Genomic DNA, 254,580 nt, shown 5'->3' with positions numbered 1-254,580 from the left:
AATAGATATAAAATATTGAAATATATTCAATATGAAATATATTCATCTTATATGAAATATAAGAAACAATCTGAAACCAGAGACAGCTAACAAGCAGTTGGACAGACAGTTAACAAAAAAAGTCTAATTGACGGAGGCATTCCAGTCTCATCAGATAACTTAAGACATTCTCTCAGCCAAACTCATGGTCTGGACCTGTGTTAGGGCTAGGTCCTGGTTTCACGGTCATCTCTCCACTCAGACATCTCTGCCCCTAAAGGCTCCATTTCTACCCTCATCTTTCCACAGTCATTAAAGATATCCTTCCTGTACCCATATTCTCTCCAAGCTAGCCCAGAGCCCTTGGTCCCGCCCCCAAGCATTTCCTGGCTTACCTCTGATGGTTTCCACAGGTGACTTTTCCCCCCACATTTACATTTTAGTCATTTAGCAGACGCTCTTATCCAGAGCGACTTACGGTAAGTACAGGGACATTTCCCCGAGACAAGTAGGGTGAAGTGCCTTGCCCAAGGACACGTCATTTTGCACGGCAAGAAATCGACCCGGCAACCTTCTGATTAATAGCGCTATTCCCTAACCGCTCAGCCACCTGACTCCCCACCATTCACTTCAGCTTTTTCTCCTTACCATTTTTTGAATCTGCTTAAAACCTACTTATTTAATCAGGTTTTTAATTTAATAGTGTCTGTTCTTATTGTTATTGTGTTTTTTGATTGTACTTTTATCTGCACTGGCGCGTTGAGTGCGATTAAAGACTCTTCTCTCAGCCTCTCCCTCCGCAGGTGCTCCTCTTCCACACTCTGCACCAGCTCCAGGCTGTCTCCTTCCCCTGCACCCATAGGCGATTTTACCACTGTTCGGATGAAAGTATGTACATTTTCAAATTATTGTAAAAAAAACAAAAAACTATTAAATGTTTTTAGAGCATTTTTAAGTGATGTCAGAGTTGTATGTTCTATCATGGTTTGTTGTATTCTAATGATTAATTTTAAATGTTAAGATCTATTATTAATTTTGATCATGTTTTTGCAAGCAAAAAAAAATTATTCACTACCCTTTGCACCCCCCAGTTTTACAACCAAGAATCGCGCCTGCATGCTCCTGCTGTCTGGCTACTCCCGCAACCTCTCCCATTTTCTCTAGGGTTAGAGTTAGGGATTTATTGAAACCGGAAATAGAGCTGGTAGAGTCCAACTCTGACATCATATCTCCAGTGCGAGCAGTACACACTGAAGCTACCAAACTCGCGCGTTCAGGATTGCTGTTTGAGTTTATGTTACTAGCCAAGACACACCTGGTAACCTAGGCCAACGTTAGTCACCTAATCAAATGGCAAATTATCTTCAGTGTGCAATGTTCCTATTAGTCCACCAGGGGTCACGTATGAGTAATTCTCCCAATCACGTCTATTTCAGTTAATACTTGTGTACGGGTTCACACCCAATTTTACCATTAGCATTTATTCTGCAACATACAACTGTCGAACTTGTGTACGGGCTCCTTACCTGCCTGGCTAAGCCAGGTGTCGATTTGTGGCCTGCTTTGAAATAATTACAGCTACACAATGTTAGGGAACACATTAATGTATACATTTTAAATATATTAGGTGTAGGCTGCAGATGATTTCAGTTGCCTATGAAAAAGTGTTTCATCATGTAACTACCGTTTTAACCGCACCTATGATGATCTGGATCACCTCTCCTTTTCCGGCAATTATCCCACCCAAACCTCTCGAAACCATATAACTATTGGTGTGGTCTCCGATGCCAGGCTATGTTGGGTGAGATAACGGTGGGAGAATAAAATGTGACACGAGGCCAGCTGCACCATATATTAACACAGTTGAATAGAAAAGAAAAAACACACACAAAAGAAACGTTTAGTGTTATTCAATCAGTAACTGTATGGGGAACCAATGACCAATTTTATGTAAGTAATTGATAATTATAATTGACAAATTATGTGTCACCCACACTAAATCCAGTGATAACGGTTCAAAAAAATTATTAAGGAACAGGAGGCTGTTTGAATGTTCTTACAAAAGTGTTCTTTTTTTCTTCCCTACAATATGTCCGCACAATCCAGGCATGTCCTATTAGAGGTTAGATCAAGGAAAAAAGGAATGGCCTGATGTGAGGTAAGATATGAGGGGAGTCAGATGGCTGAGCAGTTAGGGAATCAGGCTATTGATCAGAAGGTTGCCAGTTTGATTCCCAGCCATGCCAAATGTTGTCCTTGGGCAAGGCCCTTCACCCTACTTGGGAATGTCCAAGTACTTACTGTAAATTGCTCTGGATAAGAGCTTCTGCAACATGTAAATGTATGTATATAAGGTGCTGTGACATGGTCCAGGTGTGTACAGATCATACAGGTGTAACTCATTTTTAATGACAGGACACCACTACAGTTACATAAACATAAACTCTAATCAGGCACAAAGAAGGAGATTCTGTAACTGGAGGTCAAACGCAAATCTCAGATTCAGGGTTCCCTCTGTGCCTAATCTGACATCTGAGTCCTATGGTCTGCCTGACTTGGTGATCCTGTGTGTGTGTGTGTGTTTGTGTTGCTCTGTGTGATGAAAGATGGAAAAAAGCAAAAAGCTGTGATTTGCATTTGACCTTGGTGTGCAAAAGTATACTCTTTATTCTTATATATCCAACTTTATTCTGAACCCAACTCCCATCAACCCCCCCTCCCCACCCCCCCACCCCCAGTAGCAGTCTGACCAGGGGTCAAAGTTCACCGCCACCAATCCTGTTTCTGTTACATCATCAGACAGCGCCCAGCTCCCCTATAGGAAGAAGGCAACCAAACAAAAAAAAACAGCAGAAAACAGGTTCATTTTTTCTAGTTTTTTTTCTTGTTAAATAGTAATAAATACATGAGATGCAGTGGTTTATTTTTTCCTTTTTTTTCTGAAGCAGTACGGGTTAAAAAGTTTATTCATTTTTATTTATTTATTTATTCATCTGTCTGTTTTTCTTTAGCAGCAATCCGAACATGGTTGAGAGTGGAGAGTAGCAGCCGAGAGAGTAGTAGTTCACTCACAGAGTGTGGTGAAAGGAGAGAAGGGGGTCGAAAAAAAGACAGGGGAGAGAAAGAAACGGAGGAGAAGTCAGTCAAGGTGGCGTTGGGGGGTTGAGGGAGGGGCATGGGAGCATCCCCTTCAGAATAGTGTTCTACTCCCTTCTGTCCTCCCCTCCTCCCTCCTTCCCTCCAACAGAACACTGGGGGGAGCAGAGAGCAACAGAGCCAGACGGATAGAGTAAAAGAGAGAAAGGGGGGAGGGTGTGGGGGGGGGTGACATTTGGCTTAGCATATCCAGACTTCATCCAACCCAAAAGTCCTGTTACGTTTCCATAGGTTACTGTTCCAAAACAAAAAGAGAGTAAGAAAAGAGAAAGAGCGAAAAAGAGGAAGAGGAGGGTGAAAGAGTCTGGTGAGAGATGGTGAAGTAGAAGGCAGACTATTTAAACAAACAACAGGGAAGCATTTTGGTTTTCCTTCTGGCAAACATGTTGAGTTGTTCTCCTTTCGTGGGTGTTGAGTGTGTCCCCCCCCCCTCTGCTCCACAGCCTCGGCCCCCAGGGTCTCTGTGTTCCCCAGCTCTGGCCCTCAGCTGAGCTGAGCTCTAGGATCCATCTCAGAGTTTCAGATATAGAAGCCAGTGTGTCAAGCCAGAGAAGGTTGGAAACATAAAAAATAAACAATGTAACAAAAGTATGTCTGTGTGTTGGTGTGTGTGTGTGTGCGCTTGCACGTGTGTTGGGGGGGTGAGATCTACTGAAACTAAAAATCAAACGAAGAAATTTCAGTTTTTTTTTTTACTTGTTGTTGCGTGTCTTCTCTGTCTCTCAGCAAATAAAAAAACAAACCAGAATAAATAAAATGAAAAGAAAAAAAAATGAATAAATAATTCCAGAACAAAATAACCCACTCCTCAATTTAGCTCTCTTCTCATCTCCCACTTACCTCCTCATGTAGTGATTTTTAATAAATTAAAATTTTACAATTAAACCTAGACTTTAGGAAATCAAAACAAACAAAATTCAAAAAGAAAAAATATTTTAGAAAATAGCGTAAGGGTTTTTTTCTTTGCATTCATCGTTCTTTTTCCCAGCCCCACATCTACCTTCAACATCTCCAAACATCAATCCACAACAACACTAATCTCGCTGCAAACCTCTGCTCAAATCACATGAAATCAAATAATAGAATAATAACAATAATAATAATAACAAACTTGTCTTGAAACTTTCGATTCCAACTACGCTCACTCTGTTCCTTTCCTTCGACAAAAAAAAACAAAAAAAAAACAGTGAAAAAAAAAGGTTAAAAATTGTGTCAGATCCATCCCACACTTCCCTCCCTCGACCTTCTCCCATGCAAAACAGAACTAACCCTCGGATATCTCACAAGTTTGTCTCTGTAACTCTGTGTGTGTGTGTGTGTGTGGCTGTGTGATTTAAACTCGAATATGTGTGACGTGTGTGTGACGTGTATGCTTGTTGTAATCGTTATGTTGTTGTCGTTAAAATCGTATGGCTTTTGGAATTTGTTCAACATTTATCAAGAGTTGGCAGGGTTCTGCCCGCTGCCCCCCCCACTGCCACACACGCCCATCATGGCCGACTCGTCAGAGTCAGGCCGGCCCCCTCCCCCTCCCCCTCCCCGCGCCGTTGGGGGGTTGTTATTGTTGTTGCCGGGGTAACAGGGGGGGATGTAGCCCAGGCTGGAGGCAGCCATGCTGTCCTGAGAGGCGGTGGGGGGGGCTGTGGCCGGGCCGGCCTGGGGGGCCAGGACCGTCCTAGTCCGAAAGGCAGACAGGCCCAGGTACTGGCTGGAGTCCAGCAGGGAAGACGGGCCCAGGTGGTGGTGATGCACGCTAAGCTCTACGCTGTCCTGCGTCTGGGGGGAGGAGCCAGGTGCCTGCGACGCCCCGCCGACCTGCGCCACACCCTGCTGCTGCCGTAGGCCCCGCCCGTTGCCGTGGTGACCGCCGCCGTAGATGGGGTGCGGGTGGTGCGGTTCATTCATGCCCCCGCCCCCTCCTCCTCCTCCCCCGCCCAGGAAGTGGCGCTGGTGCTGCGTGGCGGCGGGCTTGTGGAGCAGCAGCTGGGGGTAAGGGGGGTCACCTCCTCCCAGACCTCCACCCTCCCCTACTCCACCTGGCCACAGACGCAGCTGCTGCTGAGACGGAGCCTGGAGGACGAGGGAGGGGGGAGGATAGGAGGAGGATAGAAGGAGGGGGGGATAGGAGGAGGGGGGGAATAGGAGGAGGGGGGATAGGAGGAGGGGGGGATAGGAGGAGGGGGATAGGAGGAGGGGGGGGGCGGGAGGAGGATGGGGGAAGATAAGGGAAGGGCAAGGAGGAAGAACCATGGTTAGGAACACTTAGATGCTCTGCAGGATGGTTTTGTCAGTTCCTTTAAGGGGAATTTGGAGTGTTATTAATACCAGTGAGGACGCCCTGACTCACCTGTGGACTCTGCATCTCGTAGTCGGAGTGAGTAACAGCACTGTTGTAGTACCGGTTACTGTACCGGTAGTTCCGGTTGTCATTGGAAGAACCGCTGGATCCACCTGGAAACAAAAAAATTATAAATAAATGAAAGAAACCTGGTTGGTACACTCAGCTTTACTACTGAGTGTTGTTTGGGTTCTGTTTTTTAAGGAAAATGAGTCCATAAACCTTGCACAACAGTGTGGCTACAAGTACTACGAGGCAAATGAGACAAAGAACAAATGTCCTGGTAATCACCTCCAGGTTAGGTTAAGTGTGCGTGTAATATTCGTGTGTAAAATCTGTATTTTCCTTTGCAAAGGAGGGTCAATGAAGGATTTCAGATCAGAGGAAAGATGAGCAGCTAAAGACCCTGTTGCTGAACACTGCCATAGCTATAGTGACTGTCAGCTGTTGCCATGGTGACCAAGGGTTGTAGCAAAGGGGGTGATGCTGATGCTGCTGAGCCGTTGCCGTGGTGACGTCAAGGCTGTAGGAGCCTGTTTCTTTGGTCTGTATTGGTGTGTGATTGAGTGTGTGTATGTATATATGTCTGCATGCAAATACACTCTTATTCATGACCTCCCTTTCACATCATATAAATATGTGTGTGTGTGTGTACCAGAGCTGGAGACAGAAGAGGTGGTGGAGGTGGAGTGGGAGTGGTCCATGGCAGGGCTGGTGGAGGTGGAGCTGCTGGTGTTGGTGCCTTCGTCCGTGGTCTTCTTGAAGAAGTTGTGCTGCAGGGCGTAGAACGGCGTGATGCGCGTCTTGGGGTCGTAGTCCAACATGCGCAGGATCAGGTCCTTGAACTTCAGGTAGTCACAGGGGGCGTGGCCTGGCTCACCCGCCCTCCGCCCCCCTGGACCGCCTGTCTCCACCCCCAGAATCTCATGGAGACGCCGTGTGGCCGGAGGCTTGTACTCCTGAAAGGGTGGACGGGGATGCGAGGAGAGAGGAACAGAAGAAAAACAAATTCGGTTGAGCTTTCTCCTCTCGTTTTGGTCCAATCCACATGCAAATTGTATAATGACGAGATGGTTGATGGTTGGTTCAGCTGTATGTATAGTCTTGAGGATGGATGGATTTTATCATTACTAATTACATTAGGTCATTCAGATTTGGTGAAGATAATAGGGAGGAAAGGAGGGATTGGGCTGAGAGGAGAGAGGGAGTGAGGAGAGAGGGAGTGAGGAGAGAGGGAGTGAGGAGTGAGGAGAGAGGGAGTGAGGGAGTGAGTTTTAAACCGCGGTGGCAAACCCACACCTGGACAAATTGACTTGATCCTACCTTCCCTCTAATCCAGGGAAATTATCTTCCCTCATTGCATTTGCACTCATCCCTCCATTTTAACAAACACTCTTTTAGTCACCTTTAGCTCACTCCGCCCCCCTCGTCTATCCATGTCGTGGGTGGGGAGGCTAGGCCGGATGACTGATGAGTGTAGGAAGTGACAATGTGGAGGGGGGAGGGGATGAGGAGTGGGGGGAAGTCAGGTGTGGTAAAAGAAGTGTACTCACGTAGGGCAAGGGTAAGGGGCGATGGGTACGAGGTAAGTGCAAAAGCCCGTGTTGCGGTGAGATCGAGCACGAGTATGGGGCGGGCGAGTATGGGTGAGTATGGGGCGGGCGAGTATGGGGTGGGTGAGTATGGGTGAGTATGGCGGGTGAGTCGGGTGTAGTAAGAGAAGTGTACTCACTGCAGGCGAGGGATAAAGTACCTTCTTAATGTCCTTGTTCTTCTTGACAGTCCACAGGCCATCTGAGAGCTTGTCAAAGTACTTCCTGGCCTTGGGGGCCTGGTCCAGCATGTGGCTCGGAGGGACCCCCAGAACCTCCACGATCTTGTTCATCTGGTCCACCTGAGGAAGGGGGGGGGAGCGGGTTAGCCATGCGTGTCTCAGGGCGTGTCTGAGTTTGTATTTGGTGGACCCCATTATGTAGGTCTTACTAGTTTGTGTGTATGTATGTGTGTATATATATGTGTGTGTGTATGTCTATGTGTACCTCATTGGAGCCACTGAAGAGAGGTTCCCCAGTATGCATCTCCACCAGGATGCAGCCCAGGGACCACATGTCGATGGCCAAGTCGTAGGGCATCCCAAGCAGCACCTCCGGGGAACGGTAGAACCTGCTCTGGATGTACTGGTAGATCTGCAGGGGAGAAGTGGGTTGAGCAGGGAGGAATGGGTGAAATATGGAGGGGCGGATTAGTGACAGGACGATCAAAGAGTGGAAAGGGGAAAATAGAAAATATGGAGAAGGAGATGGGTTTCTTGTTAGCTGGCTACAGCAAGGCAAAGTCATCTGAACCGCGGGTGCAGTTCCACCACACTGCCTCACGGGGGCAGTGGAGCTCAGCTGTGCGACCGAGTCAGGGTGCAGCAGAGCTCTGTGGCTGCATGCAACCCAGGGTGTGTACCGCAAGATACAGTGTTCAGCATCTAGCTGGTACAGTAGACAATCCATAATCTAACTGTTCGTATTCCTTCTGACTGCGAAGCATGCCGGCCGCCCCGGGAGACAAAACCGGCATACCTCGTTCCCTCGTCTCTACCCCGGAGCATGCACTTGTGCACAGGCATCCGACACACGGATGTGGATTACTGTTTGCTCAATCCTTCCCTTTGACATCCATGAGGAGAACAAGAGCGTTCAGGGTATATTCACCATATATATTCCGCAACAGTTTAGCATTTAAACCTGTATGTGCATGCTTGTACTCGTCCTGTCAAAACACACCCAGTCCTTGTGCATTTCTGTGTGTGTCACCCCTTACCCTCTGTCCCAGCTGACATGAGCTGCCAAAGTCGACGATCTTGATGGCGCTGCGTTTGGGGTTGCAGAGCAGGATGTTCTCGGGCTTCAGGTCACAGTGGATGATGCTGAGCTCGGGCGTGGCCAGGAACAGCAGCGCCGTGCACAGCTGCTGGGCGAACTTCCTGGTCAGGTTGAGAGACACGCCCCGGAAGTTGGTGTTCCTCAGGAGGTCGTAAAGGTTGTAGGACAGGAGCTCAAACACCAGGCACAGGTGGTTACGGAACATGAAGTGCCTCTTCAGGTGAACTGGAAAGGGAGGGAGGTTGGAGGGGAGGAGAGGGGAGGAAAAGGATGGGGGAAATATGGGGACAAAGACAGGCAGAGAAAAGGCGCGGGTGCAAAATAAGTCATTTGTTTGGTTGATTCTGCACAGGGTTAGGAAAATAACCGTTTTTTTTCCCCCCTTCGCAGAAGGTGCAGTTCAATGAAGCAGTGCTGTCAAGTGAATCTGTGTCTGAGTGTGTGTGGAGGGCTGATGCTATATGAGGGCGGTGATAGGAGAGCTATATGAGAACTGGGCCACTGGCCTACATTAGCAGATAGTTAAATATGGAGCACAGAGCCACGTCAAACCCACCCAGTAGGATCTAGCTCACATCAGACACACCAACCCAACGCTAGTGCTGTTGCTACACTCTGCAAGGGGGGCTGTGTCAAACCTTGGGCTTCTCACACTGTACCGTGTAGATGGGTGTATTTATGGAGGTGCATATGCATGGGGCCAGATGGCTGAGTGGTTAGGGAGTCGGGCTATTAATCAGAAGGTTGTTAGTTCGATTCCCGGCCATAAGAAGGCCATGGCAAATGCCAAATGATGTTTTGTCCTTGGGCAAGGCACTTCACCCTACTTGCCTCGGTGAGAAAGTCCCTGTACTTACTGTAAGTCGCTATGGATAAGAGTGTCTGCTAAATGACTAAATGTAAATGGTATAATGGTGCAAAAACTGTCCTTATATATGACCATGCCTTTAATAAGACAGTACATATAAAAATCTCTTGTAATCGATATAAGTAATTGACATCTTCAGATCAATCTATTTCTATCCCAGTTAGCAGTGTGAATGGACGTGTGGTACCTATCTATGTAGTACTTCATGTCTGTGTACCAACCTATATAGTACTTCATCTCTGTGTCGTGCTTGTTCATGAGCTCCAGTAGTCGTAGTTCGATCTGCGCCTGGTTGAGGAAGGCCTTCTTGTTCTTGATGATCTTGATGGCCACCCACTCCTGTTCATGGTGGTCGTACGCCTTGACCACCTACACGCACGCCAGAGGGAGGGGCAAAGGTCACGACAACTCCTTTCTTTTCCTCCCATCTCTCGCCTTCCTCCCACCCTTCCTCCCCCCTCCTCCCTTTGCCCTCGCCTTCCAACTCTTCTCCCTCCCATCTATCGTTTCCCCTCCCACCTCCTTCCTGTGTTCCTCCCCCTCCCCCACATCCTCCGTTACCCTCCTCCGCTCAAACTCTTCCTCTTCTCCTCCTCTTCCTCACCTGTCCAAAGGAGCCCTTGCCGATGAGCGAGTCGATCTCGTAGCGGTCCAGCCACTTCTCCCCGTTCTTGACGATGTAGTCGTAGTTGTCGTCATCGTAGCCGTCGTTGTACACCTTCCTCTCCTTCTTGGTGCTCGAGTCCTCCGGGGGAACCTGCTGGGCGCGCCGCTTCTTCTTCGTGTAGTACACCTGGAAACGGAAGGACAGAGGAAGGGGGAGGAGTCAGCGGCGAGGCATTCGATGGGCGAAACGAGTTCGTCTCGGTGACGCCTCGGTCTGTCCAGAGATAAGGTGGTGATATCGCCAGCTGTGACGTTTATGCACGTTTCAGAGTCTGTGTGCGCAGGCAAACTGTGTGTGTGTGTGTGTGTGTAGCAGACGGTGCCACTCACCTCATTGATGTGCTTGTAAGTCTTGATGAGGTCGACAGAGAGCTTCCTCAATGGAGCGCTGGCCGGGTCTCGAAAACTAGGGGGGATCCTCCTCTGCAGTATGGTCATATCAGACAGCACCTAAACACACACACAGAGGGATACAGGAAGATAAAAGAATCAACACACACAAGAGAAGGAACAGAAAAACAGGTATAGAAAAGGTGAAAGAGTATGGCTGTCCAACAAATAAAAACTGTACTAAGGTCCTTGGATCTATTGAATAATTTACATAATCAAGTTCCTGGTTGTGTGTGTGTGTGCGTGTGCGAGTGTGTGTGTTACCTGCTGCTGCTCGGCCATGGAGTGGATGTTGCTGAAGGAGGGGTGTGAGTGCTGGCTCGACATGGTTGGCTCAGCGGGGGAGAAGCCCAGGGCGGCAGGCTGGCAGAGGGAGGAGGAGGGGGGCTTGCATCCTGAGCTGCTTCCACCTGCAGGACAAAGAAAGGAGGAGGGGAGGGGGGGGGGGGGGGGTTAGGAGAAAAGACCCATGTCACCATAGCGTCACACATACGAACACGCTGGCCCAGATGGGTGCACCAGGCCTGAACTGTCGGGGAATCGGACAAGCCCACCACCACACACGCAAAGGGAGTAAGGGGTGTGTGGGTTCGAAAACGCTATAGCTTTAGGTGGGGGAAAGTGTCAACTGAAGCGCTTCCTGTGGCACCGTCAACACCAAGGTCAACATGACCAACTGGGGTCTTTCTGTGTGAGTGAGTGAGAGGAAGAGACAGACAGCAAACTGGGGGGGGGGGGCAGCATTACAGTAAAGGGAGGAGTGACTGTGCCCTCCAACTTATTTCCTTAGAAACAGGCTGACGGTTAAATTACAGCATGCCACTCTCCAGGTCGCAACCAACAAGAGGACGAGCTTCACGAAAACCAATGAATCATACGCTACGTTCTATCCCGATAGGTTTAAGCGGACATCTGACAGACTGGGCTACTGTCTGCCTCGCTGTGGTTGGTCCCCAGTCCCAGGCTTCATGAGCGCAGCCCAGAGAGGGACAGAGCAGCAGGGCTGAGAAACAGGGAGCAGGTCTCTGCATGGTGCCTATTTGTTATCATGCTACAATGGACTTCACATGACTCTAGAAGCTTAGGGGTTAACTCCCCTCCCACCCTACCTGCCCTGCCAATCAGCTTCAAGTTCCAACAAACATATATATTGTTAAGACTTTGGTCAATCATACTGTCTTTCCCTCCTGGGCTCTGGTTCCACTTGACATGACTGAAAAGTGTCTGTTCCTACAGCCCACTGTATTGCTCTGTATCCAAGCAAATCTTCCAACCGAGCCTCAAGCTGGGGAAAAAAAAGTGTGTTGGTGATATGTTTTACATACATTTCCCATAATATATGGAGCATTTCTCTCATATCTGTGCAAACCAAAACAACCCATTTCTGTGAAGTATCCATGGGGACGTGGTGGTTGCAATGAAATCGGATTCGTTTTGAAGTTATTCAGAAGTTGTGGAGACGTTATTAGGAACATTCTACAGACATCTAGCATAACTGAGTCTGTTGTTGTGAGGCAGCCTGTTCTGCCTTGGCCTCTCTAGCAGAGAGATGACGCAGTCAGCCAGCCTATCCGCCTCGCCGCTCGCCTGGGAGAAATGTCACACTGTGCCTTTAAATGCTGAGCAGAACACATCCAGCACTTCCTGAGTGTGACACCCCCCTTCCTGCTCTCCCATTGGCCCCCTCCCTCCCTGGCTTCTGATTGGCCGCTGGTATCCAAGGGCTGGGCGGTGAGGTCTCTATAAATAAACCTGGGAGCGAGTGCTGTATCAGCAAGCCTTCCCACAATGCTGCTCTCTCTCTCCTCTCCCTCCCTCCCTCCTCTGTTACCTCTCCCCTTTCGCTCTTTCAATCTCTGTTTCTCCCCTTCTCCCCCCTTTCATCCTATCACTCCTTTCACCCTCTTTTGCTCTCTTTTTTTTTTTTTACATTTCCCACCACTTTCCTCCTTTCTTACTCTTTTTCAATCCCTTCATCTCCGACAGTTACCAGTCTCTCCCATCACTTTATCTCCTATATTCCCTGTCACTATCTTCCCCTAAATTCTATCCCTCTATTACCATCTCTCACTCTTCTCCCCCCATGTGTTCACCCTCTGCTGCCCCCCCCCCCCCCACACCCCTCCCCTTCCCTCTCCTAGTACAGGCTGTAGCAGGGCAGGTTGAGTTTATTAATAAACCCAGGTGGTGAGGTGAGGAAGGACAGTCAGGTGCATGGACACTTTTCAGTGTGTCTTTGGAACTACCCATCTCTCTTGCTTGTTCGAATCCAACACGATTTACAAAGCATTCTAGTCAATGGCCAGACAAACGGTCAGATCAGAGGGCTTCCACATACCCTCGTCAACATCTGCACCAATTCACAACTGGGGACCACCAGGTACCCAGTGCTATCCAGACCACCAACACCCCTTGCTACAGCTGACCAAATACAGCTGCCAGCTGCCAATCAGGGTATCGCCATGGCAAAAGACCAGCCCCTACTCCCTGTCTCTAAGAAACAAGAATGGAGGAAGGGAGTGATGGAGAGAAGGGAGGGGGGAGGGTGTAATGCCAACAGCTGAACCCCATCCCCCCTCCTCCTTCCCCCTCCACTGGTGTGGACCCCTCTCTCATTCCCTGTTAGGGTAATGGGAGCAGCCCTGCCACCGAGACAAAGTTGGACACACGGATTGGACGGAGGGAGAGAGAGAGAGACAGAGAGAGGGAGAGAGACAGAGAGAGGGAAGCCTTGAGAGAGAATGTGTCAGAAAGGGAGCGAGATAGAGGGAGATGAGGAGAGAAGAAGACACTGAGTTATAGAAACAGGAGGTGTGTTGAGAGGAGGAAAGACTGGGTAGAAGAGAGGGGAGGAGCGAGAGACATTGACGGGGGTGTTCCCACTAAAACACAGCAACCTGGCACGCCTTCAACTGTTTGATGTGTCCACCTCGCCGGTCAATGTTGGAGGTGGATAGTAATAATGAAGACCTACTTTGTGGCTGATTCAACATCTAGAATTGGCCTGAGCTGCCAGTCATATTCTGAATAACATTTTCCAACTAGGTTAAAGGTCTTAAAGCATTCAACCCGTTCCCTTAGGTTCCCTTAGGTTCCCTAAGGTTCTAATCATCAATTACCATTAGTCCTCTGTACAAGCTAGCAGTCCTGGTTCCCTTCGCTAGGAAGCAATTCTGGGTTAAAGGAATTGGCTGCAATAATATGTTTGCTAGTCATTCACATATATAAATGTGTAAATGAAATACCGTTGGGACATGTTTGGATTATAATGACTATAGAGTGTACATCTGGGCCTTTTGTGGTTGGGTGAAGCTGGGCCACTAGATTTGGAGTATTTTGGGGTGTCTGGGTTGTGACCTGTGACATGACATTCCACAACATCTAAAACACCTTTCATCCAGACTGGTACACAGTCTGTATGTGTACCAGTCTGTTTCACCCCTCCCCGTGTTCCCCCCCCCCACAACCTTAGAAGCAGGAAGGGCAAGCAGCCTTCCTATTGGGTCAGACAGATCCACCAGCCAGGCTGTATGGTAGTTTGACCACATGACTCTCAGGTTCCACAATAGATTTCAAACCAGCAAAGTAGTCCACAACATAGCCTACAGCCTACAGTACAGCCAACAGTGATTCGACGTAGCCATGCCTCTGTACAACACGCCTATCACATTGAAAGGTCTGTGCCAAACAAGCTTCAGATAGGTCAAGGGGTCACCGTTTAACCTGACACATGGTGGGGATCCACATGGGCAGTGTTCGGCCAGGAGGTTGGTGGATCAAATCAGAGTCAGGGTATGCGTGTGTGCCCCAACTACCCTCCAATGCCCCTGGTGACCCTCCTACCCCCCATGGCTGAGTCAGACCAGCTCTAATAATAGAGCCCCGAGTGGACCGGGTCCAATCGGACAGATGCACTGAAAACAGAAACCGTCTCGAAACCCATCATAAACACTCACCACCCACATAGCAGGCACCTAAGTCAACTGTCATACTGTCTTCAGCCTACCTGCCTGTCTGTCTGTCTACCTGCCTGTCTGTCTGCCATAGCCTCAAGTCTCTACTAGAGACCTACGACCTTCCTTCAGGGTTGTCCTCTCCCCTGGAGTGACAGGTAGCCAGTCAGATGTGACCTGACAGAAAGCAACAGGTGGGAGTGAGCTGTTCGCCACTCACCTCTAATTACACTGTGCCTAACTTTCCTCACCAGCTAGAGAGACAACAGAGGGCAACGAGAAAAGAGTAAGTAAGGGAGTGAATGACTGACTGAATGGAGGGAACGACTGCTAAATGTTTAATGGGCTTTCCGTGACGGAAGTGGCTGTGTCAGCGTGGGTACCGTGAGCCTTGCTCGGTGGGGGGTATTTGTCTGCCAGGCTGTGTGTATGTGTGTGTCTGTATGTGTGTGTCTGTGTGTGTGTGTCTGTATGTGTGTGTCTGTATGTGTGTGTCTGTATGTGTGTGTCTGTATGTGTGTGTCTGTATGTGTGTGTCTGTATGTGTGTGTCTGTATGTGTGTGTCTGTATGTGTGTGTCTGTGTGTGTGTGTCTGTATGTGTGTGTCTGTATGTGTGTGTCTGTATGTGTGTGTCTGTGTGTGTGTGTCTGTATGTGTGTGTCTGTGTGTGTGTGTCTGTATGTGTGTGTCTGTATGTGTGTGTCTGTATGTGTGTGTCTGTATGTGTGTGTCTGTGTGTGTGTGTCTGTATGTGTGTGTCTGTATGTGTGTGTCTGTGTGTGTGTGTCTGTATGTGTGTGTCTGTATGTGTGTGTCTGTATGTGTGTGTCTGTATGTGTGTGTCTGTATGTGTGTGTCTGTGTGTGTGTGTCTGTATGTGTGTGTCTGTATGTGTGTGTCTGTATGTGTGTGTCTGTGTGTGTGTGTCTGTATGTGTGTGTCTGCCAGGCTGTGTGTATGTGTGTGTCTGTATGTGTGTGTCTGTGTGTGTGTGTCTGTATGTGTGTGTCTGTGTGTGTGTGTCTGTATGTGTGTGTCTGTATGTGTGTCTCTGTATGTGTGTGTCTGTATGTGTGTGTCTGTGTGTGTGTGTCTGTATGTGTGTGTCTGTGTGTGTGTGTCTGTATGTGTGTGTCTGTGTGTGTGTGTCTGTATGTGTGTGTCTGTATGTGTGTGTCTGTATGTGTGTGTCTGTGTGTGTGTGTCTGTATGTGTGTGTCTGTGTGTGTGTGTCTGTATGTGTGTGTCTGTATGTGTGTGTCTGTGTGTGTGTGTCTGTATGTGTGTGTCTGTGTGTGTGTGTATGTATGTGTGTGTCTGTATGTGTGTGTCTGTGTGTGTGTGTCTGTGTGTGTGTGTCTGTATGTGTGTGTCTGTGTGTGTGTGTCTGTGTGTGTGTGTCTGTGTGTGTGTGTCTGTGTGTGTGTGTCTGTGTGAGTGAGGGAGGCTGTGTGTGCTGCAGTGTGACTGCAAGGGTCAGTGCCTGAGAGATTGTGTGTTTTGCATGTGCGTGCGTGCGTGCGTTGGCCAGAGCCGGACTGCTGTTTGGTCACGCAGGTATAGAGAGCCTGGCCTCTTCTGCTGAAGCACAATAACATGTTTACCTCTGGACCTGGTCTGCGTCATCACAGAAGAGGAGGGTGGCAGGGGGGGGGGGGGCCCTCTAGTCCAACCTCAACCCTATTCTCCATAGTCTCCTACTCCCAAATCTTGCCCTGACCCTCCATCACACACCCACTGACTCACCCATCCTTAACCCTTCGACTCCTGCCCCTAAAACCTGATTCGTAATGACTGAGGGGGTTGAAGGACAGATGCAGTGACACAGACACACTCAGCCTCCCTGATCCCTTCAGAACAGGGGAGGTGACATCCACACCGTGCCAGTGGACTTGGAGCTGGTTCATCTGTTGATGACACGAACCCCCCCCCCCCCCCCCCCCCCCCCCCCCCCCACACACACACACACACACGGATCTTGGAAAGTGTTTTTTCTCCCCCCAGATCACTCTAGAACCGAAACAATCCAATTTTACAAACCGAGGAACCTGATGCACTCCACACTAAAGAAATTGTATGGTTTGGTCAACTTAAAGACTATGCACTGGACACTGCAAACGAGGTGGGAGTGTAGGGAGGAGGGAAGAAGAATAGAGGGGGAGCAAAGGGCAACACGGGGAAACAAGTGCTTATGTGACTGATTTGACAGTCTTAGTCCAAACTCCACAGAAAGATCTGATTGCTAAAGCTCCTGAACATGCTCTTCTGCTCAGCTTTGCACATAAACAGTGATACAGGACAAGAATAGGCAGCAGAGAAAGAGCTGGTTAGATACTCAAATATAAATAACTGATAATAAGTTAATGGACAAATAGGCCCCACTCTTCAGCTCCCTGGCTGAGGAAAGGAGCCGATCTGGCCTGGGCCAACTATTGGCTGTCTTTCTAGCTGTTACAAGGAGGTGACATTTTGGTATGCCCTATTAAAATATAATTATACGTTGACACCGGTGTACATTGTGTGTGTGTGTGTGTGTGTGGTAGAGGCAACAGTAATTGTCAAAGGGAATGTCTTTATTCCCACGATTGTTCCAAACAAGAGGTAGGACAATACTGGGAAGGGGCAGTATCGCAAAAGGGAGGGGTTTGAGTGTAGAGGGGTGTGAAAGACCTCGCTCTGTGTTCAGCGTCTATAACTAATACCCCTAAACGGTGCTTGAAAATGTCTACCCTGTTTACATCAGCGCCCACCAAACTGTAACTACGGCAGTGGGAGTTTCAGTAGGTACAGTGAAAACCACGTCACTTGGCTCTTTGTAAAACAAACACAACTGGCTCCAAATTCGACAAAAAAGGTTTTTTAAACTGTCCGTTTTTCAAGCCGAACTTTGGTCCAAGACGTGTCTCCAGAAGACCAGAAGTGGTAGATGGTCCATCACCGCCATGCTCTTCACTAGCATCTCTAATCCTGCAGCTCTGTGGAAGCATGGTCTTCCGCGCTCCGCAGCCACGCCTCCTCCAACGTCATCACTATAATACTCGCATCTACGAGTACGATGACACGTGCTTCTCCAGTTGGACACTCTGGTGCTAGGAAGTGTTGGGGTGGGCTTAAGAGTCAACGCCGCCGCCGCCGCCGCCACAGAACGGTGATCGCTGCAGGCTGGTTAGACTGACCACAAACGGTTCAGACCCACAACAATTTTAAACCTCTAATGTAAACCGAAGAAAACACTAGAAAACACCTCCTAACCCTGTCCCTCACACACAGGACTGAGGAAGACCTTGAGAGTGAGTGCTGAGACGCCATCTTCAGACTCTGCCAAAAGACACACGACCCCCCCCCCCCCCCCCCATTCTTCTATACAGCACCAAACAACAGCCACCACAAAAATACTCTTTCATTCAACATCCGTTCCTGTTCTTTGGGAAAACTGAACTGCCGTATGGATGAAAGACCGAGGTTATTTGCTAAGGTTAAGTACTTCTAGGTATGACAAAGAAGTTAAGAAGTACTCTTTGACAGTTTGTTCACACAATGTAGACAGACCCTCGTCACACAAGATTGTGTTAACTGTGTCTGGACTCATCTACACAGCGTTAACGTGCAAAAGTTGACGAAGAGTCAAGCACGTGTGCGTACTACATCGGTGGTACTAACTTTTGTTGGGCTTTCGTAGCAGGTGTGGTTGTGTCAGGTAGCGGTTCGGCTCCGGGTTGTTGATCCAGGTTTCAGTCGGCAGGTTAGCCACCATCCTGTTTGATGGCTGTGGCTTCTCCTCCACAGCCGACGTGATCACCATCGGAAATGCCGGGGGGTTTGGACTATGTATCCCAGAAAACAAAGTTAAAGTTCAGGTGTTGGAGTTTCCAAACCTCTTGTGTGGTGGGGGAGTGCACTGAGCCACATCAACCTTCACTGAGTCTGCGGTCCAGCAGAATACATCCAACAACAGAACTTCATGTGTGAACCGGAAAGGCAGTTTTACAACAGGGTTTCCCACGAAAAAAAATAGAGTTCTTCTCTCTGTCAACAATTCAATCCTGAAGTGGTGGAGTACGAACCAAGGAAATCAAAAGGCACCGTTTCAAACTCCACGTGTTTCCTTTGCTCTCCTTTATTACTATGGTTATCTAAGGCTTAATTGGGTTTCAGGCATCAACGCTTACTCTCAGAAGTGAAAATATATGTACTTAAACTATGTATTTAATATACTTTATAGATATATTTCTATTCAAGATATATGTTTCTCTGTGTGTACATGGGGAAGGAAAATATTTGGTTACTCAAGTTTGCTTCCTTAGTGCGGCAGTTTCATGCATTGTTCCTTGGTGCTTTCGTTTCATTCCATTTCTGTTCCAGTCAAAAAGTAGCTCCAGGGTTGACCACGGTGGGTTGACTCGCAGACCAAGCAGATGTAGCTGGTAAGTGTATGAAGGCGTGGAGAGGAGCTTGGTTAACCCGGCTAGGTAGCTTTTAGTTGTAACTGGGTAGACACCGGATCTCCACTATGTTTTCAGTTCAGAGCAGGAGATCCAGAGATAGACCTGGATGTGGTGGGTGTGGGGGTGAGGGACTCAGTTTCAAACTACCACATTTTACCCCATCACTCTCCCTAAAAATAGCATTGGCTCCTTAGATCCCGTTGAAGTATTCTACAGCCAACTAATCAGTGATAAAATGAGCAGGTTAGGAACAGCCTTCTCATCCGGTCCGTTTTTTACAGATTCTATCCTTTTATTATAATCCAGAGACTTCAAAAGATACAGTTCAGAGAGACACCATCCACAATAGAAGAGTTCTGTCTTTGTCTTACCGACAAATTCACCGCTATACCCTTCCCCTTGAACGGAACTGGCCGAGTCCGCAGATGTCAACTGGTGACCTTCTGCTCTGGCAGGTCGGGGGGGTGGGCGGAGAGGGGAAGTGAGCTAAAAACAACAGTGACAACAACCTAAAGCTGGTGGTTAAAAAAAAAATCGTGAGCGGGAGGAGGAAATTGACACGTGCATCCAAAACAAATCCGATAAAGCAAAGTGCTGATGTGCAAGAGTATAAACAGGCACAAAAAGTTTAAACGTGTTCAGTTTCTTCTTGAAAGATATTCTAAAGTCTCCCGGAGAGCTGAACGTCAGGGCATGCTAATATGACGCTCTGACAAGTGAATCTTCTATTTTGATTCTGTCTACCCAGAGACGCGTTCTAATACGCAGCAACAATTTTGCCTTCTCGTTCTTTCACTTTCTTTCACGGGGGCTATTCCAAATGTGACCAAATTGATCAACAAAACGTTATGTATAAGTATATCCAAAAGATTTGAGCAAAACTTTCCTCCGTAGACAAAATCGACTGTAATTTCACGTCGCCTGTCGGGCAACTTCTTAAGAGCAGTTGTAATGTTCTTGTTTTGAACTGTCACTTGATTCCAAAATTGGCTTCCGTTTTGAGAGTGGTCGTCCAAATACGTGATAATAACAACGAGACTTTAAAACAACAAAACAATATGTGGTTCAAAATTAACAAAACTAAGTAAGTATTTACTGACACCTCCCTCTTTCCCAGTTGTGTATGCAGTCCTTTCCTGCTTCCGTGTGGCTCAACGCTTTTATTCACTCGATCCTGTCGCTTGTACCTCCAAATGAATCCAGAAACGATTTCTTTCTTGAGACCTCCGCCTTTTCGTTCGAATAATTGGTTTGTATTGACCGCAGAGATGGTATCCTTTCTGGGCAATTTCAACTCCTCCAGTTCGCCCCTCTCCCTCAGTACTCCCTGTTGGCTTGCCTCTCTGGCCGGCTCCGGATCCACACCCTGCGATGCGGATTGTTCCAACGGCTCAGCAGGCGCGGGGGGAGGGGGGGTGTTGGCGAACACTCCTACAGCGGCGCGCTTGACGCAGCTCCACGAGATCCACGCACATTAATGTTTAAACGCTCAAAGTAGCGGGATACCTGGGGAGCCACGGAACATCACGGGGAAATGACGCAGAGTTTTATATCCCCTTGTTTATTTGAATTACATTGTGTGAACGTGGAACACTGGGATATCAAAAAAAGAATGTATGTCAACCCGGAGACCTTTCTCATCCCCCCTCTGGATTAGTTGCGCCACCAAGCCGCTCCTCTCCATGTATAGTAACTCGGCAAATATATACTGTAACATATATATATATAGACAGCTGCTACATTGATGGGGCAACGCTGGGTAGAAAATACAAAAAAATAAAAATTATCACCCATATAAACCCTCGTGAATGCCCCCATGTCCTAGAAACAGTGATGCACTGTTGCTTATGTACGCGGGATAAACGTCATCTCATATAATTCAGTATCAAATAACTTCCCGGTGAGACAATTGGCTGGGTGATCCGCTAAAATGTTGAATGATTAGCGAAAAAAAAATATCGTGTACATTTAAATAAGTTGGCAATGAAACAATAGCCAATTATCAATTTTTTTAAGCTTGAAATGTCATAGCCTTTATTGAAAAGCTGATCAAGTAATGGCATTGTTTCCTTGATAGCAGAAAAGTTTAATTCTTAACATCCACTATTAAAACAGTAATGAAGGCAACCAAGTTGTCTGTCCTTCACCAGTGATGATGTTTGTGCAAGGTTCATTTTGTTCCACCAGTCCTTGAGAATTATTTCAACTTTTCTGTGCTAAAGCGCGCTCACTAGCAAACCCTTCCCTCCTCCACTCCTCTCCCCCTCTCTCCCTGACGCGCCTTCCTTCATCGTGTGCTCCACACTCTCTCTACCCCCATTGTGCGCGTTCGCAAGCTCTGTTGCTATCCAACGCCAGGCAGCTCGAGCGCGATTGGTCAGACCAAGTCCCTTTCGCTGCTTGAATTGGTCAACCAGGATCAGTGGGCGGAGCCAGAAGAGGAGGTTGCCCTGTTCCACTGCCTCTTCGTCGTCTTCAAACGCATCGCGGAGGCAGAATGACGTGCCCGCGGAAATAGTTTAAAGACCTCAGGTAGGGCAGATAGGGGGAGGGGGTGGCAGCTGGGAAAGTGACCAGAGGAAGGAGCACACGAAGTCATGCAGAAACAGGGACCGGGGAAAGGCTTTTATAATTGGCAGATGCCTTAAGAATATTGGTTTTGTCTCGTGAAAAATGCGATGTGGCTACAAAGTTAAAACCTGACTTAATAATAAGACGACACAGAAACACCAACAATAACGCTGATCATCCACACAGTTAGACTGACAACTAATTTAAGTATTACCTATATTTGTCCCACAAACATCACAACTTTGTGGGTAAGACTCACTGTCAAAAATTATGTTTAACAAGTTAAGCAATGCCAAATGTCAACAGAGAAGAAAAAAAACATGCAGTAAAAACAACAAATGTATTTAACTGGTTTATGTTCCCTAACTGTCACACCAATTAATTTAAGCATTATTGTCTGGAAACAGAAACACTGACACATACCTATTGTTGTGAGTAAAGACATGATGGACTTATAGACAGACTAGCACCTTCCATGAGTGACACACATGAACACACACGTAGACTTTCAGACAATCATTAAGTACATCAACAGTTGGCATTTTTTTTGTTTTAAGTATTAGGGGACAAAGGACATCTTAAAACTTTTTGAGGCTTCCATAGTTTAACCAGAAATAGTCTGAGGTCAGAGAGAGAGATAGAGGGAGAAAGAGGGATAAAGAGAGAGAGAGAGAGAGAGAGAGAGAGAGAGAGAGAGAGAGAAAGAGTGAGGGAGGTGGTGCAAAGTAGTGTTGTATTAACTTAGCATGAGTCTTCAGAAAGGCCTGAGAATAACTCTCTGTGACATGCATGGAGGCGCATACCATTGGTTGTTGAGGAAGGTTGTGTGTTTTGAGTTCCAGGCTGCGTGTTCATGTTGACTGTTCGTTTTTCTATTCTCCCTAAAAAGAATAGCAACCGGGATATGGGAGGGGATGATGTACGAATCGAGGTTAAGCATGCCGTCATTCATCTAGCTCAGTATCCACTGTACCCTTTATGCGTATGCCCCTATCAAGACAACAACAAAAAATGAAATTATGAAGAAAAAACAACTTTAACTTCACTGCATAGTGCTGTCATCTTATACTGCATGGGTAGATTTCAGTTCCAACTTTTTATCAAACAGAAAGATGGCATTCGAGACAGATCTTTCCTGACTAGCATCTCCGCTTGTGCTCTGAAACCTGTCCCCATCACAAGTTACAAGTCTAACCTAATGTTTTATTAGTTGTGCAGGTGGGGTGGAGGGGGGTGCATACAAACTTTAAACCATATTCACAGAAAGGTTAAGGACTGTATAATGACTATTGGCCCAGGAATGATTTGTTTGTATTCATGTATTGGAAAGGGAGCTGAAAACATATTGAAAGCCAATTCTTCTAATTATCCAAGTGCCAAACTATGATGTAAAATTGTTTGACAAGATGATCTGCATCAATGTCGCAAGTTATGAATGGTTTAACTAAATCAAACTAACAAAAACAAACTGCAGAAACTATGACTACTATACAAATATACTATTAAATCAACAGTTTAAATAATTTTAGACAAATACAAGTTATGTACTATTAAGATTTGTGTAAGCACTGTTTACTAAATGAAAAAAGAAATATAGTCACTGTCTGTTTTTACTAATAATTTAGGTTACTCAATATTGATAATGCCGTTTCTCCATCTATGTTGCTTGATGTGACACAGCATATTAGACTAGTGAAGGTAGCAACATCATAACATTACACTAAACTTGGTTTAGCAATCAATTAGCCAGCAAGTTCTCAGTCCCCACGATCTCATAACTAGCAGAGGAGAACACAGCACAAACAGAAAGGCTGCAGCATCTGTGTCATAACAGTATTTTGATTGTGTACGCACAAATGTATAGATAAATGTGTAAGTGTATATGTAAGCTGGCTCTCAGGAGAGAATGTGACTCGGTTCCAATAAATCACGTTTGCAAAGCTTCCAGACACCCGAGATTAAAACGCAAGGCGAAGACTTCGGGACTCACGTGCCTTGCAGCAAAATTCCACCCGGCAACTACACACTGTTCCATGGTAACAGCCCTGCCATTGGTCCCGGGTGCGTTTTCAAATGACCAATGGGAGAGCCGGCAGCGGGTGATGCGTGTTGCTAGGTAAACATGATGCAGTGGGAAGATACGGTAGTCGAACTCCACTGAAGAATCTATCGAGAGCCAGAGGAACGGAGGGGTAACACAGTAGCGAATTACAATTACACTGCGGGGAAGTTGTCGGGGTTGCGTTTCAGCTCTGCTAAACCTAGGGACGATTTTTTAAAGATGTATACTAAAGCAAATTCTCCTTTCATATTGCGGTTGCGCGGAATCAAAAGAAAAGCATAGATTTTCCCCAACGATGCGGCGGGGAGGGATGGTATGCTTACCAACAACGAATCACATGCGCCTCTGCTGTATTTTCAACCTCCCTATCTACAGGCAGAATATCCAAATATACATCACAGCTCTCATGGCCGACACTTTCCACTGGCAACACGCCGGTGCACCAGCCAAACCCAGGCAACTAAATAAGGCAGCGAGGCGCCGTGTGACCCGCAGGCCCCCACATTTTTAGAATTGGTTCAGAACTTTTACTTCCTTGTGAGTGACACCCACATTCCATCATCAGTACCACAACGAAACAGAATCAGTCAGAACTTCTGGAGCAGAAACTCCAGAAAGTGACGCTGTTCCGTTATTGTATTAGTTCAAAGGTTATTGCATTATTAGTTAAACACCTTAAGAGATTTTAGATGTGGACAAAGTTACAAATATAGTGTTAAAAGTTCTTAATTCATCTTCATATCTCGTTAATATTTCTAACTTGCCAGAGAACACGGTATTCAGTCAGAATTTCGCTAGTTAACATGAAACAAGGTAGTTTTCTCACGCTTTGCCCTGTAGTGTATCTTTTGTGCAGTCCGTCTACATCACAAAGACCAGTGGAAGGCTGGGACAGGTCAGGTTAAAAATCCATCCACCATCTACAGCTGGTTACAACACACACAGGCACATGATAGCTTGTCATAGGAGACCCAGCAACAACCCAAGCCTGACATAACCTGCCTGACACGGCCTACCCTGCCCCCCCCCCCCCCCCCCTCATAAAAACCTCCATTGCTGATGTTGTTTCCTGGTGTACTATATATTGTGCAGCAGAGATTGAAGTTACATGTGCCAGAAATGGCTCAATGTTGCTAGTGCCATGCGAGTTCTTCCAAGCTGCCCAGGCGCAGGGGGAGCTTGCCTGCCTGGTGAAGGGGGGGCTGATATTGAGATTATTAATAGAGAAGGGTGGTCCCAGGAAGAACAGGTGATGTGGAGGGGTAGAAAATACACACACCGTCACTTGTAATAATGCTGGACACGAAGCACACACCATGTTGCAACAGACCCGAAGACTGTAGAGACGTCTGAGAATGATTATGTCACACACCTGTAACTGAATAAACAACTGTTCTTACATAGCAGTTAGCAAATCGTGTCAACTGTTCTAATGTAAACTACTGTGTATCATATATGACAATATTGCCTCAGCGTGCGGTTTGGGGGTTAAGAGTGTGCCAAACCCACATTTTTCATAAATCCCTCCATTTCTTCATTTTGCTAATACGTTTTAAAATCCTATGTATATTTATATTGTCTACACTTAAGACTATATTTCTATTATCTACCCTGTTTGTGTCCTGAGATAACTGGAACGCCTAAAGATTATTTCCCTTTTCATACCCAACCCTTTTGTGAACTAAACCTTTCAGACGGATGACCCCCCCTTCCCTACAACAGACACACCCATGTGAACACATACAGTATCCGTGTCTGTCAGTGTGTCACAGAAAATGTGTATGTATGTTTGTGTGTGTGTGTTAGAGATGGGGGGTGGTGGTGGTAAGGGGGGGGTGACTGAGAGAGACACAGCCTGAGCGCATCAATCTGCACGTGTCTGTGTGCTTACGGCTGACCCTCTTCTGTGTAGAGACAGAGGAGAATCCCCACTGCTAATCCCTGATGAGGCTCCCCCCCTCCCCCAGCCTCCCCCTCCCTCCCTCCCTCCCTCGTCCCGGCCCCCTCCTTCCCCTTGCGACCTTTCCCCTGAAAAGCAAAGCGCTCATCCATTCTTGCAGACAAGACAGACATGCCAGATAGAGAGAGAGGTGTCGCTGTTGCCTACACCACACACAGCCTGCCTGTCTTCCAGCCCCAGCAACACTAGCAGGCTGATGATGATGCTGTGTATGCTGTGAATCTGTATCTATGGGATGCTTGTGAGGGAGTCGGACTGTTACAAAGCTATTTTATGTCACAATGCAGTGCAGATTAAAAAGTTGCTGAGCGCCTGGGTCATGCAGAGTTTACATGCTGATCAGGTTAACGTCTGGGATGTTCCCATCAGAGCTAATGGCACGATTCCAGGTGTGACAAATGCACACAGGCAATCTAACTGCACAGTCATACATCTACTGCCATATACAATCCTTTCTTTCAATAAAAAACACACGCATACACACACATACACACACTTATACATATCTGGCACATGCACACAAACATCTCAGATACCCCAAATAGGTAAATAAGGCAAAAGATGGGGCCAATGAGGAGTCTGGGTTGAGATTCCTCCTCTGCCCCTAGTGGTCCATAGCAGTTATTACAACGATCCACGGCATGACAGTGAAGAACACACACACTCTCTCACACGCACACCACCCTTGTTAAAATGCCGTGCATCTTTCTCTGGTTCAGATCATAAATGCAGCATAGTTTGTTTCCTCCCTCCTCTCCTTTATCAGACACCCCTCAAGACACACTCAAGCACTAAGGGCAGCGCAGAGAACCAGGTCCCTTGTAGGCGACCCACCTGTAGCTGTGAGTAAGGCAGCTGTATGGCACACTGTCCAGCCAGAAAAGACATACACACGACACTGCAGCTCATTCACATGAACACAGTCACGTGCACTGTACTACTCGGATCGATAAGAGACTGTGCTAAACTGTGGTTAAGAGTTGTGGCGGTCAGGTAGAGACTGATGTGCTGCTGCTTCTCTTCAATCCAATCAACATTAAGAAAAAGGCAGAGTTGTAATTAAACCGAGCTGTGAATGGAAGACCCGAACCCTTTGAGCGGGTATATCATCACATCTTGGTCTTGCGGTAGCTAACTCTTTCAAGCATATCCTTTTCAAAAGCCTTCGGCGCCTCCACGTTATGCGTAGCACACACCTGTGGCATAGCAGTCATCATAACTCTCAAGCCACGTTCTGGTGTTGATGAGTACAACAACCCTTATTGAATAGCCCATGTTACAACAATTGTAGTTTTATATGTACATGACCTAACCCTTTCATCACGGAGAATCGCGTTGCTACAAACACAGCCAATCGAAAACTGATACGTATAATAATAATGTCATAATGTGTACGTATTGGACTTCACTCATGCTTGGAAGGCTTTGGAGAACAGGACGTTGAGACCTCTATGGCCTAGAGATGCACCTCATCACTGAGACAGACACTGGGACAGATACTAACAATGGTACCAAGCTTTTCACCCATAGTGCAAACTAACTCACCGTGTACGTTCATTCCGTAGACTCTAAACTTGTCCCTGTACTCACTGTAAGTGAGTAAGTAAGTCGCTCTGGATAAGAGCTAAAGGACTTAATGTAAACTTCCTCCCAGAACTGTGTCGTCTCCCTTATAAAACTGAGAATGTGCTGGTCCATATTGTCCCAAGCCTGTGCTTGGTTTATCATTGCCTCCTCATCAGCCTTCATGAACCCCACAGCAACTTCCCTCTTGTGTGTGTGTGTGTGTGTGTGTCAGAAGACCCAGGTCAGAGAAGCAGCATTTCATCAGATTGTTCATCTCATGCCCAGTGTCACACCACCAGCTCATCAGAGTATCGACTAACGTTCCATTAGCCAGCGGCCCAGGGGTTAATTGATGTGCGTGTGTGTATGTGTTCATGTGTGTGTGTATGTGGCGGGGTTAATGGACATGGATCTGTCACAGATGTGACTCTTCCTGCAGGGGGAGGGGCCGAGGTGGATGTCTGTCCAATCAATACCAACTACTTATCATCCCATTGGTGGGTAATTGGCTCATTTAGGAGGGTCCAGCCAACCACGCGCTGTGTCAGTTTTTTGGATCCTGACTGTAAGAGAAACTGGTACAGTTTACTAAACTAGTCGCCGAACAGTCAGATCTTTGGTCTCGTGCAACAGGCAGTTATAAGAGGATCAGCTTGTTTCATGTCACTGGGCACTCCTACTGCTCAGGTGGTCTATAACCTCATGGTAAATAACAAGACCTTCCCTCTCCCTTCTACTTACGCAGTTCAGATCCACACACAGGTGGCAGAAATGGAAACAGGCCTAAAAGAACATTACTTAGTTCCTCTAGTCTTCACTGTCAAAAACCCAAATCCCTCTCTCTCTGTATCTCCCTCTCCTAACCCTCTCCCTCTCTCTCTCTCTTTCTCTCTATCTCTTCCTCCCTCTCCTAACCCTCTCTCTCTCTTCCTCACTCTCTTAGCCCTCTCTCTCTCTCTCTTCCTCACTCTCCTAACCCTCTCTCTCTCTCTCTCTACTCTCTCTAGCCGTCTCTTCTATTCACCCTATACTGCACATACGATGTGATTAATCTTCTGTTAAGCCAGCCATAATCTCTAGAAGCTCTGGCTATTTAATTCTTGCTGTGCCAGCTTAGAGCTGGCATGGAGGCTGGCAAAGGGTATGTTAAGGCATGCAGACACACACGCTCACTCTCGGGCTGTCACTGTCTCACACTCCCACAGAGAAGACAAGTCGTACCCGCAGACAACCACACGCACACACACACAAACGCACACATACACACACACAACCACACTCACATACAGCGTTTTTATTCCCGGTGAGGACCGTGACCCATGGTGCACATTCTGAGACACACAGATACTTCCTATGACTCGGTGGAGGTGCGGATGCCCAGGTATGCACCCACAGGACATCTTCCTTCCTTCCCCCAGATGGACAGCCATCGCCCACAGTCATGTGGTCAGACAGACAGCCGAGCTAGCTAATGAATCTATTTGGCTGACACTTTTAATCCAAAGCCACTTACAATCTGTGGAACTCGTTTATGCGGAAGGGGTTAATCTGGGCCAATGAGGGTGAAGAGCATAACCCTGGGATACCCCTCGTTTGCGTGATAACACGCATCCTGATTCCTGGAATTCCTTCCCTGATCCCACCTCTCTGCCTCCGCCTTCCCACCTCCCCTTCCCTGCACCTTGTCCTGCTGTTCCCCCACTGGTCCCCTCTCCTTCCACACCTGTCTACACATGTCTGTGTGTCCTGCACAACTGACGTTAGCCCATTAACCACTAGCTTCTTGCCCCCTGTCCCCAGAAGCCCATTCCCTCTTGACAAGAAGCTTTTACAGGAGAGGATGTACCTAGCAGGTCCACAGCTCTGATCAGTCAGGCCTCTGGTCAGGCCTAGTGTTTGTAACCATTGTGGAGTAAGGCCGCGCAAGGCTGGGATGCTAGACCAAGGGGTCAGTAGTGAGCAGCCTGATAGGTGTTTCTTTCCTTCCTTCCTTCCTTCCTTCCTTCCTTCCTTCCTTCCTTCCTTCCTTCCTTCCTTCCTTCCTTCCTTCCTTCCTTCCTTCTTTCCTTCCCACTTCTCATCCTCTCCTGTGCTCTTACTAGCACACCCTCTCCTCTCCCTCCAGTCTTCCTCTTCTCCTCTTCCTCGCCTCTCTTCTTCCAGTGCTGACCCAGTTTCTGTTCCCAGTGAGGAGAGTGACCCAGCAGCATCCCTGATACACACTGTAAGCCACACAACACAGACACACACACACTCACCCTAGATCATCATACTCTACAGCTAACAGGCCTCACAGGCAGTCAACAGTGCATGAACACACACTTGCTTACACACACACACACACACACACACACATGCACAGTATGCATAGACTGCTCTAGAAGACAACATGCACGACAGTGAGGCCCTAAGAGCCTGAGAGAGACAGACACAAAATACCACACAGAATCACTTTAAACCAGAACGTTTGCCGAGTTTCCTGCACTTGCCGTTCTCTCAGTCGGATCCCACTGCTGCCCAGTGTTCACCTCGGGAAGATACAGTCACAGGCAAGTCAGTAAACAATCAGGCGCGCAGACTGTGAGACAGACAGGCAGGCGTGCAGACTGTGAGACAGACAGGCAGGCGTGCAGACTGTGAGACAGACAGGCAGGCGTGCAGACTGTGTGACAGACAGGCAGGCGTGCAGACTGTGTGACAGACAGGCAGGCGTGCAGACTGTGAGACAGACAGGCAGGCATGCAGACTGTGTGACAGACAGGCAGGTGGGAAGACTGACAGACAAGACATGGGGACATGTCGGTAGACAAGAAACAAAGCAATCAAACAGACAAGCAGAAAGACAAACAAGCAGCTAAACAAGCAGACAGACAGAAGAACGCATATTCAGTAAACATGTTTCCATCCATAGAAACATACATTAGACTAGTGTTGACCAAGGCTGGCAACCATCATGGAGTAAAGGCTATTTTAAGAACTACTGCCTCTATGCCATTCCCCCACCTCTCTCCTTCAAGCACACAGACACAGGCACGTAAATACACAGCTAACTGTCTTAATCTTGACAGCCCACATAACATCATTCCACTTCTCTCTCTCTCTCTCCACATAAAATCACCAGCTTACTACCTCTTGTGTACACTTTTCTCTCTGGTTATTATTGCCTTTCTTTTCATTATTTATCTCACTCCTGCCATCCCCTCTCTATCCCCTTGTCCATCTGTTCTCTCTCTCTGTCTCTCTCCTTCTCTCTCTGTCTCTCTCTCCTTCTCTCTCTGTCTCTCTCCTTCTCTCTCTGTCTCTCTCACTTCGCAATAGAAAGCAGGTCAGGCTGAAGCTACTCTTGGTGCACACTTACATAGATATAAATGGTATCTCTCTCTTTTACACGCACAGACACACACACACACGCACACGCACACACGCACGCACACACACACGGTTAAAGTCCAGGTGGGGTGCAGAACAGCAGCATCAGATAGAAGACGGCAGGGTGGGGAGTTGGGGGTTTCTTGCAGTTTGCCTGGTTGCTCCTAGCAACAGCAGACTAGAGAGTGGAATTGTCTTGCGCTTCAGAGAGGCTACCTAACCCAGGTCACATTGCCTGTGATATCAGCAGTTAGCCATTGTTGTACCATTTCACTGGGCCTCTCTGACTGACAGTGCCTCAGAGCGCGTTATAGCATCATAAGAGGCAGGCCCACCATAACCTCCAGCCACGCTGGTGCCTCAACCGTCGCTCCCGGCACTTGTTGAGCAGCCCATTGCCTCCATTCCTTGGTCCCAACCTACATAAGCCCAAGTCCTCCATACCTTACCCTCTGTCCTCGACACACAGACACTAAGCCCAAACTCAGGAACTCCTTCCCTCAGACCCACACTCTTAGTAGCAACGGCTTCAGGCCCACTACAAATTCAGGGGACAGCTTTAACCTGCAGTATCTACTTGTGAAGAAGACGGGACTCAGTGCTTTTAGTCTGGACTGTAGCTGTGAGGGAGCGGATACAAACTCTTTGTGTCCTGACCTGCTGTTGTACCTGTTCTAGTCTGGTCTGCCAGTCCAACCAGAAGAATTGCTCCAAAATGCCACAACAATTACAACACCACTGGAGGATCAGCACTGTTAATGACATTCCCAAAGGTAGGAATATCTGTATGTGTTTGTCTGTGGCTCAATCATCTTAAGCTTCAGGTGTATCGCTCAGGGCCCAAGGACGTGCCGTGTCCAGTGTGGATGAGCAGCTTGTGTGAAATAAATCTAAACACAATCACCTCCATATTGATGTGCACTAAGCGATAGAACCATAGATCACTCCAACATGGTATCCTTCCGCAAAGCAAGGATGTTCTCCAAGACCCACCCTGTTTGCCAGATCACTAAAGCATTTCATTCAAATGGGAAGTGCACTAGTAGTAATAATAGCTATTTTGCTGTTAGGGGTGTGATGTAGTGCGCTCTTAACAGTCACAGCTAAGCAGACAGCAGATTCTAGTCGACTCAGTAGGACTAGTGGGGCCCATGACTCTCAGAGAGGCAGGGGACAGAGCCCAAACCCCTCAGCTTGACAAATGTCTTGTTCCAGTACCACCACACGAGCAGTATAAAACAGCAGGTAGCCAGTGTGACAGCATGGTCCATCTGGGGGGGAAAGGGGAAGAGGCTAGATCTGTCTAGTCGTCTGTGGACTTCCAGAGCCTGCCCTACTGGGCCTCCTAGAGGGAGGAGGGGGTACCCGAATAGGGGCACGGTAGGGGGTAATTAGGTCAGAGGTGAAGGGAAGGGTTCCTGTAAAGGCGGCCTAGTAGACAGCACTGATAGGGGGAAAGCAAAGAAGAGGACTGCAGATTTTTTCAATGCAGCTACTACAGGCCAGGCCCTAGAAAGCACTCTATTCAAACTGAACTGAGTCCTTCCCCCTCCTGTACCAGACAACGTTTATCAGGTGTAGGGTGCCCGACATGGAGTAAACTTCTGAGTAGGTGGGTGTCCCAGCACCCCTTAGCCATCACACAGAGAAGTAAATCAATAACAGGACTACGGTCTCTATGACAGACTAGTAAGCCATCCATTGGCTGGACAAGGGAAAACATAGACATAAACCAACAATGAGGTGCAGAAAACTTGGGAGTCATATTTTCATCATCATCACCAACTAACAGTTGAACTAACTTGACTACTTTAGAAAGCTCCTCTCTCCCTGGTAACTTGTGTGTTGGCATGACACACAAACACACCCATTGGCATGTAAAAGAAAGTTTATTACTTGGCCACCAATTGAATAATTTTGCAACCTCTAACTCTCTTATGCGTTAACTCTACACCAGGGGACCCAGAACGGGAAAAATTCCTCATAAACAATAGGTTCCTGAATAAGCCCCAATAACATAAAGACCATGTTAACATATAAGATGTGTGAGTTTATATGTATTCAACTAATCAGTGCCCGATACCTGCTACATATGGCTGTTGGAGATCCGATAATCTGGGAATGACTCTTCAAGACAATGTCAACCTGCAACCAACCCTTCAACTAAAAACCAACATGGACTGGTTGTCAGTTGGCTAGGACCTACAAACATGTTCTAAACAAAGGCGGAAAAAGTGGACCGATTCATCTGATCAATATGCAAATTCTGATGGCGTGTAGGTCATATCCGAGCAGTAATTAACGGTTAAGAATGGTGACTGCAGTACAACGGTGGCAACATCATGGTTGGGGCTGAGGCAGTGAATCCATTTTGAACCGGCGTTTTTACTTCAACACCACAGCGACAGACTCGCGCAGAACGTTAGATGGAAATGAAGGGTGTAGCTGATACCAACATTCATCCCTGGGATGACTTTGCGACAAAAGGTTATTCACAATTGGAGAGTAAAAATATTCTCAAACACGTTCACAATCACAGTCTCTTCGTTTCATCAGAATATGCAGCACGCCCCTGCCGATTCACAGGCGTGTGAGCACGTATGCCGGTGACAGAAGGGAGGGACGCTTCTAATGTCACCCTTCATAGCGAACACACTGAAGAACATCGCTCTGCCATGACATTACCCAATCCAGATGTTTCCCCCCTTGGACTGCATACAATCTTATGTGCACTCTTGCCATAAAGCACAGAAATGCAGTGGCCGGTGATGCAGAGGCTCTTGCACCATCAATCCTCTTCACAGATTTGCATTAACGAGATTGCAGATAAAATAATGGCCGAGTGTGATGAGAAATGACCTGAATCTTACTTCTGAGTTAGACAGGTATAAAGTAGGTACAAGAGGCATGGCGATGGATTCGGGAGGATTTCGTAGTCATAAGCCTATACTAATAAGGCATGGTGATCATGGATGTAGCTAGCTTGCTGTATGGCAATGATGCTTAGCTGCATACCAAAGGGTAGCAGCTTACCTACTGGCAAGATGACTTCCAAACATATTACTTCATTTTATGGTTCCACTGCAGATGTTGTACTGGATGAATCCCGAGTTTAAGCTAGAGACAGGAACAGCAGCCCAATTTTATGCAAAATCGCTCACTAATCTGATTCGCAGTCCTCCATCACTGTACATATATTAACTTAAAGCAAATTATTCTGATTAACTACTGACATGCACAATTTGGTGGGGTTGCAAACGCAAATACTTGGTATATCAGGACAACAATGGATTAACTAAATATATAAACCCATAAATCGTCCTTCTACCAGTGAGTGGCCTGCACAGTAGCTAGCTAGCACCACAGCGATGGAGAGCGGCGCCCTGCCTAGGTGCTAGGGGACAAGGATGGGAGGATGCGAGTATATGATCAGTCTTCCATCGATCTCATCAAAATCATAACGACACACACACACATACGATCATGACGACGTTAAACAAAAAATTGCATATAAAGTTCAATGAATAACACTGCGTCTGAAACGAATTAATCGTTCTCCCACTTACCTCAGGCGGCGGTTCAAATCCAGCTTCCCGGAGCAGCCATTAGGAATCCCTCTCTCCCTCCGTCCTAACCTCCACCGCAGCTACCGGGCAGACTTCGCCGGTAAACCAATCCCCCCTCCCCCCGAACGGCCACCTATCTGCTGGGTGAGATATCCTGTCAAGGAGGGTCGTGTCGTTTTAGCAATAAATTCCCGTCAACACTCGGTGTTCAGTGAAGTCTCCAAAGCGCAGTCCAACCCAACGCGCAAGACCAACCCGCGGTTTTGCCGAAGTCCGCCCGGCACCTTGGCTTGCCAACTGGCTAATTTCAGTAGCTCGAAAATAAAAAAGGTACAGTAATACCGCGCAGGGTAGGATGAAAAGATCTGTCACCGGAAAAACTCTTGTCTTGGACCTTCTGATATCCCCTTCCTGGTGATTCTTGATTTTCTTATGGTGGTCTTGGTCCGTCGCTGGTCGAGAAATCTTCCGAACCAGCCACTGACTATCCAGCTAGTTAAGACGATTTAAGGGGATACAGGGAATGAGAAGTGTGTAAAAAAGAAACAATCAAAACAAAATTGGGGTTTTTCCGTCGCACCGCTATAACTAGCGATGAGCATTCGCAAGGGACCCCCCCTCTCTGCCCGTTAATCACGGGCTCCGTCACAAATCAACCTCTACGCCCTACCCGCTACGCTGTTGTGCAGATCTCTGAGGATGTGACTGGTGTAAGACATGTTGCTCTTACGACAACCCGCTCGCCTATTGGCCAACTACGTTCAACTCCATATTGCTTTCACCCATCCAGATCTCAGAAAGGCTTGAAGGATGTAGGCCTAAGGATCTGATATTGGTCACACCAACACTAGCTAGCGCTTGTCTGCGAGGAGGGTCTGCACTCTGCACGAAAGCGCGCCCTCGACACTGAAGCACGTTCTCGGAACTTCCAAAGATATTTCCCCACAAAATGGCCGCCCAAACAAACGCACTGCAATCACCCAACGAGTAACAATTAACAGTCTTGTTCTGCGATTTGCGGGTGTAAGAATAACTTGTATGCAAAATAATAATGTCATACCATTTCAAAATATATTATTTTGTTTTGTCATATCTCGTCGAATTTGCGCAGTATGTAGATAAATGGGTTAGAATTCAAATGACTGGACTACCCAAAGCTTAGACTTCCAGTTAAGCATGAGCAACACCATGACAGGTTGTAAAAGTAAATAAATTCACCAAAGCTATCTTCGGATAGACTGGAATACACGTCAATACATGTTTTATTAAAAAAAACAGGGTTCAATATTACAGTCAGAAAAGGTTAATTTTGTTTTGACATCAACCAACAAAGAAATATTGTATTGAGTTTTTTTTTTTATAAATCATTGATAAATTGAAACTGCAAACCTGTATAAGTGGACAAGTTGCATGAAAAAATAAAAACAAAAATAAAATGTCACAAAGATAAATCACTATATCAAGCTCTGTACAGTTATTCAGTACACAGTTACAGAATCCCCTGGAAAGTCCCCATCTTAAATGTGCTCTTCTCCCAGGTGGGTGTCCATACTTCACCTGAAAGCCCCTAAGCCTGGAAACAGGTACATGTTCCTACTAAGTAGCAAGCAAGAGGAATTCCAGAGTCTGTGAGCTGTGAGCTGGCGCCCTCCAGTGACGAAGGGGTGACATGGCTTTTTAGTCACTGTGCCACAGATGTCAAGGGATGGCTCATTTATTTCTTCTGCTTGGGGGGTGGTCTACAAAAGAAGGAGATAGTCAGTACACATTCAAGAGAACCGTTCGTCAAGACTCGGTCAGTAATCTCAAGGTCAGGGATCAGTTGTCAACATGTAAGTGACGTTCTGTGTTATTTCGACACTCCATTCCCCAAAAGGGATTTAAATTAACACTAGTAATACAAATAGGAAAGAGAAGCCATGAGGTGCTGTATACCTGTAGATGCCCACAACAACGGCATGATCTCTCTCGTATGGTTCCAAAGTGAGCTGCTCTTGGGGCTTCATGTTTTCTGAGCTCATTTTCTTCACCTCAGCAGCAAACACGGCTTCTGGGGCGGCAGTTGAGTCAATACAGTTGGCCTGAAAGAAGAAAGTCAATGTTACATGTATCCCTATTAGCACAAGTTGTCCTGCGAAAGACACAGCTAAAATAAAAATGGTACAAATACTGTGTGCACAACTTTGGATGCAATCAAAGTGTTGTACCTTGATGGAGATGACAAAATGGCCACCGTTCTTCAGGAAGTTGTGAGCATTGAGGGCGACTATTCTGGTCTGATCAGGCTGGGCAACATCGGCAAAGATGACATCCACCATGCCTGCCAACACACAAAGGAAGGAAGAGTTCATAAGTCAGAAAAGTGTAAATAGTGGCTCTTGAAGTTTGGCCATAGCAACAACAACAAAAATATAGGGCCAAATTCAGTTGGTTAACATACCAACAAGCATGCGGTATTTGTGTGGGTGACGGGCGTCTTCAATTATAGGAATAATGTTGGTTCTTTTCTTGGCAACATTGAGCAGGTCACGACCCGACCGGTGGGAAAACTCCACTGCATACACCAGTCCTTCCTGTCCAAACAGGAAGCAGCACAGGGTCAGACAGTTATTGATAAAGGAATTAAATGAATGAGTGAATGTATGTATGCACACAAAGTAATCAATAGCAAAGGATGGTTAGTAGATTCTAAAGAGAACTGGTGCATTAGAGCGAGGACCGAAGGATCAACTCACAGGTCCAACGATATCTGACACATGGGACACTGTAGTTCCTGAGGCAGCTCCAAGGTACATGACCTTAGCCCCAGGCTTGATGTGGATCTGGTCCACCCCCCCCAATATAGCAGCTGCTAGCTTAGACCGGAAAGGGTTCCATGCTCTGTACTCAATCTTCGTCTCTCCTTCCTGTTGATAAAAAAATATGTATTACAGATTGTCCATTCTAATTGTATTTACAGCGATTGCAGGGCATCGATGTTGGCAATGTATGATGTGAAATGGCTCACCTCAACATTGATCCTCTTCTCTCCATAAACCGAGTCTCCAATCACCATATTCCTGGTCACCAGAGCATCCTCCTTACCACGGCAGATAAACACACCTTTGAAAGAAATATGACCACAACAGTTAACCTCCACCTATATATTAATATGGTAGATAAAGCAATTCAATTGACAAAGCATAAGATTCCTGCTATATAGTAATAATTTAAATCCCACATTTTGTAAATGACATCAAATGTGTTACTCATCTCACCTTCGTGTCTGTGAGGCTCAACTGTGACTTTGGCACCCCCTCTGAAACCACCCCGACCCCCTCTTCCTCTTGGTGCACCTCTGCCTCCTCCACGGCCTCTGAAGCCACCCTCGGGCGACCTAAAGCCACCACCACCTTAAAAGAATAACAAATGTTATCGGCTCATTCATTTATGATATATTGTAGCCCAACCCTGGGCTGTTTAATATTGTGACCGCACAGATAATTTTGTTTTAAGAGACTCGTGTTGATGTTACTCACCACCTCTGCCACGGAATCCGCCTCTTCCACCCCGGTCTCCGAATCCGCCACGGTCTCCGAATCCGCCACGGCTGCCTCCACGGTCACCGAACCCTCCTCTACCCCTAAAGCCGCCTCGACCGCCACGGTCACCCCGCGGACTGAACCCTGAAGAATAAAGTCAGAAATGTTTGTGTCAGATTCGCGTAAAAAAGGTATACATACAAGCTCAAATGGACGCTACAAGAAGTTGTAAAATGCCATTAATGATTAACATTGTGGGCGCCATTTCGGCCAAATTGTTTAAAATAAACTACAATTAACTTGCTCGCCATACTGGGTTCTACTTAAGTTAACAACGTGCCTTCTTAGACGTGTCTTTAAGAAAAGTCGAGAAATACATGGAGTCGCTCGTGGACACCACGTGTAGATTTCCCAGACAATCTAAAATACCAATTCTGATGCCATGTGGGCAAGCTAGAGAACTTGCCGGATAGGTACACTTATTGTTTTGAGTGCTACACATCGACAATTACAACCATAGGCAAGAACACACATTACATTTCATAAAGAAATGTGAAGTTAATCTTGTGAACGGTTTCCGTGGTTTCAATAATAGCAACCCTTTCGAAGCAGGCCGAAATGCTCACATAATTAAGACATGTTATTGAATCTTCCTAAATCGTTCACCCAGCACAAATTATAGTTCATATGAGTAGTATTTATATATAATCAAAAGTACCTGGTCTCATATCTTGTCGTTGTCTAGATCAGTTTTTGCCTGCTCCTTTTCTTGCTTGCACCGAAGTTGCTTCTCCGTGTACTCTGCAGACGCTACACTTCCCTAGCTGCCCATGTGGTCGCTTACATCGCACACTCCCAGAATGCACCGCGGTCTGCAACAACACGGTCGTTGTTCTTTGCCTCTTTGTCCATTAGAGGGCTCTGTTTGCAAGGATACTGTTGCCTGTGGTTGTGAGGTGAGGTCCCTTACCGCAATCGATGTGAGTGAGTCATTTAATACACAGGCCCTAGCTTATAAACAGAGATATCAGAAATGCACGAAGTAAAATGAGATTTTTATTCTTATGAATATATACAAATATGAAATATGACAGAGCGATGGCATTCTCTTGTTTTGGAAGTATTGTCATTTAAAGATATACTTTGCAATATCATGATGAGTTTTCAGTATTCACGGGGTTCAGACAACCTCTCCAATAAGCTTATAAAAAATGAAAATGTGTTTGTAAACAATACAAATGATGGGATAACAAAAACAAGATTTAACTTTAAACCGGCAGATTCAGAAAGATTATATGGTGAAATCCACATAGTTTATTTGTTCACACTTAGACACAAATTACTCGGCAAAACAATTTTTTTAACAACATCAATTACATATAAATTTGTATGTAAAGAAAAATCTCATAGACACTTAAACATCCAATCGATTTTATTTCTAAATCTTGGCACAATACTATGTTGTTTAAAAGTCTTTGTGACCTTTGGCAATGATCGTCATAGTTCCTTATGTATAAGTGCTAGGGAAGTAGCCAGTGGCCTGCTGCCTCTATGTGCACCTCACCGCCTTTCACAGTGTCACTACCACAGGTGTGATATCACAGGTGAGATACCACTAAACTAACCGTTTTTGGCATCCTAATCTGAAATGTTATAAATTATGGCCGTAGTCCATCATGCTCACTTCTCCATTACTGATATTTTCTCCATCCAGTTCCCCTTCATTCCTCACTTCCCCCTCTCTTCCTCTTCCTACGCCCTCTCCCCTACTGTCTCCCTTCACCCTGTCTTCTCCCTCGTCCCCTTTATCTGTCTTTTCCTCCATGCATGACTGCTTAGGGGGCGGAGTCTGGGGCGGCGGTGGAGAGTGGGGAGCAGGTGGGGAGAGAGGAGGCGGAGGGGAGAGCGGGGGCAGAGGGAAGGCTTCGCCCTTTTGGGCCAGTTCAGCCAGCTTTCGGGCTGAGCAGGCGGGAGTTGGGGTGGGGTAGGTGTGATGGAAGGTGTCGTAGTCAACCTCGTAGAAGCCCTCTTCAAGGGAAAGTACAGGTGTGAAGCGTTCGCCCCACAGCACCTCCGAACTCAGGTAGGAGCTCCGGGCCTGACATGTCATCCCTAGAGGAGGAGGGAGGATGGAAAGAAAAGAGAGAAAATAGGGCGAGGGGAGGACAGGGAAGTAGGGAGGAGAAATTAAAGCAAGAAGTGTGCTATTAGTAGCTCTTATTACGGTTCATTAGGCTTTGTCTCCATGCCTTCCAGTGATCTCTCACTCTCTAATTCTGATTCTATATGGTCTAAGATCTGGGGAAATGTAGGTTGACAAGACAGTCAGAGATAAGTATTTAATCTGTAAATCCCATGTGCACAGATCAGTCTCCCCATTCACACATACACATACGTACAGACACACACACATCCACCCTTTTACACGTACCCACACATTCACCTACCCAGCACCTCCCAACTCACCACAGGGACACACACACACTCTCTATAAATAACTTCATCCTCTGCTCTAGTGAACCTTGAACAACCACATCCATTACCATCCATATTACCAATAACACTAAGGAAACAAACAAGCAACTACACAAAAAAAGACACAATCATACTCACATAAGCACATAATTACATTTAAAGTGTATTGGAGTGGGAGACGCCTTTTTCGACAGTGGCGTCAGCAGCAATAAGCGTCATGCGCTTCAGAAATTAATTAGTATTATCCCGTGAGACATGGGGTCAGTGATGATAACGGCTTTAAAGCTGCATATAATCATTAAAACCCCTAAAGCCACAAAAAAAAGTGACCACAAAAAAATCACATACATAACACACATGCCACATGCACACTCCACAAAACATACTGCTGGAGAGGGAAAGCAGATTTAGGACTCCAGGTTTATGACTCAGGGAATACATCTGTGATGTATTATGTGGTTGTCTTTGTGAGAAATCTATAGCCTCATGCCTTCAACCGTCTTCTCCACCTAAATATCTATATTCAGGACCAGCAGGAAGAAACATATCGTCATTCTGAGCAGACTTGTTAATTTACAATGGGCCCTTCTATTGATGGGCCCTCCCCCTTTGCTCACCACAACAGCTCCCTAGCATACAGGACAACAGTAGCTAATTAGTGGAGTATAATGACAGAGCACGACAGGAACATCTCAGACTACCGTTAATTAGTGACAGGCAGACCCTCTGGGGTATCTGTTGGTACCCCTGTCTGTTGGTCCCCCCTGCCTCACAATGCAAATCTCCAGAGACTCTCACTCACTTCCATTGTCAGCCATTTTGTCAGGAGATCGTGTCAAATTTGTCATCTGCTCACAGATACTAACATCGCTTTCCATACTTGAACCATTTCGTCAAGACTCCACTGGCATAAACTCCACGGCTAACTTCCCTTCCCAATTTCAAACTTAACCTCTCTTCCATTTTCGACCCCTCTCTTTATTTCCCCATACCTGTAGCCTCCACCATGCCTTCTAGGATGACGACAATCTCAAATTCCTCCGTGGCCAGCTGCTCCTGGGAGAGGTTCCAGAAGGGGCTATTCTCATTGACCTCATGGCAAATGATAAGCGGAGACACCAAGAACAGACGGTCATCTCCAGTGTCAAAGCCCACGTTGATGTCTGTCTGGTTCAGGGGGATAAACTCTCCCTCCTTGGTTTGCCTGGAGCGGATCAGCTTAGCTCTGATAGAGGCCTCCACAATGTGAGAGTTTCTCAGATCACCAACCCGAAACATGACGCATAGTCGGCCATCGCGTACAGACACCACCGCCTTGTGGGAGAACATGAGGGTCTCTGCCCTCCTTTTGGGCTGGGAGATCTTGACAAACATACAGCCTACCATGAAAGCATTGACAATGGAGCCTAGGATAGCCTGGACCAGCAGCAGCATTATGCCCTCTGGGCAAGTGTCTGTGATGACGCGGTAGCCATAGCCAATGGTGGTCTCCGTCTCGATGGAAAAGAGGAAGGCAGAGACAAAACCGTTGAGGTTGTTGACGCACGGTGTCCAGGTGCTGTCCTGGGTATGGTCAAGGTCTCCACGGGCGTAGGCAATGAGCCACCACAGGAGACCGAAAAAAAGCCAGGTGGATGTGTAGACCAGGGTGAAAACCAGTAGGTTTAAGCGCCACTTCAGGTCTACCAGCGTGGTGAAGATATCTGTTAGGTAACGGTATGTCTCTCGCACGTTGCCGTGGTGAACGTTGCACTTGCCGTCCTTCTCCACATATCGCTGGCGACGCTTCCTCAGTGGACCTGCTGATTGGGTGTATGAGTCCTTGTCCCTGCCCCCTACCACCATGGTCTGGTCTGTGGGGACCTGTGGGTCATTTATTAAAGATAATGTGATCCACAATAACATTGTATATCCTAAACTTAAATATCCTATACTCTTCCATTACCTTGTTACTAGAGATGCGATCCCAGCGAGGTTTAGACAGTTTGGCACCTTGTTTCTCCACATCCTGACCCAGCCGACTCTTGAAGCACTTCATGGCGAAAAAGCTCACGTCCACTGGTTTTTGATCAGAATCACAATCCCAACCTCACACTCACACACACACACACACACACACACACACTCAGACTCTCTGGCTAGAAGACAGGACACAGAAAAACATTACATTTAGTCCTCCTTGTTATGTCTGAATAATCCACAGAACAAGCTCCATTCAATCAGTTGAACCCACTGTGCAGAATCCACTTGAGTTGCACGATTTGCCAGATGAAAGAGATAACACTTGTGATAGTTAGTTTCATATGGAGATGGCAATTAGTTAAACAGTGTGAAAACAACTGCATTTTATCAGCTGCAGTAGCTGCAACATCAACCACTGTCTGACACAGTGTGTTATTTTCTTTTTCTTTTTAATAAGTGTTTATGGGTGTATGTCTGTTGGAGGATGTTTAAATACGTGATTACGATTCAGGAGTCCTGTTCTAGGTTTCATGGCAATGTGCTCAAACCGCTGTGGTTTGGAAAGCAGATCAGGGCACAGTGCCAGACACACATATACACCCAGGCATGTCAGCGTGTTAATAGGGTCAAATGGCTGAGCGGTTAGGGAGTCGGGCTGTTAATCAGAAGGTTGCCGGTTTGATTCCCGGCCATGCCAAATGACGTTGTGTCCTTGGGCAAGGCACTTCACCATACTTGCCTCAGGGAGAATGTCCCTGTACTTACTGTAAAACGCTCTGGATTAGAGTGTCTGCTAAATGACAATGTAAATGTTACTCTGTAGGATGTCTACTGGTAAAGCCTAACTATCTCTGATGTGTGCACACCATGACAGTGTGGCGTTTCTGGACTTTCGTAATGAGCTCAGAGTCCCCAAGTGATTCACTGTCAGTGTAACCTTTAGCTGACGTTCTACGGGTCAACTGTTCGATACACTCCAGTGACCATCATTAAATGCCCAGCACTGTCCCAGGCCACTTGCACACATACAAGACATAAACTTAGGAACACACACACATGCACACGGTTGGAATTCACACACCTACACCTCCAGTTCTTTATATATATAAGAGCAAGGTGGGTATTAGTGAACTGTTGGGGGATAAAGTAAAGATTGAAGGTCTGTCATCTTTCTGCTCAGCCTCACAACTCTGCTTCCAAATCTGACAACTGCTAATTATAATGGGCCAATCATTCAACATTACCAGCATCATCCACACTCTGAACAGTTCACTAATGACTTGGTCTGTTGAGCTTTATTAAGCTACTATATCATCCATCTTTCTCTAACACTCACACAAACTCACACAGTGGGTGGAGGTTATGTTAGTGACAGGAACTGTCAGCAGTTCAAAGAAGACAGAAGCAGACGCTAAAGATGCAGGTCGCAGACAGACCAGCAGGCCAACCAGAAGCCAGACTGAGGAAAACAAGCTCAAGCAGACACACTTTCTCACTTCCTTTGGTAGTGCATGAATCATTTCCTATTTTTTATGCTCTCACTGCAAGTCATTCATTCTGTCCTTCTGTCCTCCGGTATCATGTACTTGTTTTGGCTCTGGGTAATGATGGCATCTCAATTCTTAATTTATTATATCTAAATGTCTAAAGTTCCTGATCATTTACAGGAGGTGAGAACAGGTGTGAGGGTAGAAGGGATACACGATAGACCAGAAGTGAGGAAAGGACACCTTCCATTTATCTATTTTTCTAAAATATCCAGGAGATCTGCAGAATAATCTTGACTTAGTTGAATGAAATATGTTTTGAAAAATGTTAAAGACAAAACTTCCATGTACTCTACCACCATGGACTTCATTTAGCCTTTCTGTTGTTTGTCAGCTTTCTGTCTGCAGAGATACACACTCAGACACAAACACGTATAGAAAGAACACAGTTTCCCACAAAAATAACCCAGGGCTTTTTTAGCCCTCTGGTTGTCTGGTGTTGTTGCGTTGGATCGATGCGGATAGAGATGGACTGAACTGCACTTTTCCTTATTCTCTGTATTGTGATCTACCTAGTCACAGTGTGAGGAGGGGTAGGAGGACCCAAATGCACGAGAGTATGCAGCCATTTCGAAAACAAAGGGTTTAATCATGAAAAAGCCAGGGACACAGAAAGGTAGTAAGGACAAGACAAAGACTGGACACAAAACAGGAACCTAAATACCCAAATCAAACGACACACAGGTGGACACAATGAAGCTAACGAGACAGGTGAAGACAATGGCTGTCATTGGCCGCATTTCCCAGATTCGTGGCCGCGTTTCCCAGATTCGTTAAGAGCTTCTTAACGAATCTGGGAAAAGCGTCCAATGACAGGGAAACACTATGGCAGGGCAAAACCAAAAACAGGGCGGCACGGCTGTGGCCGTGACATACCTGACGTCAGTGATGTATGTGTGACTGCACGTGCAGAAGAAAACTCCCCTGAGACTAGTCTTTACTCTTTACTACGCCGATAAACGACAAATGACATGAGCCAGAGGTACAAAACTAATTGAAAACCATCCATCTCGACTGCGGTGCCTAAGTGACTTAGCCACACTGTAACTCCTCACACCCCTGGTCACTGCACCCCGGTCACTGCACCCCGGTCACTGCACCCCGGTCACTGCAACCATGATTTCCTGGCTGATCTCCCCAGTGAGCTACACAATTGAACTAATTCATAGTATGATATGTCCTACTCAATTGCTTTTTAAATATCTCTTCCACTCCCCAGTCTCTCTTCAGATATACTTCTTTTGTACTCCCCCATTTCACCCTTTTTTCTTTTTCCTTAAGACCGATATAGTACAGGTCTGAGGGGACGGAAAGTCCTGCACAGACAGGGACAGAAAGGCAGACGGACCCAGCAAAGTAAAGGCTGCTAATACACTGTATGTCTTTTGTTTTCACACTTTCAGGGAACTCCGTAAACCCAATGTTCCATGTCAATTTATACCTTGGAGTCTTCAAATATAGACGCTGTGACTCATAACATCATTAATGGCTTGAGAGTTTATGAAATTTTAATCTTCACGTTCCAGTTAACACACAGATGGAGATGGTGGGCTGGGCCTAGCTATTCTTTTAGGGTTCCATGAGAAATATTATGCTTAGTTGTGCTTATATACTTTGCAACTTTCTACACGCCCAATCACAAGAGCACTCAATCACCTCCAACAAATTCAAGTGCTTCGGCTCTGGCATGAATGAGTGAAATGTCAATCAGAGGACATCATTTAGATTTTCATGACTCTCATGATTTCATGATGATGACTTAGCGTCAAACCATCTTATGACGTCCATTTTCCAATTCTTTGCAGTTTACACTTTGTTTATGCTTCATTGCCAGATGCTCTTTTCCTCTCAAAATGTCATCACGGTCATGTCCTTTTGAATTTGAAGGAAATAAACAGTTGCTGCTATGAGTCAAGAGATACGAATGAAATCTCATCTTAAGGATCGTTGACATGGATAAGACGTCTTGAACACACACGCCCGGGGCAGTGTCAGTAAAAAAAAGAAAGAGATGTAGGCTATTTTGTATTTGGCGTTTGCAGATGACAAAGAGTGTTCCTGCACCCTCTCTGCTCTAGTTGATGTAATTATGAAAGATTTAAGAAGATGTAATCACCGGATTGGAATGAATAGTGAAGTAGCCTAGTGATCATGTGTGCACGTGCGGGGAGCGCCGTTGTGTTCTTGCATCAAATCTTCTATCATGAACTGGAAATAATATGATATATAAAAAGAATAATAAGAATACTAAGAAATATATTAATATTTTATCGAGACTACTTTTTGAAGTTGTTGCATAAAGTGCACCCCAACGTGCTTCATTAATGGATGCAAATGAAAAGCTTCTGAGATGGAGCTGAGTGTGTTTATTTGTGTCCGAGAGTGAGTCTTGTGATACTAAGTGGAAATGGGGTGAAAGGTACCGTAGAAAGGGGTGGAAAAAAACGACAACAAAAATCCACCAGTGAATTCTCATGAATAATGTATCCTGTACACCAGGCTCTGCCGTAGCCTTGCCATGTTAAACAAAATACTTTTGATGATGAAGTACGAAGCAGCAGTGGATCTATAAAAGCATTACATCGTCTGTCGGCTACTACATAGCATAAACATCAGTATACTAAAATATTATTATCATACATAAAGATTGTTTAAAAACAGAACTGAACCAGTAAGGTTAACATAAAAAGGTCAACATAATCCCCCTTTGGCGTCTGTCAAAGTTAAATCTATTGGCATCTAAATTCAGGTAATTGATTGATTCGATTTTTACATCTTAATTTTACATGATAGGTGTTCATGTAGTATTCTCTTAATAATATAAATTAATATGTTTCTCACCGTCTGTATAGATGCTTAAATTGGTACGGGAGGAATGACAAGCACCTGTCTAATACCTCCCCGCGCACCAGTGTCCGCTTGTCCCTGCATAAAACGTGGATTAGGAAACGCATAAATTAGTTCACACAGTAATGATCAATCAGCCATATAAATATCTTTGAAAAGTAGGCTACGACTTGTTTAATTGACACAGCGATTTGTTGTCGGTAGATGACTTGGTCCGTCTATTGTTTCATCGCAATATTGTTGGTTACCTACCTGTTTATGAACGGGTCTGGAGAGTCCCACAAACGCTTACCATGTCAGCCGAGGCGGCCGGATTGACCACCATGCCAAGCCTCTATTACTTTGTCACAGAGTCCAGCAGCTGAGGTCTCACATGCCAGTGCGCGATAGAGAGATGAGCGTCTGCTTCATAGTCTGGGCGGGTACCGGTATTCATGTGCAGCCAGCGCGTATATCCCCTCCCCCTCCCCGCTCCATGTACTACTTCTACCAAATTCTCTTCTTTCTTATAGGCTAATCTTGTTCTTCATTTCAGGTTCCTAAATAATGCAGATATTTTCCCTAATGTGCTCCATGAAGGACAATGATACTTCCCATGGACAAAAATCTTTCTAATTCCCTTTAGAAAAGTCACTCGTGCCAATATCTCAAGTTGCTGTACCCAGCAGCATCTCAGCCCCACCCTCTGACACCCTTCCGATTTACTTCTCCAGATCTTCTCCCAGAGTAATTATCCTGGTTCAAACTGCGCTTGATAATTGTTTTGCCCGGGTCTTTCAGTCAATTTATATCCATTGGATGATTGAGGATCCCTATTCTTCAAGCATATTATTTCCTTTAGAGGGAGGAATATATCTTTGGAAATCTAAATAATTAAAATTCACTCCAATTTGTGAAGAATAACAAAAGACAATCAGAGATGTGAAGACGTTGGGTGAAACTATGCAGCAAAATGCTCGCATTTCCTGTTAAAGATTCTGAACTCCAGTAAGCCTTGAGGGATGAAATTACATTGAAGGACTTCACTGATTAAGGCTGGGTCAATACACCACCTCAGGTAGGTAGTGGTGGTGGTGGGGGGGTGGGGGTGGGGAGGTGGTGGGGGGGCTGTCTTGAAGGTAAGAGACCATAATCCTCTGCTCCTAGGGAATGCCTATGTGGTCATTATCTCTACTCTCATCTCTCTATTCCCCAGGGTGACTAGCTGTGTGTGAACACGTGTGTGTATATGTGTGTGTATATGTGTGTGTATATGTGTGTGTGTATGAGTGTGTGTACTGTATATGTACTGGGGGTTCCTCTGTAGCCTCTGATCCTAACTGAAGGAATGGATACAAAAGAGGGGCGTGTATAGTGAGGGATGGAGGAATATAAACAGATAGGAGGGATGAGGTAGAGAGAGAAGGTGGGAGGGTATAAATAAAGATAATGAAAAGGGGTTGGGGGCGAGGGGAGGAGGGTGCTAAACAGACTAACAGAGACATGGGATGATTTGACTGGGAGTTAATGAGCATCAAGGGAATCAGGTGACACAAAGGAAGAGGATGTCTGTACCCTGATGAACATTCCCTCACGGACAGAAGAAAACGCTCTCACAGTAATAAGTGTATGAAAACCCAGTATTAAAGGATACTTGTTTTAGATTGAGACAGCAAAAAGATCAAGATAATTTTGAGACAAAACATTGAAACACAGTCCCTCTTTTACACTGACTGACCAAGGTCATTTTCTTTTTTTATTCCTCTCCCTAGCTCTCTCTGCTCCAATGATTCTCAGACAGGTACACAAACAAACTCTTTCCTTCTTCACCATCAGCAATCCCCCCCCCCCCCCCCCCCCCCCCCCTAAAGGGGAGCATCTGAGTGAATCGTAAATTGTGATTTTACCACAAATAGTTTTCCCTTAACAGAGACTCCCATAGTAGGACTGTCACTAGGCTGTGACTTCTTCACATTTACACAGTATAGGCCTTCTCTGAGCTCTGACAATGTCTCTCTTTTTCGGCAACAGACCATTAAGGTTATTGCTTCTTTCCCAACATCTGTGTTCATGTTTCAGTCTTTCACCTTTCAGTGTTTCAACTCAACTTTAAAGAACGAGTTAGAAAATATTAAAACACACACGCACAATGGTCCTTTGAGAAGCTTCTCATTTGACGTCAACAATACGTAAATACAGGAGAACCATTACTCCAGCTATCTTTCTCTACTGAGCCAGAGAGGCAGATATTACTGAGGTATTGTTCTGTGTCACTGTGTGTCACTCAGATAATAACCACCCTTGGCATGTGAGTGGCGAATGTGTAAATGTGGTCAATTAGTCTATAACTGCTATAAGACGCAAAAGACAAGTAGAAGAGATACGAGGAGGAGGAAAGCGGATACAAGAGAAGACTAATAGAGGATAACGTTGTGAGGAAAATGAATAAGATGAGACGCTGGTAAGGAGGGGACAGAGAAAGTGAGGGATTAATTTAATGTTACCGTCTTTATGAAGAAGACATTTTATTGGATGATGACCTGAGATTCACACACACACACACACACACACACAAACAGTGTTTGACATTATACAGCTATGAGTTTTTTTTCCTCTAGTCTTCCACTGTCCCTGTGGACAGAATTTTTTATGGCTCCACACACCCCTTCTACCCCTCCTCCTTCTTGTCGTTTTTCTTTTTACCCATCTTTCACGACCCTCTTCCACCTATCCCTCCTCCCCTGTACTTCCAAGTGGTTGATGTATTTAAAGGTTATGCGAAAGGTATTCATGAGACATTGAGAAACATTTTCTTCAGTCCAGGTTAATGAACAGGAATAAATGTTGTCAGTGTATGTGTGTGTGTGTGGGAAGGGGGGGGGCGGGGGGTAGAGGGATGAGGGGGTGGTTATGTACGCACATATTAAAGTACAGAGGAATTGCAGCATTAAAAGGATAGCCAGACAGACCAACCGTAGGGAAAGGAGAGGAGGACAGAGGAGTAAATAGAGAAAAGAAGAGAGAGATGAAAAGAGAAAAGGATGGGCAGGATGGGCCAATGCACAGGAGAGATTAGAGGAGGGAAGGGAGGAGAGAGAGTGAGCGAGAGAAAAGGAAATGTAAACCGAGATAAATGAAGTATGACAGAAAGCCATGAAATAAACACAACTGACAGACGACCAACCTACCAGATCTGCTGAGATGCAAACCACAGACACGGCTGCTTCCATGACAACCCATACAACCGTAACATTTTCTCTGTCATCCCCTTTCCCTTCCCGCTTCTAATTTGACCTGATAGGAATACAACAAGCACCTCAAGCCTGGTGCCCTCCGATGTCTCTCTCTCTCTCTCTCTCCCAAGGCCAGGTATTCCTCCCTATTCAGTCTGTTTGTTGTGTTTCAGCATCAGTGGTTTCAGAATGACGGTGAAACAGTAGAGGGCTATTATTTACCACTCAGTTACTGCACTCTTCCTCTCGCAGTTCGTCACCTCCCCCACCTTGTGTCCTCTCTCTCTCTCCTCTGTTCTTCATTCAAACATAGACATAACTCTGCATCTGTTTGCTCTCCATTCCCGAAATGTCATGCTCATCTTCTGAAAACAAAGAAACAGAGAGAATAAACCCAGGGATCTCAGCAGATGTAAACTGAGAGGTCACGGGGCTTTAATGAGTTGGCAGTATTCAACAAGTGGATGAATGAAGGTACCTTCGTCATGTCAGAATAAATAAACTAGTGAGCAATATAACTGCCTGGGCATGAGTACAGTGACAATAACACGTTATCTGAAAACAAGTACAAGAAACAGTCAACTGATTTAGCCGATTGGTTTTTATATACTGTATATCTTTGCATCATAAATCCTCCCCATTGAAAGTCACTCCTCATCCCTTCCATTTACATTTAGTCATTTAGCAGACGCTCTTATCCAGAGCGACTTACAGTAAGTACAGGGACATTCCCCCCCGAAGCAAGTAGGGTGAAGTGCCTTGCCCAAGGACACAATGTCATTTGGCACGGTGGGGAATCGATCCGGCAACCTACTGATTACTAGCCCGAATCCCTCACCGCTCAGCCATCTGACTCCCATTTCTCACCGTAATTCCGTTCTATACCTTTCCAATCCCCAACCTTCTCCTCACTGCCCCCAATGCAATCGCTGTCCCCCTCCTTTCAGAGCTCAGATGGAAAAAAAAGACAGGTAGATTGAGCCAGAATAACTGAAGTGTCGGAGATGAGGTCATTATATAAAAAACAGAAACTGCCATTTATATTCATAACTTCATGGCGTTTCAACCCGCAATCACTGAGTGACAACAAAAGAGGGAGTTATGAGTTATGCTAAAAAGAATACTGTCACACGCAGAGAGCTGATTACAACCCAACACACATGTATGTTTACTGCACAACACTGCCACACACTATTCATGATTCAGTCAATAGGGGTGTAGAAATCAGGCCCTCTTCTCCCCATCTCACTCCTTTCCTCCAGTGAGACCCGCAAGCGCTTAGAAACACTGACAACACACATGCATTCTGAATGAACCTCCACACAGTATGCCCACAGAGTCCATGCACATGCATGTTTGACTCACGTAAATGCACGTACCTGAACACATATTCACACACTTGCTTTTGAAATTGCTATCAAATCATATATTTCATATTTGTTTGTAACTTCATTTCAGAGATTTGGGTATACCAGAGAGTCTACACATACTGTATATTTGGACATCTACATGTTACGCACACAAACATTGCCAAGCTCAGCTCCTCTGAGGCCTTTCAGAAATATCCACAATGACTTCAAACAGCTGCTCCCTGCCTGATATGGGAACTGTCAGCAGTAGATAAGGGACGTTAAGGACAGCAGAGTTCAACAGCAATACTTCAACTGTGTAAAAACAATCTTATCTGATCAAAATTAGGAGAGGCTTTAATATGTATGATGTTCTTATGTTCCCTGCTGGTGGGTAAAGTGTCATGCGGGGGTGCTGCAGTATCTAGAGAGAGAATCCTGTGTGACTGAAATGAAATTTGAGGGGAAAAAATCCTCTCCACCTGATTTGCGTGTGTATGTGTGTACTTATAAACAGTCTGACGATCCTGTTAGTTCTGCTTTTGGTCCGCAGTGGCAGAGGCACAGACAAATCAGCAACACAAACATCAGCCTTATCTCCCATCAGCGAGTGGAATGAGGGAGGGGAACTTGGGGGAGAGTGGAGGTCCACACGCCCAGGAGTCACAATTACCTGGCTCACTCCAATTACCTGTACCAAACACAGAATGCAATACATCAGCTCATGTTTTTTTAAAGCAGACTGGAGAGATGGATAGGGAATGGTTTCGTATCACCAGCTAGCTCATCTACTGTGGGTAGTGTGTGTGTGTGTGTGAGAGAGAGAAGCGAGACATGAGGTAATGAGAGAGTAGCGAGTTGAGAGGTGAAGTGGTGTGTGTGTGAGAGAGAAGCAAGAAGAGAGGTGATGTGCAGGACCTAATTGAAAAGGTCCATCATGTCCTATTCTTCTGAACACCCATGGAAACATCAAGAAGTCCTTATCTTCTGTTAATCTGCTCGTCTAGCAGTCGCTCACGGCCTCTGAAAGATAGATATGAAAGAAAGAGTGGAGGAGGAGAGAAAATATATGATTAAAGCCCATTAGCAACGAGTGGGAATCCTTTGAGGGGCTGGATGTTGGGTAGGGGATGTGGGGGGTGAGGGTGGGGGAAAATGAAAATGACAAGACATTAATTGAAGAAAGAATCTGTCTTTAGAGATGAGAGGGCTCTGTGTTAACGATTTATTTATTTTTGAAAAGGTTGGAAGCAGGATGGAGATGGGAAAGAAAGATGTGTGTAATATTTTTTTTTTACAGAAAACCTGCCTTGGCTACAAAATGTAAATACTTCTGGACTAATTGTCAGATGCTGTGCATCTCTGTACATTGACAGAGCTGAGAATCTGTTTGTTTTTGTCGTCATCTTTCAAGATATTAGGCCTGCTACTTTTAAGTTTATTGGACCTCTTGAAAATGAATCTGAATTAAATGCTGGAAAACAGTTCACTGTTCAGTTGTTTTTAATTTCCACAAATATTTAAAAATGATTTTATGAGCCTTCCCTCCAGATGGCATAAGCAAATGCAATATCGTTTGAAGAAAACCACTGAGAATGTTCCCATGTAATCATCACCAGTTCAGGTTCAGACAATGAGTCCACACCACCACACAGGTCCTCAAGCCATACTTTAATTGCTCATCAACAGGGTAGAAAAATACAACACAATCCTTGTTCAATAAATTATTTAAATTTATAAATAACTTTGCGTTATACTTCATTCAGTCATCATGGTTATAACTTCAAAATACATAAAATCAGCTTCTGGTGTGATGTTTTTGATCATTCTGTGGACTTACTAACAAACAGAGATGTGAAACTCTATCTTTACGGTATCTTTACAGGCCAAAATGACAGCATGTCTGGAGCATATGTTGACTGTAGGTTATGAAGTCACACCTGAGTGGTGGAACATTGTGAAATAGGCCTACATCCCCATCGACTCTATGGTTATACATGATAACATGTAACACACAGTACGTACAACTCCTTGATTAGACATGTCAGTATACATCCAGATAGGGTGGAGATACATGTTAAAAGGCACAATGACTGTTAGATCACATGATTCACAATGATGAAACATTGGTCAATATTCATAACTGTGGAGTTCAATCAATCAATCCTTGATGAGTTTGCAGTGAAAGGTACATTAGGCTACTATTTGCAACAGTCTGGGATTAGACAGGTGTATGTTAGGATGTCATTGTCATCCAGCATTCTCTTTCCAACATGATGTCCTGCTTCCCAATTGTGGGAGATTACACTTTACCCACAAGCCCCTGTGCTGCCGTCCGTCCACTAAAGATGACATCATTGACAGAGACGCCATCATAGGATGAGCCAGTCAGCGTAAGAGGGAGGTTATGCTCTTTAAGGTACCTCCTCATGTTCTCTGTAAACATATAGACCAATAGAAACACCCAAAAGACGGATCAGACTCACTTGGTTATATTCTAGCACAAAAAAACATTTCTAATTGATAGCAGTCAAACCACAACTACACTTCTATGGATCTGGCCATCATACCTATTCGTTTCCAGTGGCCCAGATGATACTGAGTAATACAGTCCTGGAGGAGACAGATGACAGTTTATAACCACATTGTCATTGGTACAGTCCATGTAGCTCTACAAAGACATATGCCATATACCAACTAAAAACGGCCAACTATAAAATGAGCAGTGACACATGGGTGGGAGACAGCAAGGGGATGATTGGTTGAGAAGTTAGATGGCATAGGTTTTTTGAGCCTCCTGTATGTTTTTGACCCCAACATACAGATATTCTCACCTTCTGTAGAGCCACCTTGCTGTAGATAGGTGCTGCAGTTATACCCAAGTGTGAGCGGACTGCCTGAGTGGCTGTATCTAGGAAGTGATGCTCTGTCACATCCTCTGGACTGCCAAACACTTCCTGGAACCAGGCCCCACCCATCATCACCTAAGCCAATTGAAAAAGAACAGAAGTGTATGTTGTGTATGTATGTATCCACTTCTGTATAACAGGCTGTTTAGCTTCAAGATTTAACCTTGACTTCCTGTTGGGAAACATGGGTCTTCCCTAGACAACGTAACTTCACTAGAATCCTTTAATATACTAACAATAGTCTGTGTCTCTACTTCCGAACTGCAGCTCAGTTTCACACACATTTAGTCATTCAGCAGATGCTTTTATCCAAAACGACTGATAAGAAAGAGCAAAATGTGCATATGTCAATGATAATGTAGGAGACTAGCTGGACCAGACACCTCTGCTGGTGTCTGGGTCTCTTCCAGCTCCTGTTGATGTGTGGTGTGGTATAAACAGATGACTATGGTCTTAGAGACACCTGCTCTGATCACACCAGTATGGAGGACAAACAGCCAAGGTACTGCCTGACGAGGATTGAACCTGTGACCTTACGATTACTGAACGAGCGCCCTTATCCTCTGCGCCATGCTCAGACACACACACACACACACACACACACACACACACACACACACACACACACACACACACACACACACACACACACACACACACACACACACACACACACACACACACACACACACACACACACACACAGAGATGTGTACAGCTTACCTTGTGGTTTGGGTCAATGTTTTCATGAATATATATATATAATCTGGGTCTATAAGTGTTGGAACATCCAAAATATTTTTTGGAAAAAAAGCTCAAGCACCAGGGACTTATAATAGCATTTCTGTGTTGCTGGGTTTGGTCATTTGTCTTTTGGCTGGTTGCAGTATTAACCTCCATGTAGTCTAGTAATGTTTAATGCAAACAGCCTCGGGCATCTGGTCGGTAAATAAAACATGCCTGAGGAAAATGTTAATTATTTAAAGATGTTGGTTAGATATAAGTCACATGTTACTGTATCATTAAGAACTATGTGAATATGAATATGTTGTATACACTTTGGATTTTCTTATTTTAAGAGTTGAAAGCACAAATTACTCATAGTCTTTCATATTTACCTTGGAGTATGCGTCTCTAGTTCACAGAGTAGCAGGATAGACTGCCACACAGTACAGAATAACAAGTGAACTATACATAGGCCTACTCTAACCATACTTTCCAGGGAATATATCTGACTGACATTTGACCATGGGCACATAGTGTGTTTGTGTACATATCTATCTGTCTCACCGTCAGCCTGGTTGATTCTCCTCCAGACCGGTTGTGTTGAGGGAAAGGAACTGAATCATACACCACTCCCAGCAGCCCCCTGTCTTCTGATGATGGAACCAGATGGCCAAAACCCTATAGGCACGAGACCAACAAGTATATTACACACACAGTCCTCCTCCCCCCCTCCCCCCCCCCCCCCACACACACACACAGTTCCCTTTCACACTCACCATCACAGGCAAGATGCAACCCTCGTACTCCAGGTTCACCACGGCAACCGTCACTGAGGTAATCTCCCGTAGCTGCCCTGCCAATGTATGTGCAGCAGGGGGCAGCACTGAGGCAAGAGCTGCACACATAGACATAGGCAAATCACATTATGCATATGGTGATATAAGTAAACATCTGCTGTTTGAAAGGTGAGTCTCAAACCTTTTGCTGGAAGAGCAGCGATGATGTGATCAGCCTTGATGGTCCCATCCTCTAACTCAATCTACACGAAACATAAATGTCAACTACTTTTCAACACCTCTCTGAATTACTAGCCTTCATTCCAACCCTCGCTTACCACTCCCCCACTCTCACCTCCCAGCCCGTGGCATCACGTTGCAGCCCCTTCACGGGGCTGTGTCTGTGCAGTGTGACCCGCCCCCCCTGGGTGAGCCTGTCCTGCAGGGCCTCAGGCAGCATCTGGAGCCCCGTTCTCAGGGACCACTGGGCCCAATTCTCCTTGGAGGCCCGCTGGGCGAGTGCGGAGGGGAGCACTTCTGGGCCAACGCCTGTAGGGGGAGGGGGGTCTCACTGGTTATACCATCGCACTTCTACAGTTATACACATAACACCCACAACACACAAGCCTGTTCAAGACTATAAAATAAATGTCAAATGTGTGTTATGTGTCAGAAATCTTTGACTATGATTGGTTAGTTTGCAGTACTAGTTTCTTACCTGAGCCCAGCATCATTCCCAGCACAATGGAACCTCTGGCTTTCTCTGCGTTGTACAGGGCAGGAAAACAGGAACGCACACTCAGCTTCCTGCAGTCACCCGCGAATACTCCCCGACAGAGACTGTCAATGGCAATGTCCGCAAGCTGCAGACAAAAACATTGAAGCAGCGCTGAATGGTTTGATAAGATATTCATACCCATCTTATCAGGTGAAAAACATTCTCTAATTCAACACCAAGCCTGTCTACCTATCTCACTATAAACCTAGACAGGTCTAGCCGATTATAACCAATTATAGCCGTGCTGCTGAATTCTAGTCATAGTGACCTCATCTTGTCTACCTGTCTCTCTCCTATCACAGCATGTACAACTGCCTCACCTCAGATCCCAGGCGTCGGGAGACAAAAGAGTGAACAGACTCATCGTCTTCTTGTCCTCTGCTGACAAAGATCTCCTTCAGAACACTCTGGACCAAGGGACGAGAAAATGGCGGGACCGTACGCATTACTCCACTTCAAAGAGGGAGGGGGGTGGGGGAAGAGAGAGAAAAGTGGTAAAGGCTAGATAAACTCAAGAGTTATGTCAGTGGACAACACAATACTTTGCCGATGATGACATCAATACTGCATGCTACTAAATATTACAAAAGATCACATTAAGATAACACACTAAGCAGCTTGAAGCTCCTGGTGGCTGATGTTTCTGTTTCTACTACTCCTCCTCACCCCAGGCCGGAGGGCATCTTGTGTAGCCGTCCTCGAACATACAGGTAGCGATTCTTAGACGCTATGTGGTCGTATGTGATAGGAAGCACCTCATTTTCTAGGCCCAATTCTTCCACCTTGAACACAAATACATCCATACAGACAGAAATACAAAGTTACAATACAACATACAATAAAAATAAACACATTATTGTGACACGCTTGCCAGCACGCTTACTAGGGGTGGGTATCTTTTGGTACCTCACAACGATTTTTTGAAAAAATACAACAACAAAAAAATATAAAAAATAATAATTGTGAATCGTGAATTGTGAATCAATGTGAATTGCTAGAAGACTGAATCGCGATTGATTTTCCCCCCCACCCCCACCCCACCATGTTGAGGGTGTTCCGGCCCACGGCTCCAGCTGGCCTTATGCCTCTGGGTCCATGCTCAAACACTGCTCCGTCCTCTCTCCGGGTAGAATTCAGCCATCCCCCCACCCTGCCATCTCCTTCCACCAGAACTATCTACACAAACAAACACACACGCATAAAAAAAATGCATACATAAACAAAAACCAGGGAAGCTCGGTTCTGTAATAGTCACAGAAACAGCCAAGTTACACAGCAGATAGAGGAGCAGTTGACCTTAGAGACCAGTGGGCTTTTGCAGAGACTGTAACAGGCAGACAGGCCCCCGATGCCCCCTCCTAGGACAGCCACTGTCTTCTGCATTCAGCCCTCGCACACCCCACTCTGGGGCACAACACAGGTAAGCTCTGATCAGTCTGGAACTGGCCACTGTAAACTGTAAAAAAATAAATCGTTGGAGAAATAGAAACCCTTTATTTTTCAACTAACACAGCGACAGATAGGAAAATAAGAGAGGAAAGTGTGGCTTCCTATACCCTTGGGTGTGGACGCTGGGTGTGGACTCACGATAGGACGTTTCTTTATCAACACCCAAGCGTTCCACCCTGTCTTGAGTTGAAATATCTTACAGATCCTACTTCGAAGTATCTATAGTCTGTTTATCTTTCCGATGCCAACTCATTGCAGGGTTTAACAGGAAAGTATGTATGGTTGAGTTTAAAAACACAGAAAAACCTTCTCTCGATAGCGCCACTACCTGGTAGTTTTTCGCAGGTAGGCTAGGTATGCCGTTCAACAACGTTTCAAAGAAAACAAGCCGGATGTGTAAGTTTCATATCAAACTCTAATGGCTGTCTGACTGTCACTGGTCTGGTGCAATTTTCAAAAAGCGAGCACGCACGCTTGCTTTTAGAAAACATCATGACATGTTTAACCAGACATCTACCGATTCAAAGTAACCGCGAATGTTAGCTAATGAAATGTCTACATGGTTTCTAAGGCACTGGCAGTGCATCAGAGAAACTGAACAACACAATCTGGTTCTACGCTCCATTGCTAGTAGCAGCTAGTAGCATTAGTATGTTAGTATCTGTTTACCTTTTTAGTGATTTAAATACCCCACAAAGTCAAGATGACTCATGTAAGTGAATGATCTTCGTGATGTAACATTAAAAGCAGTTTTCCTTCTCTCTGTTCGAAAGCCAATCACATTAGAGAATCTCGTTTCCGGTTCATTTTTTCCTAACCTTTCAAAATAAAAGATCACGAGACGAAAATGACTTTCTTCAACTTTGAAGTGAACTGACAGAAATAAGATACGTTTATTGTTTAGTAACCTTATTGTCAACGTGGGTATGGGAGAAGTTTTACTTTAGACTTCTCTCATAACGATTCTCTGAAATTGATTCAGAAAGGTAAGCTATCAGAATATTTTATAATTACTGGATTAAAAAGAAAAATACATGTTCTCATCACCATGCAAAATACACAATGCCATTGCTTTATAATAAAATATATTTTGTTCCAGACACAAAAACAAATACACCTTTATAACTCTATAATCTTTTTTTTCACATTGGAACCCTGTTGCTTGCTTACATTGTGAGAATTCAGAATCTTGTGTTACCATAGAAATGGAATGTACCATCATGGGAAAGAAGCAGTGGCGGAACTACAGTTTTATACATGGGGGGGCCAAGGGGTGTCCAAGGCTACTTCAGGGGGTCCATAAACCATGACAGAAAGTTATTATGTAAACCTAACCTGGCATGTACTGTTAGTAGAATTAATAAATCCTATAATTGCTGATTAGAGGTAGAAGTGATCATTCCCTTAACCCATAGTTCTTAAATTTAGCAGAGTTGCGGTCCAAAAAGGTAACATCACTAGAATCTTTTAACGTCCTAACAATAGTCAGTTTCTCTTCCTCGGCAATGCAGCTCAGTTTCACACACACTTAATCATTTAGCAGACACTTTTATCCAAAGCGACTTACAAGAAAGAGCAAAATGTGCATAGGTCAATGATAATGTAGGAAACTAGCTGGACCAGACATCTCTGCTGGTGTCTGGGTCTCTTCCAGCTCCTTTTGATGTGTGGTGTGGTATAAACAGATGACTATGGTCTTAGAGACACCTGCTCTGATCACACCAGTATGGAGGACACACAAGGTACTGCCTGACGAGGATTGAACCTGTGACCTTACGATTATATCCTCTGAGCCACAAGCGCACATTCTCAGTTCTGTACAGCTAATCTTGTGGTTTGTGTCACTGTTTAATGAATATATATAATCTAGATCTGTAAGTGTTGGAACATCCAAAATATTTTGGGGGAAAAAAAGCTCAACTCATAATAGCATTTCTGTGTTACAGAAAGTGCATAGTTTATTTTCAAAGTAAGTAACAAAGTAAATTTACATACCCAAAAAACACTGCAATTTGACATGACAGGTATCAAGCAGAAATGGACTTAAAAACAAATAACTTTGGTGTCCAACAACATTACAGTATAATATCTATGTTCATATATATTATGTTAACTAATAGCAAAGAAAAGTTTTGGAATTAGTCTAAACAAGACCAAATAAAATCTGTGTGATAAGAAACCCTTAGGTTTTATAATTTTAGAATATCAGTGTACTAGGTAGTACACAGTTCAAGTATTATTTATTATATGATTTTTTCATTTTAGAATGTCAGTGAAGTAGCTAGTACACAGTCGAGGTATAAATCATGACGGCCTAACTCACAAATTTTCCTTGGTAAATTTGAAATAGCATAATTCTGCAGTTCTGGTAAAAACTGGCAAAATGTTTCACAAACGCATCCATGTTGATGGAGCGTGTCCTCCTTGACTCAACACTGATACTTCCAAGGTGACAACCTGTCAACAGCCATTGTTGTCCTAAGGTGGGTTTTAATCAGTTTTCAAGCTGAGACGGTTATCTTGCAAGAAGCACTGCTGACTTCATCCTTCGCCTCATGTTTCTTCGCCCATAACCGGGTTAGAAAAAAAGATCGAGATGAAGACGAAACTTCTAGAGTACGTGGACCACCAGCAGAAGAGCAACTAAACCGATGAAGGACATGGAGGAGCAGCAGAGAGTTGAATGACAAGGCGAGTGCTCTTAAAGAGAGTCTCTTAAAGAGAGAGTGCTCTTAGGGAGTCAGGTGGCTGAGCGGTTAGGGAATCGGGCTAGTAATCTGAAGGTCGCCAGTTTGATTCCCCGGCCGAGCCAAATGACGTTGTGTCCTTGGGCAAGGCACTTCACCCTACTTGCCTCGAGGGAATGTCCCTGTACTTACTGTAAGTTGCTCTGGATAAGAGCGTCTGCTAAATGACTAAATGTAAAGAGCTTGAGAAACAAATAAGGAAAATCAGAAAGTCATAACAACATCTAACTTGGTGCTACTTGTACTGTAATATTAACAGCGAAAATAACAAATTAAATCCGATCTATAGTGGATTGTGCCACCAAACGTATACGTTACGTAGGCTACCGCACGTAGAGCACACTCTTATTCTGGAGGGGTCGCTGTACCATCTTCTGCGGAACCCCTAACAACCTACTTAGACCATCAATGCTTCCATCTGCTGTCAAATTGAGGAACTACAACGCTGGAGTGACAGACAGGAGGAATTTATGCAAAGGTGGGAATACACGACTTCTGGTGGCTGTTCGGGGTGTAGCAAACCAACTGTTCGGTATTAAACCCCAGATATCAAGGCAAAGAAAAGTATTAGGGGTCCGTTTAGGAAATAATTCAGACTGTCCTTACAAACACATATGAAACACATACGCATTCACATGAAACGTTCACACACATACTAATGAAAACTCACATGCACATCCACGTAAACATATGCGCATAAGCACATGAAACGCATTATTTGAGAACAGAAACGTTTGTGTCGTGTGTGAAAAAAAGTTTCGGAAGGTAAAAAATAAATGAAAAAAGGTTTGCCTCATTAATCGAAGAACTGACACTTGTTGCATTAGTTGGCAACATCACAAATTTGGCACGGCACTGTGGCATCAAGCAGTTTTAAGCGTACGTGTTTTTACACGAGTCATACTGATCTGAATACCAACGAACTGTAGCCTACTTGCTACTTCAGAGAACATTTTGTAACGCTTCAGAATATTACTATTCAGACATGCCCATCAATGACGTCAATAATTTTCAAGCCTACTACTACACCCTACCCCGGCCAAACCTGATACGAGAAATCAACTGAAGCCTCAACCGAAGGGCTCTCGCACCGAGCGCAACATCCAAAATCAAAGCAAACTACCGGACTGACCTCAGGTAGGCAATAGGTTTAATTGTGCGTGAAGTGACAAATAGTTTTCCAACGAGAAACAGAGAAAAGCTAACGGAAATTGAACCGTTAGGGCACTATCAGGAATGTGCTATAATGATATTTGTTGTAAGAAAATAACTGTGCATAATACAATTAAGTTAATTTAGATTGAGAAATGAGTAGTGAACAATGAAAATGTACAAAAACGCTGTACAAAATACATTATTTAAGTCTGTACCATTGTTTCTGTTATCAATGAAGTCTCATTTTAGTTAGTCAGTAATTTACCCTGGGCTGAGACAATTTAGAGAACAGGTCAGACCAGCTGAGGTGCCGTATGAGTGAAAAGAAGCTGCCAACCACTCCCTTGACTGTTACATTCCCCCTCTCTGCACTGCATGTACTTATTCGCCTGTCTCAATTAAGTGGAACAGTTATTCTTTATCTTCTCTCAGAAATTTTATATTTCTCTGCTCTTCTCTGACAGACACCATGGCCGACAAACGTGGATCCACCTGTCTCATGGTTGTAGTCATCCTGGGGAACTTGTTTGCAGCTGTATGTAGAACTTAATAGCGAACCCATTGTTTGTCCATCATCAGCAATTTTAAATACAGTAGCTAACAAAGACACTCTAATAACATAAATGATCACCCTTATTCTGTTTTACAGGCTGCAGGTCTGGCATTGTGTGCACTGGCTATCTGGGTGGCTGTGGATAGCTTCGGGCTTTACCCGCTTGCTAAATGGTCAGGGAAAGATGACATTTTTGCCGGTGCCTGGATTGCCATTTTCACAGGCTTCGCCTTCTTCTGCACTTGCATATTTGGAGTCCTGGCTGCCCTGTGGAGGAGCAAGGGACTCGTGTTGACGGTAAGACACAGACAGAAGAACAGGGAAAAGGAGAGAGACAGGGACACAGAAAGAGGGTGCCAGACAAACCCAGAGGCAGACAAACAGATGACAGATGTTTTTAAAGGAAACCTGAAAACATATCTTTAAAAAAAAGACTTTCATTAAATGTGTTTTATAGGTTTTGCTTTTTATTATTTATTGACTTAGATCTTTCTTTTTTTATGTTAATTTATAAACTTTGATTCTTTTACTTTTAGTACTATAGGCTTTGTAGCACTCAGACATTGTCTAAATATTGAGTGCATTATAAATATAATTTATTATTATCAACAGCCAGACATAGCCATGATCCTAATCCTAATTATCCTAAAGTGATGTTCTGTGTGTGTTGGTTGCAGTACCTCATCTTAATGCTGATCATCTTCATATTTGAGTGTGCCTCCTGCATCACTGCAGTCACCCACAGGGACTATGTGAGTATCTTGCATTAGTACATTTACATTTAGTCATTTAACAGAGCGACTTACAGTAAGTACAGGGACATTCCCCCCGAAGCAAGTAGGGTGAAGTGCCTTGCCCAAGGACACAACATCATTTGGCACGGCTAGGAATCGAACCAACAACCTTCTGATTAATAGCCCGACTCCCTAACCGCTCAGCCATCTGACCGCTCAGCCATCTGACCCTCTAGCTTGGGGAATGGCACCAGCTCTAGAACCTCATAGATCCCTTAGTAGGCAGTCAGAACTATGAGTTGTTTTGAAGCTTATTTACAGGATTGTTATCATTGTGCATGATTAAAACATAGACATAATTAGGTGGCCAATTTAAAGGCTCAGTGGGCAATGATTAACAGTGAACCTCTTAAAGTAGCCGGAGGAAGAAAATCTGAGAAATACTCGTTTGAGTTCCTCTGTAATCTAACCGTACCCCTTTATGTTTTCTATTCCCATAGCTGGTTGGGAACAGCAACCTAATGAAGAAACAGATGTTGACGTATTATGCTGCTGATGGCAAAGCCGGCAGTGAAATCACCCTAACTTGGAACCGACTCATGAAAGACGTGAGTGTGTATTGGTGTGTGTGTTTGAGTGTGTGCTAGAAATCAACTTATAATCATGCTGAGTAGGACAAGAGAGGAAGGGATGGGGACAGAAAGAGAGAGGGAGTGAATGGCAGGAGTGTTCCCAATGAATAGTATTGTACCTAATCTTAGCCATAGCCAACACATTCCTAATACACTACTAACAGAGGCTTGGCATCGTGTAAGGTTTTTGTGGATCGTCACACATACATGCACACCCTTGGGAGCAGCAGTATGTTGTGTTCAGGCCTGACCTGAACATGAGTGTGTTTTTGCGTGGATGTGCTGGATAAACCAGTTGGGTCTCTTTCACATGGGAAAGAAAATTATCCTTTTTCAGACAGCACAGTATGGGAGCTGCTGTGTTGTTGGTAATAGGTGTCTACGTTTGTCTCACCAAAACATTCTCCTCAGGCCAAAGCGTTGAAGTAAAGATCCAGCCCTAATTCTCTGTAGGTTCTAGAGATGGGGAGGTCTTTCATGTGAATTTTGCTCATATCATTTAAACATACCCACCCATAACATTAGATTGACAGATTCAAAGATCTACTTGAAGATTACTATTGAGTTTTCTGCCCTTTCTCCTTATCAGGCCCAGTGCTGTGGCGCAGACAGCCCGATGGACTGGATAGAGTACAACTCTACCTTCAGGGAGACGTTTGGGACGGTGTACCCATGGCCGCTGCACTGCTGCCAGAAGAAGAATAACTACGAGATTGTAGATTTGGAGGCCTGCAAAGTGGGCCAGGCCAGTGTCATGTTTACTAAGGTGTGTTAGCCAGCTCGACATAATCAGGCAGCCAGACAGAAATAAATCGACATTCACATTGTATAGGACATTCTCAACAAAGGAATACGCAACCAGACTATCCTGCTTTGCTTAAACCGTAAAAAAAACGTCTAATAATATATATGTCTCATCCTCCAGAGATAAAGATAACGACTTAAAAAATAGAAACTTTGGACCAAACTGTCTCTCCCTCTCTTCTAGGGTTGTTTCAATTATATCGAAACTGTGTTCAGTCGTTACACCTGGGCTGTCAGCTGGTACGGCTTTGCTGTCCTTATGTTCATAGTGAGTCATGCCTGCCCCAGTCACAAACACCCTCACAAACACACACACACACACGAAATACATGATAAAATAACAAAGTCAGATTTATGCAAACGTAATGGTCACTTTGTTATTCTTCATCTTCTGGTGTGTTTCAGTTCTGGATAATGGTCCTGGCAATGATCTACTACGTCACGCTGTAAAACCAGGAGAATTCTGATGCACCACCCCTCGGTGCACAACACGACGTATATCAAACACATACAAGAAAGTTGAGTGAATATATTATGTTCATATATCAGTATATTTTATGGTATTTTTATGGGTTAGTTTATTCTTTTTATATTCTGTTGCTTTCATAATGCACTGTAACAGCTTCACAAACTGAACTTAGTATGTTGGTAAAATGTGGTGCTTTTGTAACTGACCGACTGTGCTTTTCTCATCAAAGATTGCATTTGAGACCAAAACTATTCTTAAAGGGGATGTATGTGGCAGTACATTTCACATGTCCCAATTTCAAATATTTTCACTTGCCAATAGAATATTTACAAGATCATATTTATTTATATAACATTTCTTTTTTTCAAACTGTAATTGAATATGCATTTGTAAAAATAAACCACAGCAAATGTTTACAAACAAAACAGTACTGATGTCATCCCTGAACATCTTTTTTTTTTTTTTTTTAAGAAACACAAGACGTCAAGTTTCATCTTTGAGACCTTAAGGTTTTTTATTCACACGTTTGAAAATATTACAAAATAAGATGAATTGCCTTTTGCCAAGTGCTATAAGGCTGGGAGAATCATCTGGGACTGAATGTTCCGGTCACACACACATACATACAGACACACACACATAAAGACACACACACACACACACACATATAGGTAGTATAGTAGTCTGAAGAGTTCCCCACATTCCGTGACTGTACTTGATCACTGCATAGATATGAGAAGGGAGTCATGCCGACTTTCACACCGTCACCACAGGTGAAAAAAGAAACAGGCGGACGCACAAACACACACATTCACCTAAACGCATCCCAAACTCACAGCCACATAGAGGAGGAATATTTATCCTTCAAAAGAAGCATCAGAGTCATTTAGAAGTGGAATGAAAGGCTTAAAGTCAGGGACAGCCACATGGCCGCGATACCTTAACACGTTCACAGTTCTAGAACACGTTCACAGTTCTAGAACAGAGAGAACAGTATAGAAACGGCAATGCCGGGAACAGAACGCGTGTCCTTATACTTTACTGAGCCTAATGATTGTTCATCAGAAAAGGCACCTGGAACACAAACCCAGACCATATTGGAGAGAAGACCCCCTAAGCATTTTTGCATCAGGTCTCACATATAGAAACCCTCAGTAATAGTGGTCTCTAGGCTAAAGCAGACTTGTACACACATTGCGAAGTACACACACACTTGAACACAAACACACACACACAAATACTGCCTGCTGCCTCAGTACACACGACCCTTTCCTACACAGCTTTAATAGAAGCCAACAATGATCCCAGGCTTCCAATGCCGCCTTTCTACAATGCCAACTTCACTTAACCATATCATACACAGGCTGTATAAGAAACAGGAACAATGTTTATGTAAATCTAAGGGCTGTACGTAGTGTACAAGTCTACAGGAGAAAGATATGTGCAGTAATAGTACCAGTTCCAGGGGCATTCTACCTATAGAAGTAGAGACAGCTGTCTCAGGTACAGTGATATACAGTAAACCAGACAGTATTAAGACAACGTGGTATGATCATGGAATGTTACGCTTCTACGATGGGAATGTAACCACGATGGGAATGTAACCACACCACAGCCGACACTAGGAGTGGGATCGGGGGGGTCAGTCTTGTGGCTCGATCCAGGGGACGTTGCATAGGGGTTGTGTGTACAACTGTGTGTCCAACTCGAGATGAACGACTTGAGGGGGAGAGGGGTCTCTCCTCCGAGCGACAAACGGGACTGACACACGGAGCAGAGGGAGTTGAACAGTTTCATCACAGCAGCTTTGGGTGAAAGCATCTGTCTCTCGACATACAAAAACTTCAAACAAGTGTTAATATTGACCTATTGAACAGTACTGGCCATACTGACATGTGCTGTAACTACAGACATGCAGTTCTCAAGCTCATCAGAAAAACAGAGTTAGCATTCAGAGAGACAAGGAGATATTAACTCCCAACTATTATTTTCCCTTAAAATAGAAGGCAGTGTTTAGTTCCACTCAAGTTTCTTTTTTGAAACATTTTTTTTTATAATGTGCTTTTGAAATCACCATTGGACACACACACTTACGCATACACATGCACATCAAATCATGGAGGTGCACTCAGACTCACACAAACACACACTGTCCAGGGATGAAAATAAAGCAAAACATTGAAATAATACAGTACTTATTCTTTCAAAAAACAATTCTCTATATTACATGCATTCTTCAAAATCCATAGGGCAACAACTAAATAAATAAAAAAGGTAAAACCAATAATACAAATAAAAAACTCACATTATCATCAACCAATCAGTCAAGTTTATGAACCCTCACAACCAATCATCAGTTTTAGATGGACTTGTGAGGAAAGAAAACTAGTTACGTCCTTGTGTCCACCTATCTCAGGGGTCAAATCTAAAATCTCTAAACCAATCACAACCCCACCCATACAGACACACAGCACCCACTCTACAGAGAACCTGATTTTCTCTCCTCATCCCCTTCCTCTCCCTCTCCCTCCCCCCCCCCCCCCCCCCTCTCTCTCTCTCTCTCTCTCACTTTCACTCTCTCCTCTTTCCCCCTCCCAGGCCACTCATGAATGTTCTCTATCTAAGCCACTTGTCGGTTTGTCTCTTTGATTCTATTCACCTTCATCCAAATGTCCCTCCCTCCCATTGGTCCAGTAGTTTAAAGTGTGCTGTTATGATGATCTGAGGAAGTGTTGGGGTTGAAACCAGAACCAGATCTGCCTCAGCCTAACGCAGGACCCATTTAAACAACCCTAAAGGAAGACAATTCCCACCCCAACCTTAGGCTCTCTAGTGTGGATCATCCTCTACACTGCTTTGGACCAGTGTGTGCTCTGTGTGTCAGTATAATAGTGGCTGGGCTGTTGCACCATGTGCAGCATGTAATACTAAAACCCAAACGTCGTACCTGCATGTCTGGGCCCGTACCTGCATGTCAGGGTGCGTACCTGCATGTCTGGGCCCGTACCTGCATGTCAGGGTGCGTACCTGCATGTCAGGGTGCGTACCTGCATGTCAGGGTGCGTACCTGCATGTCTGGGCCCGTACCTGCATGTCAGGGTGCGTACCTGCATGTCTGGGCCCGTACCTGCATGTCTGGGCCCGTACCTGCATGTCTGGGCCCGTACCTGCATGTCAGGGTGCGTACCTGCATGTCAGGGTGCGTACCTGCATGTCTGGGCCCGTACCTGCATGTCTGGGCCCGTACCTGCATGTCAGGGTGCGTACCTGCATGTCAGGGTGCGTACCTGCATGTCTGGGCCCGTACCTGCATGTCTGGGCCCGTACCTGCATGTCAGGGTGCGTACCTGCATGTCAGGGTGCGTACCTGCATGTCTGGGCCCGTACCTGCATGTCTGGGCCTGTACCTGCATATCTGGGCCTGTACCTGCATGTCAGGGTGCGTATCTGCATGTGAGGGCCCAGGGCTGGTCTCAGCAGTAGCTGCGTGTCTGGCCCTCAGTGTGGATGGTCCAGTTAGGTCCGGGCAAGCTTCCCTGCCGGGCTAAGCCCCTCTGATTGCGGAGGCCCGGAGGCCTTTGGGAGGAGTCGGGGGTAAGATCCCGATGGGGGGCGTTAGGGTACTGGCCCAGCACAGGACCAGGCTGGAAAGGGTACTGGGGAGGGAAGGCCCGCGGACCCCCCAGAGAAAGACCTGCCAGGGCAGCGGAGGGAGAAGTGATTGGTTGGGGGGCAAAGGGGTAGGAGCTGCGAGAGGGGTAAGGGGGCTCCGGGTACTGCTGCCGAGGGGGGTAAGGGTTAGGGCTGGGGGTGGGTACGTCTCCTTGGGTTAAGTCTGTGGATCTGTAGAACTTGAGTACCTGGTCCCCAGAGGGCATGACGTCATAGGCTTGGCGGTACTGCCCCCCCGAGGAGGAGCGTCGCAGAGGGTCCTGCCTGTGAAAGCCCCCCCCCGCCCCCCCCACCGAGGCACGCGAGCGCGAGGGGCCGGGGGTGTAGACGTTGTAGGCCGGAGGGGGCTGGGAGGGGTGGTGGGAATAGGGGTTGGCGGGGTGGTCCAGCTGGGGGGAGGAAGAGGAGGAGGCAGAGGAAGAAGTCATGTTAGAGGAAGGGTCCACCCTATCGGCCCTCTCTTCCTCCACCAGCTTCTCTATCAACAAAGAGGCAATGTCCTTTCCTGACAGGCACTGGGGGCCCTCCACTGGAACATTGACCCTGCCCTCCATCCTGGGCTCATGGTTGCTGGAACTCTGGGGGTCAGAGCGACTGCGGTAATGGGCCCCAGGAGAAGCTGTGGAAGCAGGGAGGAACTGGCCGGACTGCCCCTCGAGTCCCAGGGGTGGGGAGAAACCATGGGTCTGGTCCATCTGGGCAGCGGGGCTGTCTGGGGAGATGGGGCTAAGGCTAGTGGACCCTCCTTTCTCCGAGGAGGGTTGGGCGGGCTCCTCCTGCCCCTCTGAGAGGGGGTCAGAGGTCGTGGCCTGGGTGGTGTTGTCCAGGTTGGTGGTGGCCCAGCCCCTGGTGCTAAGGTCAGAGGGAGGGGGGAGAGGGTCAGGGCGGGGGGTGAGAGGGTGAGGAGCGGGGCAGGTGTAGGGGTAGTTGACATAAACGGGTTCCGTCAGCTCCGTACCAGCCTGCCTGTCAGTCTGGGGGTGCTGGGCTGTGAGGGGGGGATCCTCAGACTGGGGGCGGTAGCACACCCTCCCGTTTTCAAAGTAGGGGTGTAGCTGCGAGGCGGTGACGTCGGGCTGGCGGAGCTGCGGGCTCCGCTGGTGAACAGACAGCGGCACGATGGAGGAGGAGGGGAGGGGATGCACCTCACTACGAGCCTGGCGCACGGAGGAGGAGGACTGGCGCTGGGGGCGCGGCCGGGGCCCTTCGTGGGAGCGCTGGTGGGTGTGGCCATGGGAGAAGGACTGCGAGTGGCTGTGAGAGTGGGCGGCGGCCCAGGCCCGTGTTGCCTCCGAGGACCAGAGCTGGGGGAGTCTCTGAGCTCCAGGGTAAGGGGGCTGGGGTTGCTGGTGCCCCCGGGAGAGAGGCCTGGAACTGGGGTCTGGGTGAGCGTGCTGGGGCGTGGGGCGGAAGTTGCCCTCCAGGTCAAGCCTCATGTTCTGGTAGGAGTGGCGTGCGTAGCTGGGTGGGCCCTGCGGAGGTTCGGGCCCTGCGATCTCGTAGTAAAAGTTCTCGCCCTTTCCTGGGTCGTCTGAGGAGGAAGGAGGTACAGGCCGGATGTGGGCCTGCTGCGGGGGGGTGGGGGGCTGGGGTCCAGGGGCCGGCTGACCGGCTGTCCTGGCAGCGTAGTACCGGGCCAGCATGTCTGGAGGTCCAGAGTGGCGTTCAGAGTAGGCTCGAGCCAGGGGAGGGTTGCCCTGCGGCTGACTAAACATCCGTCTGACCCTGCCTGAGTCCAGAGAGCGCCGCAGGTCTGACTTGGCCAGCAGGGGGCGCTGGGGAGGCTGGTCTCGCTGCACAGCCAAGTCCAGGGGCTTGGGGGGCACTTTGGGCCTGGTGGGCTGGAAGGACTTCACCTGGGACAGGGGCGAGCTCTCCGACTTGGAGTGGATGAGCTGCAGTTGGGGCGGGGGCTGGGCTGACGGGGGCTGGGATGAGGTGGGTGTAGAGGTGGACTTTTGCTGGAGGTGGGGGGCAGAAAACTGTCGCGAGTAGGCAGGGGGTTTCCTGTGGGGCTGGGCCTGGGCGGGGCTGGGTCTGGACGCCTGGCTTTGATTGGTGTAGACGGGGCTGGGGGTGTGGTCTTCTCCTGAGGAGCTCCCAGCAGACAGCTCAGAGGCCACAGAGTCAGACACCGAGGTCTCAGATGACAGCGTTCCAGTGTCCTGAAGACACACAAACACAAAACGACACACGTTAATAGAAAGGTAAACACAAACACACTACACAGAGACAACAAACAAAAACAAAGTGTCTTAAAACACAGACAGACACACGGCCGCATTCGTACGGCACACACAACACACACAGTGCAACACAACGTACAAGCAAGCACAGACATTAACTACCGTCTTGACCTCAAACTGAGCCCCTTATGTAGACCTCCTCTACACAGAGACCTGGCTACCCCAGCCCTGTACACTGTCTGCTACTAACGCTTGGCTGAATAGCCCTGAAACTACAACAGAGACCCAGCCAAGGAGTCTGATTTCTAGAGCACAGCCAGGCTGTCCACCTCATTACACTCCATGCACTACAGACAGAGAGGATATTCCAGTGAGGGGGATGAGGGTTGGCATGGTAACCCTAAAGCTTGCCCTGTTCATGATGGAACCAAAGGGGAGCCACGGCTTGACCATGCACAAAGAAACACACATACAAATTTAAGATTCCTACATGTTTATTGTATGCACCTTCCTGCCAAAGCAAATTCCTTGTCTGTGCAAACTTTCATGGCGAATAAATCCCTTTCTGATTCTGACGACCCCCCAAATGCAAAGACACACATACACACCTGTCCAGGGGTCTTGTCTTCCTGTGTGTGTCCAGTCTCGGTGGTATCTGCAGTGCCCTGGTTCATCCACACAGACAGGGGGCGCACTGTAGAGTACAGCTGGTTAGGGTCTGAGGCCAGCAGCTCGCCGGTGTCCGCCGAGAGGGAGCGCTTGTAGCGGGGGTCAGGGGGGTCCTGGGTGCGGGGTTGGGGGGGCCGGTAAGGGGGCGTGGCCCCCTGGCGCAGGGCCTTGTTGGCACTCTCTGCCAGAGCCAGCGCCATGAGGCGGGCGGGGTTCTTGGGAGGGGGAGGGGGGGGCTGCTGAGAGGGCAGAGGAGCGCCTGTGGGACCAGGGATAACTGTTGAGGAGAGAGAGAGAGATAGAGCGAGGGGGGGAGAGAGAGACAGATAGAGAGAGCGAGGGGGAGCGAGAGAGAGCGAGAGAAGATGAGGGCCGTGGAGTTCTGTTTATATCAATATCACATCAATGTTCTTTATCAGAACATTGCACACCCAGTGAAATTACTTGACTAAATATTCTACTATAGTCAGATATGCATTTACTATCTCCACCCCCCCAGAGTCCTCACCTCTGACCCTGTTATCAGGGGGGGGGCCGAGCTTGCTGCGGATCTCCTGCTGGCAGCTCTCGCTCAGCTGGAAGTCACATGACCTCAGCAGCATGGAGATCATTTGAGGGGGCTGGGGGGGGCCGCTTGGGGGAGCGCTGGTGGGCAGTTCACCGGCTCGCCCGCCAATCATCTCCAACACCTGACAGAGACACATGATTGGTTTAGAAGACAGTGAAACGGGGGACACATTTCCTGTACTTAAAAAGATAGCAAACGACCTCCTATACACTACAAATAGTAGTATAAAGTAGTACCTTGGCTGGTACGCTAATTGCAATAGGGTCAGAGATGTCAAGGGGCGGAGACTTGGGGGCCTTGGTTGAAAGGGCGTTGACCACTTTCCTGGTGAAGGAACGCCTTTCTGGGGGCGGCTGAGCAGCGGGGGCGGAGTTCGGCTGGGCCTGACCGTGAGACGGGCTCTGGTTGGTTGTCTCTACCGACTGGGTTGCAGCAGGGCTGCTATTGGATGGTCGGTGCTGACAGAACACTTGTAGGGGCGGGGCTGTCGCTGCGAGGATCAGACTCCTTCTGGCAGTCGCCTCCGATTGGGTAAGGACAGAGTCCGGATCCTCCGTGACTGAGCGCTGGCCGCTGGAAGAGGCGTGGCCATGGTGGCTAAGGCAACGATAGGGTGGGGGGCTGGCTGTGGGCGGAGAATCCCTAGTGCTGGCCACACCGATTGGCCCGTCCTCCAGGAAGGTGGGGCTAAAGTCAATGACGTCCTCGTCGTGCCAGGAAGGGGCGGGGTCTGTCCGAGAGAGGTCCGGCAGCATGTAGACGCCCTCTTTGTCCTCATCATCCTCTTCGTCTTCATCGTCGCCCTCCTCCCCAGGGCGAGGCCGGTCGTCGGGCAGGAGGCTGTCGTACGAGCGGCTGGACGGCAGGCGGGACGGAGGCCTCTGGGGGAGGAGCTGGGGGTCCATGGCGGAGGCCAATGAAAGGCCGTCGCTGCTAGAGCGAGGCCTGCGCAGGCGCTGCGCCTTCGACTGACCTGAGGGAGCGGAAGGAGAGAGAGAGACATTAGTGCTGTGGGAGGAGTCTGTTGACCCTAATCTGACTGGTTGGTAGACACAGGACTCCAGCAAAGGAGTGAGAGTGCTACCTGCTCCGCTGTGCTGGGACGACAGAGACTCCTCGCTCTTGGCTGACCTCAGAGTCACACTGTCGACACGGCAACCTGCAGGAACAAAAGAGAGACAGAGGGAGGGTGGATCAGAGAGAGAGGAACAATGACTTTGGAACAGTAGAGGGTGTACTGTATTTAAAACTTGTTTACCAGGTAGTTGAGGCCGGGATGTTATTATGCGTTCAGATTCAAGTGTACTATGAGGGGTAGATGAGAAGAAATGGGAGGGACAACATGGCCCTGGTCAAGCCCGACAGCGAGTCGTCTGTCCTGATGGACCCCTCTATCGCCCTGCCACTAGTAGAACTATCCTTAAATGATTGTTTAAGGCTAAACCTCATGAACTTGCCGTGGCCACCGGCCAAAGTTCTTGACCATCTCCCCTTGTCTGTGTCTTACCAGCGTGCGAGGTGGTTGGCTGGAACAGAGAGCTGATCCTCATGGGTTTACGCCGCCCCGCCCCCATGGGCTTCCCGATGGCGAAGAAAGTCTTCCAGCTTCCCCCGCCTGCCTTCCCCCTCTTTATCTCCCTCTTCCTTCTGCGCGTGGAGGAGAGACGTCGAGGAGAGAAAGATAGGAACAGGATAGGTGAAATATTTATCCTGGTGATCAACACCTACTAGGTAGTGAGGAGCTCATGAGCGGGACAGAGGGAGGGATTCACGTTGGAGGAATGTCTTACCTGTCAACGGGGAGGTCCAGGACAGTGTGGTACTGTCCTTGCAGGGAGAGGGGGGTCCCCTGTAGCTGCAGGGGAGCCTGGGTCCTGGCCTGGGCTTCCTCCAGGGACAAGAGCCGTGTCGACACAAATGACTTGGGTCTGCTTAGAGACTGGCGGCCTGTTGGGAGGGGGAAGACGACGATGACAAGGGGACAGAGGAGCTCCAGTTAGTTTGGGAGAGGGGACAGAGAGTGGAGGGCTGACAGTGTGACAGTGAGAGAGAAGCAGGCAGAGAGAGGCAGACAGAGAGAGGCAGACAGACAGGCTGTTGCATTAAAGGCAGGGAAGGCTGGCTCCTTCTCAGTTGAAACTGGAGGAACTCTGGAGTAACCAACCCTGTCTTGGGACCACACACACACACAGAAGCACCAGAGGCAATCTGGTTCAAGAGCTCAGCTAAAGGCCTTGGGCTGACTCCACCATTACCCCAAGAGCCTCACCATCCTCAACACTGACACTCTGATGACCTTCATCATCACAGTCAGATGATAGGCCAGACTCACATCTGGTTGGACCAAGCAGGTGCCTAAGACGCGGCATCAACAAGCTAAACAAGCCTGGGCTGAATCAGTATCATGACCCTGAGGCTGACAGAGACAAGCAACATGGCTGACACACAGTTCAAGCCTTCACAACAGGGCTGGGTAGCTGACAGGTACACACACACACAAGCACACGTGCACACGCACAAACACAGGTGGTGTACGGGCTGCATATTTGGATGCTACTGATTTATTAGCATCTGTATGATAGTGATTGGCTGCGTTAGCTGAAAGACAAGCTGCCGGTCATTTTAACGTTGGTCGAGTTTGCAGCTTTACCTGTTTCCTCTGGCTTAGTTGGATCCTCTTTAAAGAAACAGCCAGACCGTTAGAAGGACATACTTACTGTCCCGAACACACTTACATCACCACTCTACAACAGTCTTGGAAGACTTAGCTACTATACAACTCAAGCAAACTTCATAACTCCTATACAAAATGGAGTCATAGCATGAGGACAACATGAGAGTGAAGATAATTGAGAGACACATTTCAGAGGACCGGAGGATGGGGTCGAATTCAGCCATGGTGAATGTTTATTAAACCTGTTAGATGAAGACGAAGGCTTAACCTCTGCACTTACAGACATACCCTTACAGCATGGGCCACAACAAGACAACACATGTCTCACAGTCATCATCAACACACCTTCACATCCACTAGGATGGCAGACATTTGCTGGCCAACAAAAATGAGGGAGGGACAAGGCTAGGATCAGTTTCTTGAGAGGGGTGTGGCCTGGAAAATGGGAGGGGTCAGAACACGTCAGAGAAGCGTCGTAAGTCAGGGACAAGGTCTGGCTCCTCCTCTGCCTCCTCCCCCCTGGCCTCTTGCAGACTGACCAGGCGTCGCAGTCGAGATGGACGCTGACGAACCTTAGGCGCCAACCTGCCCGTTGCTATGGAGACATACAGCTTACTCACTATCTACCGTGTTTAGTAACAGGATCAATCAGGGTTACATCTTATCGCTGCAGCTAGCCAGAAGATATAAATGTACTGAAATATGGAGGTATTTGGACAGAATAAGCAGCAGTTACGTTTGTGTCAGTGGACGCAGAGAGAAGTGGAGCACATTGGAGTAGAGGAGAGCAGAAGGGGGCTTAGCGGGAGTCTGAAGACGAGCGGGAAGAGCTCGCCTACGGCTCTGCCTGTCCTGTCCAGCAACACTGACCACAGGGAAGGGAACCTTCTCTGGAGCAAAGCTCATCAATCAGATTGTCAACTGAATTGCACACACTGGGGCACACACACACACACACACACACTCCAGTTGACAGATGGAGAGAGAGGCCGAGTGAGCTGTGTGAAAGAGGACCGGCCGGTCAAGATGTCAGATGCAGACAGAACGCGAGCGGGCTGAGCCAGACAGACTGCTACGAGAGAAAAGGTTTGCTGAGAAGCTGAAGAGACACGAGATAAGGTCACGGGCTGTGACTACAGTACGTCTGCATCAAATCAAAACGTATTTGTAGAGCCCTTTTTACAAACACACGTCACACTTCTCATACGACCACAGAACTGCCCCTTAGGCAACTTGAAGGAAGACAAGGGGAAAAACTCCCAGGAAAACTCATTCAGGAGGGTAAAATAAAGAAACCTGTGGAGGGGAAATTCGGTGAGGGATCCCCTCCTCCAGAGAGACGGTTGGTGACAGAGCGGACCAGAACACAGGCGAAACACAGTCACGCATCGAGAGTAGAGAATTAAAAGGGTGCAAACGATCTGCACTCACACATACCTACGCTGAAGCGCCCCACGGAGGTGAAGGAGTCGCTGAAGAGCACGTTGACGTTGCTCAGGAGGAACTCCACCACCACCGACTGGATCCTCACCTCCTTGAAGGGGTCGGCTCCACTCAGGCCCACCGCCTCGATCTCCATCGACCTGGTTCAGGAGGACACAGCACGGCAGAGCACACAGTTAGACGGGAGACTGTGAAGACAGACACATACACACACACAACACGATCCAGAGGAGGACTGCAAACTGTGACAACACGTCAACATGACAGATAGACAGGGAGGTACACAGGCTGGTAGCACTGGTAGCGTCTGGGCTCCTAACCTTAGCAGGTTGGGAGCCCAGACGATGGCCAGGTTCTTGATGTGCATGTTGGTCTCTCCACTACAAGTGGCCAGGTGAGCCAGGTGTTTGAACAGATATTCCAGGGTCCTGCAGACAGAAAAAAAGATACAAGTTACAATTTCACGCTTTCACTTTTCATATTAGGTTGCTATCATTTCATATTAGATTGAGTGTACACACGTGTGTGGATGTTAGTGTGTGTGTGTGTGTGTGAGAGTGTGTCTCTACCTGTAGTGGGGTGGGGGCAGTTGCTGGATGACATCATGGACCTTCACCATGCGCTCGTCGTCCGTCAACTCACCCATGCAGTCCTACGGAGAGCCAGGAGGGCCAAACAGAGACTGTCACACAACTGTGTGCTGCAACAACACAAGATGTGGATCCATTCAGCCAAGTTCCACTGGTCAAGTCTGGGTTGCAGCGGTGGTAGCAACAACAGTTTCCATGGTAAAAGAATGTTGTCAAGCACATTCTACACAGGTGTCGTCGTGTGTCTGTCACCGTGGTATCAGCGTACGTTGCCATGGAGTCATAAGCTTAGGAGTGTTTAGCGTGCCAAGGGTAATAGTGGAGGCAATTCTGATGCGATGTGCATAACTCACGGCAAACTTGTCGTAGAGTTGGTATGTGAGCAAGGGGTTGGGCAGCTCTCTGAAGTACAGCTTGCACAGTGAGCCCACACAGTGGATGTCCTGCATATACATGTCCTTGGTCAGGTCTGGCACGTTCTCACTGTCAAACTCATGCCTGGAGGAGAGAAGGAATCAGCCCAGGACAAAGAGAGGGAGCTGGTGATTTTAGTCACGGGTTTATGGGTGTCAGGATTGTGGGTGCGTTTTGTGACATGATGCTTTGTGTGTGAGTGTGAGAGAGTGTGAGTATGAGAGAGTGTGAGTGTGAGAGAGATGGTAGTAAGCTGCGGCCAGTCTAACCTGAGTTTTTGGATGTTGGAGGAGACTCCAGAGTGTCTGTAGATGCCATCTACGACTCCATGCTGCTCAATGAACTCTGAGCAGCTCTTCAGCACCTGGGGGACTAGAGCAGAACAGAGAACGTGAATACAGAACTGCAAATAACAACACTGGCCAAATAACTATCTTAATGGGTGATAAAGAGTGCCAGGATCTTGACCTCATTGTGACAATAACTGAGGACTGAGTGAGAGTGCATGTGGAAAGGTCTTTTGATGTGAACATGACCATGTGTGTGTGTGTGTGTGTGTGTGTGTGTGTGTGTGTGTGTGTGTGTGAGAGACAGAAACAGAGAGCGTGTGTGTTTGGGTCCAGTACCATCCAGTCCAGAGTTGAGGAGGTGTTCCCCCAGGTCACAGCCAAACACCCTCTCCTTCAGGATGCCTCTCTGCTTGAGCTTCTGCTTGGAGGGACGCGACTTCATGAAGGTCCTCAGGAAGCCGATCAGCTTGCCGTGCTTTTTAGACACTGCCACAGGGGGGCGACAGAGAGCCGGTCAGTAAAAGGAAATGGGGAGGAGAAGAGCTGGCTAAGGAGGGGCATGGCTGTGTACAGAGTGTATTAGACAGAAAACAAAGCCACATAGAGAGAGGGGATGTTCTGTGGTCTACACGGTAGAGCAGCATTTGAAAGCACTGTCTGTCATCATCATCATCGTCAAGGTGGTAGTGGAGAGGGAGAGAGGAGCGTTAGAAGGGAGTGTGAAGATTAGGGGGCAAGAGAAACGGTCTGTCAGTCGCTTTTCAGAAGCAGCAGCAGCAGCAGATTAGAATAAGATTACAAAGCAAATTAAGATTAGGGCATGAAAGATTCAGGGGGGAAGCATCTTGATGTAACCGTCTGTTGTCTTCTACTAACAAGCTAATCTGTCTTCAGGATCACCAGACAACCCAACACCTGTACCTGGCTGTTAGTAAACCTGGACACATTAATAAGCTTCACTCTACCAATAGAGACATCTACCTGGTATAACATCTACTGCAGCCTTAAGCTCAGTTAGACTACCGGAGAGTAGGCTAGCCCGGGCTGGACTTTGGTGTCCGATACACAGATTATGTGTACACTAGAGATTATGGTTGAAACAAGACAAGACAGATTCTTATAAGAGTCCCACATCACTCTGGAGAAGGCTGTCTTAGCCGTAATGTGTAGACTTTGTTGTGTGTTATTTGGAAAGAAACCCTCTAAAATTGTCTGTCTTGGGTTTCAATTTATGGAATTTGTTGCCATAATTCAAGACATGACAAGCTCTGCAATGGTTAATTTGTACACAGTTAGGGGGAGATTATGGAAAGTAACTCTAGATCCAGATTGTTACCAGCCAGTCTTTGGTACCAAGGCTGAGAGACTAAGAGAAAGATAAAGAGAGAAAAGGAGAAACAGCGTGAGAAAAAGTAGTAGGAAGAGAAGGCCGCCAGGTGCTTAAAACAGCAAAAGGAGTGTCGATACTTGTTTAGACAGACAGAAACACTCATTAAAGGAAAGATTTTCCTGAAGCACTCATGAGCCCGTGAGAAACAGCTGGATTAAGACTTCCGTGTGACATGTTACATCGGCCTCATACAGGCTGGACGATGAATAGAAATAACTGGAGAACCACCTGGTATTGTTGTGTTTCCACAGACCATATGCTCTGTAGTGATCATACTCTGTCTATTGATTGATTGGTTGATTGGTCGCAGGTGTGTTCTTACCTGATGTGGGAGACGGGGGTCCAGGAGAGCTGCTAGTTGCAGGTTTGGAGCTGACTGGATCAGCGTCTAAACACAAATTAAACTCTTTAAAGACGTTAAATGTTATGGTTACTTGGTACAAGCAGCTACATCATCACTCATGTATGTGTGTGTGTGTGTTACCTGTCTTGGCGGCGGAAGGATTGACGGATTGAGGCAGCTTTTCATTAATAAGCTCAACACACTCACTTGGAAAAAAGCCCACCTGGAAAGAAAGACAATAAAGTGAGTGTGTGTGTCTGTGTGTGTGTGTGTCTGTGTGTGTGTGGGGGGGGGGATTTCATGGTCAATTACTAACCTGGAAACCATGCTTGCCTCTCCACCAGCTGGTGTCCTCTTTAGGTGGCATGTCAATCACTGATAGGATATCTCCCACCTGGACACAGAAAACATGTGCACACACACGTTAAACAAACACACAAAACAGGACCACCCACACGTTCAACAACAAATATTCAACTTAGCGACATAAGCGAAGAGCTGATATAAAAGCATTGCTACCATTGCTACTACATAAATTATACAGTAGTATGACACCCCACAGTTCTGTAATTCAGCTATAACCTCCATGACACTGAGAAATACATGCCATGATAACTCTGAAGAGGAGAGAGGGAGCGAGAAAAAGACAGGGATGGAGAGACAGAGAGGTAGAGAGAGAGAGAGAGTTTCAAAGGAATACTAAAAGTAAGAGCAAAGACAGTGAGAGTTGAAGAGAGGACCTAAAATGCATGCGAGAGCATGTGTGTTTGGGTCACTCTGTTCTAGGGCGCTCTGGCCCAGAAACCCTCTCTGTATGTAGAACAGGAGCTACAGGAATAGACCTGGGGTGGGAGAGGAGGAGACGAACAGGAGTGGGACGCGGAAGGTGGCAGCCAAACGGGGCAAGGAGAGAGAGATGAAGAGAAAGAGAGAGGGGGAGAGAGACTATATAAAAGACAGAGAAAGGTCAGGACAGGGACGAGGCCATGTCGTTGTCAAGACGAAAACATGACGTTACACTCTTCACGGTGTGGCCTCACTATAACGTTGCTTCACAGAGCCATTTCATTTGAAAACAGGCTGGACAATGTTCATGTCATCTAAGTGGCACGGAGGGCCACCTGGGTTCTGTGTTCCCCAGCTGGGAGGGCCTGCTTGTAGGGCCACCTGGGTTCTGTGTTCCCCAGCTGGGAGGGCCTGCTTTTAGGGCCACCTGGGTTCTGTGTTCCCCAGCTGGGAGGGCCTGCTTTTAGGGCCACCTGGGTTCTGTGTTCCCCTGCTGGGAGGGCCTGCTTGTAGGGCCACCTGGGTTCTGTGTTCCCCAGCTGGGAGGGCCTGCTTGTAGGGCCACCTGGGTTCTGTGTTCCCCAGCTGGGAGGGCCTGCTTGTAGGGCCACCTGGGTTCTGTGTTCCCCAGCTGGGAGGGCCTGCTTGTAGGGCCACCTGGGTTCTGTGTTCCCCAGCTGGGAGGGCCTGCTTGTAGGGCCACCTGGGTTCTGTTTTCCCCCCTGCTGGGGCGCCGTACCTCGATGGAGATCTCGTCGCTGGCCTGCGCGTTGTAGCGCTTGGTGACGTGGGCAGCGGCAATGGCCGGGACGTTGAGCGAGGCTTCCTCCTTCAGCAGGAAGCGGTTCCCGCGGTTGTCGATCTGTCAAACAAATCAAGCCGCTAAGAGTGGGACTCAAACTGAGGATATCCATCTCACCGCTAGATAAGTCTTCGTAAGTCTAACTAATTAACCCTATTTGACCTTTTGCTTACATTACATTTTAGCTTGGTGGGAACAGCTCAAATATATAATTTAAAAAACGGATAATTCACACTGGAACATTACTTTCTATATTCATATCCCATTACACGCCCTGGCTGGGCACCAGGTGCTGAAGGACAAAGAGCTGATTCTCTCTGTCCATCTCTCCAACACGGCAGACTTCTCACTAAGCCTACTCTTTACTCCAGCCCGCATCTTCCCACACCCTGCTCACTTTCTCTTCACCCTCCCAGAGAGTTCCAACCCACTTCACTTCCTTGTTCTTTATATTTGCCTCCCTCCCTCCGCCCGTTCGCCCCTCCCCCCCCCCCCCTCGTCTCTCCTCCCTACCTCCATCCAGGTGAGGACAGGTCCACAGTTAAGCTTGTTGTCCACAATCATGGAGAGGCGACTCAGGTACTCTGACAGCAGGGGAGTGAAGATCTAAAGGGGCACCACAACAACAAAAACATCAGCGTAGAAAAGAAAAGGGAAGCATCCGCCTTCAAAAAACAAAACGAGGCTCATGATGAGTGCGTGTTTTTCAGTGTTTGTGCTGTTTGTGAACAATACAAATGCAGGTGTGCATGCGAATCCGTGGCGCTGCCTCACCTCCAGCCTGTCTCCGATCTCGTGGATGGCGGGGAGGGGCAGTAGCTGGGAGTAGCGGCGGTCGTAGATACACTGGTGCAGGTGTGCGTCCAGAGTGCGAAACTCCTCATAGGAGCGACGCACCATCCATGTCTTCCCCTGAGGAGGGGGGGAGGGAGCAAAAAGAGAAGGGGAAAGAAATGGAAGACAAAAAGAGAAATAGGTGTAAGATGTTGGAAATGTTTTGGGATTATTGTGTGTGTGTGTGTGTATTCCCAATCACCTGGCAGGACACCTGCACCAGGAAGACCATGTCTTTGGCAGATCCCGAGCTCCAATTAGCATCACTCTGCTCACTCGCAAACTGCAGCTAAGTAACACAAACAGGTCCACAAAATAAGTACATATCAGACACACACACACACATCCCTTTTGAGTTCTCTCTCACACACATACACAGTTAAGCATAGGTAGGACTACTGTGTTTGTACTATATAATGAACAAATTATACTTGTGTTGTTCAAAAATGCCAGGAACACTGTCATACACACACACACGCACACACACACACACTCCAATACAAATGTGTCCCCTGATATGCCTGTTCCCCACTAACTAAGGGATCCACTTAAGCAGGTAGATCAGAAGACTGCTTCACACATGGCTGATTGACCACCATTATCTGTCTGATAAAATCATTAAATATTCTGCATGTGAAGTCTGTGTGAGATGAGAGTAAGATCAAGAGAAGAGGGGTTGTAGACTCAGAGAGACGTGCAGGTGGGGGGGGGGGGGGGGGGGCTCGGGGGGGGCGTTTGTCGTCATGACAAAGCAGTGACAGCAGGAGGAGTGTGTCTTTCATCACGGGCTTCTCCAGGGGGTTTATTCTCTAATGACAGTTCTCAGCACTGCCCACACACAATCTCCAGGAAACACACACACATTGAAGCACATGCAAGCAGACATCTATGCTCACACACACACACACACACACACGAGAGGACAGGAGGAGTAAACCAGTTCTATTCCCTGGAGCTATGCTTCTAGTATGTTCTCAGAATAACTGTGTATTTTATCATGAATATGATGAATATTTGATTGTGTCTTGGGTGTGTGTTTCCCATAGACGTGAATGAACAGACCATGACTATGCCTGAGTAGCTGTCTGAAGCACATCCTATGAATAAAGCGAGCAAACTAAAGTCAACTATAGGGGAGGAGGGGAGGGGTGGGGTGAGAGAGAGAGCGAGAGCGAGCGAGAGAGACAATGAGGGAAAGAGAGAGAAAGAGTGTGGAAAAATCTGCTCTTCCCCTCCAATGCACAGGGTCTGGAAATCTGAGTGAGTTTGTTTGTAATTGTATGAGTACAGTTGTGGTCGTGTATATGTGTGTGTGTGTCTGTATGAAGGTCAAGCTCGGTCTGGGAGATGTTTCTTTCTCTGCTGTCACAACCCCCTCCCACATCTAGCCGCTGGCCTTGACGCAATTTGACAGAAACACACACAAACACACGCACACACAAACGGTAACCACTATGTGGTAATCAGGACTGCTGTCAGTCTCCTTGCCGTATACAGTTGTACTATCATCCTCACAGGTCATTGTGTACTGTCATCATTACAGGCTGATCCTGCCCTCATACAGATTCACACAGTTAGTTCCCCTGTTACTTTTCTTACCTCGATGGATCCAAATTCAACATTCTCATAGTGGAAATGAGCACAATCTACCAGCTTGGGGAAGTGGCCTTTCACGATAGACAGCCTGAAAACACACACACACACGCACACACACACACACACACACACACACCCGTGAATACATATTACAATAGGGTTTCACCTTAGAAGGATCCCTAAAAACTGGTTCAGATATGAAATACAGCTCGTAAACATCGTAACTAATCATGTTTCAACTTGATCAAGTGCCTCATGATGTCAGAGTTTCTGGCGAAACACAGAAGCTATGAAACGTAGACTTCCTGTTCCACAATAGCTGTCCGGTCACTTGCTCGTGATGTTCCGAGTGTGGATGCTTGTGTGCGAGCAAGATATGAAACTAGATATGTAGTTGTGCTGTTAAACTTCCCTCCGCCACTGCTGAGTCATCAGGAGGAGTGGTGATTGGCTAGACAGGCCAAGTATTGCCCCTAAAAGGACATGATAGCTACACTGTAGTGACTGCTACACAACGTCTCTGTAGCCCAACCCTGCGGTTCTGAAGCCCTGTGAGGACAGAACAGGACCGTTGTAGTCCAACCGGATTCCCTACTGGTCTACCCCTGCCAAGCGCACGAGGAACCATTTTTTGCGATTGGCCACTGAACAATTCCAGGCACGGTCAACTCAACTGGGCGCGGTTCCCACATAGGGCCAGATAAGGCAGGTTAAGTCAGGCTACGGTGAAACATGAGAAACTGGGCCGGTCCAGACCAGCTGAGTTAGCCGAGTCTGGGCCAGGTTTCGTGACGGGTGTAATGTTATACTCCTCCTGTCCCATAGGGGGCTCACCTCTTGTTCATCTTCCCCTTCAGGTTGGCAGTGGTGCCCACTGAGCGGGTCGTTGGCTCCCCGGAACTCTCCAGATTATCGGTGCTCCGAGCCTAGCGGAAGGACCAGAGGGGGAGGAGAGGGGGGAGGAGAGGGGGAAGAAAAGGACGAGAGGAAAGTGTAAGAAAAAAGAGGCAAGTAAGGGGAAAGAGAAAGGAGAAGAAAAAAACTAATATTACCATTAAGTTACATTGTAAGATTATTAACATTCGCAACTACTGTGATGGACTCACTTCATGCAACACTATGGAGTCTTACTATAACCACAAAGTTTCTGGGTCACCAGTCTAACCCTCCCGTCAGAGCACTGTCCCCTCCATGTCCCTGATGCAGAAAGCACAACTGGCCAGAGCAAGAGTGAAGACTAGCAACCGTTCAACCCGCCACACATGAACTTTAGTTTCACTCCAGCCCTGTAACAATGGCACACAGATCCCATATCTCAACCGACAGGCTAACCACTGAGGCGCTTTGGGGAAGTGCAGAGCAGTTGACTTCCTCTTTCGACGGTACTAACGAGAACACGGACACACCTCTGCTCCAGTGGAGTGTATAATGGTTTGGTTATCATCAGAGGGTCCCACATGGCCTCCATGTTTTGGTTTGAGTGGTTCCACACAGTTTTTCCGTCAACAACGTCTGTCAGCAGCCAAAAACGCACACATCTACGCACGCACAGACAAGCGAGCCTGCATCGCAAAACAACACAGACAAATATTGGTCTTTCTTTCCCCTTCTGTGTCTTTCATGCCTTTCTCATATCTGTCATCCCCGCTGACACATTTCAGTGCAGCCTGATGACAGCAAACAAACACGCCCCCCTTGTCGATGACCAGGAGGAAATAAACTCACCCATCATTGGACAAACACGCAGACAGACATACACACAGTACGGTCCCCTCCCCTCTCCAGCCCCTCCCATCCCATCCAGGCTGGAGTAGGGTTGCTGTGGCAGCCGGCGAGGAACAAAAGGCATGTAAGGTGATCCGGCTAGCAGATCTGGCTAGTGGTGGCTAACAGCTAGAGACACACATCTAGAAGTCGCCATTAGATCGGAACAGGGTAGAGCAGAGGGTTCGAACAAAGAGCAGGCAGCCCTGAGACCGCTTCAAACACAGTGGTGTGTACAGGACACAGGCTTCCACATACCTCCCCCCCCCCCCACCAGGCCTTTAACGGAGCTAAACCCAGGCCTTAGCTGATCTAAAAGACCCCTTCGCCAAGTCACTGTCTTCTTTTCCCCTCCTCAAGTCTGTTCCATACCTTCTGCATCCTCCTCTTCTTAAACATCCTGCTGGGCCCCCGTTCAAAGGGAATGCTCAGACGACGGGACGCTACATGCTCACACAGAACCACCCCACTGCCTGACACATTTGGCCATCCCGTCTGACTGTTTCTGCCTTGTCTGTTTCTCTCTTCCCCCTGTCTGTCTCTCCCCCTGTCTGTCTCCCATGTTCAGCTGGAGCTAGCCACCTTCCCGGTACCACTGCCTTCCCTGGTCCACGCACTGAGACGGAGAGAGGGGTAACCGGACCCAGAATACACACCTGCTAACTGCTGGTCAAACACACACACGTGCGTACACACGCGTGCACAAACAGGTATTGAATATTTGATGGTGTGAACAGTGCTGGTAAGCCAGGGTCACTGCAAGACTTCAGGCTGTTAGCTGCTCTCTAATAGACAAGAGAGTGGGAGTAATGATAGCGTAGTACCGTCACAGCATTTATAAACGAGGCAAATGTTCTTTTTGGTGGACACCAAGGCAACAACAGGAAGCCTGCAGTGTTTCCCACACATAGACTAATTTGTGGCGGTGCACCACAGAATCAACACCGGCCGCCACATATTGGGTTTCGTAATTATTTTTATTTTTTTAACAATATTTAGGTTAAAACACCCAGCGTATTCGTTCAGCTGCGCTCACAGATCTTTCTCACGTACGCACAGAGTCACTACGTCAGCACACGTACCTACGGCGTTCTAGTAAGAACGACAGCTATATCAGCGAGCCTTCAGCATTAGTGCCCTAGCTAAAGGTCTAGGAAAGTTGAGGCTACTTTTCGCTAGATACCTACGAACATGTCGAAGGTTCCCCTTCTTTTGGTGAGAAGTCTGAGGAGCTAGCTACTTACCCGGCGTCATGGAGCCGACCAGTTAAATAGTTATTTAGCACTAGCGTTGCTACCAGCATTTGCAGAAATTATTTGTTTGTAGTTGTTGATTTTGTGAATAGTTTTTGATTAATATTTAATATAATTAAGTTCTGTGTAACAAATTATTAACAAAGGAATTTTAATAAACCTACTCTATAATAAACATACCACCACCACCACCCCCCCCCCCCCCCCACCCCCACCCCCACCCGCCACAAATAGCTTTCTAATCTGTGGGAAACACTGAGCCTGTTAAAATGACCAGAAGAGACAACCGTCATATACCCTTTTTGCAGAGGTTCTCAAGCTGTTTCAGGCAGCGAAAAACAGAAAAACATTTTAGGCCCATCCCCTCCCGTTATCAGAATTCTCTCATAAATCCCTAGGCAGACCCTCACAGAAAGAGAAGCAGAGAAGAGAGACTGAAATATTATTACAAAAACAGGAGAGATTGTGAGAGGCCAGTATGCAGACCGACAGGGACACGAACAGTCGAATATAAAAGACAAGACGGGCAGGCAGAATCACAGAAGGACAAACAGACAGGCTGAAACAGACAGACATACATGGTCAGACAAAGAGAGACACAGCAAGAGACAGTAATGCAGGCAGGGTGACTGGAGAGAGACTTACCAGACAGGCCTGTCCGGCTCACAGCCTCTAAACACATGGTGCATCTCCTAAACCAGCACACTCAACACAGAAAGAGAGAGACAGACAGCTGTTTTAACCAGTCACCAATACACACAAATGACACGACTGCTTACTCTGTAGCATTGTACTCAGTTATATATATATATACACATTTTATTTTGGAGGCGCCTTTCAAGTCACCCAAGGTCACCTTACAGAGTCCAGTATTCATTCAGACACAGTCATACCGGTGGTGGTAAGCTACAACTGTAGCCACAGCTGCCCTGGGGCAGACTGACAGAAGCCTGGCTACCAATCAGCGCCTACGGCCCCTCCGACCACCACCAACATTCATTCACCAACATTTATTCACATTCATACACGATGCATGTTTTAAGACAAGTTTACGCACGAACACAGGCAGAGGACAGTAAATGCTGCATGGTTTATACTAAACACCACGGGCTAGGAGATCTACAGTTGCGTTTTGTGGGCAGCATCACTATGGTAACAGCCTTTTTGCATGTCAAGCTCTGAGAGGGGAGAGAGAGACAGAGAGAGATAGAGAAAGAGAGAGAGAGAAAGAGAGACTGTGTGTGTGCATGTGTGAGAGCCAATGTTTGTAGAGGAACTGAAAGAACATAGTGTAGATAAGGAGGATCTACAAGTGACAGCGATAGACAGAAAGAGAGAGAAGGGGAGTGTGTGAGACAGAAATACATGTGCTTTTTTCCCCCCCTTCGGTGTTTGATTCAGTAGCAAAATGGCCGGATGTGGGTGATGCATGTGGGTGACTGTGTGCGAGAGTTTGTGTAAGGACGGATGCAGGGCATCCTAATGTTAGCACAGAGAGAGAAAAAGACAGTGGCCTGATATTATCTTCATGTCCGTAGGTGCGTTAAGTTAAGTGGGTCACTCTCTCATACACACACACACAAACACACACACACACACACACCAGAGAGCTGATAGTAATGATGACGCCAGCTATCCCAGGAGGATTCACACATTGGTTGTAGCCTGTAACATTCCAGCAGTGTAATGCTTTATATACACACACACACACACACACAAACACACTTGCACACTTTACTCCCAGATATTTGGGAGCGAAAGCAACTCCAAAAAACATTGTACATGTTAATCAGCTGAGACAAATCTGGGCAGATCTGGTCCAACCAGAGGTGATCCCTGACTGCCTGCATGTCTATTATGCAGATTGTTTCTCTGGTTTGGAACCCCAGCAGGTGTCCTGGCTCTGACCCCAATACAGGACAATGGAAGAGACAATGGAGGATAGAACAACACAAGGACGTGGGGTCAGTCAAGCAGAAGAGCAGCTCCTTATTGCCTTCACCCCCCCCCCCCCCCCCCCCCCCCCCCCCCCCCCCCCCCAGCACACACACACACACACACTCTCTGAGCTTCCCTGTCAACTAGTATCTTATATGGCCTTCTTCTTGTCAGGCACTGTAGCTGGGGGAAACATTGAGGTGTTGGATGCTGGGGGTGAGCATGGTGGGGCTGGGTTAGGGGTTAGGTAGGCTGTAGTATGGAGGATCATTTGTAAACTGGCTAATCTTAGACAAGCTTTACTGTCGACTGCAATCCCACTGGGTGGCTACTCGGACAGTTCACATCAACTGTGTCAATAAAATATGACCCCCCCCAGCAAAATAATAATAATACATTCCCAGGAAGATGGTATGCTATTACGAAACCACCTTTTCCATTTGACATTATAACTTCAACCTACAAAAGAGTATGTTTATTAAAATAACACTGGCTCTGACGTCATCTGACTTAACCAACCCTCCCCCCTCCCCTTCTCTCTACCCCTGCTCCTCTTTTTCTCTTCCTCTCCATCCTTCTCCTTTTCAGTCTCTCACTTTATGTATGAAAGAAAGCAATGAGCAGCCCCCTCCACACACACACACACACACACACACATCCACACACACACTCCCTCCCTTCCCCTTCCCTCTTTCTCAGGAGGAAGAATAGGTTCAAAGAGTGTCCTTTCATGCTCTATTCCTCCGTCCTCCACCCACCCACCCACCCACCCACCCTCCCCTCTCTCTCCTTCTCTCTCCCTGTGACAGCAGTGTCAGTCTCTCTTCTCTGGAGGGTGAATAAGAGACTAATGATGGGAGACGGGCCTCTGGACCACGAGTGTGTGAGAAAGATGTGAGCAGAAACGCATGTGTGTGGGAGAGACAGAACTGCAAGTGTATACAACGGAGGAAAAGGGAAAAAAGAGAGGGAAAGTGCGTTTGTGAGAGAACAGCATCACTCAACCGTCAAGATCCTTCCAATCTGAGAGCCCAGAGGAGAGCCAGGCAGCTATAGCATGCGTGGGGCCAGTGTGGGCAGGGCAGACAGCAGGGATGCAACAAATGGCAAGCTGGTTGCACCACGCTGCTGACGTACATGCACGTCTGTGTACAGAGACGGGAGATGAGGCTAATGGGGGTGTGCGTGTTCCTTAAACACTCCCTCACCTGCTGTCACTATGGCGACAGGTGCATGGCCTGGGGACAGGGGAGGAGGAGGTATCATGGAGGTGTCAGGCATGAGCCAACCGAACTCATCAACCCTATAAAGACAACAGACTCCGCTCCAACGTGGTGCCCCTGTCGTGGGTCCCTTTGGCCCTAGACTGGGACAAACGAGCAGCAGCCCCAGTATGGTTCCAGCGTCAGATAGTACGCTGCTCTGTTTCTCCAATTTTATGATTCTGGCTAAAGATAAAAGTACTTGAATTCCCGGCTCCTTCCCCACCAGGAACTCTTTGACTATAGCTTCAGAGCTAGGGGGGGGGGAGGAGCCTTGGGTAGCCTCTTTAACACACACCCTCCCTCCACCCCTCCCTCCCCTGATCTCCAATGCCTCCCACAATACAACAGGCCTTGGCCTTCCCATTCAGATATATGTACCCTTAAACCAAGGAGGTTATAAACACAGACCACCCCCCTCTCCTATCCCACAAGCACAACCCCCATTTACATATCCATCTCTCTGACTCTCACACCAGACCTCTAGTTGATCTCTGTGTCACTACAAGCTACTACACTGCAGTGCAACAGCGTGTGTGTGTGCGTGTGTGTGTGGACCGGCGAGGTCCGGAGGGGTGAGAGAGGAGGAAGATCAGGACTTTCTATCAGACATTCCAGGAGACTCCCTGGGAAACGGTTCTTCTATCCAGTCCTCCTGCCCCCTCTCTCCCCCCCCCTTTCCTCAGCACTGTTACCCAAACCCCCTCTCTTGGCACCCCATCTCCTTTCTTCCGCGCGACAGGAAAGACATAGAGCCACCGGCAGCATACTAAATACCACACGCATGTGGGCTCAAGCACACACACACACACCCACAGACACACACACACACCCATACCAGCTGCGGCCCGGGGAGTGAGGAAGGGAGAAAGAAATAGCGAGTTTGAGGGAAAACGAGCGAGAGGACATGTGAAGAGGCTGGGAGCGAAAGCAGATAAGAACAACAAAACAGCAGAAGGACTCGGCTAATAGTGGACAATTGTAGCGTAGGAGCACGTCTGTGCACGCGTGGTGTGTGTTGAGGAAGAACTCCTCACTATGTGTTGTGTGTGTGCTTGCTCAGTTGGAATACTGAGGGTGTGAGTAAGTGACGGAGGGAGGCAGTGAGTGAATAACTGAGCTAGTGACTATCAGACCTGGTTGCGATTATCTCGCTGCTCCTCTATAACCCCGTCTGAGGAGATGAGGGGTGACAGGGCGTGAGGGCTGGCCGTCGCCCAGCCATGCCCCTCCCTGGTTTGGGGGCGTGGGGGGTGGGGGATCAGTGACTCCCCCGAGCCCAAACTGTCACTCAGGGGCTCTCTTAACCCAGCTCATCCCAATACAGGCCCTGGGAACCAGGTCACAGTCAAGGGTGGAGCTGGGCCTGGGTTTGAGCCTGGGGCAAAAGGCCTAAGGCTTGGGGAGGAGGTAGAGAGAGCAGGCAGGAAAGAAAGCCTCTACTCTTTAGGCTGCCCAGTGCCCAGCCTCCCTGACTGACAGAAACCTCAGTCCTCTTCAGTAACACAGATCCTTCTTGAGTTCCAGGAAGCAGAGGGTAATGGGTGTACTAAAACAGGCTAGGCTAATTGAATTCTCAAGCTCATTCTCTGTGGATATCATTCTCCCCCAAAAAACAAGCCACATGGGAAGAGCCTGGTGAAAAAGATTAATGTCACCCTTCAGTCAGTGAGTATGGTCACACGGTGTCTGTTGGTGTTCATGTGTTACCAGGTCCTGATAGGATGCCATCTATCTATGTAAAGTCCTTTATTTCATGATAATGCTCAGGTCAGGTGACCTCTGAAAGTATACAGGATACATTTGGGTCCATACAAAACAGCTTAAGGCTTACACTGTGATCATTACATTCATTATCGTTCCCTTAGAAACCAGCCAGATACTGACTAAGAACCAGTGGGTGGACAATGTCTGGGGCTGGGGTTAAAGGTGGTGTCTGAGGCACTGGGCTTCAGTGCGACGGTTGCCTATAACTTGAGCTGGGGCTGAGGCTGAAAGATGGAAAGATTTGAGTCTGGAATCTATCAATCTGTTTGGCTGTCTGACCACCTGACCTCAGTTTACAGAGGAGGGAAGTGGAACAGAGAAGAGAATCTTACCCCTGACATTTAGACAGTGTGCTGGTCAAGCCAGTCCCTCTTTCGCTTACCACATCCTCCTTTCAGCTCCAACACACAAAGAAACAGAATGAGAAATGATGGTCATTGTGAGTGTGCCTATACATCCATAGACTTTACATTAAAAACACAGTGGGGGAGGGAAAGAGAGAAAGAGGAGAGCAACTCCATAAACAGGAAACCAAGACAGATAGAAATGATTAGAGTACATTCCATTGTTGTGCCATCTCTCTCACTCCTCCCTCACTTGTTCGTTCTGCTTACACTTCCATCCCAGTATAGCCTCACCTGACTGTGTTGTGCACACAAACATTATGCAATTTCTGCAGCATGGTTTGTGGGAAAGTGTGAAAACCGCAAGGGAGACTAGTATCGTTACAGAGATGAGAAGTTGGGTCTGTAGGAGTGTGGGAGCGGGAACAGGGAGCAGAATGTGCGATTACGTAACAGGGCTGATTGTGACACCGACAGCTTTCCATTCCTCTACAGCTGACTTCTGAGCTAGATTTGCCTCATGAAATGGATACTGATAAACTGGCATACACTAACCCCTTCTACCCCAACCCACCGCCATCGCCCTAACCCCATAACCACCAACACCACCCCAGACTAACCACAGTGTTAAGACAGGACTGCTATAGCAGGGCTGGCACTGAAATCTCCTCTCACTAACAGTGACTCCACATTCTGACAGTGCTACATAATATTTCCATAAGCATTCTGTATGACTGCCAGCTGGCATCCTTGCAAACTGCCCCATGCTGTAGGGTTATTACTTGAGTGTAGTGGCCGGGCTCTTAACACAACATTACAACCTCTCAAGATCGATCTACGCAGTAACATCTACCCCAACGCTGTCTGTCAAAGCAGCCGATAAATAGGAAATCAATCAAGTCAGCAGCCTGGGAGTCTAACAAGAGATGCAAACCCGCTGTAGATCCACACAATATTGAGAATCATACAAACACTCTTTCTGACCAGGTGCCAGGCAGGACTAAGATGCTGATCCTATAATGAAACACCCTCCCTGCTGTGGTTAGGGAACCTGACTGGCTGGAGGTGACACTGGTCCAGTCTGTTCCTCAGGGGGTGAGCAGAGCAGACGGACATGACTTGACCCACCAGTTAAAGGGACATGGATACCTCGGGATGGGATAGGAAAAGATGGGATGAAATGGGTCATGTGTTAGGATAGGGAATATGGAGGCACTTGGCCACCAATGACTGATAAATAATGATGGCTTGTGACTGGATTCATTTTGTTCTTCTCCTTGTTGCTTATCTGTAATCTGGTGTGACATGAACAACCAGCGGCCTGCAAAGCACGAGGTAAAGACCAAGTGTGTATTAAGGCCTAGCTGGAACAACCCATTTAGGAGTGTAACATATAGCCTACCCACTATAGCAGGGATTAATTTGTGATGGAAAATTCTTATCAGAACTGACAATATAGGCTACATACTTAACTCTATCTCAGGACGCAACTGGTAAATTTATTCACTCAGAAATCTGAATGACCTTAATTGTAGTTAAACATGTAAGCTAAGCAGTCTGTACTGGTGTATGCTTGAAAGTATAAGTTTAATCAACCAGACTGACCAGTGGCTACAAGACTACACCGAGCCTGTCTGCAGAACGGACATTTACTTTTGTCATACATTAAACAGATGGTCTGTCACTCAAGTCAAGGAGTGTCCTGTCCACAGGTTGTTCTGAAGCTAGGTAAATTTGCTTTGCATAGCCACAGGCAGTCACCTGGCTGCAGTCTCCTGTTGAACAAAGTTGTTAGACTGGTATGCTTGGAAAACACTGGCACTCTCTGTATGCACAGCACTACAGGAAAAGGATGCAGCATAGATAAAGTGGAGTGTAGCTATTATTCTGAGTATGATGACAACGTGTGTTAACGGAAAGGTTACCATGTTAGGTTACCCGTGAAAGGGGTTAATTCAGAAGCTTATGAATATCAGACTTGTGATCAAAGCAAAAACTGTCTGAGGTGCAGCACTCTGTTCACACCATTTAGCTACACATTATGTCGTTCAGTGAACTTGAAGTTATTACATAGTTATATTCAAAACACAAATAACTTCTCTCTTTTGGGTTAACTGCCGAGACCTTGCTACCACGACCTCGGTGCAACGTTGTACCTCACGGTATTATGTTTGTTACAGATTTGGCCAGATAGAAAATAATTATCCCCGTGATTAAGGCTTGTGCCTTTGTTTTGGAATAGCGCGAGTTTGATAACCTGCACGTTGTTCCCTTCTCCAGCACGAGCAACTAACAAAAGATGGTCAGTAAACTGGTCATCTTCACGTGACAATTAAACAACTATCAAAATAATAAACAATCATGGTATTGCATGAGCTATCACATTTCGTTATGTTTTGGGTTAATGGTATTGAAAACATCACCACACACCAAATTAACTAGCCAGCTACCCCCTCTGTCCGTTCCATCGCCATTCATTCCAGCAATTCAAGGGAGGGGCACAGACATTATGGCTAAAACAACCGAACTTCAAACGACAACGCAACATGGCCAGATAAATATAACGAACTGAATTCCCAAACAGAAGGTTTGTTTGTGTATTTGGTAAGATAATTAGCTCCAATAGCTATCCGTCACTGGCTTCAGTAGAGCAGTGACTAGCTTAGTCCGCCACTCGTGTCCATTCAGTGCCCCTGTTACTAATAGCAACAACAGCGGCGGCAGCATCTTTGCAGGGAGGGAGGCATGGCTAGCTAGTAATGTAGTCTAGCTGTTAGGCTAGAAAAGATTAGCAAAGAAGCTCTGTATTTCATTAGCTATCTAGCTGGATATGGTTGTGTATATATAAAACTACCCTTAACTCCAAACATAAAATTAGCTACACAGAAGATGTATATCAAACTACGCGGTAGTAAGAATAAACCGTTTACTTAAAATAGTACATAATTAAAGTATTTAATAAAGAGACGAAATACCACAAAAAGGGGACTTACCACCATTCCAATATCCAGGTTCGGGGGATACACTTGATGTCGGAAGGACTCCGTTTTAAAATCCAATCTCACCCGATTGCGAAAATAAATGTAATGTTAAATTGATGTTCATTTGCCCATTTGGCTGGGGAGCTATCTGGAAAGTCGTCACTCTCTTTCTTACATTACGACGACGGTACTGAGATAATTGCTTATCTCACATCTTGAAAATATCGAAACGTCTTTGTTGGTGTGTTGTTGGCTAGCTTGCTAGCTAGCAACTACTGTACAGTAACAGAAAATCTGCCAGACGAACGACAGCTCGAGACTCAGAGTCACTAGTCCCTTATCCCTATCCAAGAAAGAGAGGCTGGAGCGGAGGGGGCGGAGGGATAGCGAGGGGCAGACAAAATCTCTGGTCTCATTTTAAAATCAATGGGGATGGCCGGGGTTCCTGCCTTCTGGTAACGGGGTTTTTGCGATTTTATGAAATCACTGGCAAGGGATTTATACTAAATAGCTAGCTAACTTTACTGGTGGTAGCGTTTTGCCTGGGGATCTACAGCCTTCTAATCATTACTAGTAGAAGCGTGCATGGTGAGGTCGTGAGCTGAGTTTCAATTCCTTGCCAACTGAGCTACAAAATGTGTTGGATGAAATACTGTCACTACTTATTAACAGTAGATCTATATATTTCACCTTGTGTTCACATCGACAAAGGATCGTAGTGGGCAATCGGGTGACAATGCAATTGGCATCCCTTTATTAGTTAGTAGAAAGACATAGGCTGGCTGCCCATAATACAGGTATGATCTTGGAGCGCCCCCGTGTGAGCAAATTTGTTGTTCTACTTGACACAATTTAGAAAACCAATAGCATGTGTGAACATCCAATGACAACAGTTAAGAAAGGTTGTATTTTATTGAAAATAGTTTACATCGTTTTCCTTCAACCTATTCATCCACAGTATTGTACAAACATTGAGAGTTTCGATCTAAAATTTTGGATGTGTGAACATTGATCAACACTAAGTGAAAATAAACAATGCTGTAATTCGGTGAGACACCTTATTGTTATAAACAAAAATGCCAGAGGTGTTTTAGGCATACAATCTAACTAGTATTGAGGGGAAGAGAACAAACTGCCACACAAAAACAGCAGAACTAATAGACACCATACATTTTGACAGTACTGACTGAGGGTTGTGTGGAGAATGAATTGAGTGGAATGCCTTATTTTCAAATCAGGGCCAAGGATAAAGCCAACGCCTGGTAGCCAAAGCCTAGTAGACAAAGCCCAGTTTCCCAGGTTTAGAATAGTGTGTTTGAAACTGTCGTCCAATTGAAGAGGGTAAAAAGTAACTCACCTCTCTGGTTTAGTCATTCTAACATAAATGTGGCCCAAGCGAGTTGACAGCTGGTGTAAGCAGTCTTCTAACTGGGAGACTGGTGACTGCTCTACACTCAGTCAATCACACAGGTCTCACACAGTTGACAAGTTTCACTCACACACAATTAACTTCCTATCTAAGCCCCAGTTTCTTCTTCTCCTTCTGTTTTTTGCGCACCACCTCCATGTTCCGGTCTTTCCACATGCTCTTCCTCAGTTTGATTGGCCGACTGCCTACATACTTGCCTGTGGGCACACAAAATAGGAAATATGTTTTAAGACAAGCATTTATTTTAAGGTCTCTAAGGCAAAAAAAAAAAAAGAGTATGATTTCATTGTCTTTTATAAATCCAGGTCGCAGGGGCAGCAACCTAAGCAACCTCTTTTATATATCAATTATATAATCTGATGACTTGAGTATAAGTTATCAAACTTGCACACAATAATGCCCCTCCTTCTCTGCAGCTCACCGTTCATTTCTCTCATGGCTCGTACGTAGTCGTTAGGGTCCTTAAAGCTGACAAAACCGTAGCCCTTTGTCTTCCCTGTGCGCTTGTCCCTCACCACCTTGGCTTTCAGGAAGGATGGGTAGCGGCTGAATGCACGCGCCAAGATGTCATCATTCACCTCATTGCCAAGATCACCACAGAAGATCCGGAAATCATCTGGAAGTGAAAGTAAGCGACGGATAGGTGAGGAAGGAGAGCATGAAGAAAGTGACGGTGTTGGGGAAAGAGGAATCAGACTTGCATACCTGAGTCCCAATCCAGCAGACTCTGGTCCTCCCAGCTAGTACCAGCTGCAGTGCGAATACACTTCTTCATTTTCTCTTGTTTCCCCCTCTTTTTTTCTTCCACGCTGCCATCTGCTGGCTATCCCAAAAACATTCAATCACAGGCACAACTACCTTAGTGGAACACACAAACCATGCTGCAATTGTGCTTTAAGCAGTGTTTTCGAGCTATGAGATCGAGATGAGCTATAGACACACCGTTCTAATATCCCTTCATCTTAAAATTCCAGAAGTGTATTGGGAAAAGATTAAGGGGTGAAGTCTACTGGTTTTTATTTTTAAATGAACCATAGAGATTGAAGCCTACCTCAGGGTGCACAGGCTCTGGCTCAGGCATGCTGGGTCCGATGATGTTGTCGTCCGAGGCAGAGTCCTTCTTGGCTTCTAAAAGCCCGGCGGCCATTACTGCTGCCTGCTGCTCTGCCACCGACGCAGCCAGCTCCTCCTGACAGAGGCAGCACATAGGATCAATCAGTATCTTCGTCCATTACAATATAAATCAGAATGAGAATACGGTTTATTCGCCATGTATGTGAACAAACATGGAATTTACTGTGGCAGGGAGGTGCAAACAGTAAACATATACGGATCTTAACTTAAGTACAAAAGTTTTTCTAAACTATTTCTAAGAGTTAAACAGTCTAAGAATAAAACAATTTAAATATACAATATATATATATAAAAATAAGATTAAGAGTGAGCAGCATGAGTGGTCAACATCAGATACTGATATAAAAAGGTGGCTTGTGCATAGTGAAATTGCAATTAGATGGACACATCTAAACACAAAATTAACAGTAAGCGCTCAATCATGATCTAGAAATACTTTTTTTAAACAATGTTTTTGTGGGGATGTTTTGAGGGGGGAGGAAGGCTATGTGTTTACCATGCGCGCCTGTCTCTGAGCACGGATGTCAGGCCTCTTGGGGGCTGGAGGGGCTGTGTAGACTGTGGGGGCTGCCTGGAAGACCGATGGGGTGATCTTGGGAGGCTGCTGCACCACAGGCCTGGGGGGTGGAGACACCATGGGACCCATTGGCCCTACCTGAGAAAATGAGAACAGAGAAGACAGACAGGTATGGCTGTTAGAGAAGAGGGAGAGGTGGTGCACTGTCTCATAATAGTGATTAGGTGTTTTAATGGAGCAATTAAACATGATCCATTGTTGGATATTGCTGTCCATATATACTGAATTATTTAGCCACTGACAGAGGGTGTGGAGCCCAAGTGTCCCATGGGGGCCATGCTGTGCTGATGCTGTGGCTGATGCTGTGGCTGATGCTGTGGCTGATGCTGTGGCTGATGCTGGGGCTGATGCTGGGGCTGATGCTGGGGCTGATGTTGATGCTGTGGCTGATGTTGATGCTGTGGCTGATGCTGGTTCTGGGGGGGGTGTTGGTGTTGGTGCTGGGGGGGTCCTTGTATTGGGGGGGTCATGGAGTGTTGAGGGGGACCCTGCATGGGAGGGGCCATCATCATTGGTGGTGGTGGAGGGGGACGTGGCAGAGGAGGAGCCATCATGCCCTGAGGGGGGGGTCCGCGCATCCCTGGCATTCTCTGACCAGCTGAAAACATGGGTAGAGCATTAAATATTTCATTAATATCTCATATGATTATAAAACAGATGCGAATAGTGAGGTGAATGTTGCATGTACACACATGTACATGTCAAAGTAAACACATTAAATTAAGAGGACTGTTAGTGAGTGTGTGTGAGTGTAACAGAGTATGGGACATGGGTGTGTGAGTATTTTTCTATTTTGACAGAGAGCCTATATGCAGTGAAAACAAGTAGGGATGATTGGAGATGTAGGCTGACCTGGTCTCTGCAAGATGTGAGGCACAAATGCTGGTCTCAACATGGGTGGAGGTCGGACTGGTGGTACTGTAGACAAGGAGACGGACATCACATAAACTGATGATCTGAGTAGATGGGTAGGCCTTGGTGATAAAACGATTGTGATGTGTACCATGACAGACACTTCATCAATAGCAATCAGAAAACTGTTCAATTGTTTCACTAAATGAATCAAATGCAAACCATTAAAAAAGCACATAACGATAACCAAGTTTGGTTGCATGAATAAACGGCAAGCATACAATTTTTCAGTTGAATTGCTCAGAGCTATAGTGGATACAGATGAAATAATAATCTACTACTAGAGTATAAAAACCACTACTCATTTTTTGCATCCCAGATGATGTGACCAAACAACACACTCTTATACCCCTCAGCGCTAAGCATGTAAGGTTTTTTCAGTACCCTACAATTTACAGACTGTATAATCATCACTTCTCTGTGACTAACATGGTCATTTAAAACCTATACATTTTACATTTGATACATTTAGTCATTTAGCAGACGCTCTTATCCAGAGCGACTTGGAGTAAGTACAGGGACATACCCCCGAGGCAAGTAGGGTGAAGTGCCTTGCCCAAGAACCATTATTAATGGCCGGGGATCGAACCGGCAACCTTCTGATTAATAGCCTGATTCCCTAACCGATCAGCCATCTGAACCCCTAGCTAGCTATGTTACCTGGGCCAACAAAGGCAGGGGGTGGTGGACCAACAAATGTGCCAGCTCGGGCATCCAGGGTCTGTTGTACCTGAGGAAAGGGGAGATGGATTCAGATATTCAGATGTGGGGTTGGTTTTCCCTGATGGATAGAAAAGGCATTACTTATATATATATCAGTTCAGTCAATAGTCTAGATGATCTGAACTAGGTTTCTGAAGGAAATAATCAAAAAACTCTGAACTTCTGGTGGGCTTAGACTCATGCGCACCATGCCATAATCACAATTTAAACAGGAGTTTGTAAGCATGGTAAGCACATACATGTGTTAATTTGTGAAATGTGTAGGTGTCTCATATATTTGGTAAAGTTACCTGTCTGTATGTGTTTGTTCCAATGATTGGACGGTGTATGGGAACCGCTAGGGCCACTGGAACCGCCTCCAAGACTGTGGGACCCCCGCCGGAGAGAGACATCGGACCCCCCAGGACCTCCTGCTCAAACCTGCATGGTTGGGAATATACTGATGGTTTACACTTCTGCGCATTAAACTGACTTCACACCAACCAACCACTTTTTATAAACAGGTCAATGTAACAACTCACAACGCCATTTCGGCTTCCATCTCCTTCAATCGTTCATCTCCCGATTTCAACGCCATCATGTAACTGCAGGTACAATAATATGGAATTAGTAGAATGTGCGTGAACACGAATGACACGTAAAAAACTCTTTACTTTACCGACTACTAGTAACTCCACTATGTCGAGCAAGCTAGCCTAGCGAACACATACTGGCTGGTTTATGAAGGTTGTGATACCAAAAACAGCTAACATTAGCCAAGCTAACTAGCGATACAAGTAGCTAACGCTAGCTCTTGACACACACACAAATTCACACGTAACAAATCATACTTTGTAGGCTTACTTTAAACGCTGATACTCCTTTAGTTCAAAAAGTATTCTATCGAATTGTGGTAATAAGTGTTTATATTGACTTGAACTACATCTGCGCTACTAGTCTGTATCTAAATACTGACCTAACGCTAATCGCTCGCAAGTCTTCTTCTGTTAGCAAGCAAGCAACTTCCTCCATAGTGAATGCTAGACTGCCACCTATTGACTGACTCGCTTGGGGCACATGTGGCTTTTCGACTTGGATCCAACGGGTTGTAGGAAGAACTCTTTGTCTGAAATCATCATAAGATCACGAGGTTAGTAATTTAATTTTCATCTTGTGAATATGCGTGTGGTGCGTCTCTGGAGTAAAAATAAACATATAATAATGTGAGAAATTGTAAAAAAAAAATCTCCAGCCTGTCGGAGATGCCATGTGATTCACTGTTCCTTAGTAAGTAGCTTAATCTGGCATTACTTTTTATTGTGAAAATTCAGTTATATATTTTATTATGAGTTATAGAAATGATTAACAATAAAAAAAAACATTGATGATATTAATGGAATTTAAATGATTTGACAATTTTAATACAATATGAATGACAATTTTAATACATGAGTCCCACTAGCCACATTTTCTTTCTCCCCTCTTTTCCAGTTTTTTAATGTTGGTACCAGTCACTGCGCCGATATCTGTGGTAGCAGCGCCAGGGAGTGACATTACCATATCTTGTGTGTTTTCATCTAATAAAGACCTGAATCTGTATAACCTGATCATCAACTGGCAGAAAAATACTGAGGAAAGTAGGAGAGTTTATTTTTAGGAATGCCACGGACAATTGTTATCCCCATTCTATTTGTACTAAGGTACATTTGTGTTATTTATTTCTTTAAAGATCCTTATACTTTGTATTCAATTTGTATTAAATATATGTCGTAGTGTGTATGTCAATGAAAATGTAATAGTGCATGGGGATCATTATAGGACAAGCCAACTCTACAAGTCAGCAAGTTAAAATATCACTCTCCTTTACTAGGTGGTGCACAGCTTCTACAATGGGAAAAAGAGACTGGTCAGGCAGAGTGCTAAAGGATGCTGTCATCTCTTTGAGGAGCAGCTTGCTGAGGGCAACGCCTCTCTCAGATTGACCAGTGTCCAACCCAGTGACAAGGGAATATATAAGCGTATTGTCACTAATGAAGTGGAAACCATGCAGACGGATACAGAGCTGATAGTTTCGGGTAATTTATTTAGTTTTACTGAAATTGTGTAATTGTTGTGTAATTGGACACAACTCTTTCTCAAGATAAGTTGCACAGCATCCACGAACCATCGACCAGCTTCCTCGTCTCAACGGCAAACTGTATTATAGCTCAGCTGTGAGTTTACTGAGGTGGGCTGGTAACTTGTGATCAGTAGAAGTCATACCTTCTAGTGTGAGTTAATGTTTAAAAAAAAGGGAGGGTTTCATGTACTCGTACTCTTTACTCCTTCTCTTTCTTGCAGACTGCTGTAGGGTAGCAGAGAGGGACAGGATGCTGTGTTTCCCCCTGGGACTAGTGTGTGGAGTGTTGTGGTGGTACTGGTGCTCATGAGCTTAACACTGAAAGTTGAAAACCTTAATCTTTAGGTAACAGAGGTACCTAAAGGTACGGTATTCAGGCTCAATCTGTGAATGTTTACATTACAATAAATTGTGAAATCCATATGACTTGACTATTCAAGAAACACAGCACAGTACTCTAATTCGTGTGTGTACATATGCCTTTACGCCAAATAAATATTGTTGTAGCATTGTATTTTATATTTTGAATGAATCTTTGTACTGTTTGTATATGATGGAAGCAGGTGATTTGACTGCCTGAGTGAAATAACTATAATCAAAACGATTAATTGATGAGAAATGGATATGCATTTGGTGTATTGCAAAAAAGAAACAAATTGATTTATTAAAATGATTTGTTGCTAATGCAAGCAAGTAGGCATACTATACATATAGTCACAAGTATCTGGTAAAGAGCAAGGCTTGGCCTATATACCACTCTGAATTAATGTTGTCCTGAGAATATCAGGATTCTGCTACAAAAGAAATTTACTTTGAGTTATGACTAATTAATTATGAAAAGCAAGTCATGATCATGTGACCCAACTTCTGGAATATTTGTGAGTATAAGTGAGTTTTTGGTTATATAACAGTTGGCCTACACTAATGGAAATCAATTTACTGTAATTGGCCATTGTAAATTGTATTTCAATAAGTGGATGCTATATTGAGTGTAATCAATGAGAGCGGTAACAGTTTTCAGGACAGGTACAAAGGATATTTGACTACTGAATATCACATCCGCGCAAGAATTGTGTATTCATTCATGTCACAATATTACCCTCTTAAAACTCTTAACAATAACCTAAATACCTGATAATACTTATTTAGCAAATCTAATGAAAATGGCAGTCATTTAAAGAATAAAACATTTTTCTAATGCACAGTTTCTAACGTTCACCATGAATTAAACTAACACGGAAGTCTGTTTATAAAATAAGACAGGGATTTCCCGTACATTGTATTTGTATAGTATCTTGTGTTGTCACGCACCAAGGAGAGGGGCTTTCGTCTTCTTTACGCAGTATACACACCCTGAGTTTATTGAACATGTTATCGTTACAAAAGATCAGCTGGCTTATGTACTTTTGATTAAAAGTTTATGTAGTTCAACTGAACAATTATTTAGCTTAGCTTCAATTGTGTTGGCACACACCGAGGAGAGGGGCCCCTCGTCTTACTTTACGTTAGAGTTTTCAATACATTGAGTATTCAATCTAACTTTATTGACAATTATGTTCATTATACCACTCAGAAATGATTTTGTCCTGAGAATATCAGGATTCTGCTACAAAATAAATTAACTTTGAGTTATGACAATAATTAATTATGAAAAGCAAGTTTTGATCATGTGACCCAACTTCTAGAATATTTTAAGTGAGTTTTTGGTAGAACAAGTGTACAGTATACACACCCTGAGTTTATTGAACATCAGGTGGCCTAATTAAATGCTTAGACTATAATGAGTATGAGTATTCAAGTTAACTTTATTGACAATTATGTCACCAAAAGGTTTTTGTCACTGTACATTTACATTTAGTCATTTGGCAGACGCTCTTATCCAGAGCGACTTACAGTAAGTACAGGGACATTCCCCCCGAGGCAAGTAGGGTGAAGTGCCTTGTCCAAGGACACAACATCATGTGGCGCGGCAGGGAATCGATCCGGCAACCTTCTGATTACTAGCCCGACTCCCTCACTGCTCAGCCATCTGACTCCCTGTACAAATGCTTATGAACTGCAATATTCTGTAACTTAATGAAATTATGTAAATTATACTGATTGGTTACTTAGACCAGGGTTAGATTGGTCCCAAAGGCATTCTTTTCACTAAGTTTTCACTATGAAAATATGTAGGCTACATTTGTGCAGCAGTTAGATAAATGCTCAGCTATCTATGCTAGATAGCAAACTTGCCTTTCTTGCACTTTCTCACGACGCAGAACGCACCGCTACACTGAGGTGATTCAACAAGCTTCTGTATTGCACACTGCCTGGTCACTCGCGCGTGGTGTTTCTTGAGTTTTATAGGGCACTGGTCACTGGCGCTGTGTTTATTGAGTGAATTTTGACTATGGCAGTCTGTGTAATACTGTGTGTGATATTCCCTGCCATAAAGTCAACATTTCTGTGTATCACCAACCTGTTATTGAATGAATATAGTAACTATACGATTACAGGTAAGAACGATATATAAATGTATTGACCCTCCCGACCTGTGGTTTTTACTTCTTTTGGGGGGGTCTGAACCTTAATCGGGGGGTGTCAGACCCCCCCCCAAACCCCCAGAATTTGCACACTGAGTTTACAAATTGGGAAAAATTGCATGGTTTTGTCATATAGTTTTCCATGATGTGGTTCAGATGCATAGCCAATGTTTTAATACTGTACTGTTTGGATTATGACTGGGAAAAAAGGTTGAAATGAGCTATTTAGTTTGTTATCTAGGATGTGGTTAAATTATATCCTGTATCAAGCATATGGTCCATATGGTCTGCCTATAATAACTGGAATGTCTTCCTGAAACCTAGGGGTGTTTTGTTACGAGCATTCAAATCAATATGTACATATGTTATGTTTGCTCTGGAAAAGAGCGTTTGCCAAATGACTAAATGTTTGCATGCATGCATCAGTCATCTTGTTGAATTATTATTTTAGAAGGATGGGTTGATCTAACCTCTATATAAGAGTCTTCTCCTCTTTGTCCATCTCACCTCTTCTGCAAAGAGCCTTAACAGGTATAGTATGCACACTTTTAGCCATATTTGCATTGGATACAATACAGTTACTGTAAGTAGTATGAAGTAAGAAGTATGATGCATTGCCTATTCAACTGAAAGCAGCTCATAGAAACTACTTAAAGTACATGAGTGTATTGCACACTACATTGGGCAGTCTTGGTCTACAGTAGGTAACACATTCAGATTCAATCCTGGTTCTGAAACATGTTAAACAATTGTAGTGAACCTACAACCATTATTATAGTAAATATGTTATTTATTAATAGTGGGGAATGATTCTATGATTGTATTTGAACAATTCAGTTTTTTGATGTGTACCGCATATTGAGCTCTTCTGGCTTTTCATATGAACTTTAAATTGTATTGATGTTTATCTTACACATTATATATTACAGGGTTCAGCTTCAAAAACAGACCTTTTTCTCACAATAAATCAGACATGAAGACTAAGCCTGTGCTGTTGTGTATTGCGGTGGCACTGTTCTCAGGTAAAAAAACAAACATTATCACTTCTCTAATGTTATTACTTAAAGCAGTAACATCTTCCAAAAGATGATGTAAACATTGTGTTAGGATCAAGTAAAAATTTGTTAACATTGTAGCAATGGGAAAAAATAGATTACTTAAAAAACAATATTCAGTATTATGGATATGATAGCAACCGTTATTCAATTTTTGTTATGTTGATTTACTGTAATTTCAAATATTTTTGAATTTAAAACTTGATGATGATTTTCCATAGCAGAACAATCGTCTTGTTGAGTTGTCGTGTTTGACAAAATAAGTATTTGAACTTGACAGTAAGAAAGCTAGATTGCATGGGTGAATTTCCTTGCTGCTTTTCAACAGCACACATTCATTTTGATTTGCTTTGATCAAAATATTTAAGCAAAGATGCTTTTGTCTTAACAATAATGATAATGCAATGCTAACAAACCAAACATGGAAGAACTGTAAATTGAATTTTGAAATGGCTCAGATGGATTTACAGGTGTGTGATAATTGAAGAAGCAACCTAAATATTGTACTTGAATTATGAATAATAATAGTATACACATACATACATTTATTTGCACAGATTTTGTCAGGGAGGTTCAGTATTATAGTTCCACATTTCACTGAACTCCCATAGGATTTCACTGAAATCCCAAGAGTATTATCTCCATTTGATAGAGCAAATTCTTTAGTTTTGTATTGAATAGAACAGTGATTGACATTTCTATTCACATTCTATATTTGGTATATAGTTTCATGGTTTGTTTTTCAGTGTATATATAAACACGCATACAGTATATATATCAATATGCATTCAAGTACTTTTAAGGTTCATGTCCTTTTTTCTAAGACCTTTAAGGATTTTCAAAACCTGTGGGAACTGCAATAAAAAAAGTCTAAATTTAAAAACAATCTTGATATCCAAAATGTCTTTCTACCCTTCCACTTTCCTTTCTTCTTCTTTTCCCTCCCCGTCCTCCTACTTCTGTCTGCAGTGACCCGAGGCTGTTCTGTGGGAAAAGAGTTTGTCACAGCATTCTTGACCAACTATGTGTGGAGTTACCCAGGTCAGAAGCTGCAACTGGCCATCACCTCCCAAGGGATCCCCGCTACAGTGCAGATCCGTCTCGAATCCCCCCCCTTCAGCACCACAGTAATGCTAGGTGGGAAAGAAACCAAATGGGTGAAGCTGCCTGGAAAAGCAGAGCTCCAAAAATCTGGCCATTCCTTCAGCGTTGTCCAAGTGTCCTCAAGTGCCGATGTTTCATTGGTTGCCTTTAACACCCGCGATCATACGGGTGACAGCTCTAGAGTGCTGCCGTCCCACCAGTTGGGGGTAGAATACTGGGCTTACACCCCTGTCACTGGGCCTGACAATATGATGAAGCTGCTGGCTGTAGTGAACGGACCCCAGCTCAACACAGTCACTTTTCAGTCACCTACCAGTGTCAAAATCAATGACATTGGAATTTGGAAGGCTGGCCAGAACGTGAATGTGACCTTGAAGCCGTATCAGAGCTACATGCTGCAGAGTAGTTCCAATTTGACAGGGATGCAGGTAAAGTCACAACACCCCTTGGCTGTTTTGGTAGGGCACCAGTGCTCTTGGTTAGGAGGCTCTTGCAGCCACGTATATGAGCAGCTCCTTCCAGTTCACCTCCTGTCCACCTCCTATCTTATCCCTGCTATGCACCCAGCTGGACACTCCGAGGATCAGGCTCATATCATAGCCACTGAGAAAGGCACAGAGGTGACAGTTAGTCGGGGGAAGTCCGCAAGAAGTCAGAAACTCCAGGCTGGCCAGGCTTTCTTTGAGCATGTCACATTTGACTCTCCTCTATTGATCCAAAGCAACAAGAAGGTGATGGTGATGTATTACAGCAACAACAAACCATCCGACCCCTTCCTGACCTCCATCCTACCCTCCTCCCAGTCGGACAGTGATTGGTCTGTGGACACCCTGGATGGTTTCAGCAGTACTGCAGTAATTCTTTCACTGCGGGAGGGGGTTCACAGTGTGAAGATCTATGGCAAAAATACACACAAAAAAGGCCAGATTCAGTGGAACCCTTTCCTGCCAGATGACAAGTACGTGTGGAGCATTGTCAGTCTGGGTGAGAAACAAGATAATTTCATCATCGAGGGAGACTCAATTCTGTCTGTTTACGTCTATGGAGGAAAAAAGCACGATGGCTATGGTACCTCAGGCGTATGCTCCTCAGGTAAATTCTTTGATGTTACTTTTCACTACGCCATACTCATTTCTTTGATCCTACACCTTTACAATGCTTACACAGATGTATGCCTTTAGAGACAGGCAACACATTTCCAGGAATATTACTGTTTATTGCTTATATATATCTGTAAACAGATATATTCTGCTAAAACTCTCGAGCCGAGAAGCGTAAAGTGAACATTATGTCACCCCTCCCTGCCCACCTTTAGCTGCAGCGCTTCCTACTCCCCCCCCGGATCCCTGTGACAACATCAAATGCAGGGAGAAGGAAGAGTGCCAGAAAGGTGTATGTGTTCACATTTCCAAGGCAACTTGCCACGCGGTAGGAGACCCCCACTACCGGACCTTCGACGGGTATCGGTTCGACTTCCAGGGCACCTGCACCTACACCATGGCAACAGTTACTGATCTGACACAGGGCCTGGCCGCATTTACAGTACTGACCAAGAACAATCACAGAGAAAAGCGGACAGTGTCCTATGTCAGGACAGTGACCATAACTGTCTACAATCAGACTGTGGTCATCAGCAGTCAGAGGTCTATGGTGCAGGTGAGAGATCAAATGTTCCGAAATATGAGGTCAGACATACAATATGGCATAAACAAATGCTGCAGGTAAGTCTGTGGTAAATAAAGATGAGGACTAATGTGTGGTATCATAACCCTTGATCCCCCCTTCTTTCCCAGGTAAACGGAGAGCTGATCTACCTACCAATCAGCCTGGCTGGGGGGAAGCTGAACATAGTACAGAGAGGGCGCTATGCTGTCCTGACCACTGACTTTGGTCTGGAGGTCAAGTACAACTGGGACATGCATCTCTACATTACTGTTCCCAGCAGCTACTTCCGATTCCTTGGGGGTCTGTGTGGAAACTACAACGGTGATCGTGGAGATGATCGGACTAGCCCTTAAATACCAGTCTCCCCACGGTGCTTGAGTTTGCCAAGAGTTGGAAAGGTGATGATGACGACAGATTTTGCAATGACGACTGTAAAGGGAGCTGTCCAGAATGCAGTCCCCAGCTCCAGAAAAGGTATGGGGAAAATGAGTTCTGTGGAATCGTGACCAAGACGGATGGGCCATTTTCCACCTGCCATAAGGCCCTGGACCCTAGCATTTTCTTTGACAACTGTATCTTTGACGTGTGTATCAACAAAGGCGCCAGAATGTTCTTCTGTGACAACCTGAAACTGTACGATGACGCCTGTCTGGCCAAGGGTGTAAAGATCAGCCCCCAGTGGAGGATGAATGCCACATGCCGTAAGTTTTTGCTCTTTATTCCTTCCCTTCGGTCCTATGTGTCCTCAGGTTGGATGGTGTCGTCCGCTACATACGCTCCTAATCCAAGCTATAAACTGTATGTCTCCTGTCCCCAGCTCTGCAGTGTCCAGCCAACAGCCATTATGAGGCCTGTAGTTCGGCCTGCCCTGTTTCTTGCATTGATCTAGACGCCCCAGCCCAGTGTGAGGAACCCTGTGTGGAGGGCTGCCAGTGCAACAGTGGCTTTGTCCTCAGTGGGGAAAGCTGCGTGCGCAGCACAAGCTGTGGCTGCCAGTACCAGGGCCGCTACTACCCTGCAGGTACCACATTCTGGGTCGACAGCCAGTGTAATAAGAAGTGCAGCTGTGTCCCTGGAAAGGCAAAGGCTCAGTGTGAATCCACCTCATGTAAGAAGTCAGAAGTGTGCGAGCTACGCAATGGTGTGAGGGACTGCTATCCAACATCCTTTGCTACGTGTCAAGCTTCTGGTGACCCCCACTACCGCACCTTTGATGGCCGAAGGTTTGACTTCCAGGGAACCTGCAACTACATCCTGTCCCGTCTGGTGGGTACAGGCTCCCTGCTGACCCCATTTGAGGTTCAGGTTCAGAACGAGAACCGGGGGAGGAACAAGGCAGTGGCCTACACCAAGACCGTGTCCATCACCGTCCTCAACCATACCCTGACCTTGAGCAGCGACAATCCTGGAAAAGTTGTGGTAAGCTGTAGACGCATTTCTACTGCATCTCGCTGTAAGCAATTATAGGAATATAAGATATAAAGATTATAGAGTTTTGTGCTTTAACTGCTGTCAACCAATCCTGAGGACTTATTTATTACAAAAGACATTACATTCACACAGTGAAATGCTGACAGGACTGAATAGTTTTCTATATTCGTATTATTTTCCTTTTGTTTTCTGTCTGTCTACAGATACTCGGCCAGTATGTAAACCTTCCGTTTGAAGTAGAGTCTGGCCAGTTGTCAGTGCTTCGTATTGGCTACTATGGCGTGGTAAGGACAAGTTTTGGCCTCACTCTAAAGTTTAACTGGAGGAGCCACGTCGCTCTTACACTGCCCAGCTCATACTCGGCCCTCACCGCCGGCCTTTGTGGGAACTGGAATGGCCAACCGGGTGATGACTTCCTCAAACCGGACCGAAGCTCAGCACCCAATCCCACTGCCTTCGGGTCGAGCTGGCAGGTGGGTGGAGCTGTGGGATGCTCCAATGATTGTCCAGGGGGCCAGTGTCCAAAATGTGACCCAACCCAGAGGCAGAAATATCAGTCGGGGGTGTACTGTGGACGGATAACTGACAAGTCTGGCCCGTTTAGACAGTGTCACGCCAAGGTAGACCCCCAGGACTACCTGGAGGACTGTGTGTTTGATCTATGTGCGTATGGAGGCCATGCATCTGTCCTGTGTAGCGCCCTCACAACCTACACCACTGCCTGCCAGGAAGCACAAGCCACAGTGGAGACCTGGAGATCAGACAGCCTCTGCCGTGAGTTAAACACACTTTTAAGTGCTTGCATGCAAGCAAACAACCATATTGTGCAGTTACTGTATGCATCGTGAATGAAGGAGTCCTTTCTTGAAACCCTCAGCTTATTTACCGTGTATGTGATCTCTGTGTGTATTACTGTGTTTTAGCATCGTCATGCCCAGCCAACAGCCACTACGAGGTGTGTGCCCCAGGCTGTCCTGAGACTTGCAGCCAACTAAAGGAGGATGACAGCTGCTTTAGGGCACCCTGTAGAGAGGGATGTATATGTGATGACGACTTCCTGCTTAGCGACAACCTGTGTGTTCCTGTGGCAGAGTGTGGCTGTGTGTACCAGGGCCAATATTATACCAGCGGCCAGGTGTTCATTCCAGGCACTGGGGGGCACTGCAGCCCTCGTTGTGTGTGTTCTGACAATGGTGAAGTTGAATGTGACACTACCTTCACCTGTGGAGTCAATGAAGAGTGTGCGTTAAGGGATGGCCTGCTCTCCTGCGTCCCTAAAAAGATTAGCACCTGCCATGTGGGAGGAGTCAGGGAGTACAAGTCGTTTGATGGGCGTGCATTCAGTGTGTATGGGGACTGTGTGTATAAGTTGGTGGAGGTGGAACAGGATGGAGGGATGACACCCTTCACTGTGATAGTACAGCAGCAGACTGGTGAGGGGGGAGTGACCAGGAGGGTTGAAATACAGACATCCATCTTCAAGATCACCATGATTCCTGGACTGGTCTGGGAAGTAGTGGTAGGTATCCCTTTGATTCCATCCATTCATCCGACTCTCTCTCTCTTTATATATTTTCTTTAATATTACATAATACACTTTACACCGGCTAAAGTTATCTTTCTCCTGTGACAGGTGAATGAAATCAGGGCCCATCTTCCTTTGTCCATTGGTGAAGGAAAAGTATTGGTCAAGCAGAATGGAGTAAATATTGTTGTTGTAACAGACTTTGGCCTAAAGGTGACCTATGACACCGTGGGCGGGGTTATAGTGCATCTCCCCTCCACCTACAATGGCATTACTCTTGGTCTCTGTGGTAACTATAACAACCAACTTAATGACGACTTCCAGCTGCCCAACAACTCTCAGGCACTCTCAGAGGGGGCGTTCACCGCTGGGTGGGTGATATCAGAGAAAGGGGTCACATGTCAGACAGGATGTAACGGGTCTGTCTGTCCAGAACCTGAGCCGCAGAAAAAGCCAGAGTCAGAGAAGGCTTGTGACATCATCAGGGCACGCCAGGGGCCTTTCGCTGCCTGCCATGCAGTAGTACCCCCATCCAGCTACTATGAGGCATGTGTGAAAGAATTGACACTCCCAGGAGGGGGACAGGAAGTACTGTGTCGACACATCCAGATTTATGCATCTCTCTGTCAGGGGGCTGGTGCCACAGTCATCAGCTGGAGAAACAACTCCTTCTGTCGTGAGTCACATTTGATATTGACAACAGAAGTGATCGGATCTACTTTTACTTCTTTGTATCACTGATATCTCTCTTTCCCTCCCCTCTCCAGCCCTACAGTGTCCAGCAAGAACACACTATGAGCTGTGTTCTGACACCTGCTCCTCCACCTGTGCCTCCCTAAGTGACCTTGCCCGCTGCCCCCCCTGCCAGGAGGGCTGTCAGTGTGATGAAGGACTGGTGTTTGACGGGGGAGAGTGTGTTGCTATGGACACTTGTGGCTGTGTGGTGAAGGGGGGGTACTACAAGGTGACTTGACACTGGTAATGCTACGAAACAAAATAACCTACTGTCAGCTAGTATTGTTGTTAATGATGTTGATTGTCGTTGTCAGTCCGGCCAGTCGGTGATGACGGAGGAGTGTCAAGAGGTGTGCAGCTGCAAAGCAGGGCAGTTCACCTGTCAGAACAACCAGTGTGACAAGGGGGACGAATGTAGGGTGAAGGGCGGAGTCTTGGGCTGCTACTTGAAAGGTAATAACCGACAAAGTAAACCTATCCTTTACCTCAGAGGTACTGTGTAAAGTAGTAATGCTGCAAACAGTACAGAAACACACACATACTAAATAGGCATATTTAATCAGCATATAATGTCCATAGTATATAACACATTATTTTCAACAAGCAGTATCTAACAAAGAGTTCAGATAAAGTAAAACATTTTCTTACCCTTCTTACCTACGTTTCTGTATTTTTTGTGTCCAGATCCATGTGTGGACATGGAGTGCAGGGAAAAGGAGCGCTGTGTGGTGGAGAAGGACCAGGCGGTGTGTGAGGCTCTGTCAAAGGCTGTATGCTGGGTTATGGGAGACCCCCACTTCTCCACCTTCGATCTCCATCAGGATCTGATGAACAAATTAGAAAATATCACCTTTTTGTTCGAACCCACCCATTTGTCACGTGAGCAAAAGTATTGGAACATGTGACTGACAGGTGTGTTTTGTTGCCCAGGTGTGTCCTATTACATACATTATTCAATCAATAAATACCACTGAATGTCTACACTCAGGTTCAGATTGAGTAAGATAGGTTTTGTCTATGCAGACTGTATTCAGAGGTGAAAACAACATGAAAACCGGAGCGCTGTCTTTGGGTGAAAAACAAGCAATTGTGAGTCTTAGAGAAGATGGAAAATCAATCAGAGCCATTGCAGAAACATTGGCCATAGCCAGTACAACCATTTGGAATGTCCTGAAGAAGAAGAAAACTACTGGTGTACTAAGTAACAGACGTCGAACAGGTAGACCAAGGAAAACATCAGCAGTTGATGACAGAAACATTGTGAGAGCTGTAAAGAAAGACCCTAAAACAACTGTTAGTGAGATCAGCAACAACCTCCAGATGGCAGGAGTGAAGGTATCACTATCTATTGTTCGCAGAAGACTTCATGAACAAAAGTACAAGGGCTACACCAGAAGATGCAAACCACTCATTAGCAAGAAGAATAGGAAGGCCAGGCTGGAATTTGCCAAAAAGTACAGAGATGAACCTCGAAAATTCTGGGACAAAGTTTTATGGACTGATGAGACAAAGATTAACTTTTACCAAAGTGATGGAAAGGCTAAAGTTTGGAGAAAGAAAGGAACTGCTCATGATCCCAAACACACAAGCTCATCTGTGAAACACGGTGGAGGTAATGTCATGGCTTGGGCTTGCATGGCTTCTTCTGGGACGGGCTCATTAATCTTCATTGAGGATGTAACACATGATGGCAGCAGCAAAATGAACTCGGAAGTCTACAGAAACATTTTGTCTGCCAATTTAAGGAAAGATGCAACCAAACTGATTGGCAGAGCCTTCATCATGCAGCAAGATAACGACCCAAAACACACTGCCAAAACAACAAAGGAGTTCATCAGGGGCAAGAAATGGAAGGTATTAGACTGGCCAAGTCAATCTCCAGACTTAAACCCTATAGAGCATGCATTTTACCTGCTTAAGAGGAGACTGAAGGGAGGAACCCCACAAAACAAACAACAACTGAAAGAGGCTGCAGTGAAAGCCTGGGAAAGCATCAAAAAGGAAGAATGCAAAAGTTTGGTGACGTCAATGGGTCACAGACTTGCTGCAGTTATTGAAAGCAAAGGATTTGCAACTAAATATTAAGTCTTATTCACTTAAATATGTTTTAAGTATATCTGTTCCAATACTTTTGATCACATGACAAATGGGTGGATTCAAACAAAATGTGATATTTTCTTAGTTGTGCATCAGATCCTGATGTAAATACCTGGAAATAAAAGCTGAAACGTTGATCTCTGGTCTCACGTTCATTATTTGATGTCAAGCCCAAATGTTTTCAGTCTACAGCAAAAATAAAGGAATTTGCCTCACTGTTCCAATACTTTTGGAGGGCACTGTATATATGAAAAAAAATTGGTTTTAGATGTTTTGATTTCAATAGCAATGAATATGAAAAAAGTTTTTTACAATATTAATAATGCTCTTTTAATAGGCTGTATATATGCTTTGATATGTACGAATGTACGGTGCATAATAAACTAATTTAGCATAATGAATACATTTAAAATCATAATAAAATCTCCACAATAATACTGTTAGTTACTCCGGCCCAAGTAATTTTCTGTTCCGACCCGGCCCCTCAATAAAGAAAGTAAAATTATCTGGCCCTCGCAGACAAATGTTTGGGGACCCCTGAGTTAGACAGTCATCGGAATGGAACATTCGAATCAACTTACTGCTCAGGCTCCTCTAAGCATCAGCTCATCTTATTGGACTAACACAAGTCCACCTGGGAGTATGAGTTATTAGCATTATTGTGACTTTTATGCTATCATTTAAATCTTTTTTTTTACTTTTATCTTAAATTCCTTTGGGGGTTAGAAGACTAATAGTTCTTTCTTTGAACAGTTTTTTTTTTCAAAGAAAGCAAACGTCCCCATGTAGCAAGACCTATTTCAACATAAACTGCTCGAAACGCTATAAAAATCTTAAATGATTTCATTACAGGCCTATCTGCTTCGGCTCGACATAAAACATTAACAGATGATTTGTGAAATTCAGTGAAACAACTGTAGAAGTTACTGGGGGGAAAAGGGGAGGGGGGAGTGCGATTATTACTTATCAATCACAATTCGTTATTCTGATGTAAATCACACTTACATTTAAGATATAAAAAAAAACATACACAAAGTAAAAACATCACAAAAATGTTCACAGTTTTCTATCTGCTCTGATTTGTAATGATAGTCTATTTTACATTTCATTGAGAACGCATTGCCATTGTTATGGCAGAGATTACTGGTTAAAATTAATTGCCTATCCAATAATAAAAGATGGGACGTAAACCTAAATTACGTAACAAATTAACACAATATTAGCAATGATAACTCAACCTGCCATGGTAGCATTGTAAAAATGTTAATTAAATATAATCCTTACCTGTTAATCCAAAAGCAAGAATCAGCATACCCAATCTCAAAAGGAGAACGCTTTGAGCCATTTCTACTGTCACTTGTCAGAGTTCAACAAACGGGAACCTGCTGGGCGCATGTAGTTCAACAATGTCAGGGACATGTTCTCCGTGGTTTTATAGGCCAAGAGATGTGAACGAATGAGACAAACAGGATCCCCATAACCTTCCTCATTGATTGTATTTAATCTTTCAATTTCAGTCTCGTCACCTTACGTAGCCTACATTTGTTCTGAAAGGTACTGATTAGTTTCTCCTCCATCTTAAAACTCTGAAACCGAGAAATGTTTACCATGACGAACGGTTGCTTCGTTACAAGAAACAAGAAAACAATCTGATTGGCCAAAGCAAGCGTTTAACGCTCCTCATTTACATAAAGTCGTGAATATTCCAACTCGCTCCGCGGCTCCCGCTCCGCTGTAGTGGACACGCACTGACAACAGCAGCCAGCCAGATAGTCCCTGTGCAACAAGCAATTAGTGAAGATGAGGAAACTGATAGGCCTATATTAGTTTATCTTGCTCATCCTCAGTCAAATGACCTTGACATATTTTTTTGTTATCATCCTCAACAGGTATAGCGACAATTAACAAAGGTTTATCACAGAAAGGATAAAACCAATCGAAAATGGTTGACAAAATGAAAAAAGATTATGTACTTTTCTGTGTGTTTGGCATTTGCACCTGTTGCAGGTTCAGGTTCTTTCATAAAGGGAGGTATGAGTGCGTGGAAACATGTTTTTCAGAAGATTGAGGAAAGTAATGCCCACAAAAATAGTGCAGATGCTTACTTTTTAATGGCTAAAAAGGCAGATGTGAGAAGTTTATTGACTGGAAACCAAATGTCTTTCCATTATGAAGTAAAGAAAAAGCGGCAGGTAGTGGAGCGCATATGTCACAAAAGTAATTGGCAAATGTGGCCTAAGTTACAGAAGACATAAAGGAGAGGCTGCAGTGTCTTCAACAGCACCTACATAGCTGTATGACCAAAGCAAAAAGCACCATGACACTGAGGGAAAAGGCAGAGGCTCTCTTGTGACTTTCCTTTCAAAAGACAACATCTATACATTTACATTACATTGACAGTTATTCATTTAGCAGACGCTTTTATCCAAAGCGACTTCTTAGAGAGAACTTTACAAAACGTGCATAGGTCAATGATCAAAACAACAAGCCCCCAAAAAACATTGCGGGAAGCCAAAACATGAAGCATACGTCTTTAAAGTTGTGGATGTCATCAGCCAAATGATAAAGAGCACAATTCCAGATGAGGTTAAACTGGCAGGCAGGGGTGCTTTGCAGCAATAATTTGGTTGCCCCCACCATACCTCACTCCAAGGTTTTTTGAAAAGTTGGCAGCCCTGCTGCACATACCCCTCATTCCTCCATGGTCTTTCCGAAGTCTTGTGTTAGTATACTAACCGAGACCGAGCGGTTCTCTTTACTATATTCTTCCGTGATTTTGACTGCCTGTATTCCCGACGCTTCTCTTGGATTACCTGTATTTCCTAGTTTGTCTGTCCATGACCGTTTTCCTATACTTAGACGTTGCCTTTTCCCGTAATCATAGGCGATTTTATCGTGGGTGCAGGAGATGCATTTGCACACCCTAGTTGAATGTTCTATCATAGTTTGTCATACTGTAATAATTAGCACCCAAAAAAATCACTGCCCTTTGCATCCCCAGTTTTAAAACTCTGAATCGCCTCTGCCATTGTCACCCTTATGAATAAAGGTATCACAAAAATTTTAAGAACATAAAACATCTCTGCATGCTAAAGGTCTGTTTTAGACACCATATGTTTTTGTGTAATTGTAATTTCAAGGTATTCTAATGATGGTTAACAAAAATGTCTTCCTCTAGCCTGTTGGGAGATGCCATGTGTTCCAATATTCCTTAGTAAGAAGCTTACCATGGCTTTGTATCTTGAACATTAAGTTAATACACTTTAATACTTACATTCCACTACCCCAATCTTCTTTCTCCCCTCTTTTCTCTCCTCTCACAGTTATTTTGATGTTGGTGCCAGTCAGAACATTGATATCTGTGGTGGCAGGCCAGGGAGTGACATGATCATGTCTGGTCTGTTTTTATCTAATAAGGACCTGAATCTGTTTAACCTGATTGTCAACTGGAAGCGAGATTCTGAGGTAAAGAGAACAGTGTTTTTTTTTGGCATGCCAAGGGCAATTATTAACCCAATTCCATTTGTACTAAAGTACCTTCCTAATTTTTAAGATCTTGTTACTTTTTATTCAGTTTGTATTAAATATATGTTATAGTGTGTAGATGCTGTATATATTGTACGCAACTAAAGTTTATTAAAAGCTTTTTTAAACAAATGATTGAGGAACAATTCTGAATTTGTTGTTGACTTATTATGACATAATTTCACAGTTAAACGTGTCAACTATTCATGCTCAACCAAGCCTAATCCACCAAAAGTACATTCTGTGTAGAACAAGTGTACAGAATACACACCCTGAGTATACTAAACATGTTATCATTACAAAAGGTGGCTTATGTACTTTTGATTAAAAGTTCATGTAAGGAGTTTAACTGAACAATCACTTCTGTAGCTGAGCTTCAATTGTGTTGGCACGCACTAAGGAGGGGTTTTATTTTACTCATACTGGGGCTCGCATTATCCAGCCATAGTCGGCATTATATATGACATATCGCTATAAATGTACTTAAAATGTATCTCATATTTATTTGACAGGATGTGTTGCTTTGAAACGTTATTTTGGATGAAAGCATCTGCTAAATGATTTTAAAATGTTATGTCTGAGGGTCAAAGATTGCAGACAGTCATTGAATGCTTAGAATATAATGAGAATGAGTATTCAATTTAACTTTCTTGATAATTGTTAAGTCATATTATTTGGTTAGTATTAGTTTAGCTAACTTTAATTAGCATTAGAGTTGGTCAGGGAGACTTACTGTACTTACTGTAAGTCGCTCTGGATAAGAGCGTCTGCTAAATGACTAAATGTAAATTATACCTTTCACAATGTGTAGCTGAAGTGTAGGGGGTGGACTAGCCCACACCAATAGAGAACTACCAGAATTTAAAACGACAGCATCTAATGACAATTCCTGCAAAGCTTTATGACAAACTTTTCATAACTTATGAAAAAGGATGTGGCAAAATGGTGTGTCTGTATTTCTGAGTGTGTACAGTATGTCTGTCTCTTTAGGTGTGTCTTTCTACAAAGTTTGGCCATGGTATATATCATAGGCGTAATTCTATGGGGGGGCAGGAGGACAGTTCCCCCCACTATTGATCATACTGTATAATTATGGGACACAAATTTCAGCCTCCAAGGGTGAAAACTGTGACCAGGGGATGTTTGTGGACCAATTGACCAACCAAATGACATAGCGAACAAACTAAAGAGCTGCTGGTCGCAACTAAAAATGTAATGTACTTATTTTAGTTTAAAGTTATGTGCAACCATGTGTGCAACCAATCAAGCTTTATTATACTGTGTAAAAACACTGAGCATATTTACAGTTCTTCTCTGTATGTTTACGGACTAATCCTAGTTTGTCACTGAACCTCATTCACCTCATGCATTTAAGCACCTTTGGATATGAAAGTGAAGTGTTTGATCTACTGTCTTGTTCAGTCAGCACTGTCATCCAGTAATGTCAACATCTGTTGGTGCCAGCCTGCTTTAACCTTATCATAGCCAGTTAAATGGAGAATATGTGTAAATGGCATATGACAATGTCTTCTCTGGGAAAAAGGTTGGAATTAGCTGTTTAGTTTGTTATCTAGGATGTGGTTAAATGATATCCTGTATCAAGGCAAATACATTTGTAGAGCATGGTTTATGGTCCGTCTATAATAACTGAAATGTTTTCCTGAAACATCAGTAGGAGTGACATGTTTCAATGTTTGTGCTTTGTTAATAGCACTTAAATCAATATGCACAGACGTTATGCTTACATGCAGTAATCTTGTTGAATTATTAGGATTTTGAAGGATGGGTTCTCATCTCCATATAAGAGTCTTATCCTCTTTGTACATCTCACCTCTTCTGCAAAGAGCCTTAACAGGTATAGTATGAACACGTTTAGCCATGTTTGCATTGGATACAATACAGTTACTGTGTATGGTGCATTGCCTATTCAACTGAAAGCAGCACATGGAAACTACTAAAAGTATATTAGTGTATTGCTTACTACATTGGGCACTCATGGTCTATAGTATGTAACATTCAGATTAAATCCTTGTTCTGAAACTTGTTAAACAGTTGTTGTGAACCTACAAGTATGTATTTTAGTAAATATTTTATTTATTATGTTGTATGATTCCATGATTGTGTTTGAACTATTCGGTTTTTCGATGTGTACCGTATATTGAACTCTCCTGTCTTTTGATGTGTACTTTAAATTATATTGATGTCTATTTTAAACATTATATATTACAGGGCTCAGCTTCAAAAAGAGACCTTTATCTCACAATAAATCAGACATGAAGATTAAGCCTGTGATGTTGTGTGTTGCCGTGGCACTGTTCTCAGGTAAGAACCAGTTTTAACTTCTCTAATGTTATTCCTGAAAGCAGTAACATCTTCCAAAAGATGATGAAAACATTGCTAGGATCAAGTAAAAATGTGTTAGCATTGTAGCAATGGGAAAACATTTCATAAAGTGATTACTTCAAAAACAATATTCAGCATTATGGATATGATAGCAACTGGTATTCCGTTTTTATTAAGTTGATTTACTGTAATTACAAATCTTTATTCATTTAAAACTTGATGATTATGATTTTGCATGTCAGAACAATTAACTTAATTAGTTGTATTGTTTGACAAACAAAGTATTTTAATTTGACAGAAAGAAAGCTAGATTGCATGGGTGAATTTCCTTGCTGCTTGTCAACAGCACACATTCATTTTGATTTGATCAAAATATTTAAACAAAGATGCTTTTGTCTTAATAATAATGATAATGCAATGCTAACAAACCAAACATGGAAGAAATGTAAATTGAATTTTGAAATGGCTCAGATGGATTTACAGGGGTGTGATAATTGAAGAAGCAACCTAAATATTGTACTCGATGAAAGATAATAGTATACACTGCATACATTTATTTGCACAGATTTTGTCAGGGAGGATCAGTATTATAGTTCCACATTTCACTGAACTCCCACAGGATTTCACTGAACTCCCAAGAGTATTATCTCCATTTGAAAGAGCAAATTCATTAGTTTTGTATTGAATAGAACAGTGAGTGACAAGAATTTATATTCACATCCTATATTTGGTATATGGTTTCATGGTTTGTTTTTCAGTATATATATAAACATGTATACAGTATATATATCAACATGGATTCAAGTACTTTCAAGGTTCATGTCCTTTTTTCAAAAACCTTCAAGGATTTTCACAACCTGTGGGAACTGCAATAAAACTAAGCGCTCTCAAATGTAAATCTCCAAAATGTCTTTCTACCCTTCCACTTTCCTTTCTCCTTCTCTTCCCTCCCCGTCTTCCTACTTCTGTCTGCAGTGACACAAGGCTGTTCTGTGGGAAAAGAGTTTATCACAGCATTCTTGACCAACTACAAAGGGGGTCATGAAAGTCATAAGCTGCAACTGGCCATCACCTCCCAAGGGATCCCCGCTACAGTGCAGATCCGTCTCGAATCCCCCCCCTTCAGCACCACAGTAATGCTAGGTGGGAAGGAAACCAAATGGGTGACGCTGCCTGGAAAAGCAGAGCTCCAAAAATCTGGCCTTTCCTTCAGCGTTGTCCAGGTGTCCTCAAGCGCCGATGTTTCATTGGTTGCCTTTAACACCCGCCCAAATACGGGTGACGGCTCCAAAGTACTGCCGTCCCATCAGTTGGGGGTAGAATACTGGGCTTACACCCCTGTCCATGGGACTAGCTTCAAGAAGCAGCTAGCTGTAGTGAACGGACCCCTGCCTAACACAGTCACTTTTCAGTCACCTACCAGTGTCAAAATCAACGGCATTGGAACTTGGAAGGCTGGCCAGAACATTAATGTGATCTTGAAGCCATATCAGAGCTACCTGCTGCAAAGTAAATCCAGTTTGACAGGGATGCAGGTGAAGTCACAACACCCCTTGGCAGTTTTGGCGGGGCACCAGTGCTCTTGGTTCAAGGGCCCTTGCAACCATGTATATGAACAGCTCCTTCCACTTCACCTCCTGTCCACCTCCTACCTTGTCCCTGCTATGCACCCAACTGGACCTTCCCTGGACCAGGCCCACATCCTAGCCACTGAGAATGGCACAGTGGTGACAGTTATTCGGGGGAAGTCCGCAAAAAGTCAGAAACTCCAGGCTGGCCAGACTTTCTTTGAGCATGTCACATTTGACTCTCCTCTGCTGATCCAAAGTAACAAGAAGGTGATGGTGATGTATTACAGCAACAACAAACCATTCGACCCCTTCCTGACCTCCATCCTACCCTCCTCCCAGTCGGCCAGTGATTGGTCTGTGGACACCCTGGATGGTTTCCGCAGTACTGTAGTTATTCTATCACTGCGGGAGGGGGTTCAAAGTGTGAAGATATATGGCAAAAATACCAAAAAAGGCAAAAAACAAATAAAAGGCCAGATTCAGTGGAACCGTTTCCTGCCAGATGACAAGTACATGTGGAGCATTGTCAGTCTGGGTGAGAAAGAGAATCATTTCATCATCGAGGGAGACTCAATTCTGTCTGTATACGTCTATGGAGGCAAATCGAGAGATGGCTATGGTACCTCAGGCATATGCTCCTCAGGTAAATTCTTTGATGTTACTTTTCGCTACGCCATACTCAGTTCTTTGATCCTACACCTTTACAATACTTACACAGATGTATTCTTTCAGAGACAGGCAACACATTTCCAGGAATATTACTGTTTATTGCTTATATATATCTGTAAACAGATATATTCTGTTAAAACTCTCGAGCCGAGAAGCGTAAAGTGAACATTATGTCACCCCTCCCTGCCCACCTTTAGCTGCAGCGCTTCCTACTCCCCCCCCGGATCCCTGTGACAACATCAAATGCAGGGAGAAGGAAGAGTGCCAGAAAGGTGTATGTGTTCACATTTCCAAGGCAACTTGCCACGCGGTAGGAGACCCCCACTACCGGACCTTCGACGGGTATCGGTTCGACTTCCAGGGCACCTGCACCTACACCATGGCAACAGTTACTGATCTGACACAGGGCCTGGCCGCATTTACAGTACTGACCAAGAACAACCACAGAGGAAAGCGGACAGTGTCCTATGTCAGGACAGTGACCATAACTGTCTACAATCAGACTGTGGTCATCAGCAGTCAGAGGTCTATGGTGCAGGTGAGAGATCAAATGTTCCGAAATATGAGGTCAGACATACAATATGGCATAAACAAATGCTGCAGGTAAGTCTGTGGTAAATAAAGATGAGGACTAATGTGTGGTATCATAACCCTTGATCCCCCCTTCTTTCCCAGGTAAACGGAGAGCTGATCTACCTACCAATCAGCCTGGCTGGGGGGAAGCTGAACATAGTACAGAGAGGGCGCTATGCTGTCCTGACCACTGACTTTGGTCTGGAGGTCAAGTACAACTGGGACATGCATCTCTACATTACTGTTCCCAGCAGCTACTTCCGATTCCTTGGGGGTCTGTGTGGAAACTACAACGGTGATCGTGGAGATGATCGGACTAGCCCCTTAAATACCATTCTACCCACGGTGCTTGAGTTTGCCAAGAGTTGGAAAGGTGATGATAAAGACAGATTTTGCAATGACGACTGTAAAGGGAGCTGTCCGGAATGCAGCCCCCAGCTCCAGAAAAGGTATGGGGAAAACGAGTTCTGTGGAATCCTGACCAAGACGGACGGGCCGTTTGCCAGCTGCCACAAGGCCCTGGACCCTAGCATTTTCTTTGCCAACTGTATCTTTGACGTGTGTATCAACAAAGGCGCCAGAATGTTCTTCTGTGACAACCTGAAACTCTACGATGATGCCTGTCTGGCCAAGGGTGTAAAGATCAGCCCCCAGTGGAGGATGAACGCTAAATGCCGTAAGTTTTTTCTCTTTATTCCTTCCCTCCGGTCCCAAGTGTCCTCTTGTTAGATGGTGTCATATGCTGCATACGCTCCTAATCCCAGATATAAACTTTATGTATCCTCTCCCCAGCTCTGCAGTGTCCAGCCAACAGCCATTATGATGCCTGTAGTTCGGCCTGCCCTGCTTCTTGCATTGATCTAGACGCCCCAGCCAAGTGTAAGGTACCCTGTGTGGAGGGCTGCCAGTGCAACAGTGGCTTTGTCTTCAGTGAGGAAAGCTGCGTGCGCAGCACAAGCTGTGGCTGCCAGTACCAGGGCCGCTACTACCCTGCAGGTACCACATTCTGGGTCGACAGCCAGTGTAATAAGAAGTGTAAGTGTGTCCCTGGAAAGGCAGAGGCTAAGTGTGAGTCCACCACATGTAAGAAGTCAGAAGTGTGCGAGCTACGCAACGGCGTAAGAGACTGCTATCCAACATCCTTTGCTACGTGTCAAGCTTCTGGTGACCCCCACTACCGCACCTTTGATGGCCGAAGGTTTGACTTCCAGGGAACCTGCACCTACGTCCTGTCCCGTCTGGTGGGTACAGGCTCCCTGCTGACCCCATTTGAGGTTCAGGTTCAGAACGAGAACCGGGGGAGGAACAAGGCCGTGGCTTACACCAAGACAGTGTCCATCACCGTCCTCAACCATACCCTGACCTTGAGCAGCGACAGTCCTGGAAAACTTATGGTAAGCTGTGGACACATTTCTACAGTTCTACTGAATCTTGCTGGTTCACTCCCCCACTTCAGCAGGGCCACACCAACGACACAAAATCCCCCGTTTCCAACTACAACAGGTAAAAATGAACTCGCTCCCAACTCTCAGCGTCTCTCTTCCTCCTCTCGATGTCGATCTGTCTTCTTGTTCTTCTCATTCACGCCCCCTCCCAACAAAAAAACTATATCTTACCAACTCTGATTGGCACTGATTGGCTTCAGTAGCCTGGAACCAAATTGACACCTGTCCGCACCCAACACAGACGAAAAGAAAAGTCATTAAACACCAGGGACAACTGAACCAGCCCACGTTTTTCTTTCTTTTACAGAAATACAATAGAACAATATATTTAACAATCTAGCTGGGTGCTACATAGAGCATTGTGCTCTAACTTCTGTCAACCAACCCTGAGGACTTATTTATTACAAAAGCTTAAATTAACAGTAGCTGCCATTGTAATTTCATAAAAATTCTGAAATACTTTAACTTGTAATGTGTAGGTAACGTTGCGGCAGACAGACTGACATTCAGACAGTGAAATGCTGACTGGACTGAATGCTGTTCTATATTAGTATTATTTTCTTTTTGTTTTCTGTCTGTCTACAGATACTTGGCCAGTATGTAAACCTTCCATTTGAGGCAGAGTCTGGCCAGTTGTCAGTGATTCGTATTGGCTACTTTGGCGTGGTAAGGACAAGTTTTGGCCTCACTCTAAAGTTTAACTGGAGGAGCCACGTCGCTCTTACACTGCCCAGCTCATACTCGGCCCTCACCGCCGGCCTTTGTGGGAACTGGAATGGCCAACCGGGTGATGACTTCCTCAAACCGGACCGAAGCTCAGCACCCAATCCCACTGCCTTCGGGTCGAGCTGGCAGGTGGGTGGAGCTGTGGGATGCTCCAATGATTGTCCAGGGGGCCAGTGTCCAAAATGTGACCCAACCCAGAGGCAGAAATATCAGTCGGGGGTGTACTGTGGACGGATAACTGACAAGTCTGGCCCGTTTAGACAGTGTCACGCCAAGGTAGACCCCCAGGACTACCTGGAGGACTGTGTGTTTGATCTATGTGCGTATGGAGGCCATGCATCTGTCCTGTGTAGCGCCCTCACAACCTACACCACTGCCTGCCAGGAAGCACAAGCCACAGTGGAGACCTGGAGATCAGACAGTCTCTGCCGTGAGTTAAACACGCTTATACCATGGTCTGGGTGAATACTCGATTCTGATTGGCTGCAGGGGTGTCCACTATGTATGGGATAATGCCCGACGAAGTGTCCAATATCACTTGATAATGGACGATGCGGAGGCGTGAACCGTCAGACGCGTAGCGGAGTCCATTATCAGATGATGTTGGACACCTCAAAGGGCATTATCCTTTTTTTTTTTTTACAAACATTAATTTATGTTTTCAAGTCCGCTCAGCTCACTGGTTTTCCCTTGGCTGAGCTATTAGCTCGAAGGCTAACATAATGCTAGCAAGATTCAAAGGAAATAACATTGTGTACGGTTGACAAACAGTAAATATAATTGTACAGTATGTTTGACAAGAAGATTTGCTAGCTAACCAGCCATGTCACAGTCCCAAAATCAATATTAAGATTTTCACGAAAGTATCGGCCGTCTATAGTATGGTATACTGTAGGCTACAGTACGACTGCAGCCTGTGGAGCGAGTTAAATGGCAAATGGATGTGAGATGACCGTATCAAAGTGACATATTCTCCAAACTGTAATTATAATTTGCCAGTATGTTTAACAACATGACTAGCCAGCTATCGAGCCATGTCATTGTCCCCAAATAAAATCTAGATTGAAAAAAAGAAAATAATGTAGTTGGCCGCAGCCTGTCTGAAGTAGATTGACTTAGTAGCGAATGGGATGTGAGATGAGCGGTTACGTGACACTGACACAGTACATTCAGAAAGGTAACATTTTCAAATAAGTTAAATTAAATATTGAAGTCACTCATTGTTGTAAATTACAAGTTAAACCACGGCCTCTTGGGGCTTATTGCTTAATTAGCTTCTTGTTAAAGTCTTTCAAAGTTGTAAATGGAGGCTTTGACTCCGTCACTGTTGTTATGGTTACTTATTTCATTACATAAGGGCTTACGTGAAAGCAAACACCCATATTGTGCAGTTACTGTATGCATGGTGAATGAAGGACTCCTTTCTTGAAACCCTCAGCTTATTTACTGTGTATGTCTTCTCTGTGTGTATTACTGTGTTTTAGCATCGTCATGCCCAGCCAACAGCCACTACGAGGTGTGTGCCCCAGGCTGTCCTGAGACTTGCAGCCAACTAAAGGAGGATGACAGCTGCAACAACGCCCCCTGTAAAGAGGGATGTATATGTGATGACGGCTTCCTGCTTAGCGACAACATGTGTGTTCCTGTGGCAGAGTGTGGCTGTGTGTACCAGGGCCAATATTATACCAGCGGCCAGGTGTTCATCCAAGGCACTGGGGGGCACTGCAGCCCTCGTTGTGTGTGTTCTGACGATGGTGAAGTTGAATGTGACACTACCTTCACCTGTGGAGCCAATGAAGAGTGTGCGTTAAGGGATGGCATACTGGCCTGTGTCCCTAAAAAGATTAGCACCTGCCATGTGGGAGGAGTCAGGGAGTACAAGTCGTTTGATGGGCGTGCATTCAGTGTGCATGGGGACTGTGTGTATAAGTTGGTGGAGGTGGAGCAGGATGGAGGGATGACACCCTTCACTGTGATAGTACAGCAGCAGACTGGTGAGGGGGGAGTGACCAGGAGGGTTGAAATACAGACATCCATCTACAAGATCACCATGATTCCTGGACTGGTCTGGGAAGTAGTGGTAGGTATCCCTTTGATTCCATCCATTCATCCGACTCTCTCTTTCATATCTGTCCTTTTATATTACATAATACACCTTACACCAGCTAAAGTTCTCTTTCTCCTCTGATAGGTGAATGAAATCAGGGCCCCTCTCCCTCTGTCCTTAAGTGAAGGAAAAGTATTGGTCAATCAGAATGGAGTAAATATTGTTGTTGTAACAGACCCCGGCCTAAAGGTGACCTATGACACCGTGGGCGGGGTTATAGTGCATCTCCCCTCCACCTTCAATGGCATTACTCTTGGTCTCTGTGGTAACTATAACAACCAACTTAATGACGACTTCAGGCTGCCCGACGACACTCAGGCACTCTCAGAGGGGGCGTTCACCGCTGGGTGGGTGATATCAGAGAAAGGGGTCACATGTCAGACAGGATGTAACGGGTCTGTCTGTCCAGAACCTGAGCCGCAGAAAAAGCCAGAGTCAGAGAAGGCTTGTGACATCATCAGGGCACGCCAGGGGCCATTCGCTGCCTGCCATGCAGTAGTACCCCCATCCAGCTACTATGAGGCGTGTGTGAAAGAATTGACACTCCCAGGAGGGGGACAGGAAGTACTGTGTCGACACATCCAGATTTATGCATCTCTCTGTCAGGGGGCTGGTGCCACAGTCATCAGCTGGAGAAACAACTCCTTCTGTCGTGAGTCACATTTGATATTGACAATAGAAATGATCGGACCTACTTTTACTTCTTTGTATCACTGATATCTCTCTTTCCCTCCCCTCTCCAGCCCTACAGTGTCCAGCAAGAACACACTATGAGCTGTGTTCTGACACCTGCTCCTCCACCTGTGCCTCCCTAAGTGCCCCTGCCCGCTGCCCCCCCTGCCAGGAGGGCTGTCAGTGTGATGAAGGACTGGTGTTTGACGGGGGAGAGTGTGTTGCTATGGACACTTGTGGCTGTGTGGTAAAGGGGGGGTACTACAAGGTGACTTGACACTCGTAATGCCACGAAACAAAATAACCTACTGTCAGCTAGTATTGTTGTTAATGATGTTGATTGTCGTTGTCAGTCCGGCCAGTCGGTGATGATGGAAGAGTGTCAAGAGGTGTGCAGCTGCAAAGCAGGGCAGTTCACCTGTCAGAACAACCAGTGTGACAAGGGGGATGAGTGTAGGGTGAAGGGCGGAGTCTTGGGATGCTACTTGAAAGGTAATAACTGACTGACAAAGTAAACCTATCCTTTACCTCAGAGGTATGCGTGAAAATATTTTTTTTGTGATTCAGACTGTGTAAAGTAATAATGCTGCAAACAGTCCAGAAACACACACATACTAAATAGGACCTCCTAATCAGCATATCATGTCCATAGTATATAACACATTATGTTCAACAAGCAGTATCTAACAAAGAGTTCTAATAAAGTAAAACATTTTCTTACCCTTCTTACCTACGTTTCTGTATTTTGTGTGTCCAGATCCATGTGTGGACATGGAGTGCAGGGAAAAGGAGCGCTGTGTGGTGGAGAAGGACCAGGCGGTGTGTGAGGCTCTGTCTAAGGCTGAATGCTGGGTTATGGGAGACCCACACTTCTCCACCTTCGACGGGACCCTCTTCTCCTTCCAGGGCACCCGCTCCTACACCCTGGTCAACACCACAAGACAAGACCCCACCCTGACTGACTTCACCATCCTGACCAAGAACGAGCTGCGGGGAAACTCTAGAGGTTCCTACCTCCGCTCCACAACTGTGTACCTCTTAGGCCGCCGTATCTCAATCCTGTCTGGCCAGAGGGGAAGTGTAGAGGTGGGCTTTGTAAGCTAATCACTAGATTCCTGATGATTGTAAAAATGTCTATCTTGGTTTTTTTTTTAATATTTTGTTTCTCAACATTTCCCAGGTGGATGGTGTCCGCAGGTCCCTCCCAGTCATTCTCGAGTCTGGCAACATCGAGATCACAATGTCTGGTATTAGAGGAACCATCCAATCATCTGCGGGGTTAGAGGTCAGCTTTGACTGGAGCACACTTGTGATGGTCACGATTTCGAGCAGTTACTATGACAACCTCCAAGGTATCTGTGGCAACTACAACGGTGACCCCAAAGATGACTTCACAATGCCATCAGGGGTCTTGACAACCAACATCACTGAGTGGGCGGGGTCTTGGAGCGTTGATGATAAATATGAGCGTTAATTTGCCTATGATAAATAGTCTACAGGATCTAATATGTAACTCAAACATTTATGTAGCCTTATCTTTTCATTTTATTCCAAGATAATACATATAATCAACAATAAATATATTTCAGCACTTTGTGATGTGTCTCCTTTTTGTGCACCAGCCTACCTGTCTGTATGGGAACTTCCATCCATTGGTTGTCTGAAGGTTGTTTTATAGGGCTGGGAAAGTTAACTTGTTAATCTTGGCCATTCATTTGAAATGTTTAACGCTTGAAAAATTATTTAGAGCTATTAACGCAAGACCATGTGGTTGTCTTGTTTGAAACAATGTTCGTCAGTTTGAAACAATGTTACAATGAATACAAAAAAGTTATAAATGAATATGTAATGAAAAATAAATTACCAATCCTGTTTCCGGTCAATTTTGTGTAATTCATTCAATAGTCTAATAAAGATTCAACGAGCACTTAAACACTTTGTTGTATATAAAGTTGCTGCAAATCTTTGATGGGAATGACTATTCTGTAGTTCTCAGGAGAGACTGTTTACAGTTCACGACATGTCATAAAATGTTCTATTTAAAATATACTTGTGTTAATTGATTTAATTAAGTGTTTTACATGATGATAACGAGCCCGGGGACCAATATTTACCGAAACAGTCCATGAAACTGCCTATCATCACAATGGTCAAGAAATTAATTCATGCCAACAGTGCTTGTCAAACATTATTGCAGTGGAGGGTGTGCCAGGGTGTCCTCTCATCCTGCTCATCATAAATAGCATCCTGTAGTCTGGGATTAGCTATTACATATTGTAATTTTAACTATTTGTAAGAGGTGAGTCAATAACATTTGGTTCCATCAAATCCAACTGTTAACATAATACATTTTTCATGTTTTATAGAACACGGTGTATGTTAAAATACATGGTGGTGTAAAATACATGGTTACAATAAACAACACAATGAAGGAGTTCAAATGTCATGTTCAAATATTAAAATACATAACTGTAATGTGTATATACAATGTACAGTGTGTTATATATTTCAGAATCATTACACAATCAACATATGTTGGAGACCGAGGGTATGTCCACAAGATAACATGTACAATATAAAATGAAAAGTTAAATACAGTATAAGACTGATACTGCCCTTTAAATGAATGTTAATTTCTCTTGCTGGTAGTTGTGTGAGCAGATTCTATCGTATATGTCATGATATATAAATAAATTAATAGATGACTTCGGTCACACACTGCAGCAATGGCAATGAAACAGTCTTGAAGTACTTGAAATACTTGAAAAACACAATAATTACTGAACTGAGTTTGAATAATAATACTCTGATAAGATATTCCATTTTACAGATAAATATAATTCTGCAACTGTCCCCATTCCTCAGTCCTCTGTTGAAGTCTGCTGTTGGATCCAAGCCATACAATACTGTGCATGTCCTTGGTTCTATTTTGTTACCCGTGTCTCAGGCATCAATGACAGGGTCTCCACTGGAGGGTGGTTTCCTGCAGGCCAGAGGAAATTATTTTGGAAAGGGGTTTAAGTTAGAAGTTACAGGGTCTTTATCAGTTGGAACAGAAGTCTTGTACAGCCTGTATTCAGAGTTATCTGGCTGGGTAGACATCAGCGCGTGTTAATTAATACAGTCCGTGAACATGCAAACAGACGCAGGAGTGACAGATGTCATATGGAGCTACGAGCTGAATGTCTCTTGAAACCCCCATGCTTTCTCTGTCACTCTTCTAGACCCGTCAATACTTTGGTGATGTGAATACATGCTAGCTATCAAAAGGGTGTTAAAAATGGCCAGCCCCCCTCCACATGATGAACACGTTCTAAAGCAGCGAATGTCATATCTAACCACCGTGCAGAGCTTCGAGAGCAAGCTGGACAGAGTTACACCATCATTGTATTGGAGGGGTTCTGCCATTTTTATGGATCACAGCCCTCATGGAAGAGAGGGGTTGTCTGTGTCCACCTGGGGTGACCTACTCGAATTTCGTGAGAGGAGCTTTGTCGCAGGTGACCTCAGCCCCGCCCTGGTTGCCGTTAACAGCCTGTTGCTTAGATACACTCCCTCTGGGGGTTTCTAGCCCGTTCAACTTCAAGTCTCTGCAGTGGGAACACACACATATACCAGAGGAGACTTATACCCATGTTTTAACTTCCGCTGGTCATAAATCATATGGCACTAATCTCAATAAGATGTGTCAAACGTCTGTTTTCACTCATTGCCATAATGAATAATTTCCTGCTTTTCGTTCAAACGTACCCATTAGTTGTGCCATCTCCCTCCTCCAGGGTCTTCAGACCTGAAACCTTCTGACCAAACAGACGGACTGCCAGGAACATGAGCAGGCCGCAGCGATTGGTATAGCAACAGGTGGCATCCACCGCTAGCAATAGCATCAGGAATATAAACAGGACGATGCCAACAATGCCTCCTTTACCCACGCCATTTCTGGCCTTGGCAACTGGGAAGCAAAAAGAAAGAGACCGACACAGAGAATATTTTTCTCAAGAGAGCAATACATTTCAGGTGGTCAGAGAAGGTAAAAGTTGGGTGTGGACGATACTTACCAGCCTTGGGGGTGCTAAAGTCCAGCTTGGCTGGGAAAGAGGAGCCATTCAGGTTGGCAGCCTGCAGCTCCAGGTGAAAGTCTGAGTTGTACTGCAGGTCCTGCAGGTGCAGTGCTGTAGAGTTGGAAGGTAACTTCCTCTCTGTCCACTCCTCACCTTCCTTCACCTGCACATGACAGCACAGACCAATGTCAAGTGCATGTAAGTAAGTATATACACAGTAGATCAACTAACAAATGTTCTAACCGACTAACTAGCTGTTCAATAATCTCAGCCCCACATGCGCACACACGTGCAGACTGACCCTTCGGTAGCGGAGAATGTACTGTGTGATGGGGGAGCCTCCATTATCCAACTGTCTGAGAGGAACAGAGAAGGAATTTCCCTCCCCTTTAGCCTCATGTGCCAATAGTAGTGGGCTATCAGGCTCACCTGGGGAGACACAGAACAACATGAGGCGGTACATATTAGGGTCAGATGGCTGAGCGGTTAGGGAGTCGGGCTATTATAATCAGAAAGATGCCGGTTCGATTCCTGACAAATGACAAGTGTCCTTGGGCAAGGCACTTCATCCTACTTGCCTCGGGGAGAATGTCCCTGTACTTACTGTAAGTTGCTCTGGAAAAGAGCGTCTGCTAAATGACTACATTTAAATATTAGAGAGAAGGACAGACAGACAGACGAACACCAAACACAGACAAGGTTTAATCTTTACCTCCTGGTTGGGTGGATGCCAATGGAATGTGATGATGTCATCATGGTTGGGGTGGAAAAGGATTGTGAATGGGCATCGGCGAGCAGGTGATGATGTCAAGATTGCAATGAGTGAATGAGGCAGATGAGCATGTGCAGCAAGTGAAATACAGGTGAAATACAATTTAGTAAACATTTACATGGGAACATGATAAAACATAAATTCTTCTGTAAGGGAAGTTGATAAAGTTACATTTTGTGTGTGTGTGTGTGTGTGTGTGTGAAAGATAGATGGGTAAAGAGAGAGAGAGAGACAGAGAGAAATTTAGAGAAATGTGTGTTTGTGAATATTAATTATGGCTACTTATATTTTATATTATGGCTACTTATATCTTATATTATGGCTACTTATATTTTATATTATGGCTACTTATATTTTATTTGTTATTCCCCTTAGTATGAGCTAGACCCCCCTTAGTATGAGCTAGACTTTGCTCCTTTTGTATAGTTAGTCCACATATTTAAGTTTCAATATTCCCATATGTTTAATGTATGCACCTCCTGCCAAAGTAAATTCCTTGTTTGTGCAAACATTCATGGCGAATAAAATACCTTCTGATTCTGATTTTAATGATATGCGTAATGTGTGTGTGTGTGCGTGTGTGCATTTGCGTGTGTGTGATACTCACGAAAGCCTTGCGTTTGAACAGTCTGTTGAGTTGAAAAGTCCCCCCGACCCAGGCGGTTACTGGGGGAAAGGCGTACAGAGTAGGAGGTGTATGCTTTCAGGGATGTGATTGCCACAGGGTCTGCACAGACGCACACACATACACACACACACACATACACATGAACACATCTGCACTTTACACTTGTTCCGTCCAATCCCATACAATTCTACGTGAAAATGTACAGAATTTATCTTCATGTTGTTCTGTCTCCAACATCCTAATTCAGTCCATTTGATGTAGGTTGTTTTTGCATGGTTCTGCTACAAACCAAATATCCCCATCCGGGATAGTACACACTATCCCGTGCAGAAACTGCAGCGGTAATTATTAGTATGGAATGTTGTTAGATGTGTTTTACCTATGGCTGGGACAGTTGTCTCATTCCAAGGGTCCTGAGCACTTTTCCTCCACTGTACGGTGTAGTGAGTAATTGGAGAGCCCCCGTCTACCTGTGTCCTCCCAAGAGAAAAGATGACTGAGGTGGGGCCTGGGTAGGCACTCACCTGGCTTGGAGGGCCAGGGTGGGCTGGTAAGGGGATAGAGGAAGAAAGATGTTAGTTGGAACCAACATCAAAAATCTAAAATCTAATTTTGAATAGTGATACAATTGGCTCTGGTGATGTTGTTCAGTCCTACAGTCTGTAGTTTCTGGTGGATGAGAAAGTAAGGAGGGGCTGGAGGGTGTGAAAGAAAAGTGGGTTGGGTTGAAATGGGGCTTTGGGTGAGCATGTGGAGGGGTGAGACAGATTGAGGGTGAGGAGGAATGATATTGGTGAAATATGTCGGTAAAGTCTATAAAGGAGGCATACTCCAGCCTTACTCTGAAGGCTGAATTCTTTGGAGATGTTGCCAGAAGGGCTGATGGCCATGCAGCTGTACACACCCCCATTGGAGGGCACCACCTTCTCCACCACCAGTTGTGAGCCATCCTCAACCCTCACCCTACCTTCACTGGAGTTCTGGGCACAGAGTCACACAGAATTGGTCAATAAAGGTTGTGTGTGTGTGTGGTCATGTGTGTTTTAGTATGTGTGTGTGTGTGTGTCTTACTAGAGGGTGTCCTGTGTTACTGATCCACAGCAGTGAGGGTGTGGGGTGGCCTGACACGTTACATGAGACAAACACATCCTCTCCTGGATTCACATCCACCGCCTCTTGACTCAAGGCTACCACCGGGTGCTCTGAAAAAAGAAAAATTATTTTCAAGATATTTTTATAAGATGTTTCACTGCACTGTACAATGTCATATTGTAGTTGAGACCGTTACTTTATTGACAACCGAATACTGTTAGAACTACACGTTTTTGGATCTTTAATTTTCGGATGTAGCCTACTTTGTATATGCACTATTTTCACGCATGCTCTCTTTAATAACCATAAGATCTGTTCTGTTCTACAGTTACATTTAGTTAATGTAGTATTTTTATGTTGCTTTTTTTCCCAAATTGACATGAAACAAAGGCAAATGTGGTGAGTATTGTTGTATTTTAGTCCTGACCTGAAACATCCAGCATGATGGTGGCACTGTTCTCTCCTATCTTGTTCTTGGCCATGCAAACATACTCTCCATAATCCTTCCTCACAACTGAGTATAGGGTCAGCTCGCTACGGTCCGAGTTGAATTGGTGCCGAGTGGTGTCGAAAGTAGCAGGCCTGAGAGGGAGGAAAGAATGGGCATAAGTACTGTATGTTGCAACACTACACTGCTGATAAGACTAGAAGGAAGTCAGACACATACAACACTGCAAAACACAAACACAGTCTCTCTACACAAATACACACGCTCATTCTTAAAATGGTACGCCACATTAGTTCACTGCAACGTTGTGGTCCACATAAACAGACACACAGTAGAAAGTGTGTGGAAAGAAAATGACCACTATCGCTATCTTCCTTTCTCTTCCACTCCATCTCCGTGGGCGGAAAATTATCTCTCCATAGCAATCACATACTCATGTGTGCACATATACATACAAACACACAAACATACGCACAAACAGACTTACAAAGTCCAGGAAATGTTAGGTTTTGGGAGCCCGTCTACCAAACAGATAAGGGAAACGTTGGTCTCTGGTCCTGCCACTACTCTCTTTACCTCCTCGTGGATCCTCACTGTAGGGGGAGCTGTGGAAGAGCAAAGCAGGGGGTACTTTTGTGTGTATGTGCTTGAATGTTGAAATTCAAAATTTTAGGTAAGCAAAATATGTGGGATTTGGTTCCTGTGTAGTCAGTTAAGTGAGATCACCACATGGTCTCCGTCCCTCCCTTGCCCCCCTCCCCTCACACACACACACACACACATACACAAACACAAACACACACTCACACACAGACTCCTCACCACTTCCTTAAAGAATGAGATCTTCCCTGTCCATCACTGCTCCCTCCAGCCTCCCCCATGCCATCCCCAAGCCTCACCATTAATAGTGATAGAGATGGCAAGTTTTTCGGATATGCTTTGCCGTCCCCTGAAGCTGCCCTCACACGTGTAGGAGCCACCATCTGTCCTCCTTATGTTTCTTATTTGGAGCGAGTTGTCACTCATAACGCTAACACGCATACCTGGGAGGGAAGAAATGAAAAGACGAACAAACGTTCGACATGCCACCATCAGGGCCATTCTGTCTTTTACTCAACAACATAAAAGGCATAAGCTGTGGAAAGCTAACACACATGGGTGTAGGTAGACACACATATAGAAACAGGCAGGCACAAGCACACTCCAATGCACGCCCAGACACATTTTCTCTGTTAGGATGTCAATGGTGGCGTTTTAAGCCAGGGTTGGGGTGGGTTTGAGATTGGGTTGATGTTGCTGTGGAAGGAAAGAGATCACAGAAAGCTGGAAAAGAGGTTTACCCTGGACTCATTGCCACCTTTCCACCAATCCCAAGGCAGGCAACATGCTGAGCTATTGCAACCAGCACGCCGCAATACAATTAGAAACCTTCGCTGTGAGGGAGCCCCACTTACCATCTCGCCTCACAACCTCATCATCCCTGATCCAGCGGACTTCAACTTTAGGCTGGCCAGTCACTATGCATGGAACCACTGCATCCTGGCCCACCAGGAACTCATGGAAGAGTTGGGTGTCCCCAAACGATGGGCGCTCTATAGGGATTATATACAGTAGTTAGTGTGTGTATGGGTGTGTGCATGTACAGTACATACTGTACATTGTAAGGCTGGGTGTCAAACCTGCCCCCACCTCAACCCCATACAACATGAATGTTTGTCTGTGCCCTGACTTACCATAGACAAAGATTGTGAGCGAATTGCTGCTTTTACGTCCGTTATCAGGTGTACACTCACACGTGTAACGTCCAGAATCACCCATCTTCGCCTTTCTGATGAACAACTTGCTGCTGGTCTCATCCACCTTTTCCACATCCTCATCCACTTCCAGGTCATCTTTATACCAGATGAAGTCCCCCTCCACATTTGCTAACCCACGTAAGGTGTGTGGGGGAGAGGTGTGTGTTTGTGTGTGTTTGTGAAGGGGTGATGGACAGAGAAATTAGAGAATACAGAATTCTTTCAGTTAGACAGTCATCGTAAGAGAACATTATACTTGTGTTAAACTCCTATTGGCTTTGATTAAACTGATTCATTTAATCTGCAGATGATAGAATAGACTACCAACCTTTACAGAGCAACATGTGGTCTTCTCCCAAATTCACATCAGCTGTACTTGTGATGATCTCTACCTTAGCCTCTGAGAAGGAGAGAGGAAAGGGAAGAAAGGAGGGGAGAAGAAGGAGAAGGAGGAGAGGGTAGGACGATGAGGAGCAATGAAAAACATAACTTAATACGCATTAACGAGATAATATCGAAATAATAGTGTCATTTAGACTTAAGTCTTTAGGACAACGAGAACAAACTTGGAAAAGACAACAAGACAGATGCATGTGTGCGTATGTTGGTGTTAATTTTCGATTGTTTGACATCAGAAATGGCCTTGTAGTATTAAGTACAGTATGCTGCCAGGCATCAAGGAAGACCTTGGCTGTGTTGGGACCTTGATGTAGAGGAAAGTCGAGGAAAATAGAAGCAGCTTACTGCTTATGCAGTCAGTCTCCACGTCCTTTTCCTTCTCATTAATGCTACAAAAGTGCATGACCTGATGTTGAAGACTTAGCTAAGCATCAGTTAATCTTATTGTTGGACTATAGTGGTAACTGGTAGTAACAAGTCCAGGTGGGAGTTATTATTGGCATTATTGTGACTTTTATGCTTTCATTTAAATCTCTTTTTACCACTATCTCAAATTCCTTTGGGGTTTAGAAGAATAACAGTCTTTTCTTTGAACTCATTTTTTTAATTAAGAAAAGACAGACATTCAGTGAAACAACTGTAGAGGGGGTGATTATTATTTATCGTAAATTATTAATTAATAACGATTAATTATTCAGATGTAAATCACTGAAATTTAGATGATGCTGTTGATTACAATTTACTTTAAAATATAGAGAAAAACTACAATTTTATTTTACATTTCATTGAGAACGCATTCCCATTTTTATTCCAGAGATTACTGGTTGAAATCAATTGCCTATACAATCATAAAAGCTTTCCCGTAAACCAAAATTACGCAACAAATTAATTAACACAATATTAGCAATGATAACCCAACCTGTCATGGTAGCCTAGTACATTTTTTAATTCAATATAATCCTTACCTGTTAATCCCAAAACGAGAATCAACATCCCTAATCTCAAAATGAGAACGCTTTGAGCCATCTCCACCTCTCTATCACTTATCCGAGTTGTACAAACGGGCACCTGCTGTGCGCATGTAGTTCAACAATGTCAGGGACATGTTCTCGGTGGTTTTATAGGCCAAGAGATGTGAACGAGTGAGACAGGAACCCCATAATCTTCCTCATCTCTTGCATCCTCCCCCCTCCCCTCCGTCCAACACTCTTTTAAAAATTTCCGGGTATGACCGTGAAGGATGAATAGGCTACTCGAAAGTATCCTTCCCTCTTAGGCGCCACCGCAGCCCCGACCTCGTTACGTCAATTACCGGATGAAAAGGGCTCCGCGATCCTCCTGAGCCCAGATGAACAATGCTACTTTCCCCCCTCTTGAGTTTAAAGAGCTTTTTAAATACATTGTGGTAAATAATTTTTATTTGTTTTTAATTTTAATTTCTATTTAAGTTCCTGCTGAACACCGAATAACATAATTAATCTAAGAACTAAGAAGGATTGCGTTCTATTGTATCCTAAATTTGATTTGTATTATAAAGGCTACACAATAACAATGTTATAACCGGTTTTTCGAGTCTACATTTGAGGGATGGAAGAATGATATTTTATTCCGTGAATATGATGATGATTTGGATAAAGATGTATTCCATTCTTCTTTTTCTTTTTCTTCTTATGGTATATTAAATACTGTTGGCATTGTGAAGTTACATTAAGTTTTGTCAGTAGGTACATTGAGACATTGATTATAATAATTAATATAAATATTGGCATTCATCTTTATATTAATATGATGAATATGATTGAGTGCCAGCTGTTCATTGTCATAGAATATGAGGACACATTTCTAATAGTTACAAATGTAATTAATCAAACCCTGTCTTCTGAAATATATTGCTTGCTCTGTTACAATCCCCTGGGACATCCTCAGGACAATGACCATTGTGCTTTGCACGACACAAGTCATGCTACAATAGATTCTGTAGATTTATAGTTGTTTTATTTGTGGTTTATGAATACATTTTAGGTAATTGATATCATTTTTTTCACGTAGACACATCCAAAGTTAAAGCCACACACGCAAAGGTGACACAACAGGACTTGTCTTGATTTCTGAAAGATTTTGCATGGGCTCTTACAAGGGGATTGCATCTCTTCTGAAATACTTCTCAGTTTAATATCTGTCCAGATTTGTTCATGATAAATTCCGGATGTTTGTTTTCCCATGATGTAAGGGTTGCCACCCCATCCCATTCAGCCTTCCACAGACCATACAGACATCCTATAGGAAACAGGCTGGCCTCTGTAGCTGACTGCCCATTGAGGCCAAGACTGATGTGACATGCTGGGGGATGACCAGACTGTCAAGGGAGGGCACGTTTCTTAATGCCATTGTCTGGGTACAATTTCAACATGAACTGCGGAAGTCCTAAGTATAATTATACAAAACATTCAAGAGTATGGCTGTATGCTGACCTCAGTTCCCATCCTTTTCCTGCACCACATCACAGAATTGCTTACTTCCACTGTTGGGGAATGTAAGGTGAAATCTAACACATTATAAAACACACTCTGCAGATTGAAGTGGAGATTGACTGTGCACCACCGTGATGTTGTGATGTTGAGCGACTCATAGATCAAATGATGAGAGTTAGAGGAAGAGTTGTACACACATTCCCACTGTAAACTGGGCAATCCACCAGCAATCTGGCAACTAAGGTTTTGATTAATCTTCTTTGATAGAGCACATCCTGAAAAAGGCATGGCTTCATGTTTATCCTTGGACAGTATCAAGGTAATCTCTGAGGCAAATTAAGTATTTGACCAGTGATCCTCATGAAGAGACAGTTTACAGTTCAGTTTCTTGCCAAAAAGAAGACGCAGAACTTCCCGTCCAAGGCAAAAGGCCTTTTTCTTGTTAGTGGGTCGTTTTCTTAGCAGTTCTGCCTTAACAGACACAGAACAGAACTGTTAGTGTGGTAGTACACCTACACACACACACAAAAGCACACATCTTAATATGCCCAAACCTGCCATCAAGGATTGTGCCAGCCAAGGTTACTGACCAGTGTGTCACACTTTTTGGCTCAAAGACCCACAGGACTAGGCTACATCAGCCAGGGCGTGGGTTTCCAGCACCTCCACACTGATAGCCTCTCAATGGCAGGCTGGTCCCCGCCCAGCCAATGGAGTACCAGTGTGTCCACTGAGGCCACCTATCACAGTGATTATCACTGCCTCTCATTATCGCTCATTACTGGGGAGCGTGCTCTTTAGAAATTCTGGCACATGAAGGAAAATTCACAGTCCCAACTGTGATTAGAGCTACCACCCCTCCTTCCCTTTCGAACTCCCTTGTTTCCCTTTTTATGTCCCCCAAGTTTCCTAATTCCCCCATCCACTCTATAAATTTTTTCTCAGTCCTAACTTTCAGATAGCAGTTTCTCTATGTGAGAACTAACAACAGAGACCAATACCGTTCGATTCCCGGCCGTGCCAAATGACATTGCTTTCTTGGGTAAGGCACATCACCTTACTTGCCTCGGGGGAATGTCCCTGTACTTCCTGTAAGTAGCTTTGGATAAGAGCGTCTGCTAAATAACTAAATTTAAATGTAAATACCATGGAGTCTTAAATCCAACAGCAGACTGGAGCGACATGAGCAGCCGAACGACAGTCTCCTGGTATGTTTAGCTCAAGTATCTCAGGTTCAAATCGTGGTTGATGAATGCTGTGTCGTCCAATGGGAACCCAGCTGTGTTCCCTTCTTTGTCCTCCACACACGTTAGTAAACAAACAAAGGAGAGATGAACAATAGTCTGTTGTTGTGGAGTCAGGATGATAACTTGGTTTAGATAATAAACACAAACCACTACGCATTCTACACATACACACAATCACACCCACACACACACACACACACACACCGATACACACACATACAAATTCACACATTCAAGCTAAAGCATAAATAATATCCAATGTTTTGTGGTTCTTTCTGTAACTGTGGACATAAAAAAGTAAATAAAATATGTTGAACCAGGTGGATCAACCATAAATGAGGGTGAATAATTGTCTTATACTCTGAACTCCAAGATTGGCTTGAGGGTTCTTCAGTGACAGTCTCTTTGTCTGACTGGCAGGTTGTTGAGGAGACATACAGGACTGTAGATATATTTAGATATATTTATTCAAGTTTGGAAGGCAGGAAGGAGTCCCTTTGTGTGGGTATCTGTTAGAGAGGCCTGGTCTGTGGAGGTGCAGGGATTTGGCTAGCTCATGCTGGATTCAGGGGACCAGAATAGAGCTGTTTATGTTGTTCGATGGCCAAATGCATACACCCTTAAGACACAACACGCATTGTTTGTTTTAGGACAGTTTACATGACAACAATGACTCGGATAAATATAGTTACAGTAGAGGCTGGTTCACAGAGTAGTTGAGACAGAAGACGTGTTGTATCTCAGGTGATGCCTAGAGGATGGTGAAAGTTATAATCCATAGGAAATGTTCTGTAGTCACACTTCATTACGAATTGTAAGGTATTACACAGGTGAAAATTGGTAGGTTGGGTTTTCCAAGGGTGAGTAGATGTTAACATTGATCTTGTTTTGGTAACATTACCTTCAACTGCCAGTTTACAGCATCTACTTACCCCTTACTTCCACTCAATTTGGATTTAGCTTCTGTACTAGGTCTGGGATTTCAGTGCATCAGTTGGTTTTCAGAAACAATTTTTTTGTAGGTCCAATCAGCGAACAGAGGGAGTGGCTGAGAATGATGACGTTGATGTTGTGGACTAGTTTGAGTGGTAGTTCAGTAATGGAGGCGGAGAAAGATGCGAACGAAGCTATTCTGCGGTTGTGGCAACGCTGCCGGATATCAATAAGTTAAAGCCGGAGCAAGAACAATCCTTGCTGAGTTTTGTTGGTGGTCATGATGTTGTGGCCCTCCTCCCCACGGGGTTCGGGAAAAGTTTCATTTTCCAGGTACCGCAGCAAGCTCCGTGGTCAAGTTGGCTAAGGCGAATGCTAGCGATTGGTTATGGCAGATCAGAGTGGCTCTGGGCAGATCCAATAGCTTTAAACTTTAACAGAGTACCCGCCTTCAAGGAAGTTAACGCTTGTCAATGCGATCCCAGACCCTCTGTACAAATGAAATGTGCAAGGGTCTGGTTAGGACCAGGCTAATATTTGACTAGTCACGTCATGATATTTACATAGTCATCAATTACATTGATATTTACACAGTAAGTCAGCAGAGACTGTCTCACAGGAAAGTACATACTTTTCAGTGGTGCCTGATTCAGAGAACCCTAGATCCAACGCAATGGCAAGTTATGGTGAAGTCATCTTTGACACCAGCAACTGTTTAGCAGACACATCTCAAGTGACCACTTTCCCTTTAATATACTTTGAAGCCAAAGAGAAATTTACAAATTAATTTCCTCCCTCCACATGTCCTCCTCACCTGTAACCTGTAGAACTCTCCCCGACCTCCACTTGACAATTGGTGGATGTAGAGATAACCACATCCTGAAGACAATAGGTAAAATTAGACTCAAAAGGGGTTTCAGTTTCTCGCTGCCAAAGCCAAACCAGATGGCATTGTGACATAGTCACGCAGAAGCTTCAAACCTTTCAGTAATTTAATTGTGGGCAAAGATTTCTTTGCTCCTTTGTGAGATGACTTATACTACAGTTTTTCTCAATTGCTAAAACACATTTTATGAATGTGTACTGTGCTTTCTCCAAACTCTAAACACACATCTTCATACTTACACTGTTTTGGCCAAATCCTTTACTTTTGGCCCAAAATCAAACACTGTAATCAAAACCATGTAATCTGTAGTATAAACCTAACTTTGCATTCAAAAATTCAAACAAAAAAAACTTTCAATTTCTGTCACCGTATGCCACACACATGGTTCATAAAATTGGACTCTGAACCAGTTACACTCTGTAATGCAAAATTTAAAATGCTTTTACACTAACTATTCTTTGGGCATGGTCAACCAATGTTCAATGTTGTTTGAATTTCATTAGATACTGTAAATTTGGCCACAGCCTCCAGGTCTAACTCTCCCTCTCCCTACCACTCTTCCTCCACGGGCTCCCACTCTCATCCTACCTCTCCGTATTCCCCTTCCTGCAACATTGCCTTCCATTTTTAATGAGGACAGGTACACTGACCTGTTGCCTTTTTATAGTGCTTACACCTGATTGGTATGTTTACAGTTTAGCACTTTAGTGCTTGTAAACTTGACGCTCGTGTTTGATCCATTCCTTCACGTGTGGCATTTTACAAGGCAGTGTCTAAAAAAGCCAATGAAGTGACGTAATCGTACCCAATTTCTGTGTCTAATGTAGAAAAGTGTGTTTAGTGATTCGCAAAACACTGTGTGTAGTATTTTGCAAATAGTGTGAGGATGAGAATGTGCTTATAATTGTGCAGGTCTGGGCTTCAGTTTTTTTTCCTTGAGTGTCAGGTTTCATTAACTGTGTGTTATTTGACATTCTTGTGTCCAAGCAGTTGGCCCAACACAAATTCATTGCTGTAAATTTGGGAACAAAGGCTTAGAAAACAAGGAAATAAACAAATATTTTTTACCTGGGTAACAGGGCTTGAATATGCTTCAGTACTGTTCATTCTGGGTCAGCATCCTGTCTCTGACCAGGGTCAGGCCAAAATCTTTCCTCAACATCACAGGCAATGTTTTCTCTTGCCAAACAGCAGGGAAAATGCCTTTGAATGCCTGAGCCATCCCTGACAAGACTCCAGAGCAATGTCCCCACAAGTTTCTTCCATGGCTTGGAGAAGGTTGTTCTGTCATAGGGATTTCTGTCATAGTGAGGCATGGATCTCATTTGAGATTGTTGTTCTTCTAACGTACTCTTCCTCTGCCTCTTTCTCTCCCTTCCACCTCCTCTCATTCTGACAATTCTGCCTCTTCCTCTGATATTTGCTTCCATGATTTCAAAGTACAGATGATCTTACCTTTGTATTCATTCCAAACCCGATTGCTTGTTGAGTATATTTGATTGTTAGTGCTTACACATGGATAATTGTTTGTTAAGGGTGTTTGAATTGCGCTGGTTTGAGTTCACTTATCAAACGGCAGTGTTTTCTGAATGACATAATGGTGACAATTGTCTCTTAAAGTGAGAGGTGTGTTTAGACTTTTACAAAGAAGTGTGAATGACCCTGAGAAATGTGTCAGAAAGGGTAAATTGTGTTTAAAGACTGGGGTACATGGTCTTCCTGCTGGGATTTGGCAAAATGGTTTTGTGAGGATAGCTTACACATACAATTTTTTGTTAGCAATCGAGAAAAACTGTATTTACTCCTTTGACGTGACTGATGTGGTGTGGAAACCTATCAGGAGTAAGTTTAGGGATTTCGCTTAATCATTTGGTATTTTATTGCCCCTTGTTGACAACATACAAAGACCCATCCAGACCCATCCAGACCCATCTAGACCCACTCATCTCATTGTACATGAACAAACTGGCCAGCTGGGTTTGTGTCTTTTTCTGAGTTTGAAAGAAGCAAACTATTTGCTGGGGGGCATTTATGCAATTGTTGTGTCTGCCAAGATGTACAGGACTGCTCAATTTATGTTGAACGGGTTAAAACAGCAATATTTAGTTAAAGAGTGCAATGAGCAGACTTTACCCCCGTCGTTTGTCCTTTGAAATCTTGAGATCTTGCTTAGCAGTGCCTTTATAACGTTTGCAATGTGAATAATATTTATGTGGTACAGAATCATGAAAACATGCAGACAACGTTTAAAATCTCATCTTCAAATATTACAATAGACATGCATGTATATGCCGTCATGTGTGAGAGTACACATGCGCACATTCATGCAAGTGTGTGTTTGTGTGTGTCTGTGTGTGCTCTGCTCCCAGGGCATATGACCTGAGGGCTCTCAGCCCTACGTGACTCTTGAAATGTTCATCTTTGCCAGCTGCAGCCTTGACGGCAAGTGATAAGACTAACGACCTTCCTGCAATTTACACTAATTGCCTGAGGCCAGAACCCAAAAAAAAACCAAAAAACTGGGTGGGGTGTTTTCAGTGTGGGTGGGTGTTTGGGTGGGTGTGTGCATGTGTACATGCGTATGTGTGGGTGCACGTACGTGCATGTGTATTCCTCTGTGTAAAGACATGGTATATCATCATTGACGTCAGATGTAGACAGGTTCTTCCTTATTTTGTGTTAATGTGTGGAGTAGCGCTAGCTAGTGGAACAGACAGTCGATGACCCTGCAGAGTAAGCTATCTCAGCTATCTCATGTCTCAGTGCTGTCCCCATAGGCCTAGGTGGTTCCACGACAACTGTCTGCACTAGTCCAGACAAGTCTGGATTGCAATTCATCATCAGGAGATTTAACATCTACGTTGCTCACTAAGCTAAGCATCTAGTCAGCAATTAGACAAAAGGAACAAATCTTTGTGTTCACAATTGGCTGTTCACAATGTGTGCTTCATGTTTTGGCTACCCGCAATGTTTTTGGGGATATCTTGTTGTTATTATCAGTGACCTATGCACTTTGTAAAGCTCTCTCTTGGAAGTCGCTTTGTATAAAAGTGTCTGCTAAATGAATAAATGTAAATGTTCAAAATCATGCTATTAGCATAGTAAGCAACCTACCTGTGCGCCATATGATAGAATATGTTGCAGTAAAAAGAGCTGAGGATTTAGCCCTTAGTGAGACCGGCTATCTCTCTGTGTGTGTGTGTGTGTCCGGATGATGGCAATTAAAGCCTATCATGGACCTTTGCTCTTGTTCAATGGTAGCATCTGCTGGGACCACATAAAAGGCAATGATCAAAAAAGCCTAGTATCCTGTGAGCTGCCCTGGGAAAACCCAACCGGCCATGCCATCGTGACAGCAAAGTGGGTGTCCTGAGGTGGCCAACATTGATGCCACATGAACCACCTTCTCCCCCAGGTAGGAAGCAGAGGTATCTAATTGAGTCAGCATCTGAGCTTGATAGAAAGTGAGGAGGTGTTGTACACACGTAAACACTGTCCTCCCTACACAATGTTTTTGTGGCCGGAGAGGTGGTTGGAGATCTTCTCCATCCAGACGTTTGGTGATGTTCTGTTTCAAGCTTTTTCAACAGTTTTCCAAGTTAGGCAGTGAGGATGTACTCAGTTAATCATGACGACTATGATAATCACAGTTAGGATGTATTACTGTAAATATGAGCTACTGTTGATAATACAATAAAATATTACATCTACGTCTAGACATTGCAATTGCTAGGATTCTTTTATTTCAGCAATTGAAAAATGGTGAAGAACCAGGATCTGTTGAAAGTATAAGTAGGCCTACACACATGATTCATGATTAGCAAAGATATAAAGACAGAACAGTCAGTGTGTAAAACACAATCATTGTGTTTTATTTATTTATTTATATTTCAACAACTGATCAACCTACTGTAAATCAATTTCAGAAACCTGAGATAGACACGCACAGACTGCACAGGCACACGCATCATACACTATACACAATGACCACACCTCACACACACTCGTAGCCTATCGCGCGCGCTTGCACACACAATAAATTTTTGAATGAACTTCAGCGATCTTGAGGTGCACTTTAAGGACCTGTCATTCATTCATGTCAGTAAGCATTTTACGTTGCGTCCACATCACAAACAGACAATTCATTGAGAATGACACCTAAGAAACTGCCAGGATAACATGTGTGTCCGAAAAGAATCGGAAGTAGGCTATTTTGAAGAAACATCCTTTCCTTAAAGGAAATTGTGAACAATAGAAAGTGTGATAGCAACGTTTAAGTAGGCTACGCTGGCAGCTCGGCATTTGCTACCCAAATGCAAAATATCCTTAAATTCAGAATTATCATTAACTTGTATTTGTCTAAATGTAAGCTCATGCTCCGGCATTCCAAATATAAATTTAACTAGCACTTTAAACGTGAATTCCCCACATTCACAAAAATGTTATAAACACGAGTAAAACGACATCGTTTTGAATGATAGGTAGGCTAATTTGTTCCTAATGCATCTGACTCCGACCATATTTGTATTCAACTTCAAGCAACATTCTAAGAACGCCCATCTGACAACAACCATCCAGCCTGGACCCCATTTGGAACTATCATTAAAATAACGTTGCACTGTCTATAAAATGGACACACAAGAAGGTAAAACGTTAATTGAAAAAAAAACTGTAACACTATTTTGTTGGAAATAATATATAGGGCCTAGATTAAAGTCATAGAGCAACAGTAGTACCCTACGGGTGTTAACATGAGGATCGGGTCCAGATTACCGGTTGCTATGGTATTAGGCTAGCTAACCATGTTGTGGTGATTCAATGCAGGCTACTACTAGGCTTACAGTAGCGCTAACTTTATCTAACTGCAGCACAACTTAAAGATAACTATTTACCGTGCACAGAAATATAGACCTACTTTATATTGTCCTAATTTAATGTTGGCAAGTGATTTACTGTAGGCCTATGTAAAATGCCCAGATGTCCATTAGATGGGGGTGTTTATCTTAATTCAAAATGAAGATGTGCGCCACTGGCAACCATCCCAAGCGAAAAGAATATTAGTCCTTATACTTTAATAGGCTACAGTATAGTCAAGCACTACATTCTTACATATATTAAAATTGACAATAAGTCTGAATGTAGCCTACAACAGTATATTTTAAGAAGGTTACAGTTTCATTTGTGTAGAAAAATATAAATATAGCTTGATGAAAATATATTATGCTCACATATAGGATAGCCTAATAAAAAAACATAGCCTAAAGGCTATAGGCTACTCTTTTTATGCTTGTGTTGGAAAATGTTTCTCTACAATCTAAATGATGTCTGCTTAATTCAGACGGGCTAGAAAAACCTGTCTCTTGTAAATTAGGCTACATGCAAAATAAATATTTTGACCACTGTAGGCCAATTGCTGCACCCGGGGCTCCAGTTTGGTATGATCATCGGCTTTTTTTTTCATTTTCATCCACACATTTCTTCCAGCCAACAAATTTGAAGGATTCAAAAAAACAGTAATGAGTCAGCCAAGAATGACTGGAACAGTGGTCGTCCAAACCAGATGGCATTCACGCATGTTGGAATGTTGCATTGACAAAAGAGTGTGTGAGTATGGGTAGGAAGAAGACTAGCTGTCATGTCTCTAAGAAAGTTGTGTATTAGAAAAAGTACTATAGCAAAAAATCAGGCTCAGTGCCAGAGCTAGAGGACTGAGTCAGCAGCTGCTGGTTTACGTGATTTCCCATTGTGTCAGAGGTAAGGTATAGGCTACATAGAAAAAAATAGCAATGATTAATCAGTTCCATGTAATCAGAACCTATTAGTTGCTTGAGATTGAGTATCCTGTCCTTCAGGTATGTGTGGCGCCTTCTGTCCTGGAGTGCTGTCCTGCCAGATGGCCGAGAAGTATGGAGAATGTTTCTGTCTCCCCATTTTGCCAGGAGCTATGATGATGATGCGTACAGGAATGCGGGAGAGATACAATATCCCTGTGAGAGTGATTACTTAAATACATAGATAGACTATAAGACACATTCATGTTTATTTATTTTGACGTGAACATTTACACCAGTGTTTTGTCCTTTTGTCCATCTCTGTTTGCAGGGTAGCATTGTGGATGACTGGGCGGTACATATGTGCTGTGGCCCATGTGCACTGTGTCAGATGGCTAAAGAAATTAAGCACAGAATGCGCTGAAAAGAAGCACAATTTCACAACGTAAATGCATAAGTATGCATGTTAATAAAAGTTCAGAGTACTCGAAGACTTGAACTAAACTCCAAACTCATTACCTCTTTTTTGACTCATCCCATACCAGATATTATGTCCCCGAAAGAATAAGAATACAAGACAAATCACACATTCCCTGTCTGAGATATTTGTGTAGCCTAAGCAATTCAGCCAAGTTCTTATTTTTGCTTTATTTATTTGCTTGTCTAGAATGTAAACTCATAATAAAAATGACTCATAATTTACCAAGCATTGATCCTACTGTGGAGGCTGTATGGAAATGTAAACGCTGAATCCGTTGCTAAGAAACGTTCTTGTTCCTGAGTCCGGTTCGGGTTGGTATCATCTTGTAGCGCAAAATATAGCTACAGGGGAATAACTCGCTATAACTACACAAAGCTAGGACAAACATATTCACTGAATGGTATTTGGATATTATGTGGTACACATGCTTTCCCATTGTAGGCAATACTATAGCTCATCATTGTCATTAATCTGTTGGCTAACGAAGCTTGTCTACGTTAAACTGTACCGTTTGCTATGGCCGCTGTAGTAGGCTATTCTCTATTTGCAGTTAGCCTACTGAACAGTACTGCTAGAGCTACATTTATCAATTTCAGTAAATATGTGCAACGTGCTTGAAGATGCCACATCAAGTCAACCCAAGGCCTTACCCGCCAATTATAGACAGAAAACAGTATGGAGCTCAAAGTTGAGTGACTGTTGTGAGGACAGAGATACCTGTAAGTCAAGCAGTTCTGACATAGTATGCTACAGCAGTTTTCTCATATTAGCAGATATATCATATCATAATAGCAGATCACTTACACACCTGTTATTCTTTATTCACAATAATCAGGTTTGCTTGGATGCTTCTGCCCCTTTATCCTGGGCAATTTGAATGCAGAAAAATATGGAGATTGTTTTTTGCTTCCTCTGCTTCCTGGATCTGATCTTCTGCTTCGAACAGGCTTAAGGGAGAGATATAACATTGAGGTATATGTATAACCATGTAATGATGGTCTCTCATGTAGATGTGATACATTTTACAGTGTTCTTCATACTCCGTTTATTTCTAGGGGAGCATCCTGTCAGACTGGTGTCATGGAATCTTCTGTGGCATGTGTGCTTTATGTCAGTTGGCTCGTGAGATTGATACGAGAACTTCCAAGTGACACAGAGTCTGTTAAAGTCATGTGCTATATCATTCTGTAAACATGTTTATTAAATCAGTTTATTAAAACAGTTTGAAATATCTCAAAATGTGCTTCTGTACACGGTCACCACCAGTTAATAAACAACTTAACCAAATGAGTAAAATAGCTGCGCAAAATATATGGTTGCATCAGTATATGTCAGTGGTTGATCAAATGATCTGAATAATATCTACAAAAAAGTAATCCAAATGATAAAAATGTCCTCTAATCATCAGAATGAGAACATCTAAATACTGGTTACTCTTGTCAGTGTTATTGGTTATAGGCCCAAAGACCATACCAGCCCCATGTCTTCAGCTTACTCCTGATCCCAGGGGAATGTAATATGAATTCCAGCCATTTCCTGTTGTATAACAGCTACAAATCTGGCCTCCTGTTCAGGACTGAAATAGTTTTTCCAGTCCCCTACAACACCTGAAAATAAAACAAATACGAGTTTTACAATACATTTACTGTAAGATGCCGAATATTATGCTATGCAACACCCAACAGCAAGTAGTCCAACTACATTATGTGTGCAAGAGGGAGAGAGACCAAGAGACAAGGAGAGAGAAGAGAAAAGGTAAGAGATTAAAGGAAACAAATGTGATCTAGCACTAACTTCAGTACCTTTTCTAAGGAAGGGAGACTTGCTGCTGTCCATGATTTCCTGCGGAACCAGAGAGTAGTTGGACATAATGTTGGTCTTCATATTGCTGAAGCAGCAATGGTTGGCCACCCGCTCCACTGTCTCCTCATCCAGGCCTTGACCCAGGAAAGATGAGAAACGCCTGATAACGCCCCGTAGGTCCTGCAGTCGGTCAGGGAGACAGACTTGAATATGGACAGGGAGATGGGCATGGAGATGGAGTGACTAAAGAGACTTGGGCATGGAGGGAAATATGGAGATAGGCAGAGAGACAAAGGGCTGACAGACAGGGTTGCTGACTAGTAACTCTTAGGGAAGTAAATTCCTCACCTGAACCATCTCTTCATAGGTGACAAACAGGATTCTGTCCCTCAAATTGGCCTTCTTCCAGCTCTTCACATGGTCAGTCCATTTCCCAAACATGACTGTGCACATGAACACAGTTTTGGCAGTAAAATAAAAATCAAACACAGTTGTAGAATGCTATATTTGAAGAGTAAGCACAGCCTTCTGTACTGACCTTTTCCAGAAAGGAACTTTTCCAGAAACTCATCAAAAGTCCCTGGGTCATCCAGGAAGTTGGCCATCTTATGGAAGTGGAATGAGGACACCAAGACATCTCTGGGGTTCCTAGTGACATAGATAGCCTAGAGGGACGAGGTGGGTAGCATAAAGACTCTCAGCTGGTCAAACGTATACTGTAAAATAGATCATGTATTAGACATCTCATATGGCAAGTTTGCAAAGCAGTAATGGATCACAAGTACAAAACTGAAATCAAAAAACATATTCCAGTCTTAAGGTCAAAATCATAACGTATACATTAGGTTAAATTGGATAACAGTCCTACACAGGAGACCCGAATGAGACACATTCACAATAGCGCATGAGACGACAGGCGAAATACTATGGAAGTTTGAAATTAAGCCAACTGACTCTTACCTTAGCTTTGGAGGACATGAAAGAGGGAGGCATTAAATTGTAGGGCATGTGAGAGACCATGGTCCTGGGGGCAACCAGGTTGTCCATGACCAGAGCTGCTCGAGTCTCTTCCACCCAAGGAACACGGTCCCAGTTGGGAATAGTTTGCACTGGCGTAAGGTCCCCTCCATTGAGAACCAGAGGCAGAATTTCCTGCATCCATGTGGTGCCTTGTGAATAAAAACACTCTGATATAATCTTAAATTATGTGTGCCATCTCTTTCCCATATAACTAAAGTCAGTGGAATTGTAGGGCATCTTTAATCTTTCATTTTAAGGTATTTTACCATACCATGTTACTATACCATCATGCTAACATCCTCAACATGACCAGCTTCCCCCCAGTATGAAAAAACTTGAGAGCCCTGATTCTTAGCCTGTCTGTTTCAATGCCTGTCTTGACATTTTGAATCTCACCCAAAAAAATGATTTCCTATGTTTCATAGGCTTCAATCAATCGTTTTTGCTAGATACATTTCGGGCTTATTTTGGTAGTTGTAAAGGTGGTGTAAATAACGCCTATACATGTATTCTTTGAAGCAGGAAAGTTATGCAATGCAAGCACAAAAATATATATTTTTGGCGTGAATGTTTATTTGTTTAATTGAATATTTATTTTAGGCTACAGCCTAGCATACTTTACCTGATTTCGGGTAGGTAATTGCAAATATATCGTCGTTCTGAACTTTCAGTTCTTCCGCAAATTTTAAACTCTCCGCTGAGTGAGTTTCTTTTGGCAACATTAATCCATTATAGACCCAGTATTTCCCGTGTGAAATCATCATAAACCGCCACGATCGAGGCAAGTGTGTTGTCTGTAGAAGAAAAATCGAAGACTAAATAATATGGCACTACTTTCCTTGCAGCTGTCTGTTTTTACCCCTTCGCTCATTGGTTGATAATTTTGACTCTTTCCCAGTAAGTTTGTGTTGAGTCTGCGTCTTTTCGGCGTGAAAATTTTTTTGAAATGCATTATACAAGGTTTCAAATTGTTTTACGATAGGTTACTGCAGCATGCCCTGGTGCAGATCGACGGCACATGTCCGATGACATGGTACACAAGGCGTCCGTGATGGAAATGCAGGCAAGCAGGAACCTTTCGGTCCGATATGTGCCGAGCCTTTAGTCTTGTAAAAGAAGAATGAAGGTCTGAGGGATGGAGTCAAACCCAGATATGGGTAATTTATTCAACAAACGGGAAAAAATACATTCATGAGATCAGAATCAGTGTCACTGTCTATTAACAGTGCAAGGGATCCACATCTCAGCTACTAGGCACGGTGAACTATAATTACACTTCAACTACACTACAATAGAGGGCTCTCATTTCAACATTTTCTTGAAACTTCGTATTTTTCTCACATTTCGAACATTTCTCACGCCGAGAAGGAATAAGTAGTCCCTCTAGGCTACAATTAATGGACGAGGCGCATATTTCTGCCGAACTGATAGTTGCCTCGAGTTAAACAGCTAAAAACCAGCAAACCAGTCATAATCATCACCAGCAGCACAAACATCCCTCGAACGTTTTGTATCAAAACGTTGACATGTATGCTAATCTCTTTTTCTAAAAACTTTTAATGAAACTTGAGCCCTGCTATAATAGTGTATAGTAAGCTACAGTACGGCACCATCAGCATGAGTCCAACATATAATGTGAGACTTGGGTAATGTGCCAACGACACGAAGGCTAAGAAACAAACGGAATCATGGTCAGATAGCCCAGTCATTGTGGACTCTTTCATAGAGGTCTTTGTCCTGGAAAGAGGCCCTGCAAAGATAATTTATGAAATCGTCCGACGTGAGATAAGCGTCAACCGTGGCATAGAAAGGAGGCCTCGTTAAAATGTCTAGAATCATATTTCAGACATGATGGCGCAACCAAACCGGTTGCAAACAGGAGAGAAGTTTGTGTTGATCCAAACATTAAAAGCAGTTTGGCTAGTTGTTTTCAGGACAGTTTCTCCTAGTGGGAATAAGGGCATTGGTGGAGCCTGGGATCCTAATAATCCAAATGTATGATTTACATTATTCAGTTTAGTAAAAATAAATAAATAAATGCAGACAACACAGTATTACATTTCATTCATATTTAATCATAGACATACATCTCCAATAGAAAGGTAATTTGCCTCCTAGTCCCTTGGCATGTGGATGGAATGCCAAGATTACAAATGGCATCCTACCACTCCAGTCAGGTGATGAGGGCAACTGTCTCAACTTTTTAGCTCTAAAGAAATTAGTATAATTTACCCACCATGCTGCAGGACAAATGTTATTTTTCCAAACTCTACCCTTCCCCTTGAACAATGCACATCTCTCCCCTTCATAGGTTCAGAATTTCTGTGTGCATTTGGTCTTAGCATTTGAGCATATCCATGATTCACTTATATTTTCAATTGATGCTTTAAATGCTTAAATGCTTCTGGAAACAGCATTGAAAATGGGAAGGTGACCATAGTAACAACAGTAGAACACCCTCAGCTAACATGGCATAGACTGGCTTCTGTCTCGCATCATGTGGTTAAAAAACAAACAAAAAACATCCATATTCATACACAAGTTATAAATACTTTATCTACATCCTCTACTGCTGCAGAACCAATCACACATAAGCTCATTTGAATCACATACAAGATGTAGCTGGTAAAAAAAAGAAGAAGAAAATGTTTTGAGGATCATATCGATGATCCTTATGTGAGCAATCCAAAATGAACCTGCAAAAGGAGCATTCTCATACACTCCTATAAACCAGTCATGTGTATATGACATTCACAGGCCAGTCCACAGACCAAAATTCTACGCACCAGACCTTCCCACTAGGGATGAACCACAGATGTAGTGTGCCAACCCCAGGCGCTCTGGCTGCCAGAGTCAGCCTCAGTTGCTGTGGACGAGTGTAACGAAGAGGATCAGTGAGGAGAGGGAGATAGCTCCAGTCAGCACAGCCTTCACCAGCAGAGCTGTCCAGCTTCCCAGCAGGAACATGTGCACAAACAGTCTGGGGTGGGGGGAGAGAGACAAAGTGAGCACTGTGGGAGAAATCAAAGATTTCCTATGTGCCTATGTTAACCCCAGAAAGACTTTGCCACAACTACTGTAGTCTGAACTGGTTATTAGTGTCATCGAGGTGTGCAGCGTTTCCCTTACCATTATATTGGGGGGGCACCCTTTTTTAAAATTTTATATATAGCACCAAATCACAAAATAAGTCATTTAAGGTTACCTTTCCTATAAAAGAGGTCTATATCTTACTCTTTCATCAAACACACTAAATGGCCTTATGTTAATTATCTTATTTACACGACAGCATGTCATTTCTGTCGTTAAAAGAAACACATGAACACCATGATTCCTTTAAGTGTTTGTGTCCGAGCTGTAAACCTGGGGGAAACACTGTAGGTGTGTGTTACTCTGTCTCCAATCAGCTGGTTATCTAATACTTATAAACCCCAAACCTAAACTAATAGTCACATTGTTCTAGGAGGGACAGACAACATTCTATTCCACAGCACTCATTAGACTAGTTAACACGGTTTAGAAAACTATTAAATGCTTTCGATGCCATCTAGTGGCAACTCACTACTCAAAATTTTACATGTCAAACCCCCCTCCTTGTTCAAACCACATACATATGACAACCCATCTACATTACATATGTAAATGTTTCTCTGCTTTTGAATGTGTGTGTGTGTGTGTGTGTGTGTGTGTGTGGTACTTACTCCATAAGGAAGGCCTTGTAGACACACAGCCCAAGCAGCACTGTCACGGGCAGACGGAAGGTCTTGGGTAGGTCGTACCGTGTGAACATCCAAACCACCGCTGCCATGGCAATGTAATGCACCTGCAGAGGCAAACAGGTAAAAAAAAAATTAACGGACCCGTCTTTTCATAAGGAGAGACTGATGAGGTGCTGATAAGATATCAAAATGCCTCACCAGGCTGATATTGGAGTCAAAGCTCATCTGGATGTACTTCCAGTCAAACTCAATACCTCGGGCGCCGACCCACAGAGGCAGACACCTGGGAGATGGAGCAAATCAACAAGGAGAAATAGGTAAGGATATTTAATATCGCAATTTTTTTTAATGAGGAAAAGGGAAAGAGAGCAGAGTAATAGGGAAAGAACAGAAGGCAGAAACACACATACAGAACATGAGACGAGACAGATGGAGCTACCTTGACATGACCAGTTCAGCAGTGGCCCAGCCCATAGCGGCCACCATGATCTTGTACTCGCCCTTCCCAGCATTCCTGGACATGACCAGGTGAAGACCCAGCAGGTCAGCCATATCAACTGTAGCTTTCATAAACTCCTGCACACCCACAGTGTTAAAAGAAAAACGTTTTTTTTTCGCAGTCAATAATAAGTTAACGAAACATTTACAAGTCATTTTTGTGTGAATTTGCCACCTGAACCTCACCTACCCCAACAAAGTCATAGACACCAGCCCCTCCCTCCCAGGTGGGGAAGAATGTAGCCAGGAACAGCATCTGGAACACAGGCAGGTAGAGTTGCAGAAAAGGTTATGTCACAAAACCGTGTATTTATTTATCTTCGTCATTCTTGTTCCTCTCTCTTTTTAACACACACATCCACACAGAAGAGCAGCCCACCTTGCATAGCTGGACAAACAGATAGGTTGCCCCTGCCTGGACACATCTCCAGAAAGCATTGTATTCTGACCTGAAAGAATAATACAATTTACTTAGATAATCTGCTCAATAACAATATGTGATAATACCATGTGGAGAAATGATGGCAGTATACACATAATCTAGTAGTTAGCAATACCCAGAACCACTTAATGTCACATGGTTGTTTAAAGAGAATTACTGAGGGAGATTCTACCCCCACCTCAGTCCCTAAAAGGATTAGAAAAGTCCACCCCCAAACTGCTGACATTTCAAATTAGATTATCAGTACAGATCAAATCTTTCAACCCCTGTATTACAACTAGATGATTATATAGCATATATAATATATAATAGTGACGAAGGAATATTGAGAAATGATAATCCCACAATTAAGCAGTTGCTTAGATCAGTTTCAACACTTACAATCCACTGCACTTGTAGGTGATGAAGTAGGGGAAGTAAGCCAAGGCAAAGCAGTTTCCAAAATGAAAGAGCGTCATGATCTCAAATGGTCCAGCACTGGTATGTGTTTTTCTTTGACAGTGCTGTTCAAAGAAAATTGATTACACTTAACAGAAAAAAATGAAAACTAGTTAAATCCATATCCTGTCAGTGTATCGCGTTTTTACTGGCTAGTTGGCTAGCCTGGGCCAGATAGCTTAGTACTAGCCTTGTTGATCTACCTAACGTTAGCACATGTTAGCTAAGGTAGCAAAAAGGTAACTTATAAATTACAATCTTAACACATCATGGCATTCAAATAAAATAAGCAAATAGACACGTAGATGCAGCTAACAACGCGTGTTACGTTAGCTGCTGCCTAGGTAGCTAACTACTGTAGAGCTAGCTATCTATAATTTTTAATCGCAGTCCACCTGCCACCGGGATTTGGTACCGACTAGCTAGCCAAGTTTTGCTTTATACCCTACAGTCTGTCATGTCACAAACATTTATTTTGTCCATCAAACAAAAATTACCTCTGCTTGATTATTATCTGTATATAATTATAAAAATGTTACTTACGCTGACTGAATGAATAACCTCTCCAGTGCTAACACAAGGCTGCTATCTAACCCGCTGGCTAGATATGGCAGTAAACGCGTTGCATTTGTGTGACGGAAGTTGTCAGAGGTCCCTGTGGAAAGAATTCCGTTTAGGATTCTGCCAAATGAAGGTTCCAGTTGTCACACAGCAATGGTTAGTAATATCTGGTATTATAAAACACAAACTAAATTCACTTAACTCAGTCTACAACAAATCTAAATGGCGTGCAACGTAGACACTCAAAAATATATACAATAATTGTTCACAAATATACAGTTGTGGGTAAACAGAAGTGCTTACTAAATGTAGTATAAGAGTATGTGCATGGTCCATTAAACTACATGGAAGCCTCACTCTTGATTTTTACATCATCCCAATTACAATAGGTGTGTTCGACTTCATGCAGCGCCGGCGATGCCGACAGTCGGCTGCAACCGGCTGCCTTGAAGCTGAGAATCCAATTGGCTGCTTCAAGTCAGCCGGGCTGCAGGCAGCTGCAGGCGACGCCGGCACTGCATGAAGTCAAACACACGTAGTGCTCATAAGGGTTTAGTCGTTTCACCTTTATTTGCTGCCATATATATGAGGGCTTGAGTCTTAGTAGAATGGAATAATTGCTTCATGCCTTGGTCTTCTTATAATTATGAGAGAAATGTAAAAACACAACACAGAAACAAGAGCATTTAATATTTTTCATGTTTATTTGTTATTTTTTGCTGAATTACAGTTACTAGTTTATCTCTAGAACTGTAATCATTTACACCAATAGTACATGGTAACACCCAGTATGAAGACTAGCATAGCAATGCTTAGGGGAGACACAGAAACAAATACTGTCAAGTCAAAACCATTCAGAGAGAAATTGTTTCATAAAGGAAAAACAAACACTCGTACACACAGCCTCCTACTAGACATCTGAGAGCCTTGTAAAGAGTGGGGGCTGGGGGTGCTATAAGGGTGTGACACTATGGCTTGACTATGCTGGGACTGTGTGTAAAAGAGGGTGAGGATGGTCCCTTTGCAGGCTTCTGCTCTTGCAGAGTGGGCAAGGCAAGAAGTTACTCCTTGGAATGCATGTACAGCAACAGGTCAGCTACACGGTGGCTGTAGCCAAACTCGTTGTCGTACCTGGGGTGGGGTGGGGGGGTAGAGAGAGGAAGAGAGAATGATTAGTGAAATTTAAAAGACAATGCTTTATATTTTAGTGTAAGGTAAGTGTGGGACTCACCAGGAAATCAGTTTGACAAAGTTGTCGTTCAGAGAGATGCCGGCTCCAGCATCAAAGATGGAGGAGTGAGTGTCTCCAATGAAATCAGAAGAAACCACCTACAGAGAAAAATGATAAAATTCAAGAAAAAATACATACACCACTTACTTTGATATGTAATTGAGTGCAGTCACCTCTTGTCCTATATTTTCCTCTCTTGTATATTTTCTATATATTCTTTAACTACTAAACATCAAATATACCAACATAAACTACAAGCTGGGGACAAAGTCACAGACTGATTATAAGCAACTCACAGAGTCCTCAGTGTATCCCAGGATGCCCTTCATGGGACCGTGAGCAGCTTTCTTGACAGACTCCTTGATGGCAGCGTAGCTGGCGGGCCTGGTCAAACGGCAGGTCAGGTCCACCACAGAAACGTCGGCTACGGGCACTCGGAATGCCATGCCGGTAAGCTTCCTGTTTTGCACAGTGGAAAAAGTGGATGTTAACGTGATGCAGAGAGTATGGTAAACTAACTCACAGAATGTGACAAAATGTCTAGATTTTCTCTTTTCATAGAGATCCCACACATTTGATTTCATTGTCTTCTGTACTCTGGCTGTTCTCAGCCAGAGAGCAGGGCATGCTGGGTACTGACCCATTGAGCTCGGGGATAACCTTGCCCACGGCCTTAGCGGCGCCAGTGGATGCAGGGATGATGTTCTGGTGGGCTCCACGCCCATCACGCCAGGCCTTGGCAGACGGCCCATCTACTGTCTTCTGGGTGGCCGTGTAGGCATGGACTGTGGTCTATAAGAAAGGGCAATGGGTTAACAAACACATACACAGGTTAAAAAAAGATTTAAAGACAGGCAAAGTTAACAGGCAAGAGACACATTTAACAATTACAGAAAGATGGCCTCACCATTAGAGCCTCCTCAATGCCAAAGTTGTCCTGGATGACCTTAGCCAATGGTGCCAGGCAGTTGGTGGTGCAGGATGCGTTGCTGTAAATCAACACAGACAATCTCTTTACAACTCCAATCACATTATCCACTGTCCACAACACACACAGGAAGTTTGCCTGCTTTTGGATCTGACAAACAACATCACATATTGCTGCTGTATGGCGGCGTTTGTCAACGTACCTGACGATGTTCATGCTGGAGGGGTCGTACTTGTCCTCGTTCACGCCCATCACGAACATAGGGGCGTCAGGGGAGGGGGCAGACACCACAACACGCTTAGCTCCACCCTGGATGTGAGACTGCACAAACAAAGAGAAAACCAAACACAAAAAATACGTTATGTTTTGCATGTATGCAACTGTGTATAGATGTCCTCTCATGGGCTTATCCCCCTTTTAGTCTGTCCATATGTCATGCAATCTGTTTCTCATAATACATATTAGGATAAACACTAGAAAATATATTCATGTGGCTGAGTGTGTTAGCCTGGGTACTTACAGAGGCCTTGTGGCTGTGTGTGTTAGCCTGGGTACTTACAGAGGCCTTGTGGCTGTGTGTGTTAGCCTGGGTACTTACAGAGGCCTTGTGGCTGTGTGTGTTAGCCTGGGTACTTACAGAGGCCTTGTGGCTGTGTGTGTTAGCCTGGGTACTTACAGAGGCCTTGTGGCTGTGTGTGTTAGCCTGGGTACTTACAGAGGCCTTGTGGCTGTGTGTGTTAGCCTGGGTACTTACAGAGGCCTTGTGGCTGTGTGTGTTAGCCTGGGTACTTACAGAGGCCTTGTGGCTGTGTGTGTTAGCCTGGGTACTTACAGAGGCCTAGTGGCTGTGTGTGTTAGCCTGGGTACTTACAGAGGCCTTGTCCACGCTGAGGAACACTCCGGTGGACTCCACTACGTACAGAGCCCCAGAATCTCCCCAAGGGATCTCAGCAGGCTTCATACTGGTGCAGAGGAATAGAGAGAGAGAGAACCACAGAAAGAGAGAACCACAGAGAGAGAGAGAGAGACAGACAGACAGAGGGCAGCAAAGAGTTCATCATTATTTCTCCCAAAAGTTGGACTCATGTTCTGATACATGTGACTGTGATTGCATTCTGCAGCCTTTTGGACAAAAGGAAAACCCAAACTGCGAGGGGCAAAAGATAAATTAAATAGTTAGGAGGACGTAGGTGAGAGGGCAGTGTGTATGTGAGTGTTGTGTCAATCACTTCCCACCCATGCTCCCTGCTATCAGCACTGTGTAGATACATGTTTGAGAAGATAAGTGGAACTAGACTCCACTCACCACTGGAAGACTGAGATTTCCTGGTCATCAACGATCAGCTTGCCACCGTCCTCGCGCACCTCGCCATTGTAACGGCCGTGGGTAGAGTCATACTTGAACATGTAGACCTGGGGCAGGGCAGAGGTCTGGTGTCAGTATACATTCATGTACCTTGTAGCCTTGCTCCCTAGGTTGTGTTTTCTTTTTGTCATGTATTTTATTCTCATTCCGGTTTTATTTTGAAATACTCGCCTTTCCTCTCGTCTCCACTTCCTGCCTTGCCTGTGTGTTCCTGCCTGTGTGACTGTCTTCCCACGCACTGATTAGTTCAACGAGGTATAACTGTCCCTCGTTATACCTCCCTTCCCAGTGAATTTAGCCCGAGCGTTTCGGCCCCTTTCTGCCAGTTTGTCTTCGAATCTGTGTGTCTGGAGACCCAGTATTATTTCCTTCAAGTCTGAATCCTTGTGATTTCTTAATCCTGCTTTATTTGCAGGACTATTCCTTTCGCTTACTCCATTTGGATTTGTTTGCTCTGAATTTACTGATTTCTGCTGTGTTCCTGGACCTCTCCTTGGCCTTTTCCCTTTTGGATTGTATACCTGTAAGACTGATTGCCTTGCCGTGTAACGGACCCTTGCAAGTAAAGACTGTTTGAATTATACCCTGCCTTTTGAGTCGTGTGTTTGAGCCCTTTTGCGTAGTATCTGTGTTACAGTTAATTGTTGTAGTTAAGTGATCACTCACCATGTACTTCAGGTCGATGAATGGGTCGTTGATGGCCACAACCTTGATGCCCTTCTGGAGGCAGGCCCTCAGGACCAGACGGCCGATACGGCCAAATCTGGAGGGGGCAGGAGAGGAGATTAGTTACACTGGGTATGAGTTACACTGGGTATGAGTTACACTGGGTATGAGTTTTGAGGGAACTATCAGTAATAAGGGAGTTGTTTGGGAGTGTCTAGCTTTATGCGTTGGTGGTTGATACCTATGATACCCACAGGGGATGAATGTCTATTTCAATCCTTTTCTGATCGTGTCAGCGCAAGTGCTTGCATATTTACGAGTCAAGGAAGAAATTTGAGGCATTTTAAGTATGTGTGTTACAGTTGAGCTGCTTACCCATTGATTCCAACACAAAGGTCTGACATGGTTGCTGTTGATTGGGTTGTAGTTGTGAACCTGCAATAATACCAAAAAGATTGTCAAAAACGGCACAGTACATGGACAACAATACCAGCACGTTAGGGCGAGAGGGCTGAGAAATGGTCATACTGATCGTGAAGGAAATCAAACTCTTACAACAGTCTTCCAAACCTCCCACTGTTGCAAAAAAACGTACAGTTTCAGCAACAAAGGGGTGTCACACTGTCCTTTACTAGGTTACGTAACATACGCTGCAACTAGTGTCAGTTAAACTAGGTAGCCTGGTGTCGCAGACACTAGATGGGTTTGGGTGAGTTCGGAGGGGGGAGAGGGAATTGAGGAGGGTGTAGCTGGGGGCTGAGGCTGTATTGTGTGCAAGGCGTGGCTAGGTTCCAGAGTGTAACTTAGCAACGATTTGGCTTGGGGAGGCTATTGTCTGCAGGTCTACTTAGCAGGCCAGTCAGAGAGGCTAAGAGCTGTAGTCTGCTCTGGGCTCCCATTCACATGTCAGATCAGATGCGCTCCATTCTGCAGCTCCAGGAGACAGTGGGGATACACATGCAGCTAAATGACTAAATGCAGCTATGGCCACAACGCTCACCTTTAGCTTGTCTCAACCTGTTTGGATCAAATAAGCTGTCTTCCTGCACATAAAAATCCCAGATTTTTTTCTCAATTCACATCATACTTGGTCTGATGTCAAATTCTTTACTTAAAACTGTAAAGTAAGCACCATCTTTGTTAGGCCACAGCCTGTGTTGAATCCAGTCTAATCTTGTTCAGAGTGCAGCAGTATTGGAATTCCTACTCTATCTTAAGGGCAAGCTGTAGCCTGTGTGCTGTTGTAGTGTCTGTCTACCTAGTAGCCATGCTTAGCATGTAGAGAGGGGTAGTGGGTGTATTATGTAAGAGTAAGAAAGCGGGAGAGCATGAGCTGAACAAGAGTTAAACAAAAAGAAGGGCTGGACAAGAGTCAAGTATGTGACCTCCTCTTCCATATAAGGATTGGTCACATGACAGGGAGGAAAAGGTCCAGCAGGAACACAGGAAGTGGACCTCGAAGAACGCATTATTGTAGACATGAGACATTTCCCGCTTGCTGATATTTGGAGAACTGTATTATAACCTATTAGTCTGAATAGTTGAACCAAGTCATAATCTTAACTGTGACCGAATGGATGGGATGGATTAGTACTTCTAACATTAGTTAGATGTTAATGTGATCATTTTTCATAGTTAAATGTTGGGACATTTTTTTTCTGTGATTTTTTTCTGGAGGTTATACCCTACTGAGCTGATATATAGAAAATTCTGGTATATCTTAGAACACATTGTTTAAGGCTCCCATCCCTTGGTCAACAAATGCTACTGTTGCAATAATCAGGAAATACTACATTGCTTACTTCATGCCTTCGCCCTTCCCTATTCCCTTAATACAACAAACTACTGTGGTTGACATTCAATAATTACACAATTTTGTCTGCAGAGATTTGGTACAACCGATCTACAGCACATGGGAACACACCTTAATTTAAAAGAAGCCTAAATTCCTTCTGTTGTAAACATCAAGGATTACAATTACCTCTATGCTTGACCCAAACTGATTGCAGTGAATAGCATAAAAGGCTCAACCTGTTTACAGGCCTAGTGAGAGAGAGCAGGCCCAGTCCAAGCCTACTGTAGGCTAGTGGTCCAACCTTTATCAAGGATATTGAATCTCTAGTAAACTGATGCCAAAAAGAATAATAGCCTATAGCATTCTTAGGCAGCTCTAACCAGACAGAGACCATGGAAGAAGTTTGTATCCTCTTTTAGCCTTTCCCCAGACAGGAACTGAAAATGGTTGGCTGAACTAAACCCATCCAATCCATAGGGCATACAGAACTATCAGATAATATGGTCCATGTCTCTGAATGTCAGACTGGTAGGGAAACAGCCTGTGGGGCAAGAACACTGCCACACTTTGCACCAATCAATGTAGCACTTTGGAAAGTCAACCCTGATCGTTTTTTATGTTTCCAACTTGTCTGGCACATTGTTAATTTAAACCAGTCTGGATGTTAGTGACTACTGATCCTAGTTCTGATCTAAATTACATTAAGGACACCTATAAACTTGGGTTCAGTGAATCTATCGGAGGTCACCTGGATGTGGGGTTGTCAACCTCATTTGTTGTCTGTCTGGCAACCAGTTTGAAGAGCCATGTGAGGGTTTTTCCATTTACATCAGTTCCTGCTTTTCCTCACTCAGCACAAGGCAAACTGACATGACAATAGATGAATCTAAAACCAAATGGTCTGCTACTGCCTTCGGCTACTGTGTTTGCCCTTGGGAGACTTGAGTTCACAACCTTGTTGAACAGAATGAAGCCTTTTTAATTTCTGGCTTTCGACATTAATTTGACAAACTAAGAATTTGAGCAATTTTTTATGTTACGTCTCCTAATTCATGCGAGCAACCATGCACTGTTAAGTTGGTAGGATGCATCTCCTAATTCATGCAAGCAACCATGCACTGTTTTAGTTGGTAGGATGCTCAGGATTGACCTTGTAACTGTTAGGGTGTATCGTTAGAGATCCTGATAATCTCCTAATCTGTGCCTGAGTGTGTTGGTACCTGAGTGTGTGTCTGATGTGTGTGTGTGTGTGCGCGCGCCACTGCTTTGACACTGTACTATCCCAGCGGGCTTATCCTAATCTGCTCACTTCCCCAGTAGTCTTTTTAAAGGGCCCCACAATGCACTGCGCCAGGATTGACAGTGTCCTAACTGAACCGGCAAATGAGTGAATCCACCAGTGACAATCACATGACCTGAGTGGCATCTGTGCCTCAGCTGCAGTGTCATGAGCACGAAGCTGTTACTATAGTAACAGTAACTATAATTGCTGCTCCGTACGCTGCCTCGTTTGCTACTGATTCTTTCGATTTTTACAAAATCCTTTAGATTTGTCCTTTGTCTAACCCAGGGAACTGCTGTTGTGTTATGGCATCCATTTTGTGCTCTTCTCTCTGCAGTGGCCACACTAGCATACAAGGTGACCCTAATGTGGAGGATGCTCGGAGGAAAAGGGGAGAGGGAAAGAGAGTGCTCTATGTCATCATGTTCTCACATTTCCTCCTCTCTCTTTTGACATTCTGCCCACACCATCCCTGTGTTCTCCTCAGCTCTAGTCTATCCTCCATTTTCCCTACCTCCATTTTGTTGTATAGAACAGACGAGCCTATTATGGTCTTGTGATCTTCTGGTGAAAATATTTGTTCATCTCTTTTCAGTCGGCAATTGGGTTGATGTTCAGACCACCCCTATTTTTGCAAGAAAACTGTAGGCTGACTAGGAATGCAACCCTTTGTTCAGTGTCCAGTCAATACTCAATCCAAAAATCTAGAGTGTATGTAATTCATATTAGATAGAAGCTCTCTATCAAGAGGTGAGGGCAGTGAATACAGCATATTGTAGTAGGGTAGGTCAGCCTGGTGGGAGAGCATGGTGCTGACTAATTAGAAACCAGTCCAGCAGAGACCAGAGACAGATGGCTGCTGTGTTGGAGCCTGGTTATCCAGCCTACCTCTATCTATGGCTCTAATTAAATACTCTATACTGACTTCATACCACAGCAGAGTTCAACATCAGAGTTATTACGCAAAATAATCGTGTTAGGTGAGCATCCCCCATACATCTCCACTTCAAGCAACACACCCACAGTGATACAGAGAATGACAGAAGAGTCCTTTCGGTGTCGTGTCCTTTCTACTGGAGTGTTATCCCTCCGTACAACATACAGATGGACATAGTGTCACATCCCATTTTATAACTTCTTTCTACAGTCCATGCTGAGTAATCAAAAGAGAGTTACTGGGGTAGCTGCACCAGGTACACTGAAGACACCCCTCCCAGGCTCTTCACTGTACCACCCTCTGTGAGCCCTGTCCCAGTTACAAGCTCCCTCGCCCTCTTATGCTCCCCTCCCATGCCCTACCTTTCCATAGGTACACTAACGCTTGGCTGTCCTGGGGAGCCCAGGGTGCCAGCATCCTACACTAACTGGGTCAGTCTCCCCAGACCCACAGAGATACCCACTCAGGCAGAAACATTCATGACAATGGGACTAAAATAGACACACCGCAGGAGAGCAGCAACGGCATTCACTGATCGGCGTTACTCGTCTTTTATTAAAATGTTAATCCGTTGGCGCGGGATTGTTTTTGCAACCAAGAACGACCCATTGTAGTATATTCTTCCTTTAGGCAAGGCATTTCACTGTTTTTACAATTACAAAAAAATTGTAAAACAGAGCTTAGAAGAAAGTGAGTCTGAGTGAAGAGCAACAGGCACCACTCCATTGAGGTGAGAGACTGGCAGCCATTTTGAAAGAGTGCTGTGTCATAGCCACCATTAACACACACAGGAAGAGATGGAGGAGGAGGGGTGCACATACGCTGGCAATAATGCAACAGGCTAGGCTGTTATAGCAACGTAAAAAATATGCTAGTGTTTGATCAGTATGTATGTCTTGGTCTAAATGTCAATTTTTACCTGGATTTTGAGGGGGGAATGTGTCTTAGAGACCGGAGAAAAGCATATGTAAAAGACAGGAAGAGAGAGAAAATGCTGCGGACAGAGGGAGGCGGAAGAGAGAAACATGCAGCTTGACACACCCACACCCTCGTTCTAGCGCAAATTCCTCTATGGCAGCTCAGTAGTTTTCCATTGGTGAGTTGAATGGCTGACAGAGGGGGGTAAGCCAGGTATTTTCTCTCTATTTAGATGTCATGTAGCAGCCACGCCCCTTTCCCACATAGCAACTGCTCATTTACTGCAGATATCCTTGCTATGTTATAATCTTGCCGACGCAATTTATCAGTAGCATGCTTACAGTAGTAGGTGGACTCTTCCCCAAGCCAATGAGAAAACTCTGAATCTAGGAGGCTTTAGTTGCAGCCTCATTGTGCTTACATCAGCAACCCAGTGTCACATCTCAGTGGACCACTTGTCAGTTACAATCACAAACCATCATGTCACTAGATAAAATAAGAAGATAAAGACTTATTGTCCATTAAATTTAAATAAAATGGATAATCCTGTCCATAGCCGAGCTTCTATTACCTTTGTCAGCTGCTGTGAAGGTCTACCTAGCAACAATCTGTGGTGTGGTTTGAGCACAGTAACCTGATGCAGAGTAACCTTGGCTTCCCAGACATATTGACCCCCCCCCCCTTCTTCAACATGCATGATTCAATAAGTTGCAGTGTCACACTGCAGTGGCCCAGCCCTATACCCCCACCCCCTTAAGAGCAACATTTGGGCCTACAAGTTTGAGAAAAAGGAATCCTGATGGCAATGCATTGAAAACTAGAGGTTAGCGATGCCACCACACACGTTCTATTCACGATGCAACAGTTATAGTGTGTAAAGTGCAATCGTGAGGGTAAAATAAAATGGAGAGGACAGTCTCCATGGCAACCTCAAAGGGATGGAGAGTTTATGCCATATAAGGGTATTGGGATGTGCATAAGCTCACACATAGAGATTGTACGAAAGAACTGAGCCAGAGGGGGATTTTGTATACATATTCAGTGTACCTTTATGAAAGGGAAATACACCAGCTAGTCTCTAAATCTACCGCATCACCAGCACGTACTGCTCTGTTGCAGTGAAACCTGCGCGAAGGCAACTCGACTCTGCGCAAATTAGGTCAAGTTGAGTAGATACGTCTGTCATCAGGGAATCCAAAATACTTCCCAACAATGGCACGCATTTACTAAGTTGCTCATTTCCATTCATTTAGACGTCTACTTGCAAGATTGTCGAATATAGTATCATCATCAATATTACAACATTCCCAAAATTACATTATGAGGAGAGTAGGCTATGATGCTTCATGTCTACGGACGAGATTATATGACCTTAAGTGTGATATGACCTTCAGCAGCGGCCGGATGACGACCAGACGGGCCAGAACCTGTTACTCTTAGTCGTATTCTTTTCGTACAATTGGTTGTAGTTGATATGCCCATAGATTATTCAACACAACGATCTTAATTTCTTACATGTAAAACCGGTAGGCTACATAACCATATTATGAAGCAGATAGAAAATTAGAGTAGGTACATCCTATTTGACACGACTTACGTTAAGTCGTAATAGCCCATGTATTAATATTCAGTCACCATTTCTTAACCTACTGTAGCCTACTTTCCAGAATGCTGTGACTGACGCAAGACAATAATTCATAGGAAGGTGGTAGTGAGGCACGTAGCTGCAGAAACTCTTTTCTGTAAAACTCCTGACATTTTTATTCCACTATTTCCACTTCTATCTGTACAAATACCATCCACAGGATTGGATATTCACAGGATATTGTTTAATAATATGATCAGCTACGAATTGTTTAAGGAGTTTCTCGCAGCCGCTTCTTCCGCAATATACTGTACATCATTGCGAGATGCCACTGCTGTCACGTTACCTCGGCACTGGACATTTTGCATTCATATAAATTATGAATACACTCTTCAACTGTAAAGACGATGTTATATACTTGAATAATAAAAAAATATTCATGTACAGAACTTCATCAAACAAGTCCTTTTCGGAGAAATTATTAACAAATATAGTCTAAAATTATTACACAACCGCCTAGGAGGCCTCGACCGCATCCTTGCAAACCTTCAACCCGCCCCCATCTTTACGCCATTCATTGTAGAGAAAACTGCGCAAGTTAGGCTATAAAGAGCACTTGAACAAAATGGAACTCAATGTACCGACTAGATGAATAAGTACGTAATGTGAACGTATTTAAGGTACCAGATGAATCCTGTGACTGTCGCTTACCTTTGCGGTGAGATGCTGCAGTGTCTGGACGAGGTAATGGAACTGCCTACCGAATTTATAGAGGACACGTGCACTGGTCTAGTCGCCCTGGAAACGTGACGTCACACTTTCTTCTACCAGTGGTTAGGACGGAGACAGAACGAGGAGATAGTCACGGATACCACTTTGAGCACGAGCAATAGAACCCTGTTGCTTCCGTGGGCGAACCGTGTAGGGGAGGGTTGGGCGGCGTTTCTAAGGGACAATTATCGTGAAACCGGGAGAATGTAAGAGGGAGAAAGATGGCCTATACATGTTGTAAATTACAACATTTAAACGTGAAATAGAATTCTGGATGTATTACCACGTAACCAACGTGTATACCACGTAGCATGCAATGAAAGTTAACCTAAGCTCCATATTGAAGCTTAGTAGGACTTGGCTAGCTGAAGAATATCTTTTATTTATATAACACAGAAATGGCCTGCAGTAAACTTGGCCTATCATCATTTGTCGTCACCCCTTTCACTGGCCTAATTCATTTAGAACGTTTGTGTTTGTGGTTTAAAAATAATTGAATGAGTGACGGTGTCTTTGGAATATGCCAATCTATCCTCCATCTGCATCTGGCTGGTGTAGGACGTGACAGATGACGCGTGTCTGAGGAAACCTCGTATGTGACCTTTCTGATTCACATAATTTGTCGATCGGCTAAGTACAGACCAGCTTTTAGGCCTATACTCTCCTCTCATGAAAAGGATGTGAAGGAACTCAATATATGTATCGCGACCAAAATTGCAATAACAGTAGTCATCCAAACAGAATACGATCAGATACAGCTTGCTTAGCATCCAAAACCATTTATCATGTTTAGCGTTTATTACATTATTTTCTGTTAGCCTACGTTAATTGCGCCATCGTGTGGCTAAACTTATAAATGACAAATCGAGAGACATGTTCACCTTGTCCTACCAGATTTGTCTAGGCGGGTAGTTAATAGTATGTGGAAGGGAACAACGCTTTGATATGAGCAAAACCCTGGCATGGGTCCTGCTTTAGAATCCGGGTGAGTCATTTAATAGTATTCTAGAGTTAGGAAAAATGTTGCAAGCCATTGCTGTTGTCTGCTGGAAATTAATTAGTTAAAAGTCTGATGGATATATCACTCACTTTATTTGTACAAATACATGATATTTCACGTACAAGGTTTTTGGCTGAACGATTTCTGTCTTGGACACAAATCATAATCATGAATATGGTGCTGGTACCTTATGGAATATAATGTAGAAGAAACACTTGAATACTGGACCACTATGAACATTAACACTACTCTTATTCACACATGACTTGATTGTTTGAGTGTAGTGACCTAATGCCGTAGGACCTAATAAAAAGACTTGCCACCTGGGTCTGTCTCTCAGTAGTAAAGCTCCTGGTCCCACCAACCTGAGGAAATGGAAATGATGAAGATTAGAAGTGATTGCTTTGTGGATAGATGAAAAGCTGGTTAAATACACATATTTATAATTAAATATATGAATTGATGGATAAATGGATGAATGGGTGGATTGATGGGTGGGTTGAAAGGCAGGAGGATGGCTAGATGGCTAGACTCACTTCCTGGATATCGTCTCACTCCCAGTTTTCTGATCTCGTCATAAACAAAGATTAGAATTCCATATGGCACTGGAACAAACCACCATTGAACCCTGCAAACGTAGTCAAATTCATCAGTTATAATGACACAAAAACTGTTATATTTACGGAACATGTATTTTATTTAGTTTTTTTTTTCATTTAATGTAATATGCTTTCATCCAACATGCAAGTATATCCAAGTGCATGTAGAAATTACAGTAGAAGATCAAGGATCTGAAATGCATGGTTATACGGTATTTTGGTGGTCAGAGTCAATTAACGGTCTGTATTTGCAAGCCACATTGCACAAATTAAACCACGTCACAGTGCAACAATATCATCTGAACACTACTTGTAGGTGCAGTTTTTTGCCAGATAATGGATCATGAATCATGGATCATGAATACAAAGTGTAAAGGGCATGGATGAGGGTTATTACCAAGATGGTCAAGGTGTAGGGTGAACAGTGTGATGTGTACCTGATGGGCATGAAGTTAAAAATGTTTGGCATCCCCGGGCAGTAACACAGCAGGTTACCCAAAAGCAGCTGGAATACGATAGCACTCACTAGAACCTTGTTCCTGTCAAATGGAACAATAGATCAAGAAAAAACATCAGTTCATTTCAAAAGAATAATAAAATACAGACAGTACTGTAAACACATATATAACAAGTATGTTTGGCTGTAGGCTAACCTTGCACAAGTTCATCAGCTTATTAAATACTTAAAAACCATAAAAACCATTGGAATTACATACATGAATGATTGATATTCAGTCCACAGTTTGAATTGGCTCGTTTATAATATGTACTGAAGCAATACTGACCTGAACAAGCCCTGCTGAAAGACCGACAGGCGACGGGTCTTCCTAATAAGGACATCTGAGATCTGGCAGATCTCTATACTGACGAAAAAGACTGTGTAACAAGTGTATTGCTGGTAGAGCCGCTGGCTAAAGGTCTGAGGAAAAAGGAGAAAAAGGCGGATTATAAAAATAAAAGGAGAAAGGAAGAAATGATTAGGATTAGGAGGAGAAGAAGAGGGTGGGGGATACACTCTTGTGGACAATACAATGTAACACGTGTCCCCCTGGAAGTAGACAAGCTGTCTGTAGATCTGAAGACAAGCTGGACGAGGTGAGGAGGGTTAAAACAAGGGAGACGAGAAAGAAAATAGGGAAGAAGAACACAGAACTGAGTTTACTTTCAGACACACATACCCACTCCTGGCCATAGCTGTCCTGTACATCCTGCAGGTGTGTGTTCTCCCACTGGGACCGGAGGCCAACGCACAGCAAGGGGTACCAGCCTTCCTGCGCCATGGCAGCAAAGTAATCTGTAAAGCCCGCAAAGGACTGGATTGCTCCTGAAGAGGGGGAGAGAAGGGGAGAGGGGCGACATGATAATAGGCTCTGTTGATACACAGAGACATGCAAACGCACTCACACACATGTACACTTGACATCCCAGCAAGTTACCCTTGACCAGGTTATTTCTGACACGAAGATAATGAATGCATATGCAGTGCTCCAGTTGTGCACAGTGTGTTCCGCAGGTACATGATTTGTATGTAGATATACACAGAAGGAAGTATGACTTCTAACCTATCTGGAAGTAAGAATAGGCAGCCAGCGCTTCGTTGACCAGCCTATCCCTGCGTGGGTTCCTGGGCTTCAGATTCATGATGTCACTCTCTGCCTTCTCATAAGCGAGTGAAACAGAGGGGTACTGTGGAATTAGAAAGGACAAGACAAGGATTGGCCTTACAGTCCAGAGAGCCTTCATACTATAGATTTATGCAGCTAATGAGAAGGGAGGAGGGGATGTGTATTGAGCCAATGACAAGTGAGGGGGGGGGGGGGAGAACGTAGAGACTCACAATGTCAGTGGCCAGTTCGATGAAAAGGATGGTGATGCAGCCGAGAGGAAGAGGCACACTGACGGTGATGTAGATGAGGTAGGGTGTGAGCTCAGGGATGTTCTTGGTCAGGGTGTAGGCGATGGATTTCTTCAGGTTATCAAAGATCAGACGACCTAAGGGTTTAGAGGAGGCGCACGGGTTACCATAAGGACCTGAACCAGGCTAAAAAAAACACATACACGCATAACTACACACATGTACGTACATACACGAGTACACACACACTCACTCACCCTGCTCCACCCCAGTGACAATGGAGGCAAAGTTATCATCCAATAGGATCATGTCTGCTGCATTCTTGGCAGCATCAGAACCGGCTATTCCCATAGCGATACCAATGTCCGCCTTTTTTAAAGCTGGAGAGTCATTGACACCGTCCCCAGTCACTGCCACAATGGAGCCCTGGATGGGAAGAGGCAGAGGAGTTAAAGTACATGTGTTTGTTTGTGTGTGTGTGTGTGTGTGTGCAGTTAGTGCATAGCTGTGTGCCTCACCAGGCGTTGGCAGCTTTCTACAATAATGAGTTTCTGCTGGGGGGATGTTCGTGCAAACACCATCTCCGGATGATTCCTCAGAGTGTCATCCAGATCCTCACTGCTCATTTCTTTCAGTTGGCCCCCACTGATCACACATGCTCGCGCATCCCTGCACCCCAAGTAGACACATACACACAATTACATTACAGAAGGATACACATGCACATATAGAGAGAGGTTAGGAAAGTGTGTTAGAAACTGACCTCTTGTTGACCTGCTCCACAGGGATACGTTTCCTGGCAGCAATGTCCTCCACTGTCTCACTTCCCTCTGAGATGATCCCCACGTTTGCCGCTATGGCCTTTGCAGTGATTGGGTGGTCTCCAGTCACCATGACAACCTGCCAAGGTAAGGTATGTTGCCATAAGAGTGTGGAGTGTGTGTACTACTTGAAACTGAAAAGCTTGAAACTGAAAAACTGTCTGGTAATATTGTGCAACTACATATACAAATGTTATGCCCCCCCACCCTTGCCCCCCCACACCACCCTCCCACTCCTCTCTCCTCTGCTCCTTCCCTCCATCTCGTACCCGGATCCCAGCTGTGCGACACTTCATGACGGCATCTGGCACTGTGGCGCGGGGCGGGTCGATCATGGAGATGAGACCAGCAAAGCAAAGGTCTGAGGTGGTGAAATTCATCTCATCTGAATCAAAGTGGAAACCTCTGGGAAACTCCTTCTCATTCAGGTAGATGTGACAGAAACCTGTAGGCAGCAAATACAATATATCATAGACAAAATACAGATATTTTACATTTAGTCATTTAGCAGACGCTCTTATCCAGAGCGACTTACAGTATACAGGGACATTCCGCCGAGGCAAGTATAGTGTAGTACATTGCCCAGGGACACGATGTCATTTTGCACGTCAGGGAATCGAACCAGAAACCTTCTGATTAATAGCCATCTGACAATCTAGCCATCGCTCAGCCATCTGACTCCCGAGGAGGCATTTTACTCCTATTCTGTATGGAGTTTGATAAAAAAATATCCTCCTTCCCCACCTCAGCCACCACTCTCCCCAAGCCTTCCCACTTCTCCAGGTCCCTCTTTCCAAGAGCTTTTCATCCCTCCCTTCAATACCCTCTCCCTGACAACCCTTCAGCACTTATTCTCTATCAGGGCCTTTCCACAGATGAAGCCTCACCCAGCACTCTCTCCCCTAGGCTCCCCAGGTCCATGTATGCAGTTTGGAAGGCCTCTTTCCATTGCTCGTCCAAAGGCAACTCCTGGCCTTTGATTAGGATGGTTGAGCAACGCTCCAGGATCCTCTCTGGGGCTCCCTTCATCACCAGCAGGTAGCGCAAGTCGAGGGGGTCTTCCAGCTCATGTACTGACAGCTACTCACCACCAGAGGGAAGAAAAGAAAAGGAAAAAAGAGGTGGGTGGAAAGGAGGGGAAGTTTTCTTTTTTTCTTGTTGAGTTTAAATTAATCATTTACTCAGCTGCTTCTGCCAATATTTATAAAATGTACCCCCTGATCTTGATCTGTTACGTGAATCAATGTAAAAACACATTTACTCACATCATTCTTGTAACAAGTTGTCATAGATTTGTTGCTCAATGTTAACCAAATGTTCCATGTTCAACGTTTTACCTGGAACTTGTTTGTGGAATTGAAAGGAATCTCCACTGTCTTCTTGAAGCGCTCTCTGTATTCTATGATGTTACCTATGGTCAGCTCAGTAAACTTCAACAGGGCCGTTTCAGATGCATCACCCACCACTATTCTCTGTGACATGGGAGAATGAGAAATAGAGTTTACATGTATATGTTTACACTTTTTCCAGTGATGGAGCAAGTGATATAAGGGATCAATTTAAGATGGCTAGTTTATTGCAGTAATCTACTAGCTCTAAGTCTACATCCACTTACCCTTGGAATAGGCAGATTCTCTTGATTGGGTTTGAAGATGGCTCTGTTACACAACGCTGCCACCCTTCCCAAAGCACGCCAGGTCTCTGACGATTGGTCAAAACTCTGTCCTGACAGGCCAATGAGAAAGAACAGTTGTGAACTAATCTCATGTTTACAAATACATTTAGAATCTCGCCATCACACAAATGTCACCTTCATAACAGTGAACACGACACCTGAATCCATGGATTCTAACCTGACTGGTCTTCTGTGGTGTCGGCAGCGTGTATCGTGTTGTCGAACCAAAGGTGGGCTACAGTCATTCGGTTCTGCGTGAGGGTTCCAGTTTTGTCTGAGCAGATGACTGAGGTAGAACCCAGGGTCTCCACCGCTTCCAGGTTTTTCACAACACAATTTTTCCTGGCCAGACGCTTGGCAGTCAAAGACAGACAGACCTGGGGGCGAGAGAAACAGGTGCTAAAGTCAAGCAAGAGATTGGGGCCAGAGACACCACGGATGGACCAGTGTAATATTGACAGTTGTGCCTTTTAAAATAGGGCCCCTCGCACCAACACTCTGGAGAAACCAGCAACACTAGAGGAACCCATATGTGTTGGAGACTCACAGTAACAGTAGCCAGCAGACCCTCGGGGACATACGCCACCACAATTGCCATGAAGAAGATCATGGCTTCCAGGAAGCGGTAGCCAATAAACATGGCCACCACAAAGAAAGTGAAACCAAAGAAAATGGCCAGCCCAGCAATGATATCAACAAAGTGCTCAATCTCTATGGCGATAGGAGTCTTCTCATTGCCGACACCTGATGCCAAGGTGGCAATGCGCCCAATAATGGTGCGGTCTCCTGTATTGATGATGATGCCAGTGGCCACGCCTAGGAGAGGGACAAGGAAAGGTAATGGATATTTACATATGCGTGTGTGTGTTTGAGAGAGAGAGAGAGAGAGAGAGAGAGAGAGAGAGAGAGAGAGAGAGAGAGAGAGAGAGAGAGAGAGAGAGAGAGAGAGAGAGAGGAGAGAGAGAGAGAGAGAGAGAGAGAGAGAGGAGAGAGAGAAAGAGAGAGAGAGAGGGAGAGAGGGAGAGAGGGGAGAGAGGGGAGAGAGAGAGAGAGAGAGAGAGAGAGAGAGAGAGAGAGAGGAGAGAGAGAGAGAGAGAGAGAGAGAGAGAGAGAGAGAGAAAGAGAGAGAGAGAGAGAGAGACAGAGGTGTAATTGAGATAGTGTCTGTAACCTTCCAGGCAGGTGGTGGAGAAGAATGCAATGTTCTTGGTCTCCAAGGGGTTCTCGTGGGTACACTCTGGTGTTTTTGACTGGGGCTCTGACTCTCCTGTCAGGGATGAGTTGTCCACCTGAGGGGAAAATGGAACATAGAACATCTTACATGCACCACAACACAGTAACAAACTAGGTTGGGTAAACAGACAGATAGATAGATTGTTGGATGGTGGGATGGATAGATGGATTAGAGTAGAACGAGACAGTAGATAAATAGATATTTTATTTTATTCATCACACATGGAAATTGTGTGATCTAGGTGTGAGTCACCTACCTTACAGCCATGTGAGGTGATAATGCGTATGTCAGCTGGCACACGGTCACCACCCTTAATCTCCACCAAGTCTCCCACCACCAGATCAACGGCATTGATCTCGTTCTTTTGCCCGTCGCGGATCACTAGGGCTTGCTACAGGGCACGAGCAAAGGAGGCAGCAGACAACATAGAAACCAAAAATACACAAAAGGATATGAATGTAAATTCAAGATAAAATATTATGCTGAACTTCTCATGATGTGCATAAATATACATCTTCATACTAATTTATGCTAACGTGTCTATATTTCAATATATTCTTGTGGTGAAAAGGGTCAAATCAGACAGGGATACATTGTCAAAAGAACACAGTTTGCTTTCAAATCAACAAATGCTTATTTTCTCCGGGCAGATTTTACCTGTGGCACCAGGTTCTTGAAGCTGGCAATAATGTTAGTACTCTTGAACTCCTGGTAGTAACCAAAGCATCCTGTCACCACCACAACAGCTATTAAAGTAATCGCTAGGTACAGCTAGTTAGGTCGAGGGAGAGAGAGGTGGAAAAGAAGAGAAATGCTTGTCTTACAATGACATTTTAAACAACACATTTCTAATGGTGGAATTTATGGTCCCCCCCCCCACCACCACCACCACCTCCCACAACCCCTCGCCTTCCCCCTCAACTCCTCACGTCGTCAAAGCTGGTGAGGTTTCCTCGACTGAGCTCAATGCCGAAAGCGATGAAGCAGATGGCCGCTGCCACCCACATCAGACACTGCAGCCCCCCGGCCAGCTGTCGAGCAAATTTCACATACTCTGGTGTACCTTTGGGGGGCTTCAATGCATTAGGGCCATCCCTCTCCTGAACCTGTTTTGCAATGGTGGTGCTCAGGCCCTGTGGCAGAGAGGAAGAAGAGGAGAGAAGCAGAAAAGTTTGTTTGTGTGCCTGGGGAGGATTATAAATATATGTATATTACTGTATATATATTTAGTACATCTATTACCTTTGTAATACTTGTGGTGTACCTAATTTCCAACTCTTCAAGAGGTATCTGATGGTCATCCTGTGAAGCCACAGGACAGACATTCTGATGCTAGTTCTACATGTATGAGCTTATGGGCATTGTAACAACTGACATAATCTCTGAGTAGCCTCTTATTGTATTCATGTCAATCTTCAAGAGTAATAATCAATGCATTTCCAATCTTCTTATGTTTTGCTCTGAATGGCTCTCCACCTACTGTGTCCATCTCTTTCTTCATGCCCTCCAGTCTCTCCTTCTTCTTCGTTTTTTTATTTTTCTTGATTTGGACGTCCATCTTGTCCCCCATCTTGTCCATCTCCACAAACATATCGTAGTCTTTCTGACAGACGGATAGACAGACAGACAGGGCAACAGGCAGGCAGACATTTCAGAAATAAGCAGCGGTTACATCTGTAAAAAAATTGATTTTCAAAAACCCTCCTTTGAAGAAACACAATCCGAAAACAGGATTTCTTGTTTTTTTTTTCAAGTTCTTCAAGGACATGACACTGGCCTACTGCTTCTTTCAACATAAAACCAATTAAATAAAAAAACGTTTTGTTTTTTTACCCCTTTACTCATGGTTGCTGGCCGTCCGAAGGAGTCTCCGTCCAGATCAATAGAAGTCCAAACCCCCGAAATCTTGGCGGCCTCTTAGATCCACACCAAAGTTTTTTTTGAGCTCCTCTGTCTCCAACTCCCTCGACCAGGACTGCTCTGCATGGCTAGCCTTATATACCACCCCACTCTATAACACACTTGTTGTACCGTCCCAACTTTATACTGATGCATGCAGTGGCCAATGTCACCCCTGCCCAAGACACGCACACACACTCACACTCACAGACACACACACAAGACTAGTACTTGTAGAATTGATATCTAATCTTCACCAGCACGTTTCTACACTGACTGATAAACTGAGTCACTGTAAAAGGTCAATGTCATTGCAATGTCATTAACGCGGCAGGCAGGTTAATATCACCAATGTCACTCTCAAATACCTCCTTACGTCTAACTATCACTTAAGTTTCTTAATGTTGTCTTTTCCTGGTAAACAACTGAAATGCACTGGACAAAACAATCAAACAATAAGTATTTTAACGATGTTGACAGTTGTGGACAGGTTCAGGGTAAGATCTGTTACACAGCTGAGGTAGAGGCAAATTACTTATAGGAATTATAAGTAAATGTCTGCCTGTGGTAAAATCCTCCACACTGGTCATACACATTTAAAACAAATGAATACTTTGAATGTAATGTGCTTGCTGTAACAGGCATGTAGTCTCTATCATCATCAGGAAATAATAATGAGGTAAAGCTAAGAATGTCCTTTCCTGACCGAAGCTGAAGGTTACTCTCATCCGTTCCACACAGCCCTGTTGCATTCTGGGAATATATGTCCAGACTGGAGCTGGTCCGCCAATCAGATCAAGGAACCATGTTACGTTATCATAAACACACAAGGGAAAGCTACGATCAGTCTCTCTGGTCTGATGTCAGAGATTTGCGCAGTTGTGTAATGACGCTGAAAGTCTCCTCCACAGCATTGACTGTGTTTACCAGAAGGGGCGGGGGGGGGGGGGGGGAAGCCACCTCCCTGAAATGAGTCTCCGAAGGAGGTTGGGATGTATGAAATCGTTTAATGTTTCCACGATCAAACACACTTCACCACACCACAAATTCTCCAAACAGAAACTCCATGACCTGAATCATATGTTCCATGATGGATTTAAGAGAAAAATGTTGCTATAAAGAATAGAATTTAAGAATTGCAAGAGGGGAACATGGGAGGGAACAGTTTACTGGAAGGGAATAACACCCTGGTATGTGAACAGAACACTGTAGCCATTGCCTTCTACTTCTCAGTACTGGAGGATCCATGTGTTCCTAATCAATTGTTCACAGCTTCACATCACAGCTGCCAGGTCATCCATGTATGTGGATAGTCAGTTTACATAACATTAGAATAAACAGATTTTCAGGAACCAGCACGCTTTCCGACGTGTCTGGGGACATCGGGGGGGGGGGGGGGGGGGGGGGATCTTCTATCTCTGGGGCTGAGGCTGCCGAGGTGGTTGAAAAGCTCAGCGGTGGCAGGGCCCCTGGGGTGGATGAGCTCCGCCCTGAGTTCTTTAAGGCGGGGGTGCAAAAGTATAGACCAAAAGTGAACAAGATCATCCTCGTTATGTGTGTAACAAAAGAGTGTCACTGCAAATACTCTAGCGCCTCCGCATGGAGGCTTTTTTAAATGGCAAATAATTAAGTAGTAGACTACAGTGTAGAATGAAATTGGGGAGGACAGGAGGAAAACCGACCAACTGCGTCATGTTATTTTATACTAGCTACTTTATAAATCTACTCGCCTTATAATAAAGGAGGAGCATCCTCCTCTGCCTCTAATGGACCAGCCTCCACTGACAAACAGGTAGTAGATAAACATCCACTTGCTAGGTTTGGTAAGCTAAGAGTTCGGTCTTTAAAAAAAAAGTTTAACATTTTAGTCCTTTAGCAGACACTCTTATCCAGAGCGACTCACAGTAAGTACAGGGACATTCCTCAGAAGCCAATAGGGCGAAGTGCCTTGCCCAAGGACAGAACGTCATTTTGCACGGCCGGGAATCGAACCAGAAACCTTTTGATTAATAGCCCAATTCCCCAACCCCAATCTGTCTCCCCGAGGTGACATTTTACTCCTATGCTGTATGGAGTTGGATACAAATTATTCCTGTCCTCCTTCCCCATCTCAGCCACCATTCTCCCCAAGCCTTCCCTCTTCTCCAGGTCCCTCTTTCCAAGAGCTTTTCATCCCTCCCTTCAAGTCCCTCCCCCTGACAACCCTTCAGCACTTCTCTTTATTTCCACAGATGAAGCCTCACCCAGCACTCTCTCCCCTAGGCTCCCCAGGTCCATGTATGCAGTTTGGAAGGCCTCTTTCCATTGCTCGTCCAGAGGCAACTCCTGGCCTTTGATTAGGATGGTTGACAATGCTCCAGGATCCTCTCTGGGGCTCCCTTCATCACCAGCAGGTAGTGCAAGTCGAGGGGGTCTTCCAGCTCATGTACTGACAGCTACTCACCACCAGAGAGAAGAAAAGAAAAGGAAAAAAGAGGTGGGTGGAAAGGAGGGGAAGTTTTCTTTTTTTCTTGTTGAGTTCTTCAAATTAATCATTTACTGAGCTGCTTCTGCCAATATTTATAAAAACCACCCCCTGACCTTCATCTGTTCCGTGAATCAATGTAAAAAAAAAAATACTCACAGAATTCCTGTAACAAGTTGACATAGATTTGTTTCTCAATGTTAACCAAATGTTCCATGTTAAATATTTTACCTGGAACTTGTTTGTGGAATTGAAAGGAATTTCCACTGTCTTCTTGAAGGCCAATGAGAAAGATCAGTTGTGAACTAATCTCATGTTTACAAATACATTTTTAATCTCTCCATCACACAAATGTCACCTTCATAACAGTGAACACGACACCTGAATCCATGGATTCTATCCTGACTGGTCTTCTCTGGTGTCGGCAGCGTCACTGTAAAAGGTAAATGTCATTGTAATGTCATTACCACTGTAGGCAGGTTAATATCACAAATGTCACTCTCAAATACCTCTTTACGTCTAACTACTGTAATAGAAAATGTGTATTCTTTAAGATGTCTATAATATTCTTTGGCCTAGAAGAATTATTGCTGAGGTTTTAACTTCTGTAAAAATAGCATAACCTTTTGGTCAAAGACAGTAATGTTAAGTTTTTGTTTGCTGACAAACGTCTAACTATTTGACTGTTTGACCCTGGTTGTTTTGCCCATACTCAAGGGTTTTTTGCTCACAAGTTATGCTTCTGTTGTCTCAAGCTCAGTTTTTTAATATTGAGCATCTGTATCTCGTTCCGCAACCTACAGTGCCCTCCAAAAGTATTGGAACAGTGAGGCGAATTCCTTTATTTTTGCTGTAGACTGAAAACATTTGGGCTTGACATCAAATAATGAACGTGAGACCAGAGATCAACGTTTCAGCTTTTATTTCCAGGTATTTACATCAGGATCTGATGCACAACTAAGAAAATATCACATTTTGTTTGAATCCACCCATTTGTCATGTGAGCAAAAGTATTGGAACAGACATACTTAAAACATATTTAAGTGAATAAGACTTAATATTTAGTTGCAAATCCTTTGCTTTCAATAACTGCAGCAAGTCTGTGACCCATTGACGTCACCAAACTTTTGCATTCTTCCTTTTTGATGCTTTCCCAGGCTTTCACTGCAGCCTCTTTCAGTTGTTGTTTGTTTTGTGGGGTTCCTCCCTTCAGTCTCCTCTTAAGCAGGTAAAATGCATGCTCTATAGGGTTTAAGTCTGGAGATTGACTTGGCCAGTCTAATACCTTCCATTTCTTGCCCCTGATGAACTCCTTTGTTGTTTTGGCAGTGTGTTTTGGGTCGTTATCTTGCTGCATGATGAAGGCTCTGCCAATCAGTTTGGTTGCATCTTTCCTTAAATTGGCAGACAAAATGTTTCTGTAGACTTCCGAGTTCATTTTGCTGCTGCCATCATGTGTTACATCCTCAATGAAGATTAATGAGCCCGTCCTAGAAGAAGCCATGCAAGCCCAAGCCATGACATTACCTCCACCGTGTTTCACAGATGAGCTTGTGTGTTTGGGATCATGAGCAGTTCCTTTCTTTCTCCAAACTTTAGCCTTTCCATCACTTTGGTAAAAGTTAATCTTTGTCTCATCAGTCCATAAAACTTTGTCCCAGAATTTTTGAGGTTCATCTCTGTACTTTTTGGCAAATTCCAGCCTGGCCTTCCTATTCTTCTTGCTAATGAGTGGTTTGCATCTTCTGGTGTAGCCCTTGTACTTTGGTTCATGAAGTCTTCTGCGAACAGTAGATAGTGATACCTTCACTCCTGCCATCTGGAGGTTGTTGCTGATCTCACTAACAGTTGTTTTAGGGTCTTTCTTTACAGCTCTCACAATGTTTCTGTCATCAACTGCTGATGTTTTCCTTGGTCTACCTGTTCGACGTCTGTTACTTAGTACACCAGTAGTTTTCTTCTTCTTCAGGACATTCCAAATGGTTGTACTGGCTATGGCCAATGTTTCTGCAATGGCTCTGATTGATTTTCCATCTTCTCTAAGACTCACAATTGCTTGTTTTTCACCCAAAGACAGCGCTCCGGTTTTCATGTTGTTTTCACCTCTGAATACAGTCTGCATAGACAAAACCTATCTTACCCAATCTGAACCTGAGTGTAGACATTCAGTGGTATTTATTGATTGAATAATGTATGTAATAGGACACACCTGGGCAACAAAACACACCTGTCAGTCATATGTTCCAATACTTTTGCTCACGTGACAAATGGGTGGGTTCGAACAAAAAGGTGATATTTTCTAATTTGTGCATCAGATCCTGATGTAAATACCTGGAAATAAAAGCTGAAACGTTGATCTCTGGTTTCACATTCATCGTTTGATGTCAAGCCCAAATGTTTTCAGTCTACAGCAAAAATAAAGGAATTGGCCTCACTGTTCCAATACTTTTGGAGGGCACTGTATTTCCTTTTTAACTTTCTGTTATTGAAGAGTTCCTCTTTTGATAGACATGAACTATAGAACTAATGATGTAACTGTCTGGAATCACTGTATAAAACAGTGCTCAGATCATGACACCTTTAGAGAGCCCTTCTACTCCAGACATCATTTATGATACTGTTCTGGAATTGCTCCTCCTTGATTTTAAGAATAAACAGATAAAGACAAATTCTTCTGACTTCAGACACAATCAATAATCGAAAATTCAACCACGTCAACACTGAAGTTTCTTGATGCTGTCTTTTCCTGGTAAACAACTGAAATGCACTGGACAAAACAATCAAACAAATAAGTATTTTCATGATGTTGACAGTTGTGGACAGGTTCAGGGTAAGATCTGTTAGACGCGTCGATGCGTCTATGTTTAATGCAGAACTAGTTTCTTCAGAGCGTAATAGGATTTTGGTTCGATACAGTGAGAGAGTGCAGTTAGATGTTCCTGTTTTTCACTAGGACTGTGTTGCACAGACTTATGTAATTGTTGTAACATTCAATTCATTCTTCCACAAATGAAAACAACACTGATCAACGATAAAAAACAATCTTTATGAAAAGTATGAAATATGATATATAAAACTGTACAAAACAGAATAAGGAATAACAGATTAAGGACACACAGTCCTCATTGTCAGTGTCAGGACAGTTATCTTCCAGTTCTTCAGTTTCTTTTGTGTTGACACAATTACAACAACCACATAAGTCTGTGCAACACAGTCTCAGCGAAAAACAGGAACATCTCCCTTACTCACAGGCACTTTTGCAGCCGCAGTGTATCACATACAAAACACTGTCAGCGGCAGTTGGTCATCAATTTCTGGTCATCCAACGTGAAAGGTCCCATCCTTTATTTGCCAACCATATCCATCCATGTTGACAAAGGGTAGCTACCTTACTGGTGTAGAACGATCACCTGTCGAACCGTGCCACCAAAATCCTATTAACCTCTGAAGAAACAAAACATAAACCCATCGACAATCGACTGGAATTATTATTTTTTTTGGTAGCTTAGCACGACCCGTTCTTGAGATAAAGATTGTGTAGATGACAGACTCTGGAGCGGGAATCATTTTCTAAAATACTTTTTGTGGTTCACCTTGCGGCTTACTGTTGCATTCTGGAACTATATGTCCAGACTGGAGCTGGTCCGTCAATCAGATCAAGGAACCATGTTACATTATCATAAACACACAAGGGAAAGCTACGATCAGTCTGGTCTGATGTCAGAGATTAGCGCAGTTGTGTAATGACGCTGAAAGTCTCCTCCACAACATTGACTGTGTTTACCAAAAGAAGGCAGAAGGAGCAGAGAACTCATGAACTTGAAACATCTGAACTATTCAGAAACAAGTACACTTGTATAATTTCATCAGACGCTTTTATCTAAAGCAACATACACAAAGTATATATAGAAATAACAGAAGATCAATGCATTACTCTACAGTTATTCTCAGTCGTCAGATTCAAGGAACGGTCTGTTCTTACAAGCCACATTGCAACCATCAGAAGGTATCATCATCACAAACACATCTCGACTGGAAGGCACTGAAGACTTTTGGGGATTCACATCTTCCGTTCGAGAGGTGGTTGTGATGGTGGGTTTCCAGTTGCATACTCTCCAAGTTAGTCATCTATACCCACACACAGGAGTGTTGTTAGACCCTTTTTACTTGGGCAAGTGCCCCAGTAGGGGAGACAGGGTATAGTTGTAACACAGGGAGAGTTGTAACACTACCAATTCCATGAATTAGGGCTAAGATAAGAGTCATGTGACAGTTTCAGTTTCCTCAGATTTCCTTTAGATCCCACATGGAGGTTTTCCAGTCTGTGGTGCTATCTCACCTGAAGCTACAGCAGAAAATGTTATTCTGAGGTAAGAAAGTAAAAATATATAATTTTTCATTTAGTACTTCCACCGTTGTAGATAATGTTTATATCAGGTCAAACTGCAGTTTCTTTAGTAAACAATGGTATATCAACCTCCTGCTAATTTCAAAGCACCATGCTAATACAGCTAGCTAAACAATGGGTGACCTTGGCGGGGATGGTTGTAACGTGTGTTTTGAAAGTGTTACAACCAAAGAGACAGGTAGGAGTAAGAAGAAGAGGCGCTTGGAAATCCTCACTGATACTCCAGTGAAGCTGGCATTGGAAGAGGAGGAGCGTCGAAAAGGGAAAAACATCAGATTTATACATATGAATGTACACATATGGACATGCACACACAAACGGACACGTGTGCATGCACAAACACACACAATATGCACATACACTCCCCATATTCACACATATTTTATTGCTGCAGCCATTCATTTAAAATAAAACTATTGTGGCATATCACTTGGTTTTTGTGCATTTTGTCTAGCTGTTACAACTTACCCCAGTGTCTGTTACAACCTACCCCAGTAGTGGGATTAGTTGTACCAAAAGACCACCTTGAATTTGTCATCATCTCACAAGTCTGTGATATAGTTGAAGAACATTTTAATTGTTGCCATTTGTAGTAGAAAAATATGGGTACTTTGCCTAAAAGTTTCAGACGTGTAGCAAAAAAAAAAGGTAATTTTAGGTGCTGAAGAAAAAAGTGTTACAACCATACCAAGTCTCCCTTATAAATCTGCTGTGTCCCAGTAAAATCTAAAGTTTTAACAATTTGCCTTATTAGTCAGTGCATTAATTTCGATTGATAATCCCGGAAACAATAAACGCAGTATCCCAATCAACGTTTGTAAAATCAAAGCAGTTTAACCGAAAATAGAAACCGATGCTTACAGAATTCCATGTCAGCGCACTCTTCGAGCTTTCCAAATAGCCACTGTGGCACGCACACAGAAGTCCAGTTGTCGGACTCGGCACACAAGTCAGAATTGAGAAAACATTACAAAACTAAAGAAATGTTCTAAATGATAGGCCTTCCGATCAATATATTTGGACTAAAACATGAAAACAATATCACATGAAGCTAAAAAAAAAAAAACGTATATTGCGCTCAACTGAATGCATTTTTTGTTGTTGCACGCTCGCATTAACTATTGATGTCCCTGCCAAAGCTGATATCAAACTTGCGTCCCTTAACTGTTATATAGTGGGTTAAAGCAATGGGACATTTAGCACAGCAAGCTTGAAAGAAAAAAAGGATATGAATAGGGCCCTTTGCCCCAGTAGTTTCATTACAATCCTCTGCCCACGCACATCTATTCATACTGGTCGGTGTCACATTCATACTAGTTGGCGTCTACATGCCCCCTCATGCTAGCGCCAACGAGCCTCAACGTGTATTAGCGAACCAGATATTGTGCATGGAGCATGAAAATCCAGATTCCTTGGTTATTGTGCTAGGCGACTTTAACAAAGGCAATCTCACTCAAGAACTCTCCAAATACAGACAATTCATCAAATGCCCTACCAGAGAAGAGAACACTTTGGATCACTGCTACTCTACTATCAATAAAGCATACCATGCGGTTCCCCAAGCATCACTGGGTCACTCAGACCACGCCATGGTCCACCTGATTCCTGCATACAGGCAGAAGCTTAAGCGCTGTAAGCCTGCTGTGAGGACATCGAAACAGTGGACCAGTGAGGCTATGGAGGAACTGCGGGCGTGCTTGGACTGTACTGACTGGGACATGTTCATGACTGCTACCAATAGTCTGGATGAGCTCACGGAGGCTGTGACATCATACATCAGCTTCTGTGAGGACTGCTGTATACCAACACGCACCAGGGTGAGCTACAACAACGACAAACCCTGGTTTACAGCTAAACTCAGAAGGCTGAGGCTGGACAAAGAGGCAGCGTTTAGGAGTGGGGACAAGGGACAGATTCAAGGAGTCGAAAAACAGGTTTAGCTAGGCGGTGAGAGTGGCTAAACGACTGTACTCGCAGAGACTGGAAAACCAATTCTCTGCTAACGACTCTGCTTCTGTCTGGAGAGGCCTCAGGCAGATCACCAACTTCAAGCCCAGAGCCCCCCACATCACTAACAACTCCCGCCTGGCCAACGACCTGAATGAGTTCTACTGGAGATTTGAAAGACAATTGGACAGTCCTGAACAACCCCTTTCCACCCGTGAGGCCCCCCCCCCCCCTTCCCCCATCTACAGTGACGACCCTCTCCATTTCCATTCAGGAGAGAGAAGTGAACAAACTGTTCAAGAGACAGAACCCCCGCAAAGCAGCTGGGCCAGACTCTGTCTCTCCAGCCACCCTTAAGAACTGCGCTGACCAGCTGTCTCCGGTGTTTACCTACATCTTTAACACCTCCCTGGAGACATGCCATGTGCCAGCCTGTTTCAAGTCCTCCCACCATCATCCCTGTGCCCAAAAAGCCCAGGCCAACAGGACATAATGACTACAGACCCGTCGCCCTGACCTCTGTGGTAATTAAGTCTTTTGAGCGCTTGGTGCTGGCACACCTTAAATCCATCACTGACCCTCTACTGGACCCCCTGCAGTTTGCCTACAGAGCCAACAGGTCTGTGGACGATGCAGTTAATTTGGCCCTCCACTTCACCCTACAGCACCTGGACTCCCCAGCATCCTACCCCAGGATCCTGTTTGTGGACTTCAGCTCTGCCTTCAACACCATCATCCCCGCTCTGCTTCAGGACAAGCTCTCCCAGCTGAACGTGCCTGATTCCACCTGCATGTGGATCACAGACTTCCTGTCTGACAGGAAGCAGTGCGTTAAGCTGGGAACACAAGTCTCTGATTCCCGGTCCATCAGCACTGGATCTTCCCAGGGCTGCGTCCTTTCTCCTCTGCTCTTCTCCCTGTACACCAACAGCTGCACCTCCAGCCATCCGTCCGTCAAACTCCTGAAGTTTGCGGACGACACCACCCTCATTGGGCTCATCTCTGGTGGAGACGAGTCCGACTATAGGTGGGAAGTGGACAACCTGGTGACCTGGTGCAGCCAGAACAACCTAGAGCTCAATGCTCTCAAGACAGTGGAGATGGTTTTGGACTTCAGGAAGAACACAGCCCCACTCACCCCCATCACCCTGTGTGACTCCCCAGTCAACACTGTGGAGTCCTTCTGCTTCCTGGGCACTATCCTCTCCCAGGACCTCATGTGGGAACTGAACATCAGTTCCCTCACCAAGAAAGCACAACAGAGGATGTACTTCCTGCGGCAGCTGAAGAAATTCAACCTGCCAAAGACAATGATGGTGCACTTCTACACAGCCATCATTGAGTCTATCCTCACCTCCTCCATCACCATCTGGTACGCTGCTGCCACTGCCAAGGACAAGAGCAGGCTGCAGCGTATCATCCGCACTGCAGAGAAGGTGATTGGCTGCAATCTGTCTGAGAGCTCACCAGGGAATATCTGTCATTGTTCTGAAGTTCATAGACAAGACGTTAGCCCAGTTTATTGGATATTGGTTCAGATACAGTTAAAAATGCAGACATTTAAAACAAACTGAAATATTTTCAATATGACATGTCTTATGATCCTTCCTGTCACAATGATATTAATGACAGAATGTTTTATTATCGTAACATTTAATGACAGAGATTTGGTATTATAATGTGCAAGCATCACATTTGAAACGTTTAAACTGTGTCTACAAATATGAGTATGGCACAAAGCCATAAGATCATTCATATACAATACCTAATGTTTAAAAAGTATAGTGGATTTGCATGCGAGAGCATTTGGCTTGTGTCATGGTACAGAAGTGAAAGAACAGAATATACATGTTATTGGCTCTGTACTTGTTCTGTGAAAGCGTACAATAAAGCTGAATATCATCTAATAAGGATAAAAGAAAACATAAACATTTAACAATTGGTTGGTATATTTTGTTTTAGTTATACTACCTATAACTGCAGTCCAAGACAGATTTCCCTTTGGCGACAATAGAGTTTTATTGTATGTTTCTTATTATATTGTATTCTTCCTGGTAATTTCATTAAACTACATTTATCTGCAGCTCCCACTGATACATACATGCACATACACATTGAAGCACAAACTGGAAGATGATTGAAAAAAGTATGGAGGAGTTGTGGGATCCAGGTGGTAAGAGTGTGTGTTTGTGTATGTAGAAGGGAAGGGGGTGGGGTAAAATCAATGTTGACCAATGGCAAATTTGCCAGTGATGACAAGTAGGATGATCCAAAGGATGGCAATGGCGATGCCGGTCCCCCAGGGTGGTGTATTAAGAATCCTGGCCCGACGAGAGTTCTTTAGAACCACCTCCTGATCCTTCTGGTGGTTACCATCTCTCGTCTGGAGAGGGACAAAGGGGTGGTACAGGGACGGGAAGAAGGGAGGTGGGGAGAGGGAGAGAGAATGGTGGGTGGGGATGAGGAAGAGGAATTGGAGAAAGAAGACGGGGATTGAGATGATGGGGAGAGGAAGAAAACAGAGATCAATATTGATGGATATTAGCAGAGACGAAGAAATTCCCCCCAAAAAACTAGCCTAACTGCTTGGGTCTTATCTCTATCTCAACTAGCTAATTTAATCTGTAATGTAAGGCCTTGCTACTGTCAGACTTTATATTTTGTTGGCTCCAAAACAGCAGACTAGTAAAAGAGTGGCGGAGAGAGAAGAGTGAAACGAAAGAAGAAAAGAGACAAAGGCAGTTTGAGCTCAGTCTTGGCAGGAAAATGTTGCGTGAGAGGAACCTGGTCTACTCATTTAAACCTCCAGATTGCTGGCAGCTGCCAGCCCTCTCTGAGTTTATTTTTTGTGTTTGAGTGTATTCGCACATGGGTCAAGTTACAGGTTGGTGAACGGCAGCCCACCAATCCAGAAGGTTTAACCAAACTGGCCCTTACAAGTTCAGGAAAGGGTATCTCCCTTACGTTCCACTTTCTTCCGCGAACTCTGACTGTAGAAAGAACTGTCATTTTGATCAGACAGTGCGGCATGCAATACACGACCAGCACCCCCCAGCAATTTCTATGGGCGGCCCTAAGCATTGGTAATCTTGTTCTCAGTTCGCTCAACTGCTCAACTGGGCGTTAGCTTAGGGTGTGTGTGGGAACAAGGGCTGGAGAAGGCTTTCTCATAGGCTAAGCTTGAGTGTGACTTTGCCATTTTTACAACACTTGTTGGTTGTATTTTTCTTCTGCTATGCTTGAATTCCCTGTAAAACACCTCAGTGCCTCCGAAGGACTTTGAAGCAGACCATTTCTGTATCTTTGATCTACATTCTTCATTATTCTTGAGTCCCAACTTTTGTGTGGTGTTGCTATCTTTCCACTTAGCTGACTGATGAAAGCATAAACTCCTGAACCTTGACTGAAGCCACATTGTAGATAAAGATAAATGACTTTAGAATGGAAAAACCAGGATGTCTTCTAAACAAAATAAATGTATACATACAAATGCCAAAGTGATTATGATAAACAATGTTGCAAGAAGATGACAGTAACAGAAATTACAAAGAGTCAAATACACAGCTAAACAGCAGTGAAAGTGAAAGGGAGGCAGAGCGAGAGAAGTGACATGAAAGCAGAAGAGAGACAAAGACAGTTTGAGGTGTGGCTTGGCATGAAAATCCTATGAAAGAGCAGGAAAGAGTGAAATGTTAGTTTATTGGATGTTGTGAAACAGAATGGGATAGTGAATGGGGAAGTAAGGTCGAGATGTATCTATACATATATGTACAGTACAACTGCTTTATATCTATGGAGGTGCCAAGTGAAGGCCTTGTTTTCCTTTACAGTGCAATTCTGGCCCTGCTTGGCTCCAAGTCGAAGAGACTTGACAGATATTGATAGTTGTGAGAAAACCTCCCAGACAGTGAACAATTTAATTAGCCTGTTGTCATAGCGACCAGTGCTTTTAAGAGATTGTTGTGTAGGCCTGTCGATGTCCCCTGCCCCAAGTAGTCTATCTAGGACATTTCAGTCCTTTGCTGAATTGTGTTTACTAACTTTTGTGTATATTGAACCTCCTGTCAACCTCCACTCCGAAACCCATATATCACCTGAAGGGAGAACAATGGCCTGTTTGGGGAAGCATCCTAAAGCGTGCTGTACTCAAGAACACAAGATAAACAGGAATCTTAAACCAGCAAATCTATTGTTCAACAGACTATTTTTTTTCTTCTGTTTGTCTAGTCAGGCTCTAAATGTCTTATCCATTCTCCTCAAAGGAGGCATTTTTTGTGACTAATTTCCAACTGTGTTAGTTGAAAGTAACACCATAAACCAATGCAGAAGAAATAAAAAATGCACTAAACTTCTTTGTCAACTGAAATCAGGAACTGGGAACTTGCAGAAACTAAAATAGGGGAATTTTTTAAACCAATAAAATGGCAAAGAGAGCAACTGCTAAAGCAAAGATATTGACAGTGTAGATAACTCTAAGTACTTGAGATCCTCCCAGCAGATTCTACATACCAGAGGCCTTAAAAACACTTCTGAAGTCAGCATTACAAACAAGGCGACACACAGGGAACTAGACTTGGGTCTCCCAGCAACTCTTCAGACAGAAAAACAGGAGATAGAGATTGTGAATCATTTAAAACAACAGCACAAATCTATCAATTCTATCTTTCTGCTATAAGACATGACAGATTCAAGTTACCCCAACCCCCTCCCAAACTAAAATAGACTATTCCAATTATGGTCAGACAAAGTATATGTGGATGTCTCTGTGCGTACAATTTCATACAGTAAGTCTGGAAAGGTTTTCCAAAGACACTTTCAGGAGTTGATAAAAGGAAAAGCAAATAAGGATGGGTTGGGTTGATACCATTATTTTCTTTTACTCTTTATAAGTTCCTGTTGAGGCTGTGTTTCTCAAGGTTGTGTTGTAAATAGGGGTAAAGAGAATGAGCATTACTTTCTTTAGTGAGAGGCATTATTGCTCATTCAATCACAACAAACAAAATGTCATGTCAAATGTCAAGAACAATGTTCTGATTTATTACATGTAAAATGTCTTATTTGCCATTTCTCAGCCTGAGTTGACTAGGTGTGAGTGGAGCATTGCGGTCAACAAAATGCTGATTGCTTGAGACAGGGTCATGCAAAGCATGTTTTTTTGAGAGTGGCTACACAAATAAATCTCCTGAACCCTGGCCCCATGGCAGGCTGTGGAATGGGGAGTGGAAAGAAGAATCCACATGTTGACAATACCACAACTGGCATCTAACCCATTTCACAGCAACCTAATAACATTTGTAATTTTGTTTAAAGGTGAGGTTTGATCAGTAACATGTCAGTAGGTGGAATAAACTTCAAGTAGGCATCCCTCAGCAAGTAATAAAGTGAGAGATTTAGTAGAAGAACTTCTCCCATTTCACGTTTAACAAAGTTAAAATGGTGTCTAGGACACTCCTTTGGAATCTGGCTGCCGGTGCCGAAAAATGTGGAGAGGCAAACGAACATAATCGGTCTAACACACTCTTTACTGGACACCACTTCAGAACATCCTGACTGGAACCAGACCACAAATTCCTCTGTAAATGACCTCTATTTGCCATCTGACTTGGTTCCCTTGTCCGCTGTGTTAAAAAGTATTTGTGTGTGTGAGAGAAAGACAGATTCCAGTTACTACCCCCACTGCTTCCGGCAGTAAAAACAATCCCTTCCCCCTCCCTATTTCTGTTGCGCAAATAGAATCCATTTGGCCTTGGAATAATTAGATTACATACCAGTTTCCTTCCACCCTATACTGAGGAGCAATTTTGATTATTCTGGAGCGTATGTGTGTTGTCCAGTGTATAGCAAGGTTTTAGCATCCAAAATATGAGGATATTTGAAAAGATCTGTTAAAAAAGTAGGAATATATGAAATATCCATTGAATACTCAGAGCATGGTTCCTTGGCAATCAACAGGATGTAGCCTTAATTTTTTGGATATTCCCTTTTCCAAGTAAATTTAGGCCAAAATATAAATAATCTAAGAAATAAAAATGCCAAAATCCATTCAATACATAACTTCAACTAAATATTCACTCATATTTCGGAATAGTTGGTCAACACAAGCTACAATTTCCATTCAAAAATAGCATCATCCTGTCATCCTAACCAAAGGTTATGTTGAGTGACACTGTGGTACTTTGGACAGCCACCTTAATGTTAAAGTTGAAAGCAGCATTGAGCCAAGGTCTAAGCCCATAGGAGAACTGGAGGTTTGGGTGCTTACACCATAGACCTATTATTAGTAGACCAAGTATAAAAGCTGATTAAAGATGGAGCCTCGTTAGTTTCTATTGATTGTACTCTGTGGTGCATTGAGGCTCGAAAAACAATGTTCAGTCAAACCATATTCTGGCTGGTACGGTCTTGCACAGTCATTTGGCTTGCCGGAAAGGAAATGCAATACCACCAATATCCATTGGGGCCTTTGCTTCAAGATAGGGGTGCCAACGTGCATATCTTGCTACAAAGAACAGATCCGTAAAAATACTTATTGAATGTATTGAAACAGTTGGGACTGTATTGAAACAGTTGGGAATGTCTGGTCATTACTGTCAATTTTAGTTACTAAAACTAATTCCTAGTGTACTTTCTAACTAGGATCTCAAAATAAATTGTGCTAGTAGCTAAAAAATGTTTGAATAGTGTTGCCTCATTGTCAATAAGCACCATTCAGAAAAAGAGGCTTCAGAAAAGACTTAAGGATGAGAGGGTCTGAGACAGAAAGAGAAAGGCAGACAGCAAGAGAGACAGAGAGAGGGAAAGATCTTTGAAAGACAAAGAAAGTCTGTGTACAGAGTTGGGCCTTTCTAGAGTCAGAGACTGGGACAATGCTTGGAGTCACAGTCAGTGCATCAATGTGCAAAAATCAAAAACCCTCATTTAAGTTTTGCTTAGGAGTGGTAATTTGCATATGCACTAGGGGGAGAATAGAACAGAACTTGTTTCATTGGTGGAACATACTGATCATTAATGAGCTCACCCAAACGTATTTTTATTAAGATCTAAAGGTATTCAAAATGTCAAAGTGTTAGATCTTCAAATAGCAATGGAGATGTTATTATCTGTAGTTTTATCACGATTGAAACATGTACCAACAAAATTACTGCATTATTACTGAATCACTGGACTAGACACTATCCAGTCTCTTAAACATAAAAAACATGGGTTAGTCATGTTGTTCCCTTGCTAAACTAAAAGAGCCATAGTTTCAAAAAATCATGTGTATGAAATCAGCAAAAACTATAACCTGTAGGATTGGAGCTTTTCCTTATTGGCTGCGCACAACCACAGACAAGACAATCCAGATGATGATGATGGCAAGACCGATTCCTAGGCCAGTGTGGTTCAGGTTCCTGGCCCGACGAGAGCTCTTCTGGGCCGCTTCTGCATTTCCTTGGTTGTTAGCATCCCTGGTCTGAAGTGGGAAGAGACAGGAGAGATTTGCTTCATTTGAGCTCTGAGATTCATGGCACTACGCTGTTAGTACTACAGTACTGAGAGAGTAAACAATATAAGCCTGAAACATCATCTCATGTATCACGTATAACCTGGGATCCCACTCTTTTTCTCAAGGTTGTCATCAGGATTAGCTGCAAGCACAATGAGATTTATCCAATTTGATTTGTATCGTTTTTAGGAAAGCAATGTCCTAAACCCTCAGGAAAGGAGTTGTACAGTGAGGGACCCTCTTCTTGTGATTTTATGGTAAAAATGCGAAATAAGTTATTGGAAAATACAAACGAAGATATCCAAAAAAGAGGCGAAAATTATATAAAGGTTGAAAATATAAAATCGTTTTTATAAGGCCCAGAATGAGCGTGCACACAAACTTGAGGATGACGTCATCTCCCCTGCCAGGAAATGGGTCCATTTACCAGAAATGCTCCCTTCATATAACGTCATCATTGCCTTTCTATTGTTTATACATATACATATTTATGTTAAATAATATGTGTTTCAAACATATAAGCTGTAACAGAAAGTTGTCAAGAAAAACTTTCTGGAATGGAACACAAAGTGCTAAGAATCCCGTAGAATCATGGGGCATTATATGGTTACAGTAGTCTCACATAGCAATCTCTGTCTGATGATTCTCGATAGAAAAATCAAGATAAAAAGATAGACACACTCACTCACACTTGTTTCAAAAAGTTTTAGCCTATGAATTGTCTGTTGTTTGGTATTGTGGTAATAGCTTTGTTTCAGTCTGTTTCAATAGTTGGTAATTCATTAATTCATTAATTACCTCTGCTTTATTTTTACGTGTGCAATGTTCTTATCCATATCAAAGAGAACAAAACGTAGCAAATGGCCTTGATTTGGAAATATTTTTTTACTTTGCTTTGATACATTTCAGCGCAAAGAGGCGTCATTTTTCTGTAAATGTCAAGGCTTAGGGCTAGTTTTGGCTGATGGCCAATCTCAAATAACCTAGATGCAACAAGATGCTTCTGCTCAAAATCGGAACTTGGCATCAACTCCAACTCACCGAAATGGAGGAAACCAGCGCGGCGATTCCAATAGGCAAGCAGCAGCAAAGCATCGTGAAGATGGAATATCCCAGGTAGTCTGGCACGGGGTTTGCTAAAGGAGCGCAAGTCACGTATACCGTCGTTGGTTGTACTGCAACTGTGGCTTGGGCGCCCTGGGGGTACATGCCGCCGGGATAGGGCTGGCCGTACCCCGGGGCTCCCATGGGTTGAGGCGGCGGTACGTATCCTTGCGGGTGGCCGGGATAGTATCCGGGCTGGGGCTGGCCTGCACCGGGGTACTGGGGATATTCCTGGTATGAAGGTGGAGGTGGTTGTCCCATCATAGACTTTTCCCCCGAATTCCAAGCCGCAGGGGGGGCGCTAGGACTCTTGTTTGGATCCATAACGGTTTTCTCTTATCTTCTTTTTACAAAAAAAAGTTTTGAAAATAATGTATTTCCACAGACTAGCTTTGCCACATCCACACCCAATTTCAGTTGTTTAGGAACTGCCCGGTTGTGAAACTTGATTATTTTTCTCTCGTCCTCTCTCTCTGTCTCTGGATGTTCTCATCTGGGCGGGGTTGTGAAGGGGGTGTGGATGTGTGTGTGTGTGTGTGTGTGTGTGTAGGGGAGGGGGGGGGGGGCTAAAAGGGGGCAAAAAATGAAGATCAGAAGTGGACAAGTTCATCCTCGTGATGTGTATAACTAAAGAGTATCACTACAAACACTCTAGCGCCTCCGCATGGAGCTTTTTTTTATGGCAAATAATTAAGTAGTAGACGATGAAGAAATTGATGTCACCCTGCTGAAATGATGGAGATGGGTTACACGTATGGAACTATCTGATTGAAAAATGAATTTCTCAGTTATGCCTTATATTATACTCTTGAAGTTGTATTATTGGAAATGTGATGCCAAGCTGTGACTGAGTGTGAACAATAGAAGTGTGGAGCATTGGTTTTAATAGAGGATGGGGAAATACCACTCAAAGGAATGCAGAGGCCTAGCCGTAAATTAGGACATACATTTATGGCCTAGCATCGGGAACTCCTACAAGCCATGTCTGAAGCTGTCGTACCCAGGTCAGGCGTAGGTCTGTGTCTAGGGGTTTTCTATGTTTATAAAGCATGAGCATCCCATACCAATTAGAATAAATTTGATGTGTTTACACCCAACATGGTCAGATTTATGTAAGGACAGAGATGCCAATGTGGTACAGCTTCTGTAATCAGAAACCCTAGTAGAGGAGCCAATTGGGTGACAAAGCGTAGAAATTGACACCAACAGAAAGGTACCAATAGCAAAATTGACACAAATAATAGGAAGAAAATATATATGTGAATGTCTGGAGAAAACTTGCCAGTCTGGTCTTGGTAGCACACTCACTTGGATACTTTTGTCACCCTGTGTCTGAATAAACCTTTGCATCAAAACTCTGAGTTCCAGTGCATTTGTTTTGGATTTATAATCATTTTAAACGTTTGGACTCAGCCTTATTTTTGACTTGTCAGGACTTAACATTTTTCTCCACTACGAGACTTGGAATTATTTCACTACACAAGAGAACTTACAAAATTAAATACGATATAGACTACAGTGTAGTATCAAATTGGGGATGACATGAGGAAAACCGACCAACTGCGTCGTGTTATTTTATAGCTACTTAAGCAACTTATCTACTTATAGCATATGCTCTGCCCCCCTCCTTCACACAGCCCTTTCCCCTCTACCTGCAGGTGACGCTATTAAAGCATTTTAATCTGAATTTAAATAATCGATTTCTTTACAAAGAGAGAATTTTTTTAATAAATTGTACTAAAATTAGGTAATGGTTTATTTCAACCAATTAGTCTTTTTTTATATCTGGATATTACTCTCGCCTTTAAAAAATAAAGGAGGAGCATCCTCTTCTGCCTCTAATGGACCAGCCTCCACTGATAAACAGATAGTAGATAAACATCCACTTGCTAGGTTTTGTAAACGGAGAGTTCGGTGTTTTACTTTTTTTTTTTACATTTTAGTCATTTAGCAGATGCTCTTATCCAGAGCGACTCACAGTAAGTACAGGGATACTCCCCCGAGACCAGTAGGGTGAAGTGCCTTGCCCAAGGACACAACGTCATTTTGCACTGCCAGGAATCGATTGTCCAGTTGTCCAATTGTCTAGATACCTGACTTTCGGAAGGCCTTCGGAAGGTCATCAGAGATGCTAAATGAGCCTATAAGTTGGAGTCCCACTATTACATCTCCAGCCCCAGGCACATGTGGAGTGGACTGAGTTAGCAGTAAAGCCCAGTCCGTCGCCTCTCTTCACAATATGCTTAACACCACTTACCTACAGTTTGAGAAGAGCAACACCATTCCTTCAGCAAGTCTAGCTGAAGACCAGGAAACCAGAACTCTGTCACTAGACTCCATACCTACGGCTGTTGAGAGCTCTGGAAAGAGTCAATTCTCAGAAGTCACCAGAGCCAGATGGCATTCAGTGTCCTCCCTGTGTGTTCCGACCAGGTAGCATAGATAAGCACCTCTGTACTCAGCCTCTCTCTGAACCAATCTGCTGTCCCCTCTTGCTGACAACAGACAACAATTGTCCCCGTATCCAAGAAACCTTTCATTACCTGCTTGACTGCCTTGCCACCCTGTAACCTTTGACCTCCACCATCATGAAGTGCTTTGAGCGGTTACGCTGATCTCACATCTGCTCCCCCCTTCCTGATGCCTGTGGCCCCTTGTAATTCCCATACTGCCCCAATGGATCTATGGACATTGCCCCCTCCCACCTGGACAAGCATGACAAATACATGGGGAGGCTGTTTATTGATTACAGACCAGCTTTTAACACAATTGTGCCTGCTAAATACATTCATCCTCAAACTCAGGATTTGGGGTCTTTACACCTCCATTTACAACTGGATCCTTTTTATTGCTACTTTCATTGCTGTTTCGTGGTATTTTTGCTAGAAATGTTTAACATTTGTTTTTGTTTTTTATGCCTACTACGTGGTGTCTTGTCGAAAGAATTCCATTGCCCAAAATGTGTGTTGCTGTTATACTGTACATATGGCAAACAAATCTCTGACTTACTAGTTTATCAGCCACAGATGACACGAGAATGACACCAACAAGTAGAGATATAGAAACACTGACTTTATTTAACAATCGCTTTAACCATACATGACTGTAATTATCAACATTCTACAAAACCTAATGAACATCAATTAACATGGTGAGATTTATGATACTGCAGTCTAGTAGTTTATAGGAATAATTTCAACAGTAACATGTATAACACCACTTAAACACACAGCAGTCTATCTCCTATATTTTACGTCCAATAAGTGGAAACAAGTAGCTCAGAAATATTAATATTTAAGTTGTCTTTCTTAGTTTTAAATACAAAAGAATATAATAAAAAAGAATCCTACTTTGTGTGTTCTATGTAGTGTGTGCATGTGTTTGTGTGCATACTAGGCTGGTTCAGGTGGTAAGTGTCCAAATGTCCAACTAAAGCAATAGGGTGGTGAAACCTTCCACTCTCTAAATTAACAGGTTTAGATTGGACCAAAAAATAAAATAAAACAATTCACCTTCACACATTTAGATTGTTTATTGGTTGTTGCAGAGGCAGGAAGTCGGTTGACAGCTTTAGGTTAGGTTCCTAACACTCACTGGCCCGAGCTAGTGAAAGAGACACAGAAATAGAACGTTGGTCAGACCAGCGTGGAAATACCAACACTAATTCCAAATAGTATTTAGCTTTACAAATACACTGAGCACAGAGAAGGACATTGGGCGGGGATGTTTCTGATCTTGGGGAACACACACACACACACACACCAGTGGCCCAGGCCCCCTCATGGCCAGGTCGTGTGCAGCATCTTGGAACGTTTCCCGACTTAGCTGATGAGCAAGCACGGCTGTGACTCGTCAGCTAACAGACACTCCGCTCCACATAAATTGAGCCAACTGGGCTCAAAGTGAGAAAACACAGCAAGCTACAAAGCAGGAGAGAAACATTTGCATGATTACTGTCCATTCCTAACGTTGTTTTTTTTGCAACAGGCGTAAGTAGCCAATCCGGGTGAAGCATGGTTCCCTGAGGAGAAGCCCTCCGTGGAGGAATAGTTGACATTGCTACTTTTTTTGTTAATTAAACACATGGTAGTGCCTTTACTTGCTTTCTGTCTCAGACTCTCTTCAAGTATATGCATCTCACCCTGTGACTCTCAGGGGTACACACACACACACAACAGCAGATGAGTCATAATGGAAATATTGACACTAGTGTTTTTCCTCTCCGTGCTACATGTGGGAAAGCGAGGACCATGCATGCGTTTCATCTTCAGAAATGTGTTCCATCCAACATGCCCTTGTTCACAATGCAACACAAGATCTGATATTATTGTCCATATAAGATTGTGTTTTTCCAATGCCCAGTATCAGATCTGTGAGCAAAAAGGGCTAAGGGCATCAGTGCTACCTGATGCTGGGCTGAATATCTGTGCCAGTGCATGCATGTCAGACAAGCCTCTCCATGGCCATATGTGCCATCAGGTAATCAACACAGACATATGGAGGGCAGACGGACTAGAACCCACCCACAGCCTCAAACACTGCCTCTCTACTGAGATTGAGGAGGATGTATTCTCTCCCTTCTCCTACGTTTGCCTCCTTCAAATGTCTTTTGAGAGGGAGGTAGACACAAAGCAATACAGTAGAAACTGGAAAATACTTTGAGATTAGAATGATTCCATCCAATTATTCAACTAATTTAACAGACAAAAAAAAAAAAAGAACATTTGATCAAATGATGTACAATATGCTTGGCAAAATAGGGTGAAGTTGTACCTTGGTCATTTAGCATCTGCTGGGCGTTGCTTCCAGTCCTCCTTCTCTTGTCCTGGTTAAACTTGCATCGGCAGTGTCCACCTGCAAGTGAGCAAACACAACTATCTGCCACTATGTCTTTGTAGTAGGCTTTCTGTGTGAAGCATTAAGGACACTGTACACGTGTGCCTATGCGTTTGTGTGTCTGTATGTATGCATATCTATATCTACAACTAATAATTATACATACACCCTCTTTCTGTATATGTAAGAGCGTGTATGAGACATTGAGTTAATGCTGATAGTCTTACTGAAGAGAATAGTGATGCCTATCAGGCAGAGGACTGCTGCCAGGATCAGACCACCGACACGAAGCCTGTGGTAATCTGGAAAAAGGAAAAAAAAGGTTAGTTTCTAGCAAGGGATCATATTATGATTCAGGACTTGACACTAGACGCTAGTGAACTTACCAAAGGTAAATGGGTCCTCTTCAGCTGTAGAGTCAGAGAGGTGACAAGTCAGTTTGAAAGTAAAAAACACCCTTCATGCAGACAAAGGCTGAATAATGCAAACAGATGCTTCTCCTTGTGGGTGAACTGCAAATTCTGCTTTCCTAAACATTGAATACCAAGGATCAGACTGCCCCATATGGTCCATATCTCCATTCAAATACACACACGCCAAACTTGTTTATGAAACTGTGCCACATAAAGCCTTGGTACATACGTTTCTGCTCCTCAGCGAAAACCAGGGATACAACTGGGAAGTAACAGAAATATATGGTAAGGCTGACAGAATACAAGCTGCATTACATTTCCATTACATTTAGTCATTTAGCAGAGCTCTTATCCAGAGCGACTTACAGTAAGTACAGGGACATTCTCCCCGAGGCAAGTAGGGTGAAGTGCCTTGCCCAAGGACACAACGTCATGTGCACCGACCGGGAATCGAACTGGCAACCTTCAGATTACTAGCCCAACTCCCTCACCGCTCTGCCACCTGACTCCCATATTAAATGGCATCCCAACAATGGCAGCTGTGCCAGTGAATGTAGCACTTGTAACGGTTGTGTTATGTTAAGGAGATTGTCCTTAAATAGCATTCTTAAAAAGGTCAATGGATTCATGTACTGTGCTCCACTCATGCTCTGTACAGTTTCTTTGTTAGTATATGGTCCAACAAAATCGTGCTTATATTATGACACAAACTCTTAAGACCGTGTCAATTTCCTCTGTGAGAAGGAGGTGGTGGTCATAACTGATGATAAGGTTCGGTCTGAGAGGACAGGTAAGGACTGAGTGAGCCAGATGGCTGAGCGGTGAGGGAGTTGGGCTAGTAATCTGAAGGTTGCTAATTCGATCCCAGCCGTGCCAAATGATGTTGTGTCCTTGGGCAAGGCACTTCACCCTACTTGCTTTGGAGGGAATGTCCCTGTACTGTAGGTCGCTCTGGATAAGAGCGTCTGCTAAATGACTAAATGTAAATGTAAAAGACCCGTCACTCACCTGCCATCAAAACCCAAGCTGAGATCATGGCCATCTTGGAGCTGTTTGACCTGAATTCAACAAACAAAAGAGAAATATGTTTGAGTACTGTACAGCCATACATGTACATGGTAAGCATACATGTATATTTGAAGATGTGCCTGGTTTATAAAACTGCATACCAGGATTTCATGAGACGTTGGACACAAACCCTGCAATACATTCTGCTTTAGTATGTAGCGGATGTATTATTCTACTTCTCTAAACACAACAAAGATCAGTAAAACAATTAAAATACAAAAAGACCTGGGAGATCCGACCAAGCAGTAACCGTTTAAAAATGTGCCTATTTCAATGCAGATTTACTTAAGTCTACTGTAAGGTCCTTTGTTCAGACTTGGGATAGGCCAACCTCTAAAAGAACATGAAGCCAGAGGCCTTACCCTAGAAGGCACTCAAATCCATCATGATCTTAATGACCTAAACGATCTGAGTTTAGGCTCAAGCAGTACAAGCAGGACCTAAAAGCTAACTCCTGACCACAAACCTACTAAGGCTCCAATCGTATCGCACAATTGCTGAATTAAATTACCCCGTGTTCCTCCTGTCCTATACTGATTTGATAAAGCCAGCTCGGGCAGGCAGATAGCTATAGGTCTTCCCAGGGAACCAGAACTGGCTCGCACCGGCTCCCAAAGTCAACAGAAAAGTGACGCAACCACAAGCCATTCCCTGGAGTCCGACATTTCATCTGATTTAGATTGGTACTCAATGACCTTACAGGCCAGCTGAGCCCATGCAGAGTGAGAAATGTTTAAGCTCTCCCATCTAGGATTTGCCTTAATGTTATCCTAAAAACATTGTCTAGTTTTAAAGTAATCAGTGAGAGGTAGTTAAGGTTGGTGAAAAAGGTCAGGCTTACAGATCAGTTATGCAGTGCAAATAGAAAAATACCCACACCTGTTGAAACATGACCCCTTTAGGGCTGTAGTAACAATGGTTTGGGCTTCAGGAATGCAATGAGGATGATAAAGACAACAAGTTTTTCCACGTTCTTTTGTCAACTCTTTTTCAAATTTAAAGCCATTTGTATGTGCTAACCCTCAGCATTTACAACCAAATCAGGCCTAGAGGTGGGACCAGACAAATCAGGTTTTATCCACACCTGCACCAAATTAGAATAAAATGTATACCTTTATCTATAACTACTACTGCACTAAAAGTCAAAGTTAGGGTTGAATTATCAAATAAAAAGGGTTCCTGGCTCTCAGGAACCACATCTGTGTCCAATATGTATGTCCATGAATCCTCATTAAAACATACCAGGATGTTCTGATTGTCCTACAGTGGCACGGATGTACCATACATACTGTCTGGCAGGACCAGGCAGAAGCAGCTGCCCCAGACCCAAGCCTGGCAACAAGGTGACGGGAGCGAAGCAAGAACTGACCTCTCCAGAACCTAGTCGTGCATGCTTCATGTTCCAATCCAAAGGGAGATGGAAAGAGAAGAGAGGCAGGAGAGACAGTAAAAAATGCCAAAGTGATAGTTGATCTTAAAAAGAAAAGAACAAGAAAAAAGACAAAGGGATAGATTGAAGAGAGTTGTAGCTAAAGAGTTAGAGAGCTCTGAAAGGAGAGTAACAGCTCTGAAGAGACTCGGAGAGTCGTATAACAAAGTAAATGTTAGTTAAGGGTGTGGGTAAGAGAGGAGGTCAGAGGAGTTCGACAGTGCAGTTGTGGATGGTTTAGTCGAGCAGCAATTTGAAGACATCCAGCAACCCTCTGTACCCATCCTTCTCCCTCAGCAGGCAGAAAGGCAAGCAGGCTGGCAGGGATGCAAGAAGGCTGACATGCAGTCAGGCCACTCCCTTGTATAAAAGAAACCAGTGTTCCTGTTGGGTCATGCTGCCCTGCCTGACTACATAGTAGTCTGACTGTATCTAGTTGTTTGTTACGGACTACCCGTTTCTCGTTCTTGAGCTGCTCGAATAATTTAACATTTGTATTGGGACACAAATACGTACACTTCTTTGTCTTTGCACGCACGCACATCTTTACTGAAAGCCCCCACCATCTCTTCTTTCCTCCTCAGATGGCAAACCCTTTCTGTCCTTTTAACACAAACTCTTATTTCCATCATCACTCATAACTTCACTGTTCAAGTTTGTGACGTCTTTCTACCTTCCCTTATTCCCAAATACACAAACCGTGTTTTTCCTTACATTTGCAGCATTATAAAAAATGCTGAGCTCCAATCTGGCATGTTAGCCCTTTGGTCGCCACAACCTGTCACCAGTCTACCTCAGTCTACAAAAAAGCTGTTCAAATACACAACCCAGATCTGATTTGTACAGGCAAGGGTGAAAGACCTAGAGGTCAGGAACGCTGTACTAGAGGGCTTCAAAAAGAAACTGAGCAGGATAAAGTTCCAAGCACCCACAGGGATAAAAGGGACAGGAGGCTGAGGCTGCTTGGCCTTGAAGGTCTTTCATTCCTGGGGTAAACACTGTGCCCAGCTGGGGCCTACAGCAATGGAGGCTGGCTGGATCAGGCCTCCTGTAATGTGGGGTTTAAAACCAAGAAATTAAAGGAATTCCAGATCATGTGCATGATATCACGCAAACATAATACACAACCTTTTCCCACATCACATATTGCCACAGACAAATGGTTAGCCTAATACCTGTTGCTGATGCTCTAGGCTGTCTTGAAGTCTTACTATAACAGTAAGTTCATTGAAGTCAATCTGAGTATGTGGTTTGTTGTATGCGAGTGTGTGCATAAGTTACTCTCTAATATGGCAGGCCCTTTAGCTCTTCACCCCCGTTTTAAGGTTGCTTGCCCATTGATTTTGAGTGTGTATACACGTGTGTGTGTGTGTTTATGTCTGGCAGCCTCATAAAGGATGTGGTGCCTGGATACAGGAATCCAAAACGCAGCTAATTTAGGAACAAAACATACCACTGAGAATAGGCATTGCCCTTTGTAGTGTGACTGTAGTGTGTGCACGCACACACACAAATGTCTGAGTGAAATTAAAGTCATACAACTGTGTCTGCAATGAGCACACTGGATCCTCTGAAATTACTTTTTTGGGTGGGGTAAAAAATAAAGAGACAAATACTTTTCAGCTGTGCTTTTGTCAGTTAACTGTGCTCTACTTGTTTCACCGTTTCGAAAGCTGCCATGTTGTCTCCAGTCAGACAAGAGAGTAGCCACAGTAGAGTTCTGATGCGATTCTTCTAGTCTCAGCGAAGAAGGGAGGGCGCTAAGGACAGCATATTATAACCATGAGTCATCTGGGCTCGTCACAAGGTTAGCAGTTAGCAACACAGTTGGCGACATGCTCACTGGTTCAACAGCCTCACGGGTTCTCAAGATCTCCTGCTGCCTGTGTTTCAAAGGAGCTGGAGGCCTAGAAACAACTGTCCTGCTCAAAAGGAGAGAAAGGCCTAGGTGATGGTTAAAACCCAAACGTGCGTGTTCTGATGCGAGTGCTGGCGTCTCAGTGATGAATAAGAGTCATGTGAGTCTAAAGACTATGCAGATAGGAATAGGTTCAACTGGGATTATCACCTTGTAGAGGTGTGAAGCATACCTCAGCTAGAAAGTGTGACACACTGCATTTTACCAGTGTCTTCTTTCCCCCTTTCCTCTCTGATCTGGAAAGACTTCTGTAAGTTACAGTACCTTGAGGTCAAAGTTTCAACCTCCATTCATTTGAATCTGACCAACCTAGTCAAATTCCAAAGAGACAATGGCATGAATGTGTATACACTAGGTGTAGCCCACATTAGGCTTGGATATGCTTACTCTAGTGACACTGGCCGTGTCCTGATGCCCTTTTCATCCATTGCAATCCAACCATCTTCTATGCCATTAATACATCTTCCTTTAAGACCAGCTACAACGGTGTGGACAGGCCTATATAGAATCAAACATGCTGGGTCGAGCATAGACACGTGCGAGGCTACTTCCTTCTGACTGCACTGTTTGACATCCAGAATCCTGATCACATTTTACTCGGCTTTTCCGCATTTGAAACCTAGCAGCGGCTAGACGGAAATTATTCTAAAATGCGTAGAGGCAGACATCCATATCTGATGGTGAAGAAGAGAATGACATTGATGCTAGCAAAGATGATAGATTTAACGTTCATTGTTCGTTAAACGCGCACTGTACATGCGCTCATGAGGTAGGCTACCATAGTATTTTAGAACGTCCGGAGGTTTTTCCGAAACTTCAAGGCATGTTTTCATATACTGTATTAAAGTAGAATAATTGCAAATGTTGATAATCAAATGTTCAAAAGTGGTCAAAATGATCGTATTCAAACAGCAAAAACAGCGCACATATTTTTCGTTTGGAAAAATATTATGAACAATGGGTTTAATTAGCTTACTCACGAATACGTTGTCCATCACGACCAAACACAATGAGATAGTAGGCTATTAAGAACAGTAATAATAACAACTGGAGAGAACACTAACAGCAAAAGAAAAGGGGACTTAAATTAACTCCAAGAAGCATTTGACGAGTAAAATGTGTGGAATAAAATTATATCTCAGACGAATAGTAATTGTGGTTCTCATCTCTTTTGTCGATTTGGATAGTATTGGGCTCCTTATTTGATACAAATAGTGACCTACCTTGGATACGCGTTATACCCAAATGGAAGTGTGGAAGGAAAAATATCAGGAAATCTGGCAGCAAGATACAACAGAGGTAGCGTAGCGTAAAGTAATGTTCAGAAGACAGCGCCAACACCCTTATGACGCTCAACAGGTTTACTGGATTTGGAATTGGGTTGAGTTTAAAGTTACACCGTTGGAGTGGGGAGGAGGCTAATTCTTTGCCGAACACGCATGTTCATGGGTTTTGACCAGCTGTTAACATTTTCTGATGTTAATTATGTTGTCATCGTCATTACCACAGCAGAAACCGAATTCTGGAAACGCCGAATTACTAGGGACGTCTCATTAAAGAATCGAGTTGAAAAACGACAATTTTCCACAGTTTAGTTTTTTTTAGAATGTTTTTTAAATTAGTCATTGACATTAACTTTGAATTAAATTGTCATATTATGCGCCTATCCTACACCAACATAATAACGTTTGATGACTTAGCTGTTCTTATTTTTTCAATCTTGCCCACCACGGAGGGACTAAATAACCACAACACCATCGTTACACTTGTTTGTTGAATTGTACATCCACACTTTTTCTACCACATACAATATAATAGATGTTTATCTGTAGAAACCCCCCAAATCTCTGGAACTACATATGCACTGAACAGTACATGAATGTGTAGTAGGCCTAGTCTCACCCATCCCAGAATCAGTGTTCTAAACACCTGCCCCCCCCCCCCCCCCCCCCCCCCCTCCTATTCTCTTTTCTTTATTATGTCAGATGGGTGGAAACGGTCTGGTTTGTTGATTCCGTCCCTCAAGCCTTAGAGTTCACTGGTGTCATCCTCCACTTTTCTACATGCGTTAAAGGGAGAGAAAGAGAATGACAATGATAAAAAAGACAGGGTAAAATAAAGGACATAAGATATAGAAAGACAGGTTCTTTAAGGTGTGAGGACATCTTTAAATTAAGAACACAAGACGTATGTGCATGTGTGAAGTGCTTACTTGTTCCCAGTGCACTTGTTATCTGTAAAGAGAATCAGAAAGTGTTGCATAGTCTGAGTTTAACACACCAAAATCATAGAACTTTATATTGAAGTTGGTACATAGTCTTTAGTTACATGTTTAATGTACTAACTTAATTCAAAGTGATCAGTCTCATACTTACACAGAAGAACCGCTAGCCCTCCTACTACAAACAAACCGGCAATGACCAGACCTCCAATTCGCAGTCTTTCATAGTCTGCAGAATGAGGTAAACAATTAAATGACATACAATTATTGACGCATTCGACACATTGTCTTATTAGCTCACAGGCTTACACTAAAACTCATTTTTATGTATATCCCTTGCTCATATTGGGCTCTAGTTCGCATTACTTACTATTGAGAGCATTATAGTGGGTATAAATAAGTAATGATACTTACTGTAAACAAACGGATCTGCAGACGAGTGAAGTAGGGATGAAGGGAGACAGACAAATGGTGTGAGAAAGGAGCACAGTGTACAGATGGGGAAGAGAGGGATGTAAGGAGTAGGAAAGTGGGGATTAACAGAGGGGAGGGGGCAAAATAAGACAATAAAGCAGGTGGACCAGTCAAGAGAAGAGATGAAAAAAGGAACACAATGATTTTTAAACTAACAACAAGACAACAACTGTCTAATGTTTGATCTGCACTCATCTCCAGTAAGATCATATGAAACAAGATCTATGAAATACAGATAGATTATTTCACAATTAACAATAGAAAAATACGTTTGGAATCTGAGTTGAGAGTCTTACTGGCTTGAGTCTCAGGGAACAATGCACAGAGAACTGAGGGAAAAAGAAAGAAACAAATATTCAGATATTAATCACTGGTATAAATTCCTCAAACTCAATAATTTTTAAATCAATTTTGAGAATCTGACTTCATAGTAGCTTACTATAGTTAGTAAAAAAAACTAGTTTTGTACATTTTCTGAGGAAATGTCTTATCAATGGCTATCAATGTCTTAGAAAGCCATGGTCTTAATAAACCATGTGGGTAGCCTGGTCAAATTGTCTGTTACAGTATTACTTGGGGCAGGATGAATCAAAACATCTTCATCAGAAACATATTATTTACCTGCCAGCAGAACCACAAGAGATAATTGGCCCATTTTAACAACCTGAGTAGGAAAAAACAAAAAAACATTGTAAGGGATCCTAAAACTCCCAAATAGATTATAAGACCACCATCAGTAATTTATTTGGATAATTTGGTCTATCTAACTTTCATTTATGATGAGACAATGCAGTCTCTATTTAAACATCATTGTGTGTGTTGACCCTTGTCTGCACCTATGTTAGGGTGTTCTGCATCAGAATGTCCTTGGGTGTGTGTGTGTGTTGTGTGTGTGTGTTGTGCAAGGTTGCTTCACAGCAGGAGTGCCTCATGGGTGTTTTGAGAGTAAACACACTTGCAGTGCATCGTGGGACACAATTGCACTCTTCTGTGGGCAGGTGGGTGACCTTGTTTTGCCCTTGGTCCTGTGCCATGTTTAATATGACCATGTTTTGGAAATATGATGACCCTTTTGTTCTGAAATCTGGCTGAAACAAGTTCTACACTGGATACCAAGTTTAACACTTAAATGGTAATGATCACATTTTAAATATTGAAAGAAAGACTTAGTTATCACTGTCACCTTCTAACAGACATGGACATGTTTTTCTTTGATAAAAAAAAATATACACAAAATTCAACCCCCCCAAAATGTCTCTCATTGCTGTCTGCTAGATATCTTTCATTTTAAATGCCATCTTTACAAAACTTTGTTCCAGGGAGCCGGTCAAGGTCAGAATGGTCACTATGGGGTGCGTGATCTCATTGGCCAAGATGAAAGCCTCCAAAATAAGGATCGACCTTGATCTCCCATGTGAAAGCCATGCATTACTCCACTAAATCACCACCAGCAACATTTGGCTTTGGGAACCCCGTGGCTTGATTGCTGACCAATGCAAATGTTGTAACAAAACTATCTCTGTCAATTGTCTTTTCAAATGTTCCTTGCTGCTGAATAACAAAGTCCAGAATTCCACATGATACATTGAGAAATATCCTCCTGGCTCAAAGAACGAAGAACCAGTCACACACCAGGGTCAAGATTCTGCATTAGTCACCAGTCAACTCTACAGCAAGCAAATGGCTCAAAAAGCAACGTACACCCACACTGACCATAGTTACCGAAAACCGATGAGAGTGAGAGAGAAAAATGATTAAATGATATAATAATATGACTAATGTCATGACTTTCAACTTAATGACTATCAGCAGAGAGCAGAGGTCAATTCTCTACCCTTCACCCACCAAAGTGTTTTTTTCTTCTTATTCCCCCATTCCTCCTATCTGATTCAGTTGTTATCTCTAATTAATACAGGTAATCTGAACGCAGAGTCTGAGTTGAACAGCTTAGTTATGACACCCACAGCCCTGAGGGTGTTCTCCGCCCAACCTTCCCAGCTCTTACCTGTCTGCTCTGTGTCTTTGTCCGCGAGTGGTCCAGGGGTATCTGCTGGGCAGTTCATTCTGTGCACTTCTTTTTACCAAGACAGGTGCCAATGCTCCTCCTTATTGTTGTTATTATAAACACATAATAGGAGGATCCAAATTCATGTTGTGCATAAACGTGTTTTGTATGCACTTGTGTGACGTCATGTGACCTCTGGCGTTTTACTCCAAAGACATGCTCTTGTGTGTGTGTCTGTGTTTATGATCTTGATGATTCCTATAATGGCCCACTGTCATTGGAGTCAAGGAGGCATGGAATAACCATGAACATAAATGTGTGAACCATATAACCATCAGCATGCAATTCCTCCTCCCTGATATCTGCTATTTCCTCACCAGGTTTCTCCCAAAAACATTTGAGAATGATTCACCTTTTTGTTTTAGTCTGCTAAATGACAATGTAAGATTGTAAAAACTGTCACTGCTGAAATACCAGTATGGATCCGCTCCCTGACACTCCCTCACTGTTTTTGGAGTGAGAAAATGTCAGTGAATTATCAGATTATAAGAGCTTATCTTTCTGGAGTGAGAAAAAAACAGGAGGAGGAAGATAGCTGGAACTATATGACAGTTGGGCAGTCAGGCAAGCAGGCAGACAGACAGACAGACAAACGTGGGAGGTGGGTATGAAGTAAGAATGCCGCAGTATATTCTTCCTCTAATAGCCTCTTGGTCACCAAGAGACAGGTGTCTTGTTGACAAGATATTGTTTCCTTGTCATGTCAATTAGTCTTCGCTCCTTATGAATAGTTAAACAGTGTAAAAACAAAATCAGCAAAGAAACTGCTGATGAAGATGCATTTACTACATGGACAGATATCTGTTTAACACTCTCACTCTGACCAGTCACAGACCATCTGATTTGACAGGCTTCACACGCTTGCCTGAGGGTCCAAATGTCTAAAGCAGCATGAGACAGTGCCGGGGTTTATGTGTGTATCTGTGTGTGTATGTGTGTGTGTGTTATTGCCACCGTGGTGATGTGTTATCTGTCGCTCTATATATAACCCAAACTCTGCAGAGAATGAGAGTGCATGCTCCCCTCAAGTGATAATGATACAATGAGAGTGCATGCTCCCCTTAAGTGATAATGCTACAATGAGAGTGCATGGTCCCCTAAAGTGATAATGCTACAATGAGAGTGCATGGTCCCCTAAAGTGATAATGCTACAATGTGACAGAAGATATACCACAGCTGAAGTGAACTAGAGGCACACAGAGGTTCTGCACTGAGACGTCCAAGTCCAAACGTTAAAGGCAGAGCTGTTTGTGTATGTGTGCCATGTGTTTGTAAATGTATATTTTTTGTACTTCTTGTCCACAGACATACAAACATGAAGAGGACAACACAAACAACGATAACCACTAACAAGTCACCATGGTGACTGAAATGTTAAGGTATATTATGTAAAGCTTTATTAGGGTTAGGGTCATTAGGATAATATTTATTTAAGACTTATACAGCAATATATCAAACATACATCCGAAGTAACCACCAAAAAACAGTTTGAATCAAGTGTAAACCACACATTTAATACACATAGGAAAGGAATACATGCAAAGAGATTGTGGGGCTGAATGTCCTGAATTGTGCATGTGTGTGTCTGTGTGTGTCAGAGAAAAGCAGAGAATAGCAGGAAGCCATGCATGAGCCTATTACCATGGCCAGCTGAATCAACAACTCAATGTTCTCCTGCTGACACTCACACATGCACACACACAATCATCAAACGATGTTACAACATATCTGTGGTCACTGGTTTACTGTCAAACTATTTTCATAGAGGACTATAAAACAAACAAAAAATAGTCAGTGGACATTGAGTAATTACTCAAATGTATGTATTGTAACAATTTTAAGTTAACAAGCTGAAAACCACCAAAAACTATTGAAATAAAATAAACAAAATAATAAATACATTTAAGTCAAGTCAGTTTGTTTACAAAAACCTAGTGCTGCCATCTGCTGGTGCTAGTTCTTGGACACCAATGTCATGTCATCAACAGGATCACTTCCTCCTGTGAGAGAAGAGAAGACAGGAAAGGAAAAAAGAGTAAGAACAGAGTTGAGGATATGTGGATAGAGAAGACAAGTGTGAGAGAAGAATGTGCCTTCGGGTCATTGTGACCCACCGTTGTGGTGCAAGAGGTTTTTCACAATAACCCCGACGGCAGCACAAGGAAGCAGGGAGACAGTGCTTGTTGGTGTGCTACTCACCCAAGCACCGCTGTAGTGTCGGGGACTTCTTTATCATGACATAAGACAAACCAAAGACCAAGAGGATCCCAAAGAAACCTCCAATGGAACAGCCGATGATGATGGCGAATTTAGTGGCATCCTCTTCAGAAAATAATTTGTTCATTCAGTTGTAATATGTCAACCAACAGACAGACAGACAGGCAGACAAACTATCAATGTGTGTCATGACTACTGGTAAATACATGAGTAACTATTCCTTATTAGGGGAGAGGTGTGTTTACCGTATACTCTGAGGTAAGCCTCTACTGTTGATTGACCCGACTGTCTGCACTCTATACGCGTGTTGTTGTCAGAGGACGATGTCCCACTGAAGCTCCAGTCAGCTATCAGTTGATCGCTTGTCTTTCTACAGGATCCTTTAAGTTTCTAGGATAAAGAAGAATAAGATGCATTTGTTGATAATGCAATGTGACACACGTGTAGGGAGTGGCGTTACCAACACATACACACACACACACACGCACACACAAGTGTCCATTGATGAAATTCCCTCTTTGCTTTTCTTCCTTCCTGCAATACATTTTTCGAGGGTAGCAAGGAGCAGTGATCAATCAAGGTGGCCAAGAGCCAAGTAAAAGTGCTCAAGAGCGATCTGGTCTGCATCTTCTTATATTGGGTTTCTTCGTCATTTGAACACGGGGGCAAATTCCAGACGGAAAGAAATGGAAGATAGCCCACCGGAACACCAAGCAGTGCCCCCAGGGGGAATTGAACCCAGGACCTTCTTGCTATGAGGCAACCTTGCAAACTAAGCATTGCCACCATGCCAGAAAATTGGCCAGTAGACAGACAGAGAGCAAGGGAGAGTGAAGAAGAAATTCATTCAAATAAGGTAATTCACCTTGACAGGCAGGACTTCCGGTCCAGGGCATTCGAGGGAGTAGTTGCGATTGCTGGAGTAGATGGTGAAGACGGTTTGATTTGTGGAGAGAGACACTCCACACTGGAAGACAGCAGACTTGCCTACTGCCACCGTTTTGTTGAGGGGTAGAGTCCGGTAGCTGGCTTGAGAGACTAAGAGAAGATGAAGCGAAGGCAGTGGCAGGGGAGTGTACAGTTGTGGCCATAAGGTTTGGCAATGACAAATGTTGTGTTTTGCAAGGTTTGCTGGTTCAGTATTTGAGGAAAAATTTTTCACATGTTTCTATAGAATACTGGAATACAATAGGGCACATTTTATATATTTTTTTGCTTTTTGCGGGTGACGTTTTCAATATATGCAAATAGTCCTCTCTTTTACAGCAGTCAATCTGCTCTTAAAATCCAATTAGAATGACAGTGATTTCACCTGGCTAGAACTAGTTCACACTTTCCCCTGTGCTGATTATATGACTTTCTGAAATTATGTTAGCAGTCATTTTATGCCAAGGACCAACAAGTTTTGCAAACACAAAAGATGTATGTTGCTCCCAATACTTTGGCCATGGCTGTAGATGGGAAGGGACATCAAAATGTAATCCTGATCATTGGCAGCATTATATCCTTTCTCACAATGTTAAAATGTTTTTTTTTTTTTTAGATTATTGCAAGATACCGTAATGCATTGATAATTGAATACCCATCTGGTTTCAAAAGAAGATCTCATCTTGACTATTTTACTGTTAAAATCAGTTCAGCACAATTACTGTTTAGCCAATCCAAATCGGTTTCACTTCCTAACCCAAATGAACATCTAGTACACTTGTGCCTCTCTGAGATTTAACTCAGAGTAATTTCCGTTTTATGCCAGCTATGTAAACAAAAAAGCTTATAGTGTTTATATTTCTACCCATCTAATTTATACCTGGTCAAAAATGATAATAACAAATAAATTAAAATTCAGGTTAAATCTGGTATTGAGACAGTCAACATCAATGTAAAAATACTTGATGAGTTGAAATATCCATTGATTTTACAGTGTTATACACAGTGAGATACAAACCCACATACACACAAAATCGGTACCTGATGATTGCAGAGCAAGGCAGAGCAGTTCCAGCAGGACAGCAAACATACCAGAGACATTCATCATCATAATCTTCCTCCTTCTCATTTCTCTTCCTCAAAACTAGAAAGTAAAGAACCTCCTCATGAGTTAACTATAAGCAGAAACCTGTCATCCAAACCCCTGTTGCTATATACTTCCCTTAGTTATCCCCTAGTTCCCTTAGTTACATTAGCTGTAGTTTGCAGCCCCTTCCAGTCCCTTTGTTATTTTAAAGTATCTGTCGTTTGTCGCAGAAGTTAGTCAACTCTCTCTCTCTGTCTTTATCTGCAATCTAACATTTCTTCTCATTTGCAAACAATATGTTTGAGGAAGCAGAGAACAGGTTTAGCAAGACACTAAACCAGATTGAGTGCAATGCAATAGCCAGGAGCAAATGACACTGAGCCCTTCACTTGTTCCCACACCCTGGACCAATCACCAGAGTCTCTGGCTTCCTCCTTCAGGTCTTCCGCCATGCCCTTGTCACACTCTTCTCAAGGAAGGATGGTGTGATTTGTGTAAAGACATTTCCCTTCCAAAGCAAACACTCAACTTGACCTCTCCTATGCCAAGGGTAAAGAATAGCAACACAAACAACAAGTACTACTGATGCCTTGGAGATGTAAGTTTCAGTCTTTCACTTTAACTTTAACTCAAGCCATTTAAAATGCTCCTATCAGCTTAAAAGACGTACAGACAGATAGTAGAGACAAGGAAATCAATGCAACACCTGAAATAATAACACAGGACCAACAAGACATTCAAAGTATTAATTAAATTATGAATTTATTTCAATACCTTATGCAACATGAGAATTGACATACAATGAACAGAACAGTAATCAGTAACAAAAGTTGTTTGCTAATTTCATTAATTAACACTAAAGATACGTACATTCACATTTATGTCTACCTTCTGGTAGACTACGCCTGAAGGAAAAAAAAATAAAGGGGCCAAAATGGTGGTCAGATGGCTTAGTGGTTAGGGAATCGGGCTAATAATCTGAAGGTTGCCGGTTCAAATCCCAGCCATGCAAAATGACATTGTGTCCTTGGGCAAAGCATATTCACCCTACTTGCCTTGGGGGGAATGTCCCTGGACTTAATGTAACTCGCTCTGGATAAGAGCGTCTGCTAAATGACTAAATCTACAAAACCAGAAGAAAAATGTCAATCAGAATCATGTAGGTTGGCTTCAGAGAAGACTATCCATAGGGTTATGGCACATATTACAGATGTTATGTATAGCTTGGTAAACGTTTGATGCGTTTCCTTCAGTTTAATTTTTTCATTAAAGAAAATACAATTTTAATTGAAGGATTTCTTAATAAACATCTGTTGTTCCTCTGTCCTGTTGGTGAAATGTTGGTGAGAGGGCAAGACCAGAATTGGACAGTGCATGCAACTGTAGAGGCATATCTGATTCATTGTAACAACTCAAAAACCAGAAGACATTTATTTGCAATGAAAAGCACCTAATATTTACAGTTAGGAAAACAAAATACTGATTCCAATAAGAATAATATCATACATTCACCAGCTCTATTACTGAATGAAAATTTGCCTTTTTTATAGATTAGTTCATGTTCGCACCATAAGAAACCACACACATACACACACATACACACACACACACTCCCACAGACAGACAGACAGACACTTTGCCTAAATCAGGTATGGTAGGAAAAATAACTCCCTTTAAATGTTGGTTGAAATCGCCAACGAAATACGTTTGTTTTAAATACCTGATGGCCGTCTCTATGTTGTCTCCTCAGAAACGGTTGATCAGTTGTCATGGCATTAAGGACACATTTTTGTTTGTCAGATTATACAACCAGGTCTTGGACTGTGAACCCTGAGGAGCAGATCAAGCAGCCTACAAGAAGGGGGAAGGTTCATATAAAAAAATGTAATGGCAAAGAGGTTTTGTTTGGACCAGGCCTCATTGATCATTGTTCCACTGGAGAACCTTAAGTGAGATGTTCTCCTCTCCCATTTCCCCTTTCTCATGTTCTAGCCATCTTGTGAAAGCCTGGAGAGTTGTGATAGGTCTGCAGAGAAGAAAGGATAATTTAACTCCACAGTGACACTATTGCCATGACATAGAATCATGTACTATTATGTATTTTAGTTTCTAAAACTGGTTGTTCCCATCCTTGATTGTGATTGGCTATGTCGCGTTACATGCCATGTTGTAAAATCCAGCATAACCTTACAGGTTGTCCTCATAACATTCTTTAACATTCCATATTACTGCGTATCGAAAATTTCAAATATAAAAACACGGCAAAGGTGTCCATCTGGCTGTTGCGTGGCAACGATTTATGTAGGAACTATACTTTGTAGTGGCGGAAGAATGACGGTTTATTATTAAACAATTTTGTTTCTAATTGTTTTTATTATGACTCCATATCAAATATTTGTAGTGACAGTTTTAGAAAAGCAATAAGCCCCGCGTGTTTTATGCTGATTTTAGAACAGGTAACTCCCCTTAGCGCAAATCAGCGCAAAACACGGCCTCTTGGGGCTTATTGCTTAAATCTACGCATCTCTGAGTGTGCTTTTGTGACAACATGTGACGTGTGTGTGTGCGCGTACAGTTTCGTGTATGTAGCAGGGTTTCCCGCAGACAATGTGTTAGTTCAAGTCGTGGGGAGGGTGGGGGGGGGGGGGGGGGGGGGGGGTTGCCGCGATAGACTAAAGTGTGTGTGTGTGGGGGGGGTAGACTAATGCGTGCTGCAGAGAAGGGACATTGGCGTTTTGGAATGGTAGGGAGAAAACAGGACAGAATGACACGACGGATATCGCTGCAAAACAAAAACAAAAACGCCGTAATGACGTAGGCCTATTTAAGGTGGCAGGCATGTGTTGCTTAAGCAGCCGCCTTAACTGAAAAGTGCTGCGGGAAACTCTGTGTAGTATGTGCATATGTAGTATGAGTATGAGACTGCTAGGATATCCTTATGACCGTGCTTTCGTGTATACAAAATGTATATGTGTTGTCCCACTCACCCTCATTGCGGTGGATAACCATGGCAAGAAGCGTGCCACCCTGGTATAAACGCCAGGCTTCTTGGCCATGGCACAGCCTGTTCCCCAGCTCACCACACCCAGCAGACGGTAGCGGCTAGCCTTGGAAAGGCAGTCCTCTGCTACAAAGGGACCACCACTATCCCCCTGCCACACATACATACACAAGCACATACATAGACACATAGACATGCACACCACATTAGGGCTGAGAAATGCAATCTTAAATTAAAAGTACACATTAAAGTATCACAATGTAAAGGCAGTGTCAAGCAACGCTATTGTCAATTGACAATAAGACAGGAAAGCAGGAGTATAGGGTCCTGACCTGACACGCATCAATGCCACCTTTCTCAAAGCCGGCACAAAACATACTGGTGGTGATCTGGTTGTCATAGTAATCTGGGGCGTTGCACACAGCATCACTGATGATGGGCACGTGAGCTTCCTGGAGGACATCAGCTAGCATACCTGGAGGAGAGATGGAGGGAAGGAGGAAAGGGAGAGGGGGGAGATGGGGAGGAAATGGCAAGAGGAGAAGACAAGGAGAGGATGTAGGATAAATAACAAGGAGTGGAGGAATGAGGGGGGGATGGAGAAAGGAGAGAAGGATTGGTAGATTTGAGGACATAGTTTACATATCCCTATAGAGAGTTAGAAAGACAGACAGAGAGAGAGAGTGAGAGAGAGAGAGAGAGAGAGAGAGAGAGAGAGAGAGAGAGAAAGAGCTACTGTGAGAGCTACGTTAATAAGTAGAAAGATCAGGGACACTCTATTTAATCCTATCACAGAAAAAGAGACAGAAAGAACCAACATGTGAGAGAGAAACAGGGGGAAATGAAGATGTAAGACAAACAAAGAGATTGCTGAGACCCACCGTAGTATCCTACGTTTCCCCAGCCTGTCACTGTGCCCATCTGTCCATCCACCAGCCTTTGGCCATAGGTGGGCAGACACACTGGCTGTATATAATCTGAAAATAATAATAGGGACAAAAGGAATGAGTCAGTGCCATGGCGAGTTCAACCACTAGGTGGCAGAAATGACTGCCCTATGAAGGGGTCGCTACAGTGTTGACTTGTCTTGTGTTTATTTCTCTTTTATTTCTGCAGGTTAATTACCTCTGTAAAACCACAAAAGTCTGGAGAGACACTAATGTTGAAACTGACCGAGAAACAGGGACATTAATTAATGTTGCTTTCGTAAAAGTGCATCAACGTGCCTGGTTTCTTTGGGTGAGTAGGCCCTTTGTCAAGCAGAATGCCATGGTAACCTGACTCCTATCAAGAATCTCCCTCTCTCGTATCCTTCATTCCACCTCTTCTCACTTCTAGCACCCAGCCCAGTTATACACAGAGCCTCTCACTGTCTGGTCCCCCAACCTTCTGGTCCCACACCTACCCCACCATCCTACATCCTACTGGCCCCCTGTGCTAATGTATGCGACTATGTATGTCTATCTGTCTGTTGGTATGTCTCGCTGCCTATCTGCCTCTCTCTCCCCCCCTCTCCATGCCTGTCTGCCGGCCAGCCCTATGTCTCTCTGCCTATCAGCCTGTCTGTCTGTCTCTCTGCCTGTCTGTCTCTCTCTCTCTCTGCCTGTCTATCTGTCTGTCTTCCTCTCTCTCCCTCCAGTCCATACCAGTGAATGTGAGGGGCTGTGCCAGAGCCAGGACGGCAATGTCTCTGCTATTGTCATCTATGTTGGGGTCCACAAAGGGAAGGTAGCTGCTGTGGTAAACCACAGTCCGGACCTCCGCCATCACCACTGTGTTGTGGACTGGTTTATTATAGTTGGAGCCCAGCAACACACGCCACCTAGAGAGATGCCGGTACCGCCTAGCGGAGAGGGAGCAGTTGAGTGAAGAGAAGTGAATAGAAGAATAATAAACACAGCCAGGACAGAGGGTACAGCGGGGAAACATGTAAGATATGCCACCATCATACTGTAGCAGCTGTGTGTGTGTGTGTGCACATTTGTCCATTAGTCTCTGCGTATTCTTCATGCATTGTGAGGGCTGTGAGGGCCTACTTATTTTGTGTTTGCGTGTGCATGTAACATGGGTGTGCTCTCACTCGGGGAAGCAGTGCGCCGCGCTGACCACCCAGCGATCAGAGATGACGGAGCCCCCACACTGGTGCACACCGTCGTACTGCAGACTGACCTGCCAGGGCCAGCTGCCCTGCCGTGCGTCCACGCCGCCCACAATGCGGTCCTCCGTCAAGCTGCGTCGACCACAGTCTGGACATAAAACAACACATCTAGATTTATGTCTTTTACAGGAAGACCTGAGTTGACTTGAATAACTAAGGTGCACCTGATTTAACTCTCCCTAAACATTGAGCTTTATGGTCTGTCAGTGTGTGGTGAAAAACCTTAAATACTTAAATAATGCACCTTAAATACTACAAAAAATAGGTGTTTTCCTTTATCTTTTACGTAAGGGTATGTGTTTCTCACCAAACGTTCTCAGGTCTTACCTTGACACAGCACAGTCAGAACCTGGCCACTCTCACAGTTACTGCAACACAGGAAGACTGAGTAAGCACAAACAATATAGACACAGTACAATATTTATGTGAAAACAGTGCTAAACACATACTGAATGGTTACAACTTCATTAGGGCATTGGGACAACATTTACTGAATTAATAACTAATGCCAAACAGAATCTTATCTGATGATACACAGTTTGTTACTGAGTGTTACAGAGTATGTTGTGTGTTACCAGGGATAAAGAGAGTCTTTAATCCTTTTCCCATAGGTCAACTCGTCCTGTTTGACACAGAAGAAGTCTACACCCTCGTTGCTTCCCTCAGGCAAGCTTGACGCAGAGTAGTTAACAACACTGCAGGACACATACACACACAGATATTAACACTATAATTAAAGCTCTGTACATACAACTGAATATTTATGGTCAAGGTCATGTCAATCTTGGTATCTGCGTTCTAACCTGACGAATCCCATCTCTTCACAGCTGATGCTGGCTAACAGCTGATTGGCTTCTGAGGAGCAGACCGGCCTCCACCTGTGCTGGGCAGAGTCAAACACGCGTAGCTGTTGGTCCATCGAGTTCACCTGGACTGAAGGGGGAAGGGGAAACAGGGACCAGTTATTTCATTTGAAATGTAGGTTTCTTGAATTGTCCATTTTCTTTGTTGTATAGCTGAGCATTACTCTGACGGATCGGTCGTCTCTTCTCACTTACCGTCATAAAGTCCTGTGTCTTCTTCTCTGGTGCAGTAGGTTACTTTACAAGAAAAATCAGGAAATAAAACAAATGTTTGCAACATTAGAGTGTTCAAGCTCCTACAATGTCCAGCCAAATAATGGTAACAACAAGAATAATACAGTGTTGTACAGTATTAACAGTAACTGTTTTTCAGTAGGTATCAACACAGATGAATAGGATTGATGTGTGTGTATGTTTGTGTGTGTGTGTGTGTGTTGAGGGCAAAATCTGTGTATCTCACCTACAGCCCAGACAGCCACTCCGACCATTCCTAATAGGACCACGGTCACGCACACACCAACTAGCCGACACGGGGTCAGCACGCAGGTCACGGCTATCCCTGGTCTTCCTGTAAACACACGCACACACAGAGATAAGTGTGTAATACCAATCAACATGAAACATGAACAAAACAAGACAGGGCGGACCATAACCGTATGCATAGTTACACATCATAACCGAGGGCCAAGACTTGCCCCACAGTGAGACAAACTGCCAAAGTGAATCAGTCCAAGAGATGGGATCAATAGTCTAAAGTCTGCTGCCAGCCTGTCTGCCTGCCTGCGTCTCCGTGAGACTAAAACAAACTGGGAAGATATTGCACCTCCCATGTCACTGTGTCCCCAAACCACTGGTGCCAAGAAAGCAGGTAGCAAACCCAGATTTTTCAAACAGGACTCATTGAAGCCTTAAAAAAGACACAAGAGTGCTGTCATCAAAACACCTTTGTTTAGAGTGCGAATTATACAATGACAATCGGGGGGTCAACTTCTTCCCAACGGCATATAGTAATATTTACAATACAGGTAAGAACGATATATAAATGTATCAACCCCACCGACCTGTTGTTTTGACCTCTTTTGGGGGGGTCCAAGTCTTAATTAGGGGGTCAAACCCCCCCAAGCCCCCTAGTAAATCAAATCCTGCCATTGTTACAGCAGGTTATGTCTGAGATCAAGTGTGTTCCCTGGCCAGGGTTGCTGAAGCTAAGACAAGTAACTGGTCCTTCTGCTATATAAAGATGACACTGACTTCTTCATCTTACACTTCTAAATATGACATACATAGGTTAAAAACAGTGTCGTTTGCTACTGTGTTCCAAAAGTGTTTATGTGTGAATTAATGTTTGCGTATAGATTAGAATAAGGTAAAGAAACTCAATTTCCCATCATATATCATCATTAATGCATGTTAGTTTTAGAGTCAAAACATAATTAGATAAACAAACCAGACAAAGCCAGGAGGCTAGGGGTCGGAGCGGAAACCACATTGGGCCAACCCCACCTTGACCACCTAATTCTCAGGCTGTCTCCTCTTTCAAGGGCAAAGCCTGTTTAAAACTGTACGAGGGGAAACATATGCATCCCATGATTTTCAGACACAGAGTGTCACAAGCCAAAGCGAGAATTGTAAATCTTCCATCAGAAGACTTATAGGAAAAACTTTGCTCCTGTCATTATGGAGTCATTTCATCAGAACCTACACCTAGTACCTGCAGGAAGTCCTCTGCAAGTCTACCATACATCCGGATGGAGATAAAAGATGTTAATGGACAGTCTGATTGTCCAATAGGGAGTACTCCTCATCCTGAAAGCTGGGTGTGGCTGTTTTGGTTGGCTGAAAGTTTAATTTTTTCTGTAAACCATCATCTCCACACAACTTTCGCATGTGGTTTGACGTTATTGAAACTTCAGAGATTCACAAAATAAGCTAATGTGTAAATAAGTATACCAAATTGTAAACCAACTGACTTTTTACAATGCATCTCTTCTTGAATGCTTAATCTATGTTGTGAAGAATGTTTTCAAACAATGACTGTTCTTGGGGAACCGTGGATCTGAGACACCATGACAAAGCAGTGTCAATAGACTGTTCCAAGATTTAACCAGTTGGGCCTGTAGCTTGCCCAGAGTTTAAATCTCAGAGTACAAGCTGGAATGTTGAGTCCCAAGTTGGGGTTCTCAAACAATTGCTGCCAGAGTGTGGCAGCAGAAAGAGGGTTAAGAAGTCAATGTCCACTTTAGACTTACATTACCTTCTATCTGTTTTGCTGACACACCTTAAGGTTGGGGGACTCACTATAAAGGTCACAGATGAAAATAAATAAATAAATAAATAAAAGACTACATTAAATATAGACCAGCTCTAGTCGTTTATCAAAAAAATCTCTCCTCAACAAAAACGTTATTATTCTCTTATGTTCTATTGACCCTGGCATCAAGGTCTTCCCGTTATAAAGTTGACATATGACTGAACTGGGGCTCCTTCTACTACAAAACTCTGGGTAATAACAATGGCCGCCGGTCAAGGGATCATCGTGGTCACTGATGTGTGAGGAGATATTCTCCTTCCCGCCTGGCATTCGAACTGTGGTTTTCCAGGAAAAACCCAGGTTTCCTTCTCATCCTACTCCTCCCAGACTGCAGCGATGCATCGTAAGGCCAGTGGACTTAGAACAACCAGCCTATTGTCTGCTGCTTCACCTGAGAAGCTGTGTGTGTATATGTTTGTGTGTGTGTGTGCGTGTGTATGTGTGTGTGTGTATGTGCATGCTCCTCCCCCACTCCTGGCTAGGCTCTTTGATGAGTAATGTGCACGGTATCTCTGTACAGTGTGGTAAACCATGGGTCAAGCTAAGGTCTGCAGTGAGTTTTAGGTCTAGAAAATGTAATGTTTGCCTGGCACAATGTTACTACAAATATAGTTATAAGACAAGCTCACGCTAAAAGAATCAGTATGATGTGTTGATGTTTTTATGAACGCAACATATTCTCAAGGAAGAAGCCAGTGATATGCAACTACTCTATCAGCGACACCATTATACCCACATTGGAACTCTGAACCCAGTAAGGTACTAATCACTGTTCATCTACTTTATATTAATGGTTTGAAATAGCTGGCATAGACAGTAAATTACTAGGGTCTTTATAACTTGTCTGCACAGGTATCTTAAGTGTGAGTCATGGGGTATTGTGAGCCAATGGCTTAAGCTCTCTTGAATATTATAACTTTTCAACCTATACTTGCCACACCCAATCTCAACCCAACCCTAACTCCAGTCACAAACAATCACTTTGTGATTGAAACTTCTTTGTGGGAGAAACGGTAAGAAAGAAGACAGGGCTCGACATAGGGGTTGTAGGCTATAGGGTGTACAGGTAAACTACTGTAGCCACAAGAAGATTTATCTGTAGGACATAGCCCGGGGATGATGTTTTTAGGTTTTCAGTTATGACCAGACTGTACAGAGTACAGAGACGTGACGGACAGCAAACATGGAGGACTCGCTTAAAATTTTGAAGGTAAGCACCAACTACAAGTATCGGCTCAACGATTCAAAACAAAGCAAAAATGTAAATTGGAACTGAAGTACACACTCTTATCAGCTTGTATTTAAAAATGAATTGACTTGAAGCCTGGTAGGCACACTTAAGATAAGGCTTCACCTTATCCTTCTGCAATTTATAACCCAAACCCTGAAAAAGCATAAAGTCAAGCCACTTTTGATAGGCTGTGAAGAAGACAGGCAGCTGAATGAGAGAGAGAAAGATGGACCTACTGGGTCACTATGTATGTTTGTGTATGCTTGTGTGCGTGTTTATGTGTGTGTGTATGTTTGTGTGTTTGATCAAGCCACATAATGGTGAAGGACTGTATGACTTATATTAGTTAATAAAACCATGGGAGTACTGATAATTTCCTGTAACATTAGCATCCTGCCCACTGCCAGGATGGACAGATACAATTCAACTATAACTTTAAGAGGCCAGGGTACACTTTTAATCTTCGATTTGATAAACACAAAATAGTTTGATATGAGGGGAAACTGTTGCAGGCCATAGCAGATTAGTCCAAATTGAATGTTCTAATCTGGTATGACTCACAACAAAATGGTGACAGAAAAGCAGAGTAGACAATTCTATTAATCGTTAACATCAAAGTTGTCTGATGTCTGATGTCAAACACAGGGGGAAAACAGTTCTCTGCCAGGCTAGCATAATTTCTGACTAGGTATGTAACACTTACCATTCTTAGTCTCTGGCATTCTAGCCCCTCGGAAATGGAAAGCGAAAACAGATATGGTTAAGTTGAAGGGTCCCTCTTTGCCCAGTTTGCTCCAGACAGGTCTAGTTTAGTACCCAGCCTTCCCCCCCTCCGTCTTCTCCTTCTGCAGGAGAAAATACTATTAGTCAGGGCACAGATGGGTTAAACAGGTTCAACAAACCAAAGGGCAATATGGGATGTTTTGAAAAGATTAGCCCCAAAGTGTTTTTGTTAGATTTTTTGCTTAGATGAGAAGAACAACAAATTATTTCTGATAGGAAACTGTCTTACTGAGTGGTTTATTTTTGGGAACAATTATGATCACTCTTTTAGCATTAACGGCAAAACAGCAGAGGCCTGAAATAACTACACCTAGGGCACAAGATTTGTGGATTTAACACACTAGTTATACACAACCAATACTTTGAATGAAATGACACAAATCCCCGGATGTTATACTAACATAGAAGTTGTTGAGTATGCCTGAAAGTTTGTAAAAATTGGTTCAGGGTAACACACATTTGCCCCAATTAATTATTTTCTGAATCACTCACCTTTCTCTTAAAACCGGTGAGTGCGGGGAAAGTCTTGTCGATTGGCTTAATTTACAACCTCGAAAGCTCTAAATTACTACAGCTCTAAACATTCGATGTAGCCTCTTGGATAACGGTAATAGCCCGACGACACCATGTATAATGTCAGTGAATCGTCAATTATTTCCTTCTGTTCACAGGTGGCTGACAACAACCAATAAAAACACAGAAAAAAATAAACTCCAGAGTAGACAAAAATCGCATCCGATTCTCGTGCACAATGATAGAGCACTTGGCGTGAAAATCGTTCTAAAATATCTAAAACTGTGGTTTTTACAGTCCGCCACAGCAAGTTACAGTTCTCTGCCCTCTGCTCGTTCCAGATAAAACGGTCAACAGCGCAGAAAAGGTACAGAACCGGTGACGTCATTAAATATTGTTACTCAGTAGACAATGGGACGTCCAGTGGTCCCAGACTTCAAGAGTTTACTCATCTGATACAATTATAGCGTGAATTATTGACTATCTGGTTTGTCTATCTAGTTGGTCTCAATGTTAGGTTGTAAAGGATTACATTAGTGTAGCACAGCTGAGTAATCTTATCCTAAAAACCCGTTTGTGCAACAGGTGACACGATTGAGAGGCCATCTCCATCAAGGCTTTTACTAATGCTATGGCCTAGAAAGTTTAACAATCTAGTGGCAATACTTGGAATTTTAATTCCAATCTGCACTAATGCTAAAAATAAAAAACAAATATCCCCTAACTCCTCCTCTGAGGAGTGTAAAAAAAAAACGAAACACTTCTGACCAACTCCCGGACAGAAGAAGAAGTAAGACTGTACTAAGGTCTTAGGGGAAGGCAAGTTGATTGAGAAAAGAATGACAATTGAGGTAAGGATACAAAAAGATCAAGATAAATAAGACATTGTGAGAAAAGAAAGTAGAAAGAAAGACAAGAGGAAGAGGAAGAGCAGTGATGGAGAAAGGGGTCAAACAGCTTCAGACATGGCTTCTACTGTCAGTTATTCTGAAAGGTAAGCATCCACCTTCTACATAATCATCTCACTATTACATTAATGACAAGAAGGTTCAGCAATCTAGATAAAATGGATGTTCCTTTGTAGCGTTCTACGATTAACATTCTGACAAGAAGTTCATATTTTTTCTTATATTATTCAAGTTATTGCAACAAAGATAGTTATTGGTGTTCTTAGATTAAAGGTTTAAATATGTGTTCTATGCATTGTCTGTAAGATCACTAAGGTTTGCTGAAAGCGTATTAAGTTGACGACATAAGGCTCTGTTTATTAGCCGTCGCCTGTGAGTGGGCAGTGCACCTCCCCCATAATCAAGTGTGTGCTGTGGCTGGTTCCTCGGTGGTCCTCCCTTGCTCTTTTGACTACCCACGCAACCTTCCTCATAATGGGGTTGAGCGTACACGTGAAGAGCTGAGTGAGGTGGGAGAAGAGCAACCGTCTATCAGCGTCCTGTCTGAAATGTGGTGTCTGGAGCAGAGTCGTTGCATCACCCCCAGGTACCGTTCCTTAAACAATTAAACAGTTACTGCTAGTGTTGGGTTGATCGGCTATCTTTCGGTCAGGATGCACAGCCTGTCCGTTGATTCCATTCAATTGTAGTTCATTCTATTCACTTCCAACCTGCCCCCCAGGTATGTTTACCACAGTGCACAGATCTTCCCTGAACCTGCCTACCTGGGCAGGGTGGAGTATCTGGGAAAACCAGGCAGCAAGAACTGCTCTCTGCGTATCTCAGATTTGAGTACATCTGACAGTGCAACATATGTCTTCTACCTAATCACCAATCACACAGTGGAGAAGTTACCTGCACAGCGTGGCATACAGCTGATGGTGTCAAGTAAGATTGTTACACTAGTTGGTGTTGGGTCAGCAAGCCTGTTTTTCTGTATATCTCTTGCCTCCCACCCAGACATTTTTCCAACCTGCCTTTCTGCTCTTTCTGCTCTTTCCTGCCTGCCTGCCTGACTGCCTGCATGTCTGTCTGTTTGTCTCTGTCACTGTTTCAGTATGTGTACATCTTCTTCCTCTTTCCAGAAGGCCACACTGTGTGCTAATTCTGTCTGTTTGGTTCCTTCTATGGTAATGGACTCCTTCTGAAAGCAGCTACAGTACATGGAAACATGTTGTTTTATATTATTCAATGGGTTATGCTAAGGGTTTTTCAAGATGGATAAAACTTGGCTTGGTGGGTTGTGGGAGTAAACTTTCACTGTCTGAAAATTGAAATAAACTGTCAGGAAGTCATGTGATCCTTTCTGTTGCCATGGCATTATTCTGAAGGACTATTGCCTGACAACCACAACAACCACAAAAGCGAAACACATTTAGGGCGCTGCAAGTTGGGCCATTTATGCAAATCTTAGGTAGGCCTACAAACCTCTAAAACGTTTTCATGTTCAGGTGACTCTGCTGAAGATGGTGCCTGTTGGAACAAAATAAAGAAGCTGGAGTCTGTGATTGAAAACAAGATCGTGATTTTAGGTGTGGCCCTGGCCATCATATTGGTCCTCCTGGTGACAGTGGCATGCATTGGAAGGTGAGGCTAAGGGATAGAGAGGAAGGCGTGTATTATCAACAGAACTTCTTTTAAAATGAATGTATTAAGGTGTACATTTTCAGTTTTGTGAAGTATTTGAAATGTTCTAATAATAACTGAATGATTAGACTAGAAGTTAAAGGGGCAATTGACTGGGTTTTTTGGGTATTTCACACTGTTCCTTAAGGTCTCCGAATAGGGTATGTAACATTGGTTGGGTTGAAAATGGCCCGGGTGCTGTTCTATGCCCTCTGACAGATCCTCTGAAATGTTCCCGGGAAAAAACACTAGCTTTTCTCCTTTTATGGTATGCTCATTAATATTTAGATAAGCTGCGCGCTGATTGGTTGGTTATCAACGAGTGAAGCTGGGAGCAAAAACGCAACACGGCCAACAGCAGCACTCGCTGAAACACCGAAGTTGGAGACTTGAAATAAAAACGCGCAAATAAATCTATTGTGTCTACACAACACTGTTTTCAACAGATTGACTATATATCATTTGAAATGATAACATTACTTGTTTCCACTGCTGTTGTTAAAGCAAACTGGATTGACTTAGGTGGGTAGAACGTTAGGCTACAGCTTAGCAACCAAACCATATCGTGATTCTACTCGGCTTCAGTTAGCTAGCTAGGCTAGCTCTAGATATCTTGCTGTAAAATAACATGACAAAGATCTGGACAAACATGCATCGTGAATTGTAGATTTTCATTACACAGGTTATTTATTTGAATGAAACACAGTCAGGAACATGAATCAACGTTAGCCCCATTGCCAATAAACTAGGCTAAATGATCACACATTCTACCTATGCTCTTGCATTAACTAGCAAGCTAAACTTGTTTACATGCCTACAGTCTAGGTGTTACTAGTAACAGTTACTAGCAATGCTAACGTATCCTGTATCTATAACCTGCCTTTCTCCAGTTCTTTCAAATAGATTATCTGGACAGGCGTTAGCAATAAGCCAGACTGCAGTTCGTTTTCTGGCTATTTTTCGGAAGCTTCCCTTCTAATACCGACTACAGCTAGTCTAGCTAGAGTCATTTGATGTGTGTAGAAACGTATTTAGCATTCTACCTGGTATGCTATATACAGGAAACGTTAGCATTGCTAATAACTGTTAGCACAACATCATACTGTCCTTATAGCTTACGGTTGCAATGAGCATACGGTTGGAACAGCACCTCTTTCCAGGTTCAGCTTCCTAGCATATCCTGCTTGAAATTGTCCAAGGTTGTCAAAACTGTCTTGGGTGAAATGTTCAGAGCAAATGAATGATTGAGTGTCGAACTTCGCTGGGATCTTCTCATAGACAACAGCAGCCATGCCTGTTGAATGTTTGGCTCCTTGGGAAGACTGAGTGTTAGCCTTCCCTGTACAGCCTGGAACACAGCATTTACGACCGTGCTCCATTTTCAATATCCTTGTTATAATTCAAAACGTTCCTCTTTGTAATTCCTTATAAGTAGCCCACACAGAGCAGCGCGCAGCTAAACTAGTATCAGAGATAGACGCTACTTCAGACTGGTCTGTATGTAAATTCTGGGGCGTGACAAAGATACAGACCAGAGCCAATAAGAGGGCGATCACCGGTCCTACGTAGGACCGGTGGCTTTGTTGAAAAGCTAGCGTTTTACAGCCAATTTTTTTCTTTTTGAGATTTGAATAGGAAAGAGGTGTCAATGGACTTTGATATTCACGGTATGTTCAGTTTACCCTCCGAACTGTCGTTTTTCAACAATGACAAGGTAAAATCGGTTTTGCAGTCAATTGCCCCTTTAACAAGTTTACAAGTATGGTTTATTGTTGATGTGAATCCCCACCATGTACCCCTTCACAGGAGATTGAGAAGCCTGTCAGGGTCCAGACAACAAGCCTATGCCCTGACAGAGACTTCACAGGTTGCCTGAAAACCCATCTGAAGAACAGAGAGGATAGCTCACCATGGACACTGTGACACCGTTGATATAGAAGGTTTAACAAAGTGACTTAAATGATTTACATGTTTGTAAATATAGAATTGTGTTAATATTGAAAAAGCCAAAAATAACAAAATACCATTTTACCATTACCATGTTCTTTGAAAACAAAGTCACATTCTCTCCAGTTCTGAAGACACATCTCTTCAGATTCTAAATGGACTAGGGCACCTTACGTGTACATTACTTCTCGTGGTATTAGCATAATTTTGTTGTTGTTGTGTATTTAAGATGTTACACTGTGTGACCCCACAAAATGATCAGAGAAATAATCTTGTTGTTCTACTGTCCTTTGTCCTTGATTATCTGTGGTACTTACAATTCGTGCATCGCTTTGGATGAAAGAATCTGACAAATGAATTGATCTCAAGATTATTATACTGATGTCAAACAGTTAAGGAGAACACGTGTGCGATGTAAAAATAAAAATTGGTTCTCCTCTTCACCACTGGTGGGCATTGTCTTCTCCCTATTGGAAGAACCTTCTGTGTCTCTTGGCTCTCTGGCTCTCCCAGGTGGACAGTTTCCTATTTTACTGTATGCATCGACCAATATGGAAACTGCACCTGCAGATGGTATCTATGGAGGACCAAACCTGCCAAAATCAAAAATAAATGAATAAATAAATAAATGTATAAATAAATGTACTTATACATAAAAAAATGTAAATATATAAAAATAAATGTATGAAAAAATATTAATTACGTATTTATTTATTTACATGGCCATTTATTTCTGTATTTATTTATTTTTGTATTTATTTATTTCTGTGTACATTTATTTCTGTATTTATTTATTTGTGTGTACATTTATTTCTGTATTTCCTTGTCCTTAAGCTAATGAGGTAAGCTGTCAATCAATGTATGTCACGGTGTCACCTTAACCCCATTGGTTGATTGGTATCAGAGTGCGAAGATGGACTTTCCATGCCTAGGGTTGCTATGAATACCTTAGTAAACAAAAGACTGCACACACGCAACAGATAGCCAGAGATTTGATAGTTTTGACTAGCACTTTTTTTAGCAAGGTTAGCTAGCCAAAACTATCAAATCTCTGGCTATCTGTTGCGTGTGTGCAGTCTTTTGTTTACTAAGGTATTCATAGCAACCCCAGGCATGGAAAGTCCATCTTCGCACTCTGATACCAATCAACCAATGGGGTTAAGGTGACACCGTGACATACATTGATTGACAGCTTACCTCATTAGCTTAAGGACAAGGAAATACAGAAATAAATGTACACATAAATAAATAAATACAGAAATAAATGTACACAAAAATAAATAAATACAAAAATAAATAAATACAGAAATAAATGGCCATGTAAATAAATAAATACGTAATTAATATTTTTTCATACATTTATTTTTATATATTTACATTTTTTTATGTATAAGTACATTTATTTATACATTTATTTATTTATTCATTTATTTTTGATTTTGGCAGGTTTGGTCCTCCATAGGTATCGCTGCTAATTCATTTAAATAAATGTTCATGAGTTGCAACATTAACAACAGTTTTTTGTAATTCCGAATACATACAAGTTCATATTTGATTTAGTGAATTATTATTCATACTGTAAGATGCTGGATTTATGAGGGTTTTTATTTCGTCATGTGACAAAGGACTATTGAACTGTGATGAAAGTTGATGGACTCTGAATACTGTTTTATAGTCCAGCTAAAGATATTCATTCTGTCAGACCACAACACGTAGCCTAAAACAACTTAGAACATTGCAACAAGTTAGATTTATTGAGCAAACAATTCATTTACATAATCATATTGACACTGTGAATTTAAAGAAGAAGAAAAAGGATTTTACCATGAATTTGGCTGAAAAATTAGGTTATTGGGTTGCGATTGGTTTTTGCTTCTTCTTTTCAGATCATGGTTTACAACAGCATTCAGTGATGTTTACTTTTAACTTTTTTTGTTTGAGTTTAAACTCTCATCTGAATCCTCTGTCTACACTGTCTCACCACAGTCCTTCAGCAGATTTTAATTAATGTTTTAGTCAAGAGGGGAACCTTTCACCTCTACCTCACACAGAGTAAGGTACTCCGCTCTTCCTGGAATGACAATAACGACAAAACGGCCCTCCATCCCATTACACTGGAATGTCTCAGAAAATCCAGCTGGAATAGAAGATATCACTGCACATCTGAAAACAAGAAAGATATGTAAGCATATCTTAATGGTGTAAATGCCTCACACAGCATGTTGCTTTCATAGTCAATCAAGTCATGTGTAGAGTAGACTGTAATGCGTTGACATTCAAGAACTCAACCTCCCAAAATTCACCTGGGATTATTGATTCCATTGCCGTCAAGGGAATGTCCAATGCGGATCTCAGCTCCATTAAGTCTTTCCGGGACACTGTTAACTGTATTTGTGACGGTGACGGAGAACACTCTGTAGGTCTTCAGGAGGTCTACCCTCCACCAGGGATTGATTGTAGCTTTAGTGTGAGTGCAAGACCCGTCTTCGTACACACCATTCCTGTTGCCATCAATGGCGTTGTTGGCAAACCCACTGCCATGCACAGAGGACTGTGTAGCTTTTCCTGCTATGGCTACATTTTCTTCAGGGTAGAAAAAAGCATTTACTTTGAGTCTTTATCCATTTATTTGCTTAGACCATACTACATACAATAATCAAAGATTGTATGATTAGTTTAGTTAAAATCTAACATCACCTGTAATTTTAATCTGACAAGCAATAAATTGCCTCAATTGCCTGGGATATTTATGACCAACAAACTGCATTCAAAATGATCAGGAATAAAGGAGGGCTTTGATATACCAGTTGGAGGAGGATACCCATAAACCTCTACTTCACAGAGTGTAAGAAGTCTTCCACTCCCAGGAAGACGCACGGTCACATAACGTCCCTCCACACCTTTGGCCCATTTCAGTGTGAGAGATCTTCCAGCTGATATAGAGGGAATGACCCCAGCCCTGAGAAGATTTAGTTTTTTCCAGAAGTGAGATCAAGCTGAGTAAATGATCACAGGTGTATATATAAGTAATGTGACTAGTGGTATAATATATAACATTTGAGAATGAACACTAAAGACATTTAGAGTTAAATGTATAACTAATATACCACGGTTGTTGAGAAATAATCGCTGAAAAACATAGCTCCAATTAAGATAAAGATAAAGTCGCACATTACAATGTCAAAAACAATAGTTGTATCAACACTAACAAAGTCCAAAGTGTAAAATCTTAAAATAAAATGTCTTACAAAGTGTTAAAAGCATCGTTCAGTATGAATTTTCCAATATGGACCTCAGCACCATTGATCCTTTCAGGAACAGCATCCCCTCTATTAGTGATGGTGACAGAGGTGATTATGAATGTGTCCAGCAGATCAACTCTCCACCAGGGATTGGTCTGAGTGTCAGTAGCAGTGCAAGACCCCTCATAGAAATTTGGATTGCGATTCCCATCAATGGCATTGTTTGCATCACTGTAGCCAGAGTATGGATTATCTATGAGGTTTGACTGAGTGGCTTTTCCACGCAAGGCAAGATTCTCTGTAAAAAATGATCTGTGTAAGTAGCCTACACCGATACACATGAAACCGAAAACATTTTTAAGTGTGGCTCCATCTAAACCCTCATTCTAAGAATGAGTCAAACATTTATAGTTTAATATTAAAGTATAACTGTCTGCTTACTTGGAGCTAGGGCACCAAATGACATCCAAGGAAAAGCCAACAAAAATAAGACTGCTGTTTCTTTCAACATTCTGGAGAGGACACCAATCTTGAAGAAATTATGTAAACAAAGACTGTGTATAAGGGGTATTATGTGAATGATATACTTTCATGATCACTTTATCCAACCCTACTTCTTTGCAATCAAGCAACATTGAACAACTTTTCTTATTCAAAGTTTCTGAAAAATTGGACAAAACTAGAACAGTTCAGTCTCTATTTATTATATCAGGACATCTTGGCTATATTCTAATTATAATAATAACGTTTTGCCACCTTGTTCCAAATATGCTTACCTTCTGACAGAGAAAATTTAAGATGCAGACGCGAACAGCTGAATGTGAACTGTGGATGTAAACTTTGAATCTCAACGAGGTACATTTTACAGCTTTCCAAGTTATCAGTAGAACAACGATAAACATGTACACGTGTAAAGATACGGTACACTTATTGCACCTATCACTACCAGTAATACTTTTTTTACCTTAACAGATCACAACTAGTAGAATAATGAATAACTTGGCAACAAGGAAATATATTTAGAAAAATAAATCATGGTGATACACAAGGATTAAGTTGCACCTGACATATGTAACTGGCAGGGGCCAAACCTGTATCAAACTCACTGAATGTTGTACATTTACTTTTGTGTTTCCGAGAATATTGGAGAGGAGAATCACAATTTATTTCCGGGAGTCAGAGCTGATAAAGTTCAAGTATTTTACTGTCAGATGCACAGAACAACACAAAGTCAGTCTGGGCACTCAAAGCAAGGCAAAGCAACCTGGCATAACATAACATACAGTATATGCACTCTGAACATAGATTACACCTGTGTAAAAATGCCCTAAATATAATAAACCTCCTAAATCCCACTAAAATCCCTCCCGACTCCTATTCCCTAAGTGCATGTTCATATCGCGAGACTTCTCATTAACGTCCAAGTTTACTGCGGCTGCGCAATTTCATTTCGAAAACTTGCCTGGTGAGTGACGCGTTGGAGGAGAGAGAAAAGGCAGCGGACAAGAAACAATGACAATTTGATAGTTTTGACTAGCACTTTTTTTAGCAAGGTTAGCTAGCCAAAACTATCAAATCTCTGGCTATCTGTTGCGTGTGTGCAGTCTTTTGTTTACTAAGGTATTCATAGCAACCCCAGGCATGGAAAGTCCATCTTCGCACTCTGATACCAATCAACCAATGGGGTTAAGGTGACACCGTGACATACATTGATTGACAGCTTACCTCATTAGCTTAAGGACAAGGAAATACAGAAATAAATGTACACATAAATAAATAAATACAGAAATAAATGTACACAAAAATAAATAAATACAAAAATAAATAAATACAGAAATAAATGGCCATGTAAATAAATAAATACGTAATTAATATTTTTTCATACATTTATTTTTATATATTTAAATTTTTTTATGTATAAGTACATTTATTTATACATTTATTTATTTATTCATTTATTTTTGATTTTGGCAGGTTTGGTCCTCCATAGGTATCGCTGCTAATTCATTTAAATAAATGTTCATGAGTTGCAACATTAACAACAGTTTTTTGTAATTCCGAATACATACAAGTTCATATTTGATTTAGTGAATTATTATTCATACTGTAAGATGCTGGATTTATGAGGGTTTTTATTTCGTCATGTGACAAAGGACTATTGAACTGTGATGAAAGTTGATGGACTCTGAATACTGTTTTATAGTCCAGCTAAAGATATTCATTCTGTCAGACCACAACACGTAGCCTAAAACAACTTAGAACATTGCAACAAGTTAGATTTATTGAGCAAACAATTCATTTACATAATCATATTGACACTGTGAATTTAAAGAAGAAGAAAAAGGATTTTACCATGAATTTGGCTGAAAAATTAGGTTATTGGGTTGCGATTGGTTTTTGCTTCTTCTTTTCAGATCATGGTTTACAACAGCATTCAGTGATGTTTACTTTTAACTTTTTTTGTTTGAGTTTAAACTCTCATCTGAATCCTCTGTCTACACTGTCTCACCACAGTCCTTCAGCAGATTTTAATTAATGTTTTAGTCAAGAGGGGAACCTTTCACCTCTACCTCACACAGAGTAAGGTACTCCGCTCTTCCTGGAATGACAATAACGACAAAACGGCCCTCCATCCCATTACACTGGAATGTCTCAGAAAATCCAGCTGGAATAGAAGATATCACTGCACATCTGAAAACAAGAAAGATATGTAAGCATATCTTAATGGTGTAAATGCCTCACACAGCATGTTGCTTTCATAGTCAATCAAGTCATGTGTAGAGTAGACTGTAATGCGTTGACATTCAAGAACTCAACCTCCCAAAATTCACCTGGGATTATTGATTCCATTGCCGTCAAGGGAATGTCCAATGCGGATCTCAGCTCCATTAAGTCTTTCCGGGACACTGTTAACTGTATTTGTGACGGTGACGGAGAACACTCTGTAGGTCTTCAGGAGGTCTACCCTCCACCAGGGATTGATTGTAGCTTTAGTGTGAGTGCAAGACCCGTCTTCGTACACACCATTCCTGTTGCCATCAATGGCGTTGTTGGCAAACCCACTGCCATGCACAGAGGACTGTGTAGCTTTTCCTGCTATGGCTACATTTTCTTCAGGGTAGAAAAAAGCATTTACTTTGAGTCTTTATCCATTTATTTGCTTAGACCATACTACATACAATAATCAAAGATTGTATGATTAGTTTAGTTAAAATCTAACATCACCTGTAATTTTAATCTGACAAGCAATAAATTGCCTCAATTGCCTGGGATATTTATGACCAACAAACTGCATTCAAAATGATCAGGAATAAAGGAGGGCTTTGATATACCAGTTGGAGGAGGATACCCATAAACCTCTACTTCACAGAGTGTAAGAAGTCTTCCACTCCCAGGAAGACGCACGGTCACATAACGTCCCTCCACACCTTTGGCCCATTTCAGTGTGAGAGAACTTCCAGCTGATATAGAGGGAATGACCCCAGCCCTGAGAAGATTTAGTTTTTTCCAGAAGTGAGATCAAGCTGAGTAAATGATCACAGGTGTATATATAAGTAATGTGACTAGTGGTATAATATATAACATTTGAGAATGAACACTAAAGACATTTAGAGTTAAATGTATAACTAATATACCACGGTTGTTGAGAAATAATCGCTGAAAAACATAGCTCCAATTAAGATAAAGATAAAGTCGCACATTACAATGTCAAAAACAATAGTTGTATCAACACTAACAAAGTCCAAAGTGTAAAATCTTAAAATAAAATGTCTTACAAAGTGTTAAAAGCATCGTTCAGTATGAATTTTCCAATATGGACCTCAGCACCATTGATCCTTTCAGGAACAGCATCCCCTCTATTAGTGATGGTGACAGAGGTGATTATGAATGTGTCCAGCAGATCAACTCTCCACCAGGGATTGGTCTGAGTGTCAGTAGCAGTGCAAGACCCCTCATAGAAATTTGGATTGCGATTCCCATCAATGGCATTGTTTGCATCACTGTAGCCAGAGTATGGATTATCTATGAGGTTTGACTGAGTGGCTTTTCCACGCAAGGCAAGATTCTCTGTAAAAAATGATCTGTGTAAGTAGCCTACACCGATACACATGAAACCGAAAACATTTTTAAGTGTGGCTCCATCTAAACCCTCATTCTAAGAATGAGTCAAACATTTATAGTTTAATATTAAAGTATAACTGTCTGCTTACTTGGAGCTAGGGCACCAAATGACATCCAAGGAAAAGCCAACAAAAATAAGACTGCTGTTTCTTTCAACATTCTGGAGAGGACACCAATCTTGAAGAAATTATGTAAACAAAGACTGTGTATAAGGGGTATTATGTGAATGATATACTTTCATGATCACTTTATCCAACCCTACTTCTTTGCAATCAAGCAACATTGAACAACTTTTCTTATTCAAAGTTTCAGAAAAATTGGACAAAACTAGAACAGTTCAGTCTCTATTTATTATATCAGGACATCTTGGCTATATTCTAATTATAATAATAACGTTTTGCCACCTTGTTCCAAATATGCTTACCTTCTGACAGAGAAAATTTAAGATGCAGACGCGAACAGCTGAATGTGAACTGTGGATGTAAACTTTGAATCTCAACGAGGTACATTTTACAGCTTTCCAAGTTATCAGTAGAACAACGATAAACATGTACACGTGTAAAGATACGGTACACTTATTGCACCTATCACTACCAGTAATACTTTTTTTACCTTAACAGATCACAACTAGTAGAATAATGAATAACTTGGCAACAAGGAAATATATTTAGAAAAATAAATCATGGTGATACACAAGGATTAAGTTGCACCTGACATATGTAACTGGCAGGGGCCAAACCTGTATCAAACTCACTGAATGTTGTACATTTACTTTTGTGTTTCCGAGAATATTGGAGAGGAGAATCACAATTTATTTCCGGGAGTCAGAGCTGATAAAGTTCAAGTATTTTACTGTCAGATGCACAGAACAACACAAAGTCAGTCTGGGCACTCAAAGCAAGGCAAAGCAACCTGGCATAACATAACATACAGTATATGCACTCTGAACATAGATTACACCTGTGTAAAAATGCCCTAAATATAATAAACCTCCTAAATCCCACTAAAATCCCTCCCGACTCCTATTCCCTAAGTGCATGTTCATATCGCGAGACTTCTCATTAACGTCCAAGTTTACTGCGGCTGCGCAATTTCATTTCGAAAACTTGCCTGGTGAGTGACGCGTTGGAGGAGAGAGAAAAGGCAGCGGACAAGAAACAATGGCGACAGCGGCAACTGCAGCGGGTGGAACGGGCTCTGGAGGACCAGTAGCTGGCCCGGCGGGTGGCGGTACCACAGTGGGTCGAAAGAAAGATGGAGGGCCATCCTCGAAGTATTGGGAGAGTGCAGAAACAATATCGCAGTTCGAGACTGTGCGTTTATGGATCGGGAAGCACTACAAAAAGGTTAGCAAACCATCGGTTCAACCGCTCTCCATTGATTTCCAAAGAACATTTAGGCCTGTATCTTTCCAGTCCATACAACAGCACAATGGAAGTGGAACATCCTTGACCGTTAAATGTTTACACAGATGCCATATATCGCTTCGTGAAATAAATGAGCATAACTATTCCAACGTGTAACAGCTGTGTTACACTGTTTTCATTAGAAGCACATGGACTTAGTAGCTGTACCCCCCAAAATAATTTTCCGTCCCGTCTTTCTGGAAGTTCCATTCCAGCAACTAAGCTACACCGAGCCATGCTAAATATCGAGGATATAGCTACTGTTGACTGTTTCCACTGTCTATCACATTGCTTGCATATCTTGTTTTCTGTCGACGCATGGCATTATGTTGCTATCCCGCTGCAAATAGATGTAGCTAGGAATGTCGTTAGCTACAGTCAGATATAACTAGCAGCTACTGAACGCGCGACCAAGCCCTAACCAGGCCAGTCACGGGACAGAAAAACAAATGCTGCAAATGCGTTGTAATCATAATGTTACTTAAATGCACTTCCTAGCTACTTCAAATTCTAAAGTATGGAAGTATCCTATCCAAAGTACTGTCGCTGCTGTGGCTGTGAATACATTATTTGTGTGCTACACGTTATGTTGGCATAATAAATGGAACACTTTGTCAACAGTTAGCCTAGCTTGCTAAAGTTAGCTGGAGCTAGCTCCCTAAACAAAGACACTTCCTCCGCTGGCAAGATTAAGTAAGGTTTCTAGCACCTCTGTAGCAGATCTATGTTTTCATTAAACGTTGCTGGAGTAAGATTGCATTTAAGTTTTGCGTAATCATACCTGTGTAACATCCATCAGCTACCTTATTAGCAATTATATCTTGTTTGACCATTGAAAGGACCTCATTCGGCAACACACTTGCTGTGTTTTATTCCACCACATCCGCACGGCACTCTTAGTGGTCTATATATTTTTTCCGAATTGCGTGAACTAAAGTTTTAGATGCTATCTATGTCGATTTTATTTTTTAAGAGCATATGGTGATATTGCTTTTTATGGAACGTTTGTACAAATGAGAAGAAGCTTGTAAATGGTTGTCCCCAACAACTTTGTCCCCTTGTGGTTTTTCAGTATGTACAGGCAGACTCTCCCTCTAGCAAGTCCCTGGCTGGGCTTGTGGTGCAGCTGCTTCAATTCCAGGAAGATGCTTTTGGGAGGAGGGTCAACAACCCAGCTCTGACCAAGTTACCTGTAAGTACAAACTCGCACATTATCACACTTTCTGTGTTGAAAAGTGCCTAACCATGCCCCCTAGAAACATAAATTACCTGTAATTGACGCTGAGTTAATAGACTGCAGCCAGACTGTCAGTAGAGATTCTATAATAAGGCTATATGTAAAATATCCTTCTTTACATAATTTGAATTTTTATGCATTGCCATTATCAATAATTATCCTCCTTTTTTTTGTCAGGCCAAAAGCTTCCTGGACTTCAAGGCAGGTGGTGCTCTGTGTCACATCCTGGGCTCTGCCTACAAATTCAAGAGCGAACAAGGCTGGTGAGTTGGGTTACTATGGCTACCGTAGTGCTTTTTTTTCTTCTTTTCTATAGAGTATTAAGCGTAAAATATTTCTTTCAAAGCTATACTGTTTATGACAATGTTGATAAGCTGGAGAGAAATCCTTTCTGTGTGCATACTGAGATTGGGGTTGTGATGATCATGGGGGATTTTCTTGTTTGCAAAGTGTCCTTTCTCCCAGAATTAGACTTGTAAACTAAGGCTTTGTCACGGCAAGTGCCTCCTCTGTTTCCAGGCGTAGGTTTGACCTGCAGAACCCCTCTCGGATGGACAGAAACGTGGAGATGTTTTTGAATGTGGAGAAGACCCTTGTTCAGGTCAGACATTTTCTGGCAAACAAGTGTCAGCAGATGACAACCACCACAAAAAAAAGCTTTTATATTGACTTAATTGACAGGCAGTTGGATAAGGATAAAATCTAAATATAAATCATCCTTTTGGTCTGTAAGTTTTAATGCAGCCTTTGTGGTTACAGAATAACTGCTTGACTCGTCCAATCGTGTTCCTGGCACCTGACATAGAGCAGAAGCAGGCGAATAAGCTGAAAGACATCATCAAGCGACACCAGGTATAACCTTTCAAATCAAAGACATAAATGATGTATACCATCACTGTGTTTTCTAATAGAATGGGATCATTCTAATGAACGTTCTAAAACTGGTTGTTCCCATCCTTGATTGTGATTGGCTATATCGCATTCCATGCCGTTGTAAAATCCAGCATAACCTCACAGGTTGTCCTCATAACATTCTTTAACATTCCATATTACTGCGCATCGAATATTTCAAATTGAAAAAGACGGCAAAGATGTCCATCTGGCTGTTGCGTGGCAACGATTTATATAGGAACTATACTTTGTAGTAGCGGAAGAATGACGGTTTATTATTAAACTATTTAGTTTCTAATTGTTTTTATTGATGAAACCATATCAAATATTTGTAGCAACAGGTAAGGGTGTTTTCGGCACTCCGCTTCGCGCCTAACAACTCCCCTTACCTGTTCTAAAATCAGCGTAAACCACGGCCTCGCGGGGCTTATTGCTTAAGTCTATAACTGGACCTCTCTCTCTCTCTCTCCTTCTCTGTCTCTCTCTCTCTTCTTCTCTGTCTCTCTCTTTCTCTCTCTCGTTTCTTAAGGGCTCCATTACTGAAGATAAATCGAAGGCCACCCACCATATATACCCCTCTCCTACTCAACAAGACGATGGTTCGTGAAGCACTCTACATAAATAAGAATACTAATAATAATAACAGTTGAGAATTAGAACAGGTCATTTATGTGCTTATGTCTTGTAGAGGAGTGGCTTCGCCCAGTCATGAGGAAGGACAAGCAGGTGCTGGTGCACTGGGGCATGTTCCCAGACAGGTGAGCCCCTGCCTAACTGTCCTGAACTGCTATCATACAAGCCAATCAACAGCCAAAGAGAGACCTATGGTTGAGCACAACCTATTTAATACAAATTTAACATTAGTGCTCAAACTGAATGAAGAGTGTGGTCTTCGCAAGTGGAAGAATCTGAAATGACTAGAAAATGGACTGTCTTCTCTACCCCATGCCTAGCTATGACACCTGGGTGGCCACCAGCGATGTGGACGGCGAAGTGGAAGATCCACCCAGCTCCGAGAAGCCTTGGAAAGTAGGTTACAGCTGTTTTCCTCTCTTTAATCCTTTTCATGAAGAGAAAGAACCAAAAATGTCTGAGACCTTTCCTCTCTCACACTCAGGTGCATGCCAAATGGGTCCTGGACACTGATGCCTTCAACGAGTGGATGAACGAGGAGGACTATGAGGTGGACGACAACAAGAAGCCTGTGAATTTCCGACAGAGGATCTTTCCACGGGAAGAGGAGGTAGGCTAAATCCTCAATTGTGTGTGTGTGTCTGAGCTTCTAAATACGTGTGAGTTCTTTATACAAAGCTGAGGACTTGTTGTGTTTGGATGTGTTGACCCCTAAAAAAAGAAAAGAAAAAAATAAGTTGTTTGAAGCTGTGCGTACACTGTATATTTTGTCCCGCTCCTCCGAGTCTGCTTGTCTGTTCGTGTCTACTGTCGCCCATCCTTTCCAAACTCTTCCTCGCTCTTTCACCCCCCCCTCCCTCCACACCTCCGCCTCCTGCTCCCTCATCCCAACTCCCCTCCGTGTGTGAAACCGTTTCCATCCTCTCATTCTCTCGCTCTTTCTTTCTCTCATCCTCCATCCCTCCCCCACTCTCTTCCCCTGGGGTTCTGATCAGTCTTCCCGTACACCCGATCGTAAGGAGCGCAAGGCCAACGCCGCTGGCAAGAAGAGGAGGCGCTCACCCTCCCCTCCCAGCACCCCTGCAGAGTCTCGCAAGAAGGGTGGCAAAAAGGGGTGAGAATCTTTTCAGAATAATTCACAGTGATTCATTTACATTTAGTCATTTAGCAGACGCTCTTATCCAGAGTGACTTACAGTAAGTACAGGGACATTCCCCCCGAGGCAAGTACGGTGAAGTGCCTTGCCCAAGCATACGTCATTATGCACGGCTGGGAATCAAACCGGCAACCTTCTGATTAATAGCCCGATTCCCTAACCGCTCAGCATCTGACTCCACTTGATTCATAATTCATATTCCAATCCACATTTCTACATGTTTCTTGAGACTAATTGTTAACATAACATGTGCTTCAGAGAGGTAGTATAACGTTCTGCATATTCCCGTGCCTAGGTTCTTTCTCTGTCTCACCTTAGTTTGACCTTTTGAATCCTCCCTCTCTCCCTGCAGGAACCCCGGGCCCCACTGGAAGCGTCGCGGCCATCGCGAAGAGGAGGACATGGAGGAGGACTTGACCAAGGACTTGGAGGACCCCTCGCCTGTCCCCGGCATGGAGGAAGTTACTCTTCCCAAGAACGGTCAGGACCACCTATTGTTACTTGTCTTTTTCCGGGACTGTAGCTCTAATTTCAAGCCTCAACTTGCCTTTTCTTTTTTTTTTTTCCTGCCACCCTCATCCACAATTTGCACCTGTCCTTACAATTATACGTCTTTTAAAAGAAAGTTAAATGTCCATTGTCTGTCGAGTTTCTGTTTAGGTCTATTCTTTCTGCCTGTTCTTCAATCTCCCCGTTTCTTTTTTCTCAGTGAATCCTAAGAAGGACAGTGAGAACACACCGGTCAAGGGAGGAGCTGTAGCAGATTTGGGTAATTTAAAAAAAAATTACAGTTGGGAAGAAAATTCATCCTGTTCTACATAAAACGGCTAACTGACATGGGTCAACATTTTGAATCTGATGGATAAAGTCCTCAATATATATATATATATGTATATTGTCCTGACTCTGTCTCTCTCTGTCCCTCAGATGAATTGGATGACGACACTGTGATGTCTGGTGGCAAGGTAACAGCAGCTTTTCTTGTTCCCTTTCACTACACATTAGTGTAATGGAGGTTGTCCCCTTATTGTGGTCTTTAGCTAGCTGTTGTCTTGACAATACCAAGCACATCTGTCTGCAATAGCATGGTGGGCAAGTCTGAAATCAGTGTCTCTGTGAGTGACTCTCTCCTCTGTCTCCCTCTACAGGATGATGAGGAGCAGAGCAAGTCTGAGATAAACCGGCTCATTGACTCCAGCGAAGACAATGTGACAGAGCAGACTCACCACATCATCATACCTAGCTACGCTGCCTGGTTTGACTACAACTGGTAAGGTTGAGTGCATACCTCATTCTCTATGTGTGTGTATACGTCGGGGTGCTTGTTTAGTCTCACGGGGCGGCCCATCGTCTTTCAGCATCCATGAGATCGAGAGGCGTGCCCTACCAGAGTTCTTCAATGGGAAGAACAAGTCCAAGTCTCCAGAGATGTGAGTGAATAGCATAAGAAACACACCTAACACCTTCATTAGAATCAGTCACAGTGTTTTTCTAACCAGTGTTTTTTCCACTCCATGAAAGATACTTGGCCTACCGTAACTTCATGATCGATACGTACCGCCTGAACCCCCAAGAGTACCTCACGTCCACCTCCTGCCGCAGAAATCTCACTGGAGACGTGTGTGCCGTCATGAGGTGAGAGGGGGGAGTGGCCATGTTTGGTCTAGTGTCGCCCCTGTAAAGGTTTTCTCGGGCTCCTTCTGGACGTTTCTGGACACGTTTATTTCGGCGCAGTCTCTTAATGGAATGCCTGACTGCCCGAGCCTGTCTAAAGCTCCTGTGTTTGTGCATTAGGGTCCACGCCTTCCTGGAGCAGTGGGGGCTGGTTAATTACCAGGTGGATGCAGAGAGCCGACCCCTCCCTATGGGCCCCCCACCCACACCTCATTTCAACGTACTGGCCGACACCCCCTCTGGTCTCATGCCACTGCACCACCGCCCGGCACAGGTGAGAAAAGGACTTTCTTGTTTCGGCGGAAGCCTGGTTGCAGGTTGTTGATTCTGAATATGCCTGCATACTGCAGAATCATACCAGATTTAGAACATCTTCCTGGCATCTTTGGATTTTGTTTCTCGACGTAGTATGTAAGAGGCATCAAGACTTGATGACGAGAGAATAGATTTGCAGCTGATCAATTTCATGTTGATATAGAAAAGCCAGACATTAATCACTGTACCCTTTTCTCTCTGTTTAGATCCCCTCATCCCAGCAGATGCTCAACTTCCCAGAGAAGGGCAAAGACAAGCCCACCGACCTGCAGAACTTTGGCCTGCGCACAGACCTCTATTCTAAGAAAAACCCAAAGGTACAAACTTGCCCAAATCTTTTCTTTAAAAAAAGACTGTAGCGTTTCCCTACCAAACTGTCCTTATTAAACATGGAACATGTTTCAAGTTAGTGACACAGTTATAGTGAGTGTTGGGGCTGTCTAGCCAAAAACGTTGCAAGGAGGGGCGGAGTTAAGGCTGGTTCCAAGTTCAAATGCAAATTCTTTATCTCATCAAACATACAACATGGGCTTTCCACGGTAGAAAGTTAAAGCTAAGCACAGACAACAGACATTCTTATACTCTTTTCATAAGACCCTCCTTCTTGGACATTGATTTTACATGTGTGGCTTCCCCCCCCCTTGGTTCTACCCTTTGATCAGTGGCCATTCATATTTTATATGTGCTGTGTCTTGTTCTCTACGTCAGAGCTGGTTCACCTGAGGTAACCCTTCAGTCTCTTAGTCAGTTAGGTAATTTTAGGATAACTTGAAGACAGTTCATGCCAGGACAACCAACTAGTTCAGTAATAGTAGTTTCATACAGTTTTTGGCTACAACATGAGTGATTTACTGTTTTTCTAAATGCTTTGTTTGCATTTCCAGAGTAAAGGGACAAGTGGAGGCAGGGAATGGACTGAACAGGAAACTCTGCTGCTGTTGGAGGTACAGTATATTTGACTGTTACCAAAATGTGATAAGATTTCAGTAAGCGTACGACTTCCTTTACATGTCTCTCTCTTGTTTTCTCTCCGTCTCTGTTTCTCCGCCTCCTTCCCCCCCAGGCTCTGGAGATGTACAAAGACGACTGGAACAAGGTTTCGGAGCACGTGGGATCTCGCACCCAGGACGAGTGCATCCTCCACTTCCTGCGCCTGCCCATCGAGGACCCCTACCTGGAGAACTCAGAGGCCTCGCTGGGCCCTCTTGCCTACCAGCCCGTGCCCTTCAGCCAGTCGGGCAACCCTGTGATGAGCACGGTGGCCTTCCTTGCGTCTGTGGTGGACCCGCGTGTGGCATCCGCTGCAGCTAGGGCAGCCCTGGGTCAGTACCAGGGGGGGGGAGGCCAAATAATGCGTGGAAGGGGTGGGTGGGTTTAGGGAGTTAGATGGCTGAGCGGTTAGGGAATTGGGCTTAATTAATCAGAAGGTTGCCAGTTCGATTCCAGGCTGTGCCAAACGTTGTGATTGGGCAAGGCACTTCACCCTACTTGCCTCGGGGGAATATCCCTGTACTTACTGTTAGTCGCTCTGGATAAGAGCGTCTGCTGAATGACAAATGACTAAATGTAAAATGTAGGGACATGTTGAGGGTGGTGTGAATCCCTGTTTGTCTCATATAGCAGCGCTTGCCACCAAAAACCTATGAATAAGTACAATAACCAAGATGTTATTTTATCGCTATCGTGGCATCACGGGTAACGGCGGTTTGATTTTCGTACTCCCCCCCCCTTGCAGAGGAGTTCTCCCGTGTGCGTGAAGAGGTGCCGGCAGAGTTGGTGGAGGCCCACGTGAAGAAGGTGCAGGAGGCGGCCCGCAGCACCGGCAAGGTGGACCCCGCCTACGGACTGGAGAGCAGCGGCATCGCTGGCACTGCACCTGAGGAGCCCGAGAAGACCGGTAACCCTACTCACACACACTCTATTTCAGTGGTTCTCACCCCCTGGTCCTCAAGTACCCCCCCCAATCCTGCATGTTTTCGTTGTTTCCCTGCTCCAACACACCTGATTCAAATGAATGGGTCGTTATCTAGTTATGCAGAAGCCTGCTAACGACCCATTCATTTGAATCAGGTGTGTTGGAACAGGGAAATATCTTAAACATGCAGGATGGGGTACCTTAGGACCAGGGTTGAGAACCACTGTTTTAGTTATTCATATAGTGAATGTACTTATCCCTGTTTGTGGCCAATAGGGGGCAGCAGAAGACTACACTTTAGACTACAGTAGCCAACTAGCAGGGCGAGGCTCATTGTCTTAGCCTGTATTCATCTTGGTGCTGTGTGTGTGTGTCCGGTGTGTGTGTGTGTGTGTGTGTAAACGCAGCACTTTTTCTCCATCTTTACCACATCTCCATCTTTACCACAGCGCCTAGTCTTGGAGCGACTCATTCATTTTGCTCAACTTGGTTCACACACAGCCCAGGTTGCACAATTTGGGAGCAATGTAGAGGCATCATCAAATTGTGTTTGTATGTGACTGTGTGCTCGGCTACCGTGGTAACTACTGGATTAGAACAGCAGTGGCAGATGGGGTGGGTTGTGAAGAGGGGGGGGGGGGGGGGGGGGGGGGGGGACTGAAACTGGGTCAGATCACTGCCATGTGCCACGGTCTTCAATACCATACTCGCACACGAGTTCTGAATCAGCCGGCTAACTATGAAGGCATGAGTCTGTGCGTCTCGGATCCTCCAAACGGGTCCCTGCTCTAGCATTTACCGCCAGCGGGCACTGCCAACTGGCACTGCACTAATCTGCACTGCCGACGGCACTGCACTAGTTACCCCTAAGTGAATGCACAGAATAAACAAAAACATGCCCAAAACCAACAAATGGACCAAAAATGCCTTCTGTAATTACCCTGTTACACGCTGCTCATGCATGAGCTAGTGGGTACTGAGGTCTCTCAACGCATGCATGGATCACTTCTGGAGCCCCGATCATTCACATGCGCACACACAGACGAGAGGTTTGTCTCCCCTGAACATGCAAACGCAAATACGCTTCCAACCCGTCTCGTCTTCACATATGACTGTGATCGCAAGCACAACAGGCAGGGCTGGCATCAAATGTAATTTCGAACCCTGACTACAGGTCACCGTGCTCTTTTGTTGTGTCGTGGTGTGTGCCAGTCCCTCTTCTGTGATGTTCACACTTCCTCTTTGTCTCCGTGGCTCCAGAGACCCCAGAAGCAGAGAAGACGGAAACAGACTCTGACTCCCAGCAGCCTGACAAGGTAAGACCCCTCCGCTCAGAGGTCAACAGGTGTTGCTGCCCAGCGTGCATCGGTCTTCACTCAGTTCTCCAACATCTTTGCAAGGCCTCTCCCCCCCCCCCCCCCCCCCCCCCCCCCCCCCCCCCCCCCCCCCCCCCCCCCCCCCCATCTGTATCACTCCTCCACTGTTTCTACTTCTCTTCCTCTTTTTCTCTTCAGTCATCCATGAACCCCGTCTCTTAGTGTTTTGGGAAGGCCCCCAGGGCAGATGTATGCCTAAAAAAAAGAACATTAGTCGAAGTTCACTGGCCGCTTCACTGGCCTATTGGTAGCTCAATTCTCATTAACATCCATTAACCTCTGTTAGTGCTTCAGCCCTGCCCCATGCCCATTAGGAACATGCACAGGTTTCAGTGTTAAGAGGTTTTCCAAGTTTGTTTTTATTTTTATTTTTGTAAAAAAAAAAGATATATATATATATTAGCAAATTAACCTGGGTAAATCGACAGGGTGTTAAATGAGTATTTGTATCTTATGTGCTGTGATTGCTGTTAAACAGTGGTTTTCTCTTGTGAATCAGCCAATTAACATTATCAGTCCTCTTTAAACTTTTTCTAAGATTTTTCTCTAGTTTCGGTTCTGTGTCCTCTGATGGCCTAATAGTCATGTGACCTGTCAGTCTCTTTCTCCTCATGTCTCCTTCAAGTTGTGCTGCCTCTTAAGTTGTCTGTTTTCAAAGCTTAGCCTCGACTTCTTTCACCTTCAACCTCACCTGCTCTGGTGTCGCCCTCTCAGGCAGAGTCCAAGGACGAGGCAGAGAAGCCCAGCGAGTCTGCAGAGAAGCCAGCGGAAGGAGAGAAGGTCAAGAGCGAGACCGTTGAGCCCTCTGAGAAAGAAGGAGACAGCGACGGAGCAGAGGACAAGACGGCAGCAGCAGCAGTCACAGGTACGATGGCTGAGCGGCTAGGGAATCTGTCTATTTATCAGAAGGTCGCCGGTTCGATTCCCGGCCGTGCCAAATGACGTTGTGTCCTTGGGCAAGGCACTTCACCTTACTTTTCTCGGGGGGAATGTGTCTGTACTCACTCTAAGTCGCACTGGATAAGAGAGTCTGCTAAATGACTAAATGTAAATGAATGCAGTCTTCGAATCTGGTTCAACAGCCGTTACTTAAGTTTCAAATCTTCATCTTTTGTTCGTTTCTCTCCAGCCTGTTTTCAAACAGTTATCATGGCGTAGCTTAGTAAGCCAGGCTTCGTTTAATATATAACCTAGTGTGCCCGGCATGCAAATGATCTGTTTGTCTCTCCCCTTTCAGACAAAGACAAGGAGGAGGCCATGGAGACGTCGGAGGAAGACAAGGAGAAGGAGGAGCAGGAAGGAACCACTGAGGAGGAGGACGACGACAAGAGGAAGAAGCTGGAGCCAGACGGGGGGGAGGGGAACATCGCCACGGCAGCCGCCGCCGCCCTGGCTTCTGCCGCCACCAAGGCAAAGGTGAGCTCCCCCTTTCGATGGGCACAGGGCTGCGTGTATAACCAACCTCACCCAGAACCACTGGGCTCTACCCTGTGTGATATACTGTAGATGTTTGTACTGAGACGTGAGTGTGCGTCCAAGCAACCAACCTAAGTCAGTCGTACTTGAGCTCTGGGGGACACTTGACCGATTATTCTTTCCTTCTCCTCTTCTGCCTCCATCATCTCTCCCTCCTTCTCTTCATTCCTCCAGCATCTTGCAGCGGTAGAGGAGAGGAAGATCAAGTCCCTGGTGGCCCTGCTGGTGGAGACGCAGATGAAGAAGCTAGAGATCAAGCTCAGGCACTTTGAGGAGTTGGAGACCATTATGGACCGTGAGAAAGAGGCAGTAAGTGCTGTGCTGAAGGCTTGTGGGGAATATATTAGATGGACCTGTGGACCAAGAGAGACGTTTGGGGCATGAGGCCAAACAATGCAATGTCTGGACTGGAGTGAAAGAAAGACGCCTTTGTTTGATCAACAATTTTTATTGTATAAAATACGTGATTTTGTTAAATAACAAAACTGCCCTTGCTGTATGGACAGTGTTCTGCATACGTGCACAGACACGTGCACACGCACACACACACACACACACACACACTTCTGCTTACAAGCTTGCCTGTGGTTGGTCCTTGGAGATGCCAGCGAGAGTGTAAAACTCTGTTGAGCGCCAAGCTGCGGACCGTTGCCCAGTTTAGCAGCCGTAAATAGTGCATGAAAAAGGCCCTGCTTTACATAACTCTCTGGAAGAGCACAGAGCCTCCCACAGCTACCATAGGCTGTAAAACACTGGGCTCTAAACACACACCACGGTAGCTCTCACACACACATACACACACATATGCAGACAGAGGGGACAAGTAAAACAAATTAAACATAAACAAGCACCGAAATAAGGCTGCACTTCAGTTTTACCATTCTGAACTCCTGGTTGCTGTTATGCATGAAGAAAAATCTGGGATCATCTTTGGCCAGGCTTCCGGGTAGTTTCGCTGAATGAGTCTTGGAGTGTTTTGCTGTTTTATAGATGTGTATGTGCATGAAAATCTATTCCACTATTGATTCTTCAAGACATTCGTCTCTTCTTAGCCCACCTCCCTTTGCTTTCTTTTCCTGTATTGTCATGTAAAAAAAATATATATATATATATATCCACTCAATCCCTTATTCAGTCCCTCCACTCCCTTCTGTCATGGGAGCATCTAAAAGCTTCATCCTCTCAAATATCTTAATACTCACTTACTTCACTTACATCTTCTCCTCTTAGCTGGGTTTGAACAGGAACTCATCCCCCCCTTCCCTGTCTGATAATTGTGGTCAATGTAAGACTCTTTCAAGCCTTCTCCTTTTTAGCGTTAATTATATTGCTTAATTTGAGAGCACAGGAAACGACACAATGAAAAGGTAGAGGAAGCGGCATTACGAAGCCGCTAATGAACTGCATGTGTGACGTGTTGCAATTGAACCGCTTATGCTTTTACTCTCATGGCACGCCAGGGCTATTGATTCACTTTGAAAGATGGTGATGACACCTTAATAACGTCTGTCTCCCCCTCTCCCTCTCTCTCCCCCTCTCGCTCCCCCTCTCCCTCTCGCTCCCCCTCTCCCTCTCGCTCCCCCTCTCCCCTCTCTCTCGCTCCCTCTCTCTCGCTCCCCCTCTCTCTCTCTCGCTCGCCCTCTCTCGCCCGCCCTCTCTCCCTATCTCCAGCTGGAGCTGCAGAGGCAGCAGCTGCTGACAGAGCGACAAGCCTTCCACATGGAGCAGCTCAAGTACGCTGAGATGAAGGCTCGCCAGCAGATGGAGCAGCAGCAACAGCAGCAGCAAGGCAGCGCCACAGCCGGCCCCGGCCCCCACCATGGCCCGCCCCCAGGCATGCACCACGGAGGGCCCCCCGGACCCCCCCACCACGGCCCCCCGCCCGTCATGCACCCCGGACACCCCCCCGGCCCTGGCTTTGTCCCAATGCACCACCCCATGGGCCCCCACCACCCGACTCAGACAGGTTAGATGATGAGCGTGTTTATACAGATGGCTGATCGGTTAGGGAGTCGGGCTATTAATCAGAAGGTTGTTGGTTCGATTCCCAGCTGTGCAAAATTATGTGTCATTGGGCAAGGCACTTCACCCTACTTGCCTCGGGGAGAATGTCCCTGTACTAACTGTAAATCGATCTGGATAAAGAGCGTTTACTAAATGACTAAATGTAAATCTATACCCACATCTGACCGTTAACTCTTGCTTCCATCAAAAGCTAGTTTGATATCTGGCTAATGGGAGAGATTTGACAAATGTCATGGGGCTGACACACCTCATCTTCTACCCCTCCAGGACCAATGGTAGGTCCTGGCCAATCCATGCCCGGGCGTATGATGACAGGCCCGCCCCCCAGTGGGCCCCCTCCTGGCAGCATGCCCACCATGATGGGCACCCGCCACCCGGGAGCCCCAAACGGCATGTGTGAGTAGCTCCGCCCTGAATCTTTTCAGATGAAAGCGTCAGTAAACGTTTCCCCAAACTAATGTATAAATGTGGTTTCTATGAAAAGTCACATTCTGCCATCTGGCAAGGTTGGGTTGTAGTAATAAGAATTGTGATTAAAATGGGAAATGTATGTATGTATTCTTCTTCAGACCCTGGCCCACCGTACTCACAGCCTGATGGGATAGCACCGGGGCCTGTGGGCCCTCCAACAGCTGCCCCTGGACGAGTGTCAGAAAACTGAGGCACATACACATACACACACACACACACACACACCACACACACACACTTAAAATTATCTTCCCCTATTGATGGCCTTTTCTATTGGCTGGCTGTTCTCTCAACACCCCACCCCCCCTTCCCAACCACACGCGCGCACACACTCAGGGCTCAAGGCAAGGGTGTCCCAAACTTTCACGCAAGAAAACTCACCATATTCTTTTTTTACGAACACACACACACACACACACTCAGGGCACAGCTGCGAGGGGGCTGTGTGACTCTGGTTCCCCTTGTCTAGTACAAACACTGTTTTTTCATCTCTTTCGGGGGAAGGTCTGGGTTTGCAGCCCATATTTTACATCAGGCTCCTACCGCTCATGTACTTGAGCATATATAGCATTCTTCTCAGTTTAAAATAATTGGGAAGCCATTCAAGGGAGGGATTAGGAACCTCTCTCTTTCTTACTGCTCCCCTTCTATTATATCTCTTTAGAATTACACTGTAGCCTTTTCTTTCTCAGTAGTGCGCACACACACACACACACACGCACACAAACATGTTTCTCTCTGGTGCCCCTCTTTGCCTTTCCCCTAATGGAACACCAGGGGGAGCAAATTCGATTTGAGGGCTATTAAGCATTTCAGGGACGTGCATGTTTGGCAACTGCATGGAGCTAGCGCTTTTACACATGCACACAGAGGGGATCCAACTACTCTCACACACACCACTTGTCTCACTGAGAATCTACCTCTCCACTTTGCCCCTGTACTATACACTGAAGGGATGTGTTTGTGTGTGTGTGTATGTTGGGAGTGTCTACTTACTTGCTTACGACAGACAAGGAAGTTTGATGACTGTTCGCCCTGCTGCCCAGCCCCCTTGCCCCTAAAATCACTTGTCAGGCCACCGATCAATTGGGGGGGGCACCCAGAAACCCATAACTCAAACTGCCAGCCAGGCGTAACGCGTGCACACTTCAACACACACTTGAACACACACAAACTCCTAGCCGTTGAACTTCACTGGAGGCTTACACAAAAATAAGCTTCGCTGGACGCTCCTCCGATGCACTGGAGACTATACACCTACAGAGATCTCCCTCTGACCTTCATGCAGCCTTTTAGAGAGCTAGACTTGTGGTGATAAATGAGAAACTGTGCTATTCTTTGGTGGAGTGGGCTTCTAGCTGTTTTAGGTGCTGTTAACGTAGTCCCCTTCCCCCGCCTAGTGCTACCTCGCATCACCTCTAAACCCCCCTCTCCCCCACAAACACACCTCCTCCTTCTCCAGTACACTCCCCCCCCCCCCCCCCCCCCCCCCCACCTATATCCGCTAGTACTGTTAGTATCGCTCTTCTCTGCTACCTCTTTGTATCTCCTCTTTGTTTGTCTGCTGGGTATCTCCTAGATACCCCATCCCCTTGCTCTCTGCTACCTCTCAAAGCACCCTTTCGCTACCTCTAGTATGCCTCTCTTCCTTTTTTTTTTTTTCTTGCCCACATGACTGCTGCATCGCTGTTGTCCCTCTCATCCCCATTCCTTCAGGTAGAATATCAACTCTTTCAGAAGTATAATACACATGCCCCCCCCCTCATTCACATTCACACACTTCCTCACTCAATCTTTCCAGGCTGTTATATCACACCACCAATGGGACCCCCTCCTCTTCTTTCCTTTCCCCTTACATATATCTTTTATGGCTACTTTTTGTGTTACAATAATGTATTTTTAAGAATAAACTTTGTGTAGATCGAGTTATCTTTGTTCTTGGAAGTTTGTAGCATTGTATTTTGTTTATTTTTATTTTGATCAGGTCTGTTGGTACTTAGACCTGAACAATGTCTAATAAACTGTTTTTTTTTTTTGTATGAAGAAGTGTTTGATTGATTGTCTTATGTACTGGTTTTAAGAGAGGGAGAGAAAGCAATCCATCTGACAAGTGGCAATAGTTGTAACTTATTTACACATGCAAATGTGGTATGGCATTAGGGGTGTACCTGTAAACATTGACTAGGAATTTCTATTGTCTTGCTTCACCTAAAATGCTGCGTCTGTAGAGAGAGGGATTACTTGTCTGCTGGGTCCTTTGTTTAGGGATTAAGAATACTTTTACAAAAACATTATTTTGAATGATTAGCCCTTTAAGCCATACCTATGCAATATACAAACAACTTTTAATTTGTAACTTGTCAAATACGTAACCCAATAATTGACAGAATGCAATGTTGCCTGTGCTTGAAATCTGTCATGGTACTAAATGTCCCTTTGTCAAAGCGGTTTTAAAAAGCACACATCATAACTAATTACATATTCAGAATAATTTAACATATGAAACAACTGTTCTCTTTGTCCGAACACTTAAAGATGAGAGACTAACAAGAGGAGCTGTTTGTCAGTTTGTTTTGCTGTCTTACCTGTACCAACTCTGGGGAAGCATTTGTACAGTATATGCACACAGAAGAAAAAATATTATGAGGAAAAACAGCTTCCTGATGTAATTTAATCCCTAATCCCCAGCAGGCAGCAATGTAATCTGGCCAGAGGAGGGGATTTCTCTGCACAGGGAGATTGACCATAAAGATGTTATTGAGAGGGATGAGGGGGGGGGGTGATTATTTTCTTGGTGGAACAGAGTAGATGTGGGAGGGGGTTGCTGGCAGAGGTGCCAACTTTCGATTATGTGCCAACTAGGCACATCTTTTTCTCAAGTAAACGTATAAGTGATGAGTTGGTCAAAAGGATGACAGAGCATCTATTTACAAATGTATCCTGTCATTTGCGTAACTCATGCTTTAGGGTTATAAGTTTGTGTGTGTATTTTGCCCTTCTGGTTCTAGTTAAGATATTCATAAAGGATGAACTGCTCAATGTGCTAAAAAAAAGAATGCTTAAGTATATTACACTCTTAATTCTGTTTCTGGCATTGGCAGCTGTCTGAATGACTGACATGAGAGAAGATAATTATCGAATAGTAAGCAAAGAACACTAAGAATTTAGTCTGAATACAAAATGTATTGTCATGTTTAAACATTGTCCTGACCCCCCTCACCCTTCATAAGTCTCCTTTCATCTCTTTGTTCATCATTCGCTTCCCTCCTTTTCTACATCTGCCCTCCTACTGCTGCAAGTGGTTGAAAGCTCCCTTGGAATTGTTCCGATTTATCATTTTCACATCCTGCACTCCTATTCTGCCTCTTTTTGTCCTCCCCTCGCTGTCGCAGTGTTCCTCTCCCACCTCAGCTGTGAAAGAAAGCCAACCGTATAGTATCCTGACGGGCTGCGGAGCTGAGAGACCCTGAGTTTGTACAGATGTTTCATAATTAACACCTTGCCTCCCACAGCTGTGCCGATTCTGCCACGACCGATGAGCTTTACACTCGGCAAGTCAAGCGTTCGCTCTCCTTCATGCTCTCCCACTCTCATATCTCGCGTGGTACTCACCTTGACTTTTAGCTCACCTGTTCTGGCTCTGTCTTTGGTTTCTGGCTCTCTGCCTCCTATTTCTCCGTTATATCGGTGTTACGCTATTCTGTCCTACTTCCTCATATATTTTTCGTCCATTTGTTGTGTGAAAGTGTTTCAGACCAAGTAATTAGCTTGAATACCCTGTTATCAAGTAAGACGTGTACGTTAGCACACTGAGTAAAAGATTATTCTACATCAACGGAAACACTGACCATAATGGCTGTTCGAAGTGGCTGTTATTGAAACCTACACAAATGATAACAAATGAGGATTTGTGTCTGCATTTACCTGTACATTAAGCCCTAGGGAAGCTATAAAGACTAACTTTGATACCCACCTGAACATTTATTAGTTTTCTCTAGTGTGTAAAAGTAATTATATGCTTGGAGAAACTGAGACAAGGTATGACAGAATGAAAAAAACTATAATCAACATAAAGAAAATTCCCTCAGCTCAATGTTGAATAAGAGAACAATGAATCCAACATTGACAGTTGGAGATGCACACTGCTGTGTTCCAGGTTGCTTTTATTTCTGGCAGAGCCATAAAGGGCCCATGCCCTTTATCGAAGAAGGTTTCCATGGGGATGTCTTCCATCAGTAGAAGCAGTGAAACAACAGTCAATCTATCACGCAGGTTAGAGTCACAAGGCTGTGGTTTGGTGCTGCGATCGTTCTGCATTTAAATACACCCACAGTGGTGGTGATCCATGGCAACCATTTTGTGTCACAGTTTATGTTAGGCACTGGCAGTTTTGAAGAAATGGGGAGCAGCAATTGAGCACCACAACAATACATAAAAATAGGAATGTAATAAAAAAATGTATAAACAATTGTGTGCGCATATTATACACTACATTTTATTAATTTTGTTGATGTAATTCATTTAATGTACAAACAGTGCATATAGAAACTACA

The 254,580-nt window shown here is 44.1% G+C and overlaps 22 protein-coding genes, 4 long non-coding RNA genes and 2 other non-coding genes across 58 annotated transcripts; 8 read left to right on the top strand and 20 right to left on the bottom strand.

Annotated features, from left to right (window-relative positions):
- Positions 1 to 2,357: 2,357 nt before the first annotated feature.
- Positions 2,358 to 34,461, bottom strand: dyrk1b (dual-specificity tyrosine-(Y)-phosphorylation regulated kinase 1B). 4 transcript variants are annotated; one of them, XM_047027266.1, is made up of 11 exons: positions 33,765 to 34,461; positions 10,535 to 10,680; positions 10,211 to 10,330; positions 9,819 to 10,007; positions 9,436 to 9,583; positions 8,285 to 8,571; positions 7,513 to 7,659; positions 7,206 to 7,367; positions 6,129 to 6,432; positions 5,483 to 5,586; positions 2,358 to 5,205 (listed from the first exon to the last, which is right to left on the bottom strand). In XM_047027266.1, exons 2-11 carry the CDS (start codon positions 10,595 to 10,597, stop codon positions 4,573 to 4,575), a joined length of 2,157 nt encoding a protein of 718 aa, XP_046883222.1. In that variant the 5' UTR covers positions 10,598 to 10,680; positions 33,765 to 34,461; the 3' UTR covers positions 2,358 to 4,572. The 4 variants fall into 4 exon arrangements, with proteins under 4 accessions (XP_046883222.1, XP_046883230.1, XP_046883203.1 ...); XM_047027274.1 differs by lacking the exon at positions 33,765 to 34,461 and adding an exon at positions 24,130 to 24,235; XM_047027247.1 differs by lacking the exon at positions 33,765 to 34,461 and adding an exon at positions 17,886 to 20,142.
- Positions 34,462 to 34,992: 531 nt separating this feature from the next.
- Positions 34,993 to 38,124, bottom strand: fbl (fibrillarin). Its single transcript, XM_047041038.1, has 9 exons — positions 38,004 to 38,124; positions 37,283 to 37,429; positions 37,022 to 37,156; positions 36,772 to 36,866; positions 36,500 to 36,670; positions 36,205 to 36,337; positions 35,972 to 36,084; positions 35,700 to 35,845; positions 34,993 to 35,503 (listed from the first exon to the last, which is right to left on the bottom strand). The coding sequence occupies exons 1-9, from the start codon at positions 38,011 to 38,013 to the stop codon at positions 35,479 to 35,481; spliced, it is 975 nt and encodes a 324-aa protein (XP_046896994.1). The 5' UTR covers positions 38,014 to 38,124; the 3' UTR covers positions 34,993 to 35,478.
- Positions 38,125 to 38,390: 266 nt separating this feature from the next.
- On the bottom strand, positions 38,391 to 46,568 carry zgc:162160 (uncharacterized protein LOC561782 homolog). Of its 3 annotated transcripts, none has more exons than XM_047041005.1 (5): positions 46,369 to 46,568; positions 46,111 to 46,194; positions 41,706 to 41,898; positions 40,753 to 41,623; positions 38,391 to 39,397 (listed from the first exon to the last, which is right to left on the bottom strand). In XM_047041005.1, exons 3-5 carry the CDS (start codon positions 41,796 to 41,798, stop codon positions 38,937 to 38,939), a joined length of 1,425 nt encoding a protein of 474 aa, XP_046896961.1. In that variant the 5' UTR covers positions 41,799 to 41,898; positions 46,111 to 46,194; positions 46,369 to 46,568; the 3' UTR covers positions 38,391 to 38,936. The 3 variants fall into 3 exon arrangements, with proteins under 3 accessions (XP_046896961.1, XP_046896971.1, XP_046896981.1); XM_047041015.1 differs by having other exon boundaries at positions 46,409 to 46,568; XM_047041025.1 differs by lacking the exons at positions 46,111 to 46,194; positions 46,369 to 46,568 and having other exon boundaries at positions 40,753 to 41,613; positions 41,706 to 41,763.
- A 5,765-nt stretch (positions 46,569 to 52,333) lies between these two features.
- ppox (protoporphyrinogen oxidase) lies at positions 52,334 to 58,105 on the bottom strand. The gene is made up of 13 exons (XM_047041223.1): positions 57,985 to 58,105; positions 57,163 to 57,322; positions 56,908 to 57,042; positions 56,533 to 56,648; positions 56,187 to 56,319; positions 55,807 to 55,951; positions 55,444 to 55,637; positions 55,291 to 55,351; positions 55,089 to 55,207; positions 54,877 to 54,990; positions 53,512 to 53,661; positions 53,248 to 53,290; positions 52,334 to 53,113 (listed from the first exon to the last, which is right to left on the bottom strand). Exons 2-13 carry the CDS (start codon positions 57,247 to 57,249, stop codon positions 52,980 to 52,982), a joined length of 1,431 nt encoding a protein of 476 aa, XP_046897179.1. The 5' UTR covers positions 57,250 to 57,322; positions 57,985 to 58,105; the 3' UTR covers positions 52,334 to 52,979.
- LOC124483810 lies at positions 53,941 to 54,067 on the bottom strand. The gene has a single exon (XR_006957919.1). It is a non-coding gene; the product is annotated as a small nucleolar RNA SNORA11 (small nucleolar RNA).
- Positions 58,106 to 58,913: 808 nt separating the features above from the next.
- Positions 58,914 to 59,040, bottom strand: LOC124483817. Its single transcript, XR_006957920.1, has one exon. It is a non-coding gene; the product is annotated as a small nucleolar RNA SNORA11 (small nucleolar RNA).
- Positions 59,041 to 61,091: 2,051 nt separating this feature from the next.
- upk1a (uroplakin 1a) lies at positions 61,092 to 64,839 on the top strand. Its single transcript, XM_047043849.1, has 8 exons — positions 61,092 to 61,199; positions 61,682 to 61,752; positions 61,867 to 62,067; positions 62,448 to 62,522; positions 63,005 to 63,112; positions 63,726 to 63,902; positions 64,125 to 64,208; positions 64,346 to 64,839. Exons 2-8 carry the CDS (start codon positions 61,687 to 61,689, stop codon positions 64,388 to 64,390), a joined length of 756 nt encoding a protein of 251 aa, XP_046899805.1. The 5' UTR covers positions 61,092 to 61,199; positions 61,682 to 61,686; the 3' UTR covers positions 64,391 to 64,839.
- Positions 64,840 to 66,585: 1,746 nt separating this feature from the next.
- arhgap33 (Rho GTPase activating protein 33) lies at positions 66,586 to 94,355 on the bottom strand. Of its 7 annotated transcripts, none has more exons than XR_006957824.1 (24): positions 84,803 to 85,056; positions 83,501 to 83,592; positions 82,670 to 82,754; positions 81,273 to 81,359; positions 81,011 to 81,148; positions 80,750 to 80,842; positions 80,174 to 80,296; positions 78,965 to 79,042; positions 78,790 to 78,871; positions 78,628 to 78,693; positions 77,252 to 77,401; positions 76,895 to 76,997; positions 76,565 to 76,709; positions 76,191 to 76,273; positions 75,942 to 76,049; positions 75,616 to 75,761; positions 73,295 to 73,451; positions 73,012 to 73,151; positions 72,589 to 72,663; positions 71,741 to 72,477; positions 71,445 to 71,625; positions 70,876 to 71,213; positions 67,477 to 70,246; positions 66,586 to 67,416 (listed from the first exon to the last, which is right to left on the bottom strand). XR_006957824.1 is itself a non-coding variant. In XM_047043837.1 (24 exons), exons 3-24 carry the CDS (start codon positions 83,509 to 83,511, stop codon positions 67,883 to 67,885), a joined length of 5,490 nt encoding a protein of 1,829 aa, XP_046899793.1. In that variant the 5' UTR covers positions 83,512 to 83,592; positions 86,329 to 86,388; positions 93,988 to 94,355; the 3' UTR covers positions 66,586 to 67,882. The 7 variants fall into 7 exon arrangements, 4 of the variants coding, with proteins under 4 accessions (XP_046899793.1, XP_046899775.1, XP_046899755.1 ...); XR_006957825.1 differs by having other exon boundaries at positions 66,586 to 67,356; XM_047043837.1 differs by lacking the exon at positions 84,803 to 85,056 and adding exons at positions 86,329 to 86,388; positions 93,988 to 94,355 and having other exon boundaries at positions 66,586 to 70,246.
- A 494-nt stretch (positions 94,356 to 94,849) lies between these two features.
- On the bottom strand, positions 94,850 to 99,779 carry rbm42 (RNA binding motif protein 42). The gene is made up of 11 exons (XM_047033191.1): positions 99,706 to 99,779; positions 99,272 to 99,334; positions 99,041 to 99,170; positions 98,688 to 98,757; positions 97,968 to 98,033; positions 97,552 to 97,713; positions 97,035 to 97,204; positions 96,456 to 96,593; positions 96,110 to 96,227; positions 95,826 to 96,020; positions 94,850 to 95,601 (listed from the first exon to the last, which is right to left on the bottom strand). Exons 1-11 carry the CDS (start codon positions 99,759 to 99,761, stop codon positions 95,489 to 95,491), a joined length of 1,281 nt encoding a protein of 426 aa, XP_046889147.1. The 5' UTR covers positions 99,762 to 99,779; the 3' UTR covers positions 94,850 to 95,488.
- A 16-nt stretch (positions 99,780 to 99,795) lies between these two features.
- Positions 99,796 to 102,728, top strand: LOC124476225 (programmed cell death 1 ligand 1-like). Of its 3 annotated transcripts, XR_006957021.1 has the most exons (4): positions 99,796 to 99,879; positions 100,221 to 100,429; positions 100,600 to 100,804; positions 101,070 to 102,728. XR_006957021.1 is itself a non-coding variant. In XM_047033171.1 (3 exons), exons 1-3 carry the CDS (start codon positions 100,228 to 100,230, stop codon positions 101,156 to 101,158), a joined length of 429 nt encoding a protein of 142 aa, XP_046889127.1. In that variant the 5' UTR covers positions 100,143 to 100,227; the 3' UTR covers positions 101,159 to 102,728. The 3 variants fall into 3 exon arrangements, 1 of the variants encoding a protein (XP_046889127.1); XR_006957020.1 differs by having other exon boundaries at positions 100,600 to 102,728; XM_047033171.1 differs by lacking the exon at positions 99,796 to 99,879 and having other exon boundaries at positions 100,143 to 100,362.
- Positions 102,729 to 103,835: 1,107 nt separating this feature from the next.
- On the top strand, positions 103,836 to 128,210 carry si:dkey-65b12.6 (IgGFc-binding protein). Of its 2 annotated transcripts, XM_047033160.1 has the most exons (14): positions 103,836 to 103,904; positions 104,303 to 104,395; positions 105,398 to 105,522; positions 119,954 to 121,067; positions 121,291 to 121,631; positions 121,769 to 122,342; positions 122,459 to 123,060; positions 123,697 to 124,267; positions 125,322 to 125,917; positions 126,029 to 126,596; positions 126,688 to 126,884; positions 126,970 to 127,108; positions 127,374 to 127,702; positions 127,797 to 128,210. In XM_047033160.1, exons 2-14 carry the CDS (start codon positions 104,347 to 104,349, stop codon positions 128,088 to 128,090), a joined length of 5,499 nt encoding a protein of 1,832 aa, XP_046889116.1. In that variant the 5' UTR covers positions 103,836 to 103,904; positions 104,303 to 104,346; the 3' UTR covers positions 128,091 to 128,210. The 2 variants fall into 2 exon arrangements, with proteins under 2 accessions (XP_046889116.1, XP_046889115.1); XM_047033159.1 differs by lacking the exons at positions 103,836 to 103,904; positions 104,303 to 104,395; positions 105,398 to 105,522 and adding exons at positions 118,280 to 118,365; positions 118,740 to 118,832 and having other exon boundaries at positions 119,829 to 121,067.
- LOC124476243 lies at positions 106,341 to 127,550 on the bottom strand. 3 transcript variants are annotated; one of them, XR_006957025.1, is made up of 3 exons: positions 127,495 to 127,550; positions 111,537 to 111,693; positions 106,341 to 106,427 (listed from the first exon to the last, which is right to left on the bottom strand). It is a non-coding gene; the product is annotated as an uncharacterized LOC124476243 (long non-coding RNA). The 3 variants fall into 3 exon arrangements; XR_006957026.1 differs by having other exon boundaries at positions 106,413 to 106,427; positions 111,546 to 111,693; XR_006957027.1 differs by having other exon boundaries at positions 106,413 to 106,427; positions 111,550 to 111,693.
- An 835-nt stretch (positions 128,211 to 129,045) lies between the features above and the next one.
- ncam3 (neural cell adhesion molecule 3) lies at positions 129,046 to 136,933 on the bottom strand. The gene is made up of 16 exons (XM_047033161.1): positions 136,778 to 136,933; positions 135,742 to 135,813; positions 135,351 to 135,542; positions 135,072 to 135,209; positions 134,517 to 134,660; positions 134,105 to 134,222; positions 133,597 to 133,751; positions 133,149 to 133,279; positions 132,919 to 133,057; positions 132,457 to 132,624; positions 132,056 to 132,176; positions 130,979 to 131,108; positions 130,675 to 130,840; positions 130,367 to 130,568; positions 130,087 to 130,206; positions 129,046 to 129,599 (listed from the first exon to the last, which is right to left on the bottom strand). The coding sequence occupies exons 1-16, from the start codon at positions 136,836 to 136,838 to the stop codon at positions 129,560 to 129,562; spliced, it is 2,097 nt and encodes a 698-aa protein (XP_046889117.1). The 5' UTR covers positions 136,839 to 136,933; the 3' UTR covers positions 129,046 to 129,559.
- Positions 136,934 to 145,646: 8,713 nt separating this feature from the next.
- On the top strand, positions 145,647 to 147,713 carry LOC124478947 (cornifelin homolog A-like). 2 transcript variants are annotated; one of them, XM_047037370.1, is made up of 4 exons: positions 145,647 to 145,994; positions 146,834 to 146,953; positions 147,202 to 147,338; positions 147,452 to 147,713. In XM_047037370.1, the coding sequence occupies exons 1-4, from the start codon at positions 145,979 to 145,981 to the stop codon at positions 147,542 to 147,544; spliced, it is 366 nt and encodes a 121-aa protein (XP_046893326.1). In that variant the 5' UTR covers positions 145,647 to 145,978; the 3' UTR covers positions 147,545 to 147,713. The 2 variants fall into 2 exon arrangements, with proteins under 2 accessions (XP_046893326.1, XP_046893334.1); XM_047037378.1 differs by lacking the exon at positions 146,834 to 146,953 and having other exon boundaries at positions 145,866 to 145,994.
- Positions 147,714 to 148,767: 1,054 nt separating this feature from the next.
- sult2st3 (sulfotransferase family 2, cytosolic sulfotransferase 3) lies at positions 148,768 to 151,535 on the bottom strand. The gene is made up of 6 exons (XM_047037357.1): positions 151,047 to 151,535; positions 150,365 to 150,573; positions 149,943 to 150,069; positions 149,753 to 149,847; positions 149,404 to 149,584; positions 148,768 to 149,208 (listed from the first exon to the last, which is right to left on the bottom strand). The coding sequence occupies exons 1-6, from the start codon at positions 151,186 to 151,188 to the stop codon at positions 149,093 to 149,095; spliced, it is 870 nt and encodes a 289-aa protein (XP_046893313.1). The 5' UTR covers positions 151,189 to 151,535; the 3' UTR covers positions 148,768 to 149,092.
- Positions 151,536 to 152,478: 943 nt separating this feature from the next.
- On the bottom strand, positions 152,479 to 156,169 carry tmem147 (transmembrane protein 147). 2 transcript variants are annotated; one of them, XM_047037334.1, is made up of 8 exons: positions 156,065 to 156,169; positions 155,465 to 155,586; positions 155,021 to 155,090; positions 154,832 to 154,897; positions 154,583 to 154,719; positions 154,342 to 154,426; positions 154,126 to 154,247; positions 152,479 to 153,404 (listed from the first exon to the last, which is right to left on the bottom strand). In XM_047037334.1, exons 2-8 carry the CDS (start codon positions 155,539 to 155,541, stop codon positions 153,284 to 153,286), a joined length of 678 nt encoding a protein of 225 aa, XP_046893290.1. In that variant the 5' UTR covers positions 155,542 to 155,586; positions 156,065 to 156,169; the 3' UTR covers positions 152,479 to 153,283. The 2 variants fall into 2 exon arrangements, with proteins under 2 accessions (XP_046893290.1, XP_046893291.1); XM_047037335.1 differs by having other exon boundaries at positions 155,465 to 155,609; positions 156,065 to 156,143.
- A 598-nt stretch (positions 156,170 to 156,767) lies between these two features.
- Positions 156,768 to 167,601, bottom strand: gapdhs (glyceraldehyde-3-phosphate dehydrogenase, spermatogenic). The gene is made up of 11 exons (XM_047037333.1): positions 167,502 to 167,601; positions 160,649 to 160,708; positions 160,274 to 160,370; positions 159,548 to 159,654; positions 159,113 to 159,203; positions 158,444 to 158,562; positions 158,221 to 158,302; positions 157,954 to 158,105; positions 157,610 to 157,772; positions 157,314 to 157,411; positions 156,768 to 157,213 (listed from the first exon to the last, which is right to left on the bottom strand). Exons 2-11 carry the CDS (start codon positions 160,675 to 160,677, stop codon positions 157,144 to 157,146), a joined length of 1,008 nt encoding a protein of 335 aa, XP_046893289.1. The 5' UTR covers positions 160,678 to 160,708; positions 167,502 to 167,601; the 3' UTR covers positions 156,768 to 157,143.
- A 1,022-nt stretch (positions 167,602 to 168,623) lies between these two features.
- Positions 168,624 to 178,051, bottom strand: LOC124478873 (potassium-transporting ATPase alpha chain 1). Its single transcript, XM_047037331.1, has 23 exons — positions 176,579 to 178,051; positions 176,226 to 176,348; positions 175,988 to 176,047; positions 175,675 to 175,878; positions 175,403 to 175,516; positions 175,002 to 175,136; positions 174,683 to 174,800; positions 174,059 to 174,327; positions 173,690 to 173,888; positions 173,452 to 173,561; positions 173,174 to 173,308; positions 172,724 to 172,916; positions 172,106 to 172,281; positions 171,779 to 171,915; positions 171,534 to 171,684; positions 171,273 to 171,441; positions 170,998 to 171,152; positions 170,723 to 170,846; positions 170,339 to 170,484; positions 169,946 to 170,079; positions 169,598 to 169,699; positions 169,098 to 169,189; positions 168,624 to 168,926 (listed from the first exon to the last, which is right to left on the bottom strand). The coding sequence occupies exons 1-23, from the start codon at positions 176,588 to 176,590 to the stop codon at positions 168,898 to 168,900; spliced, it is 3,087 nt and encodes a 1,028-aa protein (XP_046893287.1). The 5' UTR covers positions 176,591 to 178,051; the 3' UTR covers positions 168,624 to 168,897.
- Positions 178,052 to 178,108: 57 nt separating this feature from the next.
- Positions 178,109 to 184,285, bottom strand: LOC124478930. 3 transcript variants are annotated; one of them, XR_006957334.1, is made up of 3 exons: positions 183,985 to 184,285; positions 178,888 to 179,541; positions 178,109 to 178,141 (listed from the first exon to the last, which is right to left on the bottom strand). It is a non-coding gene; the product is annotated as an uncharacterized LOC124478930 (long non-coding RNA). The 3 variants fall into 3 exon arrangements; XR_006957336.1 differs by lacking the exon at positions 178,109 to 178,141 and having other exon boundaries at positions 178,595 to 179,079; positions 179,340 to 179,541; XR_006957337.1 differs by lacking the exon at positions 178,109 to 178,141 and having other exon boundaries at positions 178,595 to 179,079; positions 179,467 to 179,541.
- Positions 184,286 to 186,952: 2,667 nt separating this feature from the next.
- LOC124479960 (proline-rich transmembrane protein 1-like) lies at positions 186,953 to 194,567 on the bottom strand. The gene is made up of 3 exons (XM_047038938.1): positions 193,991 to 194,567; positions 192,749 to 192,916; positions 186,953 to 187,846 (listed from the first exon to the last, which is right to left on the bottom strand). The coding sequence occupies exons 1-2, from the start codon at positions 194,375 to 194,377 to the stop codon at positions 192,770 to 192,772; spliced, it is 534 nt and encodes a 177-aa protein (XP_046894894.1). The 5' UTR covers positions 194,378 to 194,567; the 3' UTR covers positions 186,953 to 187,846; positions 192,749 to 192,769.
- A 2,543-nt stretch (positions 194,568 to 197,110) lies between these two features.
- LOC124475072 (phospholemman-like) lies at positions 197,111 to 205,659 on the bottom strand. 4 transcript variants are annotated; one of them, XM_047031608.1, is made up of 7 exons: positions 204,941 to 205,659; positions 200,311 to 200,360; positions 199,532 to 199,564; positions 199,276 to 199,299; positions 199,117 to 199,191; positions 198,827 to 198,907; positions 197,111 to 197,973 (listed from the first exon to the last, which is right to left on the bottom strand). In XM_047031608.1, exons 2-7 carry the CDS (start codon positions 200,342 to 200,344, stop codon positions 197,951 to 197,953), a joined length of 270 nt encoding a protein of 89 aa, XP_046887564.1. In that variant the 5' UTR covers positions 200,345 to 200,360; positions 204,941 to 205,659; the 3' UTR covers positions 197,111 to 197,950. The 4 variants fall into 4 exon arrangements, with proteins under 4 accessions (XP_046887564.1, XP_046887565.1, XP_046887563.1 ...); XM_047031609.1 differs by having other exon boundaries at positions 197,111 to 197,656; XM_047031607.1 differs by lacking the exon at positions 204,941 to 205,659 and adding an exon at positions 200,472 to 200,497 and having other exon boundaries at positions 197,111 to 197,656.
- Positions 205,660 to 213,110: 7,451 nt separating this feature from the next.
- On the top strand, positions 213,111 to 217,882 carry LOC124477544. Its single transcript, XR_006957159.1, has 4 exons — positions 213,111 to 213,306; positions 216,826 to 216,948; positions 217,508 to 217,638; positions 217,802 to 217,882. It is a non-coding gene; the product is annotated as an uncharacterized LOC124477544 (long non-coding RNA).
- hpn (hepsin) lies at positions 214,061 to 223,718 on the bottom strand. Its single transcript, XM_047035368.1, has 12 exons — positions 222,976 to 223,718; positions 219,191 to 219,298; positions 218,926 to 218,967; positions 218,671 to 218,800; positions 218,443 to 218,562; positions 218,195 to 218,235; positions 217,790 to 217,955; positions 217,356 to 217,552; positions 216,591 to 216,686; positions 216,042 to 216,184; positions 215,696 to 215,860; positions 214,061 to 214,734 (listed from the first exon to the last, which is right to left on the bottom strand). Exons 1-12 carry the CDS (start codon positions 222,992 to 222,994, stop codon positions 214,690 to 214,692), a joined length of 1,272 nt encoding a protein of 423 aa, XP_046891324.1. The 5' UTR covers positions 222,995 to 223,718; the 3' UTR covers positions 214,061 to 214,689.
- LOC124477550 lies at positions 217,939 to 218,532 on the top strand. Its single transcript, XR_006957160.1, has 3 exons — positions 217,939 to 218,025; positions 218,188 to 218,255; positions 218,479 to 218,532. It is a non-coding gene; the product is annotated as an uncharacterized LOC124477550 (long non-coding RNA).
- A 758-nt stretch (positions 223,719 to 224,476) lies between the features above and the next one.
- On the top strand, positions 224,477 to 228,531 carry LOC124477531. The gene is made up of 5 exons (XM_047035380.1): positions 224,477 to 224,562; positions 224,840 to 225,062; positions 225,198 to 225,403; positions 225,967 to 226,102; positions 227,948 to 228,531. The coding sequence occupies exons 1-5, from the start codon at positions 224,505 to 224,507 to the stop codon at positions 228,015 to 228,017; spliced, it is 693 nt and encodes a 230-aa protein (XP_046891336.1). The 5' UTR covers positions 224,477 to 224,504; the 3' UTR covers positions 228,018 to 228,531.
- A 993-nt stretch (positions 228,532 to 229,524) lies between these two features.
- On the bottom strand, positions 229,525 to 232,810 carry LOC124474197. Of its 2 annotated transcripts, XM_047030149.1 has the most exons (7): positions 232,437 to 232,465; positions 232,107 to 232,155; positions 231,772 to 231,859; positions 231,337 to 231,628; positions 230,893 to 231,047; positions 230,392 to 230,671; positions 229,525 to 230,251 (listed from the first exon to the last, which is right to left on the bottom strand). In XM_047030149.1, exons 1-7 carry the CDS (start codon positions 232,448 to 232,450, stop codon positions 230,101 to 230,103), a joined length of 1,029 nt encoding a protein of 342 aa, XP_046886105.1. In that variant the 5' UTR covers positions 232,451 to 232,465; the 3' UTR covers positions 229,525 to 230,100. The 2 variants fall into 2 exon arrangements, with proteins under 2 accessions (XP_046886105.1, XP_046886097.1); XM_047030141.1 differs by having other exon boundaries at positions 232,107 to 232,810.
- A 484-nt stretch (positions 232,811 to 233,294) lies between these two features.
- LOC124474171 lies at positions 233,295 to 237,701 on the bottom strand. Of its 4 annotated transcripts, none has more exons than XM_047030121.1 (7): positions 237,640 to 237,665; positions 235,877 to 235,925; positions 235,542 to 235,629; positions 235,107 to 235,398; positions 234,663 to 234,817; positions 234,162 to 234,441; positions 233,295 to 234,021 (listed from the first exon to the last, which is right to left on the bottom strand). In XM_047030121.1, the coding sequence occupies exons 1-7, from the start codon at positions 237,648 to 237,650 to the stop codon at positions 233,871 to 233,873; spliced, it is 1,026 nt and encodes a 341-aa protein (XP_046886077.1). In that variant the 5' UTR covers positions 237,651 to 237,665; the 3' UTR covers positions 233,295 to 233,870. The 4 variants fall into 4 exon arrangements, with proteins under 4 accessions (XP_046886077.1, XP_046886069.1, XP_046886086.1 ...); XM_047030113.1 differs by lacking the exon at positions 237,640 to 237,665 and adding an exon at positions 236,207 to 236,235; XM_047030130.1 differs by lacking the exon at positions 235,877 to 235,925 and having other exon boundaries at positions 237,640 to 237,701.
- On the top strand, positions 236,514 to 252,066 carry smarcc1a (SWI/SNF related, matrix associated, actin dependent regulator of chromatin, subfamily c, member 1a). Of its 4 annotated transcripts, none has more exons than XM_047030095.1 (28): positions 236,514 to 236,798; positions 237,931 to 238,050; positions 238,273 to 238,358; positions 238,615 to 238,696; positions 238,855 to 238,947; positions 239,516 to 239,585; positions 239,675 to 239,744; positions 239,940 to 240,015; positions 240,104 to 240,229; positions 240,639 to 240,733; positions 241,128 to 241,255; positions 241,485 to 241,544; positions 241,703 to 241,740; positions 241,924 to 242,045; positions 242,134 to 242,205; positions 242,297 to 242,410; positions 242,570 to 242,723; positions 242,971 to 243,081; positions 243,649 to 243,708; positions 243,828 to 244,086; positions 244,500 to 244,661; positions 245,940 to 245,995; positions 246,770 to 246,920; positions 247,293 to 247,471; positions 247,706 to 247,840; positions 249,203 to 249,497; positions 249,824 to 249,952; positions 250,126 to 252,066. In XM_047030095.1, the coding sequence occupies exons 1-28, from the start codon at positions 236,613 to 236,615 to the stop codon at positions 250,215 to 250,217; spliced, it is 3,321 nt and encodes a 1,106-aa protein (XP_046886051.1). In that variant the 5' UTR covers positions 236,514 to 236,612; the 3' UTR covers positions 250,218 to 252,066. The 4 variants fall into 4 exon arrangements, with proteins under 4 accessions (XP_046886051.1, XP_046886038.1, XP_046886045.1 ...); XM_047030082.1 differs by having other exon boundaries at positions 240,615 to 240,733; XM_047030089.1 differs by having other exon boundaries at positions 238,597 to 238,696.
- The last annotated feature ends 2,514 nt before the right edge of the window (positions 252,067 to 254,580 follow it).

The sequence above is a fragment of the Hypomesus transpacificus genome, chromosome 2 (genome assembly GCF_021917145.1).
Source record: "Hypomesus transpacificus isolate Combined female chromosome 2, fHypTra1, whole genome shotgun sequence".
NCBI lineage: Eukaryota > Metazoa > Chordata > Actinopteri > Osmeriformes > Osmeridae > Hypomesus > Hypomesus transpacificus.
Note: the sequence above shows the minus strand (reverse complement) of the source record. Positions and strands in the feature narration are given on the sequence as shown.

What these genes read in the sequence shown, in the direction of transcription:
- gapdhs (XM_047037333.1), bottom strand. Translation starts at nt 160,677, where the DNA reads ATGTCAGACCTTTGTGTTGGAATCAATGG. An exon ending in TCAGCGTGGACAAGGCCTCT is followed by an intron (nt 158,563 to 159,112) that starts GTAAGTACCCAG and finishes TTGTTTGTGCAG; the next exon opens with TCTCACATCCAGGGTGGAGC. An exon ending in GCATTGAGGAGGCTCTAATG is followed by an intron (nt 158,106 to 158,220) that starts GTGAGGCCATCT and finishes CCTTTCTTATAG; the next exon opens with ACCACAGTCCATGCCTACAC.
- smarcc1a (XM_047030074.1), top strand. Translation starts at nt 236,613, where the DNA reads ATGGCGACAGCGGCAACTGCAGCGGGTGGAACGGGCTCTGGAGGACCA. An exon ending in TCGGGAAGCACTACAAAAAG is followed by an intron (nt 236,799 to 237,930) that starts GTTAGCAAACCA and finishes GTGGTTTTTCAG; the next exon opens with TATGTACAGGCAGACTCTCC. An exon ending in ATTCTAAGAAAAACCCAAAG is followed by an intron (nt 243,082 to 243,648) that starts GTACAAACTTGC and finishes TTGCATTTCCAG; the next exon opens with AGTAAAGGGACAAGTGGAGG.
- zgc:162160 (XM_047041005.1), bottom strand. Translation starts at nt 41,798, where the DNA reads ATGAAGTGCTTCAAGAGTCGGCTGGGTCAGGATGTGGAGAAACAAGGT. An exon ending in ATCGCATCTCTAGTAACAAG is followed by an intron (nt 41,624 to 41,705) that starts GTAATGGAAGAG and finishes AATGACCCACAG; the next exon opens with GTCCCCACAGACCAGACCAT. An exon ending in AGGCATGGTGGAGGCTACAG is followed by an intron (nt 39,398 to 40,752) that starts GTATGGGGAAAT and finishes CTCCTCCTCTAG; the next exon opens with GGATGACATGTCAGGCCCGG.
- sult2st3 (XM_047037357.1), bottom strand. Translation starts at nt 151,188, where the DNA reads ATGATGATTTCACACGGGAAATACTGGGTCTATAATGGATTAATGTTG. An exon ending in TCATGTCCTCCAAAGCTAAG is followed by an intron (nt 150,070 to 150,364) that starts GTAAGAGTCAGT and finishes TCGTCCCTCTAG; the next exon opens with GCTATCTATGTCACTAGGAA. An exon ending in CCTATGAAGAGATGGTTCAG is followed by an intron (nt 149,585 to 149,752) that starts GTGAGGAATTTA and finishes GACCGACTGCAG; the next exon opens with GACCTACGGGGCGTTATCAG.
- fbl (XM_047041038.1), bottom strand. An exon ending in TGAGCCTCACAGACACGAAG is followed by an intron (nt 36,867 to 37,021) that starts GTGAGATGAGTA and finishes TTTCTTTCAAAG; the next exon opens with GTGTGTTTATCTGCCGTGGT. An exon ending in GTTGTTGTGGGCATCTACAG is followed by an intron (nt 35,504 to 35,699) that starts GTATACAGCACC and finishes CTTCTTTTGTAG; the next exon opens with ACCACCCCCCAAGCAGAAGA.
- LOC124475072 (XM_047031603.1), bottom strand. An exon ending in TTTCGCTGAGGAGCAGAAAC is followed by an intron (nt 199,300 to 199,531) that starts GTATGTACCAAG and finishes CTGACTCTACAG; the next exon opens with CTGAAGAGGACCCATTTACC. An exon ending in GCAGATGCTAAATGACCAAG is followed by an intron (nt 197,974 to 198,826) that starts GTACAACTTCAC and finishes CCTGCTTTGTAG; the next exon opens with CTTGCTGTGTTTTCTCACTT.
- si:dkey-65b12.6 (XM_047033159.1), top strand. Translation starts at nt 118,293, where the DNA reads ATGGGTTCTCATCTCCATATAAGAGTCTTATCCTCTTTGTACATCTCA. An exon ending in GACTGGTCTGGGAAGTAGTG is followed by an intron (nt 125,918 to 126,028) that starts GTAGGTATCCCT and finishes CTCCTCTGATAG; the next exon opens with GTGAATGAAATCAGGGCCCC. An exon ending in TAAAGGGGGGGTACTACAAG is followed by an intron (nt 126,885 to 126,969) that starts GTGACTTGACAC and finishes TGTCGTTGTCAG; the next exon opens with TCCGGCCAGTCGGTGATGAT.
- LOC124474171 (XM_047030105.1), bottom strand. Translation starts at nt 236,002, where the DNA reads ATGTTTATCGTTGTTCTACTGATAACTTGGAAAGCTGTAAAATGTACC. An exon ending in ATTTGGTGCCCTAGCTCCAA is followed by an intron (nt 235,399 to 235,541) that starts GTAAGCAGACAG and finishes CATTTTTTACAG; the next exon opens with AGAATCTTGCCTTGCGTGGA. An exon ending in AACGATGCTTTTAACACTTT is followed by an intron (nt 234,818 to 235,106) that starts GTAAGACATTTT and finishes AAATCTTCTCAG; the next exon opens with GGCTGGGGTCATTCCCTCTA.
- LOC124478873 (XM_047037331.1), bottom strand. An exon ending in ACCTCACCAGCTTTGACGAC is followed by an intron (nt 175,517 to 175,674) that starts GTGAGGAGTTGA and finishes CGACCTAACTAG; the next exon opens with CTGTACCTAGCGATTACTTT. An exon ending in TTTCAGCAGGGCTTGTTCAG is followed by an intron (nt 169,700 to 169,945) that starts GTCAGTATTGCT and finishes TCCATTTGACAG; the next exon opens with GAACAAGGTTCTAGTGAGTG.
- LOC124477531 (XM_047035380.1), top strand. Translation starts at nt 224,505, where the DNA reads ATGGAGAAAGGGGTCAAACAGCTTCAGACATGGCTTCTACTGTCAGTT. An exon ending in ACTGTCAGTTATTCTGAAAG is followed by an intron (nt 224,563 to 224,839) that starts GTAAGCATCCAC and finishes TCTGTTTATTAG; the next exon opens with CCGTCGCCTGTGAGTGGGCA. An exon ending in AGTCGTTGCATCACCCCCAG is followed by an intron (nt 225,063 to 225,197) that starts GTACCGTTCCTT and finishes CCTGCCCCCCAG; the next exon opens with GTATGTTTACCACAGTGCAC.
- hpn (XM_047035368.1), bottom strand. An exon ending in ACAGCCCCTCACATTCACTG is followed by an intron (nt 216,687 to 217,355) that starts GTATGGACTGGA and finishes TATTATTTTCAG; the next exon opens with ATTATATACAGCCAGTGTGT. An exon ending in GGGAAACGTAGGATACTACG is followed by an intron (nt 216,185 to 216,590) that starts GTGGGTCTCAGC and finishes TCTCTCCTCCAG; the next exon opens with GTATGCTAGCTGATGTCCTC.
- ppox (XM_047041223.1), bottom strand. Translation starts at nt 57,249, where the DNA reads ATGCAGAAGACAGTGGCTGTCCTAGGAGGGGGCATCGGGGGCCTGTCT. An exon ending in AAAGCCCACTGGTCTCTAAG is followed by an intron (nt 57,043 to 57,162) that starts GTCAACTGCTCC and finishes TTGTTTGTGTAG; the next exon opens with ATAGTTCTGGTGGAAGGAGA. An exon ending in GAGAATCAACCAGGCTGACG is followed by an intron (nt 53,662 to 54,876) that starts GTGAGACAGATA and finishes CAATTGGCTTAG; the next exon opens with GTGATGATGGGTGGGGCCTG.
- LOC124478947 (XM_047037370.1), top strand. An exon ending in TTGCATTGACAAAAGAGTGT is followed by an intron (nt 146,954 to 147,201) that starts GTGAGTATGGGT and finishes CCTGTCCTTCAG; the next exon opens with GTATGTGTGGCGCCTTCTGT. An exon ending in GGGAGAGATACAATATCCCT is followed by an intron (nt 147,339 to 147,451) that starts GTGAGAGTGATT and finishes CTCTGTTTGCAG; the next exon opens with GGTAGCATTGTGGATGACTG.
- tmem147 (XM_047037334.1), bottom strand. Translation starts at nt 155,541, where the DNA reads ATGACGCTCTTTCATTTTGGAAACTGCTTTGCCTTGGCTTACTTCCCC. An exon ending in TGTTTGTCCAGCTATGCAAG is followed by an intron (nt 154,898 to 155,020) that starts GTGGGCTGCTCT and finishes CCTGTGTTCCAG; the next exon opens with ATGCTGTTCCTGGCTACATT. An exon ending in TACAAGGCCTTCCTTATGGA is followed by an intron (nt 153,405 to 154,125) that starts GTAAGTACCACA and finishes CCCCCACCCCAG; the next exon opens with ACTGTTTGTGCACATGTTCC.
- arhgap33 (XM_047043799.1), bottom strand. Translation starts at nt 84,829, where the DNA reads ATGTTTAAGAAGAGGAGGATGCAGAAG. An exon ending in TCCTTCCGCCGCCAAGACAG is followed by an intron (nt 78,694 to 78,789) that starts GTAACACACACA and finishes ATTTGTGTTTAG; the next exon opens with ACGCTGATCCAGTCAGCTCC. An exon ending in GCCAACCACCTCGCACGCTG is followed by an intron (nt 72,664 to 73,011) that starts GTAAGACACAGA and finishes TTGTTCCTGCAG; the next exon opens with GTTGCCGTGTCGACAGTGTG.
- LOC124479960 (XM_047038938.1), bottom strand. Translation starts at nt 194,377, where the DNA reads ATGGATCCAAACAAGAGTCCTAGCGCCCCCCCTGCGGCTTGGAATTCG. An exon ending in CGCTGGTTTCCTCCATTTCG is followed by an intron (nt 192,917 to 193,990) that starts GTGAGTTGGAGT and finishes TTCCCACTTCAG; the next exon opens with ACCAGGGATGCTAACAACCA.
- rbm42 (XM_047033191.1), bottom strand. Translation starts at nt 99,761, where the DNA reads ATGGAGGAAGTTGCTTGCTTGCTAACAGAAGAAGACTTGCGAGCGATT. An exon ending in ATGGAAGCCGAAATGGCGTT is followed by an intron (nt 99,171 to 99,271) that starts GTGAGTTGTTAC and finishes CCAACCATGCAG; the next exon opens with GTTTGAGCAGGAGGTCCTGG. An exon ending in GAACAAACACATACAGACAG is followed by an intron (nt 98,758 to 99,040) that starts GTAACTTTACCA and finishes CCCTTTCCTCAG; the next exon opens with GTACAACAGACCCTGGATGC.
- upk1a (XM_047043849.1), top strand. Translation starts at nt 61,687, where the DNA reads ATGGCCGACAAACGTGGATCCACCTGTCTCATGGTTGTAGTCATCCTG. An exon ending in GGAACCGACTCATGAAAGAC is followed by an intron (nt 63,113 to 63,725) that starts GTGAGTGTGTAT and finishes TCTCCTTATCAG; the next exon opens with GCCCAGTGCTGTGGCGCAGA. An exon ending in CCAGTGTCATGTTTACTAAG is followed by an intron (nt 63,903 to 64,124) that starts GTGTGTTAGCCA and finishes CCTCTCTTCTAG; the next exon opens with GGTTGTTTCAATTATATCGA.
- LOC124476225 (XM_047033171.1), top strand. Translation starts at nt 100,228, where the DNA reads ATGTTGGTACCAGTCACTGCGCCGATATCTGTGGTAGCAGCGCCAGGG. An exon ending in ACTGGCAGAAAAATACTGAG is followed by an intron (nt 100,363 to 100,599) that starts GAAAGTAGGAGA and finishes CTCCTTTACTAG; the next exon opens with GTGGTGCACAGCTTCTACAA. An exon ending in TACAGAGCTGATAGTTTCGG is followed by an intron (nt 100,805 to 101,069) that starts GTAATTTATTTA and finishes TCTTTCTTGCAG; the next exon opens with ACTGCTGTAGGGTAGCAGAG.
- ncam3 (XM_047033161.1), bottom strand. Translation starts at nt 136,838, where the DNA reads ATGGCTCAAAGCGTTCTCATTTTGAGATTAGGGATGTTGATTCTCGTT. An exon ending in ACATTCTCCGCTACCGAAGG is followed by an intron (nt 130,841 to 130,978) that starts GTCAGTCTGCAC and finishes TGTCATGTGCAG; the next exon opens with GTGAAGGAAGGTGAGGAGTG. An exon ending in GGAGATGGCACAACTAATGG is followed by an intron (nt 130,207 to 130,366) that starts GTACGTTTGAAC and finishes TTCCCACTGCAG; the next exon opens with AGACTTGAAGTTGAACGGGC.
- LOC124474197 (XM_047030141.1), bottom strand. Translation starts at nt 232,232, where the DNA reads ATGTTTATCGTTGTTCTACTGATAACTTGGAAAGCTGTAAAATGTACC. An exon ending in ATTTGGTGCCCTAGCTCCAA is followed by an intron (nt 231,629 to 231,771) that starts GTAAGCAGACAG and finishes CATTTTTTACAG; the next exon opens with AGAATCTTGCCTTGCGTGGA. An exon ending in AACGATGCTTTTAACACTTT is followed by an intron (nt 231,048 to 231,336) that starts GTAAGACATTTT and finishes AAATCTTCTCAG; the next exon opens with GGCTGGGGTCATTCCCTCTA.
- dyrk1b (XM_047027247.1), bottom strand. Translation starts at nt 18,027, where the DNA reads ATGGTGATCACGTCGGCTGTGGAGGAGAAGCCACAGCCATCAAACAGG. An exon ending in AGAGATGAAGTACTATATAG is followed by an intron (nt 8,572 to 9,435) that starts GTTGGTACACAG and finishes CTCCCTTTCCAG; the next exon opens with TTCACCTGAAGAGGCACTTC. An exon ending in TCTTCAGTGGCTCCAATGAG is followed by an intron (nt 7,368 to 7,512) that starts GTACACATAGAC and finishes CCCCTTCCTCAG; the next exon opens with GTGGACCAGATGAACAAGAT.